General features: G+C 40.0%; 1 protein-coding gene across 1 annotated transcript; it reads right to left on the reverse strand.

Moving 5' to 3' along the window:
• Positions 1-26269: 26269 nt before the first annotated feature.
• On the reverse strand, positions 26270-211194 carry CA10 (carbonic anhydrase 10). Its single transcript, XM_032706767.1, has 10 exons — positions 210943-211194; positions 209816-210304; positions 174764-174838; positions 137475-137617; positions 65272-65457; positions 38378-38473; positions 36665-36737; positions 30747-30901; positions 28350-28524; positions 26270-27482 (listed from the first exon to the last, which is right to left on the reverse strand). Exons 2-10 carry the CDS (start codon positions 209874-209876, stop codon positions 27460-27462), a joined length of 987 nt encoding a protein of 328 aa, XP_032562658.1. The 5' UTR covers positions 209877-210304; positions 210943-211194; the 3' UTR covers positions 26270-27459.
• Positions 211195-288358: the final 77164 nt, after the last annotated feature.

A 288358-nucleotide genomic window follows, 5' to 3' on the forward strand; every position in this document is an offset into this window, starting at 1 on the left:
AGCTGTTTTTCTTTATGAAGAGCAATATAACTTTAAATTTACTAATTGTATTTTGGCTTGGAATAGAATGACACACTTCCAAAACACACCATTTCCATAACTGCACAAACAAGTTGTTTTTATAGTCCATTTCCAATGTGATTTACCATCCAATGCATCATCTGTCAACGTGGCAGTGACAGCATTTAATGGAGAATATCCTGAATTTCTTAGGGTTACTTCTTTTTATTGTTGCTATTTTGTTTCCATTTTTATTTTCTTCTTGAACTTACCATAAAATACCAGATCAATCTGTGCTGAAGGCTTTGCTTGTTCCTGTGAGCCTTAGTCTTTCCTGTTATTGTGGTGTTGACCTCAGCACATTTTCTTTATTTTGTTCAGACTTGGAGAAGTATTATCTGTGCTATTCAATAGTTGTCAAATACAATAGGATCTGATTGATGAAGGAAGAGCTCCCTGTGAGATCCTAGTCCTAAAGACTGTCTTGGGTGATTTAAAGGGCACTTAAAACTAGGAACAAGTCTTAAATACTTGTTCTGGTGCCTTATGCAATTGATAAGAACAAGCAGTGGTGCTTGGCAAAGATGTAACATTATTAAGCTTTGTCATTGATGCCTTTTTGTTTTTTCAGTCCACATCTGCCCTCATCTCTGCATCCCAAAATTTGGATTTCACGATAAAACAGATTGTTGGCCTAGCCATTCTTTTTTTTCTTTTTTTTTTTTTTATTCTGTAATTGCTTCTACTGCTGGAAGAAAAGAGTTAGTTCTGTCTGCAAATCAACTGGAACTGGAATGGAAATAGTTCCCTTTCTCTGCAGCCACTGTAATATTCAAATAAAAAAAATAAATATACATAAGACCTAATAAAATACTTTGAACAATGCTTTAATGCATTGGATACCTAAAACACCTGAAATCTTGTGGTGGATTCTAGGTAGACAAGACTATGAGGAAGACTTTAAAATAATGCCTGAAGTAGTATTCTGTCTTCATAAAAACTTCTTTTTCTGAAATATATCTGTTTAAAATGTGCTTTTTGAGATAGTTTTTATCGTTGTTGTTGCTATTAACACAGACTTTATTAGGCTGGAAGTCTCTTTCACCTTAAAATCTACCTGTCTGTGGATTAATGTTGTGTGTGCAGCAAATGTAAAGATAATGACCTGTTGGTATATGCACACACACTGAGCAGGAATCTGGGTGAATTACCATGTGCCAGGGCCTGCAAACAGCCAGAGGGTTATTTGACAAATATTTTTAACTTGTACCTGTTTTCAGTTAATCAGTGCAGAGCTGGGAGGGTTTGAGAGGCTCTGCTGAGGAGTTGTTCTCCCCAGGACGTTGTACAAACGCCGTCCTTATCTCTCTGTGTTGGGAGGAACGTCAGTGTTGAGTAAAACTTACACTTCTTAAGAAGCTTTTTTCGTTAAGGAGCTTAAAGGAGATGTTTTCTGACTCTCCAGTGGTGTACAAGAATGCAGGATTGCTACCACTTGCAAGTGAAATAACAAATATCTTGGAAGTCAGTTTTCATTTGGGTGCTGCAGTGCTTGTCCTCTGCCCTGTCTGCCTTTTTATTCATTTGTTAAACTGACTGGAATATTAAAAAGAGAAGTCCTCATTTGAATGAAGAAGTGTCCATTTTAATTCACCTCTTATTTTTTGGGAAGCATTAGTTGCAATTAAGGATGCTCCAAACAACTATAAATTTAATCATCTGGCTGGAATTTTAGAGGCAATTACCACTGGTGTTCATTACTTTTCAAGCTTCCTTTATCAGTTTCTGAAGATATAATTTATATGTTTTCGTGAGAGGGTCAGATTTCTTAAATGAGTAAACTCATTGTGTAAGCCTTTGGAATAAAGAAAAGTTAATATTTTAAACTCCTGCTGCTTTTCATGTTGCTTGCTGACCATTCAGCTAAAATGAGCAAGAATTTCTTCCTGAGCACAGGAATCTAAAGTGTCTTTCTGTATCCAGTTTTTGGTAACATTTTGTTCTACAGCTAAATTATAATTGAAGTCCCTATTATAATTAGTATTATTGGATTTTAAGAATGTTGAGCCATTAGAAATGCTCCAACAGCTCAGAAGATTATGTAGTCCATAAGCCAGCTGGCAAAAACTAAAAATGGAATATCTGTTGTGGTGGTCTTGGAAACAGCTGAGTCCCTCTCTTGTATTTGGGTGCTTTCTTAGGATTTTGAATCCTTCTCAATGAAGTGCACAAACAATTTTAATTGAAATATTTTTAGCTTTGGAAATATTTTTATCTTCCATCCTGATATTTTGGGTATTTGAGATGTGGAAAACTTTCAACAAGTTGGCTGCATTCCCCTTGTTTGTTTGGGTTTTTTTTCTGAAGATACCTTTGCATGTACTACCCTGAATTGCCTGGTGTGCTGTTATATATTCATTTTTTCTCTGTTGGACAAACCTGGCAGAGCCAGCATGAATGAGACCCACTTGAATTTGTGAATGAAAGGATATTTCCTATCAAAAAAATGAAGCCAAGTTGGGGAGCCACATTCAGCTCCGTGTAGGCACTTGGCAAGTTGATTTTGCTCAGTGGTTCACATTGTTCAGGTTTTATTCTTGGCCCCAGTTTCTTATTCACGGAATCAATTCCTCTGCAGTCAGAAATGTTGCTGGTTGTGAGTGTTCCCTTATTGTGTGAAGAGGTAAATTCTCAGCTCAAACCACGGCAAGAATAAAACCTTTGCTTCTTTATTTGAGTCTGTGGGAGGGCTGGCGTTGTTGCTGCTGTATATTTATTTTATCCACCTGAATTCCTCCCTAACTTGCACTTGTGAGTCTGATCATTTGTCAGTTGTAACCCAGGCAGGTCATGAGCTGCTTTTTGTCTTACAGTCATGCACAATCAATAATAGAGCGAGCGACTCCTGACAAATGCTAAATGAATTTTGGCGTCTTTCTGTTGGCAAATTGCTTGTGAACAGATGGCAAAACTTTAAGATTTAGTCAAACATCAAAGTTTTTCCTATTCTGCCACCTGAAACAATCAGATCCGAAGCCAGTTGAATAAATGCAAATTTACTGCCAATGTGTGGTGGAATAATTTATGTTCTTCAGTCTTCTAGATGACTTGAATGCATAAATACCAGCTTTTCAACAAAGGAAGACTTTTTTTTATGGGAGTTGGAGTTTTGTAGCAGTGTGGCTGTGTGTTGGTTAGTTTAATCTGTGGTTTTGTGAACTTTGATTTCTAGTTATAGTCTGATCTAACTCCCACTGAATTAAAAAGTCATTATCTTTAATGGAAAATGCATTTATTCATGTTCTCTAGTGTGTCTCCTGTTCCTGTGATGACACACACTGGGTCTCTGAGCTGCACTTCACAGGTTGAGTGTGATGGACAGCAGGAGAAGGGTAAAGCTCCCTGTGCCCTGGAAGTCCTGTCATGAGCTGAGATGTATTTTTTTTTTAAAATATATATTTTAAAATACCAAAGACCTTTCTGTAAAGTTAAATAAATATTTTACCCTAGTTCTTCTGTAAATAATTGCATATTAACTCTATTCTTTATCAGTGTATTTCTAGGGCACAATTTCGGATGTTCATTTCTTCATACCCAGCTCAAATGTGGGTACAAAGGGTGCAGATAGAGATCCTCTGCTATGTTGTATTTTGATGAGAATTTTGAATGAGAAGAGAAACAGTTCAGGTTGAGAAGCAAACAAAACATTGGCAGAGGTGGTGTTGCATGACAGCATCACAAGGTGTTATGGATGAATTGGCAGCAGGACCTGAGTTCTGCTTGAGCTCTTTCAGTCACAGCTTTGCCCAAGACAATGTCCAGAAAAATTTTAATTGCTACGTATCTTTGTGGTGGGGTTTTTTTGGTGTGGGGGATTTTGGTTTGTTTGCTTATTTTTTTTTAATCAGTGAAGAGAGTAGTGAACTTCCAAGAAAGGTATTAGTGTATAGTCAGGAGAGTAACAGAATTTAAAACCAGACAGTTTTTTGTACACTGTGTACATTGTTTGCATTTACATGAAATTTGATCCAAGATCGTTGTTTCCATTGCTGATTTATCAGTGAGTGTGAAGTAATTGCAAACCACATGTAGTCATTGAGGCAAAAGTAACACTTATGACAGATGGATTTAGATGAGACCAGACTTAGAACTAGAGGCTGTTTTGGCAAACTAAGACACTGTTTCAGTGCTGATGGGAAAACCAACTTGGAGATGTCAAGGGAGAATTGCACAAAGCAACTAATGATGTGCATTTCCATTCTCTCTTGTTCTTCTGTGGGCTTTGAAGAATCTCAGTCTTTTAAAATTCTGAGATACATCTCTGACTGTGCATGATAAATCTGTGATTATCTAATCCAATTTATATGGTAAGAGGGTAACTTCTTTGTCCTCTGCATTACAATTTGTGTCCATGATTTGGGAATTCCCTGTGGAGGACGGGTTCTTTCATAGGGTGCTTAAATCTGATGCTAATCTGATGTAAAATCTAACTAGGAAGCTTACAAAATAATGCTTGAACATCAACAATGAGCACAGGGATTATTTGAAAGCAAAATATAAGCAAATTGTTTTGTGCAACACCATAATGTAGCGAACATATGACAATGAACTCGTGATAAATTGTTATTTAGCAAACCTTGATGGTTGTGTTTTGGGTGATCTGTGCTGTGCACAGGAAGGTTCTGAGGGAGTGGTTAGTTGACTGCTCTGCAACACTCAAAACCAGACCCAGGATCTGTTTTTACAAGGAAGATGATGAAATAAGGACATGGAAACACAGCCTGGCCATGTGGATCATCCAAGGGAGGGAATCTGGGTTTGGAGAGAGAAAGAGGCAATAAGGAGGAGTAAGACAAGGGTGAATGTGGGGCCCTTGTTGACAAGACAAAGTGTTTGGGGGAAGGTTGTGGATGTGGTCTTGCAGAATTGAAACTGGGTGTTTTGGGGAGCTTGAGATGGGTTCTCTTTTTCTTTTTATGGAATTAACTATTTTTAGGACAATCCAGAGCTCAGAGCTCGAGTCTTGCTTAGAGTGTGACTCTCTCACAGGTCATGGGTACAGCCATAGGACAGTGTCTCCCAGACTGGTACTAAGAGCCCCTGCTGACCACACCAATACTGTTTCTCTGTCTAACAGCACTTATTTTTCTTATCAGTGCATATGAATTTCAGCTACCAGCTCTAACTTACCCTTTCCCCTGTCTGTCTTCAACTGTGCTTGTAGATTGTAGATCACTCGTAGATTGTACAAGGTTTATCTACTGGTTCTATACAGTAGGATAAGGGATCTTGAGGTCATAAAGTGATAAGACTGTTCTATCTTTCTGTGAATTCTAGAGGTGATAAGTGTGGTCATAACAAGGTATGACCTGGTATGTCTTGTGTGCAGGGAGTTTGATAAACTTCTGATTATGTATGTTTTTAAAATAATTACATAAAATAAATGAAACAACAGCAAAAATGAATAAAATAACTCTACTCATCTCTCAACACAAATCCAGAGTCCACACTGAAAACTGAAATCGTGTCCTAGAACTCCCCATCTGGCTCTTAAAAGGTACAAGGGCTTTCAAAGCAGACACCAATCTTACTGCTGTGATTCTAAATTATGGAGGAATAAAGAGCCATTCTGGCACTTAATGTTTTAGATAAGATCATGCTTTCAAGTGCTTAGAAGCTCTTCTGAAAGAGTGGTGGGGTAGGAAGGCAACTGAACTCTAATAATGTTATAGATCTCTCTGCTCCTATAACCATAACATTTTTCCTGGCCTGCTGTAGCTGTTTGACTCTTCAGTTGTGAGCATCCAGTTATATGCTTAGTTATGTCTCTTAAAATTTCATCAATGTACTGGCAGAGTAAGTTTTTTAGTTTGTAACTTAAATATGTTCAGCACATACTTCTCCGTTGTCTTCTATTTCTTGGTCTGTGCCAAAGGTGAATGAAATAATGGAAGGGGCTTGAATATAAAGCTATTTACCTTGCAAAACTAAATTTTTTTATTGCAGGGGAAGACTCTTAAATGCCCATCAGGGACTGAATCTTTGCTGGAAAAGATGGTCTGCCTGGGGCACTGGCAAAGTGGGAAATCCTTTAGGAGTTTTGACATTTTCCAAGAAGTCTCTTAATTATTCTTTTAATCTGTTTTTACCTTACACACCCTCCACCCTCACCAGTTTTCCAGTGGTCTTTGGGGTTAGGGAAGACTCATGTAGTATTTAAAATATGCCATCACTTCTGTTTGTTTCAGCACTATTACCAAGGTGCTAAGAAGCACTAAAATGCCCCTGAAATGGCACTTGAAGCCCCTTTAGTATTTATTGAAGGAAATGTAATGACACTTTGATGGACACAGATTAGGGCTTAATAGAATTTTTTTTGTTTTTCCTAACATTTAATCTAAGAGTTTGTATCATTGGGGGTTCCTTGCAGGTCTTAAACAACTCATATTTTATTTAGGTCACATTGCTCAGCCTTCCTTGTTTTGTCTGTTTATGTCAATGCAGACTCTGCTGTTATTTGTCTGAATACCTGAGGAAGAACTAAGTGCTTAGTGGGAGTCCAAAACAAGTACTCTGCTCCATTTAATCCCATCACAATTGGACAAACAAGTGTATGTGCTGTTCCTGTCAAGTTAGTAAAGCTGTAATTTCACTGATGCTGTGAGTGCTGAAGGTGGCACTTCTGGGCTTGTCTTGCCTCATCCTTTGTGTGAGCAGAGGCATTTCCTTAGGGAGCCAGGTTAAAACTAAATATGTACTTTTGATGGACATATTTCAGTTTGGTTTCCTGATCTAACTCGTGTGTCTCTCAAATGCTTCTTCAGATAAAAAGCTGAACAGTCTGGGGAGGGGGTAACTGGAAAAAGGCTGTGGGTGAAGTTAAAGGCTGCTTCCGAATTCAGAGTTGGCTTATGCAGTTGAAGGTGTTTCCAAAATCATTGCCTGGAAATGTAAGGAGCTGAAATGGGCCAGATGATGCTTCCATACAGGAGTAGAATGAAAAACATTTAAGTGAGAAAAGAGGAGAAGAAAAGTCAAAGGTGCTTTATGCACAGGGCTACGAAGAGCTCTAAATTGATACCTTGGAGACTGACACAGGATACAAGTTCCTCCTTCCTCAAAGCTTTTTTGCTGTGGCAAGAAAACTTAAGTTTCTTGTACTACCAAATCAATGCTTGCATATATTGACTTGAAATCCAATCTGTGTATCCTTTGTAAAACAACACTGAAAATTCTTACTGCATGCAGTAGAAAACCAGACTTTGAGTTATACCTAAACATTTAAATTTCCCTTTGCATCAATATATTTTTACTTCCCTTGTTGTAGAATCTACTTTATAAATTAATTACCTTATTAAAGTATGCAGATTTATATAAGTTTATTGTCGTGTTGTACCTGGTTTTGCTCATAAACAACAGTAAGCTCACTGATTTAGGAATGCTGTGGATAACTTATCAAGTAGGAATGCAGATGTGTTTTTGTGGGACCTGTTGGGATGGTAGCAGGGCAATAGTTCATCTGAATACATTGCTACAGTGCTATCAAATTCATGCCTTGTTTGTGGGTTTTTCTTGCAGTTCATGTCTCTCTTTTTTTCTTTTTCTGTCTGTGCTACATGAAACCTCTGGCTGTTTAGGGTGAGCTAGAAATGTATAAGGATATGTTCCTTAAATGATGATTGCAGGTGATAGTTTGGCAACCAATTGTTTTGAAGCCAGGTGGCTACCAAAAATCCTAGTAAACCATAACACTTGCTGGTTGGCAAGGTTGATTTTTCTAGAAGATGATCAAGCTACCTGTTTAAAAACAGAAGTTTGTGCAGATGTATGTCTGTTCAGTTTGAGAGTGGTCACGTGTTTCCATATGGACAGTCCAACGTGTCACTGTTGTGGCAGATGGAGGTGCAGCACATCACCCACCACCCCCCTCGGTGTGGTGAGTTTTACAGGCTGTTGTGGTGCCCTCCTTGGTGTTCTCTGTTCATTTAAGGTACCCCATGGGCTCCAGAACCTCCCACACAGCACAAAGGCTGGGTTTGTACTGCTGATGGCAGCTTTGTGTGGATCTCAGGACACTTGAGTTTCATTCTTCTGTTCTCTTGGGATTCTGAGTCAGTCACAGTTGTGACTCACTCACTTCTTGTCTCTTAAGGCGGAGATTTCCCCTCTGCAGCAGTTAAGGTAATACTGCACAGTGTGGTTCACAGGGGATGTCATACTGCTACTTCTTTTGATACCAGATATATGTATTTTCCCCTTAGTTTGCCTTATGTTTGATCTTCTGGCCAGTAAAGGTTCTATAAATCCAGTGCTGTGTAAAGTGAAATTTAAGCTTCTGAGAACACTTGCTCAGTGGCTCATTTGTTCTCTCCCTATAAATGTGGTCACATACCATGATGCTTGTAACAACAGAGTGATGACATGTGCATTGTGCATGTTAATTCAAGGGTGTACCTTGATGTTTTCTATAAGAAGGGTTTTTTAGTCCCTTACCATACTGAACATAATTGTGGTTACTCTTGGCTCTTACAGAATTCAGAATTGTTAAAGCTGTCACCAGATAAAAATCAGGTTTTGACTGCATTAGGAAAAATATTTATACTTGTTGTTTACCCCGTAGACACTGTTTTAACAAATACCAAAACAACAGACACCTTCTGCTCTCTTAGGTCACTACTCAACCAAATATTTCTTGAAAGAAGTGTTGTTTTTCCTAGAATTTTAAATGCTGAGTACTTTCCCCCTTACCTTCTCCTCTAAGTAACTGACAAACATTTATATTTTGCTTGCAGAAAAGTGAAGATCTTATCTTCTCTGGAAACTTTGAGGGGGTGACCTCCCCTATTTTAACTCAAAAAAAATTCTGGAAAGGTTTTGGTGTCATAAAGGCTCCAAGCCCTTAAAAAGAAAAACAAAGGGGATGTTTCTGTGCTCAGGAAAGAAATCTGATGTGTAGAGCTGAGCACCTTTACTCTCTCCAGCACAAATGTGAGGGAGAGGGAGCACTAAGGAAGCTCTAGGTGGGTACCAGGGTGTTTGCAGCAGGAGGTTTGATGTTTTAATGTCATCCAAGTGTGTACCTGAGATGTAAAGAAGCTGCTGAGAAAGGGGGGTTTGGTACCTCCAGCTTTACTGTGGATTTTCTGGCTTATAGAAATGAAGTGACAATCCATGTTGAGCAAGTGATTTATAGAAGGCTGGAGTCCAGCAGGGTGATTATATCTAGAACTTGAGGGAATCAGAGGGTGTGGAAATAAATGTGTCAGAAATATAATTAAATGTTTTGTGCTGCTGCTGATAGATGTATAATTACAAATACCACCAACATCACATACCCACAGAGGGGGAACCATGAAGGAGGCTACATTTGTGAACTTGCATTTTGCTCTATAGGAATTCCTCAGGTTTTCTCTTCCCTCATGGTCCTGCTGTTTTTCTTCTTAATTGAAAGGGAATAAAAAAAGTTTTTCTCTACCATGAATACAAAGTAAATTAATTCAAACCTGCATGATTTTTTTCATACAAGAAAAAGCGAAAACCACTACCAGTCTGAAAATGAGCTGTGGTGAAGATGTAACTCAATGTCTATTATTTGCATTGGGATTATTTGCTGTGAATAACTGAGCAGTGAATTTGGATACTCACCTTGGAAAGCTCTCCTTGCTGAATGCAGAGAAGTGGTACTGCCCTTTTGAAGGCTGAGTTCAACAGCAAACTGAACAGTGACCTGAATGTAACCTGTGCCTGCAAGTCCAGTCCTTTGGCTCACAAATACTTGAGTGATCTTATTCCAAGGACCTCATGCTCTGAATAAAAATTTTTTCGGTGGTTCAGGCAGAGGCAACCACAGTCAATACTCTAAGTGAAGACAAGATTTAGGATGAGATTCCTCAGTGCTTTGAGATAGAACAGGAAGGTTTGTGCTTCCCCAGCACGGACCTTTTTTTCTGAAAAATGTTTGTCACATTGTTCTGCTTTGAAAGAGGGGACAGGAGGGATAAGTGAGGTGTTTTAGGCAACAGTACATTGGTCATGATGTTTATGGTTCGCCTGCTGACTTACCTCTTAGGACACATCATTATTTTACTTCTGAAGGAGTTCTTCTGAAAGGGTGAAGAGACACCCTAAACTCTCCTCTTTCATCATCTTCCCTTTGAAGAGAAGAACCAGATCCTTGCAAACTGTGTTTTATTTCCTCCAGTAATCGTTTCTAGCAATACTTAATGCTTTCAAAATATGCTTTTAAGGTGTCAGTTTTGCTACAACACCTTTTGATTCACTCTGCAGCTCTATTTACCAACTCCTTCAGCACCCAAGAAATGTTGCCCTTGGTATTAATTGTGTTCTTGAGTATTACCCTGTACACTTACTGGTATCTCAAGCATAACATCAGGTAGACTTATTGTATTAATAAAATATACGTTGAAGTTATACTGTGCTTTAGACCCTTTAGTCACAAGAGAGACATTCAGAATGTGAAAACTAATATCCAGTCCTCATACCTTATTTATAACCTATGTTGTTCAGGTATTAATGCTTAATCATTAATTTTTAATAATGTATATACGATTGGAAGTGACTTGGAAAGAGAAGACGTTCCAATTACCTCTTCTATAATAAAAATATTTCTACAATTTGTAAAATACCCCACAGGGTCAATGGCTAAATATGTTGTCTGTACTCAGCTGATCTGCTTGGCGAGTAGGAATGTAGGATCTGACCTGTTTGGTTTTCCTCCTTACGTGCTGAAATATCCAACCTAACTGGATTAAATCACTCATTTTTAGCATCATGGAAATAAGTCTGTGGCAGGAATTGTATAGCTGCTGAGTTAAGGCCACACAATTAGCTGCTGCTTAATACCTGAGAACCTGTCCCTCCTTTAGGAAAACCTGTGTCCCCCACCATGTTTGTGGTTTTAAAAGAGGAAATATAAATCACCTTTTATAGTGATCTCCCCAACTTATTCCCTAAATGCCTTTTATACTTTTTTTAGTGGTGGTTGTATTTATTCCTGTAAAGAAAGAGCGATTTTTTTTTTTTATTTTTTTTATTTTTTTTTTTAGTTCAGTGTTAAGAAATTAATTATTAGACTCTACTTCCTGGAAAGATTATATGAACGACTCTTTAAAAACAAACAAAACGACTCTTTAAAAACAAACAAAACGACTCTTTAAAAACAAACAAAACCAAAAGATAAGTGTTTACCTTGAAACAGATTGAGGAATACTGTCCTTGATCCTCCAGATTTTTTGCTGGGAAATCAAGATTGCATCCCATAGTGCTCAAACCTTAACACTAAAAAGATTATGGGCATCAAACCACTGGGGGAAATTGAGGACATGGACTATTCTGAAAGGGAACAGACACAGAATCATAAGGAGAAGAAGGAGATAAGTGCAGAAAGCAAAGAAGATTGAAGGTCAGCCTGACCATGTTTTTGGAATATGTAAAGAAAAAGATATTGCTGGTAGAGATTTGAACTTTTCTGGAGCCACAAGAATTAAAAACCTTAATGGGAACATCAGTTCTTTCCTCTGCACGGAGAGGATGGAAATCCTTCTCAAAGATCTGCATAATGCCATCAGGAAAGGAGAGATTTAGGCATCAGCAGCTGTAACTTTAAAGGAACCTTTTAACTTGCTGTTTAAAGGCACATTTGGGGGGAGCTTAGTCTGGAGGGATTTTTAATCAAAAAGAAAAGATTGAGGCAGATGTTGATGCAAGTAAACTGCCCAGCCTGGATCCTCTGCCCTTCCCTAGTGGGATCAACTGCTGCTGCTTTACCTTAATGCAGCCCACAAGATGCTCCATGTTCGTCACTGCTGGCACCAGGTCAGGGCTTTAGGATGGTTTTTTGTTGCTTGACAGAACAACTTTGGTTTTCAACCATGTGTTCAACATCATCTGATCAAAATGCACACTTGCTATATTTTGGGGGGCAGCTCCAGCCATTTTAGCTCGTGCTACATCGTATTTAGCTTAAGCCCTCTGGGTTATTAATGGTAATACAGCCAATCTAAGGTGCTTTTTCAGATGAGACTAGCATGCAATATTTTATTCAAGCTGAAAAATAAGGGGTTTAGGGGGTGTTTCGGAGATGACATTTCAGTGCTGGGCTGGGTGAGTGTGTGAATGGAATAATTCCCACTGAATTTATTAGATTTAGCCTAAAGGAACTTGCACAAAGGTGTCCACTGTCATTGCTTCTGAACAGTAAAAACAACAAATGTTTGTCTCACCTTGGGGGTATGATGGCTTGAAAAATTTTTTCATAAATATCAGCAGCTGTTTATGACAAACACAGACATTTGTGGTAGAATTTGCTTTGCATACATGTACAGGCCAAGAGTGCTTGGTTGTTACATGGTCAGAAATAATCCACAGCAACTACAGATTTCCCTTTTAACAGTTATGGTGACTATTGAAGTCACCAGGAGGTGGTAAATGTTCTCTAGAGCTGGCATTTTGTTCATGTGGTCACTGAAAATAATGATCAACCTTCAAGAAACACTTCTTGTAGTAAGTTTATTCTCAAGTTGAGAAGAGCCTATTTTGTGGAAATTGCTTCATGTCTGAAAAACTCTACCCCACCCCTTTGTAAATAAATGAAAGGAAAATGGGAAGATTTGGTTACACGTGGAGGCTCATCCTAGATGACATCTTGAATATTGCTAAATAATCAGCTTGGTTAGACATAAAGATTATTAACAAATTATGAGAGTTTTGTGATTGTCATGACCTGTTTGGTTTCAACTAAAACCCTGTTTTGTTCCTGGATTATTGCTGTTATTCTTGAGGACTAACCTGCCTCCTTCTCAGCTGATCATCTTACCCTAACACCTCCCTCTCCCTGCATGTCCTACTGGTATAAGTTTTACAGCTCTGATAAATCTGATATTTGTCATTCTTAGTCTAAAGAGTTGTTGTGAGGAGGTATCACATAAATTTATTTACAGTTCTTTCTCTGGAAATTCACCCATGGTATTTTTCATTATGATGAGGAGTAGTAAACAAAGAGTGCTAAGATACAGTACTTATAATACATAATGATGACTTTGCTATAGGAACTTATTTAATGAAATCATCCATTGAGTTCTCCCTAAGTCCTGGACCAAAAAGCTGGGTATTGGTTTACTGTCAATGGGCCATGTAAAAATAAAGCTCCACTGGAAAGAAACAACTAATTGTACTATAACTGAAATAAATTTTAGTGTATTGTCTCCATTGGATTTATTTACACCTTAAAGGATGAATTATCCTTCTCATAATTTGAAAAGCTTTGAATTAACTGAAGGAGAGAAAATAAATGCACAAAAGGCAACTTCTTGACAGCCTTGTCAATACACATGTTTGGAACTGACAACATGAGAAATTATGGTAGCAACCTAAAAAATGAAAATCCCCAGGGCTCTGAAAACACGAGATGAAGATGATAACATCTGTATGCCAGAGCTGTGATATATGAATCCCCCTAACCATTATAGAACAATCAATGACTGCCACATGTATGGCACTTTGTATGTGCCTATAAAAATACATCAATAGATGTTACAGTGTTCTGAGCAGTAGGGGAGAGAAGATTTGGTATCTCTATCCCACTGGTTCCTTGGGAAATGGGCACACAGATGAATACAAAAAGCCCTCACAGAATTAGGAGAAATCTGTAGTCATTTTTAACTTGTGTAATACTGTAAAGCACAAGGTAATAATTTAATGAAATTTTTACAAGCGTTCATCTTGTACTTTAGTCTGCAAAATTTAGGTTGGTGGTACTAAGAAGCAAATCAGATCATACCAGGAAAAGAAAAGATGCTATTAAAGAAATAAGTAAATGCAACTCTGCTTGCAGTGCTCAGATAAACTTCAAATATGCTGACTTGAGGAGTTTTATGGGAGGACCCAACAGTGGTCTGGCTCTGCTATTTTTTTTTTTTTTTTTCAGACCTGGACTGTTGGGTTTATGTCCTACAGTACAGATATACTATGTGGGTGTGTATGGAAATGTGCTGTTTCACCAAATCTCTGAGTCTTCACACAGATTCTGCCAAGTTTGTAGGTTCTTGGGCTTTTCTGTCCAGGAAAGTGTCCTGAAATAAGTTTTGGTTGACTCAGTGAAGGTGGAGAAAAAAAGCTGCTTCTCAAATGTTGGTGATAGGTCTTCAATTAGGACTGTGTTTCTCTCTGATCTCTCTTCATTTTTGCTTTGTCTTTAGGACTTGAGCTCCTGCTCATCTGCTTTGCATGACGAAGTTTCAGAAATCTGAAAGGATCCTTCTTCACGTCCAGATAACACGGGTTGAGGGTACAACGCTGATTCACCAGGGTTCAGCCTCCTGCAGGTAACATTGTTCTTTCAGCAGTTTTGGCATTGGGATTCATGAGACTCTGTGGTCAAATCAGGATCCCTGCTGCACCCTCTTGGTGGGAACTGGAGAGTGCTTTATGAATGGTGATGAGCAGGTTATGATGTCTTTGCTCTTTGGGGCCTTCCAAAAGAAAGGCCTGGCCTAGGATTTGACTGTCTTACCTGGGTGAGACCACAGATACCCCATGAAAATCTGAGGGAAGAAGGTGACACCCAGGTTTGAAGCATTGCCTGTAACCCAGTCCCTGAGAGCACTGACTGGTCCCAGCTCGACAGGCTTTTAATGTCTTTACTCCTAAAATTATCTGCCCATCTCTGATACTTTATAAATGAATATAAGCATTGTGCTGGCTTTGGCTCTAGTTTAAAGGGTCAAATGAATGAACTTAAATTAAGGTCTTGCCTGTGTTGCCTCCCTTGCATTTGATATTAGTAGAGAAGGTGAATGGAGGACTTCTGTGTCCTTTTTCAGGTTTATGAATGTACCAGGTGGGTGGAAAGGATGGGGCAGTGCAGTGTCCTGGGTATCAGCTGGTGAGGTTTCAGTGATAAAGGATATGTCAGGGACAAGATTCTGTGTTTATTTTTCCTTTGTTAACAAGAGTGACAGCAATGTGTGTGATCAGATGCATTAATTTTAGCTGGTTTCTGATGCATTTGTAGGTACACAGCAGGTTTGTGTGGTGTGTCTTGGGCCTTAATGCCAGTTTTTCTTGTTACCATTTCCTGGTGGACTGACAGTATTCTCTCACAGCCCCTGAATTTTGAATTTCTGTATCTCTTTTCCATTTTAAGAAGCACAAAATGGTGACCACTTAGAGAGATTTTTTTTTTTCCCAGTGGAATCAAATGCAGATATTTCTGGGGTGCTGGGATGCCTCTGGGAGAAAGGAGTTACTACTCCTACTGCTATAAAAGGCTAGGGCATGAATTTCAACCTTGAGCAACAACAGTCATGGCACAGCTACTGACAGAAAATAAAAACTGAAGCAATTGTGACAGTTTGTGAGAAAAGACCTTCTCAGTCTTGTCCAGGTAAAGGATACAATAAATAACAAAGAAAATAAAAACAATGTTTAGGGATCTGGGGAGGAGTGTTACTACATAGGGTGGAATAGCTCAGTCCTACAATTACATCATGGACAGGCTGTAGAGCATTAGTTAAACAAAATGGTGAGGTATTCTGTGGTGCTTCACACTTTTTGTTCTTCAGTAGGTGTTGCTCTGTAATTTGTTTTTGCACTGGCATATTGTGTGGTCTCTGTAAAGTCACCATCAAAAATCAATCGCTGCTGAACTCGGGCCTCCAAATGCACACACAAAAAAAATCTGGCAACATTTGTCTCATGGCAACGGCTCTTCAGCACAGTGAAAGATGATGCAGGGGCTGAAGAAGAGATGTCTTTGTTTCACAATACATCGGGCACTCATGTTTCTGTGTTCCACTCCCCCTCAGACAAATCACCTCCTACCTCCAAAAACTGTGTAGACATTGAATACTTCTTAAAAGTATTGTTAATTAAGGTGAGTCATATCACTTACACTGGCTTTCTTGTTGAGCACTGAATTTGTGTTCATTTTCTATTTGCTGTCAGACATTGTTAGTTCTGTCCTTTGTATGTTTTGGCTGTATTAAACAGCATCCTGAAAGGCCAGTATTCAATCTTAATAGAAACATTTGTTGCTGTCTCACTTCAGTTATTCTGAACCACACAACATAAGAACAGTTCCTCCTGTTTTTATTTTACAATTGTTTCATTTCACTATTCTCTTCTTGCTTTTTAATCCCTGACCTTACATTTTTTGCTTTTAAAGTAACATTTTCCTTTTCTCATAATATTTTGTTTATCTTGCTGTTTGTGGATTTTATGAAAGTCTGCTCTGAGCTTGGATGAAACAGACTTTGGTATCTTATATATATATATACACACATATATTCTACGCTATCTGATCTTGCTCAGCAAGCTTTTCAGGGCACTTATCTTTATGTTCACTACAGGGAGTGGGAAGATGCAGAGAAAAATATGCAAGGAGTGCAATGGGCTGGAAATGGAAAATTACAATCTGAAGGTGCAGCCTGGGCACAGAACTTGGCATTTGGGTGGAATTAGTCTTTTTGAGTAGCTCTGTACTAGTCACTGAAGTCTGCCTTGGTTACTCATTTGGAAAGGGTGGTGTGTCATTTTGAAGGTATCTGGAAAATTCACATAATCACATAAATGTTAAATGTTGTTACCTAAAGACTGCTGGCTGTGGTTTGATAGCTCAGTTCCTGCTGGTCAGGCAGATCCAACAATTCCTCGTGGCACTGGGTGGGATTGGGTTGCTCTCTCCGTGTACCTGGAGGTATCATTTAAAAAAACCAACCCTACAGTGATGGGAAATATTGCCCAGATCTGGCTGTGCCTGTGCTGCAGATCTATCCAAAACTTTATAAAGAATCCCATTACTGCAGCATCTGAACTGTGTACAGGGTGGTTCTTACATCAGCCCTTCCCTGTTGTGCCAAGGTTTTATCGCCTTTTTTTTAGGTGTGAACAGGGACCTAAGAGGGGGCAGTGATTTGTCACAGATTGGAAGGACAACCTCTGGTGGAACAAACATGTCCCAGGCCCCAGGAACAAACATTTTCCCAGGCTGTGGGGAAATCCCAAAAAGCTGATTACTCCTTGTCTTGAATGACGATATTTCCTCCCGTGCTGCTTGTCAGCTCCTCGTTCTGCGAAGTTCGCATCATAAATAACGCTGCAAATGTGGAATATTTTAAAAGTTGGCCTCTCTTGCTGAGCTCTATTCCCATGAATAATCCTGATGGCTATTGAGACAAGTCAGCTCTTTCAGTTCATTTTTTTGCATGGTATATACCCTGGGTTCTTTTTTTTTCCCCGGGATTTTTCTTTCATCAATATTTCTTTTTCTAAAATATTAATCATATTTGATCTTTCTGTAGCTTGTAGGTTACTTTAAAGTTAAGAGGAAAATGATGAATATTTTCATGAGTGAATGTCTTGAATTAATGTTCTTGTCATTAAAAAGGGTAACAGAGGTTTAGGTTAATGTATTTTTCTGTGCATTAGTATAGCCCCAGCACTTATTTTGTCTGCCAGTGTTTCTAAATATCAATTAGAAAATATATTCAAAGTGAACTTGATTTCCAGTGACTGTGCATAATAAATGGACATATGCTAAACATAATTACATATTTAAATGCATTAAACTGCAAGAATGATTTCAGACATTTCAGCAAAGCTCAGTTATCACAGTTTTTCACTATCTGCAGTAATTGCTCTAGATTTAATTGTACCATTAAAGGCATGAGTGTTTATAATGTACCAATATGATCTGGTTTAGGAAGAACTTGCAGAAACATGACAAGCAGTTGTAAGTTTTCTATACCAGTATTATTTCTGTATGGATTTGTGTTAGCAGCACAGTGATATCCCTATTCTTGTGGCAAGAGGAGAAGTTCTATCAGATATAATTTATATTTATAAAGAACTTATTTTCTGGAGGCATAATGTGTTTGACATAGAATGGGTCAGATTTTTAGGTCTTCACATAAGCAAAATATCCTTGGAGCTTTTGTTAAAATAATAGAGGGGGAGATGATCACAGAACACAACTCTATCTGGCAAACAAGTATTGCCAAATAATCTTTGAGTGAAGTTAGTGCTTTCTAAAGGTAAATTATATAGAGGAAAGGGTTTCTTTTGCTTCCTGAATTAACCAGATGCAGGACCTTAATTCTAGTCCTAGAAACACTTTGAAGTCTTCTGTCCTTTTCTTGCATGGATTGAACTGGGAAGAGTCATGTCCAGAAATGACACAAAGGAGGGAGCTGGAGTAAGGGAATCCTGGTCAGTGGGGGCCTCTCTTACATCTGGGTTGTGAGATTATCACAGCAGAGAGAGGGAATTGAACTTCAGGCTATGCAGGATATAGAGAACTCCAGTGTCAGCCTCCAAAATTATTGATACTTGAAATCCAGCCAATAGATACTTAAAGTATTTCAAAATTCCCTTTTTTATGTACACAGTGCTTTTACTGTGCAATTAGTCTTGGGAAGAAGTTGTTGTCACCACTACTTTTTTAAAAATAAACTTCCATAACTTTTTTAGATTAGGAGAAAACCAGAAAGCAAAAACAAGCGGAGACAATTTGACATAATTCTGAATTTCAGTAGTATGCCACAAAGCCATCAAATAAGCAAAAGGGGCTTTGTTTCTGTGTTCTTTCCTCCTTTAAAAACCTATTCAAGGTCATGGTTCGAATAGAAAAGTAATTGGATTTGAGACACCATATGTTGTGGAATGCTTATGACATCCCTAATGAATGTTACAGGGTACTACTTCTTCCAAAAAAATGTTGACATTAGCATTGGAATGACTGTTGACAGGAAAACTTTCATTAAGAGAAACATCTTGAAGTCAATCTTGTCTGGTTTTCTTTTTTTTTTCTCTTTTTCTTCCTTCCACCTGTCATGATAAGATGCCCACTCCTGAAACTCAGAGAGCTTGCTTACCTTGCCAAGCTCCAGCCTGTCACAATCACTCACCAAACTTTACTGCCCTTTCCCCAATACCTTCTGATTCACAGTGACAAATCCTAGACTATAAAAGCAACCAGATTCCATTGCTGTGTGTCTCTTGTTAGTCATTTCACAGTATTTATGGTGCTGCTTGCAGAGAACGTTATTCCTGTGCTCTGTTTTGTAAATCAACTACAGGTAAATTCTGTTAAAAGAAAATTTATTTTTAAGGCTGTAAAGTTTGGAGGAGTTTCTTTTTTTGTTTTTGTCTTTGAGAAGCATGAAGGTGATGTCAATATGTTCCCTTCTTCCTCTACAGAGTAACTTTGAAGGATCATTTATGTAAGGAACTTTTTAATATCATTTTTGTAGGACATGTTCTTCCCTTAAATGCCTCAAACAAGCAACTTTCTCATTATCTTGTGAAAATTTATCATAAAACTTGAAATAAATAACAAACATGAGGAAAAAGAACTTGATTCTATTATTCTCAGATGTTAAAATTGAAGAGGTAATAAAACATCAAAAAAATTCACAATAATCATGCAAACAAATCTCACGAAGAAGAAAGCTATCACAGTCTAACATTAATTTAACATTATTCCTGTCTTTGAGATGTTTCCTTTTCATCTGTTTCATGGGGGTAGCAGAATCACAGTCCTTTCCAAATGACAGTTCAGCATCAAGGAGCTGTAAATAGAGCACAAACAGTTCAGTTATTGCTGGCTACAACTTCTCCCAGCTCGAACCTGGCCCCAGATTTCCCAGGTCCTTTGTTTACACGGGTTTGTTGCACCGCTTGTGAATGACACTCCTACATCAGAATAAGGACTTGTGTGCTTTGGCAGAAACTCTCTGTGTTGGAAACTGGAGTTGATGTGTGTGTGCAAACACTCTGAGAGGGAGGGGAAGGAAGAACAAGCTGGTTTGCTTGTCCCTCACTGAGGGACAATACCTGTTGGAAGTGTGGGTGGCAGGACAAACCAGCAGTAACCAGCTCGTGCCTTTTGCTCTCTGCTGTGGATGATGCCACAACAACCCCCGGCAGCTCCAGGCTGGGACAGAGTGGCTGGAGAGCAGCCAGGCAGGGAGGGACCTGGGAGTTTGGATTGACAGGAGCTGAACAGGAGCCAGAGTGTGCCCAGGTGGCCAAGAAGGCCAATGGATCCTGGCCTGGATCAGGAACAGTGTGGCCAACAGGTCCAAGGAAGTGATTTTGCCCCTGTACCCAGCACTGGTGAGGCCACCCCTGGAGTGCTGTGTCCAGTTCTGGGCCCCTCAGTTCAGGAAGGACATTGAGGGACTGGAGCAGGTTCAGAGAAGGGCAACGAGGCTGGGGAAGGGACTGGAGCACAAGTGCTGTGAGGAGAGGCTGAGGGAGCTGGGGTTGTTCAACCTGGAGAAGAGGATGCTCAGGGGAGACCTCCTCACTCTCTACAACTCCCTGACAGGAGGCTGTAGCCAGGTGAGGGTTGGTCTCTTCTCCCCGGCAATGATCAGCAAGCGAAGAGGGGGTGGTCTTAAACTGTACTAGGGGAGGTTTAGGTTAGATATTAGAAAGAATTTCTTTACAGAGAGAGTAATCAGACATTGGAAGGCTGCCCAGGGAAGTGGTGGATTCTCCGTCCCTGGAGGTTTTTAAGACAAGACTGGATGTGGTATCAGTACCATGGTCTAGCAACTGCAGCAATAGTGGATCAAGGGTTGGACTTGATGATCTTGGAGGTCCCTTCCAACCCAGCTGATTCTATGATTCTATGCCAAAATTTGTGTGATGAAAACCAGCTTGGGTATACGGGGGCAGGGCAGCAGCAGGCATGCCTGGTATTCCCTGCGTTGTGCCCTGGTGGTGGCAGTGGGCGTGATCCCTGTTGTTTTTGTAGGGTAGGGAGGTGGTGAATCCCAGCAGCAGCTCCACAGATCAGCTGTTTGATGTGTCTCTGTGGGCTGACTCTCGGGCTGCTGGAGGTTCTCTTGCTTTCAGGCTCACAACCTCAGGCTCTGCCCTGTGCAGATGAGCCTCCTGCGAGGTGTAACTCACACAAAAGCACAGTAAAACCCCTGAGTGACAGTCACACAGAGCAGCTGTGGCTTCCCTGTAACTTTACCTTCAGTGCAAATGCAGCTGCTGTTTGCCTGTGCGTGGAAACCCAGACAGTGCTGTAACTGCTTTATGAGCCAGCCTCTTCTGTCTAGTTCAGAATTTTATATTTTTTTTAAAGACAGAGCTAATTACTGTTTAAACAGACAACGAGAAAATGGTGCTCTAAATGGTTGGTGGGAAAATATATCCCTGTCCTGATGATAATTATTTTGCTGTGCATGGAAAGTACATGGGAATAGAAGAGTCTGAAAGACACGCTAATAATTAAAGAGCTGGGTGAGCTGCCAGAGCCAGAATGACACAGGGTAGGAGGGAGGTGGGTGGGCTCTGAGCTGAAAGCCAGTACCAGGGCTGTGTGTCCTTAGTGAAGCTGTGCCCCACATGCCATTGAAGCCCTCGTGTGCTGCCTCCCTGGTGCAGTGTGATGAAAAAACAGATTCTTTCTTTAGAAGAAATAATCTGTATTTTAGAAGACTCTGTGAATTCCACGTGCTTTAGTTTGGGGGTTTGCTTTATTTTGTTTTATGTTTCGTTTCATTGGCTGTATCAGCCTTCCAAAAGGCAGAGCTGTGTTATTTCAGTTGTTGTCCCCACAGAAATCTTTCCTGGAATAACCACCATGTCCTCTGGTGTTTCCCATGCTGACAGCAATGTCCCCTCTGAAGAAGTTCTCTCTCTCTGTAAGACAAGTGACACATAAGGAGGGAGGGGGAAGAGTCAATTTCTGAAAGTTAAAGGTTGGAATTATTCTGTACTTCATCATTTATATCCTGAATTATGCAGGTATTCCTCAAGCCTTTTAAAATCCCAAGTCCTGTTGCTCTGTAGCCTGAGCTACATGATTGAAGATCTCCAGAGGGGATGTTTGCTTTTGATAGTTCACATGCTTTCAGGAGAGGCCACTGCTTGCAGGATGGCAGAGTTTCAGTGATTTAGTTTTTAGTGCAAGTGTTTCAGCTGGCCATCTGTGTTGGAGGAACATGGACAGCAGTTGGGTGAAATGTTTGTCAATGGAGATCCATTTTGGTATCTCTTTCTGCAGCTCATAGAACACAGATATAAATAAATGTTTAATGAGCGAGGCCTCCAGTATTGCAAAACTTTGGCATGAATGTCTGAGAATGTCATTATTCGTATTGCTGTCAAATTTAAATTATGCCTGAAAGGAGGCAGAAAGCTGGAATCAGCTTGCTGCTATATTACTGTACCATTAGTGGGAAAATTCAGGACAGAGGGGGAAAAAGATCAATCTTTTCCCCTTGTGATTCTCCCAAATTCTGTTTTCTGCTGTCATGCTTATGACTTTCTATGTTGTCTTAACATACCTTCATAATATTTTTAGCACATATTTGAATATTAATGTTTCCTCATCATGGTGCCATGTGCCCACCTCTTTACCATGTGTAGTTTACAATAATTTTCTCACCTTGCACATTAAATCTGTCACTTACCCAGGAGTCCTTTAGACTGGCTTTGCAGAATGGACTTCCAAATAATCTCACTAAAGCCATAGGTGTGCAGCAAGTGAAGTGGAGCATGAGGCTGTGATTTTTTTGCAGAACCCTAGAGATGGGTTCACAAAATCACCCAGTACAGCCTTGAGGAGGCACGTCCAGGACAACCATGAAGGAGTTGGGAAGGATGTTCTGGCCATGACTCAGCTTCTCTTTCCCTTGACCAAGCCCAGACCTCACCCTGGTGCATTTGAACACGTGCTGTGGGTGCAAACACCTGAATCCTCAGAAAATGGGATCTCTCTGTGAGGTGGTGGCTGTCTCCTTGTGCTGAGAACAGCCAAGACTGAAGTTCACAGCCTTCACCTTCCTTCTGGGGCACTGGAGCACTTCTCATCTGTAACTTTGCTCCACTTGGATTTGCTTTTAATCCAACTCTTCCCTTACAGGGTGGGGGCATCTGCATAAATTCATAAACTACATCCATTTTTTGTTTGTTTCTATTTTTCTAATGTATCTTCTAAGGACTTTTTTTCTCTATTTAAATACTAAGTGTTATTTTCCTGTCTTTAGAAGATTTATTATCCTGTTTTTCATTTTCTGTTCTGAATATGTGTTTGACACATCTTTAGTTATTAGAATAGAAGCCTGACACTGTAGGAAACAGAAAATGTTTGCCTGCATTATGTTTCACATTATAAATGGTGCTTGTTCTTTGCCATACAAACAGGCTCCTTGAATAATTTTACGGTGTGCTGTTGAGAACTGTGCTGAACCATTTGCTAGTAAATCAGCTTCTCTTACAGCAAACTCTCCATGCTTTGTCAGCCACTATATCTAGGGAATAAAATCTAATAAAGAAAAAATCCAAACATGGAGCAGTTATGACTTATCTCCCTGAAAAATATGTGATGTTTTGAGTTTAGGAACCAAATATCTGAGACTTTTTGGGGCAGTGTCCACTACAAAAGCTTTGATGTACAGTAGAACGTGCAAAACATCTGCCTTTTTACTTAAAATCTGGTATTTGCAATAAAATATATTGACTAGTTACAGTTTTCCTCTCAGTTCTTGACTTTCAGGGAAGGTTCAGCTCCTGAAAGCAGCAACGGAAAGTTTCAGCTTTAGTTTCAGACTGATGGAATTTCAGTAACTTTAACCCTGAGAACTTTAAAAAGTAAAATAAAAAAATGAATCCCTTCTCCTTGATATTAAAGATTATGAGGAATGCTTTAAAGGTTGGAGGGGTTTTATTTGCTTTCTGGTGTGTTGGACGCAATCATATCCTACTTTCCAGCTTGTCTTCCCCAATTAATAGATGCATCAACTCTTTTTAAATTAGTATTTAAATTTTTTTAATGGCAGCTGAAATGTGTTGATTCCAGCAATAGCTAATATCAAGAGACTTGTCAGCTCTCATATTTTATGGCAACAGAGTGATTCTGTGGGGTCAGCCTTTACTGCATTGCTTAGATCTACTTATAATTTTGCAAAAGAAGGCTGATATTGGAAATAGCAAGGACTGAAACCAACATGGGGGAAAATAAAGGCAGGATCTGCCAAAAGCAGGAAAAATTCTCAAGTATTAGCCCAGGTTTTTTTCTTTGTTTTATAATAAATGTTCTGAAAGGTTTGACATGTGCTGTGGGATCCAAAGTACCTGAAAATGATGTTGGTATTGGCAGCTCTTTTCCACCAGGTCCCCAGTGTCTCTGGTGCTTGACAAACTAATGTCACATGAGCAGCAATTAGTGTTGACATTTCTTAAGGCCAAGATGAGGAACAGTGTGTGGACACTGAGAGCAAGCAGTGCTATTCATAAAAACAAGGATTTGGCTGATTTTTTTTTTTTTTTAAGTTGTTGTGGTCTTTGCTGGCCAACTTAGCTTTTTGATTGAGTTCCTTGTCTGCGTTTGTGTGTTTGGATCAGAACAGGGAGTACAACCTTTCACACCTCCAAGTGTGATTGTTCCCAGGGCCTTGATCTCAGGTCTCAATTTTTCAGCACAATTTCCCTTGTCCCCTCTTCTCCCAGAGCATCTACTCAGTAGAAAAGTGAGATGTTTTAAATGGTGAGAAAGGATGTTTTTTGTTTTACAATAAAATACCCAAGCTTCTAGGCAGATCCTTGAGGTGTTTGCTTGCTGGTTTGGCTTTTAAGGCTGGAACAGAAAGAATAGTGGAAAGACAGCCATGCATGGTATCCATAGGTCCAGTTTTGCTGAAGGTCTTTGCTTTCTGCCTTTGTCCCACAGACCTCTTTTAGTTACTTTCTGCATAGGAATATTTCTTCTTTTGGATTAAATTAGAGGAAAAACTGATCTAATGAAACTTGGCTGTTACTTTCTCTTTGCTTTGTGATAAAGTGTGGCTTCCTTTGGATGCTCAGTGTCTCCTGACAGAGCCATATGCCTGATTTAAAAAACTGGAGCCAGCTGTCTAAACGTGAGCACTACTGAAATATGAGGAGGAATGTGCAAAATATTTAATTCTAAGCTTTAGTTTGGTCTATTTCCACTGCAGTACGTGATTAGAACAAAAACCTAAACAACTCATGGCAAGATGGAGTTCGTTAGCTCAAAAAATGGGGTTGGAAATGTTGACAAATATATTTGTGGTGTTCCTGTATGATTGCTTCATTTCTGTTTGCAGGGCTCCTATATTGCAGCCTAATCCAAAGCACAGCATGACTCCTTCCTAGGACTAGTCCTTTCTATCATATCTCTCCCTCCCCCTAAATCCCTTCAATCAGCTTTCAGTAAAATAGAAAATAGGTTTTATTACTTATTAAAAGTTTTATAATGGAGGCCTGGCTTATCTTCCCTACCTTCTGTCACTGACAAACTTGGACCAACAACTGCCAGATATTTGTCCAAAAAATAGATTGAAACATTGTGGATTTTATGCTCTCAGTAACTTTACAACCTGGGAGAAGCTTCAAAGACCCCAAACCACCCAAAACAGTAGCAGAAACTAGTTTAAAAGTTACAGATCACTGTGGCAACTCAAAAATACTGAATGTATGTGACTTGCAATTTTTTTCAGTTTTATCAGCTGGGTGAACCTGAGGTGATAATTTTGCTTTATTTCAGCGGCAGAGTTTCACGATGTTAATCTGCAGTGTAATACTTGCTGTGTGACACATCTGTGGTCGTGTTGTGGGTTTTTCACATCACTGCACAGTGTTACACTGGTACAGGGAGTTCATCTGAAACACTTAAAATGAAATAACTGGAGGATCAGGTACCAGGTGTGTGCTCCCGGGATCCTGGGCTGGGGCTGTCAGCCCAGACCCTGCAGCAGACACGGCCCCTGTGTCACAGCCCCTCTCTCTGGTGCCTTCTCTGCACCCTGCACTGAGCAACTGAGCTGTTGCCAACTTCAGGTTTCCATCTGCATCCACATCCTGACTCTGAGGGTCCCCTGAACGCCAGTCCTTGCATGTTCTCACTTTAGGAGTTGCAATCTTTCCAAACCTCTTCCTGCAGCAGACTCTGGACTTCCCTGTCTGATGGTCCTTGCAGTGTCCTCTTCAGCCACAGATGAAATAATGTGTTTAAGTTAAATTTCGCTGGCCTCCAATTTCTAGAACTGCCTTACAGTGGTTCAGTTCCCTCACACTTGTAGTGCCTGTTCTTCCATTTGGTATAAACAATTAGTTGGTGCCACGGTACTTTCTGTCAACTTCAGTGTGTTATGGGTTATAAAGTGAGCATTAGGGATGGAATATCCTGAGGTTTGTTCCCTCTCCAGATTAAAAAAAAAAATAAATGAAAAAATCCCTCAATATGCAAGAAGGTGAAACATGAGCTGTGTGAACTTGTTAAACACATTTATTGAGTTCTTGACAGTAACCAAACACAGTGAATGACCATTATAAACAAGAAAAAAGGCATTTGCTTTTACTTGGTCAGCTCCTGCTTTATCTGTAAAGAAAAAATATCCCTTTCCACCACCAATTTACAGGATTGAATGTTTGTCCCAATAATGGCTTCAGCAAGGAAAATGGCAATTTTAAACTGAGATACGTTTCAATTGCTTTCTGCTTCTGAGCCCAGTTCCTGTTAATGATGGACCATAAAGTGGAGTTAAAGTTATACCAGCTCTAAGTGCATTCCTAATTGTCATTAACTCACTTAAACTGGCTGCAAAAAGAAAAGGGAAGTTTAAAAAAAAAAAAAGAAAACCAAAAGAAAACCACAAATAATGCAGCCACAAGTAGTAGAGGCTTATTATTTCAGAAAGGAAAAAATAAATCAAAGCAAGTTTACTAAATTAATTTGTTAAACACATTTATTGAGTTGTTAATAGTAACCAACACAACGTATGACCTGTTGTAAAACAAGAAACAGAAAATGGATCAATTCTGATTTTGGCAAATCCTACTACAGATATGTGACAGAGGGAAATATTTCAATTTCCTTTATATTCTGCAGTGATATATTTACAATACTTATCTCTCAGTCTGTCCCTTTTTTAATTAAATTAACAGAAAGATCATAACCTAGAAATAAGTTTCCTTTACAGTAGTCTTGTTCTGTCCTGTCAGGATCCATTAATGATAGTGAAATAATGAGAGCTTTCCAAGGATTACTTGGCACACAGAACACAACTCCACTTTGATGCTGTACCGAGCCACCTTTTTTCTTTCTTTTTTTTTTCTTTTTTAATTAAGGGAGGGGGGAAAAGAGGAAGAATTTCATATGTACAAAGGCTGAAAAGTCTTTCTTTGTGACTCTAAATTAGTTTAGGAAAATTGTAATCACATTTACTGTAATACTGTCTTTTTACTTTTTTTTTGTGTGTGTGTGTGTTTTTGTTTTTTTTTTTTAATTTCCACCGATCATATGAATGAATTTTGAGTTGAGTTTCCAGCATGGCAGCTCTTTTCCCACAGCACGTGCTGTTGTGAACCCAGAGAGTGAGGTTGGGTGCATTCCAGATGATGTCAGTTCCCAGCAGTAGCATTCCACTGAGGTTACAGATTCTGCCTGCTCTGTCTTACTTATTTGAGGAGCCATTCATTTACTGAAAGAGAAACAAAAACCATTAGGCTTCAGCAAACTCCAGATACGAAACTGGTTGGATTTAACAGGGTATTGGGTACTTAAAATGTCTTTAAAAAACCAGGAGGTTCAGTTTCCTCCTCTTTCTGGAAAAGGATTAAATCTGAACGACTGTTTCTTTGAAGTGTTGTAACTCAACCATTGCATCGCTGCTGAAAATGTGCTTTCTTTCCCAACCTTCAGTACTGTTCCTTCATAACCATAATATTAATGCTAACAAGGGACTTTTACACCATTATTTCAGGCAACACAACTGTGTGCACAGGCTAGAAGGTGCATGAGACACACTAAAGCCCAGCTGTGAGCTGCAGCTGTGGCAGTGCCAGGCTCTACCTGCAGGTGACTGAGTTGGTTCATTGTTTAATATCCATCGTGTGACACCACACTTCTCCATTTGAGTGGAGAAGTGCTTGCTTCTTGAAGTGCAAGTTTCTTGTTGCTTGCTAGGGTGGTGCACCTCTAAAGTGAAATACATTCTTTTGTTTGAGATCAGTTGCCACCAAGATTAGCTCATCCCCCTTTGTGGGTGGGCAAAACAGCAAAATGCACTCGGTAAGGTGAGAAGACTTTAAAATGAGGCAAGAAAACTGTCCCATCTGCTTTTAAAAACACATTAGATGTCCCAGGCTTTTTTTCTTTGTCATGTTTCCTGCATGTTTCTGGGCACATTTCCTCATCTGTCTCCAATATGTAATGTTTGACTGATAGCATTATTCCCCCAGATCTGGAGTTTTAAGTGTTTTTATTTGTGTGCTTTATGTGCTTTGATTTCTCAAAGAAAAGAGCTCAGTCTAGGCATAGAAAGGGTTATTCTGGAGGCAGAACCTACCTCTATACTGTAGTTTCTGTGCTCTATTGTTTGGACAATCTTTTCCTTGTAAACTAAAGTTGATGTTAGTTCGGATACATCGGTTGTTGAGAGGCTGGACTGGTCTGAAATTGTCACTCATGCTCAGAAATATCTGTGATGGCTGATTCTGGCTTAGCAGTCGTAAAGAATGCATCTGTACAAAACACAAAACAAGGGTGGGGGTTAGTGCTGGTCTTTCCTGCAAGTGAAAAAACAACACAAAACACTATTAAATAGGATGGTTAACACGTGAAAGCAAAAGAGAATTTCAGCAGTTTGTACTCAGAGGTGGGTTTGAAAGAGTTAAAACTGTTCCTTCTGTGGTCCTCTGCTTCTGAACCCCATTTCAAACCAAAGTAACTAGTTTTGTGTGGACTAAATGAAAATGGTATGAGGTATCCTTGGCTGAGCAGGAAACAAATGGAATCCACGGTACTGGATGGCAGCAGCTGGTGCAGGGAAAATGAACTTTATGAATGACAAGAGCTAATGTCCCAAGTTGTGTAGCTATTAGTGTAGCTTTCAGTCAAGAAGCCACAGTTTTGGCTGATGTTACTCAAGAAGCAGGTAGGGGCAGCCAGGATGGAAGGAAAACTGACAGTCCTGCTGCTGGAGTCATGAAATTAATGATGTTAAAAATGGAAATCCTCTGTCTCTTGACAGCTCTGTCATGATATTGTCTGTGCTGTGACTATTATTGTTCTTACAGCAGACTCTGGCCTCGTTTTGGGATGGTTTTACAGATCAGAGGGAATTAGAGTCATCCCCTGTATCCAGCAGTGGTTGGTTGCAGGCAGCAGTGGTTCTTATGGTGACTGTGCCAAAGGCACATTAGTTGGGTAAAGTTAAGCAAAACCAGAGAGGGTAAAAAAAGCTGCAATCTGTAAATGAGAAATCCTCAAAATATTTTGGTTTAAAATCATAAAAGGAAAATATTTTCCGTGTCAGCATACAATTTAAGAGGTTTGCTTATGGCATTTAATGCTTAAATGGAGAAATACAGTAGCTGGGCTTTATATACTGAAAATCTTTAACAACTTCCAGGGAAAAGTTGAGCTGTGCCTTCCTTTTTCAGTCTGAGTACCCAATGTAATTAGTAACTACTCCACGAAATCAATTTGCAGCACTAATAATGGAGGATGTAACTAACCATTAAAGCATGACAAGGAGTAAGTATCATGAGATTATAACCCATAGGTAGTAGCACAGACTCTAGAAATTTTCTAATCCTTTTTTTGTACATCAGGGTTGCGACTAAAAACGTTGCTTGTAGGAAAATATAGAGGTCCTGTGTTTGAAAAGTACAGAATATTCAGCATGTTTGCCTGTGCTTCAGCTGTGTCCTTCTCCCAAATTACCCATTTAGAAAAGAAACAAAGTGCTTTCTCTACATCCAGACAAAACTGGACAGAAGGAATATCACAAAAATAAAACATCTCAGGCTTTTTAAAGTCATCTTATCTACAATGTTAATATGATTTTAAATCCCAAAGTGATATTTAGGGTTGTTTTATTGTTCCTCATTTCGTTTCTCAGGCCAGATTGCTTCTGCTGCATGCTTGGGGCAGGCAGATGGTGGTTTGAGTATTCCTTTGGGGTTCTGCTATGCAGGAGAGTAGGTTTTAGTTCAGCTCACAGCTCTGTAGGCACCTTACTGATGGAAACTCTGAAGAAGGCTGTGATTGGTGTTAAATTTGCTGTTTTCTGATGTCAGGCCTTGGATTGTAAGCAAGTCATATAGAAATGCAGTCTGAGACTTTTCCACTGGTGTGTTTCCTCAACAGTGTAATTTTGACTGTGAAGTTGTCTTTTCTCTTGCATGATTTATCCAGCTTGTCTTTAATAGGGACTTCAGTATATCAATCTGATTTTTCTGAAGGCATTTGCTGTGTCTATCCTGTCATTTTATTCTGTACCAGAAGGCAGTAGCTGATTTTTATTCAAGGAGGCCCTAGATATCGTATCTCTGTCCCATTAATGTGCTATCAACACAAATTTATTCTGACCTAAGAATGGCCTCTATTATAATTAATAACCTCAGTTATTTTAGTGCAACACTGCTATACTTGTTCTAGAATCCCCAAATAACTATTCACAGCATCACAGAATAATTTAGTTCGGAAGAGACTGCTGGAAACCACTTGGTTCAACCCCTCAGCAGGGCCCACCTCAAAGATACTGTTGGAGCTCCAAATAGTTAATATTTCCATTTTGGAAAAAAAAAACCCCTTCAGTGCTTTAGCAAACTGTATAAAATGCATGCAGAGATCCCTACAGCAAAAGGTTGAATCTATTTTTTTATGTAAAGCTATGAATATATGTTTAAAGTATTACTTTGTACCTATATTAAATTGAGTAATTTTTAAATTATTTTACCTGCATTCTTGTTATGTAGACAGGTTTGTTCATTATTATCCAGCTTGCTGTTTCATAGCAGGGTGGAATTGTCATTGACCCATCATATGTAATGAAACTAGATGTCTCTGGATAAAGTTCCTCAATATTAAGCCCCTGTAGTAAGTACGCATCATCTGGAGAATAAAGAAGGAAAACAATTGGGGTAAAACAAAAACTTCACCAAAAAATATACAACCCTTTTGATGTATCCTTATTCCAGAACAAGATCTTTAGTTTTACTAAGGTGTGAGGTTTAACAAATGTACACATCTGAATGCTCCAGTTTGGACAAGAAAAAGCAACACAAAGTCACTAATCCTGCTTGGGTTGAGCTGCACCCCTGTGAGTTGAGCACAGGAATTCACAGGGAAACTCTGAATCTCATTTAAGAGCGGGAGTTAAAAGCTTCTTGGAGTTGCAGTTATTGATTGAGATGCAGCAGCCTTTGGGGAATGTGCACTTTCCATATTTTGGAGTGATTAACAATTTTTGCTCTACAAAGCCTCGGGAAGGCCAAGAGTGTTAAAACTTAATTGCTCTTCTAGCACAGGAGGAAGTTAAGGTTAATGCATGATAATAAAGCTGCTGGATGGAGCCTGCTGGCCTTTCATGTGCACAGTGGGGGTGGGTGCAGTGGGAGCTCATGGAGAATGCTAAAATCGGGGTGGAAAATATTCCAGAAATACCAGGGTCCCTGCTTTTATTGTGAATCTCCCTGGGAATTAACGAGGTATCCCTCTGCAACAGAATTCACTCTGTGGATATTCACCAAAATATAATGAGATGTGGTTCTATCTTTCAAAATTCATCAAAGTCCCTCAGCCTTTTCTACCCCACGTGCACTGTTTCCCTTGGGCAATGCCGGCCCTACAATATTTTTGGCAGTGCTGTCAAAACTAAAACTCAGATTTCCCTGCCAAATCCTAGGCTGTAGGAGTTCTTCCATAGGAAATACTCTGGGATATACATGCTTTATTGCTTATACACTGCTGCTAGTGTGTGTCTCAGAGAAAGCTGGGGTGGTTACGAGTTGTAACCACGAGATCTCTTTGCACACTTTCACTCATGTGCATTGTCTTCAATTCGGTTCATTTGCAGAGTGAGCACTAAAATATAGGCAAGGAAAGCTGCATATTGAGGTGTATTTCCCCTTTCAGTGCACAAGATGAGCTGGTCTTGATTTGCAGAGAAAGGAAGTTTATTAAAAAAAAAAAAGAGTGATTTAACCTGAATTTAACATATTATAGCTGAAGGACAAAACTTAGATGAGCAAAAGACTTGTCTCCCACAGTCTAATGGAAAAATAAAAAAGGACTGCAGACTACTGTTTCGGGCAACAGAAAATCAAAGAACACAGGCAAAGCAAATGTGACCTTGTTTTTTATTTTACCACAGTGCAGTCAGCATGGCACAGGGTTCTGGGGTAGCAATATCAGCAGCTACAGCATCAGTTAAAGTGTCAAGGTGAGAGTGTAACTTTTCTGCCTCATTGACCAGTGCCTTACAGTTATTTCATATTTTAAACATGTTTGTTATTTTACAGAATAAAATCTTGGCCTGTGCCCTGGTGTTTGTCAGAAATAGACCCTTCTGCCACGTTCTTGCAGCTCGAGGGTGATGGCAGTGCTGGCTGGATCCTCAGGCAGAGGGGCAAGTGCTCTTAGTGTCTGCCTAGAAGTGGCTGACTGTCACCTTTTTTAACATGCTCAGTCTTCACTGGCCCATGGCCTGTGATAGTCTTTCTAAACCCAAATTTTCTAGACAGAAGTGTGAAATCAGAGTAAAAATGCAGCTCAGCTTGAACAGCTAGAGCTGACTGAATACACCTGTGTCCTATTCATTAAAAACATCATTTGCAGTGCACTGGTAACTTTGCTAGAACTGCATCAGAAGAGAATTAATGCATTTTTTTTTCATGCCAGTTTTCAGTGAGTCATCACACACTTCTCCCTTTCCCACATGAACATCCTGTTCATCATTTATGAACCATGGAGAGTGGTGTGTTAGCTCCAAATGGCACAGAGTCAGGTAGAATAGATTGTTGCAACCTCCAAGGACCAAATCTGCTTTCTCGCAGTCGTAGTGGCTTCAGTTGGGCTAAAATGATTTAAAACAGGTAGAATTTGCCCTGAATGTTTACTAGGAGATGGAAATCTAACTGAAGATTAATACAGATAAGGGATATTGAAATGGAAAACTGGAGGTAAGTAGCACTTCAGGAAGAGTGGAAGATAGGGGTGAATGAAATAAGAGTTTGTCCAAGTAAAAGCAGCATTTATTAATGCCTGTATATAGGTTATATTCCCATGGGAAGTCAGATGATTCCATGAGAAAATATTTTACAATAAGGACTTGGTTATCAACACTTTCCCCACGAACAGATCTGCCTTTTCCCCACATCCTGATAAAAGTTTCCCATTCTGGAACTGAAAACAGAATTGGTGGGTTGGCATTAAAACCACACTGCAGCACTTCAAAGTCTTGTCTTATATTTATTGCAAATATGTAGTTCAAAATGGTCAGAATCATCCCATGTGATCTCTTGCCAGTGATAAACTTCTTTTAATAAACCCATCCAGCATTTACTAGATTCTCAGCAGCATTCCTGTCTACAGCCCACAATCTGTTTATCTTGATCTGCTGCTGCCTTAGGGTGATTCCTGAACCCATGAACTCTTCTCTAGACAAATTAGATTTCATTAGATTTTGTATTCATTTACATAAAGGCCTTGACACCGACAATTTACTTAGCAAATGATGGAAATCCTTTTATCCCTAGGTTTGTAATAGGTGTGTGGGGTCAGTTTTCACAGCAAATTCTCTGTATGTTCTCTGTAAAACAATACTATTTACAGGGAATACATTGTTTACTGAGTGAAGGAAGGGACATTTGATTTTGAAGTTCATATCATGATAACTCAGAAAAGGACCTATGTCAGATTTACAGGATAAAAATGTAGAGATCCTCAGCTGTTTAATCCTGAAGCAGAGTTTCCCTGCCAGCCTTCCCCAGTCTCTTGGACCTGGGCTGACAGGGAGTCATTCTGAACACCCAAGGTGTTCCCACCCTTGGGGATCTGCTTGGGGAGTGCTGAGCTTTTACTGCTTGTGACAGGAGCTGCAGGAACTCAGTCCTTCAGAGAACACACTGAAACATGAACCTGGAAAAATTATTATTCTTTTATTTTTCCAGATTTTTTTTTTCTCCCCCCAGAAATCTGCCTCTTAAGATTTTCAGGATGGTCTCTTAAAATCAGAATACTTTATTCACTTGTATATTATCTCTAAAATAACTAAAGACTGAATCTGAGGAAATTCGGAATTTTATAGCTTTTCTGTCTAGCTGAACGTGTGGCAGTATTTGGGAGGAGAACAAGCCCAAATTTTCATATGGAATTTTAGGAACCCAACGTTGCCTTTTTTCCAATGTTAAGCACACACTGGATGAAAGCTCACGTAGCATAACTGTTTTGAAAGAAAGCTAACTTATCCCCTTGAATGGCACACTTAAAGAGGAATAACAAAGCTGTTTTTCTTTAGAGATATTCACTTAGCTTCTGACTAAAGCATGCTTGAAAGAACCCTTGTTTCAACCAGCTCACAGTAGATTCTTTGGGCTGCGATAACAGAATAAAATAAGCATTTAAAATCTGCTTAAAAATTCCTTGGGGTCCACTTTACTTCACTGTAGCCATTAATATCTAAGGGTAGAAATTTCCCTTGTAATGCATTTTGCCCATGGAAATTTCACGTGGCAGCAAAGACAGCTCTTAATTTTGTTGCTGCTCTTTGAAAAAAGTACTCTATTTATGTTATAAACTGTCCTGACTCTGAACCAATGCTCCTGTTGAGCACCGGGCCTGGTCATTTTGTCAGCACCGTGCTGAGTATTGACTTCAGGAGTGGACCCCTAAAGCACAACCTGAAAAGCTCCAGCAGCTAAAGGCAGAATAGAAATCCTTGCAATGTAAGAGGTAAAATTAGTTTTCAGCAATGATGCTATAATCCATCATGCAAGACAACTGCAAAATTACTTTCAATAACACTTTCGCGTTCCCAATTTACACTAAAAATTCCCAGTCAATACTTGTTACTACAGTAAGTAACCCAATGCCCTGCAGAATATCATGTGCATTGTATCTACAAAGGGTTTCATTTTAACAGATAAACTTGTTACTGAGAACAGTGGTTAAAAATTAAAACAGTTAATCACTGATTTTGCAGCCTTATGTTACGTGTTCGTCTTCATGCGAAATTTCATTTAGCAAACCCAAATGAGGTGTGATGGGAACTGCATTTTTCTTGTAAGGAGACAAAACAAGCAATGAAGGGTTGTAGGATGCTGACAGCTCCAGAGAGGAGGAGTGCCCTCTTGTAAGTGCAGCATACAAATGAAATATTTGGTATTGGGAAGCTGTGCTTGGCTGCTGCTGTGGGTGATGGTTCCAGGCTCACACAGGCAAAAAGAAAGATGCTGCAGGTGCCTCCCTGCCCTGTGGAGCTGTATGTCCCTAATCACAGCCTGTCCACTGCAGCATGTGGGGCCAAGGAGCACAGACCAGGCTGTGACACACCTGGAATGTGTGAGGTACAGCTGCTGTGCTGGGAAACACAGAGTAGCAGCCTTCTCTTAGTGTGTAAGACCCAACAGTGTCTGTATGCTGGGAACAGCAGCTTCTGCAGGGGTACAGTCAGGGCACTTCTGGCTGGTCTGCAAACTGAAGCTGGGAATATGGAATTTGTCAGTGACAGAGCTGGAGAAAGCACAATTATGTCCTGTCTCCAGGATGCTGCAGTGGCAGTACTGGTAGGCAGGAAGCTCTTAGAGAACAGCATTGCTCTGTTTTTCCAAGGAATCAAGACAGGCAGTTGAAAAATAGGGCTAATCTCTTACTTCCATGCAGAGAAGATGACATCTTATACTGATGGAACAATCTGGAAGAAACATTCTGAGGGGAACCCTCTGTTGCCTGTCTTTCCATAGTTCTGTGGAGAACTGAGTTTTATCATTATAAAAGCACCTTATTTGGACCAAAGATGTAACAAGATTTGTTAACTGTCAGGTAAAATCAGAGAAACATCAGTGGGATGAAAGGTGTGTGTGTTGTAGGACAGGAGAAGTAACTATTAGTTTTTTCAGTTTACTGTGTACTTTCTAAAAGTTAATTTCTGGTATTGTTGAACTTATTGACTTAATAGCAGTTCAGAATTCAAGTGAATATTTGACAAAGGGAATGAGATTTTCAGGATTAAGAGGTTTAATTTGTTGCATTGAGATACATGTATTTTTCATTGCTTTCTCTAAATTATCCTAATTAAGCTCTAGATAACCACAAGGTCAATATACTAACATGGAATTATAGGGCATCATCAATTAAAGGCTTTCCAAATGCGAATACAACAAATATACAAGCTATGTTAACAACCTCTTTCTATATCCATTAAATACAGCAATAGTTAAATAGGAATGTTGTAACTTTTCTGTACAAAAAGAAAACATTGATGAATACTAAATCCACAGTTAAAGATGCACCATCTAGACACAACTTGATTTGATATGATCCAGGCTGCTCTGCATGTCCCTTTTATTGCTAACAGTGGGCAGTTTCTCCTGAGCATCCTGTGTGAATACAGTATGTGTATGTGTCAAACACAATTTCATTAATCTATTGCTTCTTCAGACATAAAATAGCCTTTGAAGTTCAGAATTCCCTTGATAAAGTGATGACCTAACTGGATTTTTCACGTTCCTGAGTTTATCATGCAGAGTTGCTGGCAACGCAAACTTGGAACTCTTGCCCATGACCAAGTGCCTTCTGTTTCAGTGGATCACTAAATCCAGTATTTGGTACAGAAATCATGCAGCTTTTAGCCAGAGGAAATGAAAAGAAACTTACTTTTATACGTTATTCTCGTTATGGTGTCTCTGTTAAGCATACGATTTAGAAATGGATTTGATGATTCAGATACCTACAGAAGAGAAAATGAAACAATGGCAAAGCCTTCTCACAAACATTTCCTTTCCATGCTCACTCCTGACACTCCTCCAAATTGGATCTGCCTTTTTTTTTCCCCCCACTCTCATGGGAAGAGGAAATCATTACTTAGTTGTTTTTCTAAGAAAGCTTGATAGAAAGTTGGTATCCAAAAATAAATTCCCCCAAAACAGGGTGAATAGAAATTGATGCCTGAATAAAACCACGAGCACAGGGGTTTTTCTCCAACAGCTGTAATGGGATTTGCAGGTGGTTGGTATAATTAGGCAGGATTTTCATATGGTATTCTATTATTTTTCTATTTATTGATAAATGTAATTTCCTTGTAGCAGACTATTTCAAATGAAAGCTGTCTTCCTTTGTTTTACACGTGGGTAACATATGAGGGAACACTTCATGTTCAGGTGGAACTTCCTGTCCATCAGTTTCTCCCTCTTTTCCTTTTGTCCTATTGCTCATCAGCACCAAGCAAAGCTTGGTCCATCCTCTGACCCTCCCTTCAGATACTTGCAGACATTGAAAAGATTCCCTCTGTCTTCTCTTTCCCAGGCTACTTTGAAGCCTTGCTTCAATTTTTCCCCTTTTCATGAATTCAAGTCACATTGTTGGGTCATGATACAATACACTTTGGATGAAAAAAAGAAAAGGTAGCCTAAATATCTTTCTTAGATATTAGGCCTGTGTGAAAATTGCCCTTTTATATCTAATTATTCAATATGCTCTGTGAAATGCACATTTTAATTCTGAGGTCAATATTTTGTCAGGAGCTTTATGAAATGGGATTAGAGTACTAAAGGGAAGTAACAGATATCCAGTATGTAAGGTGTGATGATGGAAGTTATTTCTTTCAGCACGAAGCACTTATTCAGAAGTACATGCTTTTTTAGACTGATTAAACATATACATAATGGCAGATTATTAACAACATTGCGAGGAGGGAACTTCATTCTTCATATAAAATCAGAGAAAAGGTTTCTCCAATGTAATTAGAGAGGTTTGAGTAGATTATGAAGTCTTGAGTTCACTGCTAGATCATTCTAAGTTACAGAATTAACTGTCTTGAATGCAACGGGTTGGAGACTACAAGATGACAAAAATTCACGTCTTTCTAGCTCTGTGAAATACAAGATATTAAAAGTTAGACTTTTAGTGTTCTTTGAGTTTAAGAGGTTTCAAACAACATTATGAAAAAAACTCATTTTGCTGACTTTGAAAGATCAACTTGTGTCCAAAGAGCAAACTCCCTCCTGCCCAGCACCTCAACCTGCTAGGAGAGATTTACTTTTAACTGAATGAATAACATTTCATGAAGAAACACTAAATCTGCAAAGCCAGTAACATTTGTTATAGCCATTAAAGTGTTATGAGTGATGTTTATGATGTCAGGGTTTGTTTTTTTTTTCTCCTCCCTTATCCCTTTTAATTTCCCTCACATTGCAAATACTTTGGAGCAGAGATGGTGTGCTCAGTTCAGGACAGTGCTGCCTCTGGATTCCAGATCAGAGCCTTTAGGCATTGCTAGACTATAAGGAAGAGTCTAACTCCTACATTTACAGTTCAGGGAAAAGTAGTCTACTGTCTATATATTAGGAGCCAATAACACTGAACACTTACTTTCATGAATATGGAAACTACCACCAACCCATTAGGGCTCTTTGCAGCTTCTGTGACATTCGTGTACAGCTCGTGGTTATAGTGGATCAGCTGAACCTGGAAAACAGGGAAGTCAAAGATCACAATTAACCAGCAGCAAATCACAGCATCCAGTGTTTGTAAACACTCTCCATACACCCCTTGGTTTGTATCAGGATCCCATCCATGCTGAGGGTATTTTATAACAGTGTGATTTTTCAGGCATTTGCAACACGCCTGATTTTAATAATTTCAGTCACCATCTGGCTCCAGCTGGCACAGCACCAGCATGTTTTCTTCTAAATTGCCAGTAAGTGAATTTACCCACATCCAGTTATGAATTGCACTGCAGGGGTTGACATCATTTCCCTGTTCCAACAACACATGCCATAGGAACCAAGTAATCTCTACTTTTCAGCCTCAAGCCAAACACAGAGGAGTCAGGGGTTGAAATATTTGAAGAAACATATGGGATATGGGTTTGGAACTGTTAAAACCAGCACTTGCAGAATTCAAGATACTAATATTCATTGGCCCCAGATTTTACAAATTTGGTTATAAAGGCTCCTACAGTTAGGCACTCACTGTATTATTGTTAACCAGTTTCTCCTTAGCTCCTACAGTTTCCCTTTTGCTTTTCAGTTTTATGATTTGCTGGAACTTTAAAATTATGAAGGTACAGTTCTTCTCTCTCTCTATATATATGTAAATGTCTTACCCAGAACAGAACCATGGTATTTGGCTTGTCTGGGATCACTGGACACTGTTACCATTTACATTGCAATTTGTAGCCATTTTTTTAAAAAAATAAATGAACAATGAATTCTTGAGGCTGTTAAGTACTTCCAAATAGCTGAAAGGCTAGTCAGCTTTATTTCACCTAAAGATCTCAGTTTTCAGATGGCCAATTAGAAATTGGCATTTTTTTAAGGCAAGCAAACAAACCAAACTGGAATGAAAACTAAAAAATAAAAATGTCAAAGGAGCCAATGGAGTTCTCTACTAAAGTCTGACAGCCAGAATGCAGGACAAATAAAGGTCTCCTGAAGAACTAATGAGAGCATTTGCTCTACAGCACAGAGAGGTTATAAGGCTCATTAGTCATCACTTTGTGGTACTACTGAACTCTGATAACATCACAGTTCTGGGGACTGTGCTCTCACTGAAATTTTTAGGTTTAGTAATGTATTTTTCTTTTTATGTACAACTCTTCACTCTGGCAACCAAACTAGCTTGTGAATTATCAAGGAAATAAGTGATGAAATCTGCTTTAGACTAAAATTCCTTCTGTACAAAGTCCCACAATAACAATGAATTAGCTAAACTCATTTTATATAACAAACCAAGATGCTGAGTGCAGGAATGGGTAAAAAGCAAGGAACAGATTCTTCTTCCAGCCTTGGGTCAGTATCAAACTCTCAGTTTTACTGATGGGGCTTATAGAAATAAAACCCCTCAAGTGTGTGTGTGTGTATACATACATACATATATATATATATAATCACATACAGGCCAGACAAAGATCCCCATGCTGAATGAAATGAAGAGAGACTTTTTTTCTTCTCAAATCTGTCACTTTCTCTGTGTTAGAATTGTATCCTTCTTCCCTGCACCTAAATTAATTTTAAAGCTGTTTCCATGGCACCATAGTTAAGTTCATTAGGTTTGTCTTTTTTTTACAAAAAGGTTGACCATGTAAGGGGATATTATTTTCAAAGTTTCTCATATGAAACAGGCTTATTTAGAAAGGTACAAAGGAACAAAGGTGTCTGAAATACAGAATATTACAGGAAAAAAATATAATTCAGTGTTAATTTCTTCTTTGGAGAATAACTTCTTTAAAGTGCCAAAAATCCCTGTAAGCTTGTGGTCTGTATAAAATATCACTGGAGTCTTTCATGAATGTGAAACCCCACATAACTAAAATTGTTCACATGTGAAAATCTCACTTTTCAAATGATGACATTGTATTTAAAGCAAAGCACAACAGGAGCAGACTTGCAATGCTGAAAGTACCCCTTGAGTCTAGTTTGAGTTTCAGGGCTCAAACACTATCCTGAATCTTGTTATAAGCTATTGATTTTCTTGGGAAGATTCCCCCTTCAAGATTAATTTGCCACAGAACAACTGATAGCTCTTTGTTTTCCTGCAGCTACAGAAGTTCTATTTTTCAGGAAGAAGAGAATTAAGATTAATTACTCTCTTTTAGCTGATGAAAAGCCAGAATGTGCCCTTGTTCCATCACCCAAGAACGTGCACATTCTGACCACTCCAGGGAAAACACCTAACTCCCCTTCCCAACACGTGTGCATGTGTGTTTATTATGGCAATAACCTGTTCTTTGCCCGTGCTTTGGTGAAGCTCAGCCCTGGGCTCACAGGATCATGCTGGTTGTACTGGTTTTGGCACATGATGTGTGCTGCTGTTTCTTGATCCCTCACCCGGGTGAAATGTGCATCCTTGGGCAGAGCTGGGAGTGGGACATTTTCTGTGTGGCATTTGGCTGAGGCTCTCTGGCTAAGCAAAAGGACAGGCTTTGCTGTTGGATGGTGATAGGGGACTTTTTTTCAGCAAGGTTTTAGCAATTTTTTTAACTTGGACAAAGACCCTCTGAATTACAGAATTTGTGTGCATGTGTAACCCCTTTATGAACATTAGATCACTGTCAGAAGTTCTGCTGCAGCAAGACATGCAGTGATATAAAACAGAGGGAATTTAGAGTATCACAATACTTTACACACAGATGTAAATAGTTCTCTTGGGAGTAATAGAATACCCTTTATTCTCACTCGAAGTGCTATAATTGAGTGCATAAACATTTTGATTTGTAAATGACAAGGGAGGTAAAGCATGAAGTAAATGGCAGCAGGGAACAGCTCATCTGTAACCATAATATTTGTATAATGCTGTGCTACCTGATAAACTGTTGGGATACCTGATTGAGAACAAGCAAAAAGTATGTTTCCAGCACAGCAGGGAACAAAAGCAAATGAAATTGCCCAAGAAGACAAGTTAAATGTTTGTTTTGATTCAGAGTCCCTGCAAGAAGTGTCTAAGATCTCATTAAAGAAAGAAAATTATACATTTTTGTTTATCCAAAGTTTAATGAAAACAGCAAAAGAAATGTAGTTTCTGCAAGGTGGGTGTCCAGTGAGGAAAATAATTGTACTGAGTTAAAAACTATTAATAACAACAATTGCTATTCCAGTGTTAAAATATTGCCCTTACAATATTTTGTATTTACTCAGGTCTTGTAAAACCCTTTGGAAAGAGCAGTAAGGTGGTATCACCCAAGAGTTACTTATGGTATTAATTTAGTGGATACGAACAGGTATGAGATCTGGGCAATTTGTGTGACCGACACAATTTATTTACATTTGTGCTAAATTAAATTAAATGTACCTCCTGCTTCGTGCAAAGGTCCAGCCCCAGCTGTGAGAACATGCACAGGGCTCCTCGGAACCTGAGCTCCTGATTTGTCTTGTTTTCTTCGACCAACACCTGGCAGTGATGCAGGGAAATCTCCCTGTCTTTGTAGTGATAGTCTTTGAAGAATAAACTCCTACTCACAGCCACATACTCTGCCGTGAAATGTTAGGATTTAACAAAGTGATCTTACCCACATCCTGATTAAATAATCCACAGATTTACCTGCCAGTTATTCTTTATTTATGAGCCCACAGCAGAGAGGTGCTCTGACTCTGTTAGTAAATTGGTAACATCAATTGTACATGACCACCTATACTCCCAGTAGTTTACTTGGCATTTTAACAGAGTACTGTGGTTTTAAGATTAAACTTGGTTAAAAATATTAACTTTGTTATATTAAACTGTGGAGAAAAGCAAAAAAACCTGTTCTTTGAAATAATTTTATATCTCTGAATCTCTTTGATGTTCTATTAAATCTGAAGTTATTTAGGCTGCTGCTGACAAATGTGGTTTGTGTTTTGTTTAGTTTTGGGGTTTTTTTTACTGCTTTTGAGAGTTATTTTGTGATTTAGAGGAAATGTATATAAGCTGCTGGTTTAATAGAAAGGCTTGTCATCCCATTTTCAGCAATATGCCAACAACTGTATCCTAGAAAAATAAAAAAGATTATAATTATTTTTTTTTCTTAAAAGAATAAGATTAGGAACACTTGGAAGGAACTCAGTTTTCTCCTGCTTCTGAGCAGAGAGCTGTGCAGGGAAATGCAATAATGATCATGCAGCAAGGTGGCAATGCAGTCAGGGGTTAGCTAAACCTGGCTGCAAAATCTGCTTTACGAAAAATAATGTTAGGAATTAGCAGTGAAACTACAAATGGTGTCTAACACTCCATTAGACCAGTTGGTAACAAGAACTAACTTACAATAAATGGTGTTCAACCTTGAGCTTTACCTTGAGTCATGAACATTGGGTTATTTTCAGCAAGTGTTACAGCTCTTACAAAAAACACAGATAAAAAAAAGGATCTGCTATAACCTGCTTTAGGTTTAAAATAGTTATCTCTAGGTGCCATTTTGGCTGCTGACCTGGTGTCTTACACTGATGAGGCTCTTACAGAGAAAAACATACTTATTCCTTGTTTACATGCAACTATTGCAGCTAGAAAATAGAAAAAAGTGACCCAAATAAAACGTAGATTTTCTTTCTCTTTAATATTTTTATACACTAATTTCCTTTTCTAAATTTTACATCAATTTATTTGCAAGTAGCAAATGAGACTAGTTAGATAATATTATGTTTCTCTTAAGCATCCACAGGACTACAGTAAAAAGTACAAATTCCTGGCTGAAGAGGTCAGACTGGCTGTGCATGTCTCAGAATTCTCTATTAGAACTCTCCCCTTTGTGCTGACACCAAAAAATTAAGTAAATGATAGGCTGAAAAAACCCCCAAAAGCGAAAGGTGATGGATTCCTGCCATCCAAATGCTGCTGGAGCTGTTGCAAAACTCACAATCATTTGGGCTCCGTTCCACACAGTGGGAAATGCAAGGAATGAAAAATCCAAGTTGAGCCCCAGAGGTGCATCAGTGTGTCTGGGAGCTGGTTGCTCAGTGACTTTGGGGGAATTTTTGACAGGGTACCCATTGCTGCTCCAAACGTGGGTATTTTTGGCTGACCTGCCACTCAACCACTCTTGTCATTCGCCGTTAGCAGACGAGCCAGAGCTGGGGAAACATAAATAAATGACACTGTTCTGCCATTCACTTTGTGTGAGGATCAAAATGAAGTCTGAGGTTCAAATGCTCGATGTTGATTATGTCTTTGGCTGGTGCGAAATTTCATTGCAAGCTGTAATTTGGCACTGACCCAACCCATCATCTGCAAAAGTTGCATCTTAAAAGAGAATAGGGGTAATGTAGGAAAAAAACCACTATTAGATGAGTCTATCATAATTTCTGGATTTGTGCAGGATTTTGTGACTAAACACTGCATTTTAAATTGTTTTCTCATTTTAAATACAACAGATGCTCAGACACCATGATGATGAACTCAGTATAAACGCTCCATTTGGTAGATTCAGTTACATAATGGTGCTCTGAATATCTGGGAGAGTTCTGTATTTCTTTAGCAATCAGTCCAGAAAGCAGCAGAAAATGGTTCCTGCAAATCAGAAATGTGGGGAAGCAGCAATTGATGCTATTTCTGTTGTTCAGTTGGTTGCCCTGAGATGTTGAGTCCCAAGGACACATGAGCAAGGTCACCAACAGCGAGGTATCAGCAGTTCAAGCCTCCTCTAAAAACATGTGATGCCACCACAGCTCTCAGTCTACCTTGCCAAAATACCATCTGTAGCTCCATTTCTGTTCAAAGGGTGGGAATGATGGGCAAGAGCAGACAGAGAAACATCACAGCCTGATGAATAAAAGAACAAGCACAAAAATTTAAGAGAATTTGATCTAGTGAAAATCTAACTGTTGATCTGGGCCTTATCCCTTCTGTGCTCATTTCATAATCAGTAGGAAAAAATGGTGAAGTTTAATATATACCCAGTGTTAAATAACAAGTAAAGAAAAGGTTAGAGTTAGGATTTCAAACCAGAAGCAGAAATGACAATTGTCAGTTTTACCTGCTCTCTTGAATGTGGCAGTGTATTGTTAAATTAAGAACAATATTTTTCTGTGACAAAAATGAAGCAGGGGATTTTATATTCTTAAAATGACAGTAATGTTTGGATGTGAGGCAAGCACAGAACAACACTGAGGATGCATTTTAAGAAGTCTTGTCTGTCAGATGTTTGTGGAAGTCTTTGCCCAGCCCATGTGGGCAGGAGCTCCTTCCTGCTTTTCCAAATGTTCTTTTGTTGCCTGATCTCAGCCTAGCACAGGCAGCCAGTGTGTCATCACTGCTCCTGCCACGGTGCAGGGCTCGGTGACCTCTCCTTGCCCACTCCCTGCTGGCAGGTGTAGGATGGATAGGAGAAGAACCTGGAGGGAAAGGAAGCTGAAGGGGAGCTTCCTGCTCTCTAAAACTACCTGAAAGGATGTTGTAGCCAGGTGGGAGTTGGTCTCTTCTCCCAGGTAACAAGCGATAGGATGAGAGGAAATAGTCTCAAGTTGTGCCAGGGGAGGTTTAGATTGGACATTAGGAAAAATCCTTTGCCCAGAGGGCTGTCAAGCATTGGAACAGGCTGCCCAGGGCAGTGGTGGAGTCACCATCCCATAAAGTACCTACAGGACATGCAGATGTGGCACTTGGGGACATGGTTTAGTGGTGGCCTTGGCAGTGCTGGGTTAATGGATGGACTCAATGATCTTAAATGTCTTTTCCAACAATTCTATGATTTTTCGACACATGTTTTCTCTCAAGAGTCTCCTTCCCCTTTAGTGACTGGGTTGTTCACCTGTGACTTTACAAAATTATGTTCAACTCCTCTACCCTTAAGCAGATCTCCCTCCCAGCTCTGTCCAGCTCACCATCTCTGCATTTCTCCAGTAACAATGTTGTGAGATGCTCCAATGTAACATTAAAGGTGTTGTGGAAAGCATCTAATAATGAATGTGATGTTATGGAGTTCAGTTTGTGTCATTGATCCATGACAATTACAATTCGTGCCACATCACCCATAAGAGGTGCAAAAAAGAAGGTCAGAATACAAATAGTTTTTGCAGGAGACTGTGGGACACTTGATTTTCAGCACCATAAATCTCGATAGAAGAGGAAAAAAAATTGAAATGGATATAGTTGCTAGTGATGTTAAGTTGCTATTTGAATGTAAGTTGAGGGCTCCAGCACAGAAAAGCATGAAGAAGCCCAGCTTGACTCAAAATAGCCAAAAGCATTTCTGGAATGAATGTTTTATTGAATTGTCAAAGGTCCCTTAGGATATTAATGCCGTGGTAGATGAGACGATATATTAGAGTCAAGTTTTTAGAAATGATTCTGAGAAATTTCACACCAGGATTTCCTGTTGGAGGTGCAGAGGCAAAAATTCAGAGGAAAGTAGGCACAGATCTGCCCTGAAGGCAGAAGGGGGCTTTTTTTTGTTTGTTTGTTTGTTTCAGAGCATCCTGGAAGCTTGTTTTAAAGCTGAGGGAAGGTGTAACTGCCTTTTAGTGTTTATGTAAATTGTGTAAGAGACAGTTTTACACTTGTAGTTTAATAGTTAAGTTTGAAGTTGAGAAAAAACAAGCACAGACAAAACAAGAGGACATGGATTATCTACAAATGAGATAGTACAGCTTAAAGCAGACAACTACAAAGCTCTCTTGTTTCTGAATGACTTGAGTAGCATTATATTCAGTAGGGAAGGTAACTGACACTCAGAAGCCATAACTAAGCCAGTTATCTTTGTAAAATAAGCCCTTTAGCTCTCTCTGAAGGCTTTGGTGAAATAAAGCAAGGTATTGGCAAACACTGCTCAACAAATGCAGTACATGGACTGACGGTGGTGAAGGGGGCAGCAATAAAGTCACATTTGCATTTTGTATCACCAGACTTTCTACATCAGACAACAGAAGCCAAAGCTTTTTTTTCCCATTAGAAAACACAGTCTGTATTCATTTGCAGATTAATTTATGTAGCTGAAATGCTGAAAATACTGGAATGGAAATACCTGAGATGCCAAAGAGATATTTTCCCTTAATGAAAGAAAATCAGGGAATGTGCCATGCTCTAAAATGCTTAATTCCTGAAGAAACCTTTAGTTACTTGGACAGTCTGCGATTAGAAAAGGTGAATTTGGGCAATGATTCAATTGAAAGCCTTTGAAATTTGTTTTGTCCGTGTAGTCAACTATTTTCTGCTGGCAGAAAGCCTGGCCTCAGTTAGGCTGTGAAAGCAGCTCCTTACTCTGGCTGGCAAAGGGCCTGGCCTTCAGAATGTTCCTGACTGCCATGCAAAAAACACACACGTTCATTTCTTGCTGCTTCCAGCTCCCACTGGAACTCCTGAAATACCAGCTCAGTGGGGATGTGCAGCGTGTCTTCCATGGGGGAACAATGTCTGAATGAAGTGAGGGACTGTGAGAGGTGCAGGATCACAGAATATGTTGAGTTGGAAGGGACTCACAAAGATCGTCGAGTCCCGCTCCTGGCCCTGCACAAGACCATCCCCAAGAGTCCCCTCCTGCGCCCCAGAGGATCAGCCAAACACCTCTTGAGCTCTGGCAGCCTTGGGGCTGTGCCCACTGCCCTGGGGAGCCTGTTCAGTGCCCAACCACCCTCTGGGGGAAGAACCTTTGCCTGAGATCCAACCTAAACCTCCCCTGACCCAACTTCAGGCCATTCCCTGGGGTCCTGTCACTGGTCACCACAGCTGCAGCTCCACAGGAACCAACTCTGCCTCAGTGCAGCTCTGTGTCCTCTGGTGGTGTCACTGATGGTGACACTTGAGGGTGGTGATCAGCCCAAGGTGGGACTCGATGGGCTCAGAGGTTCTTTCCAACCCGAGTGACTGTGGTAAGTGAGGAGGGGAGGCAGAGAGCAGGACCTGGTGCCTGCCCCTCTCCCACCCCCACAGCCACCTCCACCTGCCACGACACCCCGGGGAGGATGGATGTTTTTGGGAGTGAATGGTGGGTGCTGCTTTCCCCAGGTAGCCAGGGAAGGGTGTTTCCAGTGTGGCTGCAATGTTGGGCGTGGCAAATACTGTGGTTGGCTTTGAATTCATACCAAACTCATAAAATCATGCAGGTATTTATGACTGTTGGTGCACAGTGACTGCAATGGTGAAAGATGACTTAATACAAGCAATGTCTCCTGTGGGGCTTTGTCTTATTTCCCCCCCCCCCATGAAATTACTATTCACAAATTCTCCCAGCTGTAGTTCCTTCAGTTAATCCTAATGTTGTACCTGCCACCTCTTCCTTTATTCAATTTCTTTGTTATGTGCCATATCCTCTGGTATGGCTTTCGTACAGCGAAAAAGAACCTTTCTGTTAGTGCACAGATGAAATGGAGCTGAAAATTACTGCAGATAAAAATCCAGCTCTTTGAACTGTAATGCTAAGAATTCTTCAACCAAAGTAGACACCTAATTGGAGATAATGTTGACTCTCTATATAACTTTATTACTTTGTCAAGCTTACACCATTAAGCATGTATTTCATTTCATTATCCTGCAGTAAACAATTTGTTGTGGTGGTGAGATAGGCTGGTTTGTAGTGTCTGTAGGCAAAGCTGTGTTAGACTTCAAATGCAGGTAGTGCTGTCTTTAGCTTTTGAGTTATGGAGCAACAGTGTAATTATTCTATTACCTTGCTAAAACATCTAATTATTTTGTCAATGATGGGAAATCCTGAGAACTTAAATGTGAGAAATTCCAATGTGAATGTAGCTATTCTTTTTTGTCTTTGACAATTTCACAACATCAATTTGCTAGGCTGTTGGGAGGAAAGGATTCCATATGAAATTAATTCAATGGAGACTGTGTATCACTGAAATGATTCCTAATAAAATATTGATTTCTGATTTTAGTAAGCATAGTATATATGCAAAGTACGTGTTTAGCTTTATAATCCATTTAAATATATGCAATTTAGTTTTATGGCATAACAAATTATGTGCTGCTGTTTCTTCAGCCTTTGCAAAGCCCGTTATCACAAGTTTAAAGGGAGACACACAGAAAGAAGGCAAAGGAAAAAGCTAGTTCTTCCTATTTATAAAGAAATGTTATAGAACTGTGAGCCCAGTATAAAGTCAGAATTCTGTCTCCAGTGTTCCCTCATCTCCTCAAGAAGTCCCTGAATTCTATTAAAAATTGCTGGTTTCTCAGCAAACAGCATGAAGAGTTTTTCCTGGGAGAAAGGTTTTAATAATTAAAATTAGTCAATACTGAAGCACAGGAGGTTATTTGATCTTGCTCAGAAACCGACACTTTCCAGAAGGGGGAAAAAAAAATGCAATCTCTCTGATAAATCACTTTGTGCAGAACTGGGAGTCAAGTAGAAGAAATTTGCTGCAGAAGAAAAGAGGGCAACTCACCAGGGAAATAGGTTTGCTCAAAACAATTGTGAGTTTGAACATCAAGGTTGAGATTTTTAGGACATTTCCAGAAAAAAAAATCTGTAAGACTCTCAGGATGAGATGTAAAAATGCATTTGTTAGTACTTCAGGGCATTACATCTCTCAAACACATGATATAAAGTTGCTGTTGGCTCTTGTGCTCCAGTCCAGATTTCAATTTGTCTACCTTTTCTCCTGTAATTTCAACTAAACTCGGCTGTTTTATCAAGTCAGTCTATATTTCTGTGCAGAACTGAGGCTGCCCACCTTCATTTAATAGACTCACATTTTGCTCCAGTAGCCCCTGTCAACTCTGGGCTGTGCCAGCAGATGAAAAGCTGAAATCAAAAACATTCTTGTGGATGTCTGTGCCCAGCATGGGCTGGATTCCCTTTGAGCCATGGGAAACCAGACTCTCCTATAATGATGCCTGTGCCCCCTAAGTCCACGTGGTTTTCCTTGCCCTTATCCAGACCCATATATTCCCCTGTTTTTACGAACACCAAACCTCTCCCCTGTCCTTTTCTGACCCGTTTCTTCCCGTCACTTAAAATCTGTCACTCTTCTAATGTTAGCACTGCTATCCAGCTGTTCCCTCCCTCACTGTGCATTTCCTAGAGAAGAAAATGGTCCTTAAACATCCCCTAGTTTCCTGTCACAGTGGTGTTCAGAGGTTATGAATATATGTCTGAGACCAGACTGCTGCTTTCCCAAGGTTCTGTCACAGTGGGAAGATGCCCTCTGCATCGCTCTGAGGATGTCACAGGTTGCTCTTGCAAGTGTTTCTGAAAGCCCAGAAGAATAAGTTCAGCTGCTCTGGCAGGTTGCAGTGGCTCACCTTTTCTTCACACTAAACTGCATCTTTGCATTCTGATTTTTAGCTTTGTTGTCGCACAATTAGGATCAATAAATTTCAGAAACACCAAATCCAAATTTTGCATTAACTTAACTGTGTTTTAAAGACATTATTCTGTCATGCAAAGAGGGACATGCAACCTAAATGTAAGGATTGATGTTGCAATTCAGCAGAATTGATGTTGAGGCTGAAAAAACCCCTCAACCTCCTGAATTACTTTGACTTGTTTGATTCACCCTGTTTGATCTCTCTTTGTGGCAGATCAGATGAGACAGGAGAGAAGGGAGGCAAAAAAAGACTGTATGGGCAAGAAAACTCCTGGATGCACAACGAGCTTTTCTGTTCCCATTTCCCAATTTTGGAGTGCTAAACTTTTACATTTTGTAATCTTTTTTAGCAAAGTTTATTCTGTGTTATCTGAAGCACTACAAAGTACTGTTTTGGAAAAAAAAGTGAGATAACAGAAGAACTGCCTTTCTCATAGAAGATAACTGGGAGAACAGACACAGGCTTGATCTGCTCATACTCTGAGTAGGGATGTGAAAGTACTACTTTTGATTAACGAGTTGATGTTCTTAGCATATTTACTAGAACTTCTAAATTTTTAGTAAGGAATAATAGCACAGAAAATACTTTTCAGCACATATTTCTACTACTCAGTAGAAGGAGAACACCTTGTGTGCAGGTCACAGTTTGCAGAGTAGATGAGGCAATGTTATGGGAGTGATGTTATGGAATCACTCAATTGCCAATGACTTCTGCAGCGTCTGCTTGTACCTTCCAGGAACTCTGCTCCAACAAAGTACCTTTGACCACACAGGCCCATCTGTATCACTAAAACAAGCTCTAATCTCAGTACAGACGAAACTTCAGAGCAAAGAAAGGTAGGAACGAGGAACAAACTCCTCTGCAGTCAGTGAGGCAAACGGATCAAAGGCAGGGGAAGCAGCAGCTGGGGCTCTGCCAGCTCCTCACACACTCTTTTCTTTCTGGTTCCTCTACTTTCAACAACAAATGGGGAGAAGGGTAAAGCTACTTGCAGTAATAAAAACAAGAAAGACCTTGGTGCAATCTACCTAAAGCAGGAGCTGCTCACATTGCTTCAGAATAGGAGGAGGAGGAAAATTTTTCATGAATCAAGACAGCTTCTTAAGCAACAAAGGAAAATATTTTCACCTAACCAACTATTAGCAGTGGATTGTTCATTCAAACCAGCTCAGCATTCACTTTCTGCTGGTTTTACCTCACACACACACACACACACACACACACATATCTATATCTATATCTATATGCATACATACACATGTGGCTTGTAGTTCTCACTGTGCTGACTATTTGAGAAAAGCTGGCCCAAAAACTTGAAAGCTGATGCATTGCAACAGGTCACAGACTTCAGATTTCAAAGGCTGTGCTGTTCTTTCTCAAGTCATGGGCAATAGTTTTACTGTCTGCAGCTAGAGGTGTTCACACAGCCCTAAGTGGCTCTTTTATTTTTGCATGTAGTGTCACTGCCGTAAATTAGATTTCCAATATGAATTCAAATTACAAGGGAAGCATGTCATTGTTATCATAGTGTAGTTTGCTTTGTAGAAACTGGTATGGCTCCACTTGCCCACAGATGAATGGTGTAAGAAAGGTGTACAGATGAAATGTGTGCATGTTAAGGGTTGTTCTATTTGCTTCATTAACAGCAATTCGATGAACAGTTGTCCACTTACAGATCTCCTGATTAGGATCAATCAACATCTCAAAATTTGAAGACTGTTAAAATAATTAAATGGTTCAATAAATTTGAGGCTATACATCCAAAGAAAAATTACTACACATTTAGAGACATTTTAAGAGATATTTACTCCATCAGCATTCCACGAACTTTGAAGATACATCTTGTAAATTATTTTCTCTGCTTCATTGATTTTTAATATTGTCAGTGCTTACAGTCTTACTGCATTTCAGAAGACAGTACTTTGAGATTTATTTGGCATATCTACTATACTACAGCCTTCTCTATCTGGCATTGTTTTTCTCTGCCTCTTTGACATTTACAAGTTTGGAACTTTAAAAAGTAGCTGGTAAGAGGCAGGTTCAGGTATAAACTGCAGAAGACTTTCTGGGTGGCAGAATGTTGTGTATATCTGATGGGAGATTCCTGACTGTCCTTTAACACAGTTGGGGGTTGTGGTTTGCCCAGAGCAGTGTCTTTGCTGTGGCAGGAACAGCGACCAGCTCTGCCTGTTTAAGGTTTCCATCTGCCACTAGGAATGAATTTTGAGATGTGAGGTGCCCAAAATCTCTGGGTCCTTTGCAAACACCGTGAAATCTCGTGTCCTGGTCTCCACCCTGCCGTGGTCTGTTGTCATGACTGCAGTTGACTCAGCCCCTCTGTCTCAGCCTCCCCCTTTGTAAAATCGGCAAAATAATTACCCTGTGAAATAATTGATAGTTAATGGGCAACGTGCTAATGGCTGCAAAGCCAAAAGCATTCCAAGGGGTATCATTAGTGCCTGTTGTGAGCAGCCATCAGCAATTCTGAATATCCAAGGGGACCATGACATGACAGCTTCCAAACACTGGACATGTCTGAATTAGGTTTTTGGTTCAGGCCCAACTCTAAACAAAACACACTAAAAGGAGACAGATGGTCTCTTCCAGCTCTCCATTGCACTTTTATTTTCCTCTTCACAAACATTAAAGGACAGATTTTCAGCTCAGTGATGGTTTTCTGGAATTCTCCAATTATTTTTTTATTTCTTTTAAACGATGTACATCTTTAGATTTAATAATGGTCATTCACTTTGAGTTATAAGCTGCCACTTTCAGTGCACAAAATAAGGGATACCATCTAGCAGCACACAGGTAAAATTGATCGACTTCAAGCTGCCCAAAGATTGTTTGATGATCACAACCAAAATATTGATGAGTTTACAAGCTCATTTGAAAGACGAATGGTATCACAGAACTGATGTGTTCTCTGCTAGGAGAGAAGCCTGTGTCCTCTTAAAAATTCTCTTTTCACTCTACAGTAATTTCTACAGTATTTTCTACTGGTAATTTCTACAGTATTAGCAATTTCTAGATACTTCATAATTTGGTAATACCTTGTGTGCATCAAATAAGAAAAAATGAAGTTCATATATAAATTCACAGTGGAGGTCACATTTTAAATTGAGATGGATTAAATATTTTAAATCCTAGGGGTTTGCATCCTGTTTTTCTTGTATGGTGACCCACAGTATTGTGGTCCTGAGGTAACAACTGCACTGCAAACATACAACCCAACTTTACATTTGTCAGCATGCCCATGGTTTCACTTATTTCCATGGGGTTGTTCATGCACATGGAGATTTGTGGGGATAGACCCTGAATGTGCTGCCTGAAAGCTCAAAATTCTAACAAAAGATTTCCAACCTACTTTGAAGTGTTCATCTTCAGTACTGAGTACATCTAAAAAATAGGAATGTATTTTCAAATAGGCCACAGGAAAAAGGCTTTTGGAACCTTTTTTTTTTTTTTTTTTACCCTGCCATTTTTCCTTTCATCATTTTCCTGGATTTCTAAAAGAAAATCCTACGAGAATAGAACAGACTGACATTCATTAGAATCTGGAAGAATAAGGGTGATTTTTTTTTTTTTCTTTCTAATTAACTGCCCCAGGGAACGGCTCTACCAGTCAGGAGGAAGAACAGCTCCTCTATTGTGCCTTTTTGTGACTTAGGAACAGTAGATGGGGAGGCTCTAAGCTATAAATCAAACAGTGAAAACCCTCTTAACTGAACACACCCTTGGGCTTCATGCAGAATAAGGCCTTACACTGATCACAAGCAGAACTAGTTGGGATTTTTTTTTTTTTTTTTTTTTTTTGCTGAAACAGGGTTTTGCTGGAAAATGCTTATATGTCAAAACCAAAGTACCTCGTGGAGGGAACTTGATTTCAAAGAAATTTTTCTGAAAGACAAGCTGAGACTGTCAGAAACCTGCCTGATTTCCTGCCAGCTTGTCTTGTGGTGCAGCCAAGAGCCTGCAGACCTGGTGCCTCCATCCCTCTGACCTTCAGTAACCAGCTGGTTTTCCTGGGTTGTCCCTCCCCTCAGCAGGGCTGAGAGTGAATAAAGTCATGTTTGTGCATACAGACAGACTGCCAAAGGGACAATCTGGGTACCAAGAGCATGGGGGCTTTAAGACTCCCATGGAGAACTCTACCTTAACACAGCTCCCAGGGTGAGGGCAGCCTTGGATGTACATGGAATTATTCCTGTCTGATGCCTCTTTTAAGGCACCAACCATGCCTGAAGCAGGAAGGGGGAAGGATGGAGTGCACTGTTCCAGCCACAGCAGCACCATTCTCCCAGGCTCGTCCATGAGCCCCCTCTCTGGAAACATCTTGCTGTGAGCACTGCTCTGGAGGTGAAAATGGGACAATATTTGCCAAAATCTAGAATAACCAGAGCAGTCTTGGCGTAGCAATTTGTATCTTGAGTAAAACTGGCTCCACAGGTCAGTGCCACAATAGTCTCTAGAACAGTCCACAAACCTCAAAGCCACAAAGTAATTTCAGAACTGGGACCAGAGCTCCATCTGTCTCTTTGATTATTAGTTTTTGTCTTTGAAGCACAGGCACATCCTGCCAAACGAATGTGTGTTAAGAGGGCTTCAGGTTTCACCTGTGGTGGATTGTTCTGCAAATGCTTTATGTGTTTTTAATTATATTTTTATTGGTAGCATATTTTTCTGATATTTTATTGACCCTTCCCTGTTTTTTATGAGAGCAAGCAATGAACTCTAACCTGCCTTTTAAAGCACTTAACAGTAGCACAGTTAGTTCTAAGAAGTCTTTTATCATTTTCTGAATCAGAATTCCCTATTTCAGGCAAGTATGCTAATTCATCATTTATGTTTATTACCATAAACTTTTTGCTCTCTCAAAACATATATAAAAAAAGGTATTTTTCTGGACAATCTTAGCAGAACCCCAGTTTGAAAGCCATGCTCCTCTGATGCTTTATGTACTGAATTTTAGGGCAGTGAAAGTTCTGAGTTGAGAGTTTGATGGATTGGAGCAGGAGGAAGAAACTTTTGTCTGCACAAGCTCACCAGGGTGTTTCAGACTTACGTGGTAGGAAGCAAAAAAAAAGCAGTGGGTAATGAGAATTGGGTGGCTGAGCTCCTGTAGCCAGGGATGCTGCAAGATTAATTCCTGTATAAGCATGGAAAATGATGGGCCTCTGGGGACCATACCTACATGCTGTGCTTTGGATGTAGACTTCAAAGCATTGAGCTGGGTTGGAGGTGCTGTATGGGACTGATAGCTCAGGCCTTGATCACTCTGTGCTTTGACTGGCAGAGGAAACGGGAAAGAAACTGCTAAAGGTGAAAAGAGCAGAAATTTATGTAACAAAATAGGCTAAATGTGTACTGTTCACGTTGAACGTGGCTTGAAAAATAAAAAAAAAAAAAAAAAAGAGGTTTTTGATTCATAGGAACGTCACATTCGAGAGAACGTGACAACTGTTTCTGGCCAGTCCTACACTGAAGGTTAAGCAGATTAAGGCTGTGTTGCCAACTGGTTCTGTTATTAGCAGAATTTCCAGGGACTAGATGGCAGGAGCATGTTCGTAGTTTGATAAGAAAGAGTAAATAAAATTCGAGATGATGGAAAGAGATGGCCAGTAATGCACTTGCCCTTTCTCGCTAAAATCCAGAACTCTCTTTGCCTTTGATAGAACTTTTCAGAGTAATAACTTGTATATGGTACTTTTCTAATGTGCCTCTGGCAAATCGTCAGTTACAAAATGTTTCCATGGCAGTTGGATTAAAAAAAAAAAACACCCAACCAAACCCCTGAAAAGTAGCTGAATGTAATGAATTAATTTCTCCTGAGTTTTAATCCAGCAAATCTTGGCAGGTGTATGCAGTAATGTTCAGTTAGTTCATACAGAGATAAGAATGCAGACAGATAAAGGTGAGATATTAAAAGATAAGTGGAAAGAAAATGGACTTCAAATAAATGTGGTTTAACCTTGTCAATTCTAATTCTGCACAGTGTTAGCACTGATGCTGTTGTGGCTGCTATCACTCACATGCTATTTTAAGGGTAGCTATGCCTGAGCAACTGTTATAAATGTGATCATTTTAGAAAGACATGCTTCTGAAATGATAACAGAATTGAATTTTGCCTCCCTTTGTTTTTTGTAAAATATCCTATTCCATTATCTATCACAATTTCGCCTAAAGAAAACAAAATTTAGAAGTATATCCTTCTCAGTCTGTATTGAAATCACCTAGATGGTTAAAATGAAATACCTCAAATTTAAAGTATTTTGACTTTCTGGGGGGTGTGTGAGTGCTCAGCACCAAACAGGTCTGAGGAACTTCATTGTATCTTCAGTGTTGTGTCTCATCCGTCCTTAACTCTGGACTCTCCTGTTTAGGATCTGATCCCCCACATCCATCCTCCAGTCCACAGGCACTGCCAGTTAGGATAGACTGGGCTAACAAACAGGGTATTAGGAGTTTTGGCAGTCTGATGTCCATGGTTAGCAAATAAACACCAAATCATCCAGTTTTATCCCAAAGTCCATTTGTCCAAGATAATGTTTGCAGTAATTGCTCCCTGCTTATCGTTTTGGTAAATTGTAAAAATGATAAAAATTCATATGTTTACTTTTTATTTTCTTTTCTGGTTGTCCATAGTAGCTGCAAGAGCTTTTGTACAGGTCGTTTGTCTTGATTCCTCCTTTCTTTGGAACGTTACTTTAAATATGTTTGGGGGAAAAGTTAAAACTTACAGAAAGTGTAGTGGAAAAATGATTACCAAGTAACATGAAACACAAAAGCCGTTTCAAAATGAGTGTAGTTTTTTTTGCCTACAGAGGTAAATTACTCTTTAATTAAAGAAGAATCATCCTGAAGCAAGTGAAGTCACCACAAGCAAATGATAATAATTTGGAGTGAGGCAAAGCAAACAGTTCATAAGTGACACTGGAGGTTTAGAGAGCTGAACGTTTTCATGTCCCAGTGGTTTAAAAGAGCAAATCCTACAGCTGCTACTCTAAGCAGAAAAACTCCACCTTATTGCTTTATGATGCTGGATTTTAAAATTGAGGCACCAAAGGGATTTAGATTATAGTCGGTGACAGACTGTGCTCTCAGAACATTGACACTCTCTTCCACTTCTCACTCCCTCCAAAAAAAGAGAACAGTTGGTAACCAAAAAGTAAACATGTGCAAAAAAAAAATATTTATTACTAAAGGGATCTGTTTCACTCAGTATCTAAGAAATTCAGTATTATTATTCCCTGCAGCAGATATTTTGCTGTGTCACACGTACATTAATATAAGCTGACGTTGTCACAGAGCCTGCAATTTGTTTGGACAGCTCCTGCAGTTCTGCTAATGCATGGAGAGCTCCTAAGATTCAGAAAAGTAGTTTCCAACAAAGGAAAGTTTTCTGGCAAGGAACACCCATGTATGTGTTGACAATGAAAAACAACCCCAAACCACCCCTCTAAAAGTCTGCCAGTACAGTTTCTTAAATTTCAGTACACAGCAAACAGTATCTGTGGAGCTTCATTTATTTGATGTGACAGTGAAATGTGAATGTTCACCTCCAATGACCACACAAATACCACAGTAATCTGACAAAATGAAAAAATGCAAGCCTGAAGCAAAAATCAAAATCCTATTTGGGTACCTGAAATTTAGTCTCAAATTTTATAAGGGGTTAAACACTTGTTCTAAAGCATCATTCAATCTCCAGATGGTGTCTAATGATTGTTTGGGATTATAAAATTAAACGACTGTTCCTTTCAATTATATGTTATTGTCAGTCTTTCTGCTAAAGACATAAATACATAATTTCTCCCCCTGTATCCTTTTTCTTAGTTTATATCTTTGAAGAGCCAGAGCTGCATCAGGTCCAACCCTGATTCCTGTTGGGGCAATAACTGAATTTCTGAGCCTTATACACCAAGAGAAACATCCCATTACAGCTTGCTTCAAATAAAACCATTAAACTTTTCCTGTTTTACCTATCATAAAATGCACACTTAGGCCTATGGTATGAACTGCAAATTCTTTCCCTTGCAAGAAAAAAAAAAAGTTAAAAGCCTTATTTGTATTTCCACTGCTAATCAAGTTTTAGAAAGGTGAAAAAGTAACAGGAATGGTATTTATGATAGGAGCAGCTGATTATACATGACGTAAAATTCTTTATTGCTGATATAAAGTTTGGACATCATATAACTTGATTTGTGTAATTAAGGGTTTTTCCCAAGGGAAGGATAAAACAGGCTATTTCTAGAATCTAATTTTCCCTTAAAAATAGCAGTATGACTACAACAGCACTAAATGTAAGATCCTGACTGCAGGAGTGCCCTGGTGCTGCCTGGCAATGCAGCCATTCATATAAAAATGAGTTGTACTTGCTGTGTATTTTTTCTATTTATATATTTATGATCAGTGATTTATAGTTGCTGCGCCTTGGGTTGATTTTATAACTTCTCCTGGCTCTCGAGTTCTGGGGTTTTTTTATTTAACAAGCATATATTACCCATGACTTGAAGATGACTGTCTAGGCCAAAAAATTACAGGAAGGAACATAAGTTTTAAAAGTCAACTATTCCACTTCAACAGAGTTAAAGAAGAAACTGCTTTTGAAGGTCACTGAGGATTAAGATGTATTTTTAGCACGTAGCCAGTGCAGGAAGTTTACTGCGTTTTGATGTAAAATACACCACAAAATCTTCTGTTCCATATTCCTGGAAAGTCATCTTTCTTGTGCTCTCCAATAGAGTAGTTCAAAAGGAGAGACTTCCTGGGTAAGAAACACCAACTGCATTTTAATTGTTGCCCTATTTGCTGCTTACAACTTCTCTGGATGTCAGCACATTGTTCTCACTGGTATCTTAATGTTCCTGTTGCTGCCACGAAGCCACAGATGTTTAGATGGTTCAGTTACTGCCTGGCTTTGCACCCATTTCCAGCTTTTGGTTTCAAGGAACCACTCTGTCATTTCATCTCCCCTTAATTCTGTCCATAGTCCATTTAAGTATATACATCATACAGAAAATCTGTCACAAAAAGAAAAAAGCAACTACAAAAGTCTAATGGAGCACGAAATCAAGTAAATGGAATTGTGTGCAGCAATTAGTTTACATTTTTATCTGCACACCTGTTTCTTATCCATCAACAAAGTAGCAGTTAAACGTGTACAATTCATATACTCTGAATTCTTTAAGAACAAAATAATACGAGAAATCTGAGAAAGAAAAGCTGGCATTCAGATATTCACTATTAGATTTTGGGAAATTATTTGCAGTATCTCCAGACAGCTGCATACATTTTACATTTTGTAGCTTTCCCCTTTATATATTCCTATGTAGCCACTGGGGGATAAGTTTATTTGTTCAGTCTGCAGGTGCCCCAAACTTTCCAATCCCTCACTGTCACTGAAGCTATCGAGGTGCAGGCAGAGTTTGCAGGACTGCTGGAGTGTGGATGCTTTCCCAGATACCTGCACTCCCTGGAGCCAAGAGGGAATGAGGGTTCTTCCTGGGAGAGCAGGTGGCAGCTCCAGGGGGGGGGATGTGTCTGTGTGCAGGAGGCTCGTTTAAAAGCTGCACTTTGACGGGGAGCTTAAGGGTTTTTGTTTGGGTTTTCTACTCTGCCCGGAGCCTCAGAGCATCCTGATCTGCTCCTCTGGCTTCTGCTCACTCTCAGTGACAGTCCTGGAAGTGAGGCCATAGTCCAACAGTTTAACAGGCTGCTTAATCTAAATCAGATATTTGTAACAGCAGATTTTGGTTAATAATTTCATATTATTTCATGCAGTGGTTCTGGAATAGTGCATTCTGTATCTGACACAAAAATACACAGTAAATTAAAACATTACCTTTTATCCTCCTCTTCCATTTGTACTGTCCTGTTGTCACCTACATTTTATTGCTGGTTTCAGGTACAGTAAGTGTATAATCCTTAGTAAGTACAGTAAGTGTATAAGCCTTTATAAGCCTTAGCACCTTAAGGACTCCTTAGTCAACAAAACTTTTGCTTAGAATCTTGATTTATCATCTTGTATTTAGAGAAGTATTTTGGGAACGTTTGGAAATGTTTTTGATATGTTCTACTTTATAAAACAACATAGGTTTCCAAGTTTGCCTCCTACAAGCTTTGCTGTCCAGCTTATCTCAGCAGCATTCTAGCAGCATCCCTAGGGATGATGCTTTCAAATCCAAAGGGCTCTGCTGCCCAGAGGGAGAGGAGGTCATTTCATCCCCACGTAGCTTAGGAGGGGAGACAGACCAGGCAGGCTGCAGCAAAATGGATCTCTCTTTAAGAGCCTCATTTCCTTCAAAAGTCAGTAGAGGATAAAAAGGAATTTCCATTGGGTGATTCAGAGCTCTTGAATTACCAGACCACGGTCAGGTGTGAATATTCCTCAATCTGTGCTAATATACTGTTCAATCCTATTTTCTGTTCTTCTGACAAGCAATAACATCCTATTCAGCTTAAAACATAAAATTGAATTTGTTTTAGAAACACACAGTAATCCTGCATGGGACATTCGCTTAAGAGCTGGACTCAATGATCCTCGTGGGTCCCTTCTGGCTCAGAAGATTCTGTGATTCTGTGATGTGTCTTTTGGACTTTAAATCTGCTTTTTATGGATATTTTGTATAATTTTGGGGGAAGCCACCTACATTATTTAGGGAGGACAGAAGTGAATTCTTACAATTGCAGCACATATTCATCTCCCACTGGTTTTGAATTACTCCTGTGAGCAGTCTCCTTATATTTTAGTGATGACAATACCACCACCTCTTCCTGATTTATATTCTGTTTCTATATCAATTTAATTTGTTATCCTATTGACTTTCTCCTTTGAAGCTGAACATTAATCTGAAGGTTATAGAGATTTTACTAAGCCCTCCCCCCCCTTCCATTAAACATGTGTTCCCTCATCTGGTGCTTTCCTCAGAGGCTTATTTTTCAACATTAATAAGTGTTGGAGTACAGTAAACTTGTCTTTTGGCTGAAATACTTAAAAAGGACCTGCACCATTTCCAAAAAAGGTTCCAAAAGAAGACAAAGGACTATGTACTAGCACAATCCAAGGACAAACCATGGTTTCTTCCATAAATGATCCCACCACCAGGTTTTTGAGGAGGCTGTTTGGAACTGCACAGGCAAGTCAGAGGTGCACAGAAGGTCTCAGTGGCAGAGCTACTGTTTCTGATTTAACAATTCAGAGCACTCTAATTCTGCAGCAGGCTGGATTAAATTATTTCAGCTGGCTGGCTGGTTCTCATAGGCTGTCTATGTGACAGTCCTGCTTCCAAAAATATCACAAGTTGGATTTGAGACACTGATCTCTCTCATAAGTAATCCTTTACTATCACTAGAAGTTCCCTACTCACATAGACACGCCTCCAGTTAAAGAATTTGCAGTAGCCAGAGGAGACTGATGATTCAGAATGTTCAGCTTCTCCCTTTGATTCCCATTTTCTTGTATTTCTTCTTTTTTTTCTCAGTGGTTTTTAGCAGCAGCAAAAGTAAATCTCAGTTCCAAGCTGTGTGTACAACTTGGAATATGTATCCATTTATTTAGATCCTCTTCTCACTTTCATTTTACTTCTCCTGTAGCAGATGAAGTCATTGTGTGTTTATAATCTGTCCTTGGGTTTTTGGAAGGGTGGGAAGAGAAGAAATCTATTTTTTTTTCATGTGTATTGGACTGTGGTCTCTTGTTTAAAAGTCTCCAGCCGCTGAGTTTGTGAAAAGTGCATAACCCCAAATAATTAAGCTCCTTGACTTTCTGCCTTTGCACTGATAAGGCTGCTACAAGGCAGAGCCATGAAGTGATTGGAAGTCTCCTGCAGCACATTTTTCATATGACTTTGCCACATGGTAAAGTTAAAGGCTCCCATTTTCACCATGAACCTTTTTAGAGGTTACCTTTATATTTTAACAAGGCAGACAGTGCCTGAACAACAGCACTCTGGTCAATTCTGCTGTTTGTACTGCTGCTGTCTGAAGGGAAAGTGCCCTTTTTCATTAAATGATACAGATTCTGAAGCATTAAAACCCATTTTGCATGGAGGCATTAGGCAGCAGACACAAATGATTGGTGTCTTACTTGGAGACTTTGCTTAAGCCAAGATTTTCTTTTAATCGTTGTAATACAGTAGGATGCTTATGCAAAGAACAGGGAACTGAACACACTCAAGTTTGCATCACAGGGACAAGTAAATGCTTGATTTATTTATTTAAGCATTCCAAAGCCTGCCTGCCTTCCCACTTACCAGTGCCAAACATAGTGATGATAATCTGATGCACAGTTTTAAAGCCTTTGCACTCAAACCGAATGTTTGTTCAGTTATTCTGTCTATACTAAAGTGATTACTGGGGGCTAAAAGGTAACCAGATTATTATGGAGGTCTCTCTTGACAGCCTTTAACACCTAGTTGTATGTTATAGCCTGGAAATTACAAGCCTCTTGGTATCATTCAGACCATAGCACATTTTGAAGCAATTTGCTATTTCCAGGCTGTTTTTCATGCCGTGGTCCCACTCTAGTGCTCTCCAGCTTGCTCTGGTGCCTGCCCCCTTGCAGAACACCTTTACTAGGCAATAAAGGTCCCTAAAACAAAGTACTTCCTCAGTATGGCTGTTAGGTGGGATTTCCACATGTGTAGAGAACATTGCAGCTGGTTCAAGATATATCAGGGCTGTTTAAATCTGCTTTGTCTGCTCCTGGATTTAATTTAGGTCTATGTGAGCCAATCTAAGTTTGCCAGTGCTGTGAGGGAGAGGTGCTGCCCTCTCCCCTGCCCTCTCCCCAGGCTCCCTTCCTCTCTCTGCAATGTGCTGACTTTAATAAGCCTTGGAGACCTCAGTGAAAATGAGGGGAGAGATGGGGATGGGAGTGGAGGAAGGAGTAGTAGGAATAATCTTATTGTGATCTACTGGAATGGGTCACACTTCTTGAGTAACTTCATCCTTGGGAATTGTTTCCATGGCAAAACAGAGGTTTTGGTAAAATCCATGGTGGGTTTGTCCAACACAACTGAGACCAGCAGTGAGGAGACAGTGCCATGGGAGTTCAGTGTGCAATTAGCAGTCACACACTGCAACCCTGCACTGATTTTTCTCTGGTTGCTAAAGCCTAAGCCAGCAAACATTCATTGCTATTCTTACCTGCACCAGCTAAATTAAACTAATGAGCCTATGCCGTTATTTTTCTTTATCCCATCTCCTCTGACAGCATTATCCAGTGCAGAAGTGAATAGTAATTAGCAGCAACAGTCTTGAAAGCACATGTTACATTATAGAGCACACACTCTATCAGGAAGTCAGCTGGCTTGTTTACAGCTTTCTCACTCCAGTTGTTGGGAACTGTAGACAATTCACCTTCTAGTGCTGAGAGCTTATCAAAGATCACTCATTTACACAGACAGCACTTGTATGGGTGGATGTACAGTCAAAGAACACCATTAGTTGCTGTCTTTCCCTGAAAATGTGCAGCCATTCTGTTCAGCATGACTGATTTGCATCTGTGCTTCTACTTTGGGAACAGTATGTGTTCTATAAATAAGACTTAGCTGTGTAAGTGTAGGTTCAAATCAGTAATTAATACTGGACCTTACTGAAACTTACCTGTCCAGCTGCCCCAAACAGCTTTTTGAAACTTTGAAATGTACATCCTCAAAGGACAGAACCATCTCAGCATCTGAAAAGAAGGTGTCTTGTCTAAACTCCTCAGCCTGTTGTTTGTCCATTCTCTGTTGTCATGGGAGATGCATCTCCACAAAGTGATTTGTCCTGTCCTAAGAGATGCATCTCTGGCTATCAGGACTGATCATCCTCTGAAGATGCCAATCTCCTCCTATTCACTGCAGGGGGAACTCACATAACTACAGGAATCCTGCACATACTGTAGATCCAGCTGTGCCTGACTGACACCAGTTTCCACTTAGCTGGGTTTTCTGCTTTTATTAAGGAAAACTTGAGGTCTCTGTTAGCAAATACCAAATATTAATAGTACTTCAGAACTCCTACTTTCAAAACCAGAAGAGCCTACTTAAGTGTCAATATTAAACATTGCCAAACAAGGCTCTACATTTTTTCATTGTTATAGTCTAGGACCGATGAACTTATAACTTAAAAACTCTTTTAAAAACATCTGAAATGATGCTGATACATCATATCCAGTACAATGGTATGTTTCAACTAGATTTTTGCTTTCTTGTTCAGTCAACTTTCTGTTGTTTGAATATTACTCTTCTGTAAGCCTGAACAGCAAAGTAAAGACTTTATTTACTAAAGCATACTTAACTTTCAGCTCTTAAAGGAGCAATACTTTATATATTCACTTATCATGGAATTTAATGAAGGCAACCAGAATTCAGTTGTGTCAGACATGAGTAATTTCATGCAAAAGCTGCCACTGGCTGTATTATACATTTATGTAGCTTATAAAACAAAGCCAATGATTTCCATCAATTATAACACCATCATTTGGCAACTGTGCAATTAATTTCTTACTCTAAAATAACTGCTGTTGCTCAGTGCCAAAGAAAATGCCACACATTAACTGACTCATCACCAGAGACTGTGATGGAGAGTACACATGTCAAGCTGATTACTCATCTCCAAGAAAATAAGTGCTTTATGATCAAAAAAATATTCTTTTTGGTATTCTGAAAGAATGGTAACAGGGATATCCATTTTATCTTTAAAAATGATCCCAACACCAATATACAGTTATTCTGAAGCATTATTTTGAGTAGTGGAGTGGAGTTGCATGCTGGCCAGTTCACAGCCGTGGCCCAAGTTAAAGAAGGATGGGGTCCTGCAAACCTCATGCACCTCTTCTATGGAAAAATGTTCCTACATAAGAAAAATGGAAAGATTCTGCCCTGTTTGTCCCAGAAAGTCTGCAAACTCTAATTTACATCTTGAAAAAGTACTCCACATAAGACACTAAAATATTTATCCAGCAGGAGTAATGGGTCATTCTGCAACAGGTATCAGGATCATGAAGTTATGGTCTTTCTTGGGACACTTATGGACATGTATTGAAAACACAAGTTCCCATTCTGCCAGGGATTACTTGTGCAGTCAACTTTATTTCTTGAGCAGAGTTCTGTGGAACCACCTCTGAAATTAAGTATCTCCTTATTTTTGCATGAATCAAAGGCAGGATGATACTCAGTGTAGAGTGTTACCAGTGTGTAGCAAAACCAGCACTTCTGTACAAATTGGAGGCACTTCCAGGATTTGTGGTTAATCTCATATTTGTGTTTACAAGAGACATAAAGGACCCATCAGAAGAGACTTGATTACTTTGTAAGTAGCACAGATGAGAATAGAGGGTGTCTCTGCATACAATAAACACGGCACTTTCATTCTTAGATACAAATCACACAATTTGCAGGGCAGGGGCGAGGAAGCAAAACCCAATTCCCCGATTTTCAGGACGGGTGCAGGGAAACCATTTTTTACGGGCGACAAATTAAATTTGCAAATACCTTCAGGCAGAAATGGAAAGCGAGTCATTCATCCTGGTACCTCCCAGGAGGGTGACCTACCTCCCCAGAGAAGGCCTGTCCGTTGAGGAGGTGCTCTGATCCCTGGCTGTCCTCGCTCCCAAAGTGTAACCGGATTTCCTCCAGGCGGTGACTGTATGTCATCGGCCCTCCAGAGATGTTGACCAAATGCTCTTTGTCTAATCGTAGAGATACGTGTCTCCCTGTGTTATACATTGTCCCACTGACCTAAAACGGGTAGGGGGGAAAAAAAAAAAGGCATTTTAAAAGAAATAATCTGCAAATCATAGAAACTGGTTGTACATACTTGAGGATTTTGCTCTTCTCGCACCTTCGTTCAAACGTAGCAACACATCTTGTTTGGAGACGAAATAACCAACCTGAGGTAACACTCCAACTTCTCCTTTCAGTCTTATATTGTATATTCAAATATTTTGCTAAATCCACATGTACACATTTTAGCCAGGGGCACATTGTTAGCATGGTGAATGGGATTGTTACACTTTTAAATAATAAGTAAGCTTTTAGAGCACTTTTTATGCGAGGTCTTGAGTAATGGCTTCATTACAAAATTCCCGCACTGAAAATGGGAACATTTCAGCTGACATAAATTATTTAAGTACACTTGAACAAATCTGGAATTTACCTCTTTTTTTTTCCTTCTTTTAATATTTATAACAAAGTTACCCAAAAGTAAAGGTGCTGCAAAAAGCAGAGACATAATTATTCATTAGTAGGGAACTCTACTCCTCCCGGAGCTGCAGGTAAAAATTTTCACTGTCTTGCTCTGCAAGTCTCTTTGTTTCGTTATGAATATTTTATAGGTACAATTGCCAGATCTTTTAGCCATAGCAGTACAGAATGAATTCCAATTTGATCATATGTGTCTAGGTCCTACTACACCTCCAAAAGCTGTAATGCTCCCTGAGAGTCATCTTTATTTTTAAAAAGACTGAATGTTGTGCTTCATTTGCAAACTGATTTACAGCTGCTGTAATGAAAAAGAAAATGATGGTGGAAATTTTTCATATGGAATATAATTCTATCATGATTTCCACTGTCATAGGAAAGTTTCTAGATCAAGAAGTTGCTTAATTTATGCCATTAGAAAGTAAAATATGCCAGTTTGAGTTAAAGCAGAACTATGATTTATTTAAAAACATTCTGCATGGATACAAATGTACACTTGAATAAGATCCATTTAATTTAAGAAGTGAAAGCATAGGAATAATATGCTTTGTTGCACTTCAATTTAAAATTAAAGACATGACTATTATGTATTATATCTCATACTACATCAGTACTATAGTAATTAACATTGCTGCAGTGTCATTTTCTCTGTAATACTAATTACTGAGTTTAAATGACCTGTTTTCTTGCACAGTATGTTGTAAAAAGTTGCACTGAACAGACTGTGCACTAGAACTAAATGGATGAGATTAAACAGCTTTTGATTGTTGTGGTTCTTTACACTTTGATACAGATGTTCTTTTTTTTTTTTGGTGTTTACTCCAATTCAAAATAAGCAGTAATAAATTTCCTACGAGAAGTAATAAACACAAATATTCCTACTCATCGCAAAAACCCACAATGATTTTATTTATAAATGCTCCTTAGTTTTTCTGCTTGACTTGGCATGCATAATAATTAAATACCAAGTTTAACTTAATAGGTGGAAGAAGGTCAGCTTATTGAATTCAGTTTCAGTACACTGCATATGAATGACACAAAATTGCTAATCATAAGTAACAAATGTAGTTTAAAAACAAATAGGGGGAAACTGTTAGAGCCTCTTACATTTGGAAGCTCATGCTTCACTGAACCCTCAGTTAAATTTAACAACTATGCAAAATATGCAGAATCCATTTCCTTACTTGAATTGGTACAAATCTCAAATGAGGTTGCCATTATTTTCTCTCTCGAGGTAAAAGTGACCCAAATAACCCCTAATATGAATCAAATAACTCCGAACAGAGCAGAGAAGGGAAACGATGAGAGGCAAATTCATGAACAGGAGTAACATTTGTCTTTCTCATTTCCCCCCTCATAAAAATGCAGTGCTTGTAGTGAGATGATGTTGACTGTTTCAAAACAGAATTTCCCCACACAGCTGCAGATGGAGAATACCAGGAATGCAGTGAAGCATCTGACATTCCTCATTTCTGGCCCGTGGGGAGGGATGAACACTGCAAGTGAGACTATGAAATTCTCCTGCATGGGCACACAGACAGGCAGGGCAAAACCTAAGATCTTCAATACAAAAAATACAAGGCCTTGCCCTTTTATGTGCCTTCTTAGGTGTAAGTGAAACACTGGTTTTCTTGTTGTGAGGGTGTGCCCAAGGGAAGAGCAGCTGCACAAACCACCTGAGATCCAGCACCAAACTGCACCTTCAGGACATGCCCATGTCTTGAGGGTATCAACATGTACCACCATCACCAGCAACTTTCAGTGGGCACTTCTTTTATGGGTACTTGATTCCTACAGGAAGTGGTGTCATATTTTCCATCTACTCAGATTACATCTGAATGAAAAGACTGAAATATTTAGGAACTTTTTTTATTTCCTGGAGACTGTGACTTGCCCAGGCTCCACAGCTGATGGCCCACCATAACACCATATGAATTTGTTTATTGTTGTGCAGGATATTGTCTGGTTTATATACAAAACCAATGTCTTATCACCTTCAGAGGTTAACATTTCAAGTGCAACCGTTTACAGTTAGCACATAGAATCACACAAGTGTGTTCATCCTCAGCATCCATAAATGCATTTTACACAGTAAATACTATTCCTCTATGCACAGTTTTAACTGCTAGTGCAGGAAAATGAGGTTCTGATCTTTTTCCCTGTGTGAACCTACTGCTAAGGGAAGGATTCTCCATATTTATGGTACTGAGCCTTTAAAGTGATGGTGCACTGTCATTCTGCACTGTCAGCTGAGCTGGTTTTGAGGAAAGCAAAACTGCAAGTCTAGAATGTCACAGTTGCAGAGGTTACTGAGATATTTTCTGCATGTTGCACATTCCCCTAAAAAATAAACAGTATGAAGGCTGGGCACCTTATGGGAAAGATGTTGCCTCTGCCTGGAACAGTCAACAGTATCTGCTACCCCAGAAAGCACAGCATTTATTTTTTATATGTGGAGACTGGATAAAATGTTACAGGGTGGTTTAAAAGGCTCACATAAAAGATCTGTTAAGAGCTATATAACTATTTCCTTAATGTGTCAGACTAATCTCAGGTGCTCAGTCCTTCAGTGTGATGGGCTTTGTGCCACTTCTTGCTCTGCTGTGAAGTAACTGTTTTGTTCTGTGTGAGTTTGACTTGAAAATTATATAAAGATGGAAATCCAGCAAACAAATCTGGGGGAGGGGGGAAACAGCACTAAATCTTGACCTCTTGTTTTTAAAAAAGATTTTAAAAAAATATCTTATGCACTAGAAATGAGACTGCAGTAAAGAAAACATATTAAATCATCCATAAAGCTGGTTTGAGAAAAAGGCAAAGTCTAAAATCATCAAAGTTAACGATCAGACCACATTCTCAGTTGACCCCATTTTTCCTCATAGATTTAGAAAAATTTTCATACAGGTAATTTTACCTGTGGCAAAATCCCTGAGTAGAAGAGAGCACAGCACATTCATGGGCTTCACCCTTAATTATGGAACAGTTCAACTTTGGTAGACTTTAATTAATTTATTAACATATTCCTGATGTAGTTATTTTCTGTTTAATCTCATTACTTTTAATTCTTGCTTCACAGAGCTTTGTGCACATAATTCCCCAGCAGCATTATTCTCTCCCTTTATCTTGATGCAAGGCATCCACACAGGCACATGCTGCTGATATATTCTAGACTACATTTCTCAGTGAGATCTGAATCCTCCTGTGGTATAACTTGCTGGTTCTGTGTCCATAAAAAAGTCCCAGTTCTGCCCTTTGAAAGGTGGAACACAAGCAAAGTCAGTGCATACATAAGAAACACATATTCTTGAAACTTTACAGATCTTTATGACCATTAGGGAAGAAAATACAACAAAAAAAACCTCAACAAAAAATTCCCAAACCAAACTAAACAAAAAAAAAAGCCCCACAAAAACCAATCCTGAAAAAATTTTTTTCCCAATGATGTTCTTTAACCCTGCATTTGTGGAAGCATTTTTGTTTTGTCCTAGTTAGCTGTGCATCCCATTCCCTTCGTCTTTTTGTCCTCACAAATAGTCCTGAACTAAGTATTTTGCAGAGCTTCCTTTGTGTCCTACATCTTTACGTTACAGTCTGCTTTAAAATAGCCTTCAAAACCCTAAGCAGTAGAAAAAGAAGCCTGTTTCAGGGTGAAGCCATACTAGAAATGTAAGCAGGGAATGCAAGAGGAAAAGGGAAGGAATGGGGATGGATCCTTTGCCTTTCTGTCCCATGCCATGCCTGCAGTTCACTGGCACCTTTCTTCAAGGCTCTTTGCTTCCTGGGGCCTTTACAAATAGTGCAATAACACATTTTAGTTCTTTTTCAAGTAAGAGTGGCCTAAAGATTAGTTCCAAGAACGTTTTTAAACTTGTGTCAGTACCTGCCAGTGGAGCAGCACTGAATGTAAGGGAGTAAGAAAATCAATTGTGTGTGGCTACCTGCTCTGGTGTCCTTGGATCTTATCTGCAATATTAGATGTTCCTTTCTTTAGGAGGAAAATAGATATAGTCCAGTGAAGGCCTAGTGCTGTGGAGGGAAGCAAATCACCAAGGATTGAGTTGAAGGAGTCATTGTGCCCCAGTTTCATGCCCTGCAATAACCAATTTTTGATCATCTGCCAACTGGCTTCCACTGTTTCCTCCTGGAGTCCAGCAGAAAAAAATTGCAAAAACAAATGTATATTTGTTTTTTGTCTCACTGGGATAAGTCAACATCAGTGCCAAGTTGGTTTATTTTCTTCCTGATACTTAGGTAGGATCTTCCAATAGAGAATTTCACCCTCTAGCTCAAGCCACATGAACTTGGGTTTCTCCATGTGGTAATAAACTGAATCATTTGTTTCTGAGTCCTTCAAGCAAGTTCCTTTCATTTACGTTTTTGGGTTTTTTGATGGTTGTTCACATTATCTTGACCAGACCATATTCTGTGATATAAAGTACTGTCCTCCTTGATTTAAATTGATTGGACTGGAGTAAGTACCTTCATCTCCCTTGTGCAAAGCTGAGACTGCTCCAGAGTTTGAAACTAGAGTTTACATGGACTTCAGGGCAGGGCTTGTGATTTGAAATCTGACTTTAGGGCCAGTGACAAAGCACTGAACCAAACTGGAACTTCAAAGGTGACCTGCTAGGGCAGAGTGCTTAACTCTCTGCACCAGAATGACATTCCTCTGCTTCACAGAAGTGGCTACACAAGAACATTAATTTTCTTAGTATCATGCTCATGGCAGGCAGTTAGTTTTAGGAGCAGTTTTATGGCGTTGTCTTGAACCTTCCTGCTGCTCTTAGAGGGGACCCAGGCTGGAAAATAAAATTATTTTGCAGAGTTAGTCTTCTAAGTTATTTAACAGTTGTTAAAAGGGTATTGTTGTTTTTTTGAAGTCTTCTCTTAAAGAGACAACTGACATATTCAAATAGGATACAGTTGTTCTATCAGTTTTTGAAACTTTTCAGAGCTTTATTCTTGTCCTGAGGTATTCTCTGTGCATGCACATGCAGAGACATGTACACATGAGAATTTTTAAATTGTATTTAAATAATTATTTTCTACAGAACATCAAGTTTTATGTAGGTGCTTTTGATGAATATTTCTACATTTGAAGAGTTATTTTAATAACTTTTCCCTGCCTTAATGCTTAACCATTGTATGCAACAGTATGGAAAGAAATAGTGGAAACGCCTTATTTTTGAAGGTAATTTTAAGGGAAATTCCAGCTGTTTCCTGCACTCTTTCCTTGCTGCCAGCAGAGAGCAGTGTCCACCCATCCCACACAGCCCTTACCTACATCCCACGGGATTGCCACAGCCAGGAAGAAAATCAAAATTATCTGTTTGGGGTGACACGACTGTAATCCGTGGGTTTAACTTCAGGAGTGGTGGATTCAGCTGTGGGACAGAGGTGTGGGATCTGTTCCAGGGGTCAAGCAGGTGTCTGCTCTCCAGCCCAGGGTTTGGGGGATGCAGGCTCTGCAGGTTGCTTGGCCATCAGATCAGCAAAACACCCGGAGTGCCTTTTCTGGCAGCAATTCAATGGACTTTATGTTGTGTTTATGAAAAGAAAACTGTGGAAGGGAGGGAAATAAAGATAAGGAAATACCACTTACTGGGAGGGAGCTGCAGTCTAATTGCTGGGCTTTGAAGAACAACAGGCATCACCATCAATATTTGATTAAAAAAGGCCCGTGTGAAAAATGTAAAATGTAAGAGAGAAGTGTAAAGATTAACATAATCTTTTCATCTTCTGAGTTGAAAAGTTTTAAAAAGGAAATGATGCTAATGAGTCCAATTAACCCATTTACCTGCCTGATGTAATGTGTCACGTATCAGCATATGGCATGACACACTTTTTTTCTGCTTTTAAAGCACCGTTTGCAGTAAGAACTTTTCCCATTCACTCCTCTGCAGTTTTGCCTGTTTACTTCCCTTAAGTGACTGATCTGTAAAAAATGTGGAGTGAACCTCATAAATTAAATATTCAGCCTTACTGGCTAATGAGCACAATATGTCAAATTTCAGTGATCAAAATAATGTGCTTCAATAATGTATACTCCAATCTGTAACAAAATATAATTTTAATAGAGGACCCGCAGGGTCGTGGTTATTCTGAGATAATTATGTTCCATAGGATGGGAAGGAATGAAGCTGCTCCAAGGACACTGGTAACACCCCACAGAGCCTATATGCCACATGCTGCCTTTTAGGGGTAATAAAGTGCTTCATTGTATTTCCACTACTCCATTAATGCAATGATTTTTGCTTGTTAGTAACTATGAAACCTAAAGCAGATGCAGCCAAATTTATGGTGTCTGGCATTAATAATTGCTGTGCATGTTGACTCCAGCTTTACAGTGAAATCATGCTCTCCTTAATCTAAAATATTGCAACTATGTTTATATCATATGGAGTAGGAGAATTTAATCCCATAGCTTTCACTGGGACTTTTTTTTAAAATTAAAATCAAATTATTGAAACAGACAAGTAGAAAAACTGGCTTCAGGGACTGGCCAAGGCTGAGGGACCAGTGAGGATTTTAAGTAGGGGATGTATCTCAATGCCAAGAGCTTCCTGATGGAAGGATCCATTACCTGCTGTTTGAGGTGAAAAAGAGACATACTGAAGAACGTTTTTCTGTAGGAAAGCAGACTGCATCCCAGTGGTCACCTTTTCTGTGTAGTATCTTGATACCTACAACCAGAATACCTGTAGGCAAACTGGAGTGTGGAAGGGGAATGTGTGAAAGAAAGTTATGTTGTAGTGGGACTTTAGGAGACTTCACCTAGAGCAGGACCCGTGTGAGATGCACTGAGCTGGCAGGTGAGGCCACAACAGCCACAGGTACCTTCAGCCAGGTGGAACAGGGGCAGGATCCTGGCAAATTCCAGATCCTTTGTGATCATACACAGAATGGGGCACATACTCCACAATGTTGGGGGTTTTAACAATAAGCACGTGAGTGCTTTGACAGCATTCACAGATGTGTCGCCACTGTGGCAAATGCTGGAGTGACTTTGGTTTATTAGCAGAAAACTCAATTTTGTTGTGAAGTGCCATGTACCTGTGTCATGCTCCAGTGAGTAAAAAGGATGTTTTGGGGTGTTCTAAGCCAGACTTGCACTGTCTGACCACAGAACTGTTCACAATCCTGCATGTCCACAGCCACCTTTGTACCACTGATGACAAGTCTCATCCTGGGCTGCGACACAGTCACCAACATTACATGAAAGAGGGAAATATTACATTTGCATGCTCCTTTTAGTTTATTAACCTTAGCTTATAATTAGGCCAAGTCAATAAGTAATTGAGGGAATAACTGGGGCTTGGAGATCTCATTACCCTAATTTGGTCTTGCAATCTATAAAGAGATTTTTGGTTTGAGGAATCTGCATTAAAAAATCGCGCTAAGGATAATTTTTGTCTCTGCTAAAGGGATGTCAAAAGAGCTGCCTTTTCAAAATCTCAAGGCTTACATAAATATTCAAAAGCTTGTAAATGGTAGAGAAGCCAACAAACTTGTGAGAAATCCAGATCAATGAAAAATTGCTCCTTCCATTTTTTATGTGGGTTCAAAACGTAAAACTGAATATGTTAAAAATCCAGAGGGCCTAATTGAGTTCCTTTTTAGTGACTTATATCGAGATGCACTGACCTTTGGAGCTGCCTGGATTTCAGAGCTCTTCTTTCAGAGAGCACTTTGGTTGAAAAGTCAGAGGTTTTCCACTGGAATCCAGATTAGATGGAAATTTATAGGACATATATTGGAATTAGTGTGTGTTTCACTTTCCTTATGTTTTCCATACAGCAAGACAGACTTTAGACATTAGGTGCTTAATGACTCATTTGATCAACTGCATATTAATAAATGTATTCAGACTTTCTAAGATCTTTATTTTGCTGGTACATTTTCTTCAGTACTTTCATTCTCAACACGACTTTTAAAAGAACCTTCCCTGCTGAGCAGATGAGCTCCAGATAGCTGATTGATTTAATTTCTCTTTTAAACTGTTGGTGCGTCTTCTACTTTGCTATTTGTATGTAGCATTAGCAAAAAGGCTGTGCTAAATTAGGCTGGGAAGTATCTTTCAGGCTAAGAGGTATTGACACTGTGGTGTTGTGTAGGTTATTAATACACTCACCCCTTTAATTACCTGCATCTATATATATTTATATGTATATATTTCTATATATACATACACAAAAATAAAATATTTTCTTTCTTACTAACTTCTGTCAACAGAAAGAAGGAGAGAAATGCCTGTCCTCACACATGGGCCTAAATTAGTCATTTGGCAGCACCTTCTTGCTGTTGTGCATCCCTGGCTGAGTGGCTGAGAAGCACAGAGCTTCCTGCACAGGGTGAAGGATGTGCCCTCACAGCCCATCTGTCTCACACCACAATCAAAACACACCATCATTAAGGTTAATGATTCAATTTTACAAGAGCTAGAAAAGGCCATTTGTTGTAGTCCTTTATTTCTCTCGTTCTTTCGCCGCCAGGATGTTCTATATTTAAGTTTTTATAAAATAATGAAGGGACTGCTGCTGTTTTTTGGGATCTGCTGCCCACTCCAGCCATGACATTCCATGTACCGATCCCTGCTCAAGGAAAATTGCAGTGTCTGAGCCGTGGTGCAGCCAGAGAAGCATGGTAATGCTTTGCTGAAACTGTAAGTCAGTGGAAATGAAAAGGAGAATCTATAAGCTCAGCTTTTTAGCCTTGAAAGGTACAAAAGTTTTACCAGCTCTTTTAGCAAGTTTTTGAGAGCAGCATTCACAATACCAAGATGCTTCTCAGATCACTGCCAAGGCAAAAATGCATAGTTACTGCAAAATAATTTCCCAAGCCCTGTATCTCTGGAGGTAAACTAGTATTTAGATAACTTGAAATTTGACCTCAATAAAATTCATTATGTGTCAAGGAAAATCCTTTGTGGCATGCAAAAATCATGAGCTATTCTGTCTAGTAGCATATTTCACTGTGGGGTTTTTTTGAGCAGAAAAGAGCTGTTCTGTCCTGGCCTGCTTTTTCTACTTCTTTAAATAAGGTGAATAAATTAGCCTTTCCAGCTCCAAATATTACTGTTCCAGTTTAACACAGGATTTTTACTTTTCCCATTTTATCTGCCTCAGAAGCATTTGTGTACGTTTTATGTTGAGAAAACAGTGGAACTGCAGTAGAAAAAAGAAAAACAAACAACCCCTATCCTGAACCTATCTTTGCTTTTTCTGACACTTCACTCTATTCCACGACTCCTCATTTTTTTCCTGACAATGCACTTTAAAAAAAACCCCAACCCTACAAAGCCACACTCTTTCTGCAACAGAGCTCCCTAAAGAATTATCATTTCTGGCTTGACTAGATTCTTCTGTGTGTTCCAGTATGCCTCTAATTCAAATGTGTCTCAAAGTCACTGTGCAAGGAGGGTGGAAGACAGGGAAATATTGGGGTTACAGCATGAACTTGAGCTCAGCAGCCCAACCTCACTGCCTTGGATGTTTCCAGACTTTGTGTTCTGTGTGCACATCGTGGGGGTGGTGGATGTGCACATAAATCCCTTGGTCAAGAGATTTGTGTTTATTCTTTTGGTTTTTTTTTCTTTTTCTCTGTTTAGTTGGTTGATTTTTCCCCCCCATTCCCTGCTGTGTTTACAGATTGCACAGCTATGGGGGAAGAGCTGGTTCTTTGTTCCATGTTCTCATCTCCTGTACAGCTCCATGTACTGCAGTTGTGTAAATGAGTGTTTCTATAAGTAATCAAAAACAAGGTTCTGAATACCAAGAAGCACTTTTGTCCTCTTACATCATTCCCACTCATGTCTTGTTCCATGCAGAGTGAAAAACACTCTTTTGCTACCTCAAATCATAAAGTAATGGTGAGAAACTCTTGAAAAAGGCTTTTAGAAAAGAAATTTTTCTACTCTGCCAGTTTGCCATCAGTTCCCCTCTGTTCTCTTGGTTGCTGGGCTTACCAAAGTACAGATTTATCTGGCTTTGTAGAAGAATCCTAAAGAAAACAGGAAAGGATTATGGGATAAAGGTATCTAGGAATCAGCATATGAAAATGCTTTTCCAAAAGGGATAAAATTTAGATCGGAAAGAACCTTAGCTTTCCAGACACAAGTTCATTTTTAAGAGGTGTTTTATCATGCTTATTCTAAGAGTTTCAGGAATGTCTAATCTTTATGATCTCCCCAGGAAGAATCTTTTAAAATAGTAGTCCATATTCAGTTATGGGTCAGCATTCCTCTTTATCAGCAGCTGCTTTTCCTCCTGTTTTCTGTACCTTTTTCCTTCTCTGTAGAATGCAAACTGGAGGCTGGATGCTCTCAAATGCCTGTGAAGAGGCATCTTCCCCAGCTCTGGGTGTTTGCACATGTGTGTTCACATTCCTATTTGTGATTAATTATAGCTGAGAAGTTGAAAGGTACTGAACATATGACAATGTAAAGACAGCCTTACTCTCTTCATCCTTGATGAAGATGAGTTTTAGAGTTCATTCTCACACTCAGATTTGCTGTTCTCACCTGCAGAACACGAAAATACTTTAAATGTGCTCATGTTCTTACTAACCAGACAGGACTCAGGTGGAAGCTGAACTGGAGTTTTCAGAAATTAACTCCTGCAGATCAGAATAAATATTTCTTACAGGAGTTTAATGACAATTTCAGCACACCTGGAATTTTAAATGCACAGATTCTGCTGCCCCTGAGCCACTGAAATCTGTGAGCAGTACCTGTTTTTAATATGTAACTGGTGACTGACACAGTCTGAAGTAAAGATAGAAAATGCTTCCAGGCCTTCACTTACAGAAAAATATCCATTCCCTGATATAACTGAAAGATTTGTAAGTCTAATGTGGCTTATACCTTATTATTTTCATACCAACTACTTCTAAAGCCTAGATGATGCCTAATAAACAAGTCCTTTAATCATCTTTAAAATGACAAACCTGTTGATAAATTGAATTTTCTCCAACAAGATATTGCTGTATTGATTTTAGCACTCCATTTTTAATAAACAGAGACTGTTCAGAATTGCTTGCTATGACAGTCTTGAAAGTAGGGCATCAACTGACTTGGCAAATGGCTGAATTTATAAGGGAAGTTTTTGCTAGAGCTCTAATCCATTATCCCTCTATTGTTGACATTCATTTGCAATAAGGACATGGGGCCAAAGTTGCTGCATTTAAAAACCAGGCAGGCATGGACACCTACAGGTTTCTGTGGTTGATTTCCTCCTTTCAGAGGTGATTTCAGCCAGCAAACTGAATTGTGCAAACAGCCTCACTGACACCCTCCATCCCCAGGAATGGGCTCAGCTGTTCACCAGGAGCTTTGCTCAGCACCAGCAGTGACAGTGCAGGAGTTTTCAAAGGTAACCTGAGATATCAAGGGTGGAGAAAGGCAGTGTTTTCTTTTGGGACTCAGTGAGGGGATGCTATTTTTCTTAATTGCAAAGAGTTTCCAGTAGCTGATTTCTTCAGGTACAGAAGAATAATTTGAGAACTTTCACCACTTAACAGGCAGACACATTCTCACCTCTGCTTTAGGTCTTCTTGCTGGAGAGATTTGGTACACACAAAACTTCAAGATCACATTATGGCCCATCACATTGCTCAGAGAGGAAAGGTGATGGGAACCCAATGGTGAGGCCAACATGGAACACTTAAAAACTTCCCTCTAACTGCAAAAATATTTTTCATCACTGTTGGAATTTATTTTACTTTTCTCTGAACACATGAAACCTTTGCCCATATTAAGGAATATCTTCCAAGGCAGTCTGCTCAGCCTCCCTCCTGAAAAACCCCTACATACCTGAGTGACTCTTTGGTTAGCTGGGCAGAAGGTTCATGTGATGACAGCACAGCTGCTACTAAAGCAAGCAAATAAAATTGAAACAACAGAAAATTCCTGCACACATCAGATATAATGAAATACACATAGGGGAAAATATTCTAAAATGTTCCAGTTTGAAATAGAAAAATGTTTTTGGTATTCTAAGTTCCACCTCAAGAATGAGTGTTGCTTGTGTACTAAAACTGTGGTTTTGTATATGTATGGATCCATTCCAAGACTAAAAGCATATATATACATATAATTATCCAAACACATAGGTGCCTATTTGTATGTCGTTTCAGGGATGTGTATTCAAGGTATAATTCCAGCTCTTTCACCAAAACACTTTTTTTTCTGTTTTCCCTACCAGCTTATGCTTTCACAGCACAAAAAAAGACTTGCAACATAAATTTATAGAGGATAAAGCATAACAGAACCACCGAGGGATTACTGAACAAAATGTGATATATACAAGCTGACAATTGACAACATAGTGATAGGTATTGAGTAAAAACCTGAATAGAAATGTTATGGCCAAATCACCTTTAAGGGATTTCAGACTGGTTTAAATACTGTTGTTTGTTGTCTTTTTCATTTATATTTTGGGAAAAAAAAAAGTTAATGCTCCTAAATCCCTGCCTTTCATTCCTTGTATGCCCTGTCACACAAAAGCAAAATAAAATCAAACCAGGAGCCTCTAAGATAAAATTTCTGTACTTGAGGCCAAAGAGTGTTCCTCAAACTCTGGGCCCTGATGCCACCACGCTGAAACGAGGCACAAAGAGGCATGTCAGGAACTTAATTCCCCTTAGATGTAGGACCAGCAACTGCCTCCAGTAATTGTCAGCAGTGGAGGTCAGTGCAGGGGCCTGCAGGCACATGGAGACTGATAAACCAGAAGTGATCCACACGTGCCCAAAGTCTGAGAAATACTCATCTAGGTCAACTTTTTCCACATCTAGGCACCTTAGCAGACATGACCTCGTTCTCTGAAGTGCTAAGTACACAGAATTCTAAAGTCATAACGTTCCAGGCTCCTAATAATCATCAGAAACTCCTAAATATATCCCTTAGGCTATTAGGAAAATGCAAATCCTAATGTTTTTATCTGTAATTGCGCAAAGCATTTCTTTTTTCCTTCATGTTTCAGTGATTTGGTTAGTTTCCTCTCTTTTTTTCCTCACTGTCCCATACACATGGGCAGTCAGCACAGTGATAACTGTGAGCCTGCTTTTCCTGTGCTCCCTGTTCCTGTGCACCTCAGCAGGAATTAAACACGTGTGGGAAGGCCCTGAGGGTCTCCTGCTCTTCTGGGTAAACCTGGTCCGTTCTGTGTTTCTGTTCTTGGGGATGTTGGGCAGAAGAACTGAATGCTTTCTGCAATTTTCTGCCTGAAACATGCCTCAGTCAGGAATATGTGTGTTGTACCCAGTGGAAAGCGCCCAGGAAACATTGAGCCTTTCACTTCCACAGCCCAATTCTGCATCCAAGGCAGTGAACACATTTTTTATCCGATCAAGGCGGTGGGACAGATTACAAATTCTTATCTAAATGTGGATCTGGTGGTGCTGCAGGAGCATATGAGACAGGAACAATTTAAACCACATTGTCAGCACTGACCTACCTTCGTTCCTGAGTTTGAAGGGATGAACACACCGTTCCCTACTGCAGTTACAGCCTGATACTCTCCTGTTGGAAGTGTCAGAAGCAAGATCAGGTGATAGTTGTCCGGATAGTTGTTAAATTTGACTAACTCCTTATTAAAAACACCTCCTTATCACTATGGAAAATTCCTGTTTAACCATAGGGAAATCTAGAAGCTTCTCTAGAAAGCGCGGAAAAAAGCACATTATGGTCCTTCTATAGGATCCTGAAATTATTCTGCTACAGAATTTTATAAAGGAAGAATTCTCTAACATATGTGTCAAATGTCCCAAATCTGGAGGCTTCAGATTCTGCTACAGGATAAGTGGGGAGGAGGGTGATTGCTGGTTACATTTCTTGCATCTCTATTTGTTATGGTAGTAGAAGAGGCCTATCCACTTATTTTCTGTATTCACAAAATATTTTAGAAGAAAATATACCTTAACTAGTGGTGAAATCCCTCACCTTTGGTTTATAACTGGATAACCACATGTACTCAAAATATCTGCAGTATTTTTTTTCTTATTCCTGAAATATGCTCCCTAGCCTGGCCACGAGGTATTCATTTATAAGCCCTCTTGCCCCCCATCCCAGCACTGCTCTATGTAAGTCAAATTCTGGAATAAATGCACAAATAAAACAGCCCCAGCTATGACAAAGAGATTGAACAAACCCTTGTGAAGCACAGAACAAAGCATGGATTAAAATTCTGGATGACTGGACCAACTTCATATACTTTTAATGAATATTTTAGTTGAATATATCAGCCCAAAGAGAATAATCCTGGGTATTCCTCTAAGAGGCTGCAGTAATACCTAACCTACCAACATGCTGCTTCCAGCAAATCAGAGGCCTAGGACTTAATCTACATCATCTAGAAAGCATGTGTGCAGAAAATGTGTAATGCCAGATCTTACTATGAAAAAGAAGATTAAGGCTGAAAAAGGATTAGAAATTAATTAAGGAGCTTCTTCATGTTTCCTGATATCCTTCTGATCTGTGACCAGCCTATCTTCAGGGTCTCTGCTCCTGATGCAGTTGTTAGTGATAGTTCAAATCACAAACACTACAAAGGATTAGCAGTAGGCTTTAGGAAGAGCTGTAGCTTGGTGGTTTGGGGTTTATTTTCCAGTTCCACGCTTTCAGATCTATTGCAGGGATCAGTGGGAGAGATGTGGACTGGAGTTCAACTTTCCAGGCTCACACTACCATGAGTAAGTGGCTCTTTGGTGGTGGGCAGAGGTTGCTTCACTGTAGGGCTGGAAGAGGGAGCTGGTAAAGCACCTTGCAGAGGTGACAGCAGAGCTCTGACACAGCCCCAGTCAGGGGAAGGGAAGTGGCCAGAGCCATGACCTGACCAACAAAAGAACAGGGAGGTACAAGTTCCCCTCTGAGCCATCTCCTCTGGCTTCCAGAGTTAAGCACAATGAATCCTGGGCTCAGTTTTGTGAAGGCTGGTTTGGCAGCCAGTGGCACAGACACACCGTGCAGCAACAACTTAGACACTACAGTGAAAAAAGTTACATCCCAGGAATTTTAATTCAAGCCTTGCAATCAGTTCACTGAAAGTTTTAAACCACACGTATTCCACTTACAGGTTAAGAGTATGCAGCAGGGAAGAATTAATTCTGATTGGTATTAATTAATTCTAGTAATATTAATCATTTTTTTAATTACAGTATTTACTATGCAGACAGTTTCTCATTTATGACACAGGGTGTTTCCATTTTCTGGAACTTGATTACACTCTAAGATTCAACCTTCACCCCAGTGAGGCAGAATGATTATTATTTTGTTTGGAATTCACAGCTTAACTTCCACACAAATGGAATTAATATGACTGGATGAGATATTCTATAAACAGCACCCTTAAGCTTGTTTCAGTGGAAATCAAATGTATTTTATCACCTTTGTGAGTATACAGCTATAAGCAGGGTCTGAAGTAGAGAGGGTATCATATGCACTGACAGCATTTATGAAAGCAAGTGGTGATAAAAGAGCAGTAAACAATTTTTAGAGAAAGATTAGACAGTTTGGTTTCAAATGAAAACTCTGGAAATGAGGGGGGCGAAGCTGACTTGTCAAGCAGAAAGGATTTTACTGATTGTGTGTATTCTGGCACAAACAAACACCACCCCTTGAAGCCCCCACCCCCCCCAACTCATGACATTGGAAGCCCTGAATAGGAACAGTTGCTTCTAAAAATGTTAATGGTATCTGAAAATTACTGTTATTAACGATGAGATGCAAAACGATTCAACGTGAATTGAGGCAAAATCAAAGCATTGATTTCTTCCTACAAAATGTTAATACATGAGTAATTCCATGGAGCTCTCATGCTCAGCTCTGTGGTATTTTCTGCATTCCCTTTCCCAGGATAAATTCACAGGTGGAGCCTCTCCTCTGTTGCAAACGTCTCAGGGGTTGCTTAAATTTCCATTTTGGGCTGCAGGTTACCACATTTCCATATTGCTACGGGCTGGTGGAGCAGAGCTGAAAATTTCTTCTATTTTAACTTGTGTGTTGCAGTGTTTGGGGGATAAAGGAGGACATTTCTTTGCATCCACACTGGCACATCCATCAGATCCCAGAGGCCTCTCTTCCCTCCTCTCTTCTTGGCTCCCTGTCACCGTGTGCAGACCTTTGGGCTGGGTTTTCACGAGGTGTTGGTACCAGACCTGCTCTGCTCCCACTTACACAGCAGCATTTCAGGGGAATAAAATTAGATTGACTGTGAGCACGTCCCTGCTGCCTGTTCTGAGCCAGAGAACCTGGAGCTGCTGCTGGCAGAGACAGCCCTGGAGCCACAAACAATATGATCCCCCTGGCAGGTAATTGGCCCTGGAGAGCTAATACTAGAAAGTTCTTTAAAAACTGTCTTTGCTGAAACCTGTGCAGCTGAGGATTCATACTGTCTCTGACATGCAAGAGCTCCTTTTTCAGACTACTGTCAAATTGTGTTATTTTTGCCAAGAGCCCCAATATCTGAGGTATTTGCAATCCGTGCAATGTGCTGGATTGCTAACTAGGGAATTTGCTCTTTATTGTTCTAAAGCAAAATCCTATTTACGGCAAAATCTGTCACTTCACAGAAGTGACAGAATCCACATACTTCTAAAAAGAAAAACTTTTGCTTACTGCTAAAAATCTATGGGAAAGGAAAACTTCAGGGAATATTTAACAATACTTGCAAAACACAGGAAGGAATTCAAATCTGGTATCTGGGCCACATTCAGATTCCTATGAACTTTTTTATTATGGGAAATATATTTAGCAGCTGTTCCTCTCTGTCTTCTGATGTTAAATTAGTGATTATTGTGTGGCATGTGTGTGCAAATATTTATTTATCATTAGCTTTATGGTTTCCTTTCTTTTCTTTTACCACTAAAGCTATTCATCTCCTTTAAGTCTTCTAACAATTATGTAAAGATGCCATTTGGGAACCCTAAATTGTACATTTTCTCCATATGTGGCACATCCAACCTCCTGTTCTCACATATACATATAGATGACTGCATCAAAGTATGTTATATTTCATGCAGCAAACCAGTTTCTAAGAATTACCATATAAACAATAGGTGAAATGTAACACAGCCTAAACAGGCCTCATTAAAATGTATTTATCAAATAACTTTTGTCAACTGGAATGGACTCAGGGAAGCTTCTTGCCATCTATTTATATGGAGCCTGGTGTTCTTTTTACCCACGTCAATGGGAACTGAGTGATTCTCTCCTCATGCTGGATTTACTGTGGTATAAACTCACTGGCTTTGGTGGAGCTACTTCTGATTTACACTGTTGTGAGAGGAGAATCAGACCTAGAGTTTATAGCTGAGGATTTGCACAAGACAAAGCATTCAGTGGGCACAAGGAAAGGGCCTTGTGAGGATAAGTGGTCATTCTTTATGTACAGATCACTTGCTTTGAATACTCAGTCAGTGACCATTTATAGCAGAGCACGTGTAAGTCAGGCTTATGAGACATTAAATCAGATTTAGGGTAAATTTTCAACTTGCCCTAAGCAACATGGTTGAAAAATGGTGTGTGTATTTACCTGTACAAGTTAAGTGGCTCCTCACCCCTTGTGAGCAAAGGCACACCTGAAACACGAATTTAGGCAAATGCATTTGCCTAAAAACTATGGAGATCTCATGGCAATTCAGTCCACATTCCTGCAGTTTGATTTGAAACAAAATACTTCATTGTGCCCAAGTATTTTTTTTCTTTAAGATTCAAGATTCCTTGATGGTGGTGGTGTTTGTTTGTTTGTTTTTATTGTGGTTTCTTTCCCCCCTTAATGCAATCTCTCCTGGCAGTACTGGAGATCTGGGGATTATTGGCAAAAGCCGAGTTTTGCAGATCTATGCATTCACAACAAGCTAATTAACATGAAGGTTATCCTGTAAAAAAAAAAAATCTAGGTTTTGGACTCAAAACCGTAGCAAGAACAGCTGGAATTAGGCTCTTCCTACCGAGGAAAGAGGCACCCAACCTACCTTGACTTCTTGTGAAATTTCTGGCTTTAAGCAAAGCTTCACATCTTATTTAGATTTGACAGGAAGGCTCTGCAGTTCGACTGAAATGACATCATGTCATCACAGCAGCAACAGCCCCCACACAGCTCCCTGCAGTGCCCCTGCCTGTGCCCCTGTCTGGGGGCACCGTGAGCATCAGCAGAGGTCACATCAAGTGCTCTGTGGGGGACATCACAAAATGCCCAAGGTAATGCCCTGACTGTGCCCCTGTGGATGTCTCGAGGACAGGCCTTGATCTATTATGTTCAAATGCCAGGGCTTTCTGTTTGGAGTTTCAGCAAGTGCTGCACGTACAGACACATTTATATGCAAGTTCAGACCCAACGCAGCTTTTGCCTGTGGTTTAAGAGGCGCAATTTCCCCCAGCCAGATGTGTGAACAGCACTACCTGCATGAGTCTGCTTCGTCTTGGGGGAAATCTGTGATGGGCAGGTTGGGTGCACCAGGTGGGGTGAGGTATTCACAGGAAACAGCTCAGTCAGGCATCATTTAATCAGAACTCTTGGCACAGCAATCTTACTCACAGTTTGACTTCCCTTTGCCTAATACTCTGCCTTCTGCATCCTGCCAAATTTAGAGCTCTTAGAACACTTTTCCCTTTCCATTTTTTCCCTTGTGAGCTCCCACCATTTTCGTGTTCCAAATACATAACATCTAAGTGTGTGTGCATGTATATATATGTGTGTGTGTGTATATATATGTGAAAGACCTGGTTACTTCTCAATCAATTTACTTAAATTGCTTAAGCCTTTATCTGGAAACTATTTAGTAGTCTACATGGGTTTCTTTTAATTGATGGGAAACTAAATACAAGGCAGAAAGATAACAGTTTAAGAGGGTTTAAGGGTTGTATCCATGTAACAAAGCTGATTTTTTGTTAAATGAACTGATATAAACTTCAGTGTAGACAGGCCCCTCTGATTTGGAATTCTCCTAGCATAGACTAGCAGGGAGCTGGGGAAGCTTCAAATCAGTTTTTTTTAACTCAAATGATGACAGCAGAGGCACATATCATTTATTTTATGTATCAAGGGAGATTTTAAGAGGCCTAATCACTCAGAAAATGCAGGCCCTCATCCTCAGCTCTACTGAACAAAACAAGCCTTCCCTGAGCTGGAGCGTTGCAGCAGAGATGGCTGAAGATTCCCCCCAAATGACCACAAACCTTTCAAAAGCTGGCAGCAAACAACACTCTGCTCTCTAAGGCAGAACATTTGTGCTTGGATTCCCACATGGTCCTTTCCTACTCCTATTCAGAGTATGTTTTGAAGTGCCAGCAATATGCACAAGGCAGCTATCACTACATCAATAGAGACAGTGCTACTGGGCTCTCTTTTCAAGTCCTGGGAGACAACATAACAGCATCTCTGTCTTGCCTTGTTCCAGGCAGCTGAATAGAGGAACACAGCTAAAAAAAACAGTCAAAGAGTCAGAATTTTACTAGGAAGTGAATGGCATTAGTCATCCAGTGTAGCAGCTCAGAGACCTTAAGGACACTGCCTCTGTTCCTAAACTCTCACATGGTGCCAGGAACCAGAATATGGAATGAGCCAGGGTGTCCTCGAGCATATTAATGGCCTGAGGTGACATGATCCGTATTTGAAAGAATTCCCTCCAGCCAGTCTGGGGGAAGAATTCAGTAATGATTTGAGCAGTTGCAATTCCATTATTTAAATGAGGTTCATGCGGCTAAAAACTTGAATAAACATATGCTTAAAGCAGCCAGGTAGGAACGTGTGTAACAGCAGCGGTGTGGGGCAGAGCTGAGGGGGATTAAGGAGACACTTCTTTCTCTCACAGTGCAGAGGTGAAGCCTCACCCTGTGCTCCAACATTCAGCTTTTCCCACTGGAGCCTCAGGTGTTGAGGTCCAGCCCCCAGAAGGGAAAAGAGGTGGGAGGTGGCTCCTCTTCTGTTTCTGGAGGATACTTCCCTTCCTGCCCGTGTCCAGACTCTGTACAATCCCCTGCTAACCTGTGCTGTGCTGACAGTGACACATAAGACCATCAGTCACAACAATTTTTTGATCCCTTTCTTCCCCAGTTGTAAAATGACATTATAGAAGAAAAGACATTTGGTAGATTATTTACAGCTGAAACGAATCTAACGTTAGTTATGCTACAGAACTTGTATAGAAATAGCCAGGTACACCTGACAGTTTATCAAGATATCATTTTTTGCTCATGCACTCCCTTGGCAACAAACTATAATAATCTAGAAAATACTCTGGAAGTATCTAAGCAACAGAAGAGAACTTGAAAACATTTACTATATGACTAACTGCATCAGAGTAATTGAATTTCCCTAAATCAAGAGGAAGAATTAAATTAATGGAGCAATAATTTGACAAGTTTGGCTGCAGTTAGTAGACATAAGCAAAATCATTACTTAAGCATATTGTTAATTAAGTTTAAATCGAGAATAAATTGAGTGATAGCTGTTAATTAGGCCTGTGTGCACAAGCAAATAAGCAACAACATTGCAGCAGGCTATAAATAAGCATGTTTGCACGATTCTGTGATACATGGGAGATGTGGGTGAGGGAAGAGGAGTGCACGTGGGTGTGAGACTGGAAGCAGGTCTGCTTGGTTTCAGGTCAAAGTTATTTTATTGTTTAGTACAGATGAATGAACAGAGGGCTCTGATTCTTCTGTCAGTTCACTCTGGGCCACTGATTTCCCCATTTTCCAGTTAGGAATGTCAGTGGGAACACCCAGGGAAGACTCATGATCCTGATGAAGTGCAGTCCTCACACACACTGTGACAGAGCCAAGGATCTCAGTTCCATGGGAGCTGATGGCCCAGTGACTGGGAGAGAGCTGGGTCATGGGGGGGTTGAATCTGATAAATACCTCAGACCTTTAAACATGTTGCAGACTGTAGTAAAAAACCATGTAGGAGCTCAGGTGGTGTCAAAGTCAGTGAAAAAGGAAAAATACTTGGTTCAGGGGAAAAATAGATCAAGTCATCTGAAGTATCTTTGTATCCCTCTAAGTCACTTGTGTCCATACCCAGATGTGTCCATAAACAGTCCAGGAAATGAAAGGGGAACTTACATTACTGACTGATTCTGTGAACCAAGTTGAACTATCCTGCTATTTCTGTATGTATTTCTGTATATATTTCTCTCAATTCAGAAGCCCAGAACTGTCTGTGTGAGCAGGGCCATCAGCTGACCTAAATCTGAACATCAGCATCACTGTACCCACAGCAATGGCAACAGCACAGCTCGGTGGTTAATGTCACCTGTGAAAAGGGTCTTAGGAATTTTCCATTTAAATTGTTAAAATTTCAGCCTGGGCTGACCTGTGGTCTGTGTAACACTTAATCAGAAAGTTATACACTTTTGTGCCTTCCTATGCCTTTTTTACCAAATCCTGCCCAGTAGAATTTCCCTCACTGTAAGGGATCATCATCTTCCCACTGCCAGTTACAAAAATGCCTTCTGAGGTGCCCTTGACAACATTTTTCCAGTAAGTTATACTTGAAAAAGCTGGAGAACAGCTTGGCTGAACAAAACAAAACAAGCTTAAATACATAAATCTGGCAGTGCACACATGGTAAAACCACAGCATCAGACCTAAAACCCAAACCCTTCACCTCAGTGAACTTCCCTGCTCGTTCAAGGGAATGCAGAAGTACAAACTAAACCTCCTGGGTAACTTTATATAATCACACCTTGGCTTCCAGCTCTTTCCTCTCTGCAGGCTTTCCAGGAGACATAACTTAGAGCAGGAGACAGGACCAGCAGCACAATTTGGAAAGCAGGAAAATTTAGTTACTGTAAACCAGTGCTTGGATTTATTTCCAAAGTTACAGGTTCCTGAGACTCTCTGATATCAGAGCTGTCACACTCAAGCAACACAGAAAAATTGGACAAAGGGGAAAATATGAAAGCTATGGCAACTACTGTCTCTGCATTGAAGAATTTGTTTTTCAACCATGCAAACAATTTCAGAAAAAATGGAATCTAAAGCACTTATACCAGTAGTTCACATAGATATTTAATCAATCCTGCAGAGTATTTTCTGCACTGTATTATTAAACAAAGAGAGTCAGAAGCCTCATGTCATCAAACATACTGATGGAAATGACCCAGGCTTCTTTTCTGTGCCAAAAGAAACCATGGCAGAGAGAAGCCTCTTCTGTGTCTGTGGACAGACCAAATGGGTAAATGGGGACTTGTAATCGGTTTGGTCTTGTACAAGAAAGCTCTGAAACTTCAGTTCCCACTAGACAGTGGGACATGAAAACTAGGTCTGCAGTCTAGGGTAGAAGGGATCTTACGTGACACAACAATAAAAACATTAATCACACACAGAGTAGTGCCAAAGAGCAGTTATTGTAGAAAATAAAATGTTGAAAGCCATCTAAATTTCTCCCACATTATAGTGCCTGAATGCACTTCTTTTACCTTCTGATAAAAATGTCTAATGTCTGCAATTTAGTTCTTACTATTTTTGTTGCTTCCCATTACATCGCAAGGGTAGAAGAAAATTAAAGGTTATCATTAAATTGCACAAGTTACAATTTAAAGAAAATGTCAGTCAGTATTAAAGTAGTTTAAAAACCGAATAGAGGTTGATAGCTAAATTATTATATGGAAACAGTCAATCTGTGGAGAAAAGACAGTTCCTCCTCCCTGGTGTCATCAGGCACACGCTCCCTGTTACTTGTGACTTCTTTTCTCACGTCTCATTTCTGACCTTTCTTTGTCAAGTGCTCATTGAAGGTGAGGTTTGCATTTATCCACCTGCTGGGCTCCCATCTGCTTCTGAATAATCTCAGACCCAGACATCCTTCCAGTCACAAACCTGACAGACACGGGCAGTTTTTACGTGCACTTGGCTGTTTCTTGCAACCGCTGCCAGCCTGGAACTCTTCAGCAAGTCAGGAAAAGGGGGCAGGGCTGAGATGTACCACTCAAGCTCTTCCACGGGATAGAGATGCTGGAACTGCACCTTTGCTCTGAGCACAGAGCAGGTTCAGGGTGATGTTCATGTCTTCTCCAGGGTGTGGATGCCACCTGTGCTCTGATCAGTCTTGAGAGACCCAACGAGGGCCGTATTTACAGAAGTGTTTTGAACACAGGAACTCAACTTGAGAACAGCAGAAGCTACTGGGGGTTCAAAAAGAGTGATGGTTTCCACACCATCTACTTCTCTGAGCTACTTTGAAAATCTGACTAAAAAAGCCAAGGGCATCCAAAAAACCTGTAATTATCTGCTAAGGTATGACTTAACACTCAGAAATTCAAAGGGCTCAATGTACACATCAATATAAGGAAAACAAGACACATTTAAGCAGCTACCCGTGGTTCTGTTCATTTTTTGGCCACTCTGAATTATTCCAGACTCTCAAGAAACACACTGAAATAATGAGTGGCTTAAGAAATATATGGAGGGATTCCCTTTTTAACACAGGACTTTTATGGTTTTCATGTCATATTTTCATCTTTTTCTCATATATCCATTGAAAAGAAGCACTTCTTTTAAAACACAGAAGGCTTTCTTGTGTGTATCTACTTCTTATACCAAACTGCAGGACTTGGAGCAATTACAAGGACCTGGGAATCCATGTTATCAACACTCAGGCTTGTACATTGAGGAAGGGATCAAAACTAATAAAATTCCAATTTGTACTCCAGATATTACTGGGAAAGTTTCTCCATAAAACAGGACTTTAAAATAAAAACTGAGAAAGGTTGTGAATAACCCCTAGTATGTAAAACACATCTTCAATAATTATAACTGTTAAAATGAGGGAAAAGCATTTAACCCCCAGCGTAGATCTCTCTTTTCCCCATAAACAACCAAGTTCATCACAACTAAATTAACTACACACAAACAAAGGAAATAATACAAAGACTGAAGGGAAAAAGTAGTAATGAACTATAACATATATTTAAAGTCAAATATACAGAAACAAAATTATGGTTTGAAAGTATTCAGTAAAAAAGCATTCAAAGAAATCAGAAGGGAAGCAGCATCCTGATTAAATAGTGTTAATTAATGATAATGGGTAGCTCTCTTCAGGAGGAAAACAACCTTCAGTTAAACAATGAAGTTCAATCAGTAATTACTATCCAGGGTTTATAAATATAATGCTGCCTTGGAAATGCAGATTCATGGATTCTGATCCCTGATACCCTGAGGTAAATACACAGTAACTGCAGCAGAATTATGTGGACTCAGCCAGCCATAACTGAAAGCAGAATTTGGCTGGAGTCTATGACTGGTAATTCCCACTGAGTTGATTATGCTATTTCAAGCTCAATCAATGATGTGCTAAAAAGAAGAGCCCCTATAAAAATGTCAGTGCAAACAAAAGGAAAGATTAGGATGATTTCCCCAATGCCGACGGAGTTCCTGATGCTCCAGATGCTCCTCTGCTAAGCAGCTAAAGGCTTTTCTCTGCTACCTATAAAGGGATTTCTGGAGAACAAATATTTTCCTACAAACTCCACTAAATTGCACAGGATTGCAGGTATTGTGAAGGCATTTTCCAGGGCGGTCTCTCATCCTGGCAGGTCATAGTTTTCCACCTGTTTGGTATGAATTGCACAACACCTAAGGATAATAACAGCATCTGGGGGAATGTTTCCCAAGGATGTGCTGACTGCACTCCATGTCTTCGTGCTGCTGCCTGTCTGCTGGAAGAGCTCACCCCAAACTCAAAAGGAAAGTGGATGAAATAAGAGGAGATTGGAACTGAGCACATCTCTGTATTACAAACTAAACCACTGTGCTCAGGCATCCCCAAGGATGGCTGGTGAAAACTGCCCAGCCACAGCAGCAAGTATTTCTGTGTGAGGGTTATTTTAAACTGGTTTTTCCCAGTTCATGTTTTATCCACGGCATAAAGTTAAAATCCAAGGCAAAGCACCAACCTAAGCAACCCAGATAAAATGTCAGCCACAGAGCTGTGATGGCTAAAAATGAGAAATCAGGATACTTCCAAAATGGTTCTGGGCTCTTTCTCTGCCTCTGATATTGATCTCGAGCTATAGAGAACCTTTTCCTGACTGCAAGACCTTGGGTGAGGTGGCACACTGCCTCACATATCAGAAGTTTTAGATTGCTGGACAGGGATCTTGCTGTGAGAAGTGTGTTTTCAGATGTCTTTGAAATCCCCCCCCACATCCTCATCATTTGCAAACCCAAAAGCTCTTGCCCACACACACAGTGATGTAAGACTTTTTCACCTCTGCTCTCACGCCGGGTGGTTCCCCAGATGTGAACTAAATCTCAGTCAGTGGAGATGAGGAGATTTGCTTTGAAAGCACACTTGGGAGCTGAACTGACTCTGAAGTAGATGCACATTTTAAAAACTCCAGATGATTTTATAGGTCTGGGCTGTGCATATTTTTACTGAAAGTATTGACCTGCTGCTTATTGCTATTAGAAAGTCTAACCAGTGCTATCATGGCAGCTGCAGGTGATTATACAGCTACCAATGGGTTATTAAATCTCCTCAAAATCAATGCCTGATCTCCTGGAAATGGATTTAAAAAGCTGGGGAGGTACAGAAACACCCAGGGGAATTATACAGAAACCATCCGATATTTTTTAAAAATCTAATTAACTGTAAAGTAATTTCACCCCACTGAGACCATAATAGCAGAGATGTAAGAGAAGGAACAGTAATTTACTTTCCTGCCTATTGATTTCTGGAATGTAACTGGAAGGAGCCAGGTATTTTTAGTCCATCTTAAAAAAATACTTTATAAGTAAAGCTCTTTTGGAGAAAACTCTAAACAACATTTTAATGCCTTGTTTCGCTTCATGTTCTATTCACGCTTTGGAGTCTCAGCAGTGATGGTTAATAGCTGTAAAGACGGGCTGTAAAGATGGAGTTTTCTTTCTGATCCCTCAGGAAAACCGACTTACATCCCCCCCCTCCACCTTCCCGACATGATATTTTGATAGGAGGTGGCTCTGCAGCCCTCCCGGGTCACCCACAGAGCCGTGCAGGAGCCGTCTTTCCTTCTCACTGCGACTGTCACCGCTTTGCAAGGAACACTGGAAACATCTGCCAGCCTTGGTACCTGTGGGAAGGCCTTTCCCCCCCCGTCTGTTTGACAAGGATGTTACAGCACCCACCCAGCAGCCTGGCAGGGAGGAGATTCCAGGAGCACTGAGGCAGGGCCAGCTCTGGCCACCACGGTGCTGCTGAGCCCTGACACGTCCTCTCTTGCAGGGAACGGCTGCCAAGGGGCAGCAGCCGTGCTGAATTTTACATGAACCTGTCAGTGCAGCACATAACAGTACAATTTTGGTGCTCCTCAGAGACTTAAGCCAGCAAGACATCGCCCCATCATTTACTGCAGCGATAATATTTCGTCTAATATTAACTAAATTTATGCCCCGTTGGTTCTGCTTTCAGAACGGTTCATATGCATACAACAGGCTGTCTCTCCACTTTGTTCTGCTAATACAGCAGCAACATTGATTTAAACCCTGGTGTTCTGGCTTTCTCCATGTCTGAGGGCAGAAAGTTCAAAGAATGGAATCCTAGCCTCCAAATAAATGTAAAATCCTGATTAATTTCATTCTGGGATTTTAAAGCTAGAAACAAGATGTGATTATAAAGTGTTGAAATGGCTTAATTTCACCTGGTGCATCTTTTTCAAGACTTGAACAAAAAAAACTCGTTGTAGTTTAGGTGTCTTTGTGAGCACAATGACAGAATGGGAATAACTTAGAAGTGAGAGATGACTTGACTCAACTGGCAGGTCAGTTTTCAGACAAAGCCTCTAATATTGTGAGGAATGGGGTGTTTCCAACACACCATGGAATGGTGCCTCTAAGCAGGTATTTCACTGAAAATATATTTTGCAGAAACTAGGAAAATTACTTCTGATCTGAATTAGGTTAAAAACAACTAAATGAGAAGATTTCACCAAGTTTTAACTATTTATCTTTTGGTTTACCACCTCTAGTAACATATCAGGTGAGCACTTCATCTTTAAACAAAATGAGCTTTCCAACTCAGTGTCACAGTACCCTTGGTTGTGCTGCAGCCCTTATTCCAGAAGAAAAATTCTGGTTTGGTATTTTAAAAGTCACCTTCTCTCCATTGCATTAATCTGCCAAAGTCTGACTGCTGCAGTCAAACTCACCCCCACAATTTATCTCGCACACACACAAACACTCACCGAGTCTCTCTCACACACCCCCTCTCTACTCCAGCTGGATTATTTCTGCCAAGTAATAGGTTTTCCCTCACACTTAAATCTGTGTTTTAATTTTGGTTCACTTTCTTTCAAAAGTGGAAGCCTGCAGTACCCCTAGCCCTAATTTTTGTTCCATTTGCCTCTAAACTACGGGGTAGATATTCAGTGTTTTGATAAAGTGAAGCACTTATGGAAGAATTCATATCAAAAGTCTTGTTTCTCAGAAGTAAAAGCTAATATGCAGTTTTGAGAGAAACATTGCAGTTGCAATCCTGTGCACATAATGCAACTATTTATCATTGTTGGGCACTTTTGACTAGATGATTCAAGATTTGCTTCATAGTTTCAAGATGTTTACAAGAAGATAAAGGAGAAAACATTTGATAAAAGATGATCCTATATGTTATAAATAATGACTTCTCTGGTGTCACCATAAAATATCTTATAATAATGAAGCAAGGTGAATAATTCACACTATTTTCTATTGGCTTGAAAAATTAGATTATTTTTTAGAAGCTAAGTGAACAATAAATTTCACTTCCAAATGAGCTGCACTGCAGATAAGTCTCCAACCCTCATGCAAACATCCACATGAATAAGGAAAATAAAGCCAACCATAGTGAATGTTGCCATACTCTGCTCACATATGGTTGTCAAAGCAGTATCACCATAGAAGACACTGGTAGGGTGTGCTCCACCAGTTTAATAATTTTTAAAAGCTGTTAAAATAATTTTAAAATGCTTCTAAAGTGGTCTGTCCATTCTGTTAGAATTATAATTACTATTCCAGTGATAAATGACTAGAGAGCAGCAATCAACCGGTTTGCCCCCATGTTCTAAACTTCTGGTTTATTTTTCCATAGAGGGTTACTCTCCTTAGAGAATGGCTGCTGCCCTAATTTGTTCAATAAATTTGAAGATTTGTTACTGCATTCAGTGGCAAATACATTTCTTGTAAAATACACTGTAGGTGCAACTAAATAAAGGTAGAGGCTGAGACTCTACCTTTTTATTGTCAGCAAGAACGACAGGGTATATGGAAAGCTCAGAGGTTAACACTCTAATAAAATTCGAGTCAACACCAGTGATTTGATCTGATACATTGTCTACTAGGTCTGGGTAACTCTATCCAGCAATAAATAGCCTATTTGTTGGGATAATGAGAACTCTTCTGCGTCCTTCTTGTGAATTGTGACAGACAGACACGAAACTGCAGATGAAAGACAAACCAGGAGCCTAAAGAGGGAAAATTCCCACCTATTTAAATAACCTTAATATTTGCAGGATTAAAGCCTAAACAGGGAAAAGTAGCCTATTTATAATAAAGTGATAGTCTACAAAATTAAAATGCAAACCCAGATTATTAAAATATTTATTGTTCTTTTAACCCCTTCCAGTAGCATAAGGATTACTTGTTCCCCAACTGAAATAATTAAAAAACGGAATTAGGGAAAATCTCTCCTTCTTATTACCCCTGAGCCAGGGACAGGAGTGATGATTATGGCTGAATTACAAGCTGTGGTAGTTTACTCTGGTGGCACAAAAGCAGGTCTTGGTCACCAGACATGCCAACTGCACTTTGACATGTACAAGTGGCTTTTCCAGCAGGGAAAAAGGGTATTCAATGCCCAGTGGTTTCAAAGGGTCCTTAGGAATGTGATTCCTCCTTGTGGCCTTTGGAACACTTCTGCTGTAACCTGGCTGGAGCTGCAGGTACTCCCAGTGCCCCCTCACTAGCACAGAAAACAGGATTTTATTCTCAATATTTAGCAGTTTTCCACGTAGCTGCAGAATATACCTGCCTGCCTCTTTGTGTCTGAGGGCTGCTTATCTCTGCGTGGCACATTGGCCGAGGGAGGGAGGGGGACAATCAGAATTTCACTTGTGCCACCAAGACACTCATCTCAGGGCACGTGGATCCTCAGCACGAAGCAGGAGGAACAATAATAACACCAGGGGCACTGCAGCCTCCAGCAACAGCAAAGCTCTTTAATGACCAGCACGTAAAGCTGCACACCAGGAGCTCTCAAATTCTAATGTGGCATTGATGGTTCTGTCAGCGAGCAGGATTTGGGTTAATAGGAGGACGAGCTGACCTCTGACTTCTCTGAGATTTGGATGCAAACCCTTTCCTCGGGGCCTGTCGATGGCTCAGCAAACAACTTCATAAATCCTCCTGCTTCTGAAGCCCTTATTACTGACATCTTGTTTTGGCTTACAAAATTGTATCCAAGTTGAGGTTTTCTGCTGAAAAAGGAGCCCCGTTTCCTTGGCACCAGGCAAGAAAAGTTTGCAAGTTTCCTTTGAAAATTAAAAGTGGAAGTGGTTTGCTGTAGATAAATTCTCTAGATCTTGGCTGGGTTACAGAAACAATTCCAGGAGAAACGGCCTCCTCCCCCCACAAATCTAACAACACTCGACAGTAGGAAAACAATTCTGTACAAACAGAAGCTTGACAACTGCCAGGAACGAAATCCTGGCTCTGCTGAAGACAAAGAGACTTCTGCCATCCATTTCAGCGAAGCCAAATTTTCTTTCCAGGTCATTTGAATCCCTGTCTCACAGCTGGTTGCCCAGTTCTAGAAGCTCCACAGGATGGTTTTTTGGCAGTTGGATGCTACAAGAACACCCAGCGTGTGCTGCTGCTCCGGCCACAGAACTTCATCCAGGCGGAGCTGGGAGGAGGCAGCAGCAGGGGCTGCAGGCTGCCAGAGCACACACATTTCCCCTGCAGAGGAGGGAATGTTCAGGTTTCTGTGCTTTACCAATCTGTAGTTATGGCTGTTGGAGCAGTGGCAGCTCAGTCTGCTGATGAACAAACCCCCCTGTGTGTGATGCACGGCTGAGGAAACTCCAGCCTCTGGTATTTAAACAACAGTAAAGGGGAACACAACTGCTCACTGCTCTGATTAGTGGCTGACTCCAGGAGTAAAAGAATGTCCTCTGTGAATGTGGTAGGAGATCCTAGGCTTCATGTGGACTATTTCTATAATCAGTAAGTGATTTTTCATTAATTTTTTTCAGGGAGAGAAGTGCCCATTATTAGCCCAAGAAGGTCAGCAAGTCTTCTGTTGCTTTTAGCTTTTTATGGTATTTAAACCACTAACTAGTTTTATGGATATTGAAACTGAGTTTTTCAGAGGAGCCTGAGGAAATTAGATATCATTGAACTTTAGGAGGGATTTGACACCCAATTTTTAGAGAAACTTAGCTAACACATATGAATTTTTCTAACTTAGAAGTCTTGAGAAATAGAGGCACCTCTTTTATCCTCAAAACACCAAATTACAAAGCATAAGGATAGACAAGATAACTTCAGTGGATGTTCTACAAACCATATGCAATATTTCCAACATCATTGTTTCTTCTGCAGTATTTTCACCTTTTGGACTTCTTTAGAGCAAATCCACAAACCTTTTTTTCATACTGATTTATTATCCTTCTTTACATGAGAAAACTCCCATCCTGACCTATATGCAGTTACCAACATCAACCTTTTTCAGTCACTTACAGATGTTCAATAATTTTTTCTGGCTTTGGCTTTTTCTTTGCTTGGCACTAAAACCACTGTCCTATTGTTCTGCAACAAAAAATACATTCTGGATATTCATACATACAAAGAAAAAATTTGCCAAGATCTTCACTGTGTGATTTCCCTATATGGAATAGTATGAGGAATAAGGATATTTTCAATAGTCTGTAGCCCAAACCCTTAAGAAAATGTGTGTGGGTGATCAAACTACTACTGCAAGAGTCTGGAATTACTGTGTGCTTTGAATTTGTATGGATTTTCTCTTACTTCTTTCAAGTTCAGAAGCTGTTTCACATTGTATAGTCTTCTAATTTAGGACAGGTTTTGGTTTTTTTTTTTTTTAAACTCTCAGAAAACAGGATTTGGAAAGTTTATAAAAGATCAAATTTTTCTTTATGTGTCATTTTGTTTGATAAGTTCTTGTGGATGGTCTTGGCAAATCACAGATTTTCTGGTCCATAGTTTGCAACAGAAATTACCATTTATTGTAGAAAGATTTTAATGTAGTTGGATTCAGCCCTGCACTGGTCTTTCCCTTCTCATTCCCGCGTTGCCTACAGTTTCTATTTAGATCTGTTTAGACCTTAATCAATAAACATAAAGAAAAGAGAAAAGCACCTTGTCCAAATCTGAAGTTACTGCCACAGCCTAGTTTTGTCTGCCAAAAATCTGAGGTGCTGCTGGAGAGTCCTTGAAATCCCTCTGGATTTCTGCAGTTTAGAGGGCTGAGGTGGAGCGAGAGGGGACTGCAGAGCTACGAACAGAGTTCTGTGTCACTGGGACTGGCTGTGCTCATTTAGCCATCCCCGACTCCAGATTTGGACACTCAGGGGAGGGAGCTGCTCAGCTGCCATTGAATTTCAATTAGGAAATAGTCCCCAGCATCCCCAGGGACTCCTGACCCTCACTCAGCCTCAACTGTTGGGCCCAAAGTCGATGAGCGGTCGGTCAAACAGCGCCCGGGCTGCTCTGGGAGCTCTGAGCATCTCTGCATCCTCACGTACATGTTAATGCACTCCTTCCCAAGGACCTGTGGAGACGTGGAATGAGCTGCCTTTATTTTACTGAGTCCCTGGAGGAACCTGGGAATGAACTGCATTAAGAAGTTGCTGATGCCTTGTGGGAAATCTCTGAAACACATTTTGTTTGGAATCGATCCTTTATGTGCCCCGTAGCATATTTTCTCTGTCTCTTTTTCTTTCGCACTGGAATCCTTATGAGAAAAGTTGTTGCCTTTTTTTGGGGCATGATTTCCATTGCTGTCTCATCTCAGGCCGAATTTCCATGTTTAAGTATATGCTGTTTGAAGCAGCAATTAATGCCAACTCTATTCCCTAGAAAGAAGAGGTTGGGATTTTTTTTTTTTCTCAGGGAGGATGAGCAGAAAATAAGTGAGAGGCATTTGCTCAAAAATTCTGTTTGCTTGCCTGATGAGGGTGCAAGAAGGATATAAGAGAATGAGGGGAAATTTATTCCATTCCTTGTAGACCCTAGCTAGAAATTTTCTAAACAGGTCTTTTGTTACTCCTCACAATGACCTGAGAGGATTTGAAACCAAGGCCATGTTCTGCAGTATTTCAATATGACAGGAAAAGTGGCATTATTTATTTTACTTCTAATTTCTTTAATTTTTTTTTTTTTTTACAACATAGATAGCATAGCACAGTAAATGCATCAGATATTTTGGGACTCTACCATCTCACATTTCAATGCTGTCATCTCAGCTTGTCAGCAAAACAGTGTTTTAATAAGAGTGAGCCAAGAATATTGGTCAGGATCCAGGACACTACCTGAACCTATCAATGATTCTATGAATCCTTCCTTTTTCATGTGACTACAAACTCCCCAGATACGGCCAGACAAGCTCTGTCTTCAATTACACATGAGCAAGTATCTTTTCCTTAGATTATATTTTGAATTGCTGCCAGAAAATATTAGTCCTCTTCAGTGTAATGTGTGAGAGGAATCAAGTGCACACAGCCCACAGCAGTGTTTATGTGTCATCAGAACATCGAAATTGGGGCAGTGGTTTGAGAGCCCTGGGCCTGGCCAGCTCTTCTCAAGGGCTGGTCAGGAAAATTAAATTACAGTTAGATTACAGAATCAGTAAGATACACTTAAAGCTGGGCTAAACCCCTACCATTTTAAACTTGCATTTCAGAGGTGAAACACTGTGATCCCTTCCAACCAAGCCATTCTATGATTCTATGATAATGACTATAGAGTGGCTATAGAGTCCTCCTATAGAGGACTGTGATTTCTTAAATTTTTGTTTTTAAGGGTAGCAACGACCATTGAGCAAAATAATAGCAATCTCATTACAAAGTTAGACATGTGCATAGATTTCTGAAAATGAAAGGAAAATTCCCTTGCACAAAACACACAAAAGAATAACGATAATTTTTTAATGATGGAAATTATATTTTAGGATTACATTCCAGTCTTAAATACCACTGGATAATGTCAGTGATCTGGGACTGTGTGTAATTAAAAGGCAAAAGATCTTTGCCTTCACTGATGGTTATTAGAGCAAATCCCAGGCGGTACCAAGAGTAACATCATTTGGTACTTTGTAACTGGGAAGTCTAATAAAGAACTGCTTTATCCTGCATTTACAACAGAGGTTCATAAAGCAGTACTGAAATCTGTAGTAGCTTTATGTTTGTTCAGACATACCACCTGATATTTAAAGGTGTGTCTTTAGGACTAAGCTGCCTCTGTTGCCTAATACTGTGTGATAACTCCCTTTGGAGCTACTACTGAAACAAGATCTTTTTCTAAAATAAATGAAGAAAAAATGCATAGAAGACATTAAAGCATATGAAGCTAAACAGTTATTATTGTTGGAATATTACCTGTATAGGTGATTGCCCAGGATTGCTAGTTAAGGATTTATGCCTTCATTTTGAGGATGTTCAGTACTCTAAATGTTATTTTGTGTTTAATAACAAATGCCTAAAGCCACTGGGGGACCCATTTGTTCAGCTACTGCAGTGATTTTTCACCCCATCCTGATTTTATAAGGAATCTCTTTAGACAGACTGAAGTACAGTGGTGCCAAGTTCAGAAAACTCTTATTTTCCAGAAGTTACATATAATCCCTTTTTAGCCACTGATTTCAGTTTTCACTGAGCACTTATGCTAAAAATATTCACTGTTTTCAAAACATTCCGTTGCAAAAGTGCAAACGACAATTTTGAATCTTTCATTCGCAATTAAGTTGAGCTTTTAATTTCAGTTTTTTAAAAGGCTGCACTGACTGGAGTGTTCATTTTATTTATATGTATATGTCAGAGCCTTTCCAGAACAGGGAAAGTGCAAGGACCTCATCACCTATAATCAACATTTAAGAGTTAAAATAAGCACTCCACTGGTATTGAGAACGTACTAATAATTTAATATTTTGAAAACATTTTTTTTCGTTAATGGGAAGGCAGATTTTTGTAGAAACAAAAATACGGATGAAAAATTAGCGCACCATTAAAAAAAATATTGCAAAACATCAGGGAAAAATTCACCTTTGGTTTCAGAGCACAAAGGGTGAACGAGGGAAAAGTGGCAGAGGGTGGCTGAGTCACAGCCACAGCCACCTGGGGCCACCCCTGTGCCATCTCCTGCTGTAAAGAGCTGCCAGATTTCTATATTTGGGTCTTCTTTTCCCTTTTCAGATGTTTAGGAGGTTTTTTTTAGCTTCCTTCAGTAAGCTCAGTACTTTCTGTAGTAAACACAAACCCTGGCCTGCGTGTCGGGGCTGCTCCGCTGCTCGATCCAGCCACGAGGAGCAGCCCAGGAGCAATTCCTTGCTTTACTTTGATACATGGGCCAAACAACTGGGAAATCTCTGCTCAGCACTACATCTTCAAATGGTCTGTGCTGTGGCTCATATGCTCAAACTCTGTCTTGCTCTCACCAGTATGAGTTACCCAGTCAGAGAAGGCAAGTCCGAGCCGAGAAGGTCCAACCCGTGTGACTCCCAGAGCTGAGCACCAAAGTGCTGCCTCGTTCAGGGGGTTGCTGAACACCATCTAATTCTGGACAAGCCCAGATCTGCTGCAAATCCCCAAATCACATCACTTCTTCATACTTTCCTCCTCTCTCTGGGTGTACCAAGTAAGGCAGTAGCCCAGTGAAGATCTCCCTTTGCACAGAGAGTTGGTGCTTCACACTCTTATAATTATTTGGAAGGATTATTAACTCTTCTACACTCCTACCACATGGCATTGCCTTTTCTCCATTGACATCACTACAAATGTTTTCCCAAAATTGAAGTGTAAAAACTGTAGAAATGTATTGACTCTTCTATTCTCCTACCGTGTGGCATTGCCTTTTCTTTATTGACATTGCTACAGATTTTCGCACAAAAATTGAAGTATAGGATTTGTAGGAACGTTTTAATGACTTTGGAGCAAAGCATCTTCCTCAAAAATCCCTGGGATTTTCCATGCACCATGTACCAAACATGGCCAAGGACCTGCTTGTGGTTTTTACTGCTTCTGTATTGCTTCACAAAGCACATCAGCCTGTTGTCAGGCAAATCCTCCAGCACCCTCACTTTCAGCTGGCTCCAAATTTCCCATGCAGTGGAATATGTTCCAGACCAGCATAGCTGCACTACACTGAGAAAAATTACACCTGCAATTATTTTTATCCTTTCAGTCTGCTTTTTACTACCTTTTGATGTGATTCATGCTTTTATTTTGTTTTTACATCTTCAGGTATTTTCTTTGCCACGACTGATTTAATCTGCTATTTTAGAAAAATATAATGGCAACATGATTTTTAAGGTTATACAAAACTACAGTGAGAAGCCAGAAACAAGAGACCAGAAAGAAAACATCTTAAATTACTATCTCACTTTAGAGTCCTGAATCCTACTTTCAGTCAGAAGCAATCAGTGGCTTATTTTTGTCAAATAAGTGTTTTGGAGCAGGTCTTCACAGAGGAACAGTTTAAAGATTTTTACTGATTATTTATGATAAATGTTTAGTGATTTTTATCTCAGCAGGAAATTCACTCTAACAGTTACTGTAGCACAAGGTAAAATAATATTACAGTCTGCTGACATTAATTTATCAAGATTATTCTAATGATCTTATATTTTTATTGGTACACTGGATTGCAAAAAATGCAGTATAATTTAATTTTTACCATCATATGTGGAGAAATCACTGGAGGCATTAAAATGATGAAAGAAGAGTTATGCTAATACCACAAAAAAGGATGCAAAAATGATTTATGTTACTTTCTTCTCCTATTTGCAGTTCATTAAGTCACTGTCTTCTTGTAATGACCAAGTGAAAATTAAAGTACTTCAGAGAAGAACTTTAGGTTCAAGCATCATTAAAGGAAGAGAAATGGGTTCTTTGATGAACTTGACTGCAGAAATCTATAGAGCACAACTTAATCAGACTGCACATTGATCTCTGATGCTAGAAGGCAGACCTATGATAGAACAAATCTTTTAATGCATATTTTTCCTTTAAAAAGTAGCATATGATGCATGAGAATGATTTATTTTTTACATACTTCAAGTTTATAAGGGAGAAGGGTACACTGCACTTGCTTTTTTACTCACTGGAAACTGAAATATAGAAAAAATTAGATACCTATAAGGTTATGTATTTCTTTTTACTCTCTGTGTTAGGTAGGATCTATGACTCCAGGAAATGGCCTATTGTTCCTTAACTAATGAACTCCCCATTCACTCAAAAAGCATAATTTACATTCCTTTGAAACCTGAACCGTGAGTTACAGTGAGTAGATAACTGTAGATGGTAAAAATATCTCCAACCTGTTTGCTGTCTCTTTTCCAAGAGGATTTTTTTAACAACTTAATTAGATGGTAGATTGAATTCCACTCAGAAACTTGAAATGCCTCTGATTTTGTAAGGTTGCTGCAAGGCTGTAAGACAGAGAGTCTGATCTCTGGAAAGAATAATCTGGGGTTGCACCACACACTATGGTGCAGTGTGGTGGTGATTCTGCTCCAACAACTTCTGTTAGGGTTCAGGAGAAAAATGCCTACCTCTAAATTCCAAAAGGAATACTGAAAGTTAGAATGTGAATCTAAAAGGCTTAAAGGGTTTTATTTTCACTTCTATTCCACTAACGAAGATTAACACCACTTCTCTTTCTAAAACTTTCTGTGTTAATAGGTCATAACTTATGCCTTATATTTAGCACAGGGCAGTAGCCCACAGGTTTATAGACACCTCCTCTCAGAAGGATCCCATTCATTTCTAAAAAAATGGAATCCTAGGGCCATATTTCACACCTTCCACTTCTTTGTTCCACTTAGAAAAATAAGATGTGCTAAACCAGCAGTAACAGAATTTAACATGTTTAAATTTCTTTTGGAGTTCAGAGGTTAAGCCTCTTGGAAATTCTTGGTATTACTCCAGTTCACTACTTTTTTGTTGTTTTGGCTGTCAGTATGGATATGGAAGTTGGAGCTAAATGCATCCCTCCCACATATCACTGTAAAACAGCTGTCCCAGGACAGGATGGAGCTTTCTGAGCCTCCAGTAGTTTGTTGTGGTTATGTGTCACTCTCAAGAATCTTCTTTCAGTTGTCATCTCAGAGGAAAACCCCTCCAGTACTTAAAGCTATTTCTAAAAGATATTCTTCATTTTCTCCTTTGAAACTGTTGTTGCTGGTCAGATAAACTCACAGGAAATTAAGTAACCACTTCTAAAATTACCAACTCCTTTTTTGCTTTCAGCTTCTCCAGTTCCCCCTATTTTATTTGTTGCTGAACATGCTTATTTGACAGAGCAATCCCTTCTCAGCGTAAACCAATACTGCCTCAGCAGCAAAGCTGATAGGTATTAAATATAGGATGATGGAGATAATTTTTAATCAGGTTAATATGCTTTAATTACTGCAAATTAGATTTTATTTCTCTAAGCAAGCAAACGGAATTATTTGGGCTATTTAAAACATGAACTCTTTAAACAGTCCAAGTCCTTTAGAAAAGAGATAAGCATTTTCAAAATAGTACATCTGTGTTCTGATGTGACAGTAACTTTAGGCCTTGAGAAGCATTTTTATGAGAAAACAGGTCTCACAAACCCCATGAAATGAAATTTAATGCGCATTGATATCAAGCTTCCTAAAATCGTAAAGAAACAAAGATTAAGCACGAAAAAATAGCAAAAGTGACCTACTCATAGGAAAAAATCTGTTCTTAAAACAGTAAATCCTGCCTGGGAACCCCTCTTCCTTCTTTTCAGGGGATTAAGCACTGTAAGCAGCACAAAAACCCCGGTCCTGCAGTTGGATTCCCTTGACTGGATCCCTGCACCTCTGCAACCTCTTTAATTGTACCTGAGCTCAGGGAAATGCACTCCCCAGGAGAGATTTTTGTGCCAGCAAAGCCACATTTAATGAGCAAAGTGGTTTTATCCAGAATCACCTCAACAGCTGCAATTTCAGACAACGTGAAAACACTTTGCAAAAGACATCACTGATCTGCCAGTGACACACTTTACCCAGATATATCCTATGCTTAGTCTTTTTTGTCCAAATTAGATGTTGGAATGGTTATCCAAAGCTTGCCTAAATGTAAAACTAAGTCTGCCCTGAATTTCGAGCCAAGGGGCACAGAAGAGACATGAAAACCAAATCCCAAGTGGGATGGGTTTGTGTGACTGAAGGCATGACCAACACCTTCATGCAGAAATCAGATGGAAAGGTTTCATACCTTGATAAGATGAAATCTTAATCTGTGGCAAGTAAGATTTGTTTTCCAGCTCAAGTAACAATAAGCCCTTTTTTTCATGCATTCTGTTTCCTTTTGTATATGAAAACAACAGATAAGCACTCTGAAGGTACAGAAAACAGGATGCCCCAGCAGCTTTCCTCACTGCTCCAGACTCTTCTGGACTCACATATATTTGGCACAGCACTTTGTTAACTGAACCTTTGCAATATAAATAAGATGGGAGCAGAGAAGACTTTAAAGCTCTCATATCATTCAAAACAAACGTGTAAAATAAAAGTGCAGAGATGGAGATAAAGCGATTTATAAACTGAGAAATGACTCTTCGAATATTTAATTTTTGCCTGGATTCTGATAACCAGCAGTATTGCCCTTGATCCCCATCTTTCCCTCCCTCTGCCTTTTCTTTGCTTTTTGGGAATAAAGTAGGAGATTCTATGAAAACCTTTCCTTTTCCAGTAAGTCTGAGGATATGAAAATTTCAGAAAACTTCCTACTTTCTGTGTAGACCACCTCAGAAAGTGAATTTCCAAGGGGCAGAAATGCTCTGCACCACAGTAGAGCAGTTTTCCAAGCTCTGCTATTAAGGGATTGTAGGGAAGGTCTGGGCCTTTGGTGGGTGTTGGTGCTCTTGTGGACAACTGGACTAGAGAATCAGGGTTGGCTGGCATCACACAGCTACTGAGGGGAAAGAAGCAGCAAATATCCAGGAGGCCCAATGAGAATCTCTGGCAAACTGAACATACTTTTTTATTTTTACTTTGGCAATGATGCGTCGAGGAGTATCTGGAGTATCACATACTCCTGGGCAGAGGAGCGTGTGAAATCAATAGACAGACTCTAAGAGTGTATCATGGACCTCTTGTATGTTCTCTGTCAAGCATGTTTAAATATTAAACCTTTCACTATCTCGGGAGAACGAACTCTCTGCTTTACAATCCCTCTCTGTGATCCTGGGATTCTGTTTCGCTGCTGTGAGTGACAATGACAAAGCTTCCCACTGTCCTCCCTCCTCCTTCCCTCCTCACGCTCTGTTTGCAGCTCTCTGAACATTTCCCACATCGTTTTGTTAACAGATTTTTCTGAATGGCATTCACGATCGACTGAATTTAAAAGAACACAAATATTTCTATTGCATAATAAAAGAGAGGATAATTTTTATAGGTTTTATATGTTAGGTAATCAGCTTCGCAGATGATCAAAGATTAACTTTAAATGGATGCTGCTAAGAAAGATCTTCAGTCTTAAATCAGCTTTTCTGCTTTAAACCTTTCTCTTTAATCCTCAGCTTCAAGTAATTTTATAAATAGATAAAATTGGAAAATCTTTTAAAGTACAGAAGTATAATATAATCAGATGAGCCTCAATGCTATCTTTTATTTTCTTGCAATAACTGTAAGAAAGCATAAATAGTTTGTCTTCTTATAAGCTGCACTGTGCATCAGCGATGACATCAAATTATTAATAAACAAAATCTGGATCATTTTAAAAAAAAAACAAACGAAATCAACGGAAGTCCCTTCCCAGTTATGTAACATTCCAGAGATGTTTCTATGTCAGGATTTAAGCCCAGGCTGGACAGGAACAGCAGCACCTCCCAGCACACGTGTGCAGCTCAGGGACTGCAGTGACCACATCCCCCTGCACAGTTCTGACCTGTTTGTACCTGACCCAGGGGCTGGAGGGTGGACTGGCCAAGATAACCAGTGGCACCACCTTGTATGCAGAATAAACACTTCTGCAGTTACACAAATATCAGCCAAATGAAGGCTAAAAGGTGGTGGGTTTTTTTTTTCTGAGAAGACAGTTTGCCCTGTTTACTTTTTTCCCTTTTATTCCGATCTTAGGGCCTAGAGTAATCTTATTTTTGTTATTTAATACCTAATTATCTTGTTTCAAACTAATAGTCTTGTCTACCATTATCCTTAGGGGAGAGGGACGGGTACATACATAGTAAAATTTGTTCCCCTATCCTTGCTGACTATGTTAAGGTAGGATGGAAATGCCCATTTGACACAGTCTAAGTGAAACTCAACACTTACATCTACAGGAGATGAATCCCACTTTAAGAATCAGATCATTAAATCAGTTGCTCTGGTATAAATCCAGAGCACTTTGAGCTGTGTTGCTCAGTTTATGCTGTGTGACCCGAGCCAATCCCCACCTCAGCACGCTTCAATCAGCTCAAAGCACACAGCTTAGGAAGGAAAGTTATAAACCAGATTTGATAGGAAAACACTCCCTAAGATCCTTGCCAATTGGTGCAGTTTCATACTCACAATAATGAATAATAGAAGCAAAACCAGTAACTTGCTATCACTGCTGCAAAAGAAATCCGCACAAAGTTAGAGAAACTGATTGTAAGAAGTGGTGTTATAGGAAAGAAAAGGAACCAGGATTTGGAAAATATTTTATGCCAGTTTTAATTACTTTTAGCTTTGCTGACAGCAAGTAAAAGGTGAACAGTTCTCAAATTAAATTGTCATCTCTAAAACCACTGTATTCTTGTACATCAAATTGGGAGGTCTGATTTTACTGGCATTTAAATTGGGTTTGCAGAGATATTACCCCACTATTTTCCATGAAGTTACTCCTGATTTGTAGAGTGTAAGAAACAACACAATCCTATGCTCTTTGTTTTGACAGTATGCATATTTTTCCATGCAATTTAAATAATCAGATCCCCTTTCCTCCTTATGCATTGGTCACATCTCATGAAGTTGGTAAATACTTCACAACTCCAGTAAACAGCAGAAGAGGCGTTTGGAAGAAAAACTACACATACTCATTAAAAAAGCCAGAGCATGAAAAACTCCCAGATCTGCAGGGCAGCAGTAATATTCACAGGCAAACTCTACATTTGTATTCAGCAATAAAGATAAAACCAGACAGAAACTGTCACACCCTGTGCTATGCAGGCTAGACCTGCAAAATCAAACTTGAAAGAAATGCATATGGATGGTTATAAACTGTTGCTGGAGTGTCATTAATAAAAACAAAAATTGCCCAGGAAAATGCTAGAGACCCCACTTAAACATTTCAGGCTAAAACATTTAAGATGAATGTTACAAGCCCTGTGTTAGCAGGAAGAACAAATAAAGTAGGGGTGTTAGAAATTTCTGATTGAAAAATAAATGCACTGTGTTGTTTATCTCAGACACTGACATGTAGCAACATGTTTATGAAGATTCCTCCTCTTGCAGCAGCTATTGATTGATACAGTGAGGGAGCAAATAGATCTTTTAACTGAATATTTTTAACCTCATGTAATAACAATGTTAAGGAGCATCACTGACAAGGAAAGCAAAGGAACAGGGGATTCCTCTCAAGGCAATAGTGGTTTTTGTATTCTCTGGGTACAGGTGCTTTGGGTACACCAGAAAAAAACAGATCAGTTTGCAAGACTTCCTCAGGATGTTCCTCCCAGAACATTTTGTCCAGCTCAGTTTTGAGACTCAAGCATGAAGATCAGCTACTGTTCCACATGGGACACTCTTTCACAGTCTAGTAGCTCTCACTGTTGGGAAGTTTTTCCTGATATTCAGCTTCAATTTTCTATTTATTTCTTCCCATATCTCCAGTAATATGATTCTCACAGCTCAGCAGTGTAATCCAGGATCAGAGTCTTATTCTTTCCTTGTACAATTTTACTGCCTTCCTATAATTTACAACCTGCAAAATTCTCTAAGGAGCTACTCAAGTGGGTGATTGGAAAAGAAGAGACATTTCAATGCCTTGGGACTGTTACCTGAGGCAGGATAATCTGGGATACTTTACTCCTCTGAGTCAGGATACAGTGACAGACATAGGATCTGCTGTCTTGTCTCTAGAACCCTGCCCATGGGTAGCATGAATTTTTTTGTTATAACACACATCTAGGGCTAAATTGGACTTTGGTTCCCCTTTTCTGAGCTGTAGGTGAACATCCTAGAAACAAAACCACTAAGCAGCAGTACTTGGAGCTGCTGGGATGGCTCTGAGCTGACAAGTAACACTTCATTTGACTTAAACCTGAATCAGCATTTGAAACAAGCTCAGGTGGTCAGAAAGTTTTAAATTCCCCCTCCTCGCTTTTGGTGTGGGCATTTTTCTCTATCCTGTCCCATCCATCCAGTCTCAACTGATGGAATCCACAGAAACAATAAAGGTGCCATGGCAGGTACTTTAATTTATTGCTGGTGTTTGAATTGCATCTTGATGGTGCAGAATATGTTGGACTATAAGGAAATACAAACGAAAGCAAAATGGAAGCAATTATTCATTCTGCTGCCAAGGTATAGAAATCAGGCATTAAAAACAAACAAAGAGCTGTAAAGATTCTTTTGCAAAACCGGTATGTTTTTCTGAAGTTCTGCATTATCAGGAAGACAATCCCACTTGCTGCTTCCACTGGTGACTAAGCAGGTCTGCACCATGTCACATTGGTCTCCACGATCCTCCTCTGCCCACTGTTTTTATCCTTTCCCTGAACAACAAAGTCTTCTTTAATAGAAAATTTGATTAATTATTAATGTTAGTGTTTATATTAGTAAATAAAAATGGAAATCTGGTCTCCTCTTTTCAGACCTAACATTTTTAGCCTAACACTAAACCCCTAGTACTCTAGCACTTTATCCATTAAAGTTTAATATGGTTCCAGTGCATGTTTCAAACATTCTTTACTCAGCCATACTAAAAAAGCAAATAGGATAAAACAGTTAAAAACGATCCCATAAAAATCTAGTCTTTTTTAAACAAAAAGCAAAGAAAATGTCAGTGAAGATGAGCTACACTTTTTTGCTTATTACATTTAGAGAGGGTTTGATTTTAACCCAGTAAGACTTTGTCCTGTTTGACTTGGACAGTTTGGTTTAGGGCCAATTCCTAACCGATGGTATAAGCCTGAGAAAGAAAAATCTACAGATTCATCCAGACAAAAATATTGTCACTCGACTTTTCCCAGCTCCAAACCCGTGTGCTTCATCAGCACTTTATTTCCTACCAAATCTCAACACTGCAGTGATTCTTTGCTGTAAAATCTTACAGCCAGGTTTGGGGATGTCAGGCCTCCCTTCCTGCCTGCTCATGCTCCTGCTGTGCATCCTCTTCCCTCTCCCATTTCCCCCTCAGTAAAGTATTGCCAGGAGGCATCAACACTCTTCAGAGCAATAAACAGAGTCACTGCTTTGATGCCTGTGTTTTCTAGCTCGGAGGAGCAGGTGGGACCTGCAAACAATGCTGCTATTTCTGGGCAAGTTACAGTGCTTGCTCTGCCTCAGTTGTGTTATCGCCGCTAATTTGCTTCCGAGATGCAGGAGGAAAACAGAAGGAGCAGGCAGAGCTGAGAAAGATTTGCTTCTATTTTAACCCTCCTAAGAAGGTAGATTAGCCCAGTTTAGGAATTTCTGAGGCAGATCCAAGATGAGCATCTCAAAAGGTCCTCCTATCAAAAACCCCAATCATTCATAAAGTTTCAGGTTCAGAAGAGATTAAAGGACAGGCCCTGTGTTCTTTACTCATGAGAGAAAGTGGGAAAAAGGCTTTTTCTCTTGTATTTCCCTCTTTTAGTCATGACTCCAGAAGAGACAATGTGACCCTTAGATTTTATTCAGGCTAACCAGGGTATGTCTGTGTTGTTTCCAGGTGAGAACCCTCCCAGAATATCAGACTAAAACTTCTAGGTGTTCTTTTGCTTTGTCCAAAGAGTAGTTATGGGAATCAAATTAGGACAAGCAGCAGCTTATTTAAGGAGCCTGACCGCAGGGCTATTTGTGAAAACTGCCCAAATATTGCTGTATCTCTGTAAATCTCCATTATACAAGCCTTGAACCTTGCTTTAATTTTTGATGATGTGTTTGTGGTCTGCACAAAGCAGCTGCTCACTGTTTGTGTTTCTGTTGTGCCTGGGGACTGCTAACATGGATTGGGCATCACCGCTATTAGCCAGGTGCTATGAAATATGTAAAGCTATTTCCCAAAGAGACTGCTTCCATCATCCTAATTTTTTTTTTTTTTAAACAACTGTTAAAATGCTTCCTGTAGCTGTCTGCCATCTCAGCTCACTCTGGAAATGCATTTCTCAAATTGATGCTTGAGACAGCTTTAAGGGATGCCAGCAGAGTGCAGATGAACACAAAGAGCAGTGGACAAAGGGCACAGAATTGAAAACTACTTTTGCTTCTATTACTATAAATCTGGAGTAATCCTAATGTCTGTACTGCAGGCACTGATGTATATATGATTTTACCCTCTAGTGCTTTTGGTTCTCTGCTTTGCTCCCCTTTCCTTCTTGAACACATCAGCCCAGACTCTGGCCAGCAATACTGCTAGTGAGAATATTGTGACTTTACAGCACTGCAAAAACTGAGATCATGACTAAATTCAACTTTTTTTTTTTAAATGGGTTTTTATGTTGGATACTCTGTAATTATATACAGAAGCTATACCTATACAAATGCATAGGAGAGCATCCCAATATAAATATACACTGAAAATAACCTTGATAAAAACAGACGAGCTTTCTGAGGAACAAGAGATAAAAAAAATACATACATAAATGATGCTATGGCTAAAACACATGGCTGAGTATAGGCAGCTTTTCAAACTAGACATTAGAAATGAAGTCTTTGCAAACACCTGCTTGGCTGTTTGCAGAACACATCATAAAGAGTCTGATCCGAGTTCAGATGAAACTGGAAGGGCTGCACAGGCAACACAGTCAGCTCCAGTGACAAAAAAACGTTTCCATAGGAGGCCACCAGATGAATCAAACTGTTGACATTTTTACATGCAGAATTCCAATTAATTCTGCTCTTTATGGAGGAAATACTTGTTCCTAAAATGGACAAAAATAAGAATATTCAGCTGATGCCTCTCTGTCATGAGAATGGCAAAACCCAAGGTGCCAGACCCAGGGCTTCAGCTCATCAGTACCCTCCAGGTGTTGGCTGTTTCACCATTCTAAGACTTTCCAGAACTACCTGGAAAGTTTTACAGTGCCAAACTTATACAGTGGTGGCTTTTATTTTTCCAATTCATCTCTGAAAAGTTCCCAGCAGTCTTGATTTTTCCCCTTTCTTTCTCTTTTTTTTTTTTTTTTTTTTTTTCCTGCCATCATCACATGTACTGTGGCAGCTGTGTGGTGTGTAAACTCATGGCTTTATTTCTGATTTTTCATATAGGGCTGTCAGGACAAATCTGCTCAGGAAGGCAGTGACTTGCCACCAGTGTCTCAGGGCATGCCCTTGGCTCTTGAGTTTTTACAGTGGCATCTCCCTTTTCCCTTATAAATATGAGAAACTGTATTTTCTTGATGGGATTATAAGGAGCTGATCATGCAGGGAAAAAGGGATCCTTTCACCAGGACAGTTCTTACAGTCCATTAGGACGGGCTCAGCTACCATGGTGAGATGTCTGAAGAAGTACTTGAGGACACAGTGGTAATAAGAAATGTGTCTTGAATGTCCATCTGTGCAGGTGGGAAGTGTGTTCTCAGCACCTGACTCTTGTGTTGTGTTACATCCTCAGCTGCGGGACCTGGGAAGGTCCTGTGTGGACACAGGGATTGAGAATGGGATGGAAGGTTTACAGGGGGGTTATACCCACTAACCAGTACCCGTGGAGATCTGCTCTGGCAGTGGGAAACCGTGTTGCCCTTAGGTGGCTGGGCATGATGAGAGATCAGCAGGTGTGTTCCAGCTCTCAAAAGGCAAGGAGATAAGGGGAAGCCTCTTGTAAACTCGTGGTGTTGGGTCTGTAAGCTCCACTGAAAATGGATGAAATGAAGGAAAAAAGGACAATAACAGTGCAGATGTATTTTCCCTTGAGCTTCTCCTGATGTTTCTCCACACAGCAGATAAAGATGCAGCCTCAGTGAAACCTGAATTCTGGGTAAAGGGTGGATAACAGCTCCCTTTTCCCAAATCTATCTGTCTACTGCTACTTTTCCATAATTTCCCCTCTGTTTTGCCTAAGACCTCCTTTGTATCGTTCTGCTTTCAAGGCCAGAGTTCTAAAAGCTGAATTGCTGATTAGGGAGTAGTTTGCCTTTTGCAGATTTGTGTCGTGTCTTTAACCTTGATCCCAGATGAAGACAAGCAGAAACAGCCCCTGCAGGGACTGTTTAAAGTGCATCTCCCTGCACCTGGCACAGGGTCCACACTGTGGTTTGGGATTACATAATGCAAATGCTCTGCAAAGGCTGCACAGGTGGAGCAGGACACTTTCATATAAAAATTTTATACAAGGCTGCTCTTCTAGTGAAGCCTCTGCCTTGAGAAACCATTGCAAATGCTCAAGTACAATTCTCCACACAACCAGAATACTTCCATTAGGTTCTTCTGTCACCATGTCTGGACACTTAAAATAGCTTTCTCTGTAGTTATCTGAAAACCCATACTGTCTTTGCTGTTTGTCTGCATTTCCCTGCTCTACATCTGTTCCCTAGATTTCTTTACAACTTTCTCATATGAAATATAAACATGAGGAATGTGAAATATAAACACAGCCCTGACATTCTTCCCTTTCTTTTATGGTCCCACTTTCCCTAGTCTGGAACATGTCTCCTCTAGAACAACATATTTATTACTGACACATCTTTCATCATATTTAATACAGAAAACTCCAAATCTGTCCTGTTACGAAATCACAGTACCAGCATGGCAATTTTTAAATGGGATAAAGTGGGTATGTGGGAATGTGCATAAGGTTCACCAATTTTAGACTGGAATAAAAGGAAAAAGTATAAAAAGGACAGAATATGCTGTTAGAAATGCCTGTATTTCCATGAAGACTCGTTTGCAGCTGTCCCTGATCAGCTAATCAGTCAGTTGTCTACCAAAAAGAAGCTGAGCATAAGACAATGCAGTCAGTGGTAGGATGAACAGAGAAGTGGAGCAGGTTCTTATGGGAATACTCTAAAAACACAGATTTCTGGCATTGAAGACAGCTGTGAGAAAATAGGTTTGGTTTGTGAATGTTCAACAACGCTGAAGTCTGTCAGCTCAGTGATGTGACATGTTTAACCCAAACACTTCTAAATGTATCTGCACTGGGAATTTTTTAGTATTGTACTAATTCAATGAACAATGTAAACTTGTAGTGTCAGAGTAAAACTGTAGCTATATATGCACGGGCTTACATACTACGTGTCTATAGGGATTTCAAATAGGCTTAACTCATGTTATGGGGTTTTATTTTTTTCCTAACTAGTTCAGCCTGTATTTTAACAGTTCTTCCCTGAATTTTAGAGAAGTGAAATGGTTCTGACTCAATCTCACTCTGAAGTACAGTCAGAATACTTTTCATTTCTGAATGGAGTACTGGGCAGAAATATCCCACAGTATCTTTTGAAACATTTACATTCTCTTGACAGGACAACTATTGATCTCTTAATCTTGTTAAAAAGAGGGCAGTGGCACAACAGTCATGTGGAAACATCCTGTTTCACAAGTCAGCAAAGATGTTCAGTTTGTGTCACATTATGTGTGGATATATTACAAGAAAATTTCAATTCTACTCAAAGTCTGTAATACTGAGCAAAGCACTTTATTGAATTGCATTCAAGGCTAACTATAAGGTGTTTCTGGGTCATGTCCTGCTATTTCATTATTCATTTGAAAAATGCACTGAAATAAATGCAATAATCTGTATAAGGGGGAAGAAAGGTAGTTTGGGTCTTACATACACCATTAATCTTCTGCAAATCAAAATATGCTACAGTTAATGGAGTTTATATTAATGTTGGACCCACCCTTTCAAAATCTGCCCAGAGGAGTAGTTCCCCTAACACATATTATCAGTGATGCCAAGTGTGTGTGTGGCAACCGTAATCAAAGTAAAATAGAATACGCATATATTTTCCAGAATTTTCATGAGCACACAAGCATTGCTGCCCTGACCATCAAAAGCTGCTCTTCCCTTTCATTTCCCTGGCACGTGAACAAATTACCATTTTCAGAAGTGCTGACCTTTCAGCAACATCCATTGTTCTGAAGTCATAGGTGTTTAAAAGAGTATTTATCAGTCTTTTCTCAAATTCAGGGCCCAATCCCACAAACACTGATGCAGGAAGGCTTGTGGGATGAGTCACACGTGCAAATACAAAGCAACAAGCCTCTGCTCCATTGTCCAACTAATTATTTTTCACAGCATGAAACAAGCACATTTTGACAGGTGCAAATGTCCACTTCACCCAGGTGGAAGATGAGGCTCATCAGAGAAATGATACCTTACAGGTAATTGAGAGTAACTGTATTTGCAATATGTCTCTCTCCTGACAGAATAAGGAGTGACAAGATTTCCTTGCAAAACTTCCAGAAGTCAGTTCTAACGAAGAAATGGAAGAAAAACTTGTGCCATTGACCTTCTGCAGGATGTAAATTAACTCAAAATGCACTGCAAGTATTTAAACTGTGAAGTGAAGAAAGAGGAAAGATGAAACAAAAGAGAAGAGCAGCCTTGACTCCTGCAGTGAAGCACAAACACTGCTCCAATTAAGCTCTACAGTCTGAATTTCTGCACCAGTCCATAAAGCTGCTCTGGGCTTCAGAAGGACGTCTGTGCTTTCTCTCAAACTCCAGGCTGTGCTTTACAGGCACCTTCTGATTCCCACCACTGAGAGACTGCTATGAATATGCATGGAGAATAAATAAAACAACAATATTTAGTCTATAAAATAGAACAATCTCATCCACCTTGTGCTCTTGCTGTGGGATGCCTGGTTGTTGGATCCTTCTTACCTCCTGCTCCTCCTGTGCAGGTTCCATCCCTCTGCTGGCACATCCTGCTGGAAAGACATTCCAGCCTGGATGATCCCACAGCTCCAGCCCCAGCTCCCATCCAGGCACACTCCCTGCCATGTCAGCTGTCACACCAGCACTTGGAACACTTTGACAGTGACAATTGTTCTGTAAGATGAGGCCTGACATTTATCCTTTGAGGGGACTTCGTGGGAACACTGCAAAGCCCTCTGGTGAGTTTTAAACTCCATCCACCTACACACTGTAAGCAATTAATACTTAATCATCATAATCTGCTTGTAAAAAAGGTAAATACTGTCATTTTCACTTTCTCTAATCCATCCTAAACCACTTCAGTGCTTTTAGATGCCACCTAAGCAGCTCTGGAAAATCTGGGCTTAGCCTGAGACAGAGAATTCCCTCCAAGGTAAGCAGACAGGTCTCTTCACCTCCGAGTTGCTGGCTGCAAAACACTTTGGAATTTATACTCTCTAGCCAGGGTAGGTACCAAATACAGACTCTGATGTCTGCTGTGATTGTTCCCTCTATTTCCCAAATATGGTGTAGGAAAATCTGGGTCAAACTAGATGTAAAATGCTCTTTTTCAAATTACACACCATGTAAACGAGTGGAACTCCCACTTGCATCAAAAGGAGTTATATTCACCTAAGCAAAGCTGTAATTTGGTTCCTCCGATCCCAACTACTCATTTCTTTAGCAGCATCTTTTTAGAGAAAAATACTGGTTTGGAATGCTGAATGGGAAGCTCACAGTCAAGATCAAGCATATTTGAAAACATTAATTTCTCTCTAGTTCACAATCAGGCAGCTTATTTACATAAAAAGTGTAAAATGAGCAATGCACAAATACAGGTTAAACAAAAAACAGAATAAAACCCAATTTAAACCGCACAGCACATTCCTAACCACTTGAAAATCATCTAAAGTAGAACTGCATGATGAATCACCACAAAATTTCCATCTAGAAGAATGGACTTTTTCCCTACCTTCCTGTGAAACTCTGACGTTTTACCTCTGAAAGTCCTTTAATGAATCCTATAAACTATTTGCTTGGTAGAAAGCTCTACAAATGAATCACCAATGATACAGAAAGGGGAAAAGACAATTGTAACATAGGCAAAATACCAGAATGAACAGATTTGGTGCTGCTCAAGTAGAATATATGCAAATGGATGAGGACTGCTGGTGCCACAGCACTCTGGTGATATGGAGACTCTGGGAAGCTTTCCAAGTGCAGTCTGATGTCCCCAGGCTGTCCTAAAGGAGGACAGAGCAGCCTTGGTGACACTGTAACACATTTCTGAGAGATATTACTTGAACAATGAGCTATTTGGGATATTGCTCTTTACAATTAACACAGAAGAGCAGTAACGGTCTGACCAAGGAACTGTAATGAATGAAAAAAAAAAAACAAAAACCAACAAACCAAGTGTTATACTGACCAAAATATATTGTTTTAAAAGAAATTTGTTCTAGGATGAAGTTTCCAAGAAAGTGGAAAATATTCATGGGAGAAAGGTCTGCTTTTCATCGATGACCTTGAATGTCACTGCTGGTTACCCCTGGCAACAGCCAACGAACAGCTGGGGTTCAATAAAAGGAAAATGCAAGGGAGAGCAAGGACCAACGTTGCCAGTGAGTTTAATTACCCACTTTCATGTTTGTATTAGTAACTGGTTTCTGGGGTGTTGGGTTTTTTCAATGTTTAATCCGTATGGATGGTAATACCCCGTGCTACTGCTGCTCCTTATGGATGGGTGCCTGTTTTAAGTGCAAGAGAGGCTCTGGCAACTTCTGCTCTGCACAGGGCAGCTCCCCCCCTCCCCATTCCAACGTGTGTCACCTCTGTGAGCAGCTGCCAACCCCACTGTGCCATGATCTGCCTTCCCTCAGACACCAGCACCTGACTGTTGGCCAGCACGCCAGAGAGCAGAGCAAAACATCTTGTCTTTCAGGGAAACAGCCAGGAATGTATATCAGGAAACCCAGGCAGGGTCTGATACCTGGCTTTCCTTTCTTGCCCTCAAGAAATAATCAAATTAATGATCCCATTTCCTGGCAAACCCAGAAACTCTATTAATTTTCCTGATGAATCCTAATACAGTGATCGCTGCCAAGAATTTATTTCCGTGTTTGATGTGCGACGAAGCCAGTGTAATTTGAAAATTATAACATTGTAAGGTATGTAGTGACATAGGATTGATTAAAAACGCAATTTAAATGAATCACATGCTTAGTCCCCTGGAAAGATTAGTTATGGCCAGTAAAAAAAGAAAGAGATGAGAGTGCAAACAACAAGGTCGTGGGTTGGAGGTAACTGAGCTTCCCCATGGTGGTTTCTCACTATAATCCACACACACTGTGATGCCTTTAAATCCCTGTGCATGTTTGGGTGAAGGCATTTTTCTTGGATATGAGCACAACATGTAGAGAAGGTGTTCAACCAATTTGCAATAAAATCTAACTCTTCCCATCACTAATTCTACACAGTTACAAGCCCACAAACATCTTGGTGATCTGCAATCTTCAAATTAATCAGCTTTAAGGAAAGCTGGAATTGTTTGCCCTAAACAATTCAGTCACGTGATTAAAAGGAAACAGGTGTAAGATGCAAGAGTCAGGGAAGAGATTCTACTTTGGGGTTTTGTTTGATCTGCAAAGCCAGCCATCTCATCTGTTGCATTCATTCTCCTTTAGGAAACATTAATCTGCACAGATGGTGAAACCTGGTAATCTCTGCTGCCAGCTGCAGAGTGGAATTTTTAATGAAATGGGAATTTGAAGGTTTTCACAGAAAGCACTGGAATCACTCCTATTATTTCCCGTGATGCCCAAATTACTTTGACTGTTATTTGACATCTACTGTACTGTAAATATAACAGTCACAGCCCAGACACAACCATTTTGGAATGGCCTTTGTTGTTTGCCAAAGCCAGATGTTGAAAGCTTTCCAGTCAAAGAGAAATAAGTCATCCACCCTCAGCACATCCACTACAAAAAGCCTGAGAATTCATAACCTGCTATTTGGACACTTTATTTTACCTTTCTCTTAGATTTAAAATAATTTTACCATGTTTGTAAACTGAAGTGAAGCCAGAGATTAAACACAAAACAAGATTTGTAAAGAAATACGACACTTTGAAAACACAGTCACCAACAGTTTTTCATCCTTGTGATGCAAAGATTTGGGCTGAAGAATGTACTCCAGCACGTAGATTTTTGGGAAAAAAAACCCCAAACACCAAAAAGAAACCTGATCTAGAAAGAGAATTGTAAAGTAACAGTTTGGAGTAGCATTCCTTACTAATACTAAGTCAACCTAGAACAAAGTATGTGAATTAATTGTTTAAAAGTCATAACAAGAGAGGGATAAATTTGATCTTGGAATTTAGGATAATAATCTGATTTCTTTATAAGCTTATGATACCTTTGAGAATAGCAGCAATTTCTACTAAAGGATTCCTCTAGTACTTCTTTTTATACTACATGAGAATTCCAGTGCTACAAATCAGATTCACTGAGCAGGATTTTACACACGTGCAGAACAGGTGTGAGTCCTGATTAAAGCTGATTAATTTGCCTTTCTGATGTGCAGTTCACTGCAACTTCACCATTAAGTAAGTTTTGCTTCAGGGATTGCAGTACTACGACCTACTATAGGGATAATTAATATGTTTAAGGTAGAGGTTTGCATTTGTAAGGGAAATCACAAAGTGTGTGTATGGGAGCAACCACAAATGGAAATTTAGTTTAAATTCAGAGAACATCCTGAATGAGACATAATTCCAGTAAAAGGCACATTCACAACTGTGAAAGCAGTAGGAAGTTTTCTGCCAGAAGGGTCAAATCCTGTGCTAATCCCCAGGTAAAACAAAACTCTCTACACTGGTGAGATGCAGGAGAATGGAGAAATGAAACAAAACCAATAAAGGGAAAGAAATCATAAAATATACCCAGACACACTTTGTTATTTTTTATAAAAATAAACTTTTTTTTTTTTTTTAAGAATTGAAACCTAAGCTCCATTTCTGAGGAGTTTATTAAGGGCTTCTAAATGATCAGTGCATGTCTGAAGGGCAGCAAAGTTCTAATTTGTTTCGTGGTGAGGAAGGATAATGCAGAACAACTACTCTGGGAGCAGAGATCCAGGCTCTGCTTCTGCCTCACCATCACAGTTACCTCAGATATTGCAGGAAAACCGCTGAGCTTTTGGGAATGAAAACTTATCTTGCCCTTTTGTGTCACAAAACAGATGAGTTCAGACAGGGATTAGAGTCAGTATCGTTCATTTGACTTCAGTGACTTCAGAGGAAACCATTTCTGGTTTCATCCAGACCTGCTTTGTTCCCAGATAGGAAAAAAACAAGGACCAGGAGGTGCTTTGGAAATTAGACAAATTCAGGGCTAAATTCTGAAGTCTTTGCTATATTGATATGAATACAATCTCATTGCACAGCACTGTAAATACGGTGATGTGAGTGACTATGGATTTTACCCCAGGGGAAAGGGGACCTGGGACTTGTGTTTTATCTGCATTTGCCTGGTGGTTAATCTGGTCAGAACCAAAAGCCCAGAAATTCACAAAATGACCCAAGGGTAAGGTAAATAGTTTTGAAAAGAACCAAGTAAATGATTTGTGTTATGTGTGTGCAGCCTCCATAGCAAAGGTGCCATCAAAGTGTTGGGTCAAATCAAATCAATCAGTTAAAGTGCTATAAAATATGAATGCAGAGGGACTAGATGAGATCTTGATGTGAATAATAAAATAGTCTATAAAGTACCTGAAATAAATCAATTTTCCTTTCATGCAGCAAATACAAAATGCAGTATATTTCATATTAACTGTGGCTGAAGTGAAAATCTATTCAGATGAAGATACAATATTAGAAGTCTAATCTAGTGAAGGACAACATTGCCTTAAGTGATCATTTACTTCACAGAAATCTGAGAGTCAGAGTTTTAAAACTAATTCAGCCCTTGAGATGCAGATAAACACTTGAAGTGATTTTGAAAGACATAGACATATCCTGGCACTAAGTTCTGTTGATGAAAATGGGGTTCAGAACATTTGTAAATCTTCATTAGGTATGAAACTATGTTGAAAATATGGCCCCAGGAATCTTACAAAGGTTCCTCTGAAAGTTCTGTAATGGAAATGGCTTTATGTTTCAGATTAAAAGAAGGGAATAGCTTTGTTTCTCCTCAAATAGTCTTTACTGTGATATTCATCCCTAGAGTACAGAAAATAATAGAATTTATGTTTTTAAATAAAATGAGCAAGAAACACCTTGGTGGAAAACGCAATAGGGGGAAAAAGCCCAACCAAATCTCTTTCAACCCAAGAACTCCCACTAAAAGCATCTGGCTTTACTGACTGCCCATCAGAAAAGGATTCTTTTAGTTTTATATAATCCACAGGTCAAATTCATGCATGAAAAATGTAACAACTTTGAAAAAAAAGAAAAAAAAAGGGAAAACCTGTTTACAAAACCAGTCTTGGTTAACTCAAAATGATTTAAAAATTAGAAAAATAAACATCCTACTGTATCTCTTCAAATCTGCTCTCTTTATTATTCTGAGTATATCTGAAAGTATACAATAGATGGCAAAAGCTACCTGATATGTTTACTTCATCATTACAAGACAACAGTAAATGGAGAACAGGGTTTGAGGATTAACCTTTGTGAGAAACAATCCAAATCAGTCTCTGAGAGCTTCTTTCCTGACCTGAAATGGGAACAAACAACTCATTCAGTATATTCACTATCACTGGCCTTTATTCCCGCTGTAAATGTGACACTTTAAATCTTCAAATGACACCTGAGGATTTCCCGGGAAGACAGAAAATCCACAGAAACAGTCAGTTACACATTTCCTTATTCAGGAGCTGACATCTCCTCTGCACTTCACCCTTTCTGCCCTGTGCAGACACAGCATGGGAATGTTTCCCTGGATGGTCCAGCACAACCCAGGGATGAGCAGCTACCTCGGAGTGTGTTCCAGTGATTGCAGATGAAACACATTTTTCCTGTGTGTGTCTTTCCTTATGACACCAGTGTCTGCTCCAAGTCTGCCCTCCCAAGGAGTCAGCACACACCAGTGCACACATCTGCAGGCATTTCCCAAGGAGCTGCCATGACATGAACACTCTGGTCACCTCTCCGTGAGGCCAAGGAGTGCCACCTCTCCCTCTTTAGCCTTAATTTCAGTGATTCAGGATTTGCCCTAGATAAACTTAACAGGGCACAATGGATAAAGATATTCAAGGGTAGATTTGCGTTTCAGTAATACTGGTGCAAATCCAGAATTATACTGGATTTGTATTTATCTGAGACGAGGATGTAATGTACACAGGGTGGTTTTTTTTCACGATGCTAATGGGTTTTTTTTTTGTGTATAAATGAGTAAATTTTAGTTTTCCTCAAATATATTGCTCTTGTGGAAATGATTAAAGGACAAAACAAAAGAACCAACCACTACCTGGAACTGCCAACCTTTTCCTGACGATCACTTTATCCAGGAATTCTGTTTTACAGCATACAGCTCCAAGCTCAGCTAGTTACCAAACTTCCTTTATTCCTTTCATATTTTGCTTTCACAGAAGATACTGCCTCAAGGTCTAATTTATAAATGAGAAAGACTACGCCGTAATTCTCAGCAATAAACAGTAAAAACGTCTTTGTGAACCACTGCAAAATACTAAATATTCTTTCCTTTACCCTGTAAGTTTCCTTCCATTGATATTCACAGGAAATTACAGTCTTCTGTGAGGGTTATTGGCCTCTGACTTATTTCTCTGTCATACAGTTTGTGCCAGCAGTTAACTATAGGATCACTTAAGTGTCTGACTTGCAAAAATAGCCCTGGTGGTATCTAACAACTATTATAAGTGCCAGTAAGTTGGGGCTGGAAAATAGTAAGTGCAGTTTTATTCACTGCATTTGATAGGAAGCCCCACAGAAATCAGCGCAAGTTGGAATAAAGAAAAAGTGGCGTTAAGTTTTAAATGACAATACTCTTCAAGATCATATGGTTTAGTAAATTATTGTTGCTAAAAAAGGCTGTTTGGTTTTAGACAACTCATCATTACAAAAGCAGTGCTATTTGTGTAACAGAGATTCCCCAGCACTAAAAGTGTTGTGACTCATAAGATTCCTGCGTCTGTCCTCCTCCTTCAAGCAGCTAAATGTTCCAGCCTCAGGCGTTCTTGTTAGGAAAACTTTGAAGTGCTGGGGAGAGTGGAGGTGAAGATACCACTGAAATGAAAAGAAAAGAAAAAAAAACCACAACCAAAACCAAAAACCCAACCAAGAAATGAAATCGTGAAACACACAAAGGAAGTAGTAGCAGGAGCAAAAAAGGAGTTGGTTTAAAGGGGGATTCTTGTGGGGTGGGAAGAGGAGGAAAGGACTACCATCAAGAACCTCCATAGCAATGTGAAGAAAGACATTTTGCTGCTTTTATCCCAAGCAATTACTCCGGAACTTATCTCCTGTTAAACCCTATGTGACACAAAGAAAGCCACCCACGCTATTAAAAAGGAGAAAGAAACATCTTTTTGGTGAACAAAACTTCCCAGTCCTTCCAAGACAAGGCAAAAGCTTTTATTTAATGTTGTGGCTTGTTGAACACAGCTGACGTGTTGCCGAGCTTACAGTAAACAGCTTTTGGGGTTTTTCAAATGCCTCAGCTTTGCTTCAGCGTGTTTAATCACCTGCAAAAGCTGTTTATTGCCTTGTATACTTCCCCCATCATGACCATTATCCTTTAAGTATGAGGCTTTATGGTGAGTCTAAGCAGGCCCGGGTACAAGGCTGTGTGCAAGCACAGATGAAATAAATCCATATGAGGACTACAGACCATGAAAGTAGAAAGATAAGCCATAATAATGCAGGGCAATGATTTCACAGGCACTCCACCGATCCTTTAAAACTCACCCTTGTTTGCTGAGAGCCGCGCTGGCAATCTCATGAACTGGAAAAGGAAGATGTATGCATTCAAAGAAAATTACCAGGGATAGGGAGAGACAAAGCCAGAAAGGCTCATAAAGGACATTTGTGTGTACTTTCCTCCTGAAGGCTTCAGCTGAGGTGCTTTAAAACAGCTGCAAACATAACAAAGAGTGCAGAACACCAAGAAAGTATTTAAATGAGCTAATGTGATATAGAGCACTTCCTTTAGCAATAGAGAAGGACTACCTGCACTTGTAAAGAACCTTTCCTAAAAGGATAGCAAGACCAGGAGCAAGTAATCATGCCTTTTTAGAATAAAAGAGTAGTTTGTCTTCCTGCAACAGGCAGAGATAGAAAGATGGTCGAATTCAATGCAAGTATCTTTAAAGTTATTTTGCAGGTATTTTTCCTTTAGTCAAGTACATCATAATATCAAGGCAGGCAGCTTCTGGGTTGCTGCTGAGTTTGAGAACAGAGGCACAAAAATGTGTCCAGTAAAAAATCAAACAATGCAACGGTACTGACACATCTCCCTATTGCATAAAAAGTCCAGTCTTGCTGCTCTTCTTGTCTTCTGTGTCGCCCTTTGTTAGAGAGAAGATGGGGAAAAAAAGCTTACTAAAAAAATGGAAAAACAAAGCTGACATAAATTGTATACTGCATGCAAAGGCACGGGGCCAAACACATTTCTTTGTCTTTGATGTCCTGAAATATTTCTGCACATAAGGCGTTTTATAGCTATTGACAAGGTGGTTGCCAATTCCTGCTCAGTAGAAATTATGAATTTACTACTCCCTGAGTGGTTTTTAAAAAAAAAATTATTTTCCTTTCAGTTAGAACTTTGGCCATTGTGTGGCTTTTCCATACCAGGAAAATTCTAGCACCTACCTTATTTTTCAACCAGGCTAATTCATTAAATTATGGTATTTGACTCGGTAATAATTTTTTAACTTCCAGTGATTTCTCAAGCCCACATTTGGTAAGTTCTACTGTAGAAACATAGATTCAATAATTAAAAGATATAGCTTCACTATGTTATGCTGGTTTTTATGCATCAAGCTATTTCCTGTTTCAACTGTTTGGCAAAAGTCAGGGTTTTTTTACTCCCTAGTAGTATTTATACTATTTAACATATCTACCAATTTCTCAGCTAGAACAAAGATTGTTTCCTATCCCCTTCAAATAGTTTCCTTCAATTGCCAAAAGCCACTTCATTGAATGCAACAAGATTCTATGTTAAAGTACAATAAGCAAAATGTGGTTAATAAAAGATTAGGCCAGTGAGGTGTGTTGCATCCTCAACTTCAAAAGGTTATGAAAAAACTCAAACCCATACAAAAGAGCCTTCAAAAGTTCTGAATTAAAACCTGCTTGCAAACAGTAACGGGCCAGAAAAAAAATTCCCTCTGTAGAGTCAGAGCAGAAATTGAGAGAAAGAAAAACTTTGTTGCTTAAAATAAAAACATCACCACAGATTCTTTGTAGAAAAACAATGAAACATTTTGTAGGTGGGTAGGGCTCCTTGAGAAAACATAATTTGGGCAACTGTGGCATAGAAGATCTAATCATTTTAATGTGTTAGTTACTTTTAGGGATGCAGCATAAATATCAGTGTCTGATTCTGGTTCTTCACCTAAAGGGAGGGACTTGGACTTTAAAATCAAATCCTGCAAGAGTCAAAGCCATAAATCCTGTAATACATGTTTATGCTGGGCAAAGCTGCAAAACTAAGTAAGCTTGGTTTTTTAGAGAAAAAATTATATTAAGTATATTTAATGCAATTTCACTGTGCTTCTAAGATAATCAGTTGAATTAGTAGGATAAAAAATATGACTTTTGAAGCACGTAATGTTGCAGATGCTAAATAACTGGTTTAATTGTGAAGTCAGCAAGGGTTTCCATAAATTCCAATCTATTATGAAAAAATATATTTCCAGTGAATGCTTTACCCCTTTCACCTCATCAACTTCACTGAAAATCTGTCCAGCTGCCTTTCATTTACAATGCATTTACTCTGAGGTGTCAAAGACAGTCTGAATTGCTTTATATTCAAGAAATAAGGGGAAAATTAATTTCATTAAACTGCAGGCATCTAAAAGCTGAGTTTTCCTTACCAAGAAAAGCAGGCATTTCCTCAGGCTGTTCATAGATGCCTGTGTTAAAGCAGAGTTAAGCAGTTAATGTTTCTGGAGAGAAGTCTGGATTAAAGACAGAGTGGAGGGTGTGCTGGCTGACAGAGCTTTCTGGAACCTTCCAGTCCAGCCTCCTGCTCCAAGCAGCACCACTGTCAGTCCTGCCTAAAGCAATCCAGGGCTTCAGCCAGCCCAGTCTCTCATGGATTTTGGGCTGAAAAGGAAAAAGAGGGTGTACCTTGCACATAGTCCACGTTCAGAAAAGTCTCACTGAGTTCATTTTAACAAAGGGGAGTTCTCACCTTTTTCCCCTGCCTTTTGCAGCACTTGTGTGAGTGCCCCACAGATGCACACACAGCTGAGATGTTAAACTTTCAGTTGTGGTTAATGAAATAATTAATTAATTAATGGGGTTAATAAAAGCAGACACAAGACCTTTGCCTAGCCAATGACTCATCTGTGCCCTGAAGTCACCAAAAAGCAGAACCAGTGCAATTCCATTTTATCCAATTAACTGGGATTGCAATGTGCCCACGAGACTCAATCTATACCTTACAACCAAGTGCCAACTTTCTGTCAAAACTCATCTACTGGACATGGACAAGTTTCTCCTGCACTTTTAAATCCACGAGCAGAAAATGCTGAAAAGTTAACCAATGAGTGCTCAGCTAATTTATACTTGTTGGCTACACAGAACCTCCTCTCCTTTCCTCCAAGCAATACTGGTAGTGTCATATTTGTTACTGTATCTTGCCAGCGAAATGAATTAAATTTATGACTTAACCAAGCATGAAATTATGTTTTCAATAATAATTCAATAAAAGCTGCATAAGCTGGGAACAATTACATATCTCATTGAAGAATCCTGTATCACCAAAGATGTCCATTTCAGTCATTAAATAAAGTGTGATTGCCCATCTATAGTGCACCAAGACAGAAAGCTGATAGCCCAGTTAGCTTCAATGAGCCAACAGAGGATGCAGGTCGTAAAGCTTATTGATTGGGCTCAAAATACCATAAAAAGCCAATGAAATGTAACTTTCATTTTGCAAAAAATTGCAAAATATATCTCTTTAATGCTTTGTGGACTCTTGCTACCATGGCAGATCTTGAGATGAGAACTATCCTTCTCATTCTGGAATTGCTGCTCCAGTTTCCTTCTTGTTTGCAGCCAGTTTCTGTCTGCTCTAATTGGGTGCTGGCTCTCGTGCTCTTTACAGTAGTATCATTCTTTTTCACAGCATTTGATGTGCAGAGCTCCTTTCTCTCTCTGTCTTCTCCTGCTATTAAAAAAATGGCTGCAGTCAGACTAACAGTAATGTTTATAAAGTTTGTTGCAATAATTTGACGTACCCAATATTTCACCTAGCACAGCTGGTTTATTCTCCCATTACACACACCAGATGCTGTAATATTGTTCCTAATTTCAGTGTGGAGTGTTCAGTTAAAGGCTGCTGCTCATTTCAGCAGCACAGCTCCCTCTCTCCAGCCATCACCTCCATGCTGCTCACAAGGAGAGCACAGTCCCCGACCTTCTAAAGATAACAGATGGTATCTGGCAGAGGCAGGAAGAAAACTCTAAGTGCTGGCTTTTCGCTCCTCCCAGTAGTTCTTCTTTTTAGGAATCTCTTCAGTACACAGTTCACATCCCTTTCCTCATGATTAGTTATGCAGGGCACAACTGGGCACTAAAATGGACCAACATTACCAGACAAAGGATTTCAGATGTTGAAATGATGTGTGGTTTTACAGCTCAAGGGCTTTCAGGAAAAGACAAGTCTAAGTGGAGGAGAGGATATGAGCAAATTCCATTGGCCAAAATAATACATAATCCTTTTAAATGAGATAATCAGATAGCCCAGGACTAGCTGAGAAAAGATACTGGATTGAGAATACCTAATCATTAGCAGCATTATTAGAGATTTGGGACTGAAACAGGTTTTTACCCAAAGAATGATGGACATGCAAGAGAAATACTTCCTGACTTGTGATCATTTCTGGGTTCTTATCTAGTGCCTTGTGGAAGTTTTCATTAGCACAGCCTTCAATGAACAAACATTTTGGAGTTTGTGATGAAGAAGTATATTCAGAGCTGTGTTTCTGATTTTATATTTTTTGCTTCTTTTGTAGGGGATGAGGGGCAATCATCAGTGGTCCAGGCAGCCACACAGACAACATGACAGTCATTGGGAATGAAGGATTGGTCCTTTCATGAGGATATTATGCCTTCACTTGCAGAGGTGAGCATTCATCACGAAAATGGTTTCAGACTTCCTCCTGCTAAATAACTTCCTCCTCTTTCCTTGCAGTGTTTTGGGAGAGGAGGAACAGGAGGTCATAAAGCAGCTGGACACATATAAACATCTTGGTGATATTTGCAGTGATATTCTAAGGGGAACTGAGCAAACCTTCATCTTCAAACAGCATTTAAAGAACATGACATTTGGAAAAATACCAGTCCATTCAAATATCCTGCTGTTTGGGCAGAGGTTTCCCCCAAACCACTGACACAAGTGCAGAGATGCCCACCATGGCTGGCTGAGCTCCAGGCCAGCTGTGCAGTGCCAACTGAGATATCCTGTTCTCACAATTTAACTCTGCTTGTTCTCTGAGCTTTGGTACTTTTGAGCAGATTCTCTCCTGCCCCTCTGGCCCGTGAGCCTTAACACAGAGCTGGGAGAGGATCTGAGCTGTGCCCTTGCTCAGTCCTTACAGGTGTCCTGGCACTGCAGTTTGCAGTGGTTCTCAGAAGGCTTTGTGGTGCTTTAGCTCCCTGACTGACATTTATCACAACTGTAAGGAAAGAGCACACCATGTGCTTCCTGCAAATGCTGCAGGATGTTCCAAAGGAAGTTTTTCTAGAAGGAAACTCCTTGGGTGAGACGCTCCTTGGGTATATTTGTTAAGATTTTTATCCAGGCAATGCTATATTCTCATTAGTTTATTAACTTGATTTTGCTTATGATGACAAGTCCTCAGTGCTGTATTACCTGAAAAATATTGAAAATGATGCATTTCTGCTGGAGAAAACAGCAGCCAAACTCTGATGTGGTGATGTTAACAGAGGAAATCTGTAGGATACCCAATTCCTTTCCTTAATGTGCATCTACCTGTGAAGTTCCCTGGTTGTCATTTAAATCCTTGCCTTTGATAGCTCCTGCCTTTAGATACCCACACTGCTTTTAGTAAGTGCCTCTGACAAAAGATGCTGCATTATAATAGTAACAAACTGCTTGGGGAACAATTTCCTACTTGCCCCACACTAACTCCAGTATCTCCTGGCCAGTTTCATTCTAGTTTTGACACAGGAGAAATCATTGTCAAAAAGCATTTTGTGAAAATTGGGTAGAAGAAAAGACCAAACCAACCTTGTACTGAGGAACAGGCAGGTAAAACTCAGGTATTACAGACTGCTGTTTTAGCAGCAGTCAACTGGGCAGTCAGCAGGTGCATTTGCTGACACAAAGAACTTGGAAATAGCCACAGCATTTTCTGCCTTTGTCTTTTAATGGAGGGGATCTGTGCGGTAGTGAAGTGATAATGGGAGACAGAGGCTGTAAAGAAGCTAAAATGAGATTCTGTAGAAAACCAGGCTGCATTATTTCTTCTGTCTATGGAACACTTTGTGTTAACAGAAGACTTGTCACAAAGAGGCCTCTCAAAAAAAAAATCAAACAAGATACAAAAATCATTTAGGACCATTATGTGGCTACTTCAAGGACTTGGGACATTTGGGTTGTAAGGAATGGGTCAGTAGATGGCACAAAACTTTGCATGATAATAGAGGACTATTCCACATAAAACTGGCATGCATCCCTGTGCTTCCAAAGAATATTCTGCTGTAAATATATCTCTGTAAAAGGAGCGTGGTGTAAGCACTATAAAAAGCCTGGATGCAACATCCATCTGGTCACGGGCAGAACAGTGGCTCACTCACATTGGGAAGATTTCAAACAGACAAGATAAAGTGCCAAAGTTTTAAGCCTAAAGTTGAGATTTAGAGGCATGGATTTCCTGCTGGTGGCTGATGAATCTGAGCATCTCTCCAATATCACTGCTTCTGCCCATGCCAAATCCATCTTTGGAGTGAGGTTCTGAGCACAGAGCATTCGCTGTGTCCCCGGGCAACATCAAGCCAGGAGACCTGTTTAACAGTGTTTCTGTGCTATCTAACTGTACATAGCCCCATATGTGTCAAACAGGGATTTACATCCCAATCCATCTTCAGGCTATGGAAACCACGGCAGCCTGGCCCTTTCAGTAACACACTGAAAGAAAAGATCACAAATGTGTATTTGCATCAAAAGCCTACATCACTCAAAGGAGCTACCAAAGTCCATCACATAAATAACTTGCTTTACAAAACCAGACACACGAATACATTTATTTGCAAGGGCTGTGACAACATCAAAAGTACATTTGTATGATTCAAAATAATTCGCATTTTAACCTTTTTTTCTTTTTCTTTTTTTCCCCCCAAAGGCTTCTTTGCTCAGCACATTTGAACACCACTTTGGGTAGCCCTACATGAAATAGGAGTAGATGAAATAACTTAGTTAAGGCTAAATACTTAATTAAGGCAAAAAGGTATCTTCAAAGGAGCTTTCAAGTGCCACCTCAGCACAGCTGTGCTGCCACTGGCATAGCCCTGGAAGGTGCTGTGATTTAAAGTCATGTCTGTGATGAATTCCTTTGCACTCTTTGTGTGGCGGGGAAGGAGCACTGCAGAATGTGAGTGTATGGATTTAATACTATCAGCAGCAAATGATGATGTTGATACACTGCCTCCAGCTGCTGGTTGGGGTACAGAAGAAAGGATACAGGAGTAAAGGGCAAACCCACTCCTTTTTAGCTTTTAAACATTCCTTTACAAACACCCACAGAAAGCAAAGAGACACAATTTGTCCTTATTAGCACTTGCCCACTCTTCTTTCCCTTCCTCCTCATCCATTTGCCCAGAGAGTCTTTTTTGGGTCCTGATCTTTAGGCAACAGCTATAATGTATATCCCAAATGTACATGTGGCAACAGGTCATATTACTGTGTTCTGTGCAACATCCTCTTCTGCTGAACAGCTTCCCTGGGACAGGTGGCACTGAATTGTTAATAAGAGGGCAGTATGCACTCTTCTTCTATGCAAGTTTACAAGAGAAAATGTTTATTTTAATCATCTTCTTCACATTTTATATCTAAAACAACCTCTCCAGTGATTTCTGGTAGGGAAGTTTAACTTTATTCTCTCTTTTCAGCTTAAAGACTAAAATTTCCATTATCAGACCTAACTCGATAATTTGGGTCTGTTTGTTGCTCAGGGACAGAAGCAATAACTTGATGAAAAGGCTGGAGGTAAAACTGCTCACTTATAATGGATTCAGTTCAAAGTTACATAACACAAACAAGAGTTACTGATTCAAACACTTACCTAAGTGACACAAGGATACCACACATCTAACAGGACTACCATGAGCTCTCATTCCCTGTGGCTTTCTGAACAGGAACAACACATCCCAAATAAAACAGGGTACATGCCAAAGGATAATTTTATCTTCCCAATTTTCTTGCCAGGTCTATAAAACCCTGTGGCATGCAGTGTCCCTTACATCAAGAACAGTTTCTTACCCCCAGTTTATGCACATTTTCCTTCTCTGCTCCAGAATCATCTGCTGATGGTTTTCCTCAGCCTGTTGGATGACACTCAGCTTAACTACCCCCAATGCCCTACCATCCAGATCCCAGTTAGATGAGGAGCTGCTGATCCACAGATTTGTTTTTGATTATTAGATACAGTTCATTGACGACTGTTTTTCAGTTTTTTCCCCTAAGCTCCTTTCTAGAATCTAATCCTAAAATACGTAGTTTAATTCTTCTATCTATAAGCAAACTGGGCCTGCTTCAATTTTCAGCCATTGGGGATTAACAGTGCTGAGAGCAGAAACAATGAACTCGCACTTCTCCCTAACACCAAGTTCTACTCAGAATTCTGAACAGCACATTTGAGTGCCAGGGCAATTTGTATCTCACCCTGGCAGCAGTTCCATTTATGTCACAGCAGAATTGACAAGTGTCTATTATACAGTACCAGCTCCAGCTGCCAGGCAGGCAGAAACCCCCACCAAATATCTGGTGATTTCTTGATTTAGCCAGTATGGGTGAAAGGGAGAGTTACTAAAAAAAAAAAAAAAAGGAAGAAAACGTTTTCCCCAGCTTCCTTAATTTGTCAAGAACTGAGTCCCTGACAGCTCACCCTTCAGAGCTGCCAACAGCAATCCCTGTGCCTGCTGCCTGCAGAACTGTTGGGAAAGCTGGATCAGCACCTTGCTGCCACAAACAGATCTTCAGCCAAAGTGATCTCCTGCCTACATGGGCAGCAGACACCCAACACACATTATAAAGTCTCTCTCCACACACACAAGTGCCCTAATCCACACTGTTACAGAATTCCAGAGCAATTTCAAACACAGGTGATGGCAGCTACTACAGCTATGGAGCTATTTAAAGTTCTGGATGTCACCTTCCTAAAGGACTGAGGACTGAACAGAACCGAACCAACATTTGCTTTCTGAAAAGAAAAAGAAGTCTCCAATATATGGAAGTTGCAGCCTTTTGCCACTGAACTGCAAACCCAGACTTGTAAAATGTTGGGGTCAGGACTTACCAGTAGGAGAGGGATGTGGATCCTCATTATTTCTGGTTGGTATGGCAAGTGTTTTGCCACCAGATGAACTGGTGGCAGCTGAACAACCACCTTATGCTTGCCTGCACCTCCTCCAGATATCTTGATTTTGATTATATGATCCAGCTTCTGCGTACAAAATTACATGGAACATCCCCACTTATTACAGTGGGCTCCCAGTTAACAACATTTCTTTGATACCATGCCAAAAATACCCACTTTCAAAAAAATATTATTGTATCTTACTAAGTTTCAATATGTTATACATTTATTAATGTTTGTAACAACAACAACAAAAAAGCTAAGAATGAATCATCCTTCTGAGACCAGGGAATGTGTTTTAACAGTGCGAAAATCCAAAATTATATTTAATTTAAAGCACATGGTGTGAGGAGACTCGCACACCTTTGCTATAACAGCAGGATCAGTGTGAGGGGAAAAAATCTTCAGTCTTTTCATATCAGTGAGTACAGCCCCAAGTACAGAATCACGTGGAAACACAAGTAGCCTTCTACTTCTGCAAGGCTTGAAATAAATACCTAGGTTTATAAATAGACCCAAGTGCAGGATGAAATAAATCCAAATAAAAGCAATGCACAATGTCTATTAGAAGATAAAAACAGGGCATTAAGAACAATATTAACTCAGCTGTTTAGTAGTTGGAGGCCAGCTGCTGCTCCAGTCTTTTTTTTTTTTTTGAAGTCTCATCAATAGGAACTGAAAACTGGAAAGCAACTTATTGAAATAAACATGAGGAGGGACAAAGAATGGACAAGACTTTGGCTGGTATGAGTTATCACAGCTTCAATGATCCCTCAGAGTGTTTACCCTTCTTTCTGATGGATTGACTGCCCAGTGTCTGTAACAGCAGAGCCCTTGGTGGTTCAGGTGACATCCACTGAAGGCAATTCCAGGGTCAGCAAACCCACCTTTGCAAGGACACCATGGGCTGCTCTGAATTACTACAACACTGCAGCTGAGAGATGGTCTAACATATAATTTGAAAGGTATTGCTGCCAAACTGAGAGCTCCAAACCAGGGTACAGTGAGCCTGTGGAGTCGGCCCTGCTGAATCACTTCTGGCCAAGTCCAGGATCTCCCAAGAAGCTTCCCATGACAGACAAGTGAGCTTGTTTTATGACACTAGACACAGTTAAATGTCAAGCAGAGTAGTTACACTGGAGCAAAACACCCTTTATGCTATGAAGAAGCTGTAGAAGTACATTCTTGTGCCCATTCAGGGCTCCTTCATGATTTCAGTGTTGCTCTGTTACCACAACCAGGAATTAAGAGCACATTGAGATGCACATCTGAGTCCTCACATGTTCCAAACCGATTCAGCCTCAAGGGCAACTGAAGTGATAAGGAAAGAGAAGTCCCAACAGAGAGTAAATCTAGACCCTGAGCATATGTTTTTCCCTGTATATGGTCTACTAACAGCAAAGTTTGGAAGTACTACTGAAATAGTACTTAACATTGTTTTCCTGTTCTAAAGTCAATGATGAAGGTGAATAAACAAGTTACTTTACCTGCTGCTTTCATTTCATGTTCACTTACTAACACATCTGAGAACATGAAATACTGTAGAAGCATTAGAAACAATTACTTAAGCAGCAATGCATTTCATTTTTTATTCATTAAAGTTTTTGATGTTTGCATCAGACTTTTGACTTTCTAAAGCCACTCTAAATCAAAAATCATATTATTAAGCCCTCTAAGAATTTATCACAAGTCAGTTTACAGATGACATTGATGTCTTATTGCTATCCATTCCTCCTGGACCATTTCTAACAATTCATTTTTTATATTCCTGCAGTGCTGAAATATGGTTCACACCAGTATCTGTCCTTTTAGTAATCACCAAAGCAAAGCTTGGCAGTTGTCATATATTGCACTCTTGAGAAAAATGCTAGTAATACTCTGAATTGATTGAACAGCATGGAATCAGAGCTAGCTGGCAGAGAAACCATTTAACTGATTTCAATTCATAAATCTCTTTTCTCCTATCCTGTTTTAGTTTAGAAGCTGCTAAATGTCGCCGTTATCTTGTGATGCATAGAACAAACCAATTATTTATAAAGATATTAATTTAAATAATATGTGATTGCATTCATTAATGTTCCATGTGAGCAGGCAGATGTATGGATCTTGCTGAGTAGCTTCCATTTATGCACACTGAGCTACAGAACGTCTGTAACAGTCCTTGGCCAGCAGACATCGATTGATTTATTTCCCCAGAGGTCAACATCAGGTACAATGTCCTTCCTTGTCTTAAAAATAAAGTAATTTTTAAACAAAGTTTTACCTGCTTTAGGCCACAATTCAAGTCCTTGAGTGTGACCTAAAATGATTAGTAAGACACAGCGTCCCTGATGTGACAAGGTTTAATTAATCAGCAGGGATGCACTCAGTGTCAAAAGCAAAAGCTGTTGCTTAACAGGTTTTTAGGAGAAAAAAAAAAAATTAAGGCCAGGAACTGTAGTTTAGTTTTAAACAATCATGGAAATAGGGCTTTGGAATTAAGTCCACAGAAAACCAGGAGATCAAAGGCAGATGGGCTACAGTAAGGCAGGGGCCAAATTTTGGGGGAGCAAAGGCAGAGCTCTCGCACTGGTGAATGGAGGAAGGAATCCCAGCAGAGGATTTGCTCAGTGGGAAGTGAAGAGGTTTGTTCATCCACCACAGTCATCCATGACAGGCTGGAAATCCCTGGAGACAGAAACCCACAGTGCTTTCTGCCTAAATGTCACCAGACTCCACTGGAAGTTATTCTGTTGTGCTGTCACTGATTGCTTTGGTGCTCGTGTGAATCCAAAGCAAAAAGGCAGAGGAAGTCAAACGATGTCATTGTTTGTGACAGAGTGAAGGAGTGTGATTTGCAAATTAATAAGGGTTTGCATTGTTTATTAAAAAAGGGCTGTTTATCTGAAAGGGGCTGCATGCTAAATTCACTAAAATGGATAATCAAGAGACAAAGCTGGGCCTGAGAGAGAACTGAAACCTGGGGAGTTCCCTCAAAAGCAGCATTTCTTCTGGGGAATTTATCTGCATGTAAACTCATTAAGTACCTTGTGCTGAGATTCTGGATCTTGAAATCCAATTATCTCTATCAATGATGCTCAGCCTTCAGGACCTGAAGAGCCACTTTCTCAGGAAATGGAGAATCACACATACAAAATAACACAGCACAATTCAGAATAACATCTGATGGTGCTTGAATTGCAAATCGTGTGACCTGATACCGCCCTGCAGTTGTTGGACAGCATGTAAAGCAATATATTATTGCTCACTGAAACTTTACTGCTAAAAATTGGATCAAAGTGGTATAAACATTTGGCAAATTGCATTGTCATCCCTTTTGCTCCTGAATGGAATGGGGATAATTTTCTTCTAAGCCTCAGACCAGAAGTAACTGTTAAGACACCTGATGTGTTACAGGCCACAGAGTGTGCTTTTCTCCCCTTGTAGGCTGTGGGGCAGGAAAACAGTGATGTTGTTCTTCATATTCTCCTGTCAGATCCTTCCTTTTCTTTAGGAAAAAGAAAAACATTACTATATTTCCAAGTGGTCTAAAAAATGGTAGGAAAGTCTCAATTTGGTTTACTAAAAGGCTTCCATTACTAACACTGAAATAAAATAAACTGTCCAAAGGAACAGGCTAGAAAGTTATGTGCTTAAGGTGGAAACTTCAGGCAGGAATTCTATAATGGAATGGCTTGGAACAGTTTTGGTCTGCCAAGGTGGAAAGTGAGAATTAAACAGGTAACTGGTTTACAGAACTTAAGCAATGCTCTTCACTGCCCCAAAAAAAAGCCCAAGGAAAATGAGTGGTAGGGAATGAAAGAGGAATTATTAAGTCTGTGATCATATCACTCAGGTATTATTTGAATTTCTCCAGACTGGTCTTGGATTCTGTTCCTGTGGGTGAACCACTGCTGTTCCTTCTTAAGTTAATTTCAAAAGTGAAGCACACAAAGTAGAAACGTTGTTTTCAAAAGTAAGTAAATATTTTTCAAACTCAGATAAAGCTTATTTCTAACTTAATAAAAAAAAAACTGTTAAAAATTTGAAGTTAATCTTCCAAGAAAACTGCACTGAACATTTCCATCCATCTAGTGCTCTCTTACAGCTTGACTCTCCTCCCAGCACCCTTTCCAAAAGAAGTTTATAATTTTGACTGTGTGCATCTAGCTGTCTCTCTTGTTCACTTTGCATGTAAGCTAGCTTATTATAACTCCAATTTGAAACCACATCAAATCCCTTTTTTATTTATTCACCGTTTTTCTTAGGATCAGTTCCATAAAATCCTTTCATGTTCAGCATAATCACAGTTAAGTCTTGTCTAAGAAATTCCTTGGCTGCTGTAGCAATTGGTTCAGAGCGCTGAAAACTGAAATGCTTCAGCCCATCTGAAACACACCTCTATTTTTAACATACAAAAAACATTCCCCAAGAAGTGAACACAAATACACTACCTGCCAAAGCAAACCCTCACTGAAGCCTTAACTACGAGCAAAGAATTTTTAGCAAGGCATCAAAATTGCAATCTTTTTCTCAAAGGAAAATTTTGATTCAAATGTTTTAGAAACCTCTCTGAAACAAACCACAACCAGCACAAATCCTGTTCTCGTGACAGGGAAGAAGGGCATCACTGCAGGATAATATTTGTGAGCATGGTAAGAACACCTCATTAATGATGTAGCATCTCCCAGCTTGTCAGTGCCTCTGAAATGTTATCAATAATCAGGCATTTGCTTCACTCTGAGCTGGTACAAAAACCCAGTTGAATTCTTAGAATTGCTAAAGAAATTGAATATTCTGAACCTCCTGGGCTCAACTCACTGACAACTTCCACCTTCTTGACTTTCTCATTTTGTCATTCTGTAACTTATAAATAATGGGTATCAAATGAAAAACCTCAACACTATTCTGTTTAAAAAGCAAAATGTATATATTACCCTGGAATCTGGGCCATAGTTGGAAGCATTACTGTCCTTCAGTAATAACAACAGCACCTTTTCATCATTTCTGTGATGAAGCTTTACATCAATTCTGATGTATTTGCACATGTACCACCAGAACCTCCATGTGATGTACAGAGCAAATTCCTAAAATCTCTGCTGTTTCCAGCAGGTATCTCATTTGTCATGACAACAAGCGAAGGAAGATAAATCATTTTCAAATAACCTTTTGTTAGAGTCTCTGCTTGCTCTGATATTGTAAGTTACAGAGCCTTTTCATCTGCATTGTTCTGTGCTACAGATTGAATAAGAGACAACTGCCTGCACGGAATAAGCAATAAAAACTTTAAAATACCCTTTTAAGCACCCCCACATAAGGGAAGCAAGGCAAAAGCATTAGAAACTAATGAGTGTTTCCAAGACTGCTGACAGGTTCGAGGTGTTTTATTTATAAAATCATTTCAGAATTGAAGTATCAACCCTTCAGTTGGATAAATAGAATTGATAATTTAGTTATTTGAGGAGTGTCCTTAAACTCACTACATTGTTATTCTGCCTCAAAGCTGACAGATGAAAGTAAATGCTTTAGAAAAATAAAATATAGCAAATGTTTTTCAAGTCTACTAACTTCCTTTATTTTGTGTACCAGAACATGAACACCTACCTTTCTTCCCCCTGTGTTTAGGCGAAGTGGAGTTAAGAAGGGATCGAAAATCATATGGCTGGTTTCAATATTGACAGGTGACTGTCTTTTCCCAACAGAGCAAAGATTCCAAGCTGAGTTCACCAAACCCCAAAAGGAGGGCACTGCAAAATAGAAGAAGAGTGCAAGTTTAAGGAAAGTTTGGAAAGACTGGAGCAACACATGCAGGGCAGGTGGGCAGGTAATCAAACTGTCAGATTGTCTGCACACAGAGGTTAAACTGCAAACAGGCAAACTCATTTAGCACTTGAAATTCAGAACTTCAGACACAAAGGTTAAAACGTTGTTTCATATAGTTTTGTATTAAGAAAGAAGGCTGGGCTTTTTTTTTTTTCTCTCTTTTGAAGTAATCCCAGGTTCAATAACAAATAGCTCCTTTGCTATTACAGAATATTTACTGAGCAATAGGAATGTGACTCACTAGTCCTTATGCTAACTTTGCATATATTCAACGTGTCCTTGGACTGAAACTGTCCCATTCTACTCAGCTTTTTTAAAAGCCTTCATGTTTGAAAAAATCATTACAAACCACAGAAATGTTGTAACTGAAACTCCCACACAGTGATCCCAGAGAAAAGAACTGCTCTCCAGACACATTCTATCAATTTCTGTTCACCCAAACCTTTCTTTAGACAAAGTTTTGATGTAAAGAAAATCTTGTTGGAAAGGTAGTGAGGAAGGGTAACTCCTTCCATGGATGTGCAATGGCTTGGAACATGGAGGGGCCCTGACTGTGGACAAGCTGAGTTACTTTCTGCACCCCTAATTGGAAAAAAAAAGTGCTGTAGCTACATATTAATTCTTATCAGGTAACTGCAGGCTGAAGGTCACACTGCATCTAATCTGCAATTTATAGACAAGATCAACCTGAACTTCTCTTTGGGTGCTGAAAAAATTTCTGACTAAATGAGTGAGGAGCAACTACAAGACACACAAAGGACACATCTAGACTGTGTCTGAACACTTTGCCCCCTTCTAAGGCACACGAGGCAACTTTGACTCTATCAGAACTGTTCTGTAATTTTGTGTAGCAGGTGAAAATTTCACAGGTGCAAATGTTGTTGCTGCTTTTTGCCTTTTTTTTTTTTCTTTTCACGTGTTAAAAGTTTTCATAGCCTTCAAGCCTCAAAGTATTCTTCTAATGCAGCAGCTGGGTGTGGCAAAGCCTAAAAAGCCAGACTGGGGGACTGCTGGGGCTCTGGGGCAGGAGCACAGGTGCTTCTCCCGGTGGGTGGAGCTGCAAACAACCCATCAGTGGGCTATAAAAGGCTTTTTGGTTCCTGCAGCCACTTGTATTCAGGGCTTTGCAGCGTGAATAAGTGCTCCCGCTTGTAGTTTTTGGGTGCTCCAGTAGGAGCCACGTGGAGTTCTGGCTGGATTTGACCCTCACATTTTTAGTGGGCTTTAACCATTGGGAGGATATTCCTTGGAGAGAAGGAAAGTGGAAAATGGGTGATCTGGGTGAGTGTTTTCCTAAGGCGTTTTACAGATCTCAGTTCTTTTTGCCCTCTGAGTGCGTGTAGGTGTAAAACTTTTTGGTTGGGTTGATCTGTAGCTTTGTGTAACTTTTCTACAAAACTAGATATACTTTCTGGGGGATTCTTTGGCTGTTGCTTGCACGGCAGAACTTCAGGGTGAGTGTCTGTGCAGGAGTGATGGAAAGTGTTTTGCAGCTGTTGAGTGTTTGCTTACTCCAGTAGTTCATGTGTTATTGTCCACAGATGTTACTTTTATTGCAGAATACCTGAAAACTCAATTTTCAGCTGAAACTTTTTCTTGCTTTGTGCCTGTCTGTGCAGCCACAGGTGCTCCACATGCAGGTGAACTCTATTAGTCATCACTGAAATGGTGCAGGCAGCAAAGTTTAAAGCTTCCTTGCATACAAATTTGAAGTGACTGTGTGCTGTTAAAACCTTAAATTCACTGGTGACATATCTTCTCTTAACAGCTGAAACAGACACTGAATTCAGAAACTCCTCTTAGTATGAATTGCATGAAATCTCCAAGGAGGGATGGATACTGTAATGCTTTACAGCCCTGGGAAAGCAGGGAATAGCACCCAAAAATACCCAGAATTGCAGATGCCCACATCAAATTATGTCAGTAATCTTTTATTTGAATAATAAACCCTGTGTGAAACCACCTCGAAGAAGGTCAGATGGAAGGCCTCTAAAAATAAGTGAAGCTTTCTGTGACCAGAAAAATAAATTGGCAGCATGGTCTTAAAAATTTATCTGACTCCTCTGTTTGCCCTCCCAGTCAATTCCTACTTCCACTCTGATTTGCAAGACTAGGGAAGTTCCCAGAGTATACCAAATGATAGGGCTAATGCTTTGAAATGAATAAAATACGTGTAGTGCAATTAAAACTAAATCAGCACACACTTAATTATTTGTGTGATTATTTTTTTTTTTTTTTTAAAAAAGAGAAATACCATAGGGGCTCCCTTCTGCTTTTGTCAGAGAGAAAAATCCCTCTTTATACAGAGACCTAAAATAAAAGTTTAGGTTAATTGAGATAGCCTGGTTTCCCTTGATAAATTCCCCTGTGGTATTATCTGTGTTGTTATTTAAAAAAAATGAATTAATGATGAAAATGTAGGGCTGTAGGATCAAGAGGGAGAAAACATTGTTGCTTCAATGGTTTAAGGTATTACTAAAAGAAAACCCCATTCTGGTCAGAAACACGGTTGGTATTGGTAAGAAACAAGTTTTTAGCAAGCTTTTAAAAAAATAAATAAACAAACTAGGCACGGTAAGTGCAATAAAATGGCAAACCAAACAGGCCAGTCCATTACCTTCAAGCTGGTAGTAGTTAAACAATTTATGATGTAACTGGCACTGACCCAGAAAAGCCTCGCTGGAAAATATCTGCTACCAGGGGATGTCTGATAATGTTATTTCTGGGTTTGACAGGGAACTTGCCCTCCGTGCTGTGCCTGTCCCACCAGCCTGTCCCCAGGAGGAGCTCCAGAGTCGGGGTGTTGTGCTGCAAAGGACAGGGTCGGCCCCAGACAGGTAAGTCTGTGCTGCAATCTTTGATTCCTTCCACATGCCTCGGGCACTCGTGCTGCCCAACCTCTCCACCTGTCGCTGGTTTTCGTTTGTGGGCACAAAAAGTGCAGCAATGGTGAACTTACCCCAGGTGATCAGAATGACTTTGCTGGTGCTTCAACCCAAGGTTAATTAAGGATGACTGGCCTAAGACTGCACACCTGAGTTAACTAGTGGATGGGGATATTAAGCAGTATTAATGTCTGATTACATTTAATTAAAGTAATTAGTGCTGCTGCTTAGATGCTCAAAGTAATCTAAAAGTATTAAAAACTGCAATAGAAAAATCTAAGGAGGTTCACGTAGGAAACCATAGTTTAAATTAAACTCAAGCACTGAATTAACTGTTTAGTCTAAAGAAATTAGTGCATGAATCTAGGAAAACATATAAAAATATTCATTTTTTTTGTACCACCTTAGCTAGCAGACAAGATTCTACTAGGGATGAAGTCATTAATGAAACAGCATCTCCTTCCTCACAATTCTGTTGTATTTCCATAAAAAAATCTAGTCGTGTATGGAATATGCTGCTTCTCTGTGTGGACCTCTGAAGCATTTCAGGCAGCAGCCTGGCTCCTGTGCTGTACAGGAGCTACTCTGACATGCTGGTTTGCATGCAGCCCACATACCAGCTCAAAATCTCATTTAACAAGGTGCTCCAGCTCCTGGTTATTGTACCAAAAGTCTATATATAGCGATCGTGTCATCTCTGCCTTCCTCTATAAATCTCCCTAAACTTTCACCACTTGAGAGCTGAGCCTTTGCAAACATATTACACAGACATGAGGTGATAAGGTTTTGTCTGATCAATGCCTTCCACCTTCTCACGGCAGAAAAGGAAATTCAAAGTTTATTTCCTCTGTATGTTGCACTGTGGACAACAGACTTTTGTGCGTGTTATATGGTGAGAGGCATTACTTATATTTTATACTGATGCAGAAATCTCTGACATCTTTATTCAGTCTGTATCTTATTGCAGCTGCTCTCTTTTCAATTTACTGGGAACAATTTATATTGAGATATATGGAGATGCTCTAGTATCAGCATGACACAACAGAATGAGGGATTCTGATGGCTTTTACCAAACCTATGCATAACAACAGTGAAATAATAGCAGCTAGGACAATAAAGCAAGGATTGAATGCTATTCTCCTGGTGATGAGCACCAAGGATTTGCCTAAATAAATATGAGCCTCCCCTCTCCAGGGGGAAAGCAATGAGTGTCCCATAAGGATGCCCTTCTGCAGGTACAGCAAACTCACAGATAAGCATAATGGTATTGCCTGCAGTGTGTGCTGATGGGAACAGGCTGCATCTGTGCTGGGAGAGGAGGCAGCAGTTCTCCCAGGATGGGAACATAGATGTGTGCTGTGTATGGCATCTTAACTGCTTGATTTTGGGGGAGAAAATGATGCTGGACTCAAAGGTTGAGGCTGTGAAAGGGCTGTGGACAGGTAACCAATGTTAACTCATTCAGTCTGAGCAGTGCAAGGACTCTGGTTTGGGAGCAACTATAGAAGCAACACTTTTTTCGTGTCAAAAATGTGCAGATGGGGTGCTCAGTGACATGGTTTAGTGGTGGACCTGGAGTTTGGGTTAATGGTTGGACTCTGATCTTAGAATTCTTTTCTGACCTTAATGATTCTATGATTGTATCATAGGTATCATACTACACTGAATCTCTATAGGAATGAAAAGCCTTGTGCAGTTAATTTTTGTGTAACCCAGTGAAGAACTAGATAAAAATGAAGTAGTTGTGTGGTTTGTTTTTTTTTTTTTAAAAGAACACTTGAATGGTAAAATGGATACTGGAATTGCCAGATTAGAAACTAAGTGTTAAGGTATTCTGGGTTGGTTTGAGCCTTTGTTTAAATAGAGCCAAGAAGGCAGCAAGCTTCAAATAAAGGAGGTGGCCAGAAGTAAGGGAACTTCCTTCAAAAAATGGTGTCTAAATAAGAAAGAGGGAAAAGATGATAAAATCTGTCAAGTTAATTATAGGACTGAAATAAGACCTACCAAAAGAAGATATCAAAGAACAATTTTCTAGAGGCTTAAAAGCCACTAATAACTTTTTTTAAGAGTGTGAGAAACAAGGAATCTTTACTGAGTCTGTAGGACCAGTTGTAAGAGGAGCACACGAAAAGACTGTGACAACAAAGCTGTATCAATCCTTACCCCTATTGCTTACAAAGGTGCCAAGGGGCATTCCCACACAGGAGCTTCTTTATGGGGATTGAATCTGAGAGAGTGTCTCAAAATCAAGCATCAGAAAACTGACATTTAGTATAAATTGAGAAAATTAACATTAATTTGGGTTGGTCAGAACTCTAGGATGAAAACCACGGCGACTTCAGTTACCAAAATCCTCACTTAAAATCTGCATCAGTCTTGGAGAGACAAAAAATAGCAAATGTGATCCTCTTTTTATGGTGTTTATTTTTATAGATGCTTATTTTTTCCAAGGTATCTGCTACTGGTCACTGTCAATAACACGAGATGGAGTCTAGTCAAGACAGTAAAGTTATTTCTGTGTTGTGCTGCAGTAAGACTGTAACTTCCTCTTTGAAGTTTGCTCAACTTTCAAGAGCACAGATTTTTCTGAGGTGTTTTTTTTTTTTTTTCCCAGTTACCCCAGAGTTTGAGTTTAAATGAAAGGCATCAACTTATTCATGCAGCAGATCTTTGTTTATGTTTTTAAGCTTTAGCATTGGCCTGGCAACGGCATAAAACACAATCAGGTTGTGTTTGTGCAGCGCTTATTCCTGCCCTGTGTAATTACTGGTCCCTCAGATAAAATCTCAAGCTACTTTATTGAAGCTGGGAATTGAAACCACAGAGAGAATCAGCTATCTATGTACATCAATAAAGCAGTCCATTAATTATTTCCACCTACTCAGCTTGAAGAAAATTATCATACTAATGCCTCTGGATAACCACATGACCTGCTCTGCTTCTACATAAAAGCCAAATGTGGAGTCATAAAGGCTTTGAGAGATAAATCAGGGACACCAAAGAAATGGCAGAGGATAGAATGGCATTCATCTCAGTAATTGGTCACAGAAACCTCCAGACTGCAGTAATATTAGACAGTATCACAATGGTTTCAAATTTGAGAACTGAAAGTATTTTGATTTCTTTTTGAGAAGCAGAGAGTTCATAGATGAAATATATCCTCAAGAGTAAGCCAGCATTGCCATTGTTCAAGAGATAGTAAAAAATTTCCATCAATAAATCTTGAAACATGGAAAAACAATAAAATTGTGAAGAACTCAAACAGCATCATACTACATACTGGTAATTCCATACTCCTAATTCCATACTGGTCTGTTCAAATGTCATCTTCCCTCTCTATGAAGGATTCTCAATGACAAGAAAAGTTTAACAATTGCACTGGTTAAATGAGAGAACAGAAAACTGGGAAGGGGAAATTAGGATTTAAGATTCTGAAAAGATATTTTCTTTTTAAAAGTGGTAGTTTTCTGCTATGCCTTTAATAGATGCATCCTGCAATGCCCTCTTCAATTTACCTTCTAAATTATAGCTGCTTATTTCTGCCTAATTAAACATTTTCTTAAATTGGGAGTATTACCTGGAAAAAAGTATTTAGCAATCACAGTTAGTGACCTCTAGCCTTGCAAAGCTCTTACTTATTTTTATCTACACATTTGGGATACCCGTGTAGAACACAGTTCCACTTTGTTCATTACAGTGATTAAACCAGATTAATTCACTTCTATAAATTATGTTAATTTTGGGATAAAGAGCAGTTATACAACAGTATGTAATTACACTGTTCTCTGCCACACTGTGGTGGGTTAACACACATATTAAAATTATACAATCAAATGCTACTTTAGTGCTTCTGAAGAATATAGGTCAGCTGCTTATAAAGGCACTTACAGATGCTTTTCCTATTGTCTTTTCTTTTTGCATTATTCATATGGCAGTAGGAATGTGCACCCATAGGCAGTGGTGTATCCAGGTCCAAAACTAAGCAACATCAAGTAACAATCTTCTAGGGCCATGGCTACTACTATTGTGAAAACATAATGTGCTTCTGTCTCATTCCAGTCAAAAGGATATTACAGTCTTGGGGAAAATGGTCTTTCCATGTAATGTGAGTGAAGTTCCTGCTGCTGAAAGGTTTAGCACAACTATGGCAGGAAGTGGAAATGAAAACAAGCTAAAGGACAGTTTGGTTTAGAGGCTAAAAAGAAACTGGGATGTTTAGGGGAGTTGGCACAAATGGCTCATTAAAGTGTCAGTCTTGGGTGAAGTAAATCCTTGTTGGCAAAGAGCTAAAAATGAAAGAGGGGAGGGGAGGAAGGAAACACCCTCTCCCTCTTTTCTCAGCACAGGACACAGAGGGTGCACATGGACTGGACCCCCTGCCACTGTGGGACACTGGGCTCCCTCATTCTGCCTGCCAGTGCCTGGGATGTGTTATGAGTAATGAGCTGCACCAATTACCTGCCACTCAGCTGGCAGTTCCTAATCAGGTCTGGTCAGTCCCTCAGTCATCAATCACTGCCAGGGTTCAACACATTCCCCTTGAAGTTGGCAAAGAACAAGTTGGCTGAGCACATCTGCCTGACACTCATTGTAATTTGGGGGGTGGAAAAGAGGGAGAGTTCGGCCTGGATTTAAGTGTAGACTGAAAGGGAAAAAGATGAAATGCAAAAAAAGCTGTGATGGTCATTCTGGACTTTAAACAGGGCTTTGGATTGAAATGCAGAAGCCCAGATTTTGGGCTATCGCGTGATCTCTAATCTTTCCTCCTCGTGCTTCTTCATCTTTGGCTTGTCTGTTTGTACTGTGGAAATGGGCACTATGGCTGCTGCTGTTAAAATGAATGACTGTTCTGAGGCAGGGCAAGTGAGATAGAAGATTTTAAAGATCCAGAAGGAAGGTGAAGAAAGCTCTTCACCTAGATGAAATTGGAACAGAGGAGAAAGTTCTTCAGGGAAAAGTAATTTGGAACTTATTGTTTTAAGGAAAGGGGAAAGACTGCTTATCCAGCAGATACCTTGAGCTCTGTTCTGTAGATTCAGCTTTATTTTAATGTCTCTGGGATACTATCGATCCTTCTGCTGAAAAATATAAATGAAAGAAGGAACATAAAAAATAACAAAAGACAGCATATTTATTCTATCAAAAGTGCTCTTTCTTGGTGTCCCAGTGCTTCACAGCACCCTGTTACTAGAACAAATATAACTCTCAGGTAATGAGTTGGAATTACACTGAATTTGGCAATAAATAGTTAATGTCTGCATCTGTTAGTGCTTCCTTTGTTAGGATGAATATAATGAGCATCCCACTCTGAAATTGCAGGGCATTAAAGGGTTCAGTTTGGAGGGGTAGGTGTAAGGACTATCTAGCAGGGGTTAGCCAGTCCCACTCCCAAAAACCTTTGTGTGTGATGGTAGCCTTTTGAGAATGACTTGTAGCTCTGCAGTATTTTGGTTTCCTACAAGACTCTTACAGGTAATGACAGCAAGGAATGCAGAAATGACCTGGCTCTGCTGACTTGCAAAGACAAGTGAGGAGCAAGCACAGAGTTCACCAGTGAGTGCTGCAGTTTGCATCTGTAATGACAATTCATGACAGGAACAGTGATGTTCTGTGCTCTGGTGTCTTCTGGAGTAATCAGGTTTCTCTGACCCCATCCCACAGGGCTCTGGCTTTGCCTGGGGATGCTGTTTCCACAGTGAGATTACCAAAACTCTGTTACTTTGATTATTTTGGAAAGGCCAGGAGTCCCGAGGACAACTGACTTGAGGCACTTACTTACAGACTGGGAAAAAATGTTGTCTGGGCAATACTGATCTCTTAGAACTTCCCCACGGTGCTGCCAAGCCACAACTCTACACAGAGGCATTACTACAAAATATTCTGGAATGGCAAGAAACCTTGGCCTCTCCTCAGCTGCTACATCAAACTGTTCAGCTAATTGCTGTCCAGTGACTGATCTTTCACTGGTGATCTACTGGTTTTCCTCTGTGGTGAGGACTCTGAAGGACATCTGATATTTCTGTTAGGGAAGAATCTGGTCCCTGCCTCCCTGACAACGTGTTGTACACATGGCATGTGGCACCCAACCTCTGCAGATGGGCTGCTGTTGAGCACAGAAACCAACTTAATCCTTATCTAGCAACACCTGCATCTTTAGGGACAATTTAGACTTATTGTACCAAGTGATTTATCTGAAATACTCCTGGGGTGTTTCTGGTACCCTGCACTTGCAACAGGCAGGAGCAGAGAGGGCTTTGTGGTCCCTCTGACTCAGGATAAACTCTGGTTGGGTGGGATATCAATAACTAAGGATCTTCCCTAGAAGTCTCACTTGCTGTCTTCTCCCTTCCTCCTGAACAAGTGTTTGTATCTGATGGGTCTGTACAACATCTGACAAACACCTCCCATGGGAATTCCTGTCTGGGATGTAAAGGGATAGGTGAGTGCAAGGGTATTTCTTGCTTCATGCCACATTATGTGGTTTCTGTGTCCTGTGTGCACACACAGGACAAATACACTGCATAGGAAATACATTCCTACTCCAAAAAATCCTGTATTGTTAATCAGCTGAATGTCAGGTGGTCACTGGTATGATGAGTTTAAGGCTTGTCATTATTGGCCAAATTTTCAGAAAGGCTGAAATGTGTTCTCTGAAATCAGGTGAAAATAAGGGAAGATAGGAAAGGATGCACTTTGTCGGAAAAACTGGGACACTTACATAATCTGAAAAGTCTATCAGTGTGGTGTCTAGTCCAGAAAAATCCTGTATAAACAACATAAATACTGAATAACTTCTTAAAGAGGAAAGAAACTGCACTGGTGCAAAGCTATCTGTAAATTCCCCACAAACCAGAGAACAAATGAAATTATTTATCTTCACCAAATGAGTAAAATGTAACATATAAAATATAACTGGGGAGGCACCTCATCTTATTCAAATATTCCCTCTTGAAGCTCCAAACCTGCTTCTGCTTGTTAGAGGTGTTGAGGTTGGTCTGGCCCTGGCCCTGGCTTTTGTAACAAATGCAAGGTAAACACTACATGCTTACTCACATTTTTGCATAGCTATTATTTAAACAAGTTTTCTGTATTTAATTGTGTATGAGCTTGCTATGGTTAGGAACTCCTCTACCATTGGATTGTCATATGTGTTGCTCAAATATACTGCAGGTTTTTTATTGACAAGGTCATATTTCAAACCTCTTGGTCCATTAATGCATTCAGTTTTGAATGGTGCTGTGAATTCTGAGCTTCTGAACAACCTTGCTGATCTTGCTGAGGCTGCTTTTGGACAGAGGTACAGCAAACGAAACTGCTGAGTTCTGCTGTCAGTGGGGAAACATTTTGCAAATATATTGGTCTTCACAAGGCTGTGAAGGTTCTTAAATACTCACCTAAATGTGTATTTAATTATACTAGTAAGTGTTTTGTCATTTACCTCCAAGTTTTGCAGTCAGATGCAGAGGAATGTTCTGCAGCACTCCCATCAGACAGTGACTGGGAAGGTTCTCAAGCTGGTTTTGTCTGTAAACAAACCAATCCCCTCCAATTCTCGAAAAATAAACACTCCAGATTGTTTGGGAGCGGAGAAAGGGAGGAGAGAGTGCTGGAAATGATGAGAGTAGATATGGACAGGACCTACAAAGCAGTGCAGGGAGGCAGTGGGAGGTGTGAGGCAGGTGTGCACACTGATCCACTGCCATTCCACACACCTTGGGAAAAATGAAGATAGCCTGGAAATTTCAGCAGCTACAGATTCAGACTGTAGAGCTGAAATTTATGTTGAACTTAACACAGAACACAGACTTTGATCTTTACTCTCATATTGTTTTGCTCTCTAAATTTTAAACCAACCCTGCAAAAAATAAGTAAAAGTGTATCTGTATCTACCTTATTTAGTTACATTAGAGGGACTAGATCTTTAGTGCTAAGAAACTGTAGTATGGAAGACAAGGATGTGGGTGATATTTTTTTTTTAATGCTTGAATTGTTTAAGAAAAGGCTTTCTCAAGTGCTACAATATCTTATTAATTCAGAAGTGCTGAGTTAAACCCCACCAAGGTATTGACATATTCCACCAAAAATTAGCCAGGAGAGGGCAGATAAGGTGCTCTTAAAGGGTCTGCATGTTGTGCTGGGGGTCTGACATGGGCAGGACCTGATTAGTGCTTCCCCTGAGTCCAGTGCCTTCAGTCTCCTTGTCAATGGCTCTTTGGATGGATGGGGGAGAACAGGCAGGGATGACATAAAGAAGAGCAGGACAATCAGGAGGGCTGTGCACTAAAGCAGAGCTGTGCATCACAGCAGCCTCCCAGCTGCTGGCAGGGGCCCAGGAGCTGCAGGACTGAGCATCAGGTCAGAGAGCAGCCCCCCAGGACAGGCTGCTCAGGGAGGATTATGTGACCACAGCTCAGGGAGGCTGCCAGTGTGAGCCAGAGTGCCAGGACAGTGTGGGCAGACTAGTGATGGAGGCTCAGGGAACCACCTCCTGTGAGCTGCAGGGTGACACTATCATCTCTGCTGTGACTCTGATATACTGCTACTCCTAATCTGATTGTGCCTGATCTCCCTGTTAACACACACGTGGACAGACACAGAGAGTGACTGCCCCCAAACTGCTTTGGAAGCCTCTGAGTGCTGGCAAACGCACAACTCAATCTAGGAACTGAATCACAAGATCAGATCTGCTCTGAATGCATCAGCAAGGATTGATGGAGGTTACAGGCAAGGAGTGGCTGCTCCCTCTTGATGTAAGACAGGGTTTGGGAATGTGCATGAAAATGGAAGTGCCCACGGCCTCAGTGCAGAAAGCCAAGGGGAGTGACTGAGTTGTGGATGTCAGATGTGTGCTCAGGGTTAGACCAAACAGCCACTGCAAGCAGAACCCTCTATTATTTCCAACTAGCAGCCCCACAAACTATGTCTGAAAAGCTGTTTAGCACAGCAGTGATCTCTGCAGAACCCCCTCTCCAGCTGTTTTCCCAGCCCGTGGGTGTGTGCCTGGCTCTGTGCCAGTCACAGGGCACCACAAAAAACGCTGCTCATCTGACCAGTGCTGGCAGGTGGCACGAGGTTTGTAAGGGGCAGTCACCATGTGACATTCCCTTCCTGTGGCTTACAGTGACTTATTTCAGCTTGTGAAAGGTGACAGTAGCCAGCCAGACACTATTTCTGTGAGAAATACAGCACTGCATGAGCATTTTGTGAGCTGCAACTGCTCCACCTTGAAGAGCATCACAGCAGCACCAACACACTTCAGCAATGCAGTGGGGGCACTTTTCAGAGGTGCAATGCACAGGGTGCAGAATGCTAAAATCTTAGAGGCACAAAGACCATAATCTACTTGCCAGTGTTGTCACAGAGAGAACAGAAGGCCCCTAGCTCCAGAACACAGGCTATTTCTCTCTGCCAGAGATTGTAACAGCTCAGAAGGAATGAGCATCAATTGCTTCCAAGGGAGATGTGTAAAAGATAATGTATGTTGCCTTTTTGGCAGCAGAGATTCACTGGAAGATAGTGCCTTGGAGGCTTTATTACTTGTGACCTTCACACAGAACCGAATACATCTTATTTTCTGAATAATTTCAGCCTGTGGATACAGCATTTGATGGTCTTTCTAGCAGTAGAAGATTAAAATCACACCTGCCCTGCAAAAAGAGGTTTAGGAAGAAAATTGCTAAATGGTTACATCCAGATTGATTAGAAAATTTATGACTATGCACATGGAAAAGACTGCAAAGATGACTAGAAGTACCTTCTTATGGACACAAGCTCCTAAATCAACTCTGAAATTTATTATGAATATGATTATCAAATACACCAGTTAATAAAAAAAAGTTGCCCAGAGGCAAAAACTGTAGCTTCATAATCACTGAAAATATAAGTTGACCTCTGTGTCACAGGCTAATACTTCTAGAAATCAAAATATAAGCAGAGTAATCCTGGAAATAGGACTGATCAAATTAGTTAACAGTAATTCCTTAGGTCTTGAAACTACCACCTCTTTACCATTCCTATGTAATTTTTTTAAAGAAAAAATTATTTTGACTTTATTTCCTACTTTTTCCTCCCCCAATTTTAATTTGAATTAGTTGAATAAACCTACTGAAGTAGGTTTATTAAGTGCAGAGAAACTGCACCAGCCAAAAGGTGGTGGTCCCACATACTGACCAGTCTCTTCCACCTGGCTTTAACACGAGCAAAAAATCAAGTGCTCCTTTTTAAACACAAATCTGAATACATTCAGTGGTAGGTGACATGATTTCAGTTTGTGCTCTCAGTGGAGAAGAGGACACGGACTGTTGTTCATGGTCATAATGATTATTTTTCTGTAAGAGGCTGTGTTTCAGGTATATGGCAATGTACTTTAGTGTTATTTATACACTTCTAGTAGAAGTAATATCCAGAAGGCTTAGTAAGTACAGATTAGCTGTATTTAGTGTTCTTATTTCTGGTTAAATTTCTAACACAAAGCTACCAAAGCCAAGTCAGTAATCAGGAAACCTATTAAAATTGCCATGTACAAATTCACTATAGATGTTTACCTGAAAGGACCCAAAGGGAAGTAAGCATCATTTTTGCAATCAAAATTGTATTTCTTTCTGGTTTATTTAGCCAAGTTTCTGCACTGTCCCAGGCAGGCAGGAAATGGAATGAATTTTTGAGACTTGTGGGACAAAGAGAAATTTTCCTTATAAGAAAAGCTTTCCACCTTGATCTCTCACAACAATACATACAATGACTTTTCAGCCTGAGCTGTAAGGAAGGTATTTCATGAAGTTCCTACCCTGCTTTTCAAAGAGCTGTAGAAATTTTGTTGCACTGGAGCAGTACACATGGAAATAAAATCCCTCTTGGCTTGCATTCATCTTAGAAGAGCAGCAGTGGTTTGGTAACTATAAGCTACATGCAGTGACTAAACTTCCTCCAGAGTGCCTTTCTTTCTTCTTTACCAGAAAAGACTGAAGATGATACAAGGAAAATGGAAAGTGCTTCTTTCAGAAACATTTGCTAAGTAAAAAAGTGAACATGAATCACAAGCCCGCAGCAAAACAAACAGAAATATTCTCGTGGCTGGTGTTGGCTGCACTGTCTTCTTGAAGTCTGCACTGGACTACCCAAATTTTCCTTGGCAATTTAATTGTTGTGCAGGAGAAACAGGGCAAAGTCTGAGTCTCACAGGCAGGCAAATTGTCATTGGAAGCTTCACCTCCATCAGTAGTGATGCCTTTCCTTTGTTCTGCACTATTTGCTGTTGTCAGCTGGGGTAACAGATATATCTATTATGCTGCCAGAGGAAACCAGCAGAGCAATATAATGACAATTCCTGCACCACTTACAACCAGCCTGCTACCTAATGTATGAGAGGAGAATTAATTTAGCTTCTGTAGCATTAACTGTGGCCAATTTAATAGGAAAATGGTCTCTATACATCATTTCTTGGGACCTGGCCCAGCGATTTGCTCCTCTGTGTTATGATGTGCAGTGATACTTTTTGCTATATTTGTGTGTGAGTTATTTCAGAGCCTTCACAATGCCTGGTTCTTGTTACTTCACTGCTCTGCTATGAGTGTGATTTTAGTAATAATCAGTCTTGTGAAACTTCAGTCTGATTTCAGTAGCAACACGTCTTAAGGTTAAAAATCTTAACAGAAACAAAAGAAAATTTTAGTGCTTAACTTTAAGTGCTTTCCTGAATCACAGATACATTCTGAACACACATCACTTGCTAAAAGATACTAAGCAAACTATCCACATCTAATTTCATATTTATGCTTCATGTCTCTTACAAGCCCTGAAATTCTCCCTTTAACTTCTACTTTTTGGCATGTTTCATGCATGTTCTAACTTTGCTACACAGCTTATAAAATCAAAGTGGACACAACCTTTTAAACAGAGGAGATATTTGCAGATGGCTGAGGAATAATCTACATTTTTTGTTCACACAATTGAATTTCCCCATTTTCAGTTTCTTTTCCTTCAAAAAATACACTCTAATTTACAGAAGAAAACCCTCCATAAACTGTAACCTCTGGGAAATTTCTTCTCTGATACCATCTGAAGCTGCTTCTGCTGGTGGAAGGATTTTTGTGATGCATTTTAAATCAAAAGTTCTTATGAAATGTTGTCTGGAAACAGCAGTTCAGATGGACTGAGTAATGTACCACAGTCCACATCACTCATCCCAGTCCTGCCTGGCTATCTCCAAAGATGCCAGTGATTAGGAAATCTCCAGTTCTCGAAATTTCTTTGAAGAAGTAGGAAGCACAGTTTTTAAGATCTCTTTTCCCCGAGGTAACACTTCTTATGACTCCTTAAAAGCCTGAAAACACTCTGTAACTCATTAAGCAGATGAACCTCATTTTCTGCACTCAAAACAAACATATCACTTCCAAGGCAACCGTGGCTCTCCACAGGCTGGAGATGCATTAAGCTCACAATGAAAGCAGGTGTTAACAGAATTAAAAGCCCAGAACAGTCTGATGGATTTAATCTTCCTCCTGGGAATTATCCCTTATGTGTATGGTAGAGGTGGCTCTTTCACACAGAAATGACCTCTCTACTTCTTTTAGCTGCTCATGAGTTTCTGGTAAAAGCATGGTTGGTCCCTCTGTAATGGGGGAGAAAGTGCTTCTCCTCAGATCTTTTGGTGGACATTTCCTTCATGCTCATGTAAATCCTAGACCTTAAGATTGCTGAAAACTTATTTGGGTGCTGCAAAGGAAATGGACACCCAAGCTATGAGACAGTCACCTAATGAGGACACTCAATTTTAGGAGAACATTCCTAAACTAAGAGGAGATAATTGTAATTTCAGATATGAACTCCCACCAGGTCCCTGTCACAATGTGCTTCTAAATAACACATAAGATTCAGGATGATTACTGCAATTTGCTAGCAGGAAACCCTTAATCTGAGATACATGGGATATTTTTATTTAGTTTATTCTTAAACTGAGTTTTGTATATTTAATATCTTTTTGTAGTATGGGGTGCGTGAAGATTTGTTTGTGACAAACTATGTATTAGATAAGCTTTGCTGCATTACCCTGATGTCAGATGAGTGCAGATTGCTTGTCTTGTTCTGCCTGCTCTCATACACACTCACCTCTTCCCTAACTCAGCTGTGTGAAGCAGTATCTGACAGGATGCTCCGTGGCTCACATTTAATAAGGAATTTTTTTCCACTCACAAAATAAAAAAACCCCTCAAGATGGAACTACAGAACCTCATAAGTACATTAAGCTTCTCAATCTGCACACACATATCCTTGTGTTTCCTCCTGAACAAGGTTTAATGAAACAAATTGAAACTCCTGAGTTTATCAAAAGAGTTTTTAAATTCTTCCTTCTTTTTCCTAGTTCTTGTTATCCCTTGTACACCAGCACTTCTAAATTGTATAGAAATCCCACTTAATTTTGCATTAGAAAAGAAATTCCACAGATCCTGAAGTTGTTCTGGCCACTGACTGTTCAGGAGCAGGTGGCACTGGGCACAATAAATAGGTTTAAAATGAAGTAAGCTTCTTTGCGCTCCTTAAACAAGATGATACCCACAGTTTGGACTTAGGCTCAACATTAAACAAGATATAACTTTAAGGCAGCTTCCCTGAATTTTTGCCATAAGATAAAAGCACCTTAGAGCCAAGTACCTGCCACAGCTTTTAAGCAAGCAAATAGGCAAAGTTTCACAGCTGTGTTTCTAATCACCAATCTTTCTGTTTGCCTTGACTTTTCCAGCAGGAAGAGAAACTGTCCTTTCTAGTTCTTCTGTTTCCAATCCCTGAATCTGGGTGTCTCTCAATTTGGGCAACTGCCTACACTAGGGCAGTCTTGTTCAAATGTTTTCTTTATTACCAGGATGATCATCCCCTCTCAGATGCTGACAGAATCCCTCATTTTCATCTGCCCATTATTCACTGTACACATTCTGCTGGTTAAAATTAACACCAACACTGGCTTCCAGCTTGTCCTTTAACACTTACATGCAAACCTGTCAGTTCTTCACATTAAGATACATTTACTCTTTTCAAAACACCTTCAAGCTGACTACTAATCTTACAGTCCTTGACTTCATAGGCAGTAAAAACTTTTAAATGGTAATTGAGTCATCTTTTGATGAGCTGAAAGGGAGAGCAAAGTATGATGTTGCCAAGAGCATGCTGTTTGCTCAGCAGTAAAGTTTATAGAGTACTGCTTTATTCAGACAAATTATTAGGCTCAGTACAGGTGGTAGCTGGATGACACACAGTCATGATGTACAGAAAATCCATACCCATTATCTGGCAGCATCTTCCAGCCTTGAGATCTGTGAATTTACAGCTGCCTTTGGAGCTGTGGCCAACAGTGCCATTCAGCATGGAGCCTGTGCCACTGCCCTGTGCAGGGCATAGAAATCACAGGAAAGACTGTCAGGAGGATCTATTCCTCTTCTTTTTTTTTTCTTTAATATAACTATTTAAAACTTCTGACAGACTGCAGATTTTTTGACAATTGCCATTAGAGCTACAGATGGGGAAAAGGGACAGTTTTCTACACGTCCCCTCCCTGCAAGCACCACGTTCTCTTTTGCTCCAGTGAATTTCATGAGATTCTTATTCTGTTGGTTTTAAACTGAGTCTGTCTGGATCATTCATGAGTCAATAGTGCTGTATTTGCTGCCAGGTTTTTATCTCATTGACAAACAGAGCCACTGCTGAGAAACATCCCGGTGCAGTCCATTCATAACTAAGTCCTGTGTTTCCATTTTGCAGTACTACCTGCACTAGAACTTTCCCATCATGTATTGTCTGCTGATTTTCTGGGTCAGTTTTTTATTTTGAATGTCCCCAAAGTGCCTGAATCTCAGAAACTGATTCAGAAAGTGCTTCTCCTTCCTCTGCTAAATGGCTGAAAGCCTGAGTGCCTCTTTGTTAGGCTAAATCAGATTTTGTGTAGACTCTGTATTTTTCCTTTAGATTATCTTTATTTCTTATATTTTAAATAGAAGGCAAAAGGATAAAGTAGGATTTCAACTTTATCAGTAGATTCAAATTATTTCTTTCCATGTGGATGTATGGAAAGGAGCATTTTATGCTTCTTTAAGAGAAACTTTTATCATCTGCAAGGCATTTTCAGTGCTGAATCCCTGAAAATCTGCCACCCTTATACAGGTTCTGATAATGATACTGGGCCAGGAAATACTTGTTTTCAACTTAGCATTCCGTTTTCTGCTCTAAAAACCCCTATTAAAAACATTATAAAGGAGAAATATTAACTGTAAGGAAACTCCAAACTGGGGAGGGTCTGTTTAAATTAATGGAGTTGTGCTGAATTTATTAAAAAATGAGGGTCTGATTCTCCACTGTTTTCTGTTTTTAAAATATATCCAACTTAGCCTTAACCTCTAATATTTTTGGATGAATTGCTAAATCCTCTGATGGCACATCTTGCTGAACATATAGCATAAATAGCATTCCTCCTTACGTAGTTCTTGATTGACCCAGTTTCTCTGTTGTTCTGAGAAATTCTGGCTGCTGTCTCTTGCTTTTATGTAGCTTTTATGTACTGTGCTGCATCCTGTAATCCTCACTTGTCCTCAAGAGACTCGATGCCAAGTACAGTGCTACAGTTCCCAGCAGAATGACACCACTCCCAATTCAGCCTCAACTGGTTTCACCTCGTGAGTCGAGGAACTCAGTGGTGATTGATTTCCTTGGATTTCCTTGGATTTCATGTATTCCAGCTGACAGGAAAAATGTCAAAAAGACAAACTAAAAGGTAGAGTCTATACAGGTAGAATCCAGTCCAGTGTGACTTGCACATGCCTTTCTGTCCCCCAAAATATGATTTTTAATTCTAAATTACTTTTCAACAAAATTTCCTTCAAACACATGTTGTGGACTCCTGAAACTCTCGTGCCCTTGGCTGTACACAAACCCCATAATTCTCTGACATCTTCATTGCTTTTCTTGTGTTAAGATTAAAAAGAGATGTATAAAAAAGCCACGCTCTTCCACATTTTCTCTGTGGTGTCATTTATCTCACTATGATTCTTCTGACAGCTTGTAATGCTTCCAGAACTTGCAATTCAAAGCACTTTTCAAATCCCCTTTTGGATGCCGTGGTCTGGCCTCAGCTCACCCTTGGCTGAAACATGGCCAGGGGTTTTGAGGAGCAGCAGAGATTTATTTCAGAGGAGTTAAAGGTGGAATAAGCAGCTTCAGGCTGCCTCCCTCCCGCTTCAGCAGTTCTGGAAGGCTGGGCTTAGCTCTTCTGAAGGCTCCTGGATGAGGCTGGTCACAGGTGAATGGGATATAATGCCAAAGCATCATTTTCTCAGCTTCTGCTGAGGAGGGTTCATCAGCTTCTGAGAATCCAATCCCTCAGTGGCAGAAAGGAAAATACTTTGTAAACCTTCATTGTCCCTTCTCTCTTCCTGGAGAGGGAGAGAAAGCACAGGGAGTACTACCAGCAGGGAATGGAACAGGGCTGTTCATGGGAACTGAGGGTTGAGCTCTGTGTTATGCCTGGAACAGCACAATAGAAACGCTCTTCAGAACCAAAGCAGAAATTAATTTAGCGCTTTTCTTTTTCAGACTAATAGAAATCCCACTGTGGCAATCTATGTATTAAAAAATTAAGGGTTTGGAAACACATGGAGGCACCATTTATACTTATTACACAGCAACTTGGATGATCCTAAAGACGTCACCAAGAAAGGGATAAGAAATTTAACTTGTTCTACCATTGTGCACTAATTAAACTGTTTAGTGCAGAGATCAGCATAAATAAGGAATTAGCAAACAATGATGTGAGCAGAGGATGATTTGTAATATCAGCACATTGATGCACTGGGCACAGATACTGTAATTTGACTGACAGTGCTTTATTAAGTTTTGGCAGGATTTAAGCAGCCTGGGAGTGCTGCTATGGAGCTCAAGCACATTAATCCAAGCTCCAGCTCTCGTTAATACTGATGAGTGAAGGCAGTTAATTGAATTATGTATGAAGTACTGCTGATTAAATATTTCACTCCTTGCTATAGAATTAACTCTGCTTTATTAACAGCCACTGTTGTCTCTAATAGTGAATGTCAGAGGGACCTTTTCTCAGGCATCCACTTTCATTTTTTCTAACCATCTGCTCAGGTTGCTTATGCAGGTCCCCATCTATTCCTACTTGTACTGACCTTTGAAAGAAGTATTTTTGCTTTTCCCAAATGTTTGTGAGATACTGTAAAAACTTTATTCCCTTATAGAACATGTTTCAGTGAAATGTTTCATTTAATTCTTCTCATTGACAATAGAAAGAGATTCGACAGATTGCATAAGCACAGACTTTTGACTGATGCCATCTTAAGAATGAAATACAGCATTAAAAGACAACTTGCATTTTGCTTTGTTGCTGATTTCTACTTCCACTTGTTATAATGGATATGAACCCTCTGTTAATGAGGGAAAGAAAGGAAAATCCAGAGAGAGAATCTCAGGTTACAAAGAAATTGTAAAGCAGGGCTTTACAAAATAAATAAACCAATGTCCTTTCAGGAGCTCTACTGAGCAAGCACAAGAATTACTGTCCTCACCAGCTGGCAGATGTTTACAATTAATCTCAAAGAGGAGACAGCTGAAAGAGACCTCAGTTATTTAGCTGTTCAAAGACAAACACCACAAAAGCTAATTAGGATAGTGGCAATGGTTTAGAAACAAGAACAACAAAAGCCTCGACATTCTCAGGACAAGAGGGTTGCTCCTGCCCCAGGCTCTCAGAAAACCAGGCCTCAGTTCTGTCGTCCTTTGCTGTGTGATGAGTTGGCAGAACACAGTGAAACTATGTTCACTGGAGTTTGGTACTGACATATATGAAAGAATGTGGAACGCAGCATGTGAAGTGTATAAAGTCACAAGCTTCTATTGTTAAAAATAATGATAAGCACTTTTTAAAATGTGCCGTGTTGGAGGTCTGACAAAAAGCTGGCTCTGTTATTTTCAGGGCAGAGGATGCAGAACCCTTTCAGGAGCAGCCTTGAAATATTCTAAGAATAAGCTTTCCAGTGATGGTTCTGTTCCTGGCCATATGTAAGAGGTTCTCAGTGAAATTAAACAAAACACGGTAGTAAACAAGTGACAGGATACAGAAAATATATTTAAGTAGTAGCAGAGATCAAGGAGGATAAGTTTTAGTACATATCAAAACACAGAAATGCTGCATTTTCACTATTCCATGTTGCTTTGTAATCTCTTTATTTCATAAAGACAGCTGAGGAACAGTCCTTTCAGAGTGTCTTTGGAGAACACAAAGCCCAGAGCAAGTATCTTTGTACAGGTGTTTTAGGACTTCTGTTTTTATTTCCATTGGTTACACTTCTGTGTCCCCAGGAAAACAATTTCTTACAATTAAGTTGATGAAATAATGTGAATCAGTAAAGGAAAACATTGTCTAATCAAAGTGAATCAGATACTTCTTAACTCAAACTGCAAGAATACCTTCAGTTAGGATTAGAGGGTACAGCAAGGCCTCCAATATTGCTTTGATGTGACCTTTCCCTTGGTATTCTTTTAATTGTGATGTTCTAAACCAGAATTTCAAGTGTGCAAATACTGCATTTGAAACGCTGTTTCATGATACAATTGCAAGATAGGATTAATCTCGATTTTTCTTCTACTCAAATATGATGGTGCCATAGCCAGACTAAAATACAAATTTAGCTTTCACAGCACTGTGAAAGACATTCACCAGCAGACAGTAGGAGGTCCCCCTCTGAAACCATTGATTCTTTCCGTGTTTTGAAGGATGGGTTCAAGGAACTCAGAGCAAGGACCAAAGGCAAACACAGAAACTAAAACTAGAAAACCATTTGCTTTTCAAGTTAGTAACTGAGTTACTTGCCATGGCAAAGTGAATTAATTTTGCTTTGGTAGATATTTCGAGGAGAGAAAGGTTCCCTGAAGACAAAAGAAACTGGATGATGCAATAACTTACTTTGGAAAGTGGAATCCTTGCTATTTGGGGGTGAAGAATTTAACACCAGGAACCACTGGCTAAGCCCACGTGACAGTGGGAGAAGTGGATACCACTGGAGGCTGGAAGAGTGCACGTCCATGGAAGGTGCAGCTGGAATTGTGCACTGCCTATGAAAATATTGATTTCAGAGCCCCAGACTGAGGAACGGATGAGGAGGAGGCTGGTAGCCATCTGTGGAGGAAGCTTTGCTTGTTTCTCATGGGTTCCAAAGATCATGAAGTGCTGCTGAGGGTGCCAGCTGGCCTGCTGCCAGGAGGCTCCTCTGTTCCATCAAACAATCTCTGGGAAGCTTGCCCATGAAATCATAGCATGTATTCCAAAACAAGTACTGCTTGATATTTCTTCACTCTGAAAGCTGGAGAGAAGCAGATTTTCTTTCCAAAGCTCAGACTTCCAGGGCCCCTCCTAACTGGTTGTGTGAGTCTCGGGAGACTTGCTGGCAGCAGAACTAGGAGTGTTTGCTTAGGACTTTTGCCTTTTCTCCAATCTTTCTGGCTTGCCTTCATGAATACTTCCACATGGCCCATTCCAAAGTCTGTGGCTGAGCAATATCTACTGATTTACACTGTCTTCCATATTCTTGAATCTCTTCAGTACTGTGAGGACAGGTGATGGATTCTCATGTTACCTTTCTGTTCTCTCCATCAAATAGGACTTTATACAGTAGAGAAAAATAGAACCCTTTTCTTGTAGCAAGAACTGAATCTCGAGGCTCACTATCAGTTTTTTACTCTTACAGTCACATTTAACACTGCTGAATGGCAACACTACACAGAGCTGAGAAACAAAAATGTATGTGAAAACCTCAGACATGCAGATTCTAGTCAGTGCTTTGGATTGACATACTCTGAGATGCTTTTATAACAAGGAAATCTTACTTCACTTTATTTATTTATTTATAATCAGCTTGAAAATGGAGATTAGAACGGAAGCTACAAACCAGTCTTACAAGATTATACTTGATGTGTACCTACAAAAGACAGGTTGTAATTCTGCCAATCAAATTATATTTTTATATCTCGTTACTATTGTTTTGGGTTTGGTAGAATCCAAAAGCAACTCCTCACACCCAGATTATTGCCCACACTGGGGCAAATCTGAAGTAAAAATGGTGAGAAGAGGCTTAGTCCCACAGACCTTAAATTTAGAACAAGAAATACCTACAGAACACGGTGAACTCAGTACGTGATTCATTCATTTCCTGTTGAAGATGATTCCTAAAAGCTCAAGTATCTCCAGAAGGTCACTCCCACCTTCAGAAAACATACACAACAACTTATTTTTAGAGTTCTGTAGAAATGCCTTGCCCACACAGTAAATTGGACATATGTTCTTGGATTTAGCTGCCAGTTTTGTGAAAGTTGAAAAATTCTGGGCTCACTGTTTTTACTAAATAAAATTCTCCATTTATTTCGGTCAAAGCAAAACCCAATTTTGCATCAAACCATTGTTCATGGACCTTGCACTTAGAGTTAAGTCTGCTGTGGACATTCTTGGGCTTCACTGTGGGTTGCTGGTCCTCCTACAAATCCATTCCTAACTTTACACACAGCAGCTGGGAAGGATGTTGGATTGAGCCCATCCCAACTTGCAATGCTAAATCAGAGTGAAAGTGGTAACTCTCTGCCTTTCTGTTGCTATCCTTTGCACAACATGGATTTGTTGTTCCTCTGTCCAAAACATCCTCTTCTTCCTTTGCTGATTGGCCCCAGTGCTCTCTACTGGGTACATGCTCACTGGGATATAAATGAGGGAATCAAATACCCAAACTCCTCTGATCTTCTGTCAAACTAATTACCTGCAGTGGATTCCATACTAGAAATATGTACAGAATTTCTCAAAGTTTACAACTGTAAAGCTGGGATGTATTTTTGCAGGTGAAAGTAGAATCAGGCTGGTTGGTTGTTTGAGGGTTCAACGATTCATGTTGTGTTTGAGATTTAAAATAAGCTCAAAGCCCCAGTTCAACTATCAATGAAAACACTGTTTTGGATACAGTACTTGGCAGTGTACAGGCTATTTTAAAATAATAATAAGAGCATTCCAAAGGTATATGAAGAAACTAGAGCTGTTCATTGCATACAGTCTGGTACCCAAGCATGGTGAAACTACAAAACAGAAGAAAGTAAAAATTCTTTGGGAATAATAAGAAACAGGGTAAAAGTGCCAGAGACAGTAGAATTTTCCGAGATGTCCCACCTTTTGCATCTAGAAATAAGATAACAGGTTTTCCCCATAAGTTTGGCTGACATTAATGTAGAATTAGATATTATTATCCCAATTTCCTGTGGCTTATTTCTAGAAACCTGATCCTTGAAAGCTCAAATTCTATCAGAAAAATATTCACAAAAAAAAGCACACCATTAAAATCCATAAAAGAATGTATAAATGAGGTGACTGACTCCTGAAAAGACATCTTGTGCATCCCAATGGTTGTTTCAGCTCTTAAAAGCAATTAAAAAATCCAACCTGAAATTATTTGTGCATCTTCATGCAAAGGCCTCAGCATTCCAGGAGCGCTTTATCCATCTCCACACACCATAAAAATCCACTAATTAAGTTCTGTCTTGTAGCATAATTTATATCTGCTGTTCTTCAACCTCTAGATTAATTTGTACCACACGTGTATTATTTCCTAGTGTTACATAGGGAATGCTGTAGATAATGGAGCAGGTGGGTTTGAGGAGCTCCCCAGGTGGCTGAAAGTCTCTGCTGAAGCAGTGGGGGTTTGGGGATGAAAAATCCAACTGAGCTCCTGAAAAGGCTGAAGTTTGACCATTTCTGTTTAGCTTATAGTGCATCCAGACTCTGACAATGAACAAATATGGGCATTAGCTGAGATAGCAAATGAGGAGATACAAATATATTTGGGATTATGTCCATTCATAATATGAAATTCTCTCTATATTTGGGGTTACATCTATTCATAATGTGAAATTATATATTTAACAGTTACTTTCATGCAAAGTATGGCAGGGAGAGAATAGAAATTCAAGTTGTACTGGGAGAAGATTACCCACAGCCACTTGAAGGTGAGGTGCAGTATCATCTTGGGTTTACTTAAAATATCTGTCACGAAGTGAAGAGGCAAGTTAGGGAGTGAAAACACATACCAAATTTAGAGATTCTCTGAATAAGGACACTTGAATCTGGTTCTATTTGTTAAACTTCTGCTGTAAAAGGAAAGCACTTCCCAAAAATACGAATTTCCTGCATATTTAACACTACAATATGCAGGACCCCTGTTGCAGCTCAAGACAGTTTTAGAAGTCACAACAGTAAAAACTTTCTCTCATAATCACAGAACATGTACTGGGCTGGCTTGTTTTTGACAGCAGACTCTGGCTCTAAAAGCAAATATGTCAAGCAACAGAATGGGCTATTTGGAGGGAAAGTGGAGCTCTCCTTTACTGACACAAAATAAGACAGAAGTTCTTGAGCCAATTCTTTTGCCTCCAAGACAGAAAAGCATGACAGAAATGTTCATTGCCTCTCTCTACCCAAGGACAGAGAATGGCAGGGCTTTTGAAAACTATTCTGTCTATAAAAATCACACAGAATGCAAAGAAGAACCCAGTGCCCCCCTTCTGCAGCCCAGTCCCACAGACAGGATGTTTGCAGACAGGTCATGTCACAAGATTTAGTGCTCTGCTTCTCTCAGAGGCAGATGTGACACAGAGGATGGGACTGTGCAGTTTAATACACTTTGGGAAATGTGACTGTAGGTGTGTGGTTAGGAAGCAAAAATACATCTTTACAACAACACTTGTGAAAATATTTTCTTATTAAAGCCAGCTGATGTTATTCCAGCAGCTTTTGTATTTAAGAGCCTGCATCCAAGACCCCCCCCCCTTCCCCAATTATGAACGGCAAGCTCCACAAAATCCTCCCCGTAAATATATGGTCCAGCAACACTGTTATGTACTGAGTAGCTGAAGGTGTCTTTAGGTACATTATGCATGAAAACCAATGCAAACTCCTGTTGCAGAACAAGGTCAAGCAGGAAATTGAAAATTAAATGCCACTATCTCAGTAACAGCTTCCTGAAGGGCCCATTAGGAACAGAGTACCAGAAATCTTCCCAGAAGCAGGCAAGAAACAAGAACATCTTTCACTTGAACCCATTTCTTCTGCCTATTCTGCTTTAAAGTAATTTAACTTTCTCTGAATTTTCATTTAAGGGCTTGGGAGGTGGGGGGGGTTAACTGATATTTCAGTTATTTACTCCACTTTCAACCCCTAAGAGAATAGAGGATACTCTTCCAGGCACTGAAGTTCTTCTTTAAAGATGATTTAAGTACTTTGGAACTCTACAGACAGAATTATGATGGTCTTCAGGCACTAAATGATATACAGTAGGTGCCTCCTGGGATCTTCTCATCTTCTTGCCTAAGCAAGTTGGATGCCCAGCTCCCACAGCCTTTGGGGAGAAACTGTGTGTCTGAGGTACTTCCCTCCTTTTCCTTGGCCAGTCGTTTGCATTTTAAAGCACTTAAATGCAGTTTGTAGATGTGGCCATCAATCTTAAAAAGCCACTGGGACTTAGACTGCTAAACGAGCTCTGAAAGTGGAAACTATTAGAAAAAAATATTCTGTATTTCAGACTGGACTTTCTAAATCAAGAGGTGTTGTTTAGGAACCTGAGGAATTTTCTTTTTCTTATGTATTTCATAATATTCACATTCTGGAACTCCTCCATGTCTTTATCTTTACAATCTAATGGTATTTTAGGCAGAGTTTTAATGCAAAAAATATGCAAATGTAAAGTACTTGTTATAATTAATGGACACAAATAAACATGAATACTCATGACTTGATATAACAAGCTGGGAGAATTTCTGTTCTCTTCTACAGCTATTACTTGGAGCTCTCTATCATTCCTTAAGTGTGTAACTGTGCCTGCCCAAATGTACTGTTTGTATTGAGAGAAGGCTGTGAAAAGAGTAGGTACAGAATTAGCAACAAAGGATAAGACAGAAACCTGAGCATCATTAGCACAGGAGAAGAGCTTCATGTCTTTTAATTCAATGCAATTTTTGCCACTTTAGTTAGGACTGTTCCTTTGGTCCCCTCCAGAATTCCCCTGTGGTTGCACTGAGAGGTGTAGGAATTGAGTCATATCTCTGCACACAACTTTTAACTCATGTCACATCTCAACAAATACAAAATTTCCATTTTCATCTTTTTCTTCCTCTTCATTAATTCAACTAAGCTAGCCATAAGAGCTGCATGAAAAATAATGTAAAATTAGTTGAGATTAAGTGTTTAAAATTCTATCTATAAAGGAATCTTCTCTGGACAGTGTTCTTAGCTGGGAAACTAAATCCAAGCTGTTGACAGTGAAAATGATGTGACTGTGGTCCTGAGACAGAGCCTGTTCAAGTCAAGTGGAAGGACTTCCATTGGTTTCACAGGCTCTGGGTGAGGCACCATCTTCTTACTACTGTACTCTCTAAAACTAAAATGCCACAAGTCCTGCCACACAGCAATAAGCCCATAAACATAAAATTACAATGAGCAATAAAATCTTGAGAGACTAGTTTCGCTATTACTTAAATTTATACTCCTGTTAACCAATTTTAAATGCACATTAAAATACCAAGTAATTCTGAAGATGTCAGTGTGTGGATAATAGAGCCTGCCAAGGCCATGCAATGTAAGTGTTTTAGCCATATCCTATTAGACTTCAGTCATTTATTCTTTCTTTATTTTAAGAAAGCCTAATTTAAGGCTAGGAGGAAAAGCCATTTGAAGATGCCCAACTGCTGGATAGGAAAAGCAAAATGGAAATCAGAATTCCCTCCTGGAAAATGGCCTGACATGCACCAGTGACAGTGTTCTGTAGGCACAGCCTGTGTAGCCCAGTTTGAAAATACAGAAAGGTTGACTACATAATCTGCTGTGTTCTCTCCTATGTCATCTGCTGTGTTCTGAGTCATACAGAACAGCTAAATCCTGCAGTTCTAAATTGGGAGTAAAGCTGGGAATTAGCCATCCCTCCCAGCTGCATGTTGTAGAGGGGCAGCTGGCCCGTGATACGGCTTTAAATGCATCTGACTGAGATTTGGAGGAGCAGCTCCTCTCAGAGCTGAGCATCTCCTTCCTCCTGTACCTGCTCAGTGCTGTGGCAACACCAGCATGATCCCAGTACAAAGGTTTATTCCTCCCATGCAGCCCCTCTTCTCCTTGAGCAACAAAGGATATGGTATTAAAATGTGATTTCCTCAAAAAGCACATAATTAATGTAATTGCAGTGTATACACCCTTGAAAAGAGATGGAGGCTGCACACACACAGCTGTGTAAATAAGTAATTTCGCTGCACTTAAAGATGTTGGAAAGAGATGGTTTTAAATAAAACCATTGTAAAAGGAATGTAATCTTGTAAATATTGATTTTTTTTATTTTTTTTTTTTAAGAATCAGCTTCTGATGGCCTTTATTCAAGGGATATAGCACTTGTCTCAGCAAGCAAATCCCACTGTTTTCAGTGTGACCTATTTTCAGACAGAAGTAATAACCTAGGATTTTCCAAACTGGCAGCAGCTTGCTTTTGTAGGGACTACTTCAGCCAGACTTGCTTCCTAATTATTCCAGTGTAGGAACAAAGTATTGCCTGGATTTCAGAGGCATTACTAAACCCAACTTGACCCAGGTATTTCTTGCAAGCAAGGAGGAAAAATCCCCGATTGAAATGTCACTGTTTCACTGCGAGTGCTTTCCACCTTTGGGGTTGTTCTTGAACTGCAGCAGTGGCCCTGCAGTTGGCTGTCACTTGGCCTGCACACCCTCCCTCCTTCCTCCCTTCTGAGCTTGTCACACGGTGTGAGATGGTGCCAAAATGCCACTGCAGATAACCACGGGCCATTCCTCAGCTCTGTTAATCTGAGCCCTTGCCATGGAGGATGTGATAATGCATGTGGAAGAGGTGCCAAGCCCACAGTGCCCACCCTGTGCCTGCTGCTGCTTCTCTGCTGGGGCAGCTGCACCCCTGCATTTTAGTCAGCCAAAAGACACGGGTTTCTCCAAAGGGTCTGCAGGAACATCTTGTTTCATTTCTAATCAAGTGGCACTGGGCAGACCAGCCTGATGACACAGGTATCTGAACTGGGTGCTTAATTCTCTCCCAGCCTCCACACTGCTGCCTTGAACTCACCTGATGCATCTTTCTATACCTACACCTCATTTAATATTTGTAAAATGGCCTCTCCGTGTAAAGACCTTCAGTCTTCACCCAAACCCCCATAACTGAAGCTCGGAGATATTAAACACACAGGAAAAATAAATCAGGAGGAGGAAAAGGTCCTAAAGAACAGCCTCTGTGCTAGGGTTCATCTATCAGCTATGTGTCAAGTGAACAACTTCCAGTGTGACCTGGTGATTTTGTGCTCCATCCTTCAGTGTTTTTCCCTTCTGCCCAGGCTCTGGAAGGCTGCAGGCTGTGCTCTTGTCTCCATGCACATGTGAATTACAGCAGTGCCATTTGCTCTGCTGTAGTTAACGACCTGTCAGCTTTCCCATTATGATGTTATGCTGTTATTTTCAGGGTTTATGTCCTGCCTATAAAGTTGGTGACTTCTCGGTCTAGAAGCACTAATGCATTTTTTTGGACATTTTATAAATATAAAATGAAAAAGCGGCCTAATATAAAACCACTCTCTATTCAGAAAGCGAAAAGGTGACGATTTTAAGTAATATTTTCAGTAGTAGAAAAAAAAACCCCAATCAATCACATTCAGGAAGGTTCCTTTTTTGGGCAGAGTCATTCCCCATAATGTGATTTACAGCTTGGCAGGGGCAGCAGGTACCCGGAAATGCATTAAGCAGGTGACTGTATTTTATTGTGAGTTCCTTTGTTAGAGCTTGTAAATCTTTCAGTGACCACAAATAGCATGTGCCCAGAAATACTGTGGTGGGGGTGATGTTATACGATAGCTGTATTTTAATCCCTGTAAGTAACAGCAGTAAAACTTCTCCAAATAATAATTCCAGGTGCTCGTAGGCAGAGGTGGTAAATGATGAGCATGGATTTTGCTCCCAGGTGTGTTCAGTGGATTCATGGTTCAGTGAATTCACAACTGACCTTTTTAGAGAGGTGTTATAAGAGGAAATTTTCACTGAGTACAAATGAGTGGTTTCAGACTATCAAGTTTCTGTCAATCCCCTAACTGAGGAGTTTAAGTAATCCTACACATACAAACATGAAATAAAATCAGGTTAGCAGGTTACTGAATAAATGGTATGATCAAACAGTCCTCTGATTCCTTATTTACAAGTTAAGTCACAGCAGCCTATGAGTACTTGCACACCACAGGATGTATTTACCTTTGAGTAAGAGTCTCATTTCTTTTTGACCTCTTTATTAGGCAGGGGACAGGGTTTGACAGGGAAGTTTTTTGCAAGGAACAGTAAAGCTTTCAGTGACAAGAAACAACAAGCAGAGTTACTCTGTGAACTGTGCACAGAACAGTGGTGTGGTCTTAGTTCACAGGAGATTATTTTAAACACAGATGAGGGTGTAGCTGTGGTGACCATACTTTTCCCTGTAGGAAGTGGCAATTCTACACTGAATTGTACTAATGAGATGTATGAATTAACAACTGCAAATGTATTTATATAAAGTCCTCACTGGGGCTGAGTCTATCACAGGAATAATCTTCCTGAAGTCACTAATATTCTGATGTGAACTGTCTCAGTGAAATGGGAGGTGGATTCCCACCTGACAATTGCAAATTGTAATTGTAGTACTCTTAAAATATAATTCTCTTCATCAAAGCATTTTACAAGAGTAATTTTTTTAAGTGGGCTAATGACAGGAGGAGCAGTGAGGCAACATCTTAGCACCACTCATTATCCCTATTTCCATGCTGCAGTGCAATCCCTTCCAGTTCTATCTCATCCCACACTGATTTATGGGAGAAGTACTTAAGCAAACATAGGCTGAAGCATTGTAACCCTTCTCTGATTAAGTCCAATTACACACCATTGGGGAAGAACCTCATTACCACAGAAAAATACTATTCCTTACTATTCTCAGTGACTTCTTTCTCCACAGGACACTAACTTATTTTACACTGTACCATGAAAATCCATAAAGGAAGGGGTTTTTAATGTAGGAAGTAGTGAGCTACTGTCCTGTACAAAAACACGTGCACACACACACACACAAAAAGACCTCTACTAAAATATAATTAACAGCCAAAGCTCCAGCCCTTGCTTGCAGGCTTTTCACTTTTAATAGACTTAAAGTGGACTTGGATAACATTAAAAAAAATAAACTGCATTAAATTTGCAGAAAGAGCAGTTACTTTACCAACAGTAACTACAGTTCTTCAAGATTCTGTAATGACTGGAGACTCCAGTGTGTGAGACAGATGTTTTTGGATACTGCACCCTGTTGTCCTGTTTGAGGACATAAATGCCCAAATGGTATTAAACCTCTTAAAACTTCCTTCCATGCAGGTTGAGGTAGTGCCACCTGCTACAACTGTTTCAAAAATTACTGGCACTTAATTGTTATTTGTGCTTATAAACCCATACTTAGTGTGATCTGATGTGAGCAGCATCCACTTCAGGACAGTGGGAAGGAGGGTTTTCAACTTCATCAAGAAGTACCTGGAGTGCTGCTATCCCTAAAACAGGTGTCTAACCTAGCAGCAAAGTGTGAGGTACAATAATGGAGAAGGATCTGCAGATTCCTGCCTTGAAGTCTCCCTTATTAACACATTCCTGAAGCAGAAGAGGGACACTGTTTGTGTCGTAGCGGGCGGAACCTGCAGGTTCAGCAGGAGAGTCCTGGACAGGTGGTAACACAGCAAGGAACAACCTCCCCTTCAGTGTGTTGGTTATAAAGGGAAGGCTTGACCTTTGCAGTGCCTGGTGTGGCTGGAAACAGGCAGGGAGACAACTTGAATCATTGGGTCATGTCGGGATAATGAGGCAAAGTCTGAGATACATCTGTTACACCCAATTTTTCTTCCGTGGATACTGATCATAACCTAGGAGGAAAAACCATATCTAAGAAAGATAACTGGGCTCTTAAAAGGGATCCAAGATCATGTTAGCAAAGAACTGTGGTTCAGCCACAAGTTTGTCAAGGTTTACAGTTTTAGGTTTTCAGAGTGCTTTAGTGCAGTTAGTTCACACTGCTGGCCTTCTAAAATTTGGGTTTTTTCATGGAAGGAGCCAAGGCAGCTTAGAGGGAAAAACAGTAGTCAGAGATCTGTTTGGGAAATGGTTAAGACAGTAACTTCCTCTATTGAAAAGACTCTTGTGAAAAGGATTGTGCAGATGGGTGTTCAAAGGAATGAAAGGACCAGGAAACAGAAAGTTTTTGAGTTTTGTGACAGTAACAAAAGCACCTGTGAAGGGTGACCCTCAGTCCTGAGCTCCTTGCCAGTGAGGGGGCTGTGGGAACCAAATCACAGAGCCACCGGGTGCTGTGACAGGGAGAAAGTGCATGTTGAATTATATTTAACTTCCATGTAAAAACATATCAAAAAAATCTAGTTTCCTTTCTAGTTACATGATATGAAAACTGCCAATTTTTGCAGAATCACCAAAGGAAGTAAGAAACCAAGAAAATATTTGTTAAGAAATATATTTCCTTCAAGCTATCTTTTAACTGACAACCAAAGCTGAAATATATATACTAATCTAAGTTCAAATCAATAAGTGAATGATTTCCAGAATCTATGCTCTATCACCCTGAAGAAATGAGCTGTTCCAATATATTGCTTTCTAAAAGAAAAACTGCTATTATTGTTCCAATAAATAATTATATATGGCTGGTTAATTCTTCAGAGTCAGCACCAGACTGCATGATTTTGAAGAGTGTGTGCAGACTGTTTAAAACACTGCTGTAGCTCAGACAGCACCACTGTTTTCACTGACAGGCAGAATGCACCAGATGGTGAGTGATGCTGCAGCCTCCTGAAGTCCCAAAATAAGACTAGAAAAAATTTTATAGTTAGTAGAAAAACGAGCAGTGCAGGAGTAGCAATCAGCAGGTTTGTGTTGTAATATTCAGGCAGTCTCAGTGTATGAAACAGACCCCTCTGTGACTGCAGGGTGGCATAAACTGAGAGCTGAAGTGTGTGGGTTTGAAGTTTTACATCTCTCAGTCTCAAGCCATGGACAAACAGTTCATGGTTCTTACCATGACCCGCCCAGCAAAGGTTATTTTTGGACAAGTACATAAAGAAATGTGCAGTTTAAAAGAAATCTCGAAGCTGCAATAGAAACAAATCTTGAAGCTCACCCAGGAGAAACCAGGGGCACTTGAGCTGCCTCTGTGGGGCGTAACAAGAGCACACGGTGATAGCAGGAAGTTTAAAATGAGGTTTTGGCGCTCATGATCAAGTTTGTCAGTTGTTTCAGGCCTCCTTTTCCTTGTAAATCATTACCAAATTCATGCATCTCCTCCTTGGAGGGAATTTCTCTGTGCTTCACAATCACTCATTCCAGTCAGTGTAGCTTTGCCAGCTGGTCTGTGTTAGGGCATAATCCCATCAAGGTGATCCTTGCAAAGGGCAGGAACAGCATCACCAAACTCCAACAGTCCTTCCCTCTTTATAGTAAAATGAGTTGTGAAAGGAACCATGAACAGGGGATTTCTCATCTCAGGGGAACAGGTGGCCTTTGATGTGGTGATCTGTAACCAATGATGAATCATAGTGGATGTAGATTTTTATTTGGGATTAGAGTTGTTTTACAACCTTGATTATAAGGAAGGAGAAGAACATTATCTGCCCCTTCAGCAATGTTCACTCGTTATTTGATGGACTTCCTCCTCTCAGCTGAGCACTAACACTTTGTAAAGTAACTTCAGTCTTGGAGTAATTCAGGAAGGGTCTTGAAGAGAGAGTAATCTTCCCTGGGAAAGAAACACTTATGCCCTCTTACACGTAGTCCAAAGTTTCTGCAACAGGATGGAGTTTTGGCAAGTGAATTCCTCACAAATTAGATTTAACCACCTTTATATCTTATGCCTAGCAAAGACCACTTTCATAATAATGCTATGAAAAAACAGGAACAGTATGAAAAGAATCAATACAATCAGACACATGAGAGTAAAGTATCAAAGGTTCTGCACATCTGTCTGAAGTACCAGAAATGGTACAGAATAGTTTGAAATGTGATTGTCTTGGCCACACAGAAATTGCTTGCACTACTTCAGTGATACAACATGGTCACAGTCACAGCACTACTCAGCCAAACAAAAGATAAGAAAAAGGTTATTTAAATGTATTTTAACCCATCATGAACTACTTTGATATTCCATACCAAAAAAAGTCTATGTAGTGAAAGTTTGTAACAATATAAATTATTTGATTATTATGCAAATCACCATGTATAAAGGAAAGTATTCCTTCTTCATCCTTGAACACTCCCTGAAGTTTAATTTGGAACCTAATTTACATTTGATTAACATTTTAAAGCACTACTTACTTTCTACTTTGTTTGCCTACATGATTTAAACCATAAGAGCAGTTCTTTGCTTATAGAGAAGGTGAGAGATGGGAGGGTGGTTTATGCTTGAGATCCAGCCTTGATGCACCTTCCTTCCTGCACTTGATGACTCTGCACCTCTTGCAAGGCTGGGCACCAAGACAGACCTGAGCCAGTTCCCACTTCTGCCTCCTCTGTTGAGCAGCACAAGCAGGGAAGTTGGGGAAGATGATGTGAGGGGTCTTCTACCTCGTCTCTGCCTGCATTCTTTCCTGCCTGTACATACACATCAGTGACTGCAAGTGGTTTACAGTAGGAAAAAACCCTGTGTCCAGATAAACATTAGTGATTTAAAATATTTTTTTTCTAAAATCTATCCCAGAATATAGGGAGCCTGGAATTTTGGGAATGTAGTGACATATGGTTTGATTTCATGAACTGCTCAATGACAAATTTCCACAGGATCTGGAGCACTTTTTAGGACTTGACTTAAATGCATCCGAAACAGATTATTAAGCAGAAAATCTTATGAATGGCATATTCTAACCTGGGCATATTGTGCTTCTCTCCTGAATGCATTCTTACACAGCTATACATGAAAGGAGTGATAGTTCAAAGGGAGACACTGACTTTGCTTTGAAGTAGGTGAAAAGTATTCACCCAGCTGAAGCTGTGACAGACAAACCCCAGCATCTCCTCCTGCTGTGTTTCACAATGCTGTTGCCCCCAGTTAATCATCTCTGTGCTTGTGGGGGCTCCCCCAAGCAGCTCAGGAGCTGCATTCACGTCCATCATATCAGCTTAGATGCCAGGTTTGAGCTTCAGTGACAGACTCTTGGACAAACACTCCCTTTTAATATCTTTGGGGGTGTTAACTTCCAGCTCTGGGTCAGGACAAACAGCTGTGGAAAGAAAACATCTTAGCAGATGGCTGTAGCTGTTTGCTTCAGTGCACATCAGTCAGCAACTTCAGCAGTAGCTCCTGAGCCTGCCTGCAGCTCTCACCTCTCAGGTGCTAATTAGCATCTCAGGCGAGATCTGATATGTGGCTGCTACCAGGATGGGGAAACTTAATATGCACTAACATCTCCTTTGTGATGTGTTAGTCTGAGAGCAGAACCATAAATGCAGCCTTGAAATGCTTTAAATGTGGTTTTCAAAGGCTCCAAAATCTAGGTGCTGCTGGGGAAAAAAAAAAAAAAAAAGAGTTGTTTGTTTTGTAAAATTTCATGTGATGACTGTCTTCTGCTGAGGGTTACAGGCTGCAGAGCTGAGTTTGAAAGAAAAGGAGCAGCCTGAAAGAAAGGTGTCCCCAAATTACCCTTGCTTTCTTCATGGCTTCTTCAGGGTACTGTTTCTGACTGTCCTTCTGCACCAGTTCTTGAGGATGTGTGCCAGGTTAGTCCAATATTCCACTCATGGGGTGTTCTCAGAAAGGAGATGTCCCTCCACACCAGCCTAAAAGGTTTTCTTTCTTGGAAGCTTGAGTCATGACTGTTCCCTCCTTAATCTTCTAAGGATGTTCCCAAGCCCAAATTTCTCACAGTATTAAGACTAGAATACCACAAGTACTATTACCTGATCACATACGTTTCCTTACATCCTGAAAATTGAATTATTTCTCTCAATAACTTTAAGCTTAGGTCTGTTCAGCAAATATTTTTTTTTTTCATTCATTTTCTCCTGGGCATCTGCCTGAATCATGCAAAGTGGGAAGGCTGAAGTATTTTGAAAGCAGGTGGTTGTATTCTCCAGGTTTCTTCCCCTGCTGCCAGCATTAGGAACTAAACATGCACAACAACACACTGGAGTGTCACTGACAGCCCAAACCAATCTCAAGGAAATCTGAAAAGCTACTTTATGCTACACCAATATGTAATTAAGCTCCAGGCCTGTAGATGTTGATTTTCATACATGCTTTTCACAGGCTTTTCAGTGCCAGAAACTTGTGGGATTTGCACTAATGTTCCTACCAGGATATTCAGCATTTTGATTGTCAGATTCTTAGAGTTCTCACAACAGTGAAAACAGCTGATAATAGATCAAATCTACAGGTCTTTAGGAATAGCTCACACAATAGCCAAGATCATGTGGCAATTTTTATGGTGCATTCATGATAGAACTTGGAGCACTAGTTTACCTTCTAAGAGACAGCCAATATACATAAATTAATGCATATTCATCTCTATTGCACTGAAAACATACTGAACAGAATCCTTTCAGCTGCCTCTTTGTTATTTATCATTTACTAAATCTCACTGAAGCCAAGTTATGATTTTTCTTCACTCACTGTTTCTTGTTTCCAAAACAAAAAGCAGTGAAACTTGCATGCTGGGCTCATTTTCAATGGGGTTCCTGTCCTCATGTACTCCTAAATTTGTAGAAATGTGATTGTCTAGAAGTGCTGAATCAGATAAGTTAATCCAGTTAACAGTACTGCTTTTCAGTCCTCTCTTTCCTTTTCACCCAGTAGCATTACTTTAGTTTTACTGAGAAAAACCAGGAGTGTCATCAAGCTGATTCCTTTCCTGGAAAACAGCCACAGTCTTTGGATGATGTATTGACAGAAACCAGTCTATGCTTCACTAGAATGTGGTGTTGAGTCCTTGTGAACTTCAAATCTTTGCAATAAATAAAACAAACCAAACCAAAGAAACCTTCCCCAAATCCAAATATATTAATTCTGGTGAAAAAAAAAAATTCGATAAAGACTAAAGTTTTTAAATTACACTTACCTGGAACAAAGCTTCCCTGGACCACCTCCTTGTAAGCCCACCAGCCTTCATGGATTTTTGGTGAATTTTGTTGAGCTAGAAAGAAATAATCAAAGAAACCATAAAATAAAGGCAAAACATAGGATTTAATTAGCCAAACTTTGGAAACTCTAATCAGGGTACCATCTTCTAAGGAAGAGTCATTCCTCAAGTTCCTAAGTGATTTTTATTCAATTTATAGAATCATGCAAAGCATCTGTATCCTAGAGAACCTTGTCCCTGTTTCTCATGCAGTAAATCACACTCTGCTTTTGAAGAATTGATCACTAAACTTAACAATTCAAGCAGAAAATGAGGATTTATAGCACTATTGATGGTTTCTATGCCACCTATAATTTCAACATGGGATAAAAATGCAGAGAAAAAGGGGTGGGCTCGGTAGTCAATACCCAAGTCCAAGCTGTGGATTGAAAAGCAGTTTCTCCCTTTCCTCTCCCAAGTTCTCCAAAAATGTCTCACTTTGAGGGGGAAGAAGTGGCAGAGTGAACCACAGGCAACAACAGCTGTGTCTGTAACTGCTTCTGCTTCCTGAAAAGCCAAGAGCAGAAAGGTCTTGATTGGTCAGTTTGCTGCTAATAAGGTCATTACTTCTCTTTGTCTTGAAGGGAATTGGAATTGGAGCAAATTCTGTGGTCAAAATGCAAAGTCTCCATTAGTTGGAAATATTTTCAAAGGGCACACAGACACACAGCAAGATAAATGTGCAGTTATCTCCATAAGAGCAGGGCTGATATGCAAATATGTTCTGCCTTCACTCATATTTTGCTTGATATGTTCCTATTTAGAACAACTCTCACTGAGATACAGAAAGCTCAGTTACCTTGTGCATCAATTAATTAAATTCTGGGTTGATCTTCTTTTTAAGACACTTTCAATCTCTTGCAGTAGGCCCAAGAATTTCTTAACACAAAAATGCAGCAACAGAAGATGCTGGATTTAGCAGCTTTCTGCTGCAGTTTCATTTCTAAATCACATATTATTTACAAAAGACACAATTACCCTGGGAAAAGTTCCAGCAAAATAATAAAAATTGTTGTTGTCATTAAAAATTATAACGAGGATGTGAAATTCAGGCTAAAAAGGATACAAGATGAGGACCATTACATACTGTTCTATCGGTTACAAACCAGTGTTTATGATTTAAATGACTGTAAACTGCAGAAACAAAAGTCAAGCTGAAGTTAATTAAGCATCCTGACAGAAAGACCAACACTCTGTTTTACCAAAATCCAGACACACCAGTGGAATGGGGTATGTGTGGATGCAGATTTGCCCTTGAAGCTTGTTCCATGAACTGAGTGGTGCCATGTTAAACTGAAGGGACTGTTCCTCTGTGTACTCTTTTATGGTTTGCAGATGATGTTTGCTCCCTTATTTTAGTTTTTATAATACTGCCTGGAGAACTCAAACTGTGCATGGCTTTGTTGTGCTGGACTGCACTCCATAAACATTTGGAAAATGGCAAATCCCAAACCACAATCAAAATATCCGAACAGAACATTATTCATATCCAGTCTGAACTGCATTTTTTTGGGTCTCAACACTTACTTCTATGCCTCTATCCTGTGCAACAGAAGTCCTCAAAGATTTTGGGATGCTCCAGCAATGGGAGAGGATACTAATAAGTGAGTCCATCAAAGCACAGCCATAATTCTTCTACTTAAAACATCCCAGGAAGTTACATGGCATTAAAGTGCAGCTTGCAGTCATATACACAGCTAAAGCTGGTTCAGTCTACCAGAGGCAGATGCATTTTAAAAGTGGGTGGAAAATATATAGATAAAAGCAAGTTAAGACTTAGAGTAGGATGGGTATTTTCAAATGCAATAGCTTACTGTCAGCATTCATTGAGGCATATACAGTTGAAAAATATATTGCTTTTTCCCTCTCTGTGGCCAATCTAAATGATACATTCCAAGTCCAGAAGAAAAGTATAATCCATTATTCAAAGTTTAAATTAAACCAAAATCAAAAGACTCTGGCTCTGCAGCTCTGCTTCAGTGTGTTACCCCAATACTTAGTAAAGCTAATTCCAAAAGGAATAGCAGGAAAAATAAGACTTTTTGGACAATTTTTTAAAATCTGCTGCATTAGTATGGAACAGACTGCATGAGATGAGCAAGAAAATTAGATTATCAAAGCTTTGTACTAAGTAATTGGATGTCTGTGCAGTTGCTTCAGCTATCAGACAAGAGCATGACCTGGCATCACTCTGCACATTCCACAGATATCAGATCCTTATCTCTTCAATTCACGTGAAAATGAAACACAAGAAGTACAATAAGCAAAGTAAGATGTTGTACCCCAGCCATCTCTAAAGCAGAGCAGGAGCAGTGCTGGCAGCACTGCTGATTTACAGAAAACAGGCCACTGAAGAAATCAAGAGGCAAAGCAGGTGGTAGTTGTGAGGGAGCAGCCAGGGAGACAATCCCCAGTGCCCTGCTCTTTCTTGAACCCTGAAACCTCAATGTTTTATACCAGTTCAGGCAAAACATCCTGTAAAGTAGTGCAGGGAGTGACTGAACAGAGATTTCCACTCTGCTGTGCATGTGAAATCCAGCTTGGTGCCAGAGATTTACTCTGATGGAGCCTGCAGGGACTTTACTTAGAAAGGGAAAAGATTTAGAAAGCTCTCATTTCTCTGAATGCAGAAGGATGAGGTCTGGTAAGGCCAAGGAGGAAAGTTTGCCTTCCCAAAACTTCTCCTAAACCATTACTCTGATCTCTGTTACACAAGAGGGCAAGAGGACTTAGGAAAGGAGAAAAAAAGCTGTTCCCTATTTTTGAAACATAATCAGACCCATATCTGGATTAGTAATGGAACAAGGGAATATAAAATTAGAATGAACAGCCATATGGACAATCCTTGCTGGGAATCCTATCTGGGACACTTACACCTGATGCACACACAACACAGGGTCTCTACAATTGGGGTACCAATGCCCATCTGACAGAATGGCTCCGTGCCTGAGTAAACAGGTTCAACCTTATGGCTCAGGAATTCTTGCCAAGGAGAAAGATTCTTCATATGTGCCACCTCATGACACTGAAAATAGCAAAATTCTCCCAAGATCTTCCTGATTTCAGTTATGCTATTGTACCTCTTATTGCAATTCTGCCACTCGAGGAGCACAGAAAGAGGCACGTGGGCTTTTCGTGTGGCCTCTGACACTGCTGTGGTCCTACCACAGCACTGCAGCTCCTCCTGGGCAGCTCCTTGTTGGCACGAGGAGATGAAAGGTCTAGAAAGCAATATTGTATTCCCTGAAGAGGGTTAAATGTCTAAAAGACAGGTTTCGTTTGTGATACATCAGCAACTTCTGCTTTTACCACTAAACCCTAGACCATGGCTTTTGCTTCTGCAAGGTACCAAAATACACAGGCCCATCTGAGCAGACACTGCAGATTACCTGCACAAGGAGCTCTGCAGCAGCAGTTTTTAGCATCAGCACTGTGTTCTGCCATTAGCAGGGACAGTCCAAAATGCCACGTTTGTCCAAAGTGCTGGAGGATATTGAATGACCTCCATTTGTGCAGTGTTCTCTCCCCTGGCATTGGAATCACTGGTATCTGAGATTAGTAGCTCTGCTGATATAACACCATTATGTCAGATCTCTTTCAGTGCAGCTGCTGTAGAGGAGACAGGATATTTATTTGGGGCTGATATGACACGTGTTGCTTTCATCCTGTCAGATTATTGCAGGTATGTCTCATTGCAGAGCATAAAATTACAGGCTAAATTCTGCAAGTTGTTGTGCATTCTTGTTTCCTAATGGCTTCCACGTGTAGGGAAACAGGATCAACAAATGCACAGTGAATGCAAACAGCAGAGATGCCAATATCCCACAAAGTCAGCAGTTAACTGTGTCTAGCTTAGAGGTTAAAATGTGTGTAGCATTATGTTTAAAAGAGATGCTATTGCTTGGTCAGTAGAACTATTTTACAATGACCAGATAACATTTTCTCAGATCCCTGGTACCAGGATGCAGATGCTGGAATAGCTGCACACAGTTTGCAGTGCTAAGGAGTCTTCTCCTTGTTGGAATGCTGATGGTGACAGGACATAAAATGCTGTAACTAATACAGAACACCCCTCGGTAAAAATGCTTATTTGCAAGATATAAACAAGCCATTCTACAACTACTTATTTACTTTCTATCCTTAAATGAAACATAGAAAGGCTTGTACCTGATGCCATCCTTTATGTCATTCACATCTGGGCATGAGCCAAGAGCAGAAGCCTACCAGAACAGGATTCTCCATTCACTTCACTGCCATTTCACATGGATGAAAAATGCAAGACTGGGAGAATCAGGCTTACAGCAGTTAGGAAAAAGACCTTTTTTCATCTTAATTTTATTGATCTGAGCTCTTCTGATTGCTGTATTAATCACTCTGCATGCTCATCCCTACTTACGTTACATCCTAAGTCTTACTTCTAATAACCTGACTAGTATTGCCCTGGTATTAAGTACATAACATTTTTATCACTTCTACATAGTTATGAGATTAAAAAGAAAGGCAGCTGCAACTATGAGCCATTGGTTTCATATTAAACTTAATGCAAGGCATTAAGTAATTGCTAACACTTTGATACGAGAGAGAAAAATGGCAGTGTCTGCTACAAGGAAAATAAACCCTGAAATCTGCTCTTACAGTGGTGAACACTGAAAGGGAAAGATATATTTACAGGGTATTAGATGCTGGTGTGATCTTCACTTATATCCACCCTTTGTATCCCACAGACTTTATAGGCCTTATGCTGCTTCTCTCCCAGCTACCATAAGCCTATTGCTAGGTAATGCCACTTGATTTTCCATCAGAGTTCCACAGGTCACTCTGAGTAGCTCCATCACTCTCAAGGTGTCTTCTGACAAGTCACTGACAAGTAATCCAAGACAGTTGTGCCTAATGGGTTAAAAATAAAATAAAAATAAAATAAAAATTAGAGGAATTTCCCTGTAGCATTTCAGATCATGAGTCCTAATAGAAATTTAGCCCTGTAGATAAGAGTACAAGGTGGTTTAAAAAAAAAACCAAAAAAAAAAAGAAAAATTTCAATAATTTTTGCTAAACTTCATATACAGAATCTAAGGTAATATACCTACTTTTTAGTTAATATACTCAGCTTTGATTACTAAATTTCATATGGGTATTTTGTACATTGTTAAACCCAAGGGTGGGTTGCCTAAAATTTGGAGGGAAGACAGGCTTATTCAACCTAAAATACAAGTTTCAACACTTTCAGTCATGCAAATACCAGCTTTTGGCTCCCACCAACAAATGCCTCTTAAAGCAAATGGAATACACATGTACAAAGTGGACCTGACAGCAGGGGAACTAAGCAGATGCAATTAGCTCAAGACTCAGCCCTCTGTAATTAATATTTAGTTTGTTTAAAACAAGTCTGTACATAATTGCAGCTGTTATTTCAGATGTTTTTATGCAGCCTTTTTTATATTAAAAGACCCTAACAACACACACTCGAGGCACTATATAAAGCACCATTTATAAATGAATAGCTACAGGACAAGAAAGGTTGGACTGCTTAGGAATAAGTTGTATGCATCACCATACGATGAGGGAGGAAAAAGAAAACAAAGGATTATAAGGGGATCAATAAATAAAATGCTTTCATCAGCTATGCCAGATTTTCCACCACCCTCCCCCTTTTTTTTTTGGATAACGTTTTGCTCAGAAAACATGCAAATGCTCTTTTGTTAAGTTAATACTTTCCAATTCCGTAAATCCTTCTCCCCCCCATCCCCATGTGCAAAAGCTCTCACTGCTGCTGTGAATTCCAAGCAGTATTCAACACAGGGAAAATGAATGTGACCTGATTTTATCACATCTGAGGGCAAAAGCAAGGCACTGCCATGGGAACTCTGCCGTGGCACAGAGACTTGACTATTTTGTGCATTTTCTATTGACTGTGATTTTGTTTCCTGATAAGATTCCAATTACAGGCCTTGGCCAAAGGGTGAGGTTTCACACGAGCAGGCTCATGGGGACAGGGAGCAGTGACAATGTGGGGCAACATTACAGCACAGCCAACTGCTGCAGCCACTGCCCCTGAGCAGCTGGCTTCTGAGGAGGGTAGAAATATAACTATTTACCAAGTTCCTTGCCTTCTGACCTCTGAATATTATCAAACCCATTCAAATAAGCTCGTGTGTAAGCAGGAATCATTCCCAATAATGCTGATGATAAACACAAGATGAACAAGTTCTGTCAGGCTGTTAAAGGGAGTTGTGTCAACATGGGCTTGGGTGGTGGGTGCCAATTGTAATAAGCACTTTTTCCATAAATCTTATATGCCCAATCGTGTTATGTAAGTTCTAACATAAATGAACAAAATCATGGGTTGTATCTAAAGCTTAGCCAGAAGTAGTTGAAACCATTTTGACTCCTTCTTCCCTGAGTACATAAATACACCAATGTACATGCTGGGTTGCACTGCAGGGTGAATTATTTTATATCAGTGCACCCAGCTGGACACAAAACTCTCCACACTGTTCCTAACTCGATTTATAGAACACCAAATGCCCCTGTAAAGCTGCTGTCCCTTGATGTGACCAACACACATGTACAAGAGTTAGACCACATGATGTAAAAGATAGTTTGCCCTCTCCAAGTACTCTTTGGCTAGTTTGGCTGGAATGCTAGGGCACTGTTACACTGAATGTTATTTCTTTTAATTTTTAAAATAATACTTTTTTTTTTGGTAATTTCTTCATTTCTGAAACAACTGAGAGACAGGGAACTTCCATGTAGTTTTTTATGCTGTCTGGGAAAGCTGAGCAGCATTGAATGAAAGAACAGTGAAGGTTCTACCCACAAATACTGTCAGCTAGGGATACAAGCCTCTGTTTCCTCAGATCCCATTCATATCTGTGGGATTCACATTACTTTTGAATGAGGTATTGTTCTCTTCCTTCTTATGGCACAAGAATCAGAATTGCATCAAAGCTGAAGTACTGTATGAAATCAAAGCAATTAAATTAATGCAGGGGGAAGATCGAGCTGTATTGCAGCAATTAGAACATAGCATTGATTGCAAACAGAGTGAGAAATTCTGACACCAGAGACTCAGCACCTTTCATCTCAGTCACTGGTGGCATGTTTAGGGTTTCAGGGGCCCAAAACCACATTAATATAATTTGGTGTTTCCCAGAGGCTCTGATGGGAGCATCAGCACACACAACAGCCTACTCTCTCTGATGAGCTCTTTAATTATGCCTAGATCTAAAGTCTGAGGAGCTTTATAAAATAATGCAGTAAGAAGCAGCAAGATATCCTGTGATATTAACTTCAGAGCAGCTCCTTCCATTGCACTGTGTGCCCTCCACTCCCACCAACTTCAGTGTGGTTTGGGGACACTCAGCAAATTCAAAGAAATGGCCTCAATATCCTGGAGCCTTAAAAGTTCAATACATTATTAATGCTAAATTAATAGTGTTTCCTCTAAAAGGAAACCACTAAGTTCCTTCCTGAGGAGCACATGTGATATTGAACTTCTCATCAGGTTTCTGACCCCAGCTGCTCTCTGTACTCTCTAAACACAAAGTTACCAATCAGAAGTAGCAAAGTTACCAATCAGAATCTCTGGCTTCAGGAAAGAGAAATTATTTCTTCATCAGTCTTCCCACGAGAGAGCCGTGTCCAGAATTTAAGTATTCATCAGTGCTTAGGCAAACTCAAGGGGTAAAAATCAAGGTCTTCCAATTAACCACAGGAATAATGGCATGGCATCAATATTAGGTGCTTGATCCTACAAAATACACAGCAGCCTCACATTCCATGGAATTCTACAGCCCACGAAAACTTGCAGTCCAGAATGTGACATGGAAACATTTCAGAGCTACATCCTGTGCAGAGAATCCAAAATGTTTAAGCAATACCATTATGAGCATTTGCCATGGTCTTGACAAAGGGGACATATAACTGAAAAAGAGGAAAAGAACTCAGCAGAACTAGGAGTGGCAGCCTGGAGGTCTTGTATGTACATGAGCTCCCACCCCAGTCAACACAAAATGATGCACAGGGGAGTCCTTTACTCCCAGCTGACACAGCTCCACAGAAACAAAAGCAATCGTGACAAACACCACCATCCTTCAAAAGCTGATGGCAAAGGGGAGGCAAAATTCTTCTGATCATACTGAACTGGACTCAGAGTCCTGGATTTCCAGGCATCCTGGGGTTGGCAGTCAGGGCACTAATCCAGATCATCTCACAGCTCACTGGGCCACCTAAATCCTCAGCACTTAAACTTTATGTCCTGGCGCTTTCTGAGATCACAAAGTCAAAAAAAAGTGTTTTTCTGGCCATATAACAACATCAAGAAGAAATCCAATGTCAGAGGATAAGCCAAGATATGGATCCATTTCAGGCAGTGGCATCATGACAGAAAATTGAACCCATCACAACGTGACTGTTTTGCAATTGCTCCTCACCATCACCACTGCAGCTATTTCTAGCAAGAGTTGGTTCTCAGTTACCAGACATTTCTTAACAGAACGGGCGAAAAACCCCCAACTTTGTAGCTAATTTTTCTGAATTGGCAAGTGACAGCCTTTCTTCCAGGAAGCAGCAGTACTTTCAGTGGTGTTAACAAGATTTGTGTTAACAAATGATGTGGTTTCCAACATGAATTATTGTTTCAGACTAAAGAGATCTTGACTTGCTCAAAATAATGTTAGTACCTCATGCAGATTTTCAAGAAGGCCCAGTTTATGCTTATTCCCATTACTGTACATGGCAAATATAGAAGAATCTTGAATAGCAATGAACTTAAATTCCTTTTAAGCTGCCAAAAAAGGTTAGCATCACCAGCTTTGCTTCTGTGTGCTACCAAACAATGAAGTGCCATGGGCTATAAAACATTTCCAAGGTCCATGTTAACAATACAGGGGTTTTATAAATGTTTCCTTCACTCACATTCCTGGAAAAACTGTGAAAAATAAGTGTATGTCGCTGGAGGCAAGAAAAAGGACTAATCAAGGATATTTACTTCTGAGATAGCTGGGGGAAGTTGGAGCAACTCCCAAAAAGAAATGATTCTTAAGAGTCCCCAAAAAGCAAGCAGAGGCTCTGGCCCTGCATCATACAAAGCTGTCCCAGGTTGTAAGTGCTGTTATACTTCCCCACTACATCACTAATGAACCCAAAATCATTTAATAAAACAAAGTGCAAGTGCAGAATCCCACTTGTATTAAACTGGCCACAAACCAAACTTGAACGTTGTGCATCACCAGCTTTAACTTACTCTGCATAAATTCAATTTACAACACAAGATGCAGTTTAGGAGAGTAGAGAAGAAAATTAAGTAATCTTATCAATACCTCAATCCACTTACCACCCTGTAGTCCAAAGAGGAGTAATCCCTATAAATAAACTGGAGTACACATTTCACTACTACCTGTTTACTCCGTGTAACCATCAGTGTTAAGGTGAAAGCTTATCCAAACCTGGAAAAAGGGAAGGGCAGCTTTTTTTTGGGCCTCTAAAATTAGAGGTGGGAAAACAGTATGGAAAAATTGAACTGCAGTGAAGGAACTGAGGAGCAGCAAGAGGGAAAGGTCATTCTAGTCAGAACAGCTGCCAGGATGAGACAAGAGTGATAAGAAAAGAGTATGTTTTGTTCATCTCAGTTGCCAGCCATGTTGTATTATATCAACATCCCAATTCATTAATTACTGCTCAGTTACTACAGTGATGAGACCTGAACATACAGCTTTTAGTGGTTTATTTTGGACTATTTTCAAAAGATATTCCTAAAAATTTTACCATTTTGGAGGTGTTGTTTGTTTATCCCACTTGCCAGATGAAAAGAACTTTTAAATTTATTTTTACTTTGTCATGTTCCCAACCTTTCCAGGAGACAAATCTCTCTCCATACCTCTCCCCACACCATTTTTGCTTCCCTGCATTTCTGTGGACTGTCCCTCAGAGATTACTTCTATCATCCATCTGTCCATAGTTGTGTTTATCCACTGATCCTGGAAGAAATTATTCCCTTCCCCCTCTCTGGACTGATTCCTGAGACAGCAGTGCTGCTCTGGCACTCTGATGCAGTTATTGTGTTATTCCAATCCCAACCAGCAATATTCTTGACTAGAAATAACACAGCTCTGTCCACCTTGGGTGATTGTAGAGTGCAGCTGATCCTTCTGAACCCAACTACATTTCTTGGCTTCTTGGTCCTTGCAAAGATGTCCCCAATTAATCCTTCTCAGCCTCTTCAGCCATGAGTCAAAAGCAGTGATGTGGATGTGCTTCTTTTCTCTCTCTTGTTTAGTTTTGAAGTTATGATGGAAGGTATTTCACGCTGGCTGTGATGCATGTACCTGCTTCATTTTGCAAAGAATTTTAATCACTTTCTAAATTATTGATGCAGAAATCCCAGGTAGGGAAAAAAAACCCCACACCTTCCTTTAGATATCTGTTATTTATAGCTTGCTCTTCCTATCTTTTGAGAGATGAGACTTTGGATATAGATAAAGGAAAAATTAAAAAGCCACCAAAGGTAGTAATTTGAAAAATGTATCTCCATCAAGGAAACTGTAAGAAGAAATATGCCACTTTAAAGATTTCATCAGGGGTTTCCTGGCTTTCCTTCTTTTCATCTGTGTGGTCCTTGTTTCTTCCAAGTAAAATCCACAGAAGTTTTAGTCTTTTATTCTTGCCAGTAGCAAGAGGAAAGAATTATTTTTCAGTGAGGGCAAAACCAACTCAGGACTGGAAACAGAAGTCACAGATTTTAAATATATGTGTTTCCTTTCCTATTAACCTGCCATATCTAAAGCAGAGACACCTGGTAGTTTCCAGTGTCCTCTAAAAACCAGAGAGCATTGCACCTGTTACCCAGGTTTCTTACAGCAGTCCATCAACAATACTCATTGCCTACATCATTTAAATTATAGAAACACCAAACAGTTGTCCATCTATTGATATGGATAGATTTTCAACTTCAAAAACACCCCCACAGTGCAATAGTACAAAGCAATGCACTCCCAACAGCAGCAGCTCCCAGAGGCCCAGCACACCAGCTTTCAAAATATCAGGAAGAGAGGGAAATGTCCTTGAATTCAGGCTAGTTCAGAGCAGCTTTGTTTCCTCCAGTGAAGATTCTTACTGGATTCAGTTTTGATCAGAGAATGCTTCAGTGAATGATGCAGGAGAACTCTGGCAAATCCATTGCTGTGCAGCTGCCTGAAGAACACCCCACACCCCCTGGAGACACAGGCATCCCACACCTGATTATCCACAAACAAACGCCTGCTGAGTCTGCCACATGTGCCCAGCACTGAACCCACAACAGTGGGATATGAGATCTACAGAACCTATTTCATAAACACAGCACCTCCTGCACCTCCCTCCTTCCCTGTATTTCAGCCTTTCCCACTCAAGCCCTGGATTTATGTATGCAGAAAGGCTTGCAGGCACAGATGAAAAAGGCCTGGCCAACCAGACTGCCCTCCTAAAACATCTGCAGTGCTGAAAGGGGAGTATCAACCACACTCTGCTGACAACTGACTGGCTATTTCCTTCACCATGATCTGCCTGAAGTCACACGTGGCATTCTCTCTCTCTCTCTCTCTCTCTCTCTCTGTATATATTTATATCTGTATCTGTCTCCAAGCAGATACAGACTGCTCTGTGTCTCAGCACCAGGCTAACGTGGCTCCATGGCTGCAGGATCAGAGATATCAGATCTGCTTTGTATCTGGATGCTGAGAAGCACAAGTAGAGAAGGAAAGGGGGGAAAGACAAGCAGAAGTCAATGATGATGCTGATGGGAGAAGTCTGACTCTGTAGGAAGTAAGTTACTTCCAGTCCTTTGATCTCCCAGCTGGAATACACTGAATTTTATGCCTAGAATCTCAGCCAGCCTATAAACACTTAAGTCTACTTGAAATAACCTCATGAATGCCAGGCAAACTAGTGAGGAGACCAGCAGTTTTTAAAAAATATTTGGAATACTGAAATTAATCTAAAGCAAACAATTACTTGTGTCAAAACAAATCAAGTAAGTTTGACATTTGTCTCATAGACATTAAAACTGTCATGAGAAACTGACTGAATTCTTTTTAGTTCTCCCTTTGGCATAAATGCCTGTTCACAGAACTCTACAGTGACCACGAGGGAAACCCAGTGAGGGCTGATGAATAATGCACACAAAGCACAGCCCACACTCTCTGGCTGGGTGACCATACAATTATACAAGGAACAATACTACTGACTCTGTACACTTGACTTTGAGCCCTGTTAGACAGATGCTTAGGGTCAAAATTGGATGACAAAAGTGGATGCATGGAAAGGATCTTACACTGGGGCCCTTTATCCACTTTTCAACCTCATACCAGTCCAGTTTCACTGCCAATGGCATGTGACAAAGCCAGGTTTTCACTCAGCTGCACAGGAAACTAAGCTCAGTACCAGAAGATGCCAACTTACTTTACACTAGTCAGACTGATCCCCACCCTTGCACACATGCTTGGAGTTGATCCAGCCACATACCTAAAAGGAATCATGTTTTCTTAAATCCTTATGGTACTGTGTACGTGGCATCTGTTTGTTTCTTCCCCAACACAACTTAGTGCAGCAATATGTTGATAAGACTGCTCTTATTTATTTTATTTTTTTCCTTCTGTAATTTTCGCAGCCCCAAAAAGTTGTAGAGGTCGTATGTTAGAAACAGTATAAAATACAGGTCTCTTGGGAGACCCCATTATTTAGCTGGAGGACAAGCAGTTTAACCTGCTTCAAACTTCTGCTGACCTTGAGACTTCTGGCCAAATCCTTTCTGTGTGTGTCTCTATTTTGCAAAGTTATACCACTTCACCTCATGGTTCTCAAATTGTTTATGGTCTTCTTATTGGTACAGAATAAAGAGCTGGAGTCTGTAACTCTCAGTAATGCCAGCAGTCCATGTAACTCAAAGAGTTTTCTTGTACAAGGGATGATTAATAAGATTTAACAAGACTGACACAGCACTCTGCAGAACAAGACATTTTGATAAATGGTGCTCTCATGGCAGCTTACACCAGGAGCATTCTGAAACATTCAAACTGATAGGAATTCTCCTGATGACTTCAGATATTCACTGACTGTCGTTCCAGAACAAACACAAGGGGTTTTGTGACCCATCTGTATCACAGTCTTTCTTTCTGAGAAAGGATTCTCTTCATTGTGGTTTTTCAAACTGCAACCCTCAGTTGTGTTTTGAAGAAGATATGAGGAATGTAGCACTGGACTTGTACTACTGCTGCACAGCTCAGTTGGTTAAATATGGGGCTATTCCAGCAGCAGGTTCACCCAATGGTGACAATATTTACTTTACAAATATTCACCACTTCTTCTTATTATCTTCTGCTGTTAGAAAGCAGCCTGAGTGTGTGGGAGATGTCAGGACAGTAAAATCACCTCTGGTATTAGGGAAGTAAGCAAGGTTTGTTTACTCCCAGAGAACCAGAAGACTACGCAAAATTAATAAATTCTGGGTTTATGCTTTGTTAAAATATGCTTTTCTTCAACAGCAATCCAATAACTCTCACTATTTATCCTAGCAGTTATAGGGCAATATTTATTCTAATACTCTTTGTAGGGATAACAGTGGATTGGATTTGAGTGGAAGGGAGATCTACACCCTTCCTCTCCCCTATCCCAGAAATAGCTCATAGTAAAAGAATACTTTTTCTCCTTTGGATGGCATTTAATTAATCCAATTGCAGGACTGTTTGGTGAATTTGGCATGAGTAAAATGACACTTTGGCATGACTGGCATTTAGCAAACTCTGTCTTTACCACATAAGGATATAGGGATGTCAGCATCTCCTTTCCTTTAATTTTTTGACAGCTATTCTAAAAACAAACAAACAAACCAAACGTTTTGTGGACCATCAAGCTCCATTACTGAGTATTAAAACAAACAAGACCCCAAAAGACCAGACATTCCATTTTGGAAATTAAATCAATAATCTAAAAGTGATCACTAATCACTTTTCATCAGACATCTTCAAAGAATTCTCAACACACAATTATAGACCTGTCACAGATCAGAGGCTAAGCACACATTAAAATGTTAGGCATTACCCATTCTGTTGCTATTAAACACAGCAGGAACCCACAGATAACACTGCTGTGATTTGAGTAAATGTCAAGGTGATCCAGAAGCTCAGCAAATTTTAACTGTCTCAAAAAGTACAACAGCTCTGAAGTCCTGTCACCTCCCATCTCAAGTGCCAATCTTTCTCCTCTTCCTTGAACAACTTTTCATTCATCCCACGTGTAAGAAAGTGACGTAGAAATGCTAAAGATAGACTAACTAAGGAAATTAAGTTAACCCTAAACTCCAAATTACTGCTTAAATAATAGCCCCACTTTCCTTCCATCTGCATTCAGCCACATTCTTGAATTCAGTGTGGCTTCATGTGCGCTGGTGCTGTGGTGAAACGTGGTTGACAGTAGTAAGTGACATTAGGGACATACAATGGCCTATTTCCTTAGGATAATTATCATCCTAAACGGGCATTTTGTATTATTCATCATCTATTCCTCAGCATCCTTCTCCCTGGCTCTGTTTCCCAACGAAGTCAAAGTCTTGTCTGCAGACCCAGAGGCTCCATCAATTCGTGTCAAGTCAATCAATAGAAACTAGTACAGTATTAGCTGGGTTAGTGTCACAACTTGTAAACACAGTTTCAACCATAAATCAACATAAACGAGGTCAGAATCCACTTAAAATGTTAACACAGACATTTGCATTGGGTTTAACTAACATAATCAAAATTGTCATTGTTTACCCCATTTCAACTTCAAGTATCAACCAGCTGTAAGCTGCCCTGCCTCATGTAAATCTGCACTAAGAATGATACAAGATTTGGACCTGGAAGCCTCAAGACCCTCAAGGCAACTTTTTCATTACTTTATAGTTTGTCTGGGCAATTATCTCTGTGAAATGCAGTTCAAAGCACGGCTATTCTGATTTGGCAGTGAACTATGAGTCAACCATCTCTGACCTCCCCAAAGAGGTTTGTACACACTGAGCAGCAGCATCTCTTTATTTCTGTATAACAAGGAGTGGAAAACATTTTGAGATATTGGGGTAGAAGGTACTATAGAAATAGAAAGTACTGTTTTAATAGCTTACATTTCTCTAGGCTTTGAATTAAGAACGACAGGCACTCCTAATGGATTAAAAGATGACATGTTTTACTTACCTCCTACACATGCTGGTATCCTTTTACAAAAGGCTAATATAGAAATTCTTTAATACTCCTTCATGCTTTAGAGGAGCTGGATGGTCTGTGATCCTTAATACACAGATTAAGCAGCACTTTAGGGGCTGGATGGATTTCAGTGTTTTCTCTTTCCCCTCAAAAAGACCTGCCTGGACTTTAGGATTGGAAAAGGTCTCCCAACTTCATTCTAAGCCATAGTGAACAAGAGGACTTGCTGTCAGGACAAAGCTGTGATATCTCTGGCTGTGGAGGGTAGCAAAAGCTGTCTTGTTAAGGGTCTGATTTTCTTTCTCCTCCACTCTGGTAAAATCCACAATGACTTCACCAGAGCATGATCTGAACCCAGATCAGCACCTGATAATTAAGTAAGAAGCTAATGGTTCTTGGGTCAGATAAGCTGGTAGAAATTCAGGTGACTGGCACTTGGAAGTAGAAAAACTGAGTAAAAGGAGAGAACTGGGTTTGTTTTATGCTTTCCTTAATATGGCTGTTTAAGCAGGTTTTTTTCCCCACCCAAACCCTCAGGACTGAGGTAGTGAGAAGGGGCTCAAAGGCTCATTAATTGAAGCCAACCAAGCAGTGCCATGAAAGGCCTTATCAGCCAGACTTCCTGGCACTTCAAGGCAGAAGTAGCATGGATTTTTACATGATTCAAACTCCCAAAATGTTTGATTTCTTAGCATTCCTGAAGAGGTTGTGTCCCTTTTCTACAAATGTGCAAATGAATGCCAGAGTCAGGAAAAGATATTCTCTACCTTTTTTAGCCAATTAATAGCCCCAATATTTTTTACAGTATTTAGACTTGCAGATCATTTGATACCTGTAACATATTTCTCCCATTGACCTGTTTTAGCTGTAACTGCTCAGGACTTCTGCAAATCAGGCCTCAGAGGAAACAAGGAACACACAATTAGTGACCACCCTTGAAAAGTTTGATTAAAGTGTGTTGCTAAGCAACACAAATTCTGGCAGAGACAGTGATAAAATTCTATTCTCTAGATAAGCCTTAAATACCTTTGTGACTATCTTTTCCTCTTCCTGCACTCCCTTTCTTTATTCACTGCATCCCACAACCTCTGCAATAAAACTAAATGTGCTAAATTGGTGCCGTTTCCCACACAACCCTTGCACTGGTATTTCTGAAGTGTTAAGATAACTTTAAATTGTAAATGTGTATGAATTCCTTGCTTGCTTCTCCTCTCGTTTTTTAATAAAACTTAAAAAAAAAGAATCTAACAAAAAGCATAATTTAGTGCCTACCAGAGTGATTACAAGATTAGATCTTTCCTCTCTTTTTCCAGCACCTAACTGGCTCTCAGACCTATTTTTCTCCCCCTTCTCTCTCTGCTTCCACCATTCCACAGCTTCTCATTTGGGCACAGTCTCCTCCACACCAACTGTCTGCTTGTCTCCCCACCCAACACCCAGCACAGCTGCCTTCACCCAGCCAGCAAGTGCCAGTTTTAGCAGACACCAAAACCCAGCCCAGAGCCCTTCACTTGATAAGCTGTAGGCTTTGGGACTTATTTTGAGCTTACCAAGGAAATCTGTTTCTCTCAGATGCTGACTCCATTTTTGTCGTGCTTACATATGCAAATCCGTGTCTGTGTGTGATGGGGTGTACATCTGTGGGCAGAATATTTGCAACCATAATAGATGGGAATGTAATTCATAGGAAGGAACAGCAGCAGGTCAGATCAAACAACCTGGGAAGAACCCAGTACATGAGACATCAGTGCTGCCTTCAAGAGTGGGTTAGTGAAGAGCTTCTGTTCCTGGGGAAGTGAGTACAGAGATCAGCAGCAGTAAAAAGAAACTTGAAGACAGGGACAGGCATCACACTCAGCAAGGACAGAACCAGGGGACACTGAAACTGAGCTGCTTTTTAGCAAAGGTCCTGAAAGAAAGTAATCCCAGTGGGGAAAGACTGGAAAGCAGTGGTGAAGCTCTAAGCTCCTGGGACACCCATGGACAAATCTTGTTCCAGCTCTTTCACACTCTTCTCCCTTCTCTGGCCAAGTATTCTCAAAACTGCTCTATCTCCTGTTATCCCATATCCTGGATGCAGGTGCAAACAAGTCTGGGAATTGTTGAGCTGCAGCAATACTAAGCAGCAAAAGTGTTAGAAAAAAGAATACAAAAATAGGCAGCAAAGACAGATCCTTCATCTAAAAGCTTCCAGCCATTACAGCTGGAGGTTTAGGAATCTCCTGAGCCAGAGGTTCCACTGTATTAACCTGGAAATAACTGAGAATAATAAAGGCCCACAGCCCTCTCCTCTAGGAAGAGACAGCCTAGAGCCAGATGTGTATTTAGTAAGATCAGTGGAGCTGTGCTGACTGACTGGGCAGAATATCATCTGGGTTGTCGTAGCAGCCAAAAGCTCCAATTAGGAGGAGAGCTCCATCCTGTCAGGCATTAGATGAATACCCCTAGCCATGCATTCCCTATCCCAGGGAGACAGCCCAGGCTGCCTTCATATGCTTCTAATTGGGCTCTCCTGGAAGCTGATCCTGAATCTGCAGCATGTGCAGAATGCAGCTGTTTGTTTACTCCACTGGACTGGAACATGAGAATTACTTCAGTGTGTCCCCTGTGAAATGCAGGCTTTGCCAATCTACTAAAGGGTGGAACTCGGGGTCTAATGATAAGTTATAAAACATACCTTTGTCCTCCAGGCTCCAAGTATTTGACAGGATCATCAGTTTCTGTCTAGCATAAAAAAATTGATCTCAGCCCTGTAGGCTCAATAAATAGGACATTCATGGTTCAGACATCTTTAACTGCCTATAGGAAGTTGCTACCTCCATCCTGATCTTTCAGGTGACATTTTGACCTTCCCTTTGTTTTGGGGAGGAAATCAGGGGAAGGAGAGAAAAAAGAAAAGATAATGTACATCTGTTTTTCTTCTTTTTGATTCTGTATCAGAAATGAATTGACATTTGCCTGGTGGCCACTAGTAGTAAATCTGCTTTCAAATCAGCCCTTTCTGAAACAGCCTTTCCTTGTGCTTTGTTCATTGGGAGATTTACATGTTATTTTAGACACCTTGTATGAGTGTCTTCAACAATGCAGAAATTCTGAGCACCTAAATGTGACATGAGATCCATACTGTCATTTATATCACACTAAACAACTCTGTGAGAGGGATCATTAAGCTCATCAGAGACATCTTTAAAAAAAAAAACCAACCTGGTTTGAGGCTGATAAAAGAAAAAAGCAAAGTCCAGATCCCAAGCTCAAATAAATTCCATCCTTTAGGTAACAAGTGGAAGATTCTCTTGAGGGCAGTGGGAACTAAAACTAACTGTTGCCTTTCTTCAGGAACAGCTATGTTGGGTAAGGCACAAGGGGAAAGGAGGCCACATAAAACACTTGTAATATTTCAGCATCACCAGAGTTTAACCTGAAAGGCTCTTCCTGGAAAACTTCCAACTCTGCCAGCTCTTTGTTACATAGTGGATTTTGTTCCACAGCTGAAGACCTTCAAAATAACAAAACCATGCAAGGAAAAGCAGATTGACTTTTGGCAGGAAGTCAATGTGCAAATACTAATGAAATAATCTCAGTAAGCAGTCAGACTCCTCAAAGGTCAACAGCTACATAGTGGAGAACTTCCACATTTAAGTTATTAACAATTTTGTCTTCAAATATTCTGACAGTTTCTGTGCACTAAGTTTAAGGGCTTTAAAAAAATAATGGAGATTTGATGACTGGAAAGTTAAGGTCTCTGTATCTCTGTGACTTCAGATGAAGAGATTGTCTTATTCCTGTGGGAGCTACCAACACAATTCCTATTTAGGAGCAGAACCATCAATGCCTTTTCTCCTTTCTTTCTGGCAAAGTGCACAATGAAACACCCAATCTCAGTGCTGTCCTCCATTGCCAGCATCCTCCCCATTAGTCTGTATCCTCATTCTTTTATCTGCTCCTTCACTCTTCTTTTATTCCCACCCTCACAACCAAGTACTCTTTGCTTCTCAGTAAGGTGGATCCCTCACTGATCTACTCATGTCCCTTTCCCCTCCTAACTCAGAACTAAGGAACAGGTGTAAGCAATGACAGAGGGTGAAAGAGGAGAAGAAAATTATCTTCAGGACCAAAAGTGAATAACCTCAAACTGCCTAAGCTTTGAAATATCTTAGGTGAAAGTCACTTGCTGCCCCTACAGTCTGATTTTGGTAGAGTGAAAGTTAGTGGTGAAAACTTCAGGAGTTTTAATGGGATCAGAAGCAGGACTCCCAGGAGAACTAAGCACAGCTCAAGTCTTCCAGTTACTCAGTGGAGCAGCTTCAGTTGTCATTTTTACTACTTTAAATTATGGAGCACTGATAAATTTACTACCTTGCACCATTATGGATCAGGACCAGTCCTACTGTTCTCCTGGCAAATACAGTATCAGTGGCATGTAGACATTTAACACAATGGTGTATTTTCATGCTTAGAGATATCACTTCTATTAACTGTATATGAAAGAGCACTTTGTCCCACTCTTGATTGTTCCACTCTTCATTTTCTTAAACTGGGAACTTAAAAAATCTCTTATTTTCTTGATGCTACTTTATATTGGCCCTTCATTTTGCAAATCTCCACGAGTATAACATTTGCTTATTGTAAAATGCAAGGAAAAGTGTGCATCTAAGGTAGACAATCTTCTTGTCTATGCTCAGAAATTGTATGGGCTAAATTTAGACTGGGTTTATTGGATTCAACTTCAGCCTCTTCCAAATAAACAAACTAAATTAAGGCAAACCAGGTTAATATCATGCTAGGAGTGCCTACACAGCATTTTGCAGCCCTTTATTGAAACCGATTAATTTAAAATACCCTTTTTTATTTAGACTTCGCTTTCAGAATATGAAATATCCCCAGCCAATAGAAAATCATAAACACAAATACAAAATACTTGGAGAGATTGCTGAGTTTTTCCTTCTTGCTGTGCCCATTTAGACCAGTTCAAACACAGAAGGGTTGTTTTCTTTCTGCAAAAGTGGTAGGGGTAGATCTCACTTCCACTTAATGTACTTTTCAGCTTCCTTAACACGGGTCAACTATGAAAGAAATGTGAACTAAATCCTAACTTTCCATGAACCATGGAATCAACAACAGCTTAACCTTTCTGATCCAACACTTTACTAAAGAAAAGAAAAGCTTCAGAGAAACAAGAAGGGAGCGCCCTATTTCTGGTTACACTGATGTGTTTGGGATTGCCAGTCAGATCCCATCAGTTCCAAATCAGAGTAATAAAGAAGCCTGAAATGAGAATTCTTATCTGCTGGTTGGATTTCTGCATCTCTCACCACCAATCTGAAACACAAGGAAAGCAAATCCCACACTGGCACGATGCCCTTTTGACTCACACATCGGAGCTCTGCCTCTTCAGCAAAGGTACATTGAGGGTGAGAAAGCCTAAAAGTAACATCTCTCTATTTCATCTACTGGAAGGGCCATCACTGCTTGTTACAGGACACAGAGAAGAGCTCAACATGACAGAGAAAGTGATCTCAGGGAAAAGGAAAGGTGCCTCAGGTGACACATGTAAATGGAGGTGGGACATTAGGTGTTAAAAAAATATAGGTTTCATGTCCAGCATTAAAACATAAAAGGGAAGAGCTGTTGCCTATGACACTACCAAAGCACAACTACAGCAACTAGGAAAGAAACACAGAGATTTTGCCCAGTCTGTGAGAAAGTGGCCTGTACCTGGACTTGGCTAAATTATAACTATTTTACCAATGTATTCGTTACTTTACAGGTCAAAACACCCCGACAGTGAAAACTGCGTATGAATAGTACAGTAAGTTCCAAGCTTCTAAGCATTTACTGCAGTAACTTGGTCTGTTTCCCAACATCTTTGCAGTCCTTGGAGAGGTGTAGATGCAGATTTAATGAGCAATGCATACCATCTGTTAATATTGCCTCCAAGAGCAACTGAGAAAAAAACAGCAATACCAAAAGTGCAAGAGATGGCAGAAGCTTTAGAAAAATGGACCATCCATAATGGGGTTCTCTGTACAAACAAATCCCCAAAAATGAGCCGACTACATATTTATTTTGCGACTGTTACAATATTTAAGTCAGTCTTAAACTCGGCTTAGAACCGTGCAATGAACATTCAGTTTAACAGAGGCAGTGGGCCTGTTACTTCTCATTGAAAAGTCAAACTCACCAAAATGCCACATCCCAGGACCTGCATCTGAAGGACCCATGTCCTGGAGTCATTCCTTTCTCCAGCGAACTAGAACAGCTCCTTTGAGTTATGCTGATTTATGTAAATACAGGATCTGGCTGCTTGTTAGTTTGCACTCAAGCTAAGCAGGTAAAAACTGCTGTCCTTCCAATGGAGGAGTATTTCTCCCTTACCCAGTAGTTATAAACACTACTTGGATGCTGGACTAGGGACAGACAAGCCCCTGGTCCCTGTGGACGTGGTCAGGTAGGAGGAACTGCTCAGTGGCAGACCTAAATGCCAGCTAAAGGCAGGGTTCACAGAATCCCAGAATTATTAAAGTTGCAAAGGACCATGGGTGTGCTTTCCACCCCACCCTGGACCTGGAACTTAGACCCAGGTCTAAAATCACTTGCAAAGTGCAGTTGAAGCTTCAAAGCCTGGCTATGAACATTAAGTCTCTTATAGTGCAAGTTTAATTAATGTCCAGTTCTCTGCAATTAGTCTCCTGGAGAACATGACCTGAGGGCAAGACTCGTGTTCAGCTGTTTTGGATATTTCTACTGTAAAAAAGAGGTCACTTTTTCCTTTCAGTTTCACAATAACTGTGAATATTCTCATTGATCTATTCACCTCAGTAAGTGCTTGTTGTTTTACTGAGATGGTGAACTCTGATTTCCTACAGGACAAGGACAGTATTCCCCAATAGCTGGCAGGACAATAACTTCCTTTTCTTCATCCAGTCATATACATTTAATTTTTTCATTATTAATTTCTTCTTCCTCAAGAGAGCTTGCCAAAAATTCATTTAAGTGTTTTGGGTTTACTTCCGCCGTCACAGCTTTATCTGAACACAATATTAAATCTGGAGGGAAAGAAATAACTGGAGGTCCATAGTTTACATGATGAGGTATCTTTGGCCTACTTTATCCTACAAAGCTTTGTGACAAGAACAGATGTAAAAGCTCCTTGCAGTCCTTAATCAAGACATACTATTACTGAGATAACCAGAAGGCAGAAGAATAAGCCAAGTCACCAGGGTTCAGGAACAGAGATGGTTGCATGAATTAAGGAATTTATTTTAATCACAGGAATTCCCTGTCAGAGTTTAAGTCAATTATAAAGTTAAAGCCCCTTTACCTTGCTGTATGTTGACATAAACATGTAGAATACACTGTAGATTGCTCCCCTTTCCCAAGCAGATTAATGCAAGTGCAATAAAATGCAGAACTGTACTTTATTTTGACTGTTTCACATCTTCTGCAGTGAACACAAAGGCAAGAACACTCTGCTTGTTTTCAGAAAGACAGGTATCAAAAACACATTCAGAGCAAGATGTAATTAGATGATTATTCAACTGCGTTTCCTATTAAAGAGATAGTGCCATTGCAGTTTAAATAAACACCCAAACCTAGTTGTATAGAGCTAGGCTGTTGCCATTATTTATTCAATCAAAACCAAAATAAACAACTTCTGTGTGTCATGCAGACATTGTGTGTCCACACCACTCTGGCAGGTACCAGGTACTCAACTCCTTTCATCAAAGGAAATAATTTTTGAAAGAATATACTTTACATTCTTCTAGGACTCAAAATCAACCTCTTTTAATTTCACTGGGAAAAGCCCTGGGCCCAGATACTCCAAATACTGTGATAGTTTAGAAAGCACAATTTCCCAAAAGCTTGAACAACCATTTTGATTTTGTCCAAATCATCTTCAAATGTCAGTAAAACCCACTTGAGGGGACAATGAGCCCTGTTAAGGGCAGACAGTGACAGGTTTGACAGGGACAGTGGCACCATTTGTATCAACAAAGTAAAGACAACATTTAATTTCTACAGTTCTTATTTTAGCTTCTTCTAATACCAGCTCATATTTAAACATAGTAAAGCCTTCTCCATCCACATTCATTAGAAGTGATACACACTTTTACTGTGCTAAAGAATAGTGTAAATAAAAAATTATGAAGTTCACTCCCACTCAAGAGCAGCCAAGATCACTGTCTTCAAAGAGCAATAAATAACAGGATACTGCTAACACCAAACATGAAGAAAGATAGTTAAAACCATTACAAATCCATATCTCTCAGTTACTTAACAATCTATAGGTTCAGTCAATTTAAAAGATCTAGGAACAGGGGTTTAGTGGATTAGTAACAACAGACCATTAATCTCTGCAGCCTCAATTTTAATCCAGCAATAACCAAAGTGATTGAAAATCATTGTGACCACATGACTAGTAAAGCTCCTAAGCATGGTTTCCTCACATACCTGAATCCCCACAGCAGAGGTCACAGGATGTTCCTGCTGGGACTATTTACCAGGAGACCTCTGCTTAATGCTTAACTAAACTCAGTGCCAACATTTTTGGCTGAGTAACTCCACTGCACGCTCCTTCTGTGAACAGCTTGTTCAAAGATTTTATTTTACACTTTATTTCAGCCTATATTAGCAAAGCCTGCATTCTTTCCTGGCAAAATGTCCAAAACAAAGCTGTCTAAAACAAATACTTTTTTGTTTCTACATAAGATTTTAAATAAATGTGTAGGAATTGATGACTGTCATTCCAAGCAAATGCCAGGAGATTATTTCTGTACAGTTTATATAATATCAGTGAAAGTTATATCCAAAACATTAAGAGCTTTAAAAATATGCAATAGTATTACATCATATAGTCTGCTTTTATACATAAGAATGTTCTATTTCAAATATTCCAAGTTCTGGATTATTCAGTGGCTAGAATCAATTCTTAGGTGGCCAGTAATGTGATATAATGTGATCAAGACACACTTCATCATTTGGTCCTTACAGCAGTTATCAGGCTATCAGTAAAGAAGCCATTAAAAGGGAGATCTTGCAAGAAGGGTTTAAATTCAGCTGTTACTAGCTGTGGTCTGAAATCTGAGACACAGGTTCTTTTTCAGGAGCATTAAAAGGAAGATGCTGACTACCTTGTAGTCAGAAATGCTCTGCAAAGTAAATAAGTACTTAAAAACATAAAACCAGAGTAGAGGCAGAAGGTCTGTACAGTAAGGATCTAAAAATGGGGGAGTTACCTGCTGCTGTCTCTGAAGCAACAAGTCAAAACAGGACAAGGGCTGGAGGAAAGCAGAAAGCTGGCAGGCTCTGTGCCCTTTGGTAGATAGAGCCCAAATACATGAACACAATGTAAATGGACTGTAGAGTTGCCCAGCTGTTTTTATAAATAGTGCAATACTTCTGCAAACTTTCTTGCCCACGGTAGAAATTGTTTCCTAATGTTATTTATGAGCCTCACCTCGTTTAAAACATGAGGAATTTTTCCACTTGACACAGACTGAACCTGCCACCACCTTCTCTCAGCAACAGAGAGGACACATTTGGCTTGTTTAGACTCAGACAGAGGGACAGACAGAACCTCCAGAACTTTTACACATCCTCCACAAGTAGTTTTCTCTGTCAGTCTGACTAAACTCTGCTTATCCAACCTGGACTGTGTCGCCTGCTTGCACAAAACTGGTGTGAGGCTTCCCAAGCATCCCTGTAGGTACCACCTGGTAGAAGGGCTGTGCCCCTGTCCCTGCACAGGCTCTGCACTGGATGTCCTCTTGATAGCAAGACTTGAGGTCTGATCAAGAGAAAATTAAAATTTGCGCCGAAAAGAAAGTGAAACAGAAATTCACCTATGAAAATCACCTCTCACCTCTTGTAATTTCACTTTTTAGTCTTTTGGTTGTGTTTACCATAGTCCAGGGAAAATGTGTTTGCTATCGTGGAAAATGGTGTTTGTTTCATTCATTCAGTCAGTCATCCATACAGTGAGAAATAACAAATTACAATCCAGTTTATTTTAATTCTGATTGTGCAGTTTCTCTTCCTATGTTAGTCATATTAGAAAAGTCTGCATCTTCACTTTACCACACAAAGAACTGATATGATTTTACCTGCATAGAAACCTGTTTTCTATACAACTGTACTTAAAGAGAGATAATGAAAAATTCTGCTCATCTTAGCTGGTCTTTTCCAAAGATTTTGTTTTATTCATGAATTATACCACTGCCACTTCTTGCTTCAGCAAAGCACTTCAGCACATACTTAATCTAAGTTGTTTTATACACTTACATATTAATACTCAGATAGAGCAGAACACTTAAGCGTGTCTTTTTTAAGTTTTGCATTTTGCTGAATCTGGGTATTAATATATCTCAATAAAATGGAAAGAGGATGACTCGGGTTTTAGCTCCCAAGAATGAAAACATACTTATGCTACCTAATAAAATAAATCATATTATTTATTGCTCTATTTTACACCCTGTTCCACAGTGAGCTAAATACCTGTGACTCTAGAGCAAAGGCACAATTACAGACTGGCAAAGATGAATTGTTAACAACTTGGAGAGAGTGCCAGAGGGGCCAGTGAAGATAAAAATGATGCATCTGCAGATAACTTCAAATCCCACTCGGAATTACTAACTGCCACACAGTACCCTCAGGATCATTTGGGCAAACGAGAGGAGACTGTGAAGTCCTTGTAGATTACTTTGTTTTCCAGCAGGCACAAAACCCAATATGACAATAAGATAATGCTTATATGCAATATGAATGTGAACAGAAAAAGCCCCAGCAGAAATGGTGAATCCAGGGGAACATCCTGGAAAATAAAAAATGGGAGTTCAGATATGATGGGCAAAATGCCCTGGGGTGAGGATTTCACCTATTGAAAAATTCACATGTGTGCACACAGCATATCCAACAACTGCACCAGGATGTAAAGGAACCTGCTGGGATGCTGAGAGAGTGAATTGCAAAGAGAAAATTTAGGGCCAGAACCTCTGGTGCCCTTAACTGTGTGTTGTCACTCACACCCACGGGGAGGGGATGTGAAACACGAGGGAGGCAAGTGCTGCATTCTGAGGAACCCACTCGTTACTCATAGTCACGACAGAACCATAAAGAGGCCAACTGAGTGAATGTTAATAATTTAAACAGAATTTAAATAACACAGATTTATGGAGGAACCTCGTCTGGATCTGAATTTTGCCGTAATATCACACTACCTGCTGGAAACCAATTTAAGTTAAATGCTGATTGATATAGTTGTTAAATATACCATAATTATAGCTCATGATAGCTTCTCTGCTAGTACAATGAGGATAAAAACTACAGAGTGCAGAGGCAGAAAAGGAGGATCCATCCTCTGAGGGGACACACTAGGCCCATTCTGTGACCCTTCACTCTGGGGAAGCCACGTGAGCTTAAAGGCTGAGGATAAATCTGGCTGAAGGAAAGTGCCCCAAGTCAGGGGGCCAAGGGAGCAGAAATGACCATAAATCACTGTTCAGCTGGGCTCTGAGTTCTAGAGGTTTGAAGAGCATTGGTTTATGTTTCCTGAGGCCAGACTGCCAGGTTTCACTGTCCACTGAAGCTGCTGAGAGCGCCCAGCTGTGACCAGTCCCTCCAGTCAGCAATGGAAAGGCTGGAAAGCCATCCTGGATAGTGCAGTCAGAAACCAGGGGATGTGAGGAACAGCCAGGCACTCACTGCCTGAGGTGACCCAGCCTCATACCCAGACTAGAAACAAGGTGTTCCAGTAATCCTTTAGTCACAAGGCAGAAATGAGAGTGAAGTGGATGGACTGCAGCTACTTAAATTCCTGCTGACTGATCCTCTCATGACACTTTACCTCAGCTTCTCCATCTATGAAAGTGTGGCCAACACTGTGCATTCTGTTCCAAGTTCTGCCAACAAAATTCTTTTTTTTTTTTTTTTTTTTTTTAACTGAAATGTAATGCAAAGCTCTTCTCATTCATACCTTTCATTCTTAGATAAATCCAAACTGACATTCCCTTTCAGAGAACTCTGTCAGGCGCTGTTCACATACTCCCCAGCAGTGGGATTAGGACCTGTAGAGGGTCAATCAAACTCCTTTCCCTTCCAGCAGCAGGATTGGGACCAGCACAGGGTCAATCAAACACCTTTCCCTTCCAGCAGCAGGATTAGGATCCACATAGGGTTGATCAAACCCCTTTCCCTTCCAGCAGCAGCAGCTCTCCCCTTCCATAACCACAGCTTCCACATGGCAGATAGCACAGTTCAGCTGCAAGTTGTGTGGCATTCCACCAGTGTAGAAACAAATGGCTCATTCTCCATTAAATTTCACTTCCAGGAACACTAGTGAAGTATCATTATCCTTTTCTACCAGCAAGTAGAAATCTTCAGCTCTATCTTTTTCCTGAAGAGCGAAAGTTTCTTTTCTCTGCTGTGATGGCAAATGCAATTAATGCTCTTTTCCAGCAGCCCAAGTGTGTCACCTTGCAAGCAAATTTAGCTGTGGCAGCAGCAATCCTTCTTGACCTGCTCCGTCAGATATCCACCACCATCCTACTGGGAATACAGCTCCAGCAGGGCTTGGTCATTTCCACATCACTTCAAACAGTGCAGTTTTTCCACAGTCACACATACCAAAAGACCCTTCACTAGTACTCATTATCTTTTTCTTTCAGCATTAATAATATAAATTCCATAGGAGCCCTGCTGTGCTAGTTCTTCTACACAGGCAGAGTGAAAAAAAAAAAACCTCTTCTGATGATTATTCCTGAAGCAGAACATGGCACTAAAGTAGTTACCAGCAGGAAAGAACTTGAATTGGAAACAACCCACAAAACTGACAAGAGGATGATTTTTCAAAACCCATGTTTCCCTCTAAATTCATCTACTCAAATGCTGCTTCCAAAACATAGAGGTGTCAACACATTTAGAGGGGGAAAAAAAAAAGGATAATGTTTCTTAGCTTCCTCCTCCATGCACTGTGCTTAGAAGCCACTTTGGTCCAGTCAGTGCACAACTGCATCCATTTCACACTTAAAACCCAGATGACAAACATCCCAGTCTTCCAAGCTTGATAAAGTTAAGCACTAATGATATAAAGGGAGGAAAAGGGACTGTCCAAATGAACAGATAACACTATTGATATTATCTGATCTCTATACTTATTTTACTGTCTGCTAAAAAGTACATTCTGGATTACAGCTGCTGGGATATTTTTCAAGCAAACAGTATTAGAAGAGATAAAACTGTGGTGTATTTAAGTTTAATACTATTTTTAGTACAGAAATACAAATGTTACAGATCCATGAATTGAAACCAGAAATGTTTTCATGTGGAAAAATACATCTAACAATGAAAGCATTTATTTTCTTTAGTTCTGACCACTGATTTTAGAATGCAATACATGTGAAAACTGATCACCTTCCGTTTTTCAAGATGAGTAAATGAAAATTAATATTTAGGGCTGTGATCATGGATAGGCTGTACCTGGCACTCCACAGGAGCACAGACACCTGCCATCTGCCATCTCAAGCTCATTCATTGTCAAGATTTCAATTTTGCAATTTCTAAGTCCCAAATCTTATTAACACTAAAGCCCTTTATAACATTTTCGGGAGTTCCAAGGTCTTTTAAGGTGGGTGTAAATATAGGTCTTCCTACACCTTCTTACCTCAGCTGTCCCCTGCTAAGCACTGCAGGACAATGTTTGCCATATGGACAAATAAAAAGGTTGCATTTACATGCACCCATGTGCATGAGCCACCCAGCACTTGTCTATATCACCAGGAAGGCACTACACAGGTTATAGGTCTGCAGTGTTTCAGTCCTCTGTGTTTATGACAATAACAACTTGCTATTTTATCTTCAAGAAATTCCAATAAATGATCCTTGGCAGCTTTTTAACCGTCAGTGGTTACACCATCAATAAAGTATTCCACTACTTTGAATTCAGCTGTAAATAGGTTTGGCTGCAAATTCTCACCTCTCTCAAATGCCAGATTATTATCCTTCTAAAAATTTGATTTCCTATTTATTTACCATTAATGCTTCAATTTATCTACCCCAGTGGAATTCTTTTTTCCTAACTGATATTCTCCTCTGTATGGACAGGCACCTTTGTACTTTCTGATGGCATTTCAAGGGAAATGCAGTCCCACTGTACAGTGTTGCCTCTAAATAAGTCAATTAAAATTTGATTCCTAGTTTCTATTCCTTCCAACATGATGTATAGTGAAGATAAAAACAAGATGGGAGCAAAATAACACTTATCACAGTATGTCAGTGTTGTCCATAACTAACTGTCATCTAGTTTTGCCTGCTGCTTGAGCTGGTAATGAGATAATGATGGAACAGTTTTATATAGTCTTCTATTAACAGCCCAGATGGGCCAATCATCCACTTCAGTCTTTGCCATGTAAAGTTTTAGCCATAACAGTCATAACAACAAAAACAGCAGCTTCCTCCTCAGTTAAATTACCACCTTCAACCAAGAATGAAAGAGAGACTTGACCAATAGCAACAAAAAAGCAAAGAATCTTTAGGAAAGCAGGAATTCCTTGTTCATTGGTATGTAAGGAATATTCATAATGCAAATGCAAAGCCATTTCAGTCTTTGCTATATTTAAAATCTAGCTGTTGTAGAATTAAAACCTCAAACCTTTCCAAGAATATCAAGGGCAGAACTCCTCTATAACATCAGTTGCATCTTAAAGAACACTCTTTAACTGTGACTGCTTATTTGAGCTGGGGGTTTATTCCTGATTTTCATCATTTTATCTTGGAGGCTTGGGATCTGGTTCAACTGCACTACAGTGAGGCAACACAACCAGGTGAAGAGGTCCCTTTGAAAACTGGGCATCTTCATTACCAAGGAAAAGAATAGCAGCAATAACCAGTTTCCTTTTGTCAGTGTATTGGATAGAAAATAGCCCAGCATAATATGTGCAAAACTATTCATAAACGTTGCCTTCTACTACCTTTACATAAGCTAAAAATATGTGTGTTTTTTTGGCACTGTAACGCCTATCTGGGCACGCTCGAGCTGTAAAACCAAAAATAAAAATAAAATGATGAGAAATACAAGACACACACACACACAGAAGTGAAGCACACATTTACAGGAGGCTATTTCCATGGAATTTTAAAGTAGAAACATCTTCACACCTTTTGAAAAGGCGGCAACAACTCTGAAGTGAGAAAGCATTCGAGTGATGAGGAACTGGGAGTCTCTGGAAACAACCTGTGGCCTCCATCTTGGGAGTGAATCCATGTGGATTTTCATTTACATCAACAAACTGTGCAGGCATGAAGGTTTCCCCACATACATGAAGTTGTGGAGATGGGATAAAGCAGGAAAGAATATCCTAATGGTTAAAGCTCTTCCTTACCAGGTCCATGTTACACCTCCCGTATGCCCAGTGATCACCTTCTCTCATATATATATATATCTGTGCTATGAATAATTCCTTCCCCTAGGATATTACATTTCTCACTTAAAAGTGCCAGAAAAAGCTATTTCTGTGACACTATTTGAGGATAATTAACTTGGTTTCAACATTTTTGTCCAAACATAACAATGAACCATTCACTCTTCTCATGTTGGACATTAGAGCCTTGATATTCTTCTCTTCTACAGGATTACTCAGGCTGTGCAATACTATGGGAAAAAGAGTTATCAGACCTTACAGACCATCATTCAATAGATAATTCAAGCCTTGGCATAATTTAGAGTTCCTACAGGACAGCTCTGTGTTATGCCAGGTAATAAGAGCTCAGAGACCGCAGAAGCAGCAAGACAGAAAATGAAGTGCAGCCATGCTCCAAATCCACCTCCAGCCCTCAGTGCCAGGAGATGCTACACTGGATGCTCAATACACAGTGGAATTCCTGGATAGACAAGGCCTTTCTTACACCGTCTCAGTTGCTCATGATACATGATTTATGACACTTGTGTGCTGCCAAGCAGGCCACAGAAGTTGCATCATCATGAAGGGGATTTGCCCCTCCATGACTTGGGGACATGGCAAAGGATAAAAATAAAACACTTCCATATTAGTAGCCAAAAGCCAAAACTATAAGAGGTAGTATATGCAATTCATAGAAGGCATAAAGATGTTTGACCATGAAGGTTTTATAAATTGTTTTGTGATGGACTAACAGAAAATACACTTGGAGACCTTCTTTATCAATGCCCATGACAGCTTCATTTTCTTATCTAAATCAGTATCCTGCAAAGGTTTGAAACAACATTCTAGCTTTCTACTTGAAATTGATTGTTAATATCTAGAATCACAAAAAAAAAAATATCCCTCATGGTTCATACAAATGCAAGGAAATGTGGCTGCCACTATGGGCTCCACAACCCCACCAAAGAACACTGATGCTAATTAATCTTTGGTGGTATTAGTACTCGGGAAGGAAATTCTGGACATCATACCAGTTACCTTCTGGCATCTTTGTATACAAACAGTGTAATCCATCTGCCATGATTATCTGCTTCTTCAGAGGAGCAACAACCACTGAGGTCTTGCTCCAGCATTGTGTCTACAGGACATCTTCACCTCCACTCCTCTCTGTTCCTTCCATGTTGAATAGTATCATTAAAAGGACAAAACCTCAGAAGTCATAATACAAATCATGACTATTTTTCCTCCGAGACTACAACTCATAGGAATAAATACGACTTTGAAGGTAGACGAGGGTTTTCATTTCTTTCTGAAGGACAGAAATGGTTTTCGTGGTCCTTCAACATGTTCTTATGTCTCATTTGCATCTGCACAAAGAAAGTACATTTTCTTTTCAAACAAGCAATTTGAAGTAGCAGAAGCCTGAATCCAGTATGCCAAGAAAACAAAATGTTCAGTTACGATGTTCACAGATAAATTATTTCCCAACCGAGGTCCAGTAATTAAAAAAAAAAATCCTAAATCTAAGTATCATTTCTTCCAAACCGAGCAATCTCTCATACGCACAGCTGACTGATAAAATTATAAGGTATAAAATATTTTGAAAATATATGCACGTCTCTTTTCAATAGATTAAACTACTTGCCATATACTGCCTCCAAGAAATTCATGCGTGGAGAGACACCAAAAGTCATTGTATAACTTCATTATTTACTTTACATAAGACAGCACAAGTGCTACATTCAGCTTAATTTATATTTGTTATGTAAATACAGAGCAAAAGACAACGTGACATAACATTGAACCTCTGCTTAATAAGTAAGTCTATTAGTAATGATAAATTAATAGTCTGTTGAATTCAGTGACTGACATCATCCCTTTGAACAGCAGCCCTTAACAGACCCTAATCCAAATAACCACTGGAATTAGTAGGAGGGCTGTCACAGGTTTAAACAGACCCCGAATCAAGCATTTGCTGATGTTCAGGAAAGATCCATGCACGAGAGATCTGGCTTGTGGCTTCACTGCTGGAACTACTGACTTAATGAGGAGAAAAAAAAAAAAAAGAAACTAAATACTACCACACACTCTAATTTACATTCTGGTAATTTGCAGCACTAGAGCTCAACTAATGGGTTTTTTAAGTAACATGTTGAATGAATAACCAGTGCTGAAGCGCTAAAAATACACAGTGTCTGGAATCCAGTGTGGAGGCAAACCCTTAACAGGCTTTGCACCACCTTCTCTCACTTGCACTGTTATCCAGACATCCCAGGTAGATAATATATTACAAAAAATAGTGTAAAAAGGAGAGCAGAGAAAAGATACAAAGCATTAGTGCCAGTCAGATATCTACAGATCTTAATCCTTTTTACCAAGATGACAAACAGTAAGGATTCCTGAAAAAAAACCAAAAACCCTAGGAAGAAAAAAAAAAAAGAAAAAAAGGCTAAAGCATGTACACATCCTCTGTGTGGTTAAAATTATTTGAAACCACAGCTTTAACCACGCAGCAGAAGCATCCCACCATTCACTTATCCACTTTATTCCACCCCAAAAAGGAACAAAATAAGAGAAAAAGCAAGCAGAGATGGTATCAGTCTGTACAGTGTTAGGTATTAGTGCTAGAGGGAGATGGAGAGCGATGGGAGCCCCTGCAGGACTGATCCCACTGGTTCACAAGCCTGGGCTCCCCTGTCTGAAGAGGAGGAAAGGAGGGGGGGAGCTCTGGGAACACCAACAGCTGAATGCATGGCAGAAGGAGCTGCACAGAACGGGACAGCTTCTTTCTGTCTCAGGATATTACTGTCAGAATGGGCAAGAAAGCGGATGAGCTTCAGTTTTCCATTCTCACTGTGGCACTTTAGGAAGTGCCTAATTTGAGGAGAACTGGACAGGTGGCACATCACGCTGAGCTAAATAGATAAGTGTGAGATTTAAATGACAAGAGGCAGCAGGTTTTCGCTGTTCTAAAAAGTGAGAGAGTGAATTATTCTGATGGTACCAATGGGCACAAGTGGAAGGTCAGCCTGGGGTGCTGCCAGTGTCACCCGGGTGCCCGGTAGCAGATGGTGCCAGTCTGTGGGGATAAAAGCAGGGCTGACGTACACCGTGAGCAGACAGCAAAGCTATTTGCTCAGGAATAAAAAAGCTTTGGGGCAGGTGCAGGCAATACAAATGAACAGAGGTGCCGAGCCTCCAGTGTTGGTGTAAGTGTCACCAGTCAAGGGCTGTAAGGGTGGATCGGTCGGGAAGTGCTGCAGGAAGCGCAGTGGGGCCCGGCACTGCCAGGGTGAGATGCTGCAGGTGCTGTTGGCGGGGACACGGCCCAGGCCAACCTCTGCATGGTCCCAGGGGAGCTTTGGAGCTCCCTCCCCCTGCACACCTCCAGGCTGGACACTGAGATGTCCACCAGGACCCCCCAGCTCTCCCCGGCAGAGCCTTGCCTGCGTTGCCTGCGTTCCCATTTCCAGACTTACGCAATGGCTGGAGGGCAGTGTCAGCCTGCAGAGAAGTGGAACGGCAGGAGACACAGGCAGCCTGGATCCCCATGGGGCTCCCTGGAGTGTCCCGAACTAGAAAACTGGCCACCTCCCCGCTCCTGCCTCCTACAACATATTTATTCCAGCACAACCAACATGACAAATTAACGAGAGAGCCAGGGCTTCTGCAGTCGAAGGGAGTGTTTTCCCCAAGAATAAATTGTTCCAATCCTTTATGCTCGACACCCGGCTGTGCCTGTTCATTAATTGGACAAGCTCTGGTGACAACTGAAATTACCTGACTTCTACATACTGGAAGGGAGAGAGACCTTTGCAAGCTTAAAATAAAGGTGGAAATCCCAGCCACCACAGAGCTCTTTGAATGGGGCTTTTTTTAAAGGAAAAAAAAAAATCCATTTTCAGAGCACAGCCACAGTAAAGCTCACTTTAAAAGCAGAGGCACATTCTTCACTGTTATCCCTCTCTTTGCAGACCCTGAACTGTGGCAGCAGAGCATGACAAGTCCATCAACAAACCGCAAACCCTTTAAGATCTGCAGATCAGCCGAGTTTAAGGAACTTCAGGAGCTGTGAAAATCTGGGATCACGGCAATGCTGCGAATAATTATCACAACCAGGTACATTAGGAATTATCAGCATTTCCCTTATCAGTACACTGTGGTTATTCACTGCAACCAATGTATCATAATTACAACACAGGTGTTGGAATTAAGGGGGAGAGGGAAGGGATGTTTGTAGATTTCTGTCACCACTCACTCACAACACATCATTCATGTGCTTTTCAACTACAATTTTGATTTAACTGTACCTCTTGCCCCTTAATAAGGGGAAGCCTGGGAACCCTGTACGGTATTTCCCCCCCCCCCCTCGCCCTTTCTGTGCTGCGTACCTGAAATGCAGACGATGAAATTCGCTTGCAGAAGAAAAAGCACCTCCCAAACAATTTCCATCCTCCGATTCTCATGCCAAGTGCATCCCTCGGCGAAAAAAAATAACAAAGATCAATATCGCAGTTTGAACGATCCCAGCAAATTTCCTTTCGGACTTGCAGACTGTATTCCCCAGATGTGCTGACAACACATGTCCGGGCTCTCTCTCCGCACGGCTCAAGCGAGATCCCTTCCCTTCCTTCGCCCTCCAAAAAAGACCACGAAGCCAACTGCCTGCACCGGGCTCTTCCTCCACGAGCGAGAAAAAAATCCACCAGATTTCCCAACACGACATAAGACAACAAACCCCCAACCGATCCGATCCGGAGAGTCTCTATTCCAGGGCGGCCAGGTGCAAGTCAAGCCCAAACTCTGCACGTCTCAGCGGGGCAGTGCCGGCATTGCCGGGGGAGGGAGGCGGCGGAGGGAGGGGGATTCCCCTCCTGCTGCTACGAGAACGAGCGGAAAAGAGATTAATACCCGCTGCAACGCGCTCGCCACCCCCGCCCCTCCCGCAGCTCCCGCAGCTCCGAGCGCGGCTCCCCAGCCCCGCCGCGGATGCTGCAATCCCGGAGCGCCGCGGCGGCTTCCGACAGGCGACTGCAGGGGTCGGGCTTGCCCCGCTCACGGAGCCCCTTCCCCGGCCGGGATGGACCCGCCGCCCCCCGCGCCCACCCCCGCGGCCCCCGGAGAACGCGGGGTCGGGGTTGTTTGACGGTGGGGGTGTGTGGGGGGTGTGTGTGTCCCTAAATCACATCGGCGGGCGGCCGGAGCCTGCGAGCAGCGAGGGCTGAGCGCATCGCCGGCCGGCTTCGCTAAGAACGCCGATATTTTAAAACTTATTTAAACAAGAAGGGAGAGAGAATCAGACCCAAACTTCTTGTCGGGTTGGCGGTGGAAGGGCAGCGAGAGGCTCCAGCCGAGAGTTAGCGAAGTACCTGCGCTGCAATGCATAGCTGATGGCATTCCCCAGGCACGACAGTTCTGCATAGGTCCTACCCGCCACCCCCCGCCCGAAAAAAAAAAAAAGAATAACGGTAATGATAAAAAAAAATAAAAGTCAGTTTTGGGGCAATACCTTACTTACCCCCAAATCCTCCTGCTCCTTATCCTCCTCAGCTCATCGGACGCGCCGCTCCCGCCCGCAGTCCCAAAAACAGATCGAGGTCACGCTCCGCGCCGCCGGGGCTGCGGCCGCCGCTACCTCCACCTTTAGCTGTCAGGAGGTACCATCGCTCCTCGGGGGGCTTCCCCCTCCTCCCCTAATCCCGGCTGCGTCCCGCCATGTCCCCGAGCCGCAGCCGGCGGTGCTGCGGGGGCCGGCGGGGCTGTGCTGTGCTGGCGGCGCGCACGGGCGCGGGCCGGGCGCGCTCCGCCGCGGAGGCGGTGCCTGCGCGGGCGGCGGCGGGGCCGCTCTGCGGTGGGACCGGGGCCGGCCCGGAGCGGGGGCGGCGGCGGGGGGGAGAGGCACGACCTCCCTCCTTTCCCTCCCTCCTTCCCTCGCGGTCTGCTTCTCAGGAAGCGCATTCCAGAGGATGCTGCTCACTTTGTTTAAAAAAAAAAAAAAAAAAAGGGTCCGGTTTTATTTTTCTCTCCCATTCCTCCTTTTTTTTTTTTTTGTAAGAGGCGCACCTGGCGCGGGGAGAGGATGGTTTCCACTTGCTGCGGATGGGGAAAGTGGGCGCAGCAAGGCAGCGCCGGCGGAGTCAGGGGGCTGCGCGGCACGGGGAGGTGGGCAGGGGCTGCCCCGGGCCGCGGTGCCCGGCGGGTGGCTCGGGATGTCGTGGAAGAAGGGAGGGGACGCGGGGTTTGGGCTGCGAACGAAAATCCCGGCTCAGGGCAGGTGTGAAAAGGTGTATCCTGCGACTGCGGGTGCCTTCATTGATCCCAGCAAGGCAGAGGGAAGGGGGAGGGAGAGAGATGCTTTGGGTATCAAACTGATATCCCAGCTCTTGGCAGGTGTGCAGAGGTCATATTACAAACGCTCCAGCGGGGGATGCATGCATAATGGGTTGAAAATAGATTGGTTTATAAACAGTTCTCCAAACTAGGGCATACTTTTAAAACACATGTATGTATTCTAGCAAAATGAGGATGCCTGGATCTCTGAATGGGGAAGGAGAGCGTTTTTAAGAGGAGAAACCACAGGCTACGTTGTTATTTTTGTCATCTCTGGGAAATGTGTAGGAGTCATGGCTTTCAAATATACCTGATGGTATTTAGTGGTGGTAGATCAGATTTCTTGAGTGCTTCAAAGCAACTGGATGGGACAAAATCATCACTGTTTTGAAAGGAAGAATTGAACTGCAGGCACTTATTAGTCAGTGTGATTCCTGTGTTCGTTTTGTTAGTTCCCAGGGTAGTGTAAGAGCTCATTGCACTGCAGCAATCTCTGCTGATGTTTACTCCATCTCTCCTCATGGCTTATAAAGAGACTCAGGATTTTAACAAATTAATTGCCATCATCTGCCCAGTGAGAACAGTGAGGCTGGACATGAGGCACAGTCATTCAAGGCTTTAGGGACAAAAGAATTCCCATATGTATTGATGGATTTTTATTAAACAGTGGGGCTGTGCAGCAAGAGGGAATTCTTTCCTTGAGGGGATTGCTGAATGATGGGCATCATTTTGATGCTTAAGTTTTAAGCATTCTATGCAATTCTCTTCTTTATGTCTTATTAAAATCCAGGTTAATATCTCCTATTCTGGCATTATAAAAGGCATGAGTGGCATCCTCTATTTCCAGTGTAGATGTATTTAAGCACACATTAGAAAATGCTCAGTGAAATTACCATTGATGTTTACTAAACTGCTTTGCTCAAACAGATTAAGGTTTTCCATGGATTTGCCTATAAATTCCCTTTTGGGGTTTTCCCAACTAATTTCTTACAATAACATCCCACTCCAGAACATAAGAAACCCGCAAAGAGATTTATATCTTTTATATCTTTTATATTTACACAGACATCCTTGTTCCTAGTCTCCTTGAAATTATGGCATTACATGTGGAAAACCAAATGTCTCGAGCAAGTGAGATGATCTGTTTTAAAAGGGTGTGTTGACCATTAAGTGAGCAAAGAACTGAATTGGTGATGAGAGAATGCCAAATCTTACAGATGTCAGTGGGATTTTAATATGAGTTTAATGGCAGGGAAAATAATTACATGGATGTTGGTTGCTAGCAGATAGCCAAAACTCCCCAATATATTAGGTTTTGTGAATCTTTTTAGTGTGGTAAGCTTATCATCCTCATGAAAACCTTATACTTGTTTCAGTGGCCTGTGATGAATAAGTAGTTTATGACTCAGACTGAAAAAATCTATGAGGGATCAAAGGCAACTTGAAAGTTTTCTTCACCTGGAAAACAGAGCAGTGAGCTCAGAAACTTGTGGGTTTTTTTTAATTTAGATAAATGATAATGAGTTCATTCTGCTGTCATTTACTTGCTGTGATGTTATTTGACTGGCAGTGGCCTTCACGCTTGGTTTTGAAGTTGTTGTGGCCATATTGGCTGCTGCAGCTCCACAGGAAAGCTCAGTTCAATAAGGTTGAATGGATGTCAATACAGGCCTATTCCAAAGCCCACTGAAATCAATTGGAATATTTCTGCAGACTGAGATGAGGTTTGGATCAGGCTTTCACTGTAGAATTTGGTACAGTGTATTTGAACCCAAGAGAAATGGTTTAATGTAGTAGGGTGTATTTGGGGTAGGAGCAGAACATCACTCTCCTGTGTACATTGGTGGGACACTCCAAACAGACAAAAATGCTGGCTGCAGCATCCAGGTTTTACTGTGTGAGTTCCCATTCAAAATTCCTGGAGCTCACTAAAATGAAGAGGGTTGATATTTACTGCATTTATTTGAGTTCCATTCCAATTTATACAGTTGGCTAAACTTCTTAAACTTAATCTTGGTAACCTTTAAGCTGCACTGAAGTCACTGGGCTACTCATGTGTCTAGAGGTAAAAATGGCTGCAACGTGATTTTAGGCAGCTCTCTGAAGCATGTTTGTGTAGTTTAATTGTGAGGATTTTACTATCTCAGAGCTGTGGCTGGGATTCCTGTCAGTTTAAAAGTACTCAATATATTAATTACAAGCTGGACATTTAGTTTCTTCAGGCCAGAGAAAGAATCTTCAGTTCAGCTACGTGAACAGAGTTCAAAAAGTGTTTTCTAAATCCACATGCTTAGAGGTTCTTATACCAACATAACACATTCCAGATCAGTAAAGCAGAATTAAGGTTCATACCTTCTCAGGAGAGCCAGCATTTGACTCATTTGACTCAAAATTAGCTTGGATCAAAAAAGATCAATTGCAGAAACAGTTTCGAACTGGGCAACTTCTGAGCAAAATGATTTGAACTGTGGCTTACCCTGTGTTGATGGGGGAGGTTGCTGCCATCCATCACTCCTGCCCTGCTGAAAGTTCCCCCTGATCAGGTACAGCAGCTTTCCTGTGCACTCCCTGGCTCATTTCTGTCAGAATAAGTCAGATCAGCAAGGCCCTTCTAGTTGCCTAAAGATTCTGGCACGTCTCCAGCAATTAAAGTGGCAGAGCTGAAACAATTCCTGCTCTTCCTTGCTTCCCCCTGTCCCAGGGGCTGCTGGCCCCATGGCAGGGATGATGGAAGGACTTGTGAGTCAGCTGCTGAATTACCACTGGGAACAGCCTGGGATACAAGCATGAACCAAAATCAGTGTTACAGCAAAATCAAAGAAAGGGCTAATGCTAGGATTCACTAAGGTGAAAGAATGCTCACCCAAATCCTAATGGGCATTTGAAGATCATCCAAACCATCAGTCTGTTTGGATCCCTGTCCAGCTCAGGGAACTTTACCAATCTGTACCAGACCTGGGCCTTAACCACTGTTGAAATGAAAGTGGTTGTCTGCAATAAATTATCATAATGATAGCATTGAACCTTGCTGCCATAAATCATATTAACATAACACCTTGCCTCCTTGTCTCACGTTTATATTTACACTTATATTTCAGGTAGAACTTGCACTAGTAGTTTTTTATTACAATTGACTGAATTGTTTGGAGAAGACAGAAAGGGCTTTTGTGTTTAGACTCTACATTTGAATGTCTTTCTATGCAAGTTCTCAACTTTAGATGAGACAGTAAAATATCATAATAACTTCCAAAAAAACTGCAAGAAAAAAATTCTGGGGATCCCATGCAAACTAAGTAAGTATGGGATTAGGAAGCAATTTATAGTGCTGATTGTGCCAGCACTGACTGCGTGGTCTCTGACAAGCTGTCTGTATCTCCTTAACTTGCATTTATAAAAAAGGCTAGAATTCAGTGAGGAATTCAGTAAGAGCAGGTTAATAATTTGCAGGAAGAAAGGCAGTATTGGCTTGTGCCACTTCAGGAGTGCAAATATTCACCAGTGCCCTGGCTCCTTTGAGGAAACACAGGACTCAGCCAGTTGCAGCCCTCCCTGCTCACTCTTTGGATGTGTGGGATGGGCTGGTTGAGTGGTCCCAGTCAGCCAAGGAGGATGGGGCTCAAAGCTCCCTTTAGCACTGTTGGGAATTCATCACTGTCAGCAGTCTGTGCCCACAACTTCCTATTTGTTTATGCTTGAACTCAGTCCTTTCAGTCATATCTCTCATCTTAAGCTTTTAGGTAGCCCCACTGAAAGTACAAAGATGCTTAAGTAACTTCTTGGCTCGGAGGTTAAGAAAGTGAGTATTAAAAAGCCACTATCAACAGGTGGGTTCTGAGAATGTAACTATAAATACTGAGTGATAATGTTACCACTTAATTTCCAGTGCTCTTGTTCCATGTATTGTTGCTGCCATTCTTTCTTGTATTTTCTGGTATCTTCAGTGCTTATAAATAGTGCTGACTTCACTAAGGAAACTGATAAAAAATTTAACATATCGTTGTAAAGATACAGTCTCTAAGAACCCATCAGTGCAATGGGCATTAAGGTAATTCTTTTCTTGTATTGATGGTCCTTATCAAAACTGAGGGGGAATTTACATTTTACTGGTAGAGTAATGGAATTTATTTGAAGTTAAAACCACCCCCAACAAAATAAGAAGGAAGATGATTTGCACTTAACTATTAAGTCAGTCAATGTGTTTTTCCTGTGAGTCAGTCTATTCATTGTCATAGACTTATTTTCAGTCCAGCCCCCTTTTTCATATCTGAACTCCAGCAAACAGTGTTAAGACATCAAGTATTTGTGAAATAACATTCCTCCAATTCAAAAAGACATATGTAAAATGCAGTAATTTAGCTTCTCTGGAAGTGAGAATTTAATCACGAAAGTGTTTAAAATGTCCTGTGATCCTCCAGTTCCTCAATAAACCTCAGGAGGTTCTTTGGAGTTTTGGCAGCTTGGCACCCACAGAATTGGGTTTTTCTGAGCAGGCATGTAGAGTGGGAAAACTGATTTTTTTTTTTTTTTTTTTTTTGCTAGTATCAAAGTCACCAGATAAAATTGACTTCAGGTGGTGCAGCGATTACAGTCCTTGAAATATTTATACTTCTCACAGCTGGGGAGTAGATTAAGGAATTTACCTGTAAAAAATAATTAAAAAGATGAAAAATGCAGGATTTGGGGGGAGGGTGGTTTGTTTTTGTAATAACTGGCTGCAATATAGTCCAATATATGATGAGAAGGGACATTCTTTCAATCCACCTTTTGCCTTTGGCTCAAACCAGAGACTCTCTGGAGGGATGTAAGTTGTGCCAAACTCCTGGTGTTCCAGCAGGGTCCTTCTGGCACACGGGGCTGTTTGGTCTCTGTTGGTGCCTCTTTAATGTCCCCTTCATTTACCACCCCCTTCAGCCTCACAGGCACAAGTGGGCTGGTTTGAGATGCTCTTTGCACTCACACCTTCCCCCAGGAGCTCTGCAAGAATTTCTGCCCCATTCAGGCAACTTCTCTTGGTGTAAGGGAGCTTATTTCTAAAACCACCTGCAGTAGCTACAAAGCAGGAAAGAGAACTTCTTGCTTTCTGTTTTTCTGCCTCCATCCTTGTCTCTTGCAAGTTTGAATTAATTAAAAGATCAAAAGCAATATGTATTTTTTGATATTGAGAATTCTTTGTCATCTCAATATAAAAGAAAAGAACACACATCTTGAAAATTATTTTGATAAGGATCTTACTGGTTCCTCATTACAGATTTTGACAGCTAGTTGTCACCTAGTGCCTGTTTAATATAATTTCTTATGCCACATAGAGAAATGGTGATTGCAATATCATATTAATATTACGTATGTGTGAGTCAAGGCAGCTCTGCTGTAAATTTTAAGGCTATGCTGCTCTCAGGGTGGAATGAGTTGGAAACTCATGTTCCCACTTGGATGTAAGAGGTGTCTTGCCACCTTTTCCATTGGGATAAGATTTGCTACCGAGACATTTGGCAGGAAAAAGGTGAACTCTGAGCACAGGTGGTTTCCTGCCTGACTGCCCAGGGAGAGGTCCATGAACTCATCAGAAATTGTTCTCTGCTGAGCTCTGTACTAGGACCCAAAGGATGTATTTCTAGGAAAAAATGTCACATTGCTTGGCTTCTCTGTATGGATATAGTTTAGGTTTGTGAACATGTGGAATATGAGGCACAATCTTGTTAAAATTGTTGCCTGTTTCTAGGTGCAGTTTTTCTATATTAATGCATGAAGCATTTTGCTTTTCTTGGGAAATACATTGCTGTCTTTTTCTGCAATTAAGGAAGAGAATCACACTTAGTAACTGGTGTCCTTGTCTCACTCTAGATTTGTAACATTTTGTAGTGAAAGTTTTCTTTAAACAGATCTTTATTCTCCAAGAAAATACCTTACTTCTCCAGTACATATTTTTTTATGCAGAATCATTTAATATGAAGATTCTGAAACCAGAGATTAATATGCTCAACTTAGCATTAGATGTTGTTTCCTGTAACTTTTCACATGTTGCAAATGTCCATAAAGCATCAATTATGGGCCTGGGCTTCTTCCCATTAAAGTGAATGAGAGTCACTCTTTGATTTTTAACACATTTCCTTTGGAATTAAGCCTCAATTCAGCCTTTCGCCAGCTGGATAACATTCATCCCAAAAGTAACTGAGCAAATGGAATTATTCATGTCCTTAAAACAGAGATGCACTCAGGTTTTGGGTTTTGTTTTTTTTTTTTTTTTTTTATAAGAGGCTTCCAGAGGTACAACTGCACTTTATAGTCAACAAACTGGAATAGCTGCAGTCTGTGGCACTTCCTCAGCTACTGTGTGAACTGAACTTTTGTGTTCATTTGCAGAAGAAAACAGCCCTATCCTAACTCCATCCTCTAAATCTTCCAAGTTCCAGGATGAATTACCTGTGCTGATACCTGGTTCTAAATTGGCTTCATCTCCCTCACTTTTCCTCTGTAAAATGGGGAGACTCCTCAGCAAGATGCAAAAATACAAGAGTTAATGCTCTCAGAGAGCTCTGCAGATCAATACCATGTAGGTCCTGAGAAAAGCTGTTATTCCAGAGAAGTCCAGGATGGCTGATGTGCAGGTGCTATCAGTGGATTTATGGGACGTGTGAAGCTTATGCTTTGTATTTTTCTAGAAGGAGAGTGCAGGAATTGGCATCTAACACAATTCAAAAGGATGAGAACAAACCCTCAAAAAGAAAAGAAGACTCTTCTGACTTTTAGAAATCTTTATAAACGTCATTTAATGTCATTTTCAAATACCTTGAAGGGATCATAAAGCTTTGCTCTTCTCTGATCATTTTACCACTTAGAAGTGGAAAGGTATGAACAGCCATAACCCTGGCACATTTTTAACAATACTCAGGACCAAAGGGGATTGTAAGATGGAAGCTTTGATAACAAAAACATAAAGATGTCATTGTCAACTATCTCAAAATATACATGCTTGTTGTAAATGTCACATAAGCCCACAGCTAAGTGATGGATCAGAATTTCCTGTGTTTTCAAAGTGCTCCTGTTGATGAATACTTTAACTCCTCCATGAACAAGTTATTTCATGTCCCACAATTTGCTTCCTGTCCTTTTGCTTTGTATCACTGAAACAAAAACCCTCATTTAATATGAGTAAGCTGCATATGAAGGCTACAATTTCAGTTATACTTTGCATCAAGAAAAAAAGACTTGGAAAGTGTTTGGAGCAAACATGCATAGTGTTGAAAATCACTTTATTAACAATAGTATGAAATTTTTCCTCTTTATTAATAGAAGTGGTAATAAGTGGTAAACTGAACCAAGTATTGGAGACATAAGGACTAACTTTTGCCCCTGTAGAAGTTTTCATTTAGTGAATTATTTAGGCACATAATTAAGATTAGGCATTTGATTGTATGTTGGATCAGCTCAGTGGAGAACTTTGCTGAAGAGAAAAGAGGCAAATGAATTAAGAACTCTTGGGCCCTGCCCCTGCGATCACTCATGATGACATGAGAGGCCATTTTTTGGGGAGCTGGAGATCCTGGAGGTTTAAATGCCTGAGGATTCCCATCTTCTGGCACAGCCAATCCCTGCCACATGTGGCCTCTCACCGTGGGACATGGAGAACATGCTGCTTGTTTTCCTGTACCTCAGGTAAATCCCGTGGACTACAGAGGGGAGAGGAAGCATTTTCTTTTAAGTTATCTATCCACACTGTTAATGAACTTTGTTATTACTTTTTAGTCCAAATAATTTCTTCTACACTTAGCTTTACCAAAACCAAGAGCCATCAGTCTGCTCTTCTTGTACGGTTTGCTCACATAAATATTTTCTGGACTTTTATTTGGGGTCAGAGATGTTGATGTTATTTAAATGCCCTGCTATTGAATGGAATCGTAACAATAATTTCTCAGAAGAGCTGAAGGTGCAGAATACAGGAACCATGTTTTACCAAAATTTATTAAATGCATTAGGTGTTGGAATGAAACTTCATCACATATTAAAATCTGTAATCCCAGTAAATTAAAAGATAATTTTCAAACTACAGGCTGGTGGGTATCCTAACTCAAATATTAAAAATCTGTTCTACAAATTGCAAGTCGTTAATAATTAGTATTACAAAACCTATTACATCTTTGATTGGGGAGAAATGGACTGAGGCTAGTATTACATTATTCAATTAGATTCAATTCCATTTGTTGTGTGTTTTACTTTATTTGAAGGGCAGCCTGTAAAAGGATCATGGTAGCAACCATCCAAAATGTTAATTTGTGTATAGAGCAAATAGCACACATAATAATTTCATCATATAGAGCAGCTCTGTTGACTGACAGTGGAAGTGCTGTTAGACTCACTGTGGTTAATTAGATTTCTTTATGCATTGTACAGTAGCATTACAGACAATCATTTATAAATGAGTTTATTAAAATTTCTAGATCCATCTAGTAAAAGCAGTTAAACTCTTTTTCTTTCTACACACTTTGCCTCTTCAGTACAAAAATGTAAAATGTCACTAGGAAAATGTAAAATGAAGTAAAATCCTAAGCCGCAGCAGTTTATGAGTTAGCAGATCAAGGCAAAAGACCTCAGGGATCAGTGGCCTGCTAACTGGTAAAAAGGTTACTAAAAGCCTTGTCTTTTCTAGGATTTTATCTGCTGCTAGCTGACTTGAATTACATACATTCCCAATTTATAAATATTACTCATATCTATCTGAGCAGCTGAGAATTTCAATATTTATTTCCCAATTTGTTGCATTTTCCACCACATTTCATTCAATCTGTTAGCCCTGCAATAAATCTATCTTTGCATTTACTTGCCAGCTTTTCTCAGCTTTTACTCCTCTGTACTGTACCCTCATTAGGAATTCCTTGGGGTTATGGTCTTGCCACTGTGTGGATTTCTCCCTGTTTTCCTTGAAACACCGCTTGCCACCGTGAGGAAAACAGCTTCCAAATGTGCATTTCTGGGGCAGTACTGCTCTGTGAAACACCACATAGAGCATGATCTGTATTGCTTGCCTGTTACACAGAAATCATCCATTTTAGAACCTCGACCACTGGACAGGTCCCTTCCTTCATCACTATCAATGTCAGTGCAGAAGTGAACGTCGAGGTGAGGAGGGGTGTCTTTCACATGTCAAGCAGAGAGCTCTCCTTGAAAATTCTGCCTGCAGCTGCTGTCCTGTCTGAGCTGAGCAGCTCAGACACATAAAACAAACAGGGATTGACCAACAAGTTTAAGATGCATCAGTTTGTTTCGGTGGTTCTCCCGTGTGCAAGGCGCTCTCACATAAACTCGCTGGTTAGTTCCTCCCAGAGATCCAGGAGCACGTGCAGTGCTTGGTAATTTATGGATGTAGTCGGGAATTACTTTGAAATCACAGCATTGTGGGGAAGGCTCTGTAACAATTGAACTGAGCTGTAGTGACAAGAATTGGTAAAGAAGGGCACAACTGGAAGACAAGGCAAGGAGGCAGCTTGTTGCTATTCCAGCCGTGTATATTAATAGTGCTGCAGTAAGTGAAACATTTCTATATTTATTCTGGTTTGGGGAAAAAAAAAATGCAATAGAGGATTTAGTAACCATAATAGCAACATTTTTCAGTGTGATTCATGCATCCAAATCCTTTGGTTCCTATTACAGCACTCCTGTCTTTCTTTTGTCCCACCTATTAAATGTGTCATGCGTGGTTCAGCGAGCTGTGAAGTCACCCTTGTAGATAGCCTTCTGAAAGGGATTGGTAACATATTTTTGTTACTAAATTAGTTATAAACAGTTGAAACATGTAGCAAATCTTTTGAACTAAGTCCTGTCTTCTGCTTGCTGATAATGCCTACAATGGTACAGCATGGGAGGGCCCCAGAGCCTTGACATTAGGAAGTCATTTAGGATGACAGACCTCCTAAGTGCAGCAGGAAATTCCAGCACTAACATGCTCATTCCCTACAAATTCCTATTAGCCTAAGAAGGAATGACTTAGGGTTCAAACTCCTGCTGAAATGTCTACAGTCAAGGCCACTGTTACTGGTTTTTCTACACTGAGAAACAGTCTAGAGGTGAGAACAGTGTTCCTGCCACACCACAAACCAGACCCATACAGACATTCAGGCCCTGGGAAATGGAGCTGGCTTGCTCTGACTACTAAAGCCCACACCCATTTTTTACTAAGGATCAAACCCCAGATTTCCAGAAATATAAATCTGCATCAAATGTACCATCATCCTGCCCTAGACTAGATGGTCTAACACTGTTATAGCTGAAGCACATAGGCAGGTCCTTTATTTTACTGCATACACAAATGCAGCTTTGCACACCTGAAATATGTGCATGAAGGAGAGTATTTTTACTACCTGCCCAAGATACAGTTGTAAAATATATATACTATGTGTAGTATACTTGTATTCACTTAAGCAGAGATAAATCTGAAGTGTATTTTCTAATTTTTTTAATATTTAGCTCCTCACCACATTACCTCGTAGATGTGCTTTCAGGGATGGCAGTATTAGAAGATGTACCTCTGAATTCTTATAACATTTACATACTTAAATGTCCCATGAGATCTAAGGCCAATCAGAAAAAAAAGCTACCAACTCATGGAAAACTGATTTCTGTGATGTTCTGTGAGCCCAGCTCTGATTGTTCACACATAAAATGGAACGTGTGTATATATATATATATAAAATATATGTTATATTATATATTTATATAATGGAATATATATATATATGTATATATATATGCAGAAAATTCTTTCCCAGGATACAGCTAGAAAGCTTTGGAAAAGGGAACCTACAGTGAACCAGAACACAGGAAAAAGATTTTTATGTCTTTGTAAAGAATAAGGTTAACCTTAATACTCCATTTTCCCCTGAAATCACTTCTAAACAGTCACCTTTCAACAATGCATTTCCATTCAAGTTTTAATTTTAATCTGGAATATTCATTTGTATTTGGGAGGTTGCTTTCAAAAAGTCAAATATTGCACAGGGACAACTGGAACAACTGGTGTGGAACTGCCCACAGACAGAAGCAGCAGAAGGGCAGCACCACTACAGTGTTTTCTGGCATGATAATTAATTACCTTGTTCTTTAGCAGAATTGTCAGATATGAGCCCTTAGATACAGCAGGCAGCAAAGCTTTCACATGCAGTCTATTTGCATCACAAAAATATATTTCCATGAATATGCCTTGTAGAATTCATACCCTTCATTCTTGAATCTGAATCCTGTTTCCAGCAGTCATTTAAATCACAGTAGCTACTAATGGGCTTCTAGCACAGGATTTATTCTTCTTTAGGAAGCAACGGAAAATAAGAAGGAAAAGAGCCCTGATTTTTTTTCAGCAAATATGCCAGCTTTACAGAGCCAACCTGGCTTTTCCTACCATGGCATTTTTGTTCTGCTTGGCTGAGGCAGTTCTTTCACCTGTGCTTTATTTCTTCTGCCTGCATCGAAGTCTCTGGGGGTGATGGGCTCTGATGTACAAAGTCTGGCACAGATGAACCCCACATCATCTGACACTGTAAGAAATCCAGCTTCCACTGCTGGAATTGGAAATCCTGTGGCTTTGATCTGTGTTTCCCTGACAAACACTTGGTGTATGTTCTGTCTTCTGGCAGCGTTGCCTCTTACCTGTGGATTTTTCCTCTGAAAATAGAGATCAGCTGTGTTGAGCTGCTTCACCCCCAGAAGGGTGTGTGGTGTGGACTGGTGCACACTGAGGGCTGTGATCATTAGAGTACACTCCATCTGCTCACCACCTGGTGGGGGTGTGCTGGCCCCCAGCTAGGGGAAATTTATTCCCTCCTGGAGATGCTTACCCTCAAAATGACCTCTGTCAGGAGTATTCTCCTTACCATTACTTCAGTCTTTGGGGCATGTCATGCACAGGGGCTGACTCAGTAGCATTCAGCCTCCTGAAATTTTAACATCTGCCGGGAGACATAGCCTGCCATGACCGAGGGCGAAGTCAAACACCTGCTTCTCTTCTCTTGCCTCCCTCTTGAGCCTTTCTCCAAGATGCTTTTCCCTCACATGTTTTTATTTTTAAAATAGTTTATGCTGCCAACTCAGATTTGTCAAGTAGGGCCCTTCCTCACCTCTGAATTCGCTGAAGTCAAGTTTCTTTCGTCAGCACAGTTCTTCTTTCTAAAAGGTCTCTCTCTGGCCACAGCATTGCCAGGACTGTTATAACACTTTATAAATCCTGAAGTACAGTAATTACAGAGCTGTTATTCATCAAGATATTCATCAAGAACCAGACATGACACAGAGATGATGCAAATGAAAGCTGTGGTGGTTAAAGCCCCCTCCACACTTCTGTCTGATCTCATCCCCGTGGGTTTGTGGGCTTCCACCAAAGAGACTGGAAAGCAGGATTAGATACTGCAACACAGAAAATGGGATTCTGTGGTGAGGAGACGTAAGGATCCTGGGAAGGCAACATGAAAACAAGCGCAACTAATGGGTTTCTCCTACAAGAATGAAGAATGCTTATAAAGTAACAGTTCTTAATTCTTCATTTACCCTTCCGTCCCCTTTTATTCTTGATGTCTCTTTGCTGCATAACTTTTCCATTTTCCTTAAAGATGCATAACCCAGATATGTCTTTGTATGGCACTCCAGAAGATGAAGAAGAGATCAGTTCCCTGCTGCTTTCTTTGAATTTCTCCATATTTTTTTTTCAGGAGTTCCTTAGTGTAGAATCTTTCTGGGAATCCATCATGTTTTCTAGGATTTTCCCAGTCAAAAACCTTTCTAGAGTTTCCTCAGTACTTTCTAGTAACTCCCAGCTGCAGACTTTTTCCTAGGATTTCATTGATCTGGAGTCTTTCTAGGAATTTTTGAAGAGCATTTCCTAAATGCAATATGGTGGAATGAACGCTAAAAAAAGTCCAAAAACTTTCCCATCAAGTTTCCCATGATCACTGTCACTTGTTTATGAAAGAAAGATTGTTAAAGGGAGAAACTAACTTTTTTCTTCAGTTTCTTGTTACTGGGGAGGGTAATAGCAAGGAATATTGCCAGAAAGGAGAATCAAATCAGTTCAAAACTTTGAGATGTCACAGGAGCTGAGTTAAGAACTCTGTACCATGCAGTGAATGTGGAGTTGCTGTTGGTAAATAAAGTACTGAGAACAGACCTGAAGTCAGAGCAGAACCACAAGTACATCTGAAAGAATGAAAATGGCCTAAGTTCAAAACACATAGGCTTTCATTCCCCTGTCACTCAGTATGTGACTTGAATTAAGAGCTTACTCTTCATCCCTAACGTTCTCATATTTTATTAAAGATGCAATACTCCAAGAAGACTGAGTATAGTATCAAGCAATAGAAATACCACACAAAAGCACAGGAGAGGACTGAGATATATAGACAGAATTGAAGATAAAACACAACCATATTAAAGTCACTGTATTAAAAAACAAGTAGACCTGATTTCCTTCTGCATTGGAGCTTCCTTACGCCACTTTGTCAGAATAATGGGACCATGAAGTGTGCATAACTGTAATTACTCCTGCTGCAGAGGTCCCTTAAGCTGACAGACTGGTATAAATGGAGCATTGTGTAAATGAGAATTGAGTTCAGTGTGGTGTAGATTGCATGTTCCTCTGAATTTCGAATGCATTCTAAAATTTTAAGCAAGAAAAGTGGCAGGGACATCTCCCCCTGTGGAAAATACGGGCGTTTCAGAGTCAACATTTTGTGTGTAGGAGAATTTCATGGGGCTTCACTGCACACCTTTCCCCTTTCATACAGGTATGGACAGTACCTAAGGGCGGTGGAAATGCTGCCAAACTGTACTGTTAAAATTTTGCACCACCTTTGCTCAGCTGTGACTGCAGGAGAGGCTCAGACTGTGCTGTCTGACATGGTATAGATCAGTTCAAGGGAATGCCCCTTGAAAAGTGAGCAAAGAAGGAAGAATCCCAGTCCCTAAAAAGTGTTAATCTTTCTTGTCTTTCAAAGGGTCTGTGGCTGCCATTCCAGGTGACTCATCCAACAGAGCACTGAGACCAAAGGATGCTTTAATGAGAGATTCTCTCTGCAATTCCTTTCTAGACTGAAAGGCTGGTGTTCTGTGGCAGCAATTCTTAGGTATCAGAAGCACCAGATACTGTGTGGAGTGTGTTCTCTACTTACATAATAAACAGCTGGCCAGCCTAGAAAGATGCTTTTAAAGTCGTGAGATTTCTCTGGGGGAAGGATGAGGTCAGATGAGCTGGGGATGTAATATAAGTTTCTAACAAGGAAATTGAAAAGCATGTGAGAGAAACTGCCTTTCAAGATTCTCCTTTATTATTTCCCTTTCTTCCTTGAATTTCATATCAGGACAAGACCCATACAACACTTCGACAGTCCTGTAAGTCTGATATAGCATCAAATGTACTGCTCTGCTCAGGTGAATGGTACCTGCTGTATCTGTACAGGTTAATGAAATCTAATCCTCCACTCCTGATAAAACCCATTAAGCAGTGACCAGCTGCTTCCTTTGGAATCTCAGCTCTGCTGTATCTCCCCTTCACTCCCATCTGTCAGTCAAGGAGGTTTCTCAGGGAAGGTTTCCCCTTTATCCTGTTGACTTCTGCAGCCCTGCTGCTTTTGGATCCCTCTGAAAAAGAATTGCTGTGAAATGCAATAAGGATTATCTCTGGGACCTGATTGTCTATTTGTTTTGGATTGCTTTGTTCTGGGAGCGGGCTCCCTAGAGTGCATTTGATAATTTTAAACAGGATTATACCAATTATATACTATGTTGTTGGGAAATATTTCTTGGCTAGCTAGAGCTCTTACAGCTTTACTGTCTTTTCAGTCTAAATATGTGAATGGCTTCCCTGGAGTTTTTAACTGCAAATTTCACTAGGTAAATTATCATGATAAAAACATATCTGAGTATTTGGGGTGTGCCCAGACCTCTGGCCAAATACAAACTTATATGAGAAGAATTAATGAGTTCTGATCAGTGGTTATGGAATTTTAGCTTGTGAAATGACTCTGGAGCCAAGATGCACCCACCAAAATGCTGGTGCTGCAAAGTACTTGGTCATGATCTTAAGTTTAAGTTCTTTAGCCTGAAGCTAAATAAATTTTAAATGGAAACATAACCTTGACTGCCACATATAAATTGGTAAGTTATATAGATAAACTTTCATTATTGTATTTCCATTCAGGAAATGCAGTGGAATTAGTCAAGAGCAATAAAAGTGCCATAATTGACAGGCCTAGAGGATAATCCCTGACTAGAAATGTCCTCCAGGGCACATCTTTTGGTATTAGCCTAATTTTAAAATAGGGAGGCTTTGTGTTACTGTGAGAAATGCATGTTCTTAACAACAAAAGTGGGGCCTAATCACATCCTGCAAGAAGTCAGGATTCTGTGGCAGCCCTGCCTCGTTAGAAATGCATTACACAGTGTGCTGCCTCCAAAGGCCCCGTTCATGTGCAGCACAGAGCCAGAACAGGAACAGCTACTTGAGAGCCCTTCAGCCAGGAGACAGGGAAGAGAAGGGAGCCAGGAAGAAAATCCAGCCCCCGTTTCTCTTTCTGCTGGAGAAATAGCCATGCTGTGGTCTCTGACCTTTCATTAACAAGCCAGCCCCTTGCAGAGGACAGTGATTCATTGCAGGGCACTTTATCTGCAGCAGAGCAGCCTCACCCCCAAAGCAGCCCTTTGTCAGACGCCGGAGCCACCGACGGCAAAAGATTTGCTGTGCGGCGGAAAGAGATTTATGAAGTTTAAAGTGCTGCTTTATCCTGTCTGCAATATGAAAGAACCTTTAATGAGATTTAGAAAATTACGGGTAAAGCCTAGTTTGACTTTTGTAATAAAGCATACATTGACATCTCTAACTAAATGTGCATTGTGGCGGTGTAAGCCTATAGAGAAGAAAGGGTGCCTTATTTGAATTATGAATTGATAAAAGGAATATGATACTGTATTTGAAGGTGGTACAAAGGCAGAAATTTTCCATACGAGTAAGAAAGAATAAAATCTCTTTCTTGATCTGGCCAATTGCAAATCAAACTGAGGAAAAAAAAATCCTGCTTTAAATCAAGTATTGGACAGTTGCTGAGAGGTAAGAAATATTCTTTATATAGAATGGGTAAATGGTTCCACTCTGATTACTCTTTCAGACAAAGGTTGGTATTTTTCGGTTAGTATTTCATTACTAACCATGATTCTTTGAGTTATCCCAGTGGGATGTAATCAAGAGACTGAGAGACCATTCTTTAAAAAATCTCCTTAGGAAATGCTCAGTATCAATACACAATCCTTTCAGATATAACCAGAACATATTATTGTGTCTGAGTGTTACAGTTTGAAGGGGAACTTTTAATCTTGTAAATATAAGGCTGCTTTCTTTTATTTTTGTGGCATCTCTCTGGTTCCTTAAGTTCTGGATGACTTTCATTCTCACCTACACCTGTGTATATTGCTTCAGAATCAAGTGTTGGATATAAACACAAATGCCTGGTGACCCTGGTGACCAATAGCTTTGGTATTCCCAACCCTGATTTACAAATGATCAGAATGTGGGTAAATTATGTAAATGCCTTTGCTGTTTCTTCCTTAGTACAGGCTATTTTCCCTTTGTTCCCCATCACAGCTGGTTAATTGTCACTTCACAATCTGGACAGTTCACTTTAAACCCTCCACACGTAATTAGGGTTTCCAGTGCAGTCCTATTAAACATTTCATCAGACTTAAGTTATACGTGCATTTTTTTAATGCATGTGACCTGTGATGTTTTATCATCAGCTGCACCTAAGAGGAAGGATCTGGGAATATCTCTGAACTTGAAGCTCCAGGCATGCTTCCACACTCTCTTGCTTGCTTTCTACTCCATATTTTCATCAGAGGAAAACCCACAAATAGAGCAAGAGCCGTGATTTTGTCCAGTTTCCCGGTTTGGCTGTGGGCAGACTGTTCTCACTGTGAAATGTGCCTTTTTTTGCCATTAAGATGTGGTGCCTAGAGGATGGATATGACCCACTACCAGCAAGGGTGACAGGCCAGCAGCATCCCACTTTCTCTCCATAGTCCTCTCCCACACTTCTCCTTCCTGTAGTTTCTTAACTAGATGCCCAGATCCAAGGGGTCTTGGTGAAGAAAAAAAGTGGGTAAAAACCATTCTGTAATCATTGCATCTTGGATCCAGTACCTGCCCCAGTAATCCAACCACAAGGTCAGTTTGGAGACTTTTACTTTCGACAAAACTATGAAGGATTGAAATGCAGCTCCCCTAACCTCATTTTTCTTATTCTAATCCCCTTACTGCTTGTCAAAGAGTATCCTCCTAGAGATCACATTTCCAACATCTGCAATTTATTTTCTGTGAATTTTGCCGTATGACAGAGACTAATGTAGCATTTGTGGACCTGCTGGATTTGACAAGCTAAATTTTTATTGTCTACTCTACCTGCAAGGCTTTTCAGCATTTCATTTTGATGATTCACATCTTTTCACGATGCAGCACCAAAATTCTTAAATTTACTAGGCAAAGTTGTGGGATGCAAGTGGCAATCAGAGAGTGCAAAGTCTGTTGAAGTGATCTAAGAACTGTACTGGGGAATTTTCCTGATTAAGAGAAAATCTCTGCCATCAAAAAGCTGCTGGAAGTAGCTGTTTGCAGCCACCCTTTCACCTGATTCTAACGTGCATGTGAGGAGTTGGCTTAAGGCTGGAGGAATTCTGCAGGGGTCAAGGCATGAGACCATGGGATGGTCCCAACAGAGCAGTAACCTCACTTTCTTACCAGCAACAGGCAAAGTTGATTCTTTTTAGACAACTGAGAATGTGGGAGGTTCAGTTTACTCTCTCTTACCACTCTTCTCCAGCTCCAAATGTCTGCCCTGTTTACTTTTCTCCTGTTCTTCTCATTATAATATATTCCTTTTTGGGTTTGAGTCTCTGTTTTGATTTAGTGATCTCCTTGGGCACCTTCTGCTCTTGTGAGTAATCCTTATTCATAAAGAGCTCAGTTCCAGGCAATAGGGCCTTAAATCTAATTTTTTGGCATCTCTACTTGTATTTATGAAGAACTGTTCTTGTGAATAAAGTTTTAGCTTGTGGTAAACAATGGTAAATAATGCCAACAGCTACAGTCTGGTTACAGCTATACCAGTCAAATGAGCTGAAAACTCAGCCCTCTGTCAGACACTGTCAGTTTTCTAATATGGAAAACTGAATAATTCCATGCTATTTGGAAACATTTCTCCCCCTAGCAGATGATGAATTTTCAAAGTGATGCTTAATTAGTCTTGTTATTTTTTAATGAAGTATAGAAAGATATTATGGAACTGCTAAAGGAGGATAAATCTGTGTACCAGAAACTACCTGGTAGCTGGGAAGCAGATAAAACAAAATCCCCCTGCTTTACCTTTGTAGGGCAAAATGCTTTCATCTCATTTGCACTGAACACCCAACACTGATACAGCATTATTTGGGTAACAGGGGACAGCTAACAAAGGATGTGACTGGAAGATCATAAGGAATACACATATTCCTTATTCTTGCTTGAAAAATATTGATTAAAACTGATGGTTCTGGTAACTGTTGGTGTGACATAATAACAAAAGCATATTGTCATTAGTCTGTTGCTGTTTTCTTTAGATAGATAGATAGATAGATAGATAGATAGATAGATAGACAGACAGATAGATAGATATTTGGTAATTCATGTTTTCTACCTCCTGCTTGTAAGATGGTGGGTTTGCTTCAGGTAATTACTGGCTGCCTTCTCTCCATTTTTGGCCTTCTGAAGTCTGCCAAGTTCAGGTGACAAGCAGTTGAAGAATGGAACAAGCTATGTCATTATATTAACAATATAGATCATGAAGCTGTCTAGGAGAGAGAAAATATAACAGACAGGTGTTTGGTGGGGTTTTTTTTTCCCCTTTTGGTGTAGGTTGTTCTCCCATTTCCAAGCAATAGACACAAGGATCCCCCAAATCTGCCAGTTCCTCAGAACTTCCAGGGATCCTTCACTTCTCCGTGGCCATTAGGATCACATTTAAGAAAGGAGTCTCACAAGCAGGAGGGTGTGATAGAAAAATTATTACAGCCCAGAATCTTATTTTTTGAAGGATTACTGGGTGATGTGATGTATCTCAGCACACCCCATTTCTCTGGCCTGCCCTTCTTCCCATGCACAGCTCCTGGGTCAGGGCAGATACTGAGGTGCAGGAAGGGGCTGGTGCAGCTCTGTAGGACACCTGTTGAGCCCTTCCCATTCTCCTTAGCCCTGAAACCCATGCCAGGGCAGTGCAACATATAAATGGAGGGTCTTCCCTCCAGAAGGATTTTAAAGACATTCACAGACTGCACAGAAGCACTTTCAAGGCTTTGTAATTGCAGAGGAGCAGCATTACTTCAGCAGCATTTTTAAAAGTTGTGGAGGGGTGTCTTGCCCCGCAGAGCTGATTCCAGTCCTAACTCTGGTACAGCCTTGCTGTGTGACCTTGGGCAAACCACTTAACACCTGTGTTCCCCTATTCCCTGCTGTGTAAAATATTGCTGATGCTTATCTAGATTAAAGAAGAGCAGTGAGGCGATGTTCATTAATTATGGTTGGAGAGTGTTCTGAGATCCAATTCAATAAAAGCAGAGCATACAATGCTTTGCCCTTCTAGAATGCATTTGTTTGAGGAAGGTAAAGCATTGTATCTCCCACTTTTATGTGAAAAGAAAGAAAACTAAAATACCACTTGGAAGCCTCATTTTAATTGGCTTTGTTGATTTTTTTTTCCTGTTCTATACCCAAGGCTAAATTCACAGAGGTGTTTATGAAACATGAAAAGATGCAGACAGCACCTTATGCAATTTGCATAAACAGTTTGGGAATCTGCTCTCTGTGGAGTAAGGCACCTAAAGTGCTTGGATGGCTTCATCAGCCTCAAGGGAATGCCCACCTACATCCTTAGGAGGCCAATTTTCTCTTGCAATCTAAGCAGCAAGTTCACTATTTGCAATACTTAAAGATACAGAGCAAATTTTCAAAGAACATTGTGAAGCCATTTTACAGTGTACCTCTCACTGTCATGTAAGATTTTTGAAATGTTTTGCAATATGAAGTTTCGGGATGAGTCATTATTAAAAGGTTGCCCTCTTTTCTTTTTGCATGTTAGTCCCATTTTATTGCAGAATTGAGTTATTATTAAAGGAAAATGCCCTAACTGGCTCCTCAGGTGTAGATTCTCCCAGTGCTGTGAATGGTGAGCAGCTGGAGGTGGTGCCACAGGCACTTCTAAGTAGCTTGGCAATTATAGAGTTAATTTTCTGGGCCAGAACACCTGGGGAAAAGGCTTTGGGGACCTGCTCAAGGCTTTGATTGGGTTCAGGTGGGTCCTCAGTGCCACATGACACGGTGGGGAGAGCAGAAGCTGCAACCTGAGAGATGTTGGGTCTGTATTTACCTTTTTAAATGCTATTGAAAAGTTTCTGTACTGCATATGTGATATTTCTTTTTAAGTTTTTGTGTCTTGACGTCCTGGCACGGATTTCTACTGCTCTGCTTTTGAATTGCTTAGTGAGTAATGAATAAGTGAAAAATGGTTGAAGAACCATTCAGTAGGATGTTTTCACTGAGGGAGAGGAGAAACAGCACTATCCAGTGCAGGGTTCTCTTAATGCTTTATTATTACAGATATTTTAAAAACTTCTGTTCAGGAGACAGTGCTATTTTAGAAGAAATCCGTCCTAGTGTTTGCAGGGTGTGGATTTCTCTGTGAATGTGTATTTTTTTTACATTTTAAAGATGGTAAGCTAATCTGGGAGTGTGTGATTCAAAGGGAGAACTCTGAACTCAGGTGTAGCACGTGAGGGAAACGAGAGTGCTCTTTGCCTCTGCTGCATTTCACCACAGGGTCGGTTCTTGGTGGTTCTTGTGGAGGCTTTGCTGAGTGTGGGACTCACAGTGGTGCTCTCTGCTTGTCCTACTCGAAGTAGGAAAATGGAATTCAAAAAAAATCTCGAGGAGGGCACAGGGACAGAGAGGCTGCCTTGGGAGGGCTGCAAAGGCTTGTGCAGAAGAGCAAGTGAGCTCTGATGTTTGTGTGCACAGGTACCTGCCCACACAGGAAGAGGCTGTTGTGTCTTACAATCTCATGAAGGTTAAGAAGAGCTGCACTGCTATTTTACATCCTGCTTTGACCACTGTGAGCCCCTGCTCTGATGTGCTGTTGGCAGTAGGTGAGTCTCTGCATTTTTTCCCACAATATGCACACTTGATATTTTTTTCCTTTGCAAGATATGCTGGGAGTGCAGTGACTGTTATCCTCCTGAATACTTAATACCAAATTAGATGCTTTTTTCTGGTCGCTGCTCTGAGCAGCAGCTGTCTCCCTTGGATAATAGCTTACCTTTTTTTTTTTTTTTTTTTTTTTGATAAAGTTGGAAGAAAATGAAACAAACCAGGGAAAAATCAATAATTCTCTCTGTAATGGAAAGGACATGCATCTAGCATAGTTCTTGTCAATACACATACTGAATCATCTTGGATGATCCACCCAAATTGGGTGGATTCCTTCTATTCTTACTCAGAGTTGTAGTTCCAGGTAATCATGAAGTGTACGTAGAAAACAGATTTAATTTTCCTTAGAAATTTAAAATTTAAATTTAAACTCCCTGTGCTAGAGCTCCCCAAAACAGGTATTGCTGAGTTTGTTTAACTGGCTGCAGATGTTTGGATACTTGGTCTAAAAGAGGGTTTGCTTGTTTTGAAAGAAGTGGTATTAAAAGATGAGGGTCCTGTCTTATACTGATTCCCAAAGAAACTGTTTGGTACCTTTTTTTTTCTTTCTTAAGTTCATGGGGTTGTATTTGCAGTTCTTTCCTTCCCTGATATATAGTCAAGATTCTCTGGGAAGGAGCAGGAGTGGATCTTCCTGAAGGAAAAAACTAACAGAAAGTATTAACCTTCTCTCTGTCATTCCCTTCCTTTCACAGGCAAGGGAACTGAGTTCCCTCAGTATTTTAATTTGCTTTTTCTGAGGCTGACTAAGATAAACAGAGTTTTCTGGTGGACTAATGCTGTGTCCCCACAGGAGAGGTTTGATGTTGGAACCCAATGGGTCAACATGAGTGAACTTAGAAATTCCAAAACCTTTAAAAAGAGACAGTAAAAATAATAAAAATAGCCTGGCAAATACCAGGGAGGAAAAACATACACAGGCATCCAAGAGAGGCTTAATAATTGCATTAGGTGTATTAAGTTATGGTGTTGCTTTTCATTTCTAGAAGAGGTTTCCTGGCTTCTAGGATTAGCCTGGAAAAAATGCACTGCACAGAACCACTTCCATTGACAAGTAGATGGCTCAGATAGGCTGCTATAAATACTCTTAAAAAATTTTTCCTTTGAGCAGTGAATTTCTCTTGTCTTAAAAAAATAATATGTAGGATCTTTAGCTCAAGTGAAACTTAGTTCTGGAATCTCCAGCACTGCTGCTCTCATTAATCTAACTGAAGACCATTCCCTGCAATCTCTTTCTTCCTTTTCCAGCTTATTTTATTTAAAGTTTATTTCAAAACCTGTTGAAGTGTCAGCTTGTGTAACAAATCCTAGAGGCACATCACTTTGACAGAATCTGGTGCCTACACGATGATGTGGAATGAGGACATTTTCTTTGTTCTTAGTTTCTTTAAAACTGAGGCAATAAAACTCCAATAAGCCTGAGATTAACCAGAGATCTTGGAAGAGAAATGTGAAATCCTTCTCTTTCCCTCATTCTTTAGTTTTCCTCCTCCATGCTGAGGCTGAGCTAATCAAGAATATGAATCAACAAGACCAATATGATGAGTGTCCACTAAATCATTAAGGATAATATGGGTTTGTTTTGTTTCTTTTTTTAATCCCTTTTCTCTGTGGGTTTACTTCTGGTTTAATAGTACAAATTTTAAGGGCAGCTGTTTCTGAGAACTGAAGGTGCCTTTTTTTCCTTATTATTTTTTGGCCTTTTTTTTTTTTTTCCCTTTTAGACTGCCACCTTAAAATTACTCTTAGAGACTTCTGATCTCTGCAATACACACTACAGTGCCTTGTGACACTGCTTTCTGTTGTAATGTTGTAAGTCATTTAACACATGAGAGTCCTTCCAGCAAGCTGGTGCAAAGACTTCTTTAGCTTACAGTGTTTGGGAACTGGAGGTCTTGACTCTAAATGCAGGGATGATTCCAGTATGCAGAAAGCAATTACCAGCCTTGGAACCTGTCCAGAACAGCCAGGCTAGCAGTGCTCCTCTTCCCAGTACTGCCCTGGAAATACAAATAACCCAAAGCTCCCTGTTAATATATTTGCTGTGAGACACATTCCAATAGGCAGTCATGGTCATATACTTAGTTTTCTCAGTTTTTCATTTGAATATGTATGAATACATTTAACATCAGACAGAGCAGGCTGAGCAGTGGATTTGCAAACAGACATGCAGTGTGGAGACTTACAGAATGCTTGCCTTGGTAAAATTGTAGCAGGTAAATGATGAGTGCTGTAGTCTATAATCTGCACTATTATCATAATTGCTATCTGCATTATCTTTGGAATGGCAATGAAAATATTTTATATAACAGAATTAAGTACCAGTGTTTGTTGTACTATATTTAATACTTTGATGCCTTTTAAGTGCGTGGTGCTGTAAAAAATAACTCAAGTGGAATTGAGATCAGTGATTGCCTGTAAAATGTCTGAGATGAAATGTCTGAGGAGTGAGTGTAACTGAGGCTTCTAGAACACTTTGTGAATGTAAGACCTTGAGATTGAACACAAGGTCATTAAAGAACACTGCTAATTGAATAGTAGGATTATCACTACTGTCTTTTGCAAAACCGTTTTAAACTAAGACTCTCTTCTGCTCTCTGGGTGTTTTGTGTGATGAGATGATTTATGGCCAATTAGCTCCTAGAGCTCTCTCTGCCATCCTGCTCTAAACCATCTCCCTGTTTGTGTGCTGCTGTGGTTTTCTGCTCTGTTGCACTCAGCAGCAGTCTAAGGAGGTGTCTTTCATCTTTCTGCTCATGAAGACCTCTGTGCCTTCAGCTTCTCAACAGGCACTTGGTGTTCACAGATTTTTGGGCTCCCAAAACGTGGTGTGAGAAGCAGCTACCCATGTGGGATTTGCAGCTGCTGACAAGCAGGACCTGCTGCATTTATCTGCGCATTTTTAGAAAGCTTCTCTTGCTCTTGTTTTTGCTCTTTCTAATATCTAACCCAAATGTTGATGCATTAAAGGGATTGATAACACCTCAAAACATAGACCTTGGGTTGTGGCCCTTCAGTAGGGACAGACTCAGCCTCTTCTACTGGTGTGTTTTCCCTGGAGTTTTCACCAGGTGTGCTTACAGCACAGGGATTTGTGATGTGTGGGGAAGATTGAGGCAGGATAAAAATGGCAGTAAAGGATCATAGAAGATTGAAGTTTTGTAGCTGATCTGGAATACCTGGGGGTGAGTTCTGTCTTCTGCCTTTGCTAGCAAGGTTCTCATGTTCATTTTGTATCAACTGCAAAAATAATGGAGAGGTTAAGCCTTTAATCAGCCACTGTTATTACCTCAAGTTCTGATGTTCTGTGCTTTCTCTGATACCACAAATGTTACTGTCATGGGTTTTATTCATTTGATGCTGTTCAGATTAATGCATTTCAAACTGATCAGATAGAGGATATGGGAGAGAAATGTCTTACCCTCCATGTAACTATTCAATAAAGATAAACAAAAGTAAGATAAACTCATGGAAATAGCTGATGGTGTTGAGATATTGAAGAAGAGCAGCCCCAACTCGCTTTTGTTCACAGCTGCTCTTCCACTGCAATCCCAGCAATAAAAGCCACAGTAGAGAGTTTCTTGTGGAATATTAAACACATCTTTTACCCTAAATTCAGACAGGAAAATGTCCAGGCACACAAGGAATCTGTTTACATTTTATGGATTAACCAGATATGCTTTCATGGCTCTCAGGGCAAACTACACTCACATATTAAGGTCATGAAGCAACCAAGAAGAATGTCATACCTGGTTATCTCACCTGGGTCACCTACAGGCCCAGCTATCCCAAACCCACTGAAATTGTGAAAGGCTCTCTGGTTAGAGCAGTTGAAGGGTGAAGGAAGGGGGGATGTTGGTCTAAACACATACCCTGGAGTTGAGTGCTTCTGGTTTGGTCTCTGGTTACTGAATAAGAAAGTGGGACAAGCCCTGGGGGCTAAAAGTTATGAAGAGCAGAAAAATGCCATCCTACTCTTATGGTCCAAGTCATCCCTTTTCTTCCATGTGCTGTGACCACTTAGGAGGTGGTTGGAGCCCATTGCTTGGAGCTCTTAGAGCAGAGAGGTTTGTCTGTCTCGCTGCAGTCACGGTCTGTTCCGCCAGTAATCACTGGCGTGTGCTTGTGATAAAGCTCTCTGTAAGCAAACAAAAAGCTTGTTATGCTTTGATTCACAGGATATTAAATCTTCTGTGGAGGCAAAGAAACAATTTGCTGTGTGGCACAGAGTGACCTGTCCAACTGTAGTCAGTGACCTTTATCCAAATGAAAAACCGACTGACAAACATCTGCCTTTAAATGAGAAAGATTTCCTGCAAACGGACCCTGAATGTTTAAGTCGTGGGGACTGTGATGCATTTTGATTAAATAAGAACAGTTCCTGTGCAGTTTTGGGAACATTTCATTATCATATGATAGGTCACAGTAGAAAGTGATAATTGTTCCCTGACTTTGGTCGCTTTGGGGTTTCCTTCCCAGTTGTTAGAACAGGGATGTGGTGCACATTTGAGTCTCTGAGGACTTACCTGGTTATGTACTAAAGGTAACAGGTATATAAATGTTATGTAACAATTGGATATATGAACACATATCAACTTGTATTAAGGCTGGACCCAAAGCTTGGATTTCTAGTTGAGCTTTGATAGGCACTGGTTGTTGGCATGTACTAATTTGGAAATGCATGTGTGTGTGTTTGGGTTTTTGTCTGGATAAGTGTGTGTTACACTAAAGACACTGGGCTGTGCCTGTGTGATTCAGGCACAAGGCAGGTAATCCATAAATCTGCTCATTGCCCTGCATGGAAAGCTTGTAATTCTACATATTTCCTTATATTATCAATTGAAAAGCAGGTTAAATACCTGATTTAACAAACAAAACTTCAGAACTTCATGATTTTTCCTTAAAATTCATGAAGTGGTGATAAAAATCTACCAGTGAATCGTAGCAACTTAAACTGATATGGAAGTAAATGAACTTGTGGATCTGGATGATTTAAATGATTCAAACGCTCATTTAGGGGTTTAATACTTCATCTGTAGTTTGTTAGGCTGTAGTTACATGTAAACCTTTTTGCTGGGATAAACTGTAGCTGCCTTTTTTTTTTCCTTGCCCGAGGTGTTCATCCCTCCCTTTCATGGTGGGGCCATATGGATAATGTGGGTGGCTGTGAGCAGCACTGATGCTGAACATCCAACTGTGGTCTCGTTCTCTTTGGATCACCATTTTACAGAGTCATGATTAAATGGGTGATTTAATTCCCATGCTTTGCCTTTTTTTTATTAAAAAAAGTGATCCCTGCAAACATAGCAGGATGCACTTGGAATGCTTCACACGCTTTTTGTTTAGTGTGCCTTTTTCCTAAGGCTTCTTAAGCAAGATGAATTGTTGAATATATTTGCATGCAGTTATGCTTCAAATTATGTATTCACAGATTTCTGTTGTCTGCATACAACTACTTGGGCGTAGATGCTCATTTTTAATGAGAAAGTGGCAAGATTCCAATACATTGTTTTGTGCATTTTTTTTGTTTTTTAGAAAAGTGTCATTCTCCCCAAGGATTTACAAACTAAGATGAGGCAGATTGAGGGCAAGCATGTGGTTACAAACAGCTTCTGAATAATTTCATTTAAGATGCTCAGTGATGACTTTGAAAACTTTGCAGGTAATACACAAACTTTTTGAGTAAAGCAAAATCCATCAGCTCAACAATTCCCTGTGTGTGCATCTTCATTTTGTTTTGTTTCTTTCCCATTTCTATTGTGTCTGTTGCAAGGAAAGTCTAAAATGATTCTGATGTTCCACTCAGGCAGAAAACTTTGACAAAGTCCAATATATTTCAGTTCTCAAACTTTGTTTGTTTTCTCAATTAAATCTCAGCTCCTGTGCAGTGATCTCTCTTGGGTTTGTGAGAGGAGGGTGGCATTTGGAAAGAAGATCTGAGGACATGAGATGAGCACAATAAGTCACTTGTTTTCCCACCTCACTCTGAAAGACACTTTGGCAAAAGTATCTTAAGCCACAGTGGCTTATCCCAGTTTAAATGCCTTTTCTGCCTGATTTGAAGTAGGGATTTGAATCTTGCTCTTTTGAATTCATAAACAAATTATCTATGTGCCTCCAGTGGAGCTGTTCCACCTTGGATAATCCAGTTAAAACCTTCAACTACAGAGTGAGATGCTGGCTCAGAAGAATGTGCAATGTTGATCTTAGCCATTACAGGTAGATCTTGCTGATCTACCTTCTGAGACTAGAACATTGCAGATCTTCTGTTGAAGAACTGGCTTAAACTTTGTCTTGCAGTCTTTGTCCAGTGGTAATCAGGGGACCCTTGACACTGTTACAGCAATGGCCACGTGGCTGTTCAGTAACTCTGCCCCAATTTTTGGGGTTTGAAGATGCAATTGATTCTTTGTCCTCTCTGCTCTAGAAAAAACACAGTTCCTTGGATCTCATTTTATACTGCAGAGTGTCACCTTTGGTGCTGGGTTGATGGTTGAATAGATGATCTTGAAGATCCCTTCCAACCTTGACAATTCTGTGATTCTGTTCCTAAACTGGCAAATCTTTGGCTGAAGCCTTCCTGCAAAGCCAGGTGGCTCTTACAGCCAGTTCCACTGGTACCAACTGTAGCTCTCACTGTTAATGTCCCACAGTTCTTTAGGGCAGTGTGTGGGCTGGTGAGATATTCTGCTTTTTAGTGTTGACTTCCCAGTCCTAAAGCAGGTAACGCTTTTCAGCTCAGCTCCTCTCCTGGAGGTGGTAGTGGAGTTAAAGCACTATTCATAATTCATCTCATGGCTTCAAAGAACCAGACATGATCACAGCGGAATCAAAAAATGAATGCTAAAACAGAGGCAAAAGGGTGAAATATATTACACTGACGACATTATGGCAACATAATGAAGAAACTGAAAGGTGCAAAATGAGATCTTATATTTTCCTTAAGTTTAGTAAACCCATTCTTTTCAGCTTTATGGATGTGATGAACATCAATAAGATTGATTAAAAAAGGCTGTAGAATGTTAAAATTATACCATGTTGCTCACAGCTTCAGTATTATTCATGCTTACAATGGGCCATTACCAACACACTGTTCTTTACTGAGGAAAATAATAAATTAATTGCTTTCTTCTGTCTGTTTTTACCTTGCTTAAAGCTTGTCAACAGCCTCTCTGTAAAGACTGCTGCAATTGCCATTTGCATAGTAAAATCTGCTTCTTCAGCTCTGCAGAGGCTTTGCCATAAGCCTTTTTTCCTCTGAACAATGGGCTCTGCTTACTCACAGTGTACGACCTGTTGCTGTTTGGTGGCACACAGGGGAAAGGGAATGGCAGGGTGTGCAAGGGACTCAGAGGTGACAGTGGCTTTGGAGGGACAAGGGCAGTGGAAGTAATTGTGTTTTAGCTGAAGTTGCCAGAAGCCAATTAATTATCAATATAACCAAACCTGAACCTGTGGCTGCCGTGGGTCACGTGGCACTTTGGTGTTTTGGAGGATGTGTGATTGTTTAAGCCTCAAACTCCTATTTTCAAGCTGCAAGGAGCTTCCACAGGGCCTGATTTCCCCTTGACTCGGCTGCATACCACAGAGAGGAAATCTGATTTACCTCAGACACGTTTGTTCAACCAGAAGACAAGGGGAAAGACTGGGGATGGGGTGAGGTTGATTTGAAGTGAAGCTGAGGAGGAATGGTCAGGCTGTGTTTGTGTCTGTTTAACTTCTGGGAGGTGAATGTTCACATGGGGGAAATGGAAGGGGATTAAAAAAGAAATTTAATCTTTCATCAGCTTCTCTGTGGAGCTGACAATGTTTGGGTAATTAAACTGTTTACCTACATTTTGTGTGCCTGCTGTTACAGCTGGTTGCTGTCACCCTCATTTTTCCCTACAGTATAATTTACTGCATTAGCAAGTGGCTGAGCCTTCACCAGCCTGCAAACACATCACCCTTGGTGTGAAGACAGAGGGCTTTGCACTCAGGGCACAGGTGCTTTAGGGATCCATTGAAGGGGAAGGATCATTTTGATTCATATATGTATTTTTTAATTATTTTTTCTGAATTGTGCCTTTCCTATGAAGGAACACTTGGGCAATTGCAGTTCACTGGGGAAGCCAGCCAAGATATTTTTCAGAAATCTACTCATGCTACTCAGAGTCTCTTACTAGTAGAGAGAGTTTATAAACTACAAGAAGACCATATGGGGTATTTTTGTCATGCAAAGACTGCACGATTTCCTAAGGCTAAACTTTGGGAATATCCTTCCTGGCTAGGAGGCTGTGTGTGCTCCTTGCAGTGCTGTTTTTGTTCCTCAGAGAGGAATTCTGGCTGGAGCCCAGCTGGCAGGAACAGGCGCAGAAGCAACCAGGCAGGACTCTACCCTGTTCCTGACACTTTCCTTGAATATTTCCTTAATATTTTTCATTTCATACCACCTGCTCTTTTTTCAGTTGTCTTTCACTTGGCCTCTTCTGTTGTTGGGTTGTTGTTTTGTTTAGTTTTTTTTTTTTCCTTTTCCCATTCCTTTACCCAACCTTTACTAACTCCTCCCTGGACCTGAGAAACAGAGCCATTTATTTAAAGAGGTATTTATTTGATTCAGTTCATGTATTGTATTTTTCCTTCTTTGCAGTACATTTTCAAGGCAGGAATACCTCACTACCCTGCATGCATAGCACAATGGTATCTAAATGTGACTCTAAGATGTTTTATTTACGGTGTTTATTTTCTGTCATTGACTTCATCCCAAATACATGAAGTAGTTTGACTTGAAAAATCAATAGAAAAATTAACCCTTATTGCTGTAAAAACTCAGACACAAATTTTAAAATCTGGCCTTTTCAAAGGAGTCCTCTGCTTTCAGGTGAAGAAAAACCCCTTTGAAAATAGCAGTCTGAGAGATGAACCCTGTTTCTCCTTTCCTTTTTCTCCATTAGAAACAGAGGCACTCTCTTAGCATGGGCTTTGAAATTTTGGCTTTTCTGTTTGGTGTTTTAATGGCTTTCACAGAAGTTATACATAGAAGCAGATATTAAACCCACCCTGCCACCTTTACTTGCTTTCATCTGCTCCTGATCCTTTATGGGACATAGTGCCAAAAATTGCCAGTGAAATTAAACTTTCAGGAAGAGACACAAAGAATTGAGATTTCTTCTGAGCACTGAAACCAGACTTGTGAATATCTGTGGCATTTTTATGAATGAAAGAGCATGTAGAAAGCTATCAAGGCAGGGTGGTGCAAGATGGACTAATGCATTTACTGATGCTGGACATAAGAAATGTCTTAAAGAGCTGTGAATGTTTGCTGTTTGGCAAATTCCTGGAATAATCCCAGTGATGAGACTGTACCAGCCTCTGCTCCAGGCTGAGGAGAGAGAGGGAAAGAGGCACAGGGCACAGAAGAGTTTATGCAAAACATAAAGCCAGACCAAAAGAACCTGTTGAACTCCCAGTGGATGCCCTGGGCAAAGGCAAGCCCGAGACACCCAAATCCCTTTTTATCTCGGTGTGATGAGGTTCTTGCTAGGAGGCTTTTCAGGGATCTCCTGTAGGATCTCCTGTAGGCTCTGGATGCAGAGTTGCTGATTTGATATGACCCTTGAGAAATGCCAGTCCAGCAGCCCAGGGGAGCCCCAGAATGCCTGACATGTGAGCAAGGAATTGCTGGTTCTGGCTGCAAAAAATAGTATAGATTTTTTTTTTTTCTCTTTGATGTAAACTTTATATTACATAAACAGAGAAATTTGAGTTCTTTTCTATTAAAAACTCTCATTTTTTTTCATGCAGAGGCAGACTTGAGTTCAGTGCTTGTTTACCAAACTCAAAGTTTTTTTTGGTCTGTTTCTATGTAACTGTTTGTGCAGTTCTACAATATTTTTCCCTACTGAAAGTCTTACTGAAAACAGTTCGATTATTCATTTCAGCACACTTTGCAAAGCAAGAAACAAAAATGAAAGCAAGCTTATATGGAGTAAACTGTAATTTTTTAAAAAACTAATTATACTTTAAAATTGTTCTTGAGAAAACAAAAGCAGAACCCACCAAACATGAGAACAGTGCCTGCAACTTGAAATTGAAGCTGTTCTTATTGTTAAATTAAAAAAAAAAAAATCATACTGACAGGTAGAAGTTCTGAGAAAAGCTGTCATTGCAGCCAGATCAAGTTTTAAGATATCTGTGATTCAACATGGGCTGGTTTTATTCCTCATATTTTTATTGGTAGAAGTCAATGGTATGTGTAGTTCTTAAACACCACCATGTAGTAGCATTTACAGAAGATACTAATTAGGGCAAAATGGTTCTGGTAGAGCTCAGGCAGGCTTGTGAAAGGGAATAATTCTGGGGAAACCGAAGTCTTTATGAATACTTATTTAGATTTATTGCATCTACAAAACACAGTAGCACTCTGAAAAACATCATACCTATAAAACCAAATGAGCAAACAGAAACTGTATACAAAGGTACTTAAGGATGCTGTGGACCACTTTCCAACTCACTTGCAAGAGAGGAAAGATAAGCAAAGAATTATATGGGTTTTTTGTGTCATGGTGGTGCTGACAATCATTTGTTTCAGTCTCAGGGAAGGCTTTTGTTCCTTCTCAGGCACAGTAACAATATTCAGGTTTCTACAACCTACCTTCAGGACAGCAACCCTGTTACAGCAGGTTTGGGGTTTTTTGTACTTTGGGGAAAGTTATTTAGCTTTTACATTGATGAGGACATTGATGGGGGGCTGTTTGGCAGCTGATCTGTGCAAAAGCCCCAAAGTTCAGTTATTTCACCTCCCTTTTAGCAGAGATGATCAGAGATGATCCCATCAGTTAGTTGATGGGGAACACGTGGAGTAGGGTGTGCACCAGACCGGGGAGGAAATGAATGAGTTCAGACAGAAACACAGGAAAATTTCCTTTTCTTCCTTCAGCCTGGGCAGAGAGTAGGGCAGGAGGGGTTGGAAATTATCCTGTTGGTAACCTCTGTGTGTTGGGAAGTCCAGTCACTGACATGGCTCTGGAACCACTGGGTCTGACTCCTTATGTCCTTGTAAACCTGGAACCTTCAGTACTGGGATCACAAAGGAAAGGAGAATCCTGGCTTTTGAGTCTGGTTTCTACACAATGCTGGTATCACAGGGGAATTCAATCACCTACTCTGAGCCCTGTTTCCAGTTGTCACACACTGACAGAGCTGTAAGCACAGGCTGTGTTCCATATTCATGTCAGGGGAAAGTCTGAGCTACTGACACTCCACAGCTATTCCCATTCCCATCTGCTCAGGGGTTTTAGGGACCAAGGGGACCACTATGATCATCTTGTCTGACCTCCTGCCTAACACAGGCCTCAGCTTTCACACAGCCATTTTTGGAACCAGCCTAAAACTTCCAGCACAACTAGAGCATAAAAAGTACCACACAAATTTCACAGCTTCTGCAGGAGCTACTGCCAGATTTTAGCTCCAGTATCTTACAGATGAAGGATAAAGCTCTTATTTTTCGAGGCACTTCTCACCTAAAAGTTTCAAAACCAAACTACATGTGCTATGCTATACAGTTATTGCTAGAAAAAACAAACCAACCCCCAAAAAAGCTCCCTAATGCAATCAAAGCTTTTTTTCTTTGTTTGTTCTTAAATGGCAGCTCCATCTGGGTAGTTGATTCTTTTAATTCTGGTGGCACCCAAGCCTGGTTTATTTCTCTGTGTGATGGACTACTCTACAAACTGTGTTTGACAAATATTACAGACTCTTGGCCTTTCTAGTTTTCAGCAGTCTTACTTTCTCAATACTGTGTTTTGGTTTTCCTTCTGTTTTGTGTCAGATTGCACTTCGATTCTGCACATCTGATGTGGTTGTATGTGTTTTGTAGGTGGTAGCTGTTTGTGTTAGGAAAAGACTAATTTTATCTGACTGCTTTGGAATTGTACAGCTCAACCAGTTACTAGTTATTTCTAATAACAGCCAATTAATTTTTTTTTAATAACAATTTTATATAGACATTAACAACTCCTTTCTGTAATGGCTTTACAGTTTAAATTGCATGTAACTTATTCTTACTTTATTATGAAAAATATTACCTTCTTTCCCTTACTCAGACTGTATTCTATATTCCAACCTCAACTTTCTTTTATTAAATACTGGAGTCTTTCAGATGTTTTATACACTGACCTCCCAAATAAATGAGTCCTCTGCAGATGCAGTGTTTCCTTTGCCATTCAAATGAGTTACAATGTTTTATACAAACTTAGAAGAATTCTGTTTAATTTCTTTGTATAAATTGTGATCCATGAATATTTCACCATAGACAAGTGTATCTTTAAATGGGAAATACAGGCTGGAGCGAAAATGAATAATAAAAAGAAAAATATTTCTTTTCTCAGAGCAGAAATGTAAAGTTCAAACCCTGGAATGGTTTGTGAACTGAATATAAAAAGGTAGGGACTGGGTTAATCAAGGCATTTCATTGAGATATTGTCCTTTTACATTTAGAACAAAAATTAAAACTGTTCTGTAATTCTGAAGTCTGTGTGAAGAAATTGGTTATAAAATGTCAAAACATGGCTTTACAGCAACTTAATGGTTTTCTGTTTTGGATGTTTTTTTCTGCCAGAACAGAGAATTTGTCTGAACAACAAGAAAATGAAAAAAACCACAAATGGCATAACTGTTTCCGCAGAGTGATTAGCAAATCAATATTTATTAAGAATGATTAAAAAATTAATGAGCAGCTCTAGTTGAGATGCTTTAGAAAATGACTCAGACAAGACACTTGAGCATTAACTGGGAACACACTGTCTGGTCTCTCTGGCAATCCAGAAAGAACTGCCTGTGTACCTTAATCTTGGATATTTTTGTTCTGTTTTGATGTTGTCTGCTACGATGCATGTGTAGTCCTTTCTCTAACCAAATAATTTATGTAGTCAATCACTTAAATACTGTAAAATACCAGATGATATCTTTATAGAGTCAATGTAATATTGCATGGGGGAATTGTTTCAGCCAGGAAGAATTTCTCTTGAAAACTGAGTGTTGCTAGAGGAGTTTCTGGTGCCTTTTTTTTTTCCCCTGCATCAGTATATGGTGCTCAATTTAGCATAGGAATCAGCTCATCAAATTGCTTAGTAAGGCAGGGGCTTATGTGCATTCTTTCCTTCCTTCAGCCTCTTGTAGAGAAGCAGAAAGGAATTTCTGGGTTTCCCAGGGGTGTTGCAGCTGATGCCAAAGCAACAAACCTTGTTATTAGGGCTAATGCTCATTGTGTTCTCTCTGTGTCTCTCACACACATAGAGGAATCACAACAATCTGAAATGAAATGTTTAGAACCTCTAGTCTCTGGTATGCAATTATTGATTTTTGCACTGCATTCCTACCGTGCACTTCAGTCATGCTTCAGTATTTCCCTGACTCGGAGGTAAATGTGTGTCTGAAAAGCTGAGAGCTACAAATTTTATGTTAATTGACAATATAACATCTGAATTTAGAAATACCTGGCATGAATAAAATGTAAAACAGGATGATTATGTGTGATTAAATAGTTGACTTTTATATTGTATATTAGTCATGCCATCATCCAATTAAAAGGATAATGGAAACAATAGTGATTTTTTTAATTTTTAAACCAGTGTGGGCTGCATTAAGGGGATTATAGAGCTTTATGAAGTAGTTTGCATAATATAATGCTCAAGAATAGAATCTGAGTCAAAGCTGAGCTGCACATGGTAAATTAGGCAACTTTTAATTTCTCCTTGACGTAACTCAGGTCTATAAATTTTGCCCGTGGAACTTAATGGAAGTGTCTTCAAGTTCTGAAGAGGTTTGTGGAACAAGGTTGTAAAATCTGTGCTCTTTTTCACAAATTCTTTTCAGGCCTGACTTTGGCATTGGCAGGTAAATACTGAGGTCAGGATGGCTGTCTCTGGGTTATGTGCTCCACTAGACCAGACTTCACTCTTTCTTCAGCCAAATCTGATTTAAATACCTGTGGATACTCCGTGCCAGCAGCTGCCACTGTATTTTATCCACTGAAGTCTGCTTGGTGCAGTCTGCTTATCACCATTAGGGAGCCTTGTTCACCTAATTAACCTAATGATCCTCTTCCTTTCATCTGATTGACTGCAACATGGATAAAACCACAGTATTGTGATCTCTTATAGCACTGACACAGGTCAAAGGTGTTGAATGAGCCTTGTTGGATGTTTGAAGCATTGTGGGAAAGGTGTGTTCTGTTTTCCCCCCGCCCTCATTCCAAACTGGCAGTGGTTGATTCAGCATCTTCAGTTTAGTTCTGTTCTTCCCAAAGAGCAGAGTGTTTCTCACATGTTTGGTTGTTCTTGCACTGGAGCTGACATTTTTATAGGAAGGCTTTTTGGACCCGCTTGTATGAAAGTCTCAGCCCTCACATTAATCTTGTCAAAGGCAAAATGTTTTATGGATTGCATAAAATAGCTTCACATCTGTTGTTTTTAATGATGTTTGCAGATTCAGAACTTCTTTAAAAATAGTTTTATAGTCCAACATTTATATGCACCCTTACTGTCCTGTAATTTGTTATAAGTTTGTTTGAATTGACTGACAGTTTTATTGTGAAATTCCCTGATCTTCATATTGTGTCACAGGGATCGAGAGTGAAACTGAAGGGCAAAAAATAGATTTATACTGGTATGTTAATTACCTAAACTAAAGGATCCTGGTGCTCAGTCATATCAGAAGAGAGAAACAAGCCTTTTCTTTTTTTAACAAGAAACCCCTTAATGCAACAAGAGATTTATGGCTTAGCTGCTCTAAATTCCTCACTCAGAGTTTCAGTGGTTTAATGCAAAGATAGTCACTCTGGGGATACCTGGCTGTAGGAATGTCTGAATTAGTGTTCTTGGAAGGGGATGATTTAAATGGTTTCCTGAAATTGCAAGGGAGGCATTTACAAAGCAGTCCCAATGATATGTAAAAGTAATTGAAATGTGAAGATATTCTTCCTGATTTCCTATTGCATTTGACAATCTCTTTCCTCCTTCATTATAATGTGTGAATATAAGGCAGAAAAGAAGAGATTGGGATACCAGTCTGTGTGAATTTTGTCTGGGGCTAAGACTCCACATACAATGTGAAATGCTGGTACTATAAGAAGATAAAACCTGTCTGATTTAATCAATGCAAACAGATATAAAAATAGACTAATACTATTTTCCCAGGAAGCTCTGTTGGATGGCAGGGAGTGTTTTACAGACCCCTGGCTTGCAGGGCAGCAGAACCACCTTCCCTGAGCTTCCCTGGGCTCTCCAGGAGCTGGTGGCTGTAACTTGGAGGTGGCAAAGCACAGGGACACAGGGATCAATGTTCAGTGTGGTTTGTCCACAGCTGGGACTGAAAACTTTTAGATGGCCACAATATTTTAAAGCATATAAGTGAATGATTCAGTGTTACAGGGAAGAATTCTAACGTACCTGAGTGTGGCCTATTATGGCTGTGGAAAGCAGGGGAGGGATTAATTGCATTTGAAAAATAAAGCATTGCCTGAACATGGGAAGAGCCATGACAGAGCAGGAAATTTGCAGAACAAACTATGCTCAAAGAACTCCAGTCATCCTTCCTGATGTTGTTGAAAGGGGTTGTTTCTGAGCCTTTTATTTATTTTGTCTCCCTCAGCAGACCTGGGACTTGTTTGTATTTCAGGACTTATCTTCTACTTTATTATTTTTGTGTTTTGTAATAAAATGTGGCTTTAGAGACTGGGAGCTTTTCCCTGTCTTTTGGTCTGTCTGTTTAAAAGGAAAGAAGGACGGGAAGAACCGTCCACTCCAAAGCTTTATGTGAATTATACCATCAGCCAGCCCTGGAAAGGGACCTTTTTGGTGCTGCAGTGGAAAAGAATTAGATACGTGAACTGGTATCCCAATATCATTATTTTTGAAAACACATTCATTTAAAAAGGCTGCTTTAGAACAGCAACAAAGATTGGGGTTCCCAAAATGGCATTGCCTGGGGGATTCTTTACCTGGGCAGTGGAGGCATGAGCTGCCTTTTGAGTGATGGATGTCTTGGAAAGTTTGTTTTCTTACTGCAGTGATTTGCACTCCTCTGTGTCTTAGACAGGCATAGGCTGTAGTTTTACACTTTCCCTTTATTCTGGTTCCTGTTGGCATCACTTTGTGAGTGCAGAATCAGGGATACTGTGGCTTCTAAACTATTCTGAGTCTCTGTTTACCTAATTCTTCTCATGCTTGGGAAAAATCAGAGATTACCCAGGGCACCATCAGTGTCTTCAAATTGGTGCTTTCAGTGTCACACCAACTTCTTGTGGCTTCAAAGCAAGTAGGACTTGACCACATTGTACTGAAAACTGTATGTGTAGAATTCCTACATCATTCTCTCCTGTTCCCATTGCTGATGGAAGAGTGGTCACCCCTTCATACCCTATATCCCATAGTAGGGCAGTGGGTGGGATGGATGATGTGTCAGCTGTGGGAAAACTGAGCGGGGTGGGATCTTAGAAACAGTCCTGTTGGAGGCACAGCAAATGGCTGCCTTCCCACAGTGAAACATTTGGGTTATCCATCGCCATCTGTCTTTATTTTGCAAACCCACTCAATTGGCCAACATGTTCAAAATATCACTGCAACTTCTTTCTCAAAGAGAATCATGGAAAAAAAAAACCTGATAAAGTTACCTACACGTTTTTTTTTCCTTGATCGAATTGTAAAGGATTTCTTTACGTTCATGTTATCATTAGGTTTTGTAAAATTACCTTTTCTTGGACCAAAAAATGTAATTTCATGGGAAATGCAGATACCTGGTACCTCTCATAAATGCTGGGATTTATTAGGTACTCCAATAAAACTGTGATAATGAACTGGCTCAACCAACTAGACCAGAAGGAGATGAGTCAGGGCTGTGCCATATTTCTCAGGGCATGGGTGGTCTAGTATTTAGAGGCAGCAGTACCAGTGCTTGTGCTCAGCTGTCCTGCGCCCTCCCTGGCCTACGAGATGCAATAAATGCTCATCTACATTTGGAATGGCTGTGCCCCCAATTTGTGTGGGTTTTGTGGGGCAAATCCAGAATGGGTGGCAGTAGAAGGTCCAATGACTCACACAGTAGAGCTGTCTGCTGTTCATTTCTTGCTCATCTGACAACCTTCTGTCATAGAAGGTATTTCTGAAGAATTAACAAGGGCAAGGATTGTAAAGGAATATGCTTTTGGAGAATTTGTCATTCTTAAAGGTTCTTGAATGAGAGGCAATTTTAAATCCAGTTGTGCTATTTGTCAGACCCACATGTGACTGTCTTGGAATGCAGGACATATTCCAGTAGATAAAAAAAACCTAGACTATAAAAACCAAAATGAAACCCAAGAACAAACCAAAAAACCCACATAAAACCCCCTACTAGACAAAACTCTGAATTATAGCCCTAGTGCAGACTCTAACACTGTTCAAATATGTAATGAAAAACTTATTTTGTACATCTCACTCTTAGACAGCTGGGGAAATTAATGGCCTAGCCTGAGGCCTGTGTATTAATGACCCCCAGCTATGTGGGGATGAAAGGTTTTGTACGTCAACTTGTTCCCTACTGCTGAATTTCTTTGTGGAGCTACAGCCTTTTATGCTGGCTTCTTTAAAATTTAAATTCATAAATGTATCAAACATGGGCATTCTCTTTTTCATTCCTCCCTCTTTGCACTAAAACGTGATTATATTAGAGTGGATGTTTACTGGGGAGAGTCTCTTTTTCAGGGTGATGTTTATGGAGTTTTGATTGCTCTGATGAGTGTGCTCTGAAGATTAGGCTACTCCCCATAGGTAAAAAGATTACAAGGGTATGCAGTGATAGAACAAGGGGGGATGGCTTCAGACTGACAGATTTAGATTAGATGTTAGGAGGAAATTCTTCCCTGTGAGGGTGGGGAGGCCCTGGCACAGTTGCCCAGAGAAGCTGTGGCTGCCCCATCCCTGGAAGTGTCCAAGGCCAGGTTGGATGAATCTTTGAGCAACCTGGGCTGGTGGAAGGTGTCCCTGCCCATAGCAGAGAGGTTGGAACTGGATGGTCTTTAAGATCCCTTCCCACCCCCACCATTCTATGACAATCATAAAGCAGACTTAAAAGAAGGATAAATTTTTCCATCTGTCTGTGTTTCAGTGAAAGTCTTCCTCATTCCCCTGCTTTGCATCCATCATGGATCCACAGGCAAACCCTGCAATATTTCTGGGAAGGCACTAACTTTACTGAGCACACCCTAAGCTCCTTTGCTTTTCCACACAAGGCCCTTTTGTTGACACAAGGGTCTGGCTTCAGGGTTGCTGTTCCACTTTCTCGCTGTCTGCTTCTATCCTTTCAGTTTTATGGTATTAAACAATCCCAGACCAGGCCCAAGAGTGGTTGATTTGCTGGGTTTTTAATGAATGCCAGTAAAAATTAGGCATCTAAAGCATCTGTGCTCTACTTGATTGAAGGAGGCAAGTTTGCCCTTGTAATCTCTGACAGTGACTTGGTGTTCCCTTGAAGAAAACAGTCTTGGTGTAGATGATTCAGTATCTTGGGCTACATAAACTCAAATCTTGTGGATTCTTACAGACAAATATGCTTCAGGCCTTATCCTGTGCACTGTATCCATTGATCAGTGTGATCAATGACAGTAAAAACCCGTTTCCAAGCAAGCTTGAATACGGGCCAGAGGAACCTGAATCTAAGCACGAGAAGATTTATAGATCCCAAGGCCAAGAAGGACCATTCAGATTGGCTTGTCTGACCTCCAGTAAATTGAGTAATTTGTGTTTATTTTGACCCCATCTTATTTCCCCAGTCAGAATGACAGCTCTGTGTGTCCTCTGCACAGCTGTAGGATAGTTATTAACCTCTTTAACTGCTGTTATGTGTAAGTTGCTGGACTATTTTGCTATAGGTTACAGTGCTGTTGGAGGCTGTGTGTGACCCTGGGGCACACTGGCATCTCTCATTCTAACAGCACAATGTCCTCCCTACAGAGGGTAGCTGGTCATTATATTCAGGGCATTTCTAATCAACTTGTACTAAATGAGCTCATTGGTTTAAATGAATCATGGCAGAAGTAGTACTACAAATTTTACAGGTGGGATGTTATCTTCTCTTTAATTTACAATCCTTAACTGTGGTATGAAGATGGATTTAATTCTGAATCAGAATATGATTGCTCTTAACACCTTTTTAATTGCAGTAGTTCCTGTTGGAATGGACAGTGGTCATTTTAAATGTAAAGTGTTGTGCTTATTGCATAGGAACACAGCTCAGTTGAGTTTGATTATTCGTGGGATGCTTTCTAAAGCATTAATTAATTTCTGATTATCAAAATTGTGCTTTTGAACACTGTTTCCTTTCTTTGATCAACCCACAAGTATATTTGCTTTATTAGTGGGGGAGTGTAACGGTGTGAGGATGGCACTTGTGTTACCTACATGGTGCTGCTCATCACCTGCCTTGTTTGTTAGGATTCTAGCCAAGTGAAAAATATCAAAACTGGAGTTAATAAAGGTCTTTTTCATGTATTTAATTGATAATCTTCTTGAGTTGCTTATTTACACTTAGTTTGCTTGCATGAAAATCAGTTGTATGATACTACCCAGACTCCTCAGTCCTAGAAAATACACTGTATTGATTTACTGACTGAAGTTAGAAACTCGAACATATGCTTTAATAAGGCCACTTATTTTTGCATGTTAACAAAATGAACATGATAGGCAAACCAATCAGCAGCAACCACTGTTAATACCTCTGCCATCCATATGGGTAGCACTAATAGATGTATTTAGAATAGAGCTCATGTTTTCAAGAATTTCATATTAATTTAGAAGGCATTGTAGAATTAAAGAAAAATGCCACTGGACTAAATTTTGGCATATCTGTATTCAAGCTACAATACCATATTTTCATAGAGGAAACAGAAGTGAGTGACTTAATTGCTCCTTGGTTTAAGTTTTTGTGTAGAATGAGTGGAATGAGAGGGGGGCAGGGGGAGTTGGATCTGAAAAATTGTCTGATTATTGCATTATGGTGGTGTAGGACTGTAAATGAGAGCTGGGCACAACAGCATCTATCACTGCCCCGGGCACACTCTCAAGAAGGAGATATATTTGTTCCTGCAGCTCTGTCTGCTCCCACGTCCCCTTCACCCTGGATTGCTCATTATCTCTGTGCCAATTAGCTGTGGAGGTTTGATGAGCACTGTCAAGCTCCACCCACCTGCGACAGCACACAAGACTCCTGTTTTAATATTCCTTCTTTTCTTTATCTACTGGGAATCAAACAATGCAGTTCTTTAAATCTGTGTTCTCTTGACAGCTTTAAAATTATATAAATTTGCACATCCATCATAAATATATATACATATATCTCAGTTGTTTCAGGCTGCTGGCAGACTCAAGTTGTAATCAGTTTATATTTTGACAAAAATATGCAGATGCCAGATATTCCATGAAATTTATACTAAATTGTAGTTTCTGGAAAACAAGCTACAAGCAACTTTAGGCCATTTCAGCTGCTGATTTCTGGTTCTCATCCTGCTTGATCTATTTACTCTTGAGCAGCAGAAGAGCCTGGCAGGAGCATCCTGGGGGAACCTGTAGCACAACCTGAGTTGTGTTTTGAGTGTGCTCGTGCTTCAACTCTCAGGAGTTTATGCTGTTGATTAAAATGACAACTATTTATTTATTTAAAATTTAATCACAACTGCATTCAGGGATCTGTGAAGAGGTGGTTTTGACATTTTTCACACATCAATGTTTAATTAGAAGTCACCTGAAAACAAATAAAGAATTGGGGATGACATTTCACAGGAGTTTTTACCTGAGCTCTGTAATTCCTGATGAGCAGGACTGGAAGGCAGACATTATGAAGCTGCTGGGTGGGATATGGATGAAATATTATACTATTTTATAGGTCTAAGAGACCTGTAGGAATAAGTCAAAGCAGAAACTAACGGAGTGATCAATATTACAAGCAAGAACTCTGGACAGGAAAATCTAATTTAAAAAGTTAAGGGTACTGCTAAAATATTTGGAAGAAATTTCACTTTCAAAGCAAACCCTTAAACACCCCAGTGCTCTGCTCAATCAGTTCTATAAATTAATATGCAAAACTGCCAGAAAAATAATGGAGTAATCTGTAGCAGCTGTGAGCTGGTAGTGTTGTTGCAACCTAGAAGAAGTTGTGACCCTTTCTGGCAATTCTATGTGGACATCTCTTTTGCAGTTTTAAGGTGATTCTACTCCTAGGGTAGTTACTCTGTAGTTTGTGACACTGAGAATTTCTATTAGGCTCTGTCAATATTAAGGTGGTATTTGATGAAAATTGATGTTTTTAGTGTTGTCCATAGATGTCAGAAAGTGAATCTATCAAACTGTAATTGGAAAAGAAACGAAACCTTAAATAATTCTATGAGGCATCTTCAATTATTTTTAAGAGATGATTTTTTTTCAGGCTAATTCATTTGAGACAATAAAGTGGGCTTGATTTTTAAAATCCTTTAATACCAGTTGACTTCCTGTGAAGTTGCAAAGAAATGCAAGAGTAGCACAAACCCTTCCAGCTGCTCATCCCTCAGCACAGGCTAAAGGAGGTTTTGCTTCTGACTGGTATAAACTGAGAGGCTGCCATGTGGGGATGGCAGTGTTTTTCAAGTAGTGTGTCTAGATGGAGCATAAATTCTGACACCTCTGAAGGAGGAAAAGGCAATTTTGCTAATGACAGTTTGTTAAGGTTGACAAGATGCCTATAGCATGTTTTCATTTTTTCTATATTTCCCCCTTTTGCCCAAAGGAGTGACTGTGAGCCAAAATTGGCTGCTGCTAATAAGTACTTAATAAAATAATCATGACAGAATTACTGCAACGTTGGCAGGTACCACAGCCCACATCCTGTTCTATGGGGTTTCTGATAATGGCCCTTTGGATTTATGAATTCCTAAATTATGATGTGAAATAATGGCCTCTTATTTGAGTCTGGTTTACACTGCAGAAGCAAACCAGGAGTCTGTTACTGTACCTGATTTTTAAATGTTGACACCAATGGAGTGAAATCAGGTAATTCCCATCAATGTCAAGACCAAGTTGAGATGGATAGCTCTGAATCTGGATTGTGTTCCTGGGTCAGAAAAACCCCCAACTCTATTTCCATGAAGCCGAGGCAGAGAGATGCTCAATGGATTGCTAAAATAAAAACCTGGCAAATCAGAAACTTGATCCTAGTTCTTTTTGACAGTTAAAAGGATAAAACTAGACTACTTTTCTCTCCTAAAAGAGAAAATGTTCAGCTGCAGAGCAGGTTTCCAATAAGTGACTCATGGCCAGAGCAAAGCAAAGACTGACATGTTGTTGATAGATTTACTCTGACTTTGGGCTGGATTCTGCTGTAATGTGTCTGAGCTCTGCTCGACACGATAAATGTTACTCTAGTGGTCTCACTTTCCTTGCCACCAGATATTTAGGAGTGCATTAGATCAGTCCCTGAAGTGAGAGGGAGCAGACTGCAGCAACAAACTTGATGGCAAAGTTAGTAGATCTTGTTTTAGTGGAGGGATCCCTCATGTGAGAATTCTGTCAAATATAACTCCAATCTTATTTAAAGCCTTAGAGAATCTCATAGATAATCTACTGCCCTGTTCAGCTGGGTAGGTCAAGGGATAAGCAATTTGTCATCAAATGTGCTCAGAATCTTTCAGCGTTTGACCTCAGCTTATTAAAATCTATCAGTACATATTTAAAAAAAAACCCACCAGTAAAATGTGCTCTTCAGCTTCAAGAGTTTACACTGTTATAGTCTTGGTGGGGTTTTTTTCTGTATGTTTTTGTGGCTCCATCACTTGCAGATGGAAGTGAGTGATAGGTTTCTGATTTAACACCCCTGCAACAAATATGACAATTAAAAATGCTTTTATGCTGTTTAATGTCTGTGGTGGCTCTGTATTTTAATTTGATCTCTTATGGCAGTCTGTGTTTTGATACAACAGTATGATCAAGGGAACATATTAACATAGCCAGGGTGAGGGAACACATTTATCTGCTTCTGTTGTCTGCTGTAATTCAGAAATTATTCTCTCTTCTTTAGGTGACTGCAAAGTGACTTTCTAAAAATTCTTGGGAAAGTTACAGTTAACCTCATCTTTACCAGGATTTTCACATTCCAGTGCGGGTGGTTCTGCAGAAAAATATTTTATTTCAACATTTTGGGAGTACTTCTGCATTTATTGGTTCAAACAATAAATAAAAAATAACTTTAGGATTCTTTTTTTTGTAGAAGTGCATGTATACTAAATTACTTCCTTGCTGAAAACCGGTTTCAAACCCACATAAGTGGGCTTCTCCAGTGCCCTTTTATTCATGAGGGTTAAAAACTGGCAACTCACAATTGCATTCAGAAGCAATCCAGCTCGGTTGCCATGGAGACAACCAGGATGTTAGTGATCTGGATTATTATTTAAAAAGCTGAACCACTTCCTTGTGTGCTTCCTCCTTCCTTTTCCCTGATCCTGAGATCCCATCAGGCTTTGAAGGAGCTGTAGGAAGCTGTGGATCTCCCCTTGCATCAGTGGTAGCCAAACTGTGGCATTTTAGGTTAACTCCTGTTTCTCCATCATCCTTCCAGATGCAAAGAGGCAGAATTCACACCTGTGCACTCTTATCAGTGGCAAAGCTTAACTTCTGTTTGCAAACCCCCAATTATTTGGGAATATGTTAGGTTTTATCCTCAAGGAGTGTGTTTGGGTTGGTTTTTTTTTTCTCCTGGCTGACTGCAGAATGCAGGATGGGCTTTGCTTAATGTGATAAGGTTAAATGTTTAATGACATCTGTAGCTAAATTGTCATTAGCTCTTCTTTGGTACCCTTAGGCAAACTTAATTTAAAGCTTGAATTATCAGGACTGCTTCTGGTTGACAGAAAAATATTATATTATACAAAAAAATAAATTAATCGCTAGTCTCAAAGATGTTTGCCATGTGTAACAGGGCATGAGGTTTTGACAGCTTTAAAGAAAAAAATAGTTAAAAACTGGGAAGGAGAGAAAAGACCAAAACAAACAACCCCCAAAACTTTATTTGCAGTTCCTGTCCTTGAAAGGTAAAGTGTAGTCTTTCCTTATTTATTCATTCCACTCCACTTTGCCCTCTCTGCCATTATGCAGGCTCCAACAAAGAAGGTGACCCCTAAGTATTCCAAACAAGACTGGAGTAATATACTAATAAAAATTCATGTGGTGTTTAAAAAAAAATGAGAAAGGAAAGCTCAAATCTTTGTTCAAGGTCCATTAAAATGTGCAGATCATTCTGCAATACTTTCATTAGCAAGCTCCTTGCTTGGAAAAGTCCTGCCTATTGTGTGATGAATCCCCCACAGTATTATTGACTGTCTTGTCCTCTCCAAAGGTAGAAGATAAAAAAAAAAAATAATAAAAAAAAGCAGTATGGTGGAAGAATGATAGCAGTTAAGCTTCATATGCAGTTTAGTATGAGATGCATTAGCTTTTGGCAAACTCTGTTTGACCTCACATCATTTGGCCATTCAATATCCTTGAAGGGGTCCATAACTCACGCTACAAGTAAATGAAAATGTTAGCAAAGGTCTGTGTTAGTTTACAATAAAATACTGCAGCCCTAAAGAGAGCCCTTCTAAGGCTTCCATGAGGAAGTAAAGGGCAACAAAAATCACAGGTAAATGTGAACTTAAGGGCTGGAATAATTTATCATGCCTGAAAACCTTTGTGCAATGGAATGATCGTTTCAAAGGGGACACTTGAAATCCAGGAGATCTTTTCTCAGCTTTAGGGACTAAGGGACTAATGTTGCTTAGGAACAACCTGTTCCTAAAACAGGTTGTTTTAGACAAAAATACAATTAACAAGTCAGTTAATGAATGCCAAGCTCTGAAACCCTAATTTCTAGACTATTACCTTGTCTAAAGGTTGTCTTGGCTTAGAAGTGTATGAAAACATACAACAGCAACTTCTCAATTCATTCAGACAGTCTGTAAGTTTATTCCTTTTTTTATTGTCCCCCAGTGAAGATTTTCCAAGTGGTGCCATACTCTTTGTATTTTAAGTACTATGCATTCTTTCAAGGCTGTGTAAGTAATTGGGTAACTGAACTGTCAACATTTGGTTTTCTGTCTTTACAACTCAAGAGACTCTTGAGCTGTAGATGATAAGAATTCCTGCCTTTGAATCCAACAATCCTGCATTTCGTTCTTCCCATTATTCAATGTCAGCCATTGCTCAGTGAACTGCTGGGACTGCATCTGGAGTGTTGGGAGGCTGAGAAATTGCTGCTTGGTCTGGGTGGGTGGTGGACTGTGAGGATGCACAGAGCCATGGCTGTGCTCTCAGTAGAGCTGAGATCTTCCAAGTCATGTAAAACCTTCCAAGTCATGTTCAGCAGCAAAATTGCCAGTATTTTAATGAGGTTTGTGATAATTTTCCCAGTGAAGTCTGTAAGGGTCTGCTCCTACCTCACAGTAATGTGGATTTTTGTTGATAGCAAGGTGGGATGTTACAGATGGCACAACTACTTGCTCCAAAGAGTCTGTACCTGATGTGTTATAGCTGTCACTGACTGAAGTGTCTTCTCAGGGCTAATCATGTCTGTGGCAGGTCTTTCCTAAATATTCTGTTCTCTTCAATGTCAGAACTGAGAAGGATCATTGCATCCATGAGGAGGGGGTTCAGTTTTCAGTTGGGTTTGCCTGAATGCACAAATACTTCACAAGCTCATTTCTTTTCTGTGCTCTATTGAAGGCTTTCTAAACATTCAATAAACATATTAAAAAAAAAAAACCCAAAGGAAAGAGGGAAATCTGGAAGATAAAGGGCTTAGAATCAGCTCAAAGAAAAACAGTCACTTGTGATAAATGTAGGGCAGCTCATAATTGATCACAGTATTGAAGAATTTTACCTCCATTAGCTTTATGGGCTCCTATTACACGCTTTCCAGTCTTAAGTAAAACTAGATCCATGTGAACCTTTTGTAAATAAGATCAATCAAAGCTCCTTTAAAGATTACCAAGATGATGAAGTCATTTTTGCCAGGCATTGCTCTGCAGCCCTGCCTGTACCTTCTGCTGGGAAGTCTCTGCCTTTTTTGCAGTGACAGTAGAGGGGAAACCAGACTCTTTGGCTTTGCCTTATGCAAAGGAAGTGCACGGCAGGATTTGATGAACTCTGTGTCTTAAGGTGAACACAAGAGAACTTTGTAGGAGAGGAATTTTGAGAGCTGGCCAGGCTTTAGTAAGTCCATGAATATGGGCTAAGTATCAAAGTATGATTTGCCTAAAATGGAGACAAAAGTTTACTTTTTGGATTACGGCTTTTTGTGTGTAACCTTCTGCTTTTATCTGTGAAAGGGATGAGTTTTATTTTCCATTTTCTGTTCTTGGCTTTGTGGCTGCATTTATGCTTCCTGCTGACAGTGAGTAGAGGTTTCAAACGTCATACTTAGTGCTTATTGCTATTATCCATCAATACAGTGGCACACAATTCCACTGATTTTAATATAATTGAAGCAAATTAATTTTAATAACTAAAATCTGAACATTAGCATTAGTTGAAATGGGAATAAAATTGCTCCCATCTCACATTTAAATTACTGCTGCTTTTCATAAATTTTAAAACAGCTGACTCTGGATTCCTACCTGTGTTTTGGGGGAAAAAATTTATTGCTGCTATTTTTTAACAAGGACTCATGCAGAATTCTATTGGGGCTGTAGTTATGCTAAAGATAAAGTGTAGCAAAGGGCTGACTGCTGCACCAGGAGCCTGCAGAAGAGAATATTACAGCATAATTTCCTAATACATAACTGGGCATCCCCAAAGGGTGCAACACAGATTTCTGTTTTCAAATGGTGTGAATGGATTGAACTGGAAAGAAAAATCAAAACTTTGACTCGTTGAAAAAAGTACATTCCATTTCAGACTTTATGGTTTTATCATTCTTGCATAAAAACTTCAAGATCTTTAAATGCTGGAAGTATTTTGACCTTTGTTCCGACTTTTCCTAGAGGACTTGTTCTGCTGTTTTGGCTTGAAATTATTTTTTGTTTAGTGAAGGAGGAGAGGGGGGCACTTTCTTAATCTTTTATAATGAAAACTAATAATCAAACCACGAAAAATACTCTAATAGTGCTCTCATCCTTGCTGTGTCTCACAGCAGGCTGATGTCCAGGTAGTCAGCAGCAATTCACAGTTCTGAGACTTGTACTATGTTCAAAACTAGGGTGGTTCTCAGTTCACCTCCTAATTCCACACAAAAGAAAACCTGTTGAAATTTTAAAACCCTCTTTAGATTTCACTGTCCCAAATCTGTATCAATATAGAATTCCCGGGGGGTTTCAAAGCTCTGGGGAGCTGTCGGTCCACGTTTGCAAAGGTTTGGAAACTGGAGGCAACAAAAGTTGTGGCTTAATCAAATCTGGCTTTTCTTGCTTGGGAAAACTGGCCTGTCTGCCTGGGTCAAAGTGCAACTTGTTCATATTCAACAAGAACAATGTTTGTGCACAAATCTGCTTCTCCTCTGCTCTTTGGTGGTTTCACTTCTGTGCCACGTTCGTGGCTCCGACCTGGAAGGCGAGTCTGGATCTGCAGCAAAAAGCTTTATTCTGGCTGCTTTATTGATTTGGGAAGTTGCAGGGGGTGAGCATGTTAGTAGGGCTGTCCTTCTAGAAAAATGCATTTGGTGGATTTACTCTGGTTGATGAAGCAGGTGATACTCCAGACTTGGACCTGCAGCAGGGAGCTGGACACTGCTCTGAGGGCTGGGGTTTGACTGTGAGAATATCCTGCTCTGGCAGCAGAGATTTCCACAGGCAGGACTCGATGCCCAAGTCTGAGGGACCCTGCTGAATTTTACGCTGTAATATCGTGGTTTGCAGAGATGCTTTCCTATTTTTGTCACTCAGTAGCTTTTCTACAAGTAACAATCTCTGCTTACAAAACTGTGTGCAGAAAGCAAGAAATGCAAATCAGTGTGGTTGGTGCAGACTGGCTCTAATTTGAATTAATGCCTGAAAATAATGGTGTTTTATCTCTGCTCAACTGAACCATGTTAAATTTTATTTTCTTCTTCCCTCCTTTCCTTGAGTGTAAAGGGTGCACAAACTTTACTGAGTGGTGGTAAAGGGTATCATGTTGGAACAGGTGATTCTTGGAGTGAGGATTAGAGTCCTTGCATATGAGAACTGCTGGCACTGTATTAACATTAAAATTTAATGGTTGACGTGCATATGTGCATGAAGGGAACAGGCTGACTTCTTAATTTGGGGTAGCAAATGCTGTTAACTTTCTTCATGTTTATGAAAATTAAAGTTTAATTATGAGGCATTTGTTTTGAAGTTAATTTCTTTCTCTTTGCTTTGCCTTTGTGCTCAGGTTGAGAACTGGAAAGTGAGATTACATAAATTGTTTAATTTAATTAGCAGTCTCATGGTAAATGTTCTGCAGAGCATTAGTGACTGACCTGTGCCCTGACATTATTGAACTATAAAGCAAATACCCACGAGAAGAAAGTATGGTGAATTAGCAAATTTTCTAGCAAAAGCTGAAAATTAAACTCTCTTCTCACATAATTGTGCCTATGCAAATCCCTGTACTAATATAACTCTGAGAATCTGTTACTTGAGGAGGTGAAAACTGGTTTATTTCCAACTCCTTGTTGAGCTGACAGGATGCTGGTTAACCCTTTTTTCTCCTTCTCCCCCCAAATCCTTCCCACCCAAGCCTTTCCATGGCAGGGCTGTACCTGTGAGCTCCTCAGGTGGCTGGAGGGTGGTTTGCAGTGTGGATTTACTGCAGCATCAGGGAGCTGGAAGGGAGAGGCAGGTACAGGCAGCACTTGATTTAAAGGAGCATTTTTGGGAATGGGGACTGGGATTTGGAATTGCCGGGTCTGGGTCCTCTTCTAGTGTCAGGATTCAGATACCAAAAACCCTCAATTCAAAATTGCACCAGCTTTCTACACACAGAATATCTTGAGGAACAGTGTTTTACTCTGTTTTCTCCAACAGCTTTGGCAGTAGAGCTGAGCTCTGAGACCTCCTACTAAAGTTTAACTCAGCTTCCTTTTAAACTTGTTTATTCCAGAGGGTGGGTAAGAAAAATATCTCTTACGATTCTCTTGGTATAACTATATTTAAGATGTATGGAAAAATTTTGTGGGCTGTGCTAAGAATTTAAGCTGCTTCAACGTGATACCAATTCATTACCAATCATTCTTTCTTATTTTTTAAACATAAACTCTGTAAATGGAGCCTGAGAGAAATCAATACCGAGATGGAGGATTTAATGTGGATCAAAGTGGAATTACAATTACTTTAGGTAATTTACCTTTGGAGATCATTTGCTATTAATTAATTTCCTTGATTTTATGAGAAGCTATTAGCAGCTTGTAAAGGAAATGTAAACTTCTTTAGATAAGGAATGCTACAGCTTCATGTGTGAATATATGACTCTCAAAATGTTTCTAATGCTGTCATCTCTCTAGGAAAACCAAGCCATCTGCCACATTGATTATGACAGAAACCTGTGATAATTTAGTTTCCTAGAAAGATTAGACTCTAATGAATTTTCATCCGTATGGAAAGCTGGAAGAGCAGAGTGAGTGTCCCTGAGAGCCGGAGTTCTTAAACCCAGACTTGTTTTACTTCTCTTATGGTAGCTATTGTTTGACATTTGTGTTTTGGTGGTTTGTTGGTTTTGTTTGTGTCCCCTTGGGATTTTCCAGTAGCTCAGAGCTATCTCACCATCTCTTCCAAGGCTCCTGCCAGCTGGAGTTAATGGTGCTGATGGATAGACTGAGGAAGAGTTTTCTATGTCTTAATGACACCTTAAATGAGAGCAAAGGACACAGCAACATTACTGCATAATCTCTTACAAACATGTTAACAATTCTCACTGCATGGTTTTTTTTGAACCTTGGAATCTAAATCTCTGGTACTTTATATATATCTTAGATTGCATTATGAAAGTGTGCTGTGATATAGTTTAGAGACTTTCCAGCTTGCTACAAAGTGATCTTGGAGTTCCTCCTTCCCTAAAAGTTTGGTTTCTAAAGACATCACCTTTTACTTATTTACATCAGCTTCTTCATTGCATCATCAAAAAGCAAAATGTGTCTTATAGCTTGAAAGCAGCATCAGATCCACTGATCAGAGTGGGGAATGAAACGGGGCTTTTGAACAGCTTTGCCAAGAAGGTGCAATGAGGCTGCTTGGAATTATCGTCAGGTCCCAGCTTCATCTTGCTCTGAATTCTTCAAAGCAGGGAGACTGTTGTTTCATTAAAAGAATATGTCTGCTTTTAAAGTAAGAGATTGTTAATTAAATGAAGTTTGCTGCCAAATATTGATAATATTTGAAGTGCAAAGTCAGGGCTTGTCGAACAGCTTGGTGTGCTATTTCTGGATCCTGAAGGCCTTCTACCAAGCTGGACAGAACACAGCAGGGCCTGGGCTACCTGGAGCCCTGCTCTGGCTGGGGAGTTAAAGGTAAATCCTTCAATCCATTGAGTCCAATGTGCAACTGCTGAGAGCACTGGTGCTGGAGGGTGAGGGACACCAGCTGATGCTGTGACCAAAATGAGCTGATTTCACATCAGTGCTTCTCTGGGTTGTTAATGGAAATGCTGACATTTACCTCCAGGAGCTCCTGTGCCATTATAAGACAATTGTTGGTTTGTTTGGTTGGGTTTTTTCCTGAATGGCAAACATTGAGGCCAGCAGGTGGCCAGCCATGGTACAACATGAGGGTGTGCTTTCTGAAGCTGACAGGACACAGCCAGCCTAAAAAGCTGAACTTGAAAAGAAAATGCTGTTCAATATCTAGGACCTCGAGCTCCAAAAATTGAATCATCCATGTGTGGGAATAGCCCTGCACCACACTGGGAGATTAGCTTGGCTCTTTCAACTAGATTAAAAAGCCAGAGTTGACACAGAGAAGCAAAACAGCTGAGGTAATGACCACGATTTACAGTCAGGATGCTCAGGGCTTCGGGGAAAAGCAGGACAGGAAGGGGGAATATGTCTGAGGGCAGGAGTTGGCAGTTGTCTAGGCAAGCTCTAACTTCATATGGCTTATCCAATTAATCCCTGTGACTCCTTGGCCCTTCTGCAATACCTGGCAGGTGGGCTTAATGTACTAAAGAGCCCAGAAGCAAAGTGGAGAGAGCTCCTGGTACTTACAGTGTAGAACAACTCCCAGCAGAGCGGGGAGCTGGAGACAATATCATCTCCTCAACAGGATGCAGTTGTACAGCTTCAAACAGCACACACTGCACAGTCACTGAATTAAAGCCCTTAAGCAAACCAGGCAGAAAAGTATAAATTAGCTGAGAAGGTACATATATCTGAAAAATCAATTTAAATCCTCCAAGGCTCTTGCCAGCAGGACCACGCTCTTAGGCTTTTCAGATCCAACAGAAATGTTCAACACAAATGTATTTTTGAGTACTAGCACTAAATAACAGACCTCTGAACCAGTGATCTGGAGTCTGCTAAATTATCCTCTATCTCAATAAGGCACAATAGAAGTGTTCATAACTGGGCAGTGTAAATGGACATGAGTTGATTACTGTCTCAGCCCCTTGGAAAATGAAGTTCTGCAAGTCTTCACAGAGAATGGCAAGATAAAACTACATCCTTGCTAATGTTTTGCATTAGCTGCTGTCTGCACCATTGCTTGAAAGCATTTGTGCCTTTAGAGCAGCATATAATTCAAGGCATAAGGGAGATGGATGCTGGCAGCTGCAAGACATCCCTTCCCCTATGCACAGTGCAGTGAGGGGTGTTTGCTCCCTCATCTCTTGCCAAATGCTGAACTATAGAAATCACTGCAATCATTATTAATGGTTGTAAATCAGAGCTGCCCCAAGCAAGATTTTTATCAGGACTCAGAGCTCACTTGATCAGATTGAAACACAGATGTTGGTGTTTCCAAGGTTCCAGTAAATTGCTCTTTGTGTGTACACACACACAGCACCAGCTAATGACTGTAGGGGGATGGATTGGAAGGAAGAGATTTCCAGGGATAGCATGGAGGAGGCTTTCCACACCCCTCAGACTCGTTCTCTGTGTGCACTTTGCTCCCACCAGCCTTGGTGAGGTTCGTGTGCTGCACGTTCTGTCCTTATTCAAACACATCCCAATTAGGACCTGACCTTTCTTATTGCTGTGGCACCTTTCAGGGGGAGCTCAGTTATTAGCCTCAGCTCCCCAAGTTTATCAGCATGCAGGGAGAAAAGCTGACACCGTGGAGAAGAGGTATCTGAAGGTCATGTTGCAAAAAAAGCCTCCCATTATGGAAGCAAACGGAGTAATGGAAGAAAATATACTGAGGTGACAGTTCCCATTTCTCCATATTATGTGAGTTAACTTCTGGCTATAAAATTCAGGGTTTCCTTTACAAGCATTTCTGTCTAAGTACCGTTTTTGCTCATTTTCCTTGCTCTTTGCAGAGGAGTTTAATCTTTCTGTGTACGACATCCTTTTTCACACCCTAAGCCATGTGACAGGTTGCCAGGGGACACTGTAATGGTTACAGAAGCCAAGCAATCAGCAGAGGATGACACCTTCCAATTCTGTGGGCAGAAAGTCCTCACCCACATTAATGACAAAAGGAGAAAAGGAAATAAACAAGTTCCACGAGTTTCTAACAGTAAGACTGTGGGATTCTGGGGATAAAAGGAAAATTGGGTAAAGATGGAAAGTGAAAATACGATGAACTTCAGCAATCCAACCAGGAATTCTGTGAAATAAAACAAGTGCTGACTTGCACTTCTCTGTTTTGAATATTTTGATTTCCCACTTGCATTTCACACCCACTCCATATTAATTGCTAATATTTACTGACCCCATATCCTTCAGAAAATATCTTTTAAAATGTGTCATAAAATCCAAATCTTCTGTTTTATTCAACCTTGCAGGAACACGTCATAGGATGGTTTGAGTTGGGTTGGAAGGGACCTTAAAAATCATCTCATTCTACCCCCTGCCATGGGCAGGGACACCTTCCACTAGCCCAGGTTGCTCCAACCTGGCCTTGGACACTTCCAGGGATGGGGCAGCCACAGCTTCTCTGGGCAACCTGTGCCAGGGCCTCACGAGGAAGAATTTCTTCCCGATATCCCATCTAACCCTGCCCTCTCTGTTTGAAGCCATTCCCCCTTGTCATGTCCCTCCAGGCCCTTGTCCCACATCCCTCTCCAGCTCTCTTGGAGCCCATTTAGACACTGGAAGGGGCTCCAAGATCTCCCTGGAGCCTTTTCCTCTCCAGGCTGAACACCCCCAGCCTCCCAGCCTGTCTCCATAGGAGATGTGCTCCAGCCCTTGAAGTGTCTTACTGAAGATTAATGATCATAAAAATGTAGCACTCACACCCTTCTTCTCTTCCAATTAACATGAGACACACCTGGAATTATTAAAGACATTGCTGAAATAGTACCTGATGCTGCAAGGGTACCTGAGAAACTGTGCTCGAATGAATTTTGACTTTTCTTTGGTATTTGGCAAAATATCTGTTCTTTGCATAAAATAATTAAAACCTGAACATTATCTTTTGTATTAAAAAGAAAACTAGTCCATCCTATGGGAATAAGCCTTTTGCTTTTTTGTTTATGCATCAATAGGCAAAACACTCTGAACAGTGGCTGAGCATGATACTTTTTGTTTCAAGAGATCTGGAGTGCCCACAGCTATACTTGACTTCAGCAGAAATTCTGTGTGTTCACTTCTTCTGAAAATTAGACTCTGTTCTTTTCCTGGAGCAATGACAACCTGTGCCTCAAAGGTAAAACCACACCGTGCCATAAGCTGCGAGTTTAACAATATGCTTGGGATTTTGTAAAGAAATTTGCAAGGCAAAAAACCAGAAAACAAACCAAAACAAAATAAAAAAACCCGAAGAATTGAATTTTTAAAAAGTGGTTTTGATTTAACACCACTGTCAAGATTTTAAAATCTTACACTTCTTTCTTCTCCAGTCAGTATTCCTCAGGGGACTTCTCTCTCTCTCTGTCCTAATAGAGAGGGAGTAAAAACTGCATTGCTATTGTGTTTTGATAATGAATAAGAAAGCATCCTTGCTGCCTCATTGTAGGAAATGGGCAGTTTTTTTCTTTTTCAGGTACTTTTCCTTGTTCATACTTGTTAATCTTTCATTGTTAAAGAATAAGGAAGAAAAAAACCCATCAAACCTGATGCCAGATCTCACAAACCTCACATAAATGATGTTTTGGTTTTTCATTTGTTCCACAGGTATTTTTCAGAAGGTTCTCAGCTTCTCTGTACAGCAAGTTGCATTTATTTAAGTGCCTAATGTTTAGCAGGGAAGGAGTTATTTTCCTCAGAGATGTTCTGGGTGTATTCACAATTGCATTTTCACAGTGAGGAGTCTGTCCTCTGTGCATATGCATGGGAAGCACATTTAGAATTATTTCTTGGAAAGTATCATTGATCCTCTGAGTCTCGTTCCCTCTGAAATTCCCACTGAGGTATCCTTTGCTGAAAGCTGTTGGATGGCAACATCTCTTACACTATAATTTTCTGATAAAGGAAGTTGTGTTCTATCACATTTTAAATAGGGAAAGGTGAGAGGGCCAAATCAATGTGTGTTTTAACTATCTCTTGCTTTATCTATAACAGCAATGCATGTCACAGCTCCTTATCTTCTCCAAGACTTTCTGTCTTGAGTATTGACTGGTTTTTTGGGATCTCTGTGCCTAAAGTACAAGCACCTCTCATTAACCAATAATTGTGTACTTAGGGCTCTTACATTTTTTCCAATCTAAGGAGGTAGTGTGGGAGATAATTTGGTGTTCATTTTCTTCATTCAAGTGGCATAAACTGATGATTCCATGACTGGGAGCAGAGCACGGACTGGGACCCCTGCTAAGGACAGAACACAGGGTTGTTGTCTGGATTTATGGGTGAAGAACTGGATGTTTGTCAAGATTTATGGGACTGGGAAGGACACTAAAATTGTCATTGCCCCAGTATGATACTGGACCCACTGGCCATGTGTGATGTCTTGATGGATGTGTTGCAATCACTCTTAAAATACTAGAAATCAATAATTTTATGAAACCCTTCACGCTGGTTACAAATAGTAATTATTGGTGCTAAAACAGAGTAAATAATGGCATTTAGTTGAACTTTAATGGTATTTTCCATATAAGGCTTGGTCTCTACTGGTCTTTTCTCTGGTAAATTTAATGGCTTTTGAATGGTAATCTGTGAAGTAAATGAACTGAACATTTCAGTGGAGATCTGGAAGAATGAATGAAAATTTCAGAATAACCCGATTGGTTTGTTAATTGCTTGATAGTTACATTAAACTGAGTGGCAAAGCGGATGGTATTCCAAAGAATGAGCTGAAAATATTCTTCCAACTTCAAGATGGCTTGTCAATTTAGATTTTACAGGCTTTCTAATTTAAATAATTATCTGTGCTAAATTTTACTGTCTGACATTTTATAAAATCAAAGTAATGAGCTTAATACGGAGAGCATATTTGAAAACATCTTTGTTGAAGCTGGCTTGAGATTTCAACAACTGTTTTTCGTCACAAATAGCAATTTCATCAAATACAAAATGTTTTCAGAAAGCCTGAGTTGATTTTTTAGCAAAGTTAAAGTAATGCCTTCAGGATTTCTTTCTTTCATTTTGTGCTTTTTAAGATTAACTAAGAAACTGTTCAGATGATGTCTTCATTCCAATTCAGGCTTTTCATATTGATCTGAATTTTGAAATGACTGGATTACCTGTGGAATACAGATTTGATTTTATGACAAAGCCTAATCTTATTAATCAAAGCAGTTCAATATTTCATTTTGCTCTTTGGTGAAATAACCAGTCTATTTGACTAGAATTGAAAACTTTGATTTTCGAATCTATTGATTGAAAAATAAGCAAAATTCATTGCTTATGTTTAGGAAAATGTTTAGGATTATTGCTTAGTAAATAGTGTTTTCTGATTTGTTTTTCAATACGGTAAATGAAAGAGATTTAATTTTCTTAATTTTATTTAAGGAAAGAAAAAATCTTGTATTCCTGTACCCGTTACAGCAAATTGGTTCTGTAGGAAAAAAAAAACCACAAAGAGGCAAAGAACACAGAACAAATATTTTCCATTTTCTAGGGAGTAGTAGTAGTATATAGTATGTATATACAATTAATAAAAAAATCTTTGGGTATTCCAAACCAAGGAGGGTGAAGTCCTGCAGGAGACAGGCAGATGTTTCACCAGCAGCTCCTTTGTGGTCATTGTCTTTTTCTCCTTCGGTTTTCCTGTTGTTTGAAGCAACTTTTAAACACTGCCTTGTGAAAATCAGTTCTGTCACTTCATGTGACATTTCTTGAACTTTACAGATCATTTCAGGTCTGTGGAGCTTGTGCCTAGTGGGCCTTGCACGGAGTTTTGGGCTCAGCTAATCTTTGCAGAGCAAAGCCAGTATTAAAAAAAAAGCTGCCAGGCTTTATCCAGCTGTACTGCTTTGTTGTGAGCTTCAGTTGGACAACTCTGGGAGATGATGTTTGTAAAGGGAAAAGATGGCATGGTCAGCAAAAGAAAACCTGGCATTGAGAGCACAAATATGTTGTGACAATCATAAAGGTCGCATAGTAATTCTTTGTAGGGGCTTGAAACTAGTTTTCCTTCCATTTATTCAATTTAATTACCCTCTTTCACTGCACCTCATCAATGCAGCATCAAACACAGAGCAAAGTAGTCAGCAAGAGATTTGCCATTTTTATGAATGAAAAGGAAATGAAGAATCTTAGTAAATTTCCCCCTTTCCTACCTGTGAAAATTGGAATTTAGAAAAACACGAATGCACAGCTCTGACATTGGAAGCTGTAGTTGAATTGTGCTTCTGGTCTCAGTGATTCTTTCTTCCCAACTCTTCGTGTTCCTCCTTACACTGGATCAGTCCAGATTTCCGTGTTCAAGCCCACTCAGCTTTGCAGGGTTTGGATTTGGACTTTGGTTTAGAACTTTTGAAATATTTCTAGGTTCTTGATGGCAGCTGGATGACCCAAAACCTGCATGAAAGATTTTTCATGCTGCTGCCCTTAATGGATCGAGACTAGGCAGACACACAAGGTGATTTCTCTGTTCCTAATCTATAAGAGAAGCAAGTTGCCCTTGACAGTAACGATCAGCTCATCAATGTTTCAGCATCATCAGAATTCTCTTTATTTGTTGCTGTAATGGCAGGGAGTGCCTGTGTTACAGCACGTTCTGGTTTTGCTGCTGGCCAGAAGAATTTCAGTCCACCAGCTCAGTGCCCCAAGGCATCACAATTACACTTACTGTGTTGGGAACAAGCTGGGCTCGGAGCTGCTGCCGTGAGGTGGATTTGGCCTCATTGGGAGTGACTGTTGATGCCCCCCCTGAGTAAGCAATCGATAATATTGATCGTGCTGGGGAGTTTTGTGCTGCTCAGAGGCAGCAGCAGAGGCTGTGGAGTAACGGGGGAATGAGCTGCCTCACCAAACTGCTGCTGCCTGGAATTAGGAGAATTAGGAATGAGTGGTGTTGAGAAAGCTGGAGAATTAGCCAGGCTAGAGCAGCCTAATGAGGGAGTAAAGATGAGGCACATCCCTGCCTCTGCAGGAGATGTCCTATTTCTTTCTACTTGTGTTTCCACATGGACATGGACCCTCTGGAGTGGGACTGGAAGCTTGGGCACTTTTGCACCTCAAGCACAGCAGTGTGAGCTGAGTTGCTCCGTGACAGCTGAAGTCTTGCACAAATAAAACACATAATAGAAGTTGACAAACTTTCTCCTATAAACTGAATTTTCTAATAGCTTTTAGTTGCTTTAATTACTTGTCATGGTTACAGGGAGAGCTTTAGTATAAATATTAATGTTATGAATGAAACATGAGAGTCTTTTATCTTAGTAGTGTCTTCAAATTCACTTAGAGTCTCCTTCTGGTAGAATGATTGATGGAATGTCTTGTTCAGGACTGGACTGACAAGAGAAATTGTAGTTCAGAAGAAATAGCATAATTTTTAAAGGCATTTAGCTCTTGCTATGTTGACAGCAAGAGTTAAGCACATTTTAAATATCTTTAAAATCCTCTCAAGTGACATAAGTTGACACACAGTCTCACTTGCAGACATTAGGGAAACTTCCTGTACTGGCAAATGTTTCCTGTTGTACTCCCTCATCCTGCTTCAGAATCCATTGTCCTTTCCATAAAAATGTGCTATTTATTGCAAAGATTTTGCTAGGTTATTGAAACAATTTCCTGATAAGAAACCTGTAGCCACCTCTAATTCCTTTGCAAGAACAAGGAAGAAATTCTTATGCTGAAATACTTTTTTGATAATTGTCTAGAAGAAAGCTGACAATTATTCCTGCCCATCTGTGCCCACAGTTTTCTCTGACAGTGGGTAGCTGCTCTCACAGCTCTGAGTGTGCAGGAGGATGCCCAGGGCTGCAAACATTTGTGAGCATTTCCTCCAAAAGCCTGTTGCTGTGCTGGCATTAACCTTGGCAAAAGGGGACTTGGCCCATAACTGCCTCTTCTATTCTCTCCACTGGAGCAGGAATAATCTGGGATTCAAGTAAATAAGTAACATCAACAGTTTGAAGGGAAGACAAATATATAGGAGCTTTCTCTAAAGTGAGCTGCAATTCCTAAAGTTCTCTGCTGAAAAAACTTAGGAGACTTTTTCTAGAGTGTATTTGGCTCTGCAGAAAAGCATCTCAGTAGTCAACATTAAAAGTCCTGCCCAGGGGTTAAATCCTTTAAAAATGTCACCATAATTCTGGAGACAATTTATCCGCTGAATCTTATTGTAGTGGTGAGTGGCCACATCCAGTGGATGGAGATCCTATCAATCATCATCCTATGGGATTTAGTGGACAGACTCTTTATGGACAGACAGCTCCTACAACCCCTCACTCACTGATAAGGTCTTTTAGACCATTTTTTCTTTTCCATGGAGAATATTCTTCTTAGGCAGAGATTCTATTCCAGCAGCACCTGGCTCTCAAAATCTAAATCTTACATGATCCATTCATTCATATTTGACCAGGGATTATGAAAGCTGCATGCATACATTTTTCCACCGAAAATAAGAAGTGTGACAATAGGATAATTATATTTTCAAACACTTCTGCATATATATTAAGCCATCCATAAGTTTACTTCGAGTTTAAATACTGTTGTGCACATTTGCATCTGTATGTGGATGTCCCTGAATGCTTGTTGGCTTGGGTTTTTAACAGATTTCTCTTCTATGCTAATGCAAGGCTTTGAAAAATCAGTTCTTTGAGTTAAGGCAGCATTGCTGGAAAGAATTATCGTCACTGGCTTTAATGTACTCAGGAAGAAAATGTAGTGTCCTTAATCAATCATAGCAGCGAGCCTTAAATAGGGTGAGAGATATTTTATTTCACATTAACAATTTTTAAAGTGAAAATCAAACTAGGGAACAGCTAGTCAATAGAGTACATAAACTTTGTAGGCTAGGTCATGGGTCTTCTTAGTTGTCAAACAATTTCATACACCATATGTAGCCTTATTCAACAATTCCAGTGAGAGTATGGCATCATGTCTGATGCTTCATACTAAACATGATGAATCTGCTTTTTCATGGTCACATTCTGTAGCCTTTATATAGCAATTATTTTATGTATGTTTATATGTCTGAAGACCCAACAAGAATTTTGAAAATCCATTCATTCGGGCTCCTAATAAATGCAGTATTTTTACAAGTACTACAACATTTTGAATTTTTATGATAGATTATGTGTTCCTACCTGTAGATATTTTTTTAAAGAAACCTGTTTGATGTTAGAATGCAGATTAATTTGACATTGTTTTCTAAAAATGTGAAACCTAAACCAACTTATGCAGGTGACAGTTAAGTAGTGGACCCTGTATCTGGAGGAACAGCCTTTTTGCCTTTTATGGAGGGCTGTAGTGGCAGGATAATAACCAACAGAATCCCTCCTGAGAGTGGATTGATGAAAATCAGAGATGTAAAAATGTGTCCCTTTTGAAAAGGTTTCTGAGAATGAGAAAATCATTCACCTCTCCCTTAATTCTGCATTTTCCTCACAACTTCCAGGCTTTCATTTAAAAATTACTTTCTCCTCCCTTCCTGCCAGGAAGTTATCAGCTGTCCTTGTGTAAATCTGTGCTGACACATGTTAATTCAACCTTGCTGAGAACTGTCTCCTTTTAAATTGCGGTGGCAGCAAATCCATAAACTCCAGAATCTACCGAGGGTCACATCAGTATTAAGATGCATCAGCACAGCAAAGGCAAACCCTCATCCTGCCAATGGCCACAGTGCCAGGCTGGAGCTCTGGAGCAGGTACGAGGTTCTTCTAAGGACAGAGCACTGGTGCTCCCAGGATAACAGCATATTTATTCAGTGAGAATAAAGATCTGCTGCTCATTGGAGCTTAATTCAGCTGTCAGGTCATATATGAGCCACCTTAAACGGCTTAGGAATTTTGGAAGTGTGTGATATGTTTTTTAGCACCTTGTGCAAACAGTGGAGTCTTTGGTCCTGTGAGTGGTGGCTCTGGTCATGTGTAAAGTCACGAATAAGCCCAAGATAGGAGTAGAAATCTCCGTGAAGGACGTGTGGATGAGCACAGAAATGAGTGTGGATGGTCACGCAGATGAACAAATCTCACAGGTCGACCTCCTGGCTGCCCATGGCTGCAAAGAGACCAGATTTTAATAGCTTGCTAATGAAGCTTTTAACCTGAGCACAACAAAGCTCTGGTTTATTTGATACATGTCATGGGCTGGGGAAGGTTGTACACGGAGAATTAGAAGAAGCTCTTTATCCCTCAGGCTGAAAAAAAACCCTACAGATGCCTTGAGTCGGGTTGTGAACAAAGATAGGAAGCCACAGGACAGCCCTGGTCAGCCTGGCACAGTCATCAGCCACCAGACCCACTGAGGTGATTTTTGGAGGTGATTTTTGTCTATGGTGCTTCACAGAGCCAGGCCAGGAATGTCTCAGGACAATCCTTTGCCCAGGAAGGTCTGCAATAGGTGGAAATGTCCATACATCTGTTTGCAGGTAGAGTTATGCACTGTGATTTTAAGGGAAAAAAGAAGGTTTTATTTCTTGTACGTTGCCTATAATCTTTCTTGCACAGTATTTCCTTGTGTAACAGTTCCCTTTATCAAGCAGAAATATAATACAGTTCTTTTTCTCCTTCATCCCTTGGCCTCAGATGAGCTTTTTCATATCCTTTAAGAGTGTGTCACAGATTTTCACCAGTGATGCTGAAATTAAAGGCTAAGTGTTTAGAGCAAGTAACACTTGAATTTGTCCTTCATACTTGTAGGGGGAAAAAAAAGTCTTCACCTAATGCCCTCATTTGCCATCCTCTGAGGAAGAAAGAGTATTTTTCTTCTCAGTGGTAATGGTCCAGCCAGGGGAATGTCATTTAGCACCAAGGGATGTCAACATCACAGAGCATTTGCTAATTTTATCAAGATTAATATAATCCTTGGCACTTGGTCCTAAATCATTGGTGACAGCTCATGGCAAAATGGGAAATATCACGGGGGCCAATGACACTTGCTCCAGCTTTCCCTTCAGCAATAACACTTCTGATGTATTTATCTTAATTAGCAGCAGCAGGAGGAAAAGGAAGAAATGGAGACAGAGAGAAATTCAATTGAGTTTGAGCGAGATCATAATTAAGAAAGCGTTGGCTGTACAATTCCAAATGTGGGTTTGTGACAGCGAAAGAGAAACGCAGTTCACTCACACGAAAGGCAAAAATGTAATGAAGTTTAATGAAATATTTGTCATTTTTTCCTTTCCTAAGCATCAGCTCTAAATTCTGTCGCTGTGTAACTCATTCAGAAAAGCTCACGTTCCTCTGTAGTAAAATCTTCCTATCAGTGGAAAAAAAAAAATAACAAAAATAAGCAATGTCGTTGCTGAAAGATGAAAACTGAATCATTCAAGTCTTTTAAGCTTGAAATGCCTTTAAAAATAAGAGCTAAATGAGTGGAATTAAATATAAAATATCTTTTTTTTGATTATTTTCCTGTTTTCTGGGTTGGTGCATTTTCTTTACCTCCAGTAAATATCAGAGCAGTGTGCTGAGTAACTCAGCAACCCCAGCCTGTGCATCCCTGCTTTTATTGATAAAACCTTCTGAAAGTGAAAGACTCAGATATTATTTTTATTAGTAATATGCACCCTTTATAATATACCAGCTTATAACTAAGAGTTTATAAATAGTTATAAGGTTTATAAACACCTATATTTTTAAACAATTTTAATTGTTACCAGGAAATCTCCTGTTTCTGAGTATTTTATTTTTCTCTTTAATATTTCTATGTGAATTTTGCTTATAAATTAGTGTTCTCGAATGATTGATGTTGTTTTGGGGGGGATTTTAAATCCTGTTAAACTAATGGAACTCTTGGAAAGAGTGAGAAAGGTGCTGGAGAGATTGAGGCTGGATGAACACTTACAGGGGAGGAAGTTCTACACCAAATTACAGGAAAAAAGTGTGGTTTGAGCCTTTATGGAGGCAAGAATGGAAAACCTCCAGTAGCTCAAGACACAAGATGAAATGGTTGTGAAAAGCAACTGCCAAAGAACTCCACAATAATAATGACCTTAAAATATCTTCTTTTGTGTGTAGGTTTGTTAATTCCTTATTCTGACAAATGGCAACACAAAGTACAGCTTCTTTATACAGGCACTGTAGGGATTATTTGAGGGAAGTATATGCACAAAAAGCATATTTGTGTGGGTTACAGAGGGAGCTTCCATGTACCATGTGATAATTAATTATGTGCCTGCAATCTGAAAAACTGCACTCTAAAGGAAAACTGGGAGGTGGTTGAAGGCCAGCTGAGTGTGTGGCCTTGCTGCTCATCCCAATATTTCTGTTCCCTGCCTAACTGGATTGCTGCTGGGAGGTGAGCAATATTAAAGTCATCCTTTTTCCCTGCTGTCAACTGCATCAGGTGCATTTCCCTTTTATTGGCAAGTATCTAATAAGCTCAGATCTGCTCCCTTCTATCTTTTGGAGGTACTGGACTTCTACTGAAGGACATTTGGTCTTGGAGATAGATTTCCCCTTCTTGGGAAGTAAAACATCCTGACCAGCTTTACCTTGGAGGGCAGATATTCATTATTACAATTCACCTGACAGAGGAGCAGCTGCTCTCTGCAGAATCCATCTCAACTTTAAGCATGTACCAATAATATGCCAAACTTTCCCCAAGGGGGGAAAGAAAAATAATGTATTTGAGAATTAAATGTTTAACAATACAAGTTAACTATTACAGATAAGGGAAACGTGATCTTTAAAAAAGCCCCAATAAAATAAACCACAAAAAATAGAGGGAAAAAAAAACCCTAAAGCTTGCAGATATATTTGGATTTTGCCATTTTCAGTTTGTGTGAGCAATGGAGAAACTCCAGTCTCAAACTATTCTGAATTCTGCTTGAATTGAGCAGATTATTTTAGGTATTAGATTCAAGATCTTAGTTGTTTGTAACACCCAAACTGGTGGGTTCACTTGGTGGGTGTGAACAGACAAACATTTTGAGCAAGCAGCTCAATCTCTCTTTAGAGAAATCAAGTTGAATTTAAGTACCTTGCTAAAAACATGTTTGTGGGTAATCCAGACAGACTATTGTGACTCGTTCTTAATCCCTCCTGAGGAAATGCAGCAGTGGAAAGCCGTGGCTGTGGCTGAGCCTGGTGCTCCTGCAGTGGCAGAGGGACTGAGCTGCTCTGCAGAACCTGTTGGGAGCCAGAGTGTGAATATGGAGTTGGATGAGTTAAAAATCTGGGTTTCAGCCATTTCCGGAGCTTTTGTTCTAACCTCAGTTGTTCTGTGAACAACTCCAATACAGCTCCAATCCAGCAAAATGTATCTTCTCATTATGAGAGAACACTGAGCACACTGGTGTCTTCATTCAGGCTGAATGGGCTTTAGTCCTGGAGCAAACTCAGGGTGGCAGCTCCTGGAGAGGCACTGTAAGGCCCTGCTGCTTTCCTGGGATGCACTTTCCCCAATCCTTGGCAAATCCTGGCCGTGTCCCTTGGCAGGGCTGAATCCACACTGCAGGTGGGATGGCTTTGGTGTGTCCCTGGTATGTTGGACTTGCTCTGCAGGCTGGGAGAGTCCTTCTCTACCTGCCCAGCAATGCAGCTTCTTTGGAATGGGTTAGAATGAGATATTTAGGCAATTACCCCACTTCAGTGTACAACTGGTGTTGGAAATACTGCACAAATGGAAAAGGAAAGGGTAGAAGTTTGTTTGTGTTCTTCCTGAGATATTTTAATTGTTCCAATCTGGCATTTCTTTGGCTTTTCCTCTGAGAGTCACCTTTCCTTTTTCATTAGATTGAGATTAATGTTCTCCTGCCACATAGCCAAGTGACTTTATTTTGATATGTGTCAGTTTGAGATTAACACATACAAAAAGTTTTGCCATCTAGCAATTAGTCTGTTGAAGAAATTGAAACCTTCAAGACATGTGACAGGACTTAAATTTTCAGTGGCTTTATCTCAGTCTTAGACTCGAATAAGCTCCCATAACCTAATAGCTGTGATTAAAATCTATTTTTTCGCTAGAATGTGCTCCTGTTAATCACTGTAATTTTCTTTCTGTCCTGATTTTAACTTTGGGCTCTTTTTTCCCTCGTTGTGTGAGATCTGAACACCTGCTCAGTACTTTATCAGTAAAATAATTTTTTTCTATAAAATGGTAATAAGGTCTTTAAGCTGAGTTCTGCAAATATCTAGAAGAAGATAACTATATCTTTTTGTGTTTGTGTGTGCTTTCAGTGAACTATGCTTTCAAATATTTGCTCTCTTTTTCCAGCAATTTGTATTTTTTTCCCTCTGTTTGATGCAATGGGTGGCACAATTTAATTTGATTGCATGAGGGTACTTCCACACACAGTGTAATCCAGAAGTAATTACAGGACTTGATGAGTGAAAAATAACCGATGTTGCACAAAAATATTTAGAAAGAGCCTTTAAAATGAGAAATTTGCTGATTAAATTAAAATTCTTTGAAAAATATTCGTGACTTTTGAGAGAGGCAGAGAAGGAGAAAACTGTTCTTTTATATTAAAAATTATACATTCAGAAGTTCACAAGTACCACTTTTTCAGTCCAGGGAAGGACTAGTCAAAGGTGAGCCCTGCAGAAAAGAGAAGTGTTGGAAAGTTGATGAAGTAGAACTGATTAAATGACTTAGATGGTCAGATTCTTGGTGCAGCTGATATGATCATCCTAACTCATGACTTATTATGAAGTCTTTTATTTAATGTAGTTGAATCCAGGCCCAGCCCAGCCCATTTCTTAACTGTCCCCCTTTACAATTATCAGAGCCTGCTGCTCTCTGTGTTCACAGCACAGTCTGGAACTGGCATCAACATTTACCTTCTCAAATATAAAATCTGACACAACTGGTAATGATCTGAACCAGTCCCCTCTCTGATTACATTAACATTTCAATTTACTGTATGCTGTTGCACTCTAACATTTCCTTATTTCTGAAATGACTGTGTTTTATTTCTGATCTCTTTATTATGGTTTTATTTTGTTTTAATAAGTAATGTGATACTTGATTTTAATGTCTTTGTGAAACTTCAATATTTCTAATTATAAAATTATTGCAGTGTTTCAAGAATAACAAAAAATTGATACCATATTTCACTATTATTTACTGTGAGTTCTAATGAGAAACTTGAGTGATTTCACATTCTCTAAGACTCTAATTTAGGAAAATGCTGGAAAGAGTGTACGATTATATGACGTTGTTCTTGACACTTGTGGGTCCCCTAACTAATCCTGACCTTGATGAAAATATTTGGGTTTCTTTTCCCTTCAAGACAAGCACTTTGAGGATTTCTTCTGTAAAGCATTTCTGGCTCTGGACTGGAATTGCAATGGAAGAGGAGCAGCTTTATGCCATGGTAATGTTTTGAATTAGGGAGTGGCTATGAAAGCATTTGAACTCTGCTGAATGTGAGATCATAGAATCACAGAATGGTTTGAGTCTGGAGGGACCTTAAAGATCATCTCATGGGGCACCTTCCACTAGATCAGGTTGCTCCAAGCCCTGTCCAGCCTGTCCTTGAGCACTTCCAGGGATGGGGTGCCCACTGGGCAGACTGTTCCAGTGCCTAGTTTCTTCCTAATACCCAATCTAACTGTACCCGCTTTCACCTTAAAGCCATTCCCCTCCTGTCCTATCCCTCCCTGTCCCTGCAAAAAATCTTGGCAAAAAAAGAGACTTGGAGTGCAATGCATCTTATCTGGTCACAAATAAACATTGACAGGTTGTTTTTAATAGGCACCTGTAATCTGGTGGTTGTTCCACATTACAGCTTTGTCTCACTCTGGGGGGACACTGTGAAATGTGGGGCGTGGGGAGCTTTGTGTGCACCTAAGTGTGGAGACCATTGCTCTTGATTACATCTGATATAATAATTCCATCTCTATCGCTTGATTATTTTCTAGTTTCCCAGAAAAAAATTACAACCTGATTTGAAGGAGAAATTAGCCTGGCTTTAATAAACATGGGCTGTGTGCTGGTGGAGGAGGGAGGTGAGCCCAGCCTTGGGCTGCTGCCTCTGGAAATGCCCCACCATCACTGTGTTTAAGGGCTCAGGTGGACATTCAAGGTGCTGGTCCTTTGCACAGGGATGAATTTTTCCTCTGGCATGAAAAGGGGCTACAGTAGCTGCTACAAACATATATTTTTTTTATTCATCTTCTGGTCTCTTCATGCCTCATGGGTACTCCGTGGGGAGCCTCCGACGCTGTCTGCGCTGAGAAGTGGAAGGTTTTGTGCATATATTCAGTTAATTCTGAAATCTCAGATGTCACCTCCTCAGCCCATTTCCATAATTACTTATGTGGAACCAAATCGTGCAGCCACGATGGAAATAGAAAAAAAAAAAGACAGGAGTTAAAAAAAATTAAATAAAATAAAAACTGTCGCACAGCCCTCATCGCTGCCTTCCCAAACTGTGGGCCTGATCTCTCACCTGGGGGAACCCCAGCAAAGATCTATTAGTGCTGTGTCCTTCTGGGCTCATTCTAGAAGTCATGATTTCAACCTATATGAGATAAGAGTATGTGTTTTCCAGTATGCTCTTATTAGTTCTGGTCTTCACAGTGTTCTTAACTTATTTATCTGTAACTCTGAGAACCTGCTGACCCTCCTGCAGTCAGGTTATTGGATTTGTGTGGGGTCCTTTTATTTGTAAGATATGCTTTCCTGGGTTTTAATATTTAAATACTCATTCTTGGCTCTCTGAAATTGTTTCACGTCCTGCCTCCTGCCAGTTCACTTTTTCTTTCATGAGGGCTGAACTCCAAGATCTCTTGTGATTTGTGGCAAATTTCCCATAAGCTCCGTGACTAATCCCAGTCTCACCAGTGTGTTTATTGCTTTGGTGTCTGGAGGCAACAGTGCAGCACATACAAGATCTTCAGAGTGAACTTACTGGGGAATATCTGCTTCAGCCCCCTCTCTTTTCTTTCCTTTCAGGATGTTTTGGGGTTTGTTTTCATTCATCATTAACCATCGTCCAGTCCCATTGCTTTGAGAGCCAAACCTGCATTTTTTTTTTGTTGATGGGCTGAGTAGTAACAAAGCAAGTGTCTTAATTTTGCCCTCTCTTCGAGGTCATTAAAGTTACAGAAATTAATAATCATTTATGCATAAAATTGCCTTAATCAAACTGCATTTCTTCCTGGGAAGATGCCTGGGCAGATACCATTCTATTACTGCCATTGCTCTGTCAGGGCAAATGTTTGTATTGACTTATCTCACCTAAACTTACGAGTTTATAGTCTTGTTTTATTAAATATCTCACACACATATTTATAGTTTCCTTCAGCTCTGGTTTCATATCAAACACTTCTCAGCAGGGAGTAAAAAAAATACTTCTAAAGCCTGTAATGTTCATCTTTCTCTGACATGCCTGGTTGTGATATATTAATTATTTTTAAATAACATTCATTAAAACCGTGCTCGTTCCTGCAAGATTTTAAAATCAATGTCAGAGAAAATGAAAGCCTTTGTTTCAAATTCTCTTTCTGATTATCTCCCCTCTAATTGACTTTTGCTCCTTTCCAGTCAAGTTTTAATTTCCTCATGTGGATATATGAGGCTGTCTGTTTCTATTTTTCTTTCTTCTATCTGGCTTTGCTTTTCTGGCCTAATATTGCCTAACTCTTGATTAATTTTCATTGCGTACTAAGTACTGTGCAGAATGAAGACACTAAGGTGTGCCCATGGAAGAGTCCCAGACAAGGTTGACTTTGCTTTTTGGGATGTGCTTGGTACTTCCCCAAACATCAGCTGGGACAGAGGCAGCTCAGGGTTTATTTTCCAGTTTTCATATTTAACAGTCACCAATCAGTAGGTGACTGTTAAATCAGTCTCTCTCATTTCTGAGCAATCTTTACAACAGACCATTTTTAATTTGATGTTATTTTGGAATTATATCTATAATTCCAGAAGTTTTTAGTAGTTTCAGCTATAAACCCCGTAGAAGTTCAGCTCCCTGTTGGAGAGGAGCACTTGTATGAAAGTGTTTAGTTAACTGTGAACGTACCAAGACATGTATGGTTCAGGTATATTAAAACTTTATCATGTCTGTACTGAGAAGAATTTGATCATCCAGTGCCATTTAACAGACTGTCTCCCAAAATTTTATCCTCCTTTTTAGGTTGTATTAATATGTCTCCTAGGCATTCTGAATTACTGCATGTTTCGATGGCAAAACCCAAAAAACTCCAAACAGAACCCCCAAACCAAAAATAACATGTGAATAAATACATCATCTGTATATTGTAAAAATCGGCTTCATAGGTGCATCTGATAAGTTTAACTATTTTAATTACCTTAGTTATCAACACACTTTGTATTATTTTAAGGGAAGGAAAACAGAACCACCTGGAATGAGGTCTCAGGTAAATCATCTTTCTTCAAAAAGAAGCTTGTACTTAGCACAGCATCTCCTGCTCGTGGCTGTTAGATCACAGTAGCTGTTACAACAACCCCCTGAAGTTTATTAGCATGAAATAATTATAATAATTTAAAAAATAAAGTAATTAATCCTCATCATCTAATTGTTTTGGTTAGAAGGGACCTTAAAGCCCATCTTGTTCCACCCCCCTGCCATGGGCAGGGACACCTTCCACTGTCCCAGGTGGATCCAAGCCCTGTCCAACCTGGCCTTGGACACTTCCAGGGATGGGGCAGCCACAGCTTCTCTGGGCAACCTGTGCCAGGGCCCACCACCCTCACAGGGAAGGATTTATTCTTAAGTATTTATATTATTAATAATGATAAGTGCAATAGGGAGGAAGATATTTGTAAGAATGCAGAGAACTTACCATATTATAGTCAAGGCACAAGCAAAGCAAGAGAAAGGGCTGTGCCAGAGAATGAATTAAATCCCTATTGTTGGTAAATATTGGCTTCATCAAGTACAGAGCAGGATGCAGCTTCTCCAAGGCAGATTTTTGTAGTGCTTTCCTCAACATGAGAAGGAGCTATTGTGTTCTACAATACATCAAGTGTATGTTTGCCAGAAGACTTTATTAACTTATTAAATCAGAAAGATGAAATAGCCACTTTGTTCTATTTAATTTAAAACAATAAAACTAAATAATAAAATCGTGGCTTCATAATGTAGTCTCATGTTAGATAAGAGAGTCTTTTATTCAATATTAGAATTTCTTCCAGTGGTATTGTAGTTTTGTTTACATCCATATGTTTAAGTAGTGACAGTGCATAAGGGTCTATATGTTTGACAGCTTGTGCCATGTAATTAAATGTGAAAAACTTTTGCTGATGCAAGTAACAAGGTATGAATTTAAATGCACACAGGTTTAGAAACTGAAATTTCTAAGTTGAAATTTATTAAAAAGGAAAAAAAAAAATCAAAAAACTCCAACCAAAGCTGCATGTGTCATATGTGGAGGCGAGAAGGACAACACACAGTTCCTGATGATAATTTCTGTATTAGGTAATGTTGTCCCTGTTGAGGAAATGTGAATTTATGAACAGTAGTTCATAAATTTAATGCAATACAGACTAGGCTATTGAGCATGTCACCACGCAGTGCTGCTAAAAACAGAATTTAAAGAATGGGGTGTCAGGAGCAGTGATAGATTTTGAAGCTGAGGAAGTTGCTCAGTTTGCAGGTTACTTCACATGGTCCATGGGAGAATTTCTTTTACCTATCCAACAATTCTCCTTTCCTGACCTGCTGTTAAACCCAGTCCCTGCTGGGGGGAACCTGTCTGGCCATCTCTTGGCACGTCAAGGAATTGCTCAGCCTTTCAGGTGCAACTCTGAGCTCAGACTCATGGACTGTAAATAGGGAGGAACTTGTCAAGATTTTAAAGTGTGTGTTTGTAATTCTCAACTCTCTGACAGATTTAGAATAGCAATCTTTTGAACTGGCAAAAGCTTTTTAGATCATGATCAGTAATTGTGTAAGTTTTAAATGGTTCAGTTTGTGAAGCAACTGTTATTTTAAATATTTCTGTGTTAGTTGTTAATTTTTGCATTTGATAGAAAGGTCTTAAAATAGAGGTTTTTTTCTAGATAATTTTTTGTAATATACATTTCTACTAAAAAATAGGATGGAGAGATAAACAGAATAGTCATGGCACAGATTACATCTCCATCTCTTTTACTCAGCTGCAAAAGAGCTAAACTATTCTTTGATTCCATCATACCATTTTTTGAGTTTGAAGCCACTATCTGTTCTCAATAATCACAGTGATCTACACCAAAGCCTTAAAGATTCAGGATCAGTTCTTAGTCAGAATCTGTTGATTTTTTGAAGGTACAGTTCCAGCTTTTACATCTATGCTCATACTTTACTTAATCCATCTGGTTTCCTGCCTGTGCTTGTAGAGGGGGATGAAGTGGATACAAATATCCCCAAGTTCAAAATTCCCTGTAAAAGTATGAAAACACAGGTGCCTTGTAGCTTTAGTTTTTCCTATAATTTTTTTTTTTTATCATTTTTTTAACAGTGCCTTTGGTGCAGTAGTTTTTAATAAAGGCTGCAGGAGCAGAGACTCTCTGTATACACTCCCTGTGTGCTATAAAACCTGCATATGAGCCTTCTGCAGAGTTTATGGAAATGTGACTTTGGGCATGAGATACTATTGCTCTGAAATAGCTGGTTGTTGACATCCTTGCATTATTTTCCTTTACACAGAAGCATGACCTGCCAGGAGTTAGGTCTGCCAGCAAAGGCTACGAGAGGGATTTTCCACCAGTACATGGCTAATCAAAATATAAAATACAGAATACTGAAAAGGTCACCGTGGCAAACAGCTGGGGCATATTTCATGAATACATTAAGCATTTCATGTCTAATGTCTCATTCCAAAGACAAAGATTTTAATGAAACTGGAAAATGGCAGGAAGCTGCTTTTTTAACGTGGCTCCTTGCTGCAGAGCAAACAGGCAGCTCCAAAGGCAGGTTGCCATGGCACATTGAGATCTTTCAGGGCACGTGAAGTCTTGTTAGAGCTGGGCACAACTTTGCTGGAGTGCCCAGAGATTCGATTAATTTATTGCTATTTTATTCAAGTAGAATAATTAACACCTGCTCTGGATGCTCTTTGCAGCTTCAGAACCCTTTTCTACCCCATTTTCAGGGATGTACAGTGTGTTTTCTCAGTTTTATGGGTACATTTAGAAACAACATTGGGCTCCCTGATTGAAATTAAATGCCTGGAAGGGCAGATTTTTTATTTGTGCCGAGACTTTGCTTCATACAAAAGATATCTATCAAAATTTCTTATTAGGATCTCACATGTCCCATGGCCAGCCCCAGGTTAACAGGACAGTGAGCTGGACTGATGGCCAACCTTCTGCTGCTCTTTCCTGAGAGAAGTTCTTTGCTGTGCCCAAAAGATCAGGTTAGAATTGCTTGTAGGTAGGAATTATGTGGGTAAAGGATTTTGGTGTGGAGTAAAATACCAGCATATTGCAGTTTGTCTTGCCTTCTTCCCTAAGAATGGCAAAGATTTGATGATGAGATGCCACACGTTATTAGGGGGGTTGGAAAAAGAAGAGCAAATATGTTTTGGTTTATTGCTTCATTTGTAGCCTTGGGTTATAGACTTATAAGTGAGTAGAAAGCAGTCTAGTGAGGGTAAATGTTGGGTCTCTGCTAGTCCATTTAAAAATACAAATCTACAGTACACAGTTTCTTCACAAGGTTCAGCTGCTGTGGAAAGGATAGACAACATTTGTCAGTGTCTGTCAGATGTTTAATTGATTAATTTGCAGGTGAATAGGGATTTTTTTGAGTAGTGATTTGACATTTTCTAATTCACGTACCTCTGAGAACCAACACTCACGTTCCCCCCTCCCCCCATTAATTATGTGAGAGACTTGATTTTGTTTTGAATAGTTCTGATTAGGAGTTCAGTCTACAGTGCCTGTAGATTATTCATGACTGAGCCTTTCTCTTCTGATGGAGACAGAAAATTGTGCCACCATCGTAAATCTTATGGCAAATATTTCACATTTCCAGTCCTACTGGGACAAATGAAAGAAGCAAATATTTATTTTCCTTGTAAGTCAGAAAGCAGCCGTGCTGCTGGGGCAGACGAGGCAGTGACATGTGCTCCGTGCTGTTTGTCATGTCCCAAGCTCCAGGGATCCAGGTTCTGCTTGCTGGGGAAAACATTCAGCCTGTTGTAAGGAACGAGGGATCATTTCCAAGAAAGCTGAGCATTTCAGCACAGCCAGTGTAGGCAGGTGTGCTGGAATTACAGGTACACAACAGGATGTGTTTTAGCTTGAGCATTCCACGTCTAGGGCTTGCAGGAGTCGGGGATGAGGGATTCCTGTCCTGAGTTCCCTTTAGGAGAAGCTGCTTTCCACTGCCTCAGGGGTATTCATATCACCAGGATAAATTTAGCTTCTGTCAAATCTCCCCTGAGTGTCCCAACCAGTTTTGTACACTCAGAATCCCCGGTCCTTTAAAAATAAATAAACCCCAAAGAAGCCATGTTGCAGTTCATTATGTCTACAGAAAATTCCCCTTCTATTTTTTGTGTCTGGTTACGGGTCTTTTGGGGACTGTAATGGTGTGAGGGCAGCATTGTGTGGTTTTATTTTTCTGTTGTAAACTCTGGAGTAGTTATTTCTGTGCTGACATTTGGAGCAGAGAGAAAGCAGGTGTGCTAATGGAGGTAGGATTATGCTTTAAATAATGAAGGCAGGCTGGTGTTCTGAAATTTGTCTCTTTGTGAGATCTGATGAGCCAAAACTGCCCAAGGAAAGCTTGATGAGGCTTTTTGTGCAGAAGGGCTCGTCACTGTGAAGCTGATTAAGGACTAAGAGAACCATCTATTTACTGTGGGGTGAATGTGGGCTTTTATTAATTGCTCAAAATGTATTTTGTCATGGCTTGCCTGTACAGTTCCAAGTTTTTTCTGACATTCATGATTTTTGAGCATTTTACTGAGGGGCAGGCTGTTGGGGTAAACAGGACATCTGATTGCAGGTTTTCCATTTCAAATCATGCTTCCTCTCTCCCTGTCCTCCCCCCAGATCTTTCTGGTTGCCCTGATCTCCAACGAAAGACCAGTCCTGAAAATGTGGCCCCAGCCCAGCTGTGAATTAAAAACTGAAGCCTTGAAAGGAGAAAACACACAATTATTAAAGAAACAAATAAGCAACCCCCCCAAAAAACCCCAAACAAGCAAACAAAAAACCCACTGCAGCAAAAAAAGAAACCAACCAACTCACCCCAGGTTTCTGGAGGTGTTACTGTAACAATTGTCTGATCCGGGGATTTACTGAACTTGACTGAAAGTAATAATTTGATAAAATTCTTATTTTGCTTTGGTTTTAAGATGTCCACTTATTTCACTGTTTTTTCTTCAAGTGAATGGCCTTTTGATGAATTATTGCTCATTTTCTATCTAAGGTGAGGTTTCTTGTGTTGTTCTGCTTTCCCATCCCCTGGGTCTGACCAGTCCCCTTGACGTTTCAATAATGAACCTGCTTTCTTTGAGTACTTACCCAGGGAATAAGCTGATATGGGGAGAAATGAGTGTTTGGTTTTTCTGCTCAGCTGTTAAAATTTGTATATTTACATTTGCAGGTGTCATGCAGTGAGTGACTGTACTTGGTGTCTTTCCCTCAATATATATCTGTAGACTGGTATAGCTGTGAAATGTATCCTTCCATTAAATTTCCTTTTCCACTCTGGCCCAGATAAGTGGATTCTGATACGATTATTTTTTAATTTAATGACAATTTAACATCCAAACTCATATTTTCTCATTATCTATCTTATCTAGGTTACTTATTTTACTGTGTTCATTACTGGGTAGCAGAATTTAGCAATTCAGGTTGCAAAAGAGATACAGTTGAGGAGAAGGGAGAAAAGATAAATTTATACTGAATTATTATCCTATTACTTTATAAGTGAATGTTTGTAGGAATTTGGACTAAACATGTATGCATGTGTATATACATATATATATGTGGAATGTGAACAAGTCAGCACCACAGAGTATTTTTGATGCTTTTAGTAGAAGAATTTTGTCAAGTTTCTTTAAAGTTTGAGGTGACATTTTAAAAAAAATTTGAATTTATTACGAACAAGCAACCCGTCACTGAAAAACTGATATGAATTGCATTAAATAGATGTGGTTCTTAAATAGAATTAACTATGCTTCTTAAATGGAATTATCTATTATTTTTCATTATGCCAGCACCAAATTCTTTAACTCCCTTTAATTTTAATAGATGTTTTTTGGCTAGTAAGGGAAGATCTGCACCGTGGAATATTAGAACAGATGCACTGTTGCCTTGATCCTGCCTGCTGCTTTGTGTGGGTTGAGTTAAAACTGCCTCTGTTCAGAGATTTTGATGTTCACTTAATATATTAATTTGTAGGTTTGAGGTCTAAGATTGTTCATCTTCTCTGCTGTACTGCAGGCTGTTGTTTACTTCCTTTGGTGCTAAAGAGTAACCGTGCAAGTATAATGAATGCATTGATTAATCATTTCAGTGTAAATCATTTATATTCCAAATTAAGGGGCTTGAAAAGGAGCTGAGAACAATTTTTTTTTTTTTAATTCTTCTTGCCAGAGCCTGACCCCTCCATCCTACAAATGCACCAGGCACCTACTTCCTCCAGCTCAGTTCCTGAGAAGTCAAATATCCCTTGTAAAAGCAGTGATAGCCTCCAGATATATATATATACATGTTAAGGAAATTTTGTCCCATTACAATGTCTCTGAAGCAGAAGAGTTTAGGATAATGGAAGAGAAAGAGAAAAAGCTTTTCCCCTCTCTTTCCTCCTTCTCTTTTTTTTCCA

This window comes from Chiroxiphia lanceolata, chromosome 19 (assembly GCF_009829145.1).
Source record: "Chiroxiphia lanceolata isolate bChiLan1 chromosome 19, bChiLan1.pri, whole genome shotgun sequence".
Taxonomy (NCBI): Eukaryota; Metazoa; Chordata; class Aves; order Passeriformes; family Pipridae; genus Chiroxiphia; species Chiroxiphia lanceolata.

What these genes read in the sequence shown, in the direction of transcription:
- CA10 (XM_032706767.1), bottom strand. Translation starts at nt 209,876, where the DNA reads ATGGAAATTGTTTGGGAGGTGCTTTTTCTTCTGCAAGCGAATTTCATC. An exon ending in GACAGGCCTTCTCTGGGGAG is followed by an intron (nt 38,474 to 65,271) that starts GTAGGTCACCCT and finishes CCTGTTTTCCAG; the next exon opens with GTTCAGCTGATCCACTATAA. An exon ending in TCTACATAACAAGAATGCAG is followed by an intron (nt 28,525 to 30,746) that starts GTAAAATAATTT and finishes TGTTTTGTACAG; the next exon opens with ATGCATTCTTTACGACTGCT.